The sequence below is a fragment of the Perognathus longimembris genome, chromosome 13, assembly GCF_023159225.1.
Source record: "Perognathus longimembris pacificus isolate PPM17 chromosome 13, ASM2315922v1, whole genome shotgun sequence".
In the NCBI taxonomy this organism is placed as follows: domain Eukaryota; kingdom Metazoa; phylum Chordata; class Mammalia; order Rodentia; family Heteromyidae; genus Perognathus; species Perognathus longimembris.
The window spans coordinates 8,622,865-8,911,222 of record NC_063173.1 but is presented as its reverse complement, the minus strand read 5'-3'; the positions used below and the strand labels follow the sequence as shown (position 1 = coordinate 8,911,222).

Here is a 288,358-nt window from a genome sequence, read left to right as displayed (position 1 = left end):
GCAGCTGACTGAGTTCCAGCACCGGCTCTGCCACCTCCCGCCTCTCACCTTTGCCAGGCTGTGTCAGGCCAGGATCACACAGCCTTAGAGGAAAAAGTAAATGAAAATAATCATCACCACCAGCTGGGCAGTATGTGTAATGGCTTCAATCACAGACTCCAGGCCTTCACGTCTCAGTCTTGATGATCTCATCTGAAAACGAGAACAGGAACACAGACCTCATGGAGTTGTCAGGACACAGGAGATGATTTATTCTGAAAACACTGCATAGTGTGAGGCACAATGTCAATTCCCCATAAGCAACAGCCATTACTGTTATGATGCTACAGTTGAAGCATGAGTCTTGGCTGTGAGTTGCCAATGATTTCAGGTTTAACGGCCATGCAGCTATTTAGAAGGAAGCTCTCCCTTTGTGACATCACTCTACATACGGAGTTACAGGAGGCTTGCTATACAACCCAGAATTCAGTTTGAATGTTTAGTTCTCTCCCCAGCTTGTGGCTTTCTTTACTTCTTGGAGGTTAATCACTAGGAAGTCAATACTTTAAAAACATTTTGGAAGGTTGCTAAGGAATTTGAAGTCTTTGAAGGAAGTTGGTGGGAGAGAAAACCAATTTTAGGTCGCAAGTAGAGAAGGAAGAGAGATTTAGTGTTGTGGGCATTTGAGCTGTTGGACTTCACTTGTGAAAGTTAAGATTCTACCATGTGAGGAATGTCCCCATGAGCCCACATAAATATCTGGAGCTTTCCACAGGCTCCTTTTCTGAGTCACACAGATGTATTCAACTTCCCGGCTCCTAGTGTCTGTAGGGTAACTGACCAGGGCAGTCCAGGTTGGGCACTTTTGAGTACCTGGGGTATTTCCAGTAGCCTGCTGGGGGTTCTAGGAAACTAGGATATTTGAGGCTAGCATACTTCCTTTTCTCTTTCTTCCTTTCTTTTTCTTTATTTCCCTTCCTTCCCTTCCTTCCTTCCTTCCTTCCTTCCTCCTTCCCTCCCTCCCTCCCCCCCCCTCTCTCTTTCTTCCTTTCTTCTTTCTCTTGCCAATCCTGGGGCTTGGGACTCAGGGCCTGAGCACTGTCTCTGGCTTCTTTTGCTCAAGGCTAGTACTTAGCCTCTTGATCCACAGCACCACTTCTGTGTTTTTTTTCTTTTCTGTGTATGTGGTACCGAGGAATCGAATCCAGGGCTTTGTACATGCTAGGCAAGCCCTCTACTGCTAAGCCACATTCCCAGCTCATACTTATTTCTTTAAAGAACTCTTGATCTGGTGATGGAAAAAAAAAGTTAGATGAAAGGTGGGGGAGAATTAAATAGCATTAAAAGAAACAGGCAGAAAACTCATTAGCAACATTACTTGGTGCCTTCTACAGGGACTACCATTTGGTGAACATTCCCATGTGCCAGGCATTTTACCCCTAGGGTCTATTTGACTCACACATTCACCTTCCATTGTGTCTCATAAAGAGAAAGGGAGGGATCCAGGATGGGGGCCAAGTTATCTGCTTTATAAGTCTGCTAGCCACTAAGGTTAAGTGTGGATAAAGGGAACAGAGTGTGTGCTCTTGGGTTTCAGAGGAGGAAGAGACTTCTGTAAGATGGAGAAATTGGTGAAGGAGTCAAGGAACACATTGTTTTAAGAGGAACCTGGAAGGATGGCCAGAAACTGGGTGATGGAGAGACATGAGCAACAGCTGTTCAACTATTAATCGAGTACTTGCTGTATTGCATGGGCCTACATGATAGACTAGACCACTGAGAAAAACAGATACATGTATCACCATCATGGAACTTAGATTCTCTGGAAGGAGAGAGGTAAGTTTAAAATAAATTGATGATGCGTCATAATGCAACGTGATCAGTACAACAGAGAAAGGAAAAGCATAGGAGCATACTGGTTTTCCTGTGTCTGCTGTAACAAATCACTGTGTAGTTGGCAGTTAAGAAGAGTATCTAGGGGCTGGGGAGATAGCCTAGTGGCAAGAGTGCCTGCCTCGGATACACGAGGCCCTAGGTTCGATTCCCCAGCACCACATATACAGAAAAACGGCCAGAAGCGGCGCTGTGGCTCAAGTGGTGGAGTGCTAGCCTTGAGCGGGAAGAAGCCAGGGACAGTGCTCAGGCCCTGAGTCCAAGGCCCAGGACTGGCCCCCCCCCCCCCCAAAAAAAGAAGAGTATCTACCTACCTACCTACCAACCAATCTATCATCCATTTATTCTTACAGTTTGGAGGTCAGAAATAAGTTTTACTTGTCTATAGTCAGGGTGTTGGTTCCTTTGGGAGGCTCTGTCAGGAAAAGGCATTTCCTTATCTTTTTCAGCATCTACATTCCATGATTTGTGGCCCCTTCAGCAATACGGTGTCATTACCTTGCCTTCTTCGGATTTTCTGCTTCCTTCTTGTGAAGACCTAACGCACTACATCAGGCCCATCCAGACATCCCAGGACAATCATCTTAAAGTGCTTACAAAATGACATCTACATCGTACCTTTTGTCTTCTAAGCTGACAGTTCACAGGCTCTGGAAAATGAACGTGGCTATACTGCAATGAGGACATTATGCTATTAGGGTGAGCAACGGGAAAAATGAGAGGGGGAATGAGACTGGTTACAAGAATGAGTTGATAAGTTCTAGAAGGAACCAGCACACCAACACTTTGGAGACCAGCAACACGTCTTTCTGTTTTTCACCTATTGCTTTGTTAGGGTCTACATGGCAATTGCCTTTTTATGTGTTTATGTGACGCTTTCCCCTACATGGGGACCCAGACAAGATTACAGAAGGCATTGAGGCACCACATCTTTGGTCTCCATTGCTCTCCCAGCTATACCTTTCCTTCCTTGTGCTCAGACAAGGAGAAAAGCTCAGCTGAATAATAATTCCATGCAAACCCTTCCCTGGCACAGTGGAGGGAATTCATGGATGAATGGCATCTGAATGGCCAGGGAGCTAAGAAAGAGAGATTAGAGCTAAGAAAGGGAGATTACGTATTTGCCAAGGCTATTTGAGGCCAAACTCGCATCTTTGTAAATCTTTGTGGTGCCGCTGGGGGTAGTGATCCTAAGTTAAGCTTTGAAAATTACACCCCAGATGATTCTGTGAAAAGTGAATCCCACAGTAAGGCTGGCACTGGTGCTATTTTCACCATCTGGTTAAAACTGAGGCTATTCTACCCATCATAGACGCCAGGTGCTCTTGTTTTTGGTGGCTTGTAGCAAATATACTGAAGTGCATGTATGCATCATCTAAGATTTTTGGGGGGAGAATTTTATGGTTATGCTTGAAATTATTTTGTTGTATTTAGTTTAGGATTGCCTATAATTTCTGGGAAATTCTAGGACCCCCTCATGGGGTGAGGAAATTGAACCTTAAATTCCTTCCAAATGTAATGAAAATGTCAAGAAATTCTAAAGCAAAGATCATTAAAATGGACTCAGTAAATCAATATATTTTAGGTTCTTATTGATTTACCATTTGCAAATTCTCTACAACATTCAGAATCAGGGCCCATTATAGGGTTGAATCAAAAGTTTTGAGACTCAGACCCTGTGGCTCTGGCCAGTTGGATCAAACATTCTATCATCTTGGAGTCCTCCCTGTGCCATCCCCTGCTGTGTGGCCTTACAGGAGTCACCCACCGTCTCCTACCTTCAGTTGGCACTCAAGGCTGGGTGCTGGGGGCTCACGCCTGTGATCCCAGCTATGCAGGAGGCTGAGATCTGAGGAGCACAATTTAAAGCCAGCCTGAGCAGACAAATCTGCGACTCTCATCTCTAACCACCAAAACCTAGAAGTGGAGATGTGGCTCAAAAGTGGTAGAAGGCCAGCCCTGAGTGAAAAAGCCAAGCAAAACAGAGAGGCCCCAAGTTCCAATCCAATAACTAGCACCAAAAAATAAAATAGGGGGCTGGGGATATAGCCTAGTGGCAAGAGTGCCTGCCTCGGATACATGAGGCCCTAGGTTCGATTCCCCAGCACCACATATACAGAAAACGGCCAGAAGCGGCGCTGTGGCTCAAGTGGCAGAGTGCTAGCCTTGAGCGGGAAGAAGCCAGGGACGGTGCTCAGGCCCTGAGTCCAAGGCCCAGGACTGGCCAAAAAATAAATAAAATAAAATAAAATAAAATAGGGTCCAAGAAAGGATGTGATTGAATGACAGAGGGGCCACACCTTCTCTGTGCTGGACAAATACTGGACATTTGTTGATAACTTAAAAGATATTAACTATGTGAGGTTGTCGTGTGGCTTATAGGGCACCAAGTCCATACAAGTGGAAAGCCACATGTAAGTGAAAATGAGTCCCATATTTTGTGGATTTTGATCATTCTTAGATATGATTGTGTTACTTCCTTGGTCAAACAGCTTCAGTGACTACACCTTATATATAGATTGAGCCTAAATAAACTTTCCTACACATTCAGTATGTCCCACGATGTAACTCCGGTTCTCCTCTCCAGCCTCACACCTCACCGCTCCTCCTGTCCCCAACACTGGAACCCTGCAAGGTGCTGCCCGTTTCTGGAAACGTCTGCTTTTGCTTCTGCCCAAGCCCCATGTCCCTGCTCCCAATTCCTCAGTCTATTTCTATTGCTTGTCCCTAAGGCAATCTGTGATTGGACTAGAGGTTTCCCAGTCTTTATTCTTCCCCTTCCAGTTCTGCTCCACGATGATAATCTCAAAACACAAACAGTCCTCTGCTTAAGTCTCTGACATGGTGATGGATGCTTCTGGAAGTGTACCAGGCCCTGCCTACACTCAGTCTCGTCTTGCTCAACCATCTGCCACAATGTACTTACACTAAAATTCTCTAAGTTCTCTAAGAGGTACTTTCCTTGTGGTTGGGACCTCGTTTCCTATCCAGGTGAGTCTCTGCTTAGAATATTCCCTACTGTTCTCCCCTTGTTTCTCCTTAGCCAATCCCACTCAGCCTTCTGTCTCCAGGGAAACAGTATTTTCTCAAGGAACCCCACTCGAGCCTTTAAATTCGACTAGGCTCCACTGCTCCTAGAATTGGCACCTCTTTGAATATTTATATGCTATCAGATGTAACGGAGTCTTTTTGTGTGAGGTTTGTTTCTCCCACTTGGCCACGAGTCATGTGGAGGTGGACACTAGCTGTCTCTTTCACTGTTGTAGCTCCAGGACCCTAACATGGCTAGTTCTATAACTACCCATACACCCTGTGGATTGTCCAGCAGAAAATCTACCCTTACTATATGGTGCTAAACAATGTCTAGTGATGTCAACCCATCTTGGAAATTTGAGGGAAGTGTCATTTTGCACTGTAAAAAGTTAGTTTAGCATCCAAACAAGTAACTTCCTGTCACTTCAAACATCTTTGTAGATCACACCATTAATTTCTTTTCTGAAAGAAGAATCTGTGTTCTAAGTAAGTCCGGAATCCCAAACGTGAGACTTTGCTGATTGTTAGAGTGATTAAGACACACGTCTCAGCACTCGAGGGTTGGGTTCAATTGCAAGCTCATCTCCTGAGCTTAGCAGCCTGGAGAAAATGATTTAACTTCTTTTGCCTGCCGTTTCTCACCTGTAAAATGTGTACAGTGACTGTTTTATTGGCCTCATGAGTTTGGGCTGGATTTATGAGATCATGAATATGTGTTTTATGAACTGTGAGAAGCAATACATAATTGTAAGAAAATATGATTATGAAAATGATGAGCAAGGTCATTAAGGGAGGGGATCAGAAAAGAGACTTAATTATAATAAAGCGTCCTACACAGCTTAGATACAATATGAAGAAAAAAGGACAAAAGATACAAGCAAAGTGAATGTTGGAAGGATCATTTAAAAATGTCTATTCAGTACAGACACAATTTAAGAAAATACTTATTTATGATTAACATGTATGAATTGTACACACACACACACACATTGTACAAGCAAACATTGATTAAATTCTTTGTTGTACACAGGCTTCAGAGGCTCACACCTATAACCCTAGGTTGAGCTAGGAGGACCTGAGTCTGTGTGATTCCAATTAACCATTATAAAGGAAAAAGCCAGAAGTGGCTTTGTGGCTCAAGTAGTAGAGCACAGCCATACAGAACTTGAGAGCCCCTCTCCATTAAAACTCTACAGTCTCCTACAGGAAGATATAACCATTATAAACATCTACACACCAAATGTTGGAGCACCCAACTTCCTCAAACAACACTACTGACTCTCAAAACACACATAGATCCAAACACATTGATTGTTGGAGACTTTAACACACCACCTTCACCTCTGGATAGATCAACATGCCAAAAATGGAGCAAAGAAACCTCAGAACTAAACAATTGCATAGATCATCTAGACTTAACTGCCATATACAGAATAGTTCACCCAGTAGCACCAGAATATACATTCTTCTCAGCAGTGCATGAACCATTCTCCAAAACAGATTATACTTTAGGGCACAAAGCAAATCTGTACAAATTCAGAAATATTGAAATCATTACCTGAAGTCTCTCAGACCACAATGGAATAAAATTAGAGTTCAACACAAAAAGCCACCATAGAAAATCCTGTAACTCATGGAGACAGAACAACACATTGTTGAACCGCCAGTGGATCATCGAAGAAATAAGAACAGAAATTCAAATGTTTATGGCATTTAACCAAAATGAGCAAATAAAATACCAGCTCCTTTAGGTACACATACTCGCCAAGGAGGCCAGGTAAGTGTGGGCATTTCGGAGTAAGCTTCAGGAGCTTCTCAAGGTTTTATTCAGGGGAGGAGTTTATATAACAGTAATGGCGGCAGGAAGAGGAGGGACTAACCGGGTATTAATGGTTGGCTGATGAACTGTCCATCACGGTGATGTCACAGAACTTTCCACAGAGGCGGAGATCACAGTCCCCCCCAGGACCGGCCCCGGGCTCTTTGGGGGGGGGGAAGGTAGGAGTGAATAATAGCCACACAGTCCCAGGGTAGGGACTGCATCTTAAAGGTATAGCCATCCCCAACAGACAAACCCCTAGCAAATCTTACCAAAAAACAAAGCACACCCAGATAATCAAAATCAAAGACGAGACTGGGAACATCACCACAGAAACAATCAAGATTCAGAATATAATAAGGGAATATTTCACAAAACTATATGCTAAGAAATTTGAGAATCTGGAAAAAATGAATGAATTCCTAGCAAAAGTTGATATGCCCAAACTTAACCAAGAAGATGTAAACCCACTAAACAGACCCATATCAAGCAATGAAATAGAAATGGCAATAAGAGATCTCCCATCCAAGAAAAGCCTAGATGGATTCACAGTGGAATTGTATAAGGCCTTCAAAACAGAACTCACACCAATACTACTCAAACTCTTCAATGAAGTTGATAGTGAAAGTTTGCCACCAAACACATTCTATGATGCCAGTGTAACCCTTATCCCCAAACCAGACAGGGACTCATCAAAGAAAGAGAACCTTAGACCCATTTCTTTGATGAACATCAATGCAAAACTTCTCAACAAAATTCTGGCCAATTAACTTTAACAAGTCATCAAAAAAAATTATACACTATGATCAAACTGTATTCATTCCAGGGATGCAAAGCTGGTTCAATATACGCAAGTCAGTTAATGTAAATCACCACATCAGTAGAAGCAAGGTCAAGAATCCCGTGATTCCAATGATGTGGAAATAGCATTTGACAAAATCCAGCCCCCATTTGTGATGAAAGCTTTGGAGAAAGGATTCCAGGGAACATTCCTGAATATAATAAAGGCTGTGTATGACAAACCTACAGCTATCATTATATTTAATGATGAAAAGTTAAAGGCATTTCCTTTAACATCAGAAGCAAGACAAGGATGTCTGCTTTCTCCACTCCTATTCAGCATAGTACTAGAATCCCTACGCAGAGCAACAAGGCAAGAGAAAAATATAAAGGGGATTCCAAAAGGGAAAGATGAAGCTAAACTCTCTCTCCCTTTGCAGGTGACATGATCCTGTATTTAAAGAACCCATAGCCTCTACTACCAAGTTACTTGAGGTGATCCAAAAACTTTAGCAAAGTAGCAGGATATAAAATCCTCAAAAATCAATGGCTTTTTCTGTATGCCAATATATGAAGAGTGAGCCTCAAACCAGGAAAACAACTCCTTTTGCAATAGCCTCAAAAAACATAAAATACTTAGGAATAACCTTAACCAAAGAAGTGAAAGACCTCTATGATGAGAATTTTAAAAACCTTAAAAAGGAAATTAAAGTGGAACTAAGGAAATGGAAAAACCTCCCATGTTCCTGGATTTGGAGGATTAACATTGTGAAAATGGCAATATTGCCAAAGGCTATCTGCAAATTCAATGCAATATCCATCAATATTTCAACACTATTCTTTAATGTACTAGAGGAAGCAATCCAAAAATTCATAGGGAACAATGAAAGACTCTGAATAGCAAAAACAATTCTTAGCAGGAAGAACAGTGCTGGAGGAATTTCAATACCAAACTTCAAACTCTATTACAAAGCTATTGGCACAAGAACAGGCCTGAGGACCAATGGAATAGAAGTGAAGACCCAGAAATGAACCTGCAGACCTATGGCAACTTCATCTTTGATAAAGGAGCTAAAAAAATAGCATGGAAGAAAGAAAGCCTCTTCAACAAATGGTGCTGGCAAAACTGGGTCAACACCTGAAACTAAAACTACATCCTTATATATCACCCTGCACCAGAATCAATTCCCAATGGATCAAAGACCTCAAGATAAAGTCAGATACCCTGAAAACATTGCAGGAAGGAATAAGAGAAACAAGCTCCTTGGCATGGGACAAAACTTTCTTAATAAAGGCCCAGAAACACAACAAATCAAAGAAGGTTGGACAAATGGTATTGCATCAAACTGCGAGCCTCTGCATGGCGAAGGACATAGCTTGCAAGATAAGTAGAAAGTGCACACAGATGGGGAGATCTTCACTGTCTATGCAACAGACAAAGGCCTCATATCTAAAATATATGTAGAATTCAGAAAATTAAATTCCTCCAAAACAAATCCTCAAAGAACAACTGCCTCCTCAACAATTGGGTTAAAGACCTAAAAAGAGACTTCTTGAAGAGGAAATGAGAATGGCCAAGAGACACATGAAGAATTGCTTTACATTATTGGCCATAAAAGAAATGCACATCAAAACAACACTGAGATTCCACCTCACCCCAGTAAAAATATCCATTATCAATAAGACTAACAATAACAGATGCTGGAGGGGAGGTGGCTAAAAGGGAACCCTAATACACTGTTGGTGGGAGTGTAAACTTGGGCAACCACTCTGGAAAGCAGTATGGAGGTTCCTCAAAAGGCTAAACATAGAGCTCCCCTACCACCCAGCAGCCTGACTTTTGGACATCTACCCCAAAGATTACAAGCAAGAGCACACTGAAGCCACCAGCAAAACTATATTCATTGCCTCACAATTTGTCATTGCTAAAATATGGAACCAATCTAGATGCCTCTCAGTAGATGAATGAATGGATCAAGAAAATGTGGTACATATACACAATGGAATTCTATGCCTCTATCAGAAAGAATGATATTTCCCCATTCATAAGGAAATTGAAAGAGTTGGAAAAAAATCATACTAAGTGAAGTGAGCCAGACCCAAAGAAACATAGATTCTATGGTTTCCCTCATCAGGAATAATTAGTACATGTCTATGACAATCCTAGCAGAAGATGACAATAGCTATGTACATATGAACACATAAGATGATACTTAGCAAAATGAACTCCAAGTTATGAAAACAAGTTGTTTATCACTTGTTATTTTCAACATACCATGTGAAATTATGCCTTTTTCTTTTGTCTTTCTTCACCATGGTTTTATCCCTGACATTACTGTAACTGATGATGGTTCCCTGGATATTGTATATACATGTATTGGAACTCAGGAAGGGAAAGGGAATATCAATGGAGAGACAAAGGATAAAAGACAAACCAATGCAACAACAATATTTACAAAACGGTATGCAATAAACCAACTGTACAACTCATGGGGAGGGGAAGTGGGAGGGGAAGGTGGGGGAAAATGAGGGAGGAGGTAACAAGTTGGATAAGAAATATATGCACTGCCTTACATGTGAAACTGTAACCCCTCTGTACATCTCTTTGACAATAAAGAAGGAAACAATAAAAAATGTCTACAGTCTCTAAAGCATGGCAGTCATTTCTCCCTGGTCACCTCTTGCCATCCATATACATGTAATAGCCTTTTCAGTTTTACCTGAAAAACATACCTTGTCCATCCTAAGTGCTCAGTAAATATATGCTGAATGAATGCATAACTCCCTGTAGTGTTTGACAATTCAGCAGCTATTTTGTATCCAATATGTCTAATTCTCATAACCACTTGTTGAGAAGAAGTTCTTACTCTCATTTTAGAGGCATTATTTTACACAAGAAGGGTCCTCTCTTTTTCATTCAACTTCAGTTCATTTGTGGTATCAGCTTTCTTCTTAAAATGCAGATAAAAGCAAGCAATTATTTCTCTGAACTTCTTTTTTTTTTGGGACAAAGGATTTATTTTGATTCATTACTTCAAAGGATTCTGTTCTCCATTCCTGAGACCCATGCACTAGACACAACATGACCACAGTGGGAAAATGGAACAGAGAATTACCACACCTCCTAGCAGCCAGGAAGGAGGTTGAGGGAGACACTGAAAATGACAGAGAGAAGGGAGGGAGGAGAGTGGAGGGAGAGGGAGGAGGATGGAAGGGAGGAAGAGGGAGAGCAGAAGAGATTCCTGGTACGGCCTTCAAGGACATACCCAAAATGACCTGTTTCCTCCACCCAGAAGTCTACAAGTATTCCACAACAGCCCAGTCCACTGGGGACAGGAGTCTACTGGGAATATTACATTATCAAAACACAAAACCATGAATATATTCTATTAAGCAAATTAAAAACACACTAGATACCCAAGCACCACGTGAAACGTTTTTGAAAATGCTGGGTATCTTGACATTTGGCCATTTATTTCTAATTTTAAAAATATATGTCCATCTTACAGCAAACTATAATGCTATTTAATATACTTTCTAAGCACCTTCTGTTACTTGAAAAGATATGCTCATCAGTATCTGAACTTCTTTAATAAAACTATTTTCTTTTTTTTTGAAAATTCATTGGTTCTCTTACATTACTGAATTAAGCCAACAATTGGCTGCTTGCTAGGGAAGGATTCACATGAATCTTGTGTATTGTACTGAAGTTCTTGATTCTTGTCTGATGAGCACCGGTGGCCCAGACCAGCATTCTGCAGAAGTTTAGCTCCTCAATGCTGGCCACGCTTTTCCCTTTCTTCAGGGACTCAATACATTTCCCATGCTCCAGTGGCTGGGCCAGCCAGTCACTGGTCCCAGATGCCCAGGTGGAGCCAAGAAGTCTGGGACTCACTGAGGGTCCTACAGTGCTGACTTGTGTATCATGGGTGGGAGTGCAGGACTCCTGCCCAGCACTATTCAGCATGCTTAATTGGCATTTTCAAGGCACACACTGCCTGTAAGTCATCACTACATTCCAAGATCACCTGGCACTACGCCAGCAGAACTGCAGCCGAGGGGAGAAATGGAAGGATAGGCAAGTAGAAAATCGTCCAGAGGCAAAAGAAGAGTACAGGTTCAAAGGAAGAATTTCACCACCACCATTAATAGCATGGTCACCACTAAATATTTTGATCACTTTACACACTATTTATTCTTATGCAAAGAGGTCTCTAGAGATTCTGCTGTACAAATGGGAGAAGGTGTGGGAAGGATATAACTATAAACAAATAGTGCAACCACAAACTGCCTTATTAGCATCTGAGACGTGGTTATAAGTCTAACTTACCACTAGAGGGCAATCCAAGAATGAGCAAATGTCTGTCATTTGGCAAAAGTTGCTTATTTATACACCTGAAGAAATCTGAGATCATTTAGACTGAAAATTCAATACAAGATGGTATTTCCAAGAATTTAAATTTTCAGGGTTTTTATATTGTTTTTTACTTGGGAAGCTTCTTCCTAAATGGTGTAAAACATTAAGTACAATAAATGGAATAATTACCATGAAAACGAAGATGTGAATAATATATCTTATAGATTTAGACCCCTTGTCCAAGTAGAGGAAAAACTTATGAATGTTGGTGATTTGAAATGAGTTTCATACTTGTGATATGATAAAAGAGAAAAGGAAATCTGAACATATTTATTTGGCATATATATACATGTCTATACATACATATATATTTCATATATATGAATACATACATATGAACACATACATATGTATATGTACATATGAATAGAATTACACATAATTTGCATTATATCTGTCTGAATGATACAACGTTATCAGGCACCATTTTGCCAGTAGGTGCACCTATGGGGTTTCTTTTTGTTATTTTTTTCCTGCCTCATCTTTCCAGGTATCTTAGTATATGTTAGCCATGGGCTAAGTGGGATGAAATCAGAATAAACATGTTCATCAGTGATTGAATGTCTTGAGCTAAGTATCACCTTCCTGATGTTCCTCTCCCAAATCCCACGACACCTTGGTATTACTAGAACAAGGGTGTGCACTTTGGAGAGACTATGAAGGTAGGACTCCAGTTGTTTCTGTGTGTTTTTAGCAAGTTACCTTGCTTTAACCTACCCGTCCTTAAAATGGTGACAAAATTGACAACTACTTTACACACACCAATTCCTATGAAGATGTCCACATATAAGAGATACCTAGTAAATGCTCATTGGTTTCATGAATGAATGACCCCACCCAATGTAAGTTGATTACAAGAACAAATTTATGAAATAGCTTCAGGATTCGTGGATGAAGTTTCCTGGCTCTAAAAGACAACCAGCCAGTGGCAAACAAGAGCAGAGCAGTGGGGTTCTCTACAAAAGAAACTCTAACTAGGTTCTGCTCACTAGGTATGCTTCTGTCTTGCCTCTAACAATATGGTAACAACTGCTGAGCCCCAAATATGGGGGATTTCAATAAAAGCATAAAATTTTGTCTAAACAATGCCAGCTAGTCATTTAGAAAAGTTGTATCTGTATTCATAGATCTTCTTATCTTGTTTTTTTTTTCTTTTTGATCATAAGTATCCAAAATTTAAAATTAGTCAAATCATTACCTTGACTTTCTGGACATATTTGACAACATTACACAGGAAAATCTTTTAAAAGTAGAATCTAAAACAAATGCTATAGTAAGGGGTTATGGAGCTTCCTAAAAATTGACCTACATGAAATAGAGAAAAACCACAGAAAAAAGTTTATAGTTAGAAGGTCGAAGAGAAAATTAAGAACTCTTTCTCATTCCCTTAAAACTATACTTTCAAGCAAAAAGGGCTATTTGAAAAAAAATATGAACTGGAAAGAAATTTGATCTCAAATGTTAAGTACAGATGTACAGACTGAACTGTGATCACTGGTTCATCCTTCTCCACAAGTGAGTCTAATAAGCAACTCGATTTTAAGTCAAATTCTTTCTCATCCTCTTCCTCTTCTACTGCTGGTCCTGGGGCTTAAGCTCAAGGTCTTGCTGTCCCTTTGCTTCTTTTTTGTTGCTTAAGGCAGACACTTCCACTTCCAGCATGCCTTTCCACCCTGTTTATTGGATATAATCTAGGATTTATCTGCTTGGACTCTTCAAATAGATATCCTCAGATCTCAGCTTCCTGACTAGCTAGGACTACAGGTGTGAGCCACTAGTGCCTGATGCAAGTGAAATTCTTTTTTCAAAATAAATCTTTATACCATGGTGTCATTTTTGAGAAAAATAGAATGAAGGGAATGTGGGCTACTAAAGAGTTTAAAGAACCAAACAAGGCATAATGAAACTTACGAATAAAAATATAATGAAGGAACCAAGTGGATTCCTCCTGATATTATGTTATAGTTGACCAACAAACATATCTGTCCTAGGAAGGAAAACAAAATTGTGGCATTTGTATGGAATTTTCTAACTCTGTGTTTGACTCTTCTGGTAATTGTCCTAGAGTAGTAAAACATGTCACTTTTAAAGGACAATGTCCTTATGTCCCAGAATGGCTTATCCACAGAGAAGATTAGTCATGCTTGGGTTACACTGATTTACCAAACATGGCAATTTTCCATCAGGGAACTGGAGGTTGAACAAGTACTAACAGTGCCAAGAAAGGAAATGCATGCATCGGGCTGGACACTAAACTCAAAGATTTAGGAAAATCTATGGGACATCCATTGAAGTAGGTTAGCTTAAAAGTGACCATTCCAATTCACTGATGTCAACTTATTTTTGAAGACATAATTAGTGAACTAATTAATGAATTAAGTTCCCTGTGGCAAGTAGGGCAAGCGTCCCAACTTCAGTGACCTCAAAAGGTGACACAAGCACATCCTGAGCACAGCTCGAATCTCCACAGCTCCAGGATGAGTGGAGCCACTGGCGCCCATCTTGGGACATTTGCTGAATTAATAATTGGATATCTGAAGAGATGAAGAAGGCAACTTAGCGGGGGGAAGGGAGCTTGAGCAAAGATGGAGGCTTAAAAATACATAGGTGTGCTGGACTCCTTTAGCTCACGCCTGTAATCCTAGCTACTTCGAATGCTGAGATTTGAGTACCATGGTTCAAAGCCAGTCTGGGCAGGAAAGTCCATGAGACTTCTACCTTTAATTAATCACTCAAAAGCTGGAAGTAGAGCAGGAGCTCAAATGGTAGAGTGCTAGCCTTGAACAACAACAAAAAAAATGCTTAAGGATAGCACCCAGGCCCTGAGTTCAAGCCCAGGCCTGGCATGTGCACATGGTGCGCACATGTGCGTGCACACACACACACACACACACTCTACCACATATGTGTTTAGCACAACATGCATGGGCCCAGGGTGGATGATTGAGGAGCCTTGGAGGATAAACCTGACCACTATCTTAGCTGAACTGTGGATTCAAGGTGACCCAAGATCATGTCTACTAAAAGGATGCAGCAATTTGACCAGGTGTTTGCTTCAGGCAGCTGTGGTGAGTTGTGAGACTCAGAATCCCGCGAGGAATCTGCTGTCCTACTTTAAAGGGGAGTGACTAGGGAAAAGTCAGAGCTGTGGCAGAGGAGCCGCAAGGGAGGAAGTGCACAGCACAGACCCCTGCAATGTGTTGCCCGATTAGGTGCGGGGTGTGGTGAGGGCCCAGCCCTACTGGCGAGGTCACAAGAGACGTCCATCTTCTCAATGAGCACTGCCTCTGCCAAGCATGGGATAGACAACGAAAGATGGAGAAAGGAATCAGCCCTTGCTTTTACCACCTTAGACCAGCAGGAAAGACAGGTACATAAGTAACAGCAGCAATGTTCTACATGTCAGAAAAACATGATAGGATAAGATTGAATGAAATGAAGTGGAATGGAATGGAAGAACAGGATAGGATAAGATCGAATGAAATGAAGTGGAATGGAATGGAAGAACAGGATAGGATGAAATGAGATGCGATGGAATGGTGGAATAGGATAGACTTTAAATTAAGATGGGATAGAAGAATAGATGAATTAGAATAGAATAGAATAATAGATCAGAAAGAATAGAATAAGATGGGATGGGATAGAGTGGGTAGAATAGAGTACAATATAGGCAAGATGTTACAAGAGTTTTTGTTGTTTTGCCAGTCCTGGGGCTTGAACTCAGGGCCTGGGCACTGTCACTGAGCTTCTTTTTGCTCAAGGCTAGCACTCTACCACTTGAACCACAGGGCCATTTCTAACTTTTCCTGTGTATGTGGTACTGAGGAAACGAACCCAGGGCTTCATGCAGGCAAGGCAAGCTCTCTACCACTAAGCCACATTCGCAGCCATCACAAGAGTTGTATTCTGAAATATGTTTGAACCCAAGGAATATCCAAGCCCACAAAAGTCCAAGTCATGGGATTATATAGATTAAACTACTGGGACAATTCATTCCATGATTCCTTAGTGAGGACCTCTGTGCCCGGCACTAAGTGTGGCTATGCAACACAAATCCTGCCCTCATGAAGTGCTGTGACAGTCATGGGGAACACGCGAGGCCAAATGGCAGAGTATGAGAGCCGGTGATTCGTGCTAAGCAGCCGTGCTAAAGCAGGGAAGAGCCCTGAGCACGGGGAGGCAGGGGCTGGGAGGACGGCTGTGGGGCCTCCTGGGAACGCAGCTCACTGACAGCGAGACCCCGCCGCCGTTCCCACGCCGCAGCCCGTCCAGCCACTCGCTCTGCTTACTTCACTTCCTGAGATTCTCCTCATTCTCGCCAGTGCAAACACTTCCGTCTTGCTTCACTGGATTGGAACTTGACTCCTCTCAGAACTGTCCTTGTTATTTATGGAAGAGAGCACCTTAAGTCTTTTCAATGCTTTGAAGACAGGGGCAGTGATGTGATAAATCAAGACTAAAGAGAGCACTTGGTATTTAGGAACACACACACACACACACACAGAGACTACATTGAAGAGTCATCCTGCACTTTGTGCCTCTTAGAAAACATCTGGCTAGGCAAGCAGGGGGCCCTAGATCTCATTGGATCCCCATTTTCATGGTCAGTTGATGCCTGCTTTTCCCCAGGGAGGGTCTGGTCCTGGGTCTTTGCACTTCCTGTGGGCAGAGCTGCACCCAGGCTCCATGGGAGGACTGTGCTAATCACTTATTCGGGCACAGGCACTGAGCTCCGTGATGAGCAGGGGCCTGAGTCCGTGCCGCGAGGGAAGCCCAGAAGCCCAGGGGACTGTGCCCTTTGTGGGAAGAGCTGGGGCCTGGAGAGCTAAATAGACTCAGCTCCATCACCCCGCCTTGCTCAGCATCGCTAGAGGCACATTTTCAACACTGAGCACAAAACCTGACACCGTTCCATGCCCTTCCCTCTTTCCCCCTACTTGTCTTTAAACTTCTTTCTCTTGGCTTCTGTGCAGACATGTTTTCCTGGTTCTCCTCTGACCTCATGGACTGTTTACACGTTTCCTGTGATCTCCTCTTCCTTCTCTTTCTCTACTGAACCTGAGATCTAAATGTTGGCAGACATGGCTCTTCCAACCCTTTTCAAGCTTCTTTTTCTTCCCAGATGATGACAATCCTACTCTGTAACTTTCAAATGCTATCCATATGCTGATTCCAGATTAGTAAGTCAAGTCAATCAGGTTCAGAGAGACAAAACAGTACATGATTCCTCTCAGCTGTGGAAGTTAGAGCTGAATCATAAACATGTGAAAATACACGCAGGATCATCTGCATATATACACAAACAAATTGACTAACGTATGGTATCCTGGGGGGGAGGGATTCCAGTGGTATAACTCCTACGAACAACTAACCATTTAACAAAATAAGTATTGGGAAGTTGAAACATGTTTTATCAGGAAAGGGCAAGGGAAGGGAAGAGGCATACAAATTGGGAGAGGAAGTGCAGGTGAATGTAGTCCTCCTATTTAATACAGTCTACATACGTGGAAATGGAACCGGGTAGAGGGGATAGGTGGGGTTGGGAGAGATGGGAGAGATCACCACTGATCAAGATGCAATGAACTCATAAACTGACACGCTCACTTGAAAACCCTTTGCACAACTATTTAAATGTAATAGAAATAAAATCAAATAAATGTATCAAAACTTGTTTTATGACCTAGCATATGGTCTGTCTTGAAGAATGTTCCATATATGTTCAAACTGAGTGTTCTGCTGCTTGAATTCCTTTAAAGTGTCAAAGTAGACGAACTACTAAAAACAAAAAGATCTTCATGCTGAGCTTTCCTGTCATCAAAGATTACACAGCACCACTTGGGTGTCTGGTTTAAATGTAATATAGTCAACAAGAGAAATCTTGATTTTCAGCACATCCCAAACCTAGCTATCTTCCCGCTCTCTGCAAATAGCATCTGGATTCTACATGGATGTATAGGCCCCAAACATAGGAGTCTCCCCTTTTTTGTCATGGGATTGAACTTGGGGGTCATACCAAGGGGCTCGTGCAGACATGGTCCCCTGGGCTTTATCCCTAGCCCACAGAATCATTCTTAATTGCTCTTTTCTTTCTTTTTAAAAAACATAGTGTATTTATGTGGACCTTACTATCAACATATACTCTATTCTAGGTGATTGCTATTCAATATTCTCTTCTACCTTAATCAAATCTACCTCTTTTTCTTCCCCAAATTACTAGTTTTTCTATTTCCATCCTCTACAATCCATTCTTTAATTAGCTCCAAAAGTGATACTATAAAATGCGAATCAACACTGCACAATGACTTCAGAGAGCCCGGGACATTTTCACCTTCAGAGACTTCTTCCTGCCATTAAAAATATTTAAAAACTGTGTTTTGTAACTGTGTTTTAACATTACATAATAAAACATAAATTCTATTATTTTCCTTTTGATTTCTCTTTGGCACGTCTAGGATTTGAACTTAGGGCTCACACTTACTAGGCAAGCACTCTACCACCTGAGCCAGACACCTAGCCCTGTTTTGCTTTAGTTATTTTTTGAGATAAGAATTTATGTTTTGTAAAAAACAAAAACAAGGCCAGCCCTGGACTGAAACCCTCCTGTTTAAACTTCCTCCGTAGCTAGGGTTACCCACCTAACTTTTTTTTTTTTTGTTGTTGTTGTTGTTTTTTGGAGATGCAAACCATCACAAATAGGCCTTTCACTTGTCACTATTAAAACTCTGAATTTTCAGTGGATTTGGGGGCTGGTGGTTCCTACCCATCAGCTCGCTCCACTTTGGCAGCGCTCTGGTCCCCAGTAGCTTTTCCAGAACTACCACCTTCACCGTGAAGCTCCATGAGTTTTCCCAATTGCAACTTGGGCTCCCTCGGCCCTTTTACTTTTCTAGCAAAGACATCCTGAGGGGGGATAGATAGACGGCCAGCCCTACCCATGCCTTTCCCAGTGATGGCGGCCATCAGTGTGTTAACAACGTCTTTGGAGTCACTTGTCTGCACTTCCGGGCCATGGGGCCCATCATCTTCTTCGGGGGTCTGGCGGACCTGCTGATGCGGGGCACTGGAGGCTTTGCGGATCGGATTGTTGAGTTTTCGTTCTTAGGAAAGCCAACACCGAACAGACGGAGCAGGTGACCCGCTGCAGTCTGGACGCTCCCGCGGTGGTCTGCCGCTGCCTGACCACGGAGCACATTTTGTCTCAGGTGAGATCCATGCCATGGAGGTTGGCCAGGCAGTACTTGCCCTGAACATCCTGGGTCATGAGCTTGAAGTTTCTCATTGTGGCTTCATCATTCTGCCAATCAGCGAGGCTCGCTTCGAACACCGGACCCGTGAGGTGATTTGGGTTCCCTGGGTCCTCATGACTAGTCTTTCCCCGATATTTCTTAGTGAACATGGACAGTGCTTTTACGTCATACCCAGTCTTGCTTAGGAAATGGATCAACCACTTTCTTCTTGGCTCCCTTTTGCTGCCTTTTTTTTGTAAGACACTTTTTCTTGACAACTGCCATGGTGTTGGGTCAGAGAGCCAAAAGGGCAGAAGTTCACCTGTTTGTTGTTGTGATTGCTCATCATATCCAATTTTTGGTTGAGATGGAGTCTTCTTAACTTGTTGTCCAGGTGGGCTCTTTTATTTGAAAAGAAATTCAAAAAATTGCATGAATTGCTAAATTATTGCAATCCCTAGACCCTTTGCCTACTCCATTTCATGTTCTTTATTAGATCTCATTAGGTCTCCGATTAAAATGTCCTAGAAAGTAGAATACATTCTGAAGTCATTTCTAGAACTCTCTCTCTCTCTCTCTCTCTCTCTCTCTCTCTCTCTCTCTCTCTCTGTGTGTGTGTTCTAGTACTAGGGATTAAACTGAAGGTCTCAACCTTACTCAGCTTGTTGGCTCATGGCTAGTGCTCTACCACTTGTATCATGTCTCCTTTCAGGGCAGCTTTTTTTGGTGGTTACTAGGAGATGGAGACCTCTTCCCAGGTTGGCTTTGAACTCTGAGTCTCTGATCTCAGCCTTGTGAGTAGCTAGGATTATAGGCATGAGCTACTGGCACTTGGGGAGAATTCTTACCTCCTGTCTTTGCTGGCCACCATCTTACCTTGAGTCTCTCTCCTGCCACCGTCTTCTTGTTCATCTGCCTTGGTCATACTAGCTGTGTTTCTTGAGTGGACCTAGGGGTGGAGGCCTCTCTTCTTCCTTTTAAGACTGCAAAGCAAATTGTTCTGGGATGCAGAAGTTTTGGGGCAGTGCTGTATCTCCCTGCTATGCTTTTATTTTATTTTATTCTGTTCTATATTCTTTGTGCTGGTACTGGGGCTTAAAACCAGGTCCTGAATGCTGTCTCTTAGCTATTTCCACTCAAGGTAGTATCTTCCATTTGAGCAACACCTCCCTTTCTAGTTGTTTTGTTTTTGTTTGGTTTTTTTTTTTTTTTGGTGGTTAATTGAAGATAAGAGTCTCATGGACTTTCCTGCTGGGTCTAGCTTTGAACTGTTATTCTCAGATCTCAGCCTCCTGCATTGCTAGGATTATAGGCATGAGCTACTGGCCCCGCATGCCTTGTATTTCCTGTGTGACTTGAAGGCCTGTGGCATTGTCTGAGTGCCTGTGGAGGATGCCCCTTTTTTGAAAAGCACAAGAAACGAGCTGCCAGGAGAATGCAAAGTGACAGTGCCCTCACTGTCCCAATCCAAGTGAGAATTACTCAGAGTACAACACAGAACACCTGCCTCAAGCTCAACAAACAAACAAAAAACCCACTGCAGATAGAGAGAAGTACTGAGAGTCTGAGAGCCATAATAAGAAAACATAGAATAAGTCAGTCGCTATGTATGATGATTATTGTGTTTATAAAACCTTCACCAGAGAGCAGATCCTGGTTCACTTTGCATTCTCCCTGTTTCTCTGCTTATATGTAGCCTAGAGCATTCCAGAGAAAGGGGCCCTTTTAAGACCAGGAAGAAAAAGCCACACTGGTTTTGCTTAAAGCAACTTTCAAGTAATTTTACTACAAAATGAGTGTAGTGAGAGAAGTTTCTAGATGGAACAAGTATACAGCTCTCAGAAGGCACATGGAAAACTATGCAGAATGATTGTGATTAGGCTCAATGACTGTGCCAAGCTTAAAACAAGTGGTTATTTTGTAGTGACCTCTGCAGAACAATGCATCCATTGTTCTCTGGAATTTAATTCATTTGAAGTTACTCCATCCAAATGATAAAACATCAGATGTGCTGCACTCCAGGGGTAAAATGGCATAATTATTTTTATTGTGACCCCACTGTTAGGTGGGAAGGATTACAGTCTGTTCTAATTAGGCCCCAACGATCATCTTTTGAAAATGAGCTAGGTCTTAAAAAGGTGATTGAAATCATGTTAAGTGAAGGAATTGGCATAAAGGATCCTGCCCACTCTGGTGTGACTGGAAAGTTGGCAGAGTCATCTGCAGACTTCCCACAAAGCAGAACAACAGTCTTGGAAGAGAAACTGTTTTCAAAAGTAAGGGTAGCTTGCTTGGGGTGTTGGTTTGCTATTAGGTACAATCTACTACGAGTATCAACACAGCCAACAAATTATTGTTTACTGTATAAGAACTATTATGCAAATGCCTCCAAGCCTAAACAATTATAACTCCCTGCCTAAGTATTGTGGAAGTTCTTAAAATGATGTGCAGTGGGAATATTACCATCTGGAAGACTAACAGGTGATTTTTTTTAAAAAAAAAACAAGGTATCTCAGAAGAAAACACATACAAACACAAACATACGTATTCATATGCCTGTATGCCACATATTTAATAGAAACCTTAGAGACGAGCTCAGACGAACTAAAAATGGAAGTCCTCAAAAAATACGTGATTAACTTAATTGCCAAATATTCCCTATTGTCCCACACCTGTGCTTTTCAGAAAGAAAAAAAAAATCTCGATGCCTAAGTATGTTTTCAAAACTGTGTACTGGAGGGATGTGATACACACACACACCAGCTTTTAGTGAGAAAGCTGGTCATGTTGGAATCTTACACACACCACACGCGTGTGCAGGAGCCCAGGGCAGAAGGGGCCTCTCCCACCTAAAGACGGGCAGGGCCTGGGGGTGGGGGTGGGGGTGGGGGGTGCAGAGCGGCCTCACCCCTCCCTGCAGTCGAGGTAATTTCCTTTGATCCAGTAGCAGATCTGGGCATACTTGAGCGGGGTGATCCTCACGGCCACGTTGAAGTCCTGCGGGGAGCCGTTCATGTCCACCCACTGGTGGCCCGAGAAGATGCCGATGACCTTGCGCTCCCAGCGGCGCTGCGGCCGCCTCCACATGCGCACGTAGACGCCCGAGCCGCTGGCGCCGGGCTGCGCGTCGCAGCGCTGGTACAGCAGGTCGTGCGTCTCGTCCCCGACCTCGCAGAAGCGGTACACCAGGTTGCCCGGGCGGTCGTTGTCGTAGCCGGAGAAGTGGATCCTGCCCCCGGGCAGCTGCTTGGCCGGGGGGCTCACCCCGATCCTCATGAACTTCCTCTTGTGCGGCTTCTTGAGCTCCAGGAGCGCGTAGTCGTAGTCCATGCCCAGGTCGTTGGCGTTGCCCTGGATCCAGCCCTTGGGCACGTGCGTGCGCTTCACGCGGATCCACTGGAAGCGCAGGGCCTCGGGCCCGGCGGCCGTGGCGTTGCGGGGGTGGGCAGGGGCGCCCCGGGCCCCGTCTTTGGGGTGCCGGGGTCTCAGGAAGCCCACCCGCAGCTTCTGCGTGCCCTTCACGTAGCTCTTGCCGTCGTGGATGCAGTGCGCCGCGGTGAGCACGTGCCGCTCGGCCACCAGCGTGCCGGTGCAGCCCGTGGACAGCTTCACGGACGTGGAGAACGGGTAGTTGAGCAGGAAGTCCTTGCCGAAGATGCTGAACCTGCTGTCGTGGCCGTAGATCTGCCGCTTGGCCCGGGCCCGCCCCGCCGCCCGCGCGCCCCGCGCCGCCGGGCCCAGCACGTAGATGCCCACGCGCGTCTCGGTGCGGCTGCCGTTGGAGTAGAGGGTCTCGTACGACAGGTACTGCCGGGCCTCCTCGTACGTGGGCAGGGGCGCGCCCTTGTGGCACTCGGGTCCGCACAGGGACGACACCTCCAGCTTGGCTTCGGCCCCGTAGTCCGGCTTGGCTAGGGTGTGGGTAGACTGAGGCAAGACCACGGGGAGGCGGTAGGCGGGCCAGGTGGGTTTCCAGGACGCACCGTGGGGAGCCCCCTGCCCCGCCACACCGAGCGGGAGGAGGACCAGGAAGAGGAGGCGTCCCGGGGGCCCCGCCATGCTGGGCACCATTCTGTAGAAACAGAAGCAAGCGGGTCAGGAGAGCTGGGCCAGGCCGGCGGCGTGGCCGTCGGGGATGCGGGGGGAGGAGCCCCCCAGAAGCCGCGGCCCCCACGGACATCCTCCCGAAACGTCTCAGCCACCTGCAGCCCCCGCTTGCCGTGTGATCTGGGCTTGCTTTCGCTTGATTCTAAGCCGTGTCCCCCTGTCCCTCTTGCCTCGCTTTCCCTTGTCTCTCTCATGTTCAGTAGCATAGGCGTTTGGAAGATTTTTAGGGTGACTTGTCATTGATAAAGTCATTCTGAATCACCTGTCTGACGGGGTGACCAAGGCATTCGCGGGGACAGTCCCACAGGGGCCGAGACTCCTACTGTGCACACGAGGGGTGCATTTGGGAGCTCCTTGCTTTCACTTTAGACAGGTATTGCCCATCATCGCTTTAGTCCCAGAGAAAGCAGGCCTCTAGCCATCAAAAACATTCCACTTGTGTTTGGATTTTGACATTTTAATTTTATTAATATACTCATGTGTTTGGATTACGTGGAACACTAACAAGATCTTTGTCCAAGAATGAAAGCTATCATAGTGCAACAGGTACGACAGTAAGATACTATTCATGAGTTACGAATTTATAAAGAATAATGCTGTTTTGTTCAGGTGGTCACCTGTGTTCTCAGGTAATGTGTTGCCTTAACGTGGGGCCTATGCTGGATGAATAATCAGGAGGTGGACTGATTCGTGGTGACTTTACAGGAGTGAGGTGGGAGCTCAGACAAAGGGGTAAAATCCGATGTGGGAAGAAGAACCAAGGAGGGGCTCTGAGGGAAGGGATGTGTGAAGTTGCATGGAAGTTGCGTAAGGTAAGAGAGACAGAAGGTGACACGGAGGGAGCCAGGGGTGTGTGAGTGCAGGGAAATGCGTGTCTGGGCAAGTCACTCGCGATTCCACCGTGTGCATCAAGTGTGGGGCAGAGGCGGGGGGGGGGGGCGTGGGCTGGGGTCCGGTGATGATGGGCTCTGTGTACCAAATACAGGAGTTTGCCTTCAATCACCCCCCACAAGAACAACAGCAGTGCAGAAGGCTCAAAGTACTCATCACCGTTGGAGCTTCTGTGAGCTCTGCCCGGCTGGGAGCCTGCTGGGTTCAGCTGAATCCACAGACAGCATGAGCCGCACAGCCGTGCACCCCAGCACAGGAAGGGGGTACGCTCAAGAGGGGGGGATTCGGTTCTTTTTATTATCTTCCTGTCAGAGGCACGAAGCTTCTGGGTACCCCGTGCTTGCTTATGTCTTTAACAGGAACCTCCCACCGATCTGAGCTGGTCCAGTCCTAAGCGCTAATCTTCATTCAAAACATCCACATGGTGGATTTCTAAAATAAGTGTGTTTCACTCACTTGAGAATCATTCTGCTCTATTCTGCCTCTTGAATTCCACTTCTGTCAAGGAAAATAGGGAGGAGAAAGACAGGAGTGAGGTCCAGAAAAAGGCAATTCCTGCCGGCCAATGGTGGCTCATGCCCATAATCCTAGCCATACATGAGGCTAAAATCTCAGGATTGAGGTTCAAAGCCAGCCCAGGAAAGTCCATGAGATTCTTGTCTCCAATTAGCCACCCAAAATCTAGAAGTGAAGCTGTAGCTTAAGTGATAGAGAGTTAGCCTTGATTAAAAAAAAAAAATAAAACAGCTCAGGGACAGTGTCCAAGCCCCCCGGACTGACACACACACACACACAACACACACACACACACACACACACACACACACACACACACACACCAGGAATTTATTAATTCCTTGACAGTCAACTTCTCTAGATCTAAGTAAGAGTCCCTAGCTTATTTCTGGAGAAGAAATACCTTTAATTTCCTCCCTTCCCTTCCTTTCCTCCTTTTGTGCAGGTACTAGGGCTTGAACTCAGGGGCCAGACACTGTCCTTTAGCTTTATTTCAGCACAAGTATGTAACTCTACCATGTGAGCCACAGCTCCACTTCTGGCTATTTGCTGGTTCACTGGAGATAAGAGTCTATGGACGTTCCTGCCTGGGCTGGTATAGAAGTTCAAGCCTCAGATTTTAGCCTCTTGTGTAGCTATAATTACAGGCATGAGCCACCAGTGCCTGGCTAATTATTTAAGTCTTTAAAGTGCATGGATACATGTACACAAATGCTTGCGCTTGTTGGTTTTGCTAAGACTAAAGGTTCTGAGCAGAGTAGGGAGGGCACGGTGGGACCAGTAGAATCCTCCCCGGCCATGGAAACTTGGCAATGGGATAGCCCGCGGGAGACCTGTGAGGCTTGGATCAGGGCCTGGGTCCGCCATCTACTGGCTGGGGACCCAGCTCTTGAGCTCTTCCAGAGTTTGAACATTTTCTTTATGGACGGTGATACCTAAGTGACGGAATGTCCTCCCCTGCAACACTCCAGAATGCCTCTCAAGTATGACATGGACTAAAAGGAATGAGGTGTCTCTTACATATTGTATCTCAGGCTCAGAACACCATTTCTTCCCCCCCCCCCCTTTGACTAATGGGGAGAATGTTAATTCTGCTAACACTGAGCAGATGTGCCGTACCAAGTTTTGTTTCAGCTTATCTTAGGAAAGGAGGCACAGAATCCAGAAGTCCAAGCTGCAAAGCATCTTGCTTTTAAAATATGATTCTTGGGAGAAAAGATAGGAGATGAGATACTAGGTTATGTATTTATTGTAAGTGGTGTGTAATATTTTCAATATGCAGGAAGAAATGATGGGCTGGTGTTATCATCTAGAATACAGATCTTTGAATCCCAAATCTGAAATCTGTACACTGATTAGGTTCTAAGAATAGGAGTTTGAGCAACCAATTGTATCAAAATTATTATAGTTTTATTTGGCTTTCTCTCTGTGTGTGTCTCTGTGTGTGTGTCTGTCTCTCTCTGTCTCTGTCTCTTTCTCTCTCTGCTAGGGCTTGAACTCATGGTCTCATGGTCTCACCTGGCTTTTTTGCTCAAGGCTGGCAATTTGAAACCACAGCGCCATGTCCAGCTTTTTAAGTGTCTCACTGACTTTTCTGTCCAAGCTGGCGATGGCCACCCTTGGACCTCAGTCTCCAGAGTAGTTGGTTTGGCTTTATCTTTTTCCTCCCCCAAACTGAAATGGTCCAGTTGATAAGGGTGTCAGGATAGAAAATCGCAGGAAAAAGTCTGAAGTGAGTACAAACACACTTTAAAGATTCCATCTAGGAACCTTGTCTTAATGAATTAATCCTCTCAGGTTTTCCAAATGCTTGAATCCTTGCTTATGTAAATTCTTTCAAAGGTGGTGGAGTATGCCCCAATTCACGTGTGCCCACTTTTTTTCTTAGTCTATGAAAAAGACACAATGTTTTTAGAAACCAGTTCATGCAAGGTACAGGGTACGGAGGGATGGGATGCAAACACTTGTCAACCGGACCACCCAACCTTCTTACTCCAGCCACTCAGTACAGAGGAGCCTTTGGCAAAACGGTAGATGATTACGTGCCAAGAACTTTTGCGATCACTTACAAATCACAGAATGCGAGTGGAAAATTCTACAGAGCCTAGTGTATGATAGACTCTTATTAATTCAGAGTCCTTTCAACTTAAACTGCTTACTTAGCCAAGCGTGAGGAAGGAGTCAGCCATCTAGGACAAAAGAAATTGATAAACCAACAGGGCAAGATAAAGTTTGAACTTGTTAGGCCCAGCTGTGTGTGTGCGTGTGCGTGTGTGTATGTGTGTGTGGTTAGTGCGGCTTGAATTCAGGGCCTAGATACTGCCCTTTGCTTTTCCACTCAAGCTTGGCATTTTATCACTTGAGTCACAGTTCCATTTCTAGCTTTTATGTAGTTAACTGGAGGTGAGGATCTCATGGACTTGCCTGCTAGGGCTGGCTTTGAACCTCACTTTTCAGAGCTCAGTGTCCTGAGCAGCTAGAATTATAGGCATGAGCCACCAGCAGCCAGCAGAAGCACTAAGTTCCCTATTGATTTATGTGATAAAACCTTGTCTGACAGCATTTTGTCTTGCTTAAAGTTTCTCTATGTCTCTGAAAGTTATAAAATTGCATGCTAAAAGATTTAAATTCACATGTAGAAATGAATGCACATTACTTTTAGAAAGTAGTGCACGCCAAATTATTCCAAATTGATTAGGGTTTCAAAGAGCTGGTCGAAAATGAACAGCTCACGTTGTGTGTTCTCAGCTTCAGCATGTGAACTGGATCTCTACTCAAGTTCCAGGCTTTCTTAGTTGTTCACCCCCCTTGATCAGAGGCGGATTTGGAATTCTCTGAATGGCAACCTAAACTACATTATCTCTTTGACTGGTCTTCCCAAGTCAAGGATTCTCAAATTTTATCAGATCAAAAAAGTCTGGGTTAGGGCTAGATTGCTTATAGTGTCTGCCTTGATGTTTATTGCTAAAGAGTTTGCTGTGGGAATGATGGAGGCTGTTAGTGTAGGGCCAAAGGACAAGAAAAAATCCCCTAATTGGGAGATAAGACTTCTATACCAATTTGGAAAACAAAAACAAACAAAAGAACCCACCATAAAAGATTCCAGCAGAGGGCAGCTAAGGGAATAGGATGAGTGGTGGAATGGCTGGGTGTGAATGCGATCAGAGAGACCATATAGGAAGGAGAGAGGTGAAACACAGGAGAGATCATATAGGAAGGAGAGAGGTGAAACACCCTACTATCCAAGAAGGGTCTTCTTGGAGGAATTTATACTTCATTCACATCAATAACATACCAAGAATGACTGTGAGACTTTAACGTTAGGTGGGCTTTGCATTAATTTTTCAACTGATTTGATAATAGAATTCACTCAGAAACAATTATTGTTTCTAGTTTTCTGCACCCTAGGGTAGCCTGTGTTATACACATTTAAACTGGACACTTCAGAATGAAAGTAGATGTATTAAAGACATTACCAATCTCACACACGGAAAGATAACACATGAGTTGAATAACTTTAATATCTCTGTCATATTTACAAATAGGTCACCTTATCCTTGTATTAATTGTCTAGAAAAATCTCGTGTGTATGTGTGTGTGTGCGTGCACACACACACGTGCCACACAGAACTCAGGGTCTGAGCTTTTTTGCTCTAGGTACTCTACCACTTGAGTTACACCTCCACTTCTGGTACTTTGCTGGATAATTAGAGGTAATAGTCTCAGATTTGTCTGCTTGGGCTGGCTTTGAACCATGATCCTCAGATCTCAGCCTCCTGAGTGGCTAGGATTACAGGCGTGAGCCGCCTGTGAACTGGCTCAAAACCTCCCATCTTAGAAAGTTAGGTTGCCAGGAGCTGGCAGCTCACACCTGAGATCTGAAGGATCATGGTTCAAAGCCAGACCGGACAAAAAAGTCTGTGAGATTCCAACTTCAAAACAACCAGCAAAAAGTTGCAAAAAGCCAGGCAGAAAGTCTGTGAAACTGTTTCCATAATAACCAACATAAAGCTGGGCTGGGATGTAGATTTAAGTATAGAGCACCAGCTAAGCAAGCAAGCCTAGCAAGTCTAGGGCCTTGAGTTTGAACCCCAGTACTAGCCAAAAAAAAAAAAAAAAGAACTCCAGGATGTATCCTAATTCTATCTAATGCTGGATGAAGACAATTTAGGTCTATAAGCCTTTACAAGATAAAGATTCCTTGTATCCCTAAGTTTTAAAGGTTTCCAACAGTGTTTTCATGCAACACTTAACCCAAATGGTAAATCAGAATGGAAAAAAGAAGTAGGCAAATATTTTTTTTCTCATGCTTAGTAATAGAAAAGTGTATTTATTTTCTAATTCTGGGTGTCTGACTCACAAGGGGTTTACCCGTTTTATGCTCTACCGGGCAAAGTGAGTTGTATCTCATTGGCCCGTGTCTCAATAGATTTATACTTTATGAGCTCACTCCCATTTCCTCAGCCTTCAAATGATCTTATAGCAAAGGGACTTTACCCATGATCTGATGTGCAAATCACAGTAATCTCTTTGGAAACTGGGCCTGAGGGAGACTGCCATCTCTTGTTCTACACTGAAATCTTCAAAGCTGCAACAACACCAGTCTCCTCAAGAGGGCCAGTGATTGAGAACGATTTAACTCCTCCAGCAAACAAGTACTGGGAGGAAAAACCCAATCCTTTGGACATCCATTCTCTATTGCACAGACTATGAATTCCTGTGACCACTATAAACAGTGACAACAGAAAGGAACCACAAGACAGTGCAAGAAGATGCTAGTTTGGGATACCACTTGGAAGGATTATGATCTGCTAGTGACATCTGAAGCTAAGGATTCTGAGCAGTGAAACCATGCTAATTCCTAAAGCAAATGCCTAAATCGTCTTCAGCCCAAATTGACATTCATTTTTCCTGAGTCACAGAACCTGATCAGGCAAAACAGACCCAACCACATCACAATTTAGGAATGACAGTTTTGTACAAGAACCTGGAGGGCACTTACAAGTCCAGCAACTCTAAATACAATCTCATGCTCCAAGTTTAATTTTCACTCTACTGGGTTTTAGCCCTATGGTCCTGAGACAAACCTGGCAGCAGAAAAAGAACAGAGTGCATAAAACTGTCAATGGTGAGACTATGGGAAACACATTCCCTGGAGTCCGAAAGAATTACACATAATAAAGAGTTACACATGAATCAAGATCCTAAAGGAACTATGAGAGAGATGTGTGGAGAACCTGAGACGTAAATGGGGCACACCAGGGCCAACAATGTTCTCAGACACTCTAATGGGCACTTTGGCACTTAACCCTATGGGCAGGAAAACTCACCCACATTTACCATCCACCTGCAGGAGCCAGTTAGTTTGGGAAAATGAGTTAGTTTGGAAAAATGCTTCCTTCCCATTTCAGGCACAGGAGAGCATGGCAAGTTCCTATCGGTCTTTAGGAAATTAAAAAAAATGTACAAGATTTGTTCATATGCTGATGTGTGTATAGGATCAAATACTTGCAGCAAATACAGTGGCTTCTGTGACATTTTATGTTTCTTCTTTCCCTTGCATTCTACGATTAAGATGTCTTAAAAGATAAGTATGACTTGTTTTAAATGCTGTCATGTACCGGTAGGGGTAGGTTTTCTTGGGGGTGGAGGTATTAGGCTTGAACTCATGGTCTGGATACTGTACCTTAGTTTCTTCTTTCTACTCAAGGCTGGTAATCTACCACTTCAGTCACAGCTCCACTTCCAGCTTTTTGCTGGTTAGTTGGAGATAAGTCTCATATACTTTCCAGCACGGGCTGGCTTTGAACCTCAGTCCTCAGAATTACAGGTGTAGGCGACCAATGCCTGGCGTACAAGTGGGATTTTTACATAATGTGCAAGAAATATCCCAATACTAATTTGCTCTAGGGGCTAGGGCCACAGTTGACTCAACTCTTCCCACGGAGCCACGGGAGGACAATTCTGGCAGGGGGGGCTACCTGTCCCAATGTCCACACAGAGACACCCCCCCCCCCCCGCAAGTTCCCTTGCAGAAGCAAGCCGGCCCCACTGACCAGCCCAGGGCTCTCCATCAACCACTGGCGGTCTCGGAATTCCTCTGGGTGTTGCCCCAGTGGGTAATAAAAGAAACAGGAGTTTTTATCAGCTGCTTTCTCATGAGATGTTTGAAAACAAACTTTTTTTTTTTTCTTTTCCTGGAGGGGAAGGGTGGCCGTTGCTTGATCTAAGCAGGTCTCCCCCCTCTCCTTTGGAAAGCTCTTGAACAGTCTATGCCTTCACCGTGAACGTGAGTGGGGAAGTTGGGGCCGTGTCTTCCTCCCACCAGCGTGCAGGTGGTTCGGACAGAGCTTTCCGCTCCCAGCCCCGGCCCGGCGCGGCCGCCCTTCCCCTGGCTGGTTAAGGTGTGTTCCCAATCACGTGTCCAGGTTAAACATTAATGTGCAGAACGTGATGGGACCGTCCGGAGGAGTGAACGCAGGGCACCTGAGTGGCAGTGGCGGGGCGCGCGTGGGGAATGGGGGCAGTGGGGGGTGCTCCTCCCCGTGCCCGGCTGCGGGACCGCTAGCCCACCCGGCTCTCCCCGGAGCTCCTGCGGGCTCCGATCCCAGCCCCGGACCTCGGACGGCAGCTGCCCCCCCCCCCCCCGCAGCTCCCCCGGCTCGCGCCGCCCCGGCCGGCCCTTTGTCCCCGCTCTCCAGCCTCCCGGCGCCCCGCGCCCCGCACTCACCCGCGCCGAGCAGCCCGCCGGGCCGCGGCTCGCAGCGCCGCTCAGACAGGTGTGGGCGCGGGGAGGGCGCGCGCGGCTCCCATGCCGGCCCCGCCGCGCCTCCGAGTGCCGCGCGCTCGCTCGCCGCCCGCGCCTCCCGGGCCCGCCCGCCCCGCCTCCCGCCCCGGCCCAGCCGCCGCCCGCAGCCCGCGCCCCTCCCCTCGCCGCCCGCCTCCAGCCGCCCCGAGGGCCTGCGGCCCAGCGGGCCCCCCCTCCCACCCCCACAGGGGGCCCCGGGCGGCGGATCGCAGCCCTCTCCGGGCTCGAGGGCACCCGCCCGGGCCGGGGCCCCCGCACCCACGCGGGGCCGTCCTGCCCGGAGTCTGCGTCCACCGCGCCGGCACACAGCGCTCCTCCGGGCCGCTCCCCGCCGCCCGGCGCGCGAGGCTGCGTGCCCGCCGCTCCCGGAGCCTCCGGGCACCTGCGCGCGGGACGCGCGGGACGCTCGGGCGCGCCGGGCTGCCTCCGGCCAGCTCCACCGTCCCCACGCGGTGAAACCCGGCGCTCCGTGGGCGACACCGCACCAGCCGACTGCGGTGGGGGCCGGGGAGGCCCTGGATTTGGCCTTGGTTGGGGGAGCCGGGGCACCCCGCTGGCTGGCGGGGCTCCTCCGGATGGCTGAGCCTCGGCGGTCTGCGCCTTCAAGCTGGCTGGTGCTGACCGTGCCCTTGGCGGATCCAGTGCCAGAGCTTTGCTGTTCTCCCCCAGCGCCCTGGAGGAATAGAGGGAACGCAGACTGGCATCGGTGAGGAGCCAGCGGCCAGCTAGACAGGGCGCGGGACACCTGGGCCCCCAACTCATGGTAAGGGCTGGGGGTGTGGAGAGGTTTCATCCTGCTCAGAATCACACAGGTGTTGAATAGTCAGGCGAGATTTCCACCCGAGGTGGTGGTGATGATGTGTGTGTATGAGTGTGTGTGTGTGTGTGTGTGTGTGTGTGTGTCAAGAGCCTGGCTTTCAGTTTTCCTGTCAAACCCTGTTCTTGCAAAGAGAAGAGCCTAGCACCCAATGGTTGCACACCAGGGTGTTAATGACATGCCTGATGTATTTGCTTTAGCAATAGCTTTTACTTAGAAATGTCCCAAACACTTTATTACGGTGTTTTTTCCAGGGACCTGGTATTACCTACTATCTTCAGGGCACATTTTCCTTAGATCTCCCTAGTCTTGGCTGACATTTCCTTTGAAAGTCAGTACTCCGTTAATATAAAGATAGACATAAAAGCAGATATAAACTTACAGTGTCTAAACCATTGGAGAAGAAAACCAAGACAAATGGATGAATTGTACATGAAAGCTCACTTCTGGAAAGGCAAGATGTAAATGAGTCTGTTCCTCAAGCACTGACAGTCCACGGAATGTTAGCCACGCCCACTGCTCCGCTGGGGCATCTTTGCATTCTTGAAGATTGACTGTCCCATCCCAGAATGGGAGATGGCCTCTGCTCACTCCAGCCGGCTTTCCTCCCTCAAGCCCACCACATCTTTTGTTCATCCCAAGTCACTGCGGTATTTGTCTTTCACCTGAAATGTTAAAGCTGCTCTTGCTGAAAAGACTGACTCTTAACGCTATCTGGTGATGAAGAAAGCAAGATAAAGAGCTTAGTATCATTGCGTTCCTATCATGTCTGTCCTCCTCCTCCTCCTCCTCCTCCTCCTCCTCCTCCTCCTCCTCCTCCTCCTCCTCCTCCTCCTCCTCCTCCACCTCCTCCTCCTCCTCCTCCTCCTCCTCCTCCTCCTCCTCCTCCTCCTCCTCCTCCTCCTCCTCCTCCTCCTCCTCCTCCTCCTCCTCCTCCTCCTCCTCCTCCTCCTCCTCCTCCTCCTCCTCCTCCTCCTCCTCCTCCTCCTCCTCCTCCTCCTCCTCCTCCTCCTCCTCCTCCTCCTCCTCCTCCTCCTCCTCCTCCTCCTCCTCCTCCTCCTCCTCCTCCTCCTCCTCCTCCTCCTCCTCCCCCCTCCTCCCCCCGCCCTATGTAGCCCAGGCTGGCCTCAAGTCCACAATTCTCCTGCAGCTGTCTCCCAAGTGCTGGTATTCCAAATGTGCATACACTACTTTACCAGGCTCAACTTTTGAGTTGACTGACATTACTCAGCTCAGAATGTAGATAGGTGCATCCTTTGAGAGATATTTTGTTCAAGAGCATAATAATACAAGGTTGACCTATCCTGTTGCTTGCTTGTGTTTTTTTCACTCTGACCCTTAAGCTTTCTTGGCAAATCAAGCACCAACAGACCTTCAGCCTTAGATGAGGCCCAGATCAAGCCAGGATGTGCATGCGAGATCAAGATGCCACAGCAGGGACCAGCGGCTCCTGAATCGAGTCACTGCCCCTTAGTCCACCACGGGCAAGCAGGATGCTTTGCACAGGAAAATATATATATATATATATATATATATATTTTTTTTTTTTTTGCCAGTCGTGGGCCTTGGACTCAGGGCCTGAGCACTGTCCCTGGCTTCTTCCCGCTCAAGGCTAGCACTCTGCCACTTGAGCCACAGCGCCTCTTCTGGCCGTTTTCTGTATACGTGGTGCTGGGGAATCGAACCTAGGGCCTCGTGTATCCGAGGCAGACACTCTTGCCACTAGGCTACATCCCCAGCCCCACAGGAAAATATTTTGAAAGCATGCTCATGACGGTGGATTCCCCACAATCAAGGGCAGCCTGCGCCCCATCCCTACTCCAATCAGTGATTACTTTCTCTTGCTCCCAGTAAAAATAAAAAATAAAAAAGTTTTGCCGGTCGTGTGTGTGTGTGTGTGTGTGTGTGTGTGTGTGTGTGTGTGTGTGTGTGTGCTGGTACTGGGGCTGGAACTCAGGGCCTGGATGATAGTCTTTAACATTTCTATTCAAGACTGGCACTCTACCCTTTGAGCTATATCTCCATTCTGGCCTTTTGCTGGTTAATTGGAGATCATCTTCTCACAGACTATCTGTGTGGGCTGGCTTCCATCCATGATCCTCAGATCTCAGCCTCCTGAGTAGCAAGGGTTACTAGGTAGTAGCTGGGCTCTGGGGGTGGGGGGGGGTGCCTGACTTTGCCTATCTTAGTTATCATATGTGCCTTGGCCTCCTGTCTGTTTTAGGGTCTGTTGCTAACTAGTTGTATAACTCTTAGGTTGTCTTTGTCACAGCTACCTGGACACCGATCCTGATAGATTTTGAGAGTATGGTGGACTTCGAGAGGAAAGTCTTGTATAAAGAGCAAGGTGCCCTTCCTTGTGCTGTGCTTAAATTCTGTTTTTGTGTTTTTTTTTATCCTTTGTACTTATCCATCTTCCTTATCCCCAGGAAATGGGGGTGGCAGGGACTTCATTGCTTCTTAAAAACAGTTCAATTTCCTACTGGTAATGTATTTGAGAATAACTTTTATGTGCATGGCAGTTGAGTGGTTAAAATGTGTTTGGAGATAGGCATCAGTGGTTTATGCCTGTAATGCTAACCACTCAAGAGTTGAGATCAGGGGTGTTGCAGTTCAGACACAGCATAGGACGCAGTACAAAACAAATGTTTAACTGGATGGTTGGACACAGTGGCTCACATCTGTAATCCCAGCTACCGGACAAGTCAGGAAAATTATAGTTCAAGCAAACTTGGGCAACTAATTTGTGAGATCCTATCGCAACTAACAAGCTGAGTATGGTGATATATATTTGTAACCCCAGCTATGAAAAAAGTATAGATGGAAGAACTATGGTCTAATCTTGCCCCAGGAGAAAATTGAGACTGTATTAAAAACTAATTCAGGTGAAAAAAATGGCTGGGGGTGTGGCTCAAATGGCAGAATACTATCTAGTACTAGACCTGAGTTCAAACCTTAATATCTCCAACAATAGAAATAGACAGCTATTATTCCTACTGTGAATGGTCATGAAAAATTACTGAATGAATGAGTTTGATATGGTACCACGATTGTGCTTTGTCTTCTCTACCAGTCTCCTTCAAGCCATTATCGATCTGCTCATTGGATAAGCCTCTATTGAACCACTGCTACTTCCATGTCCATATATGTATATATATGTATATGTATATATGTATATGTATATATATGTGTACTGTTTTAAGGGCAGTAAAAGGTTGTTACTTTTTTGCAATGCTGGAATTAAAACCTTACATGGTTAAAAATTCCATATTTAAAGAGAATCTAATGCTACAAGCCACTAAAAAATCATTAAAACAAAATAATATATATTTGTGTTACATTGGAAGCTTTCTAAAAATTCCCATTTTTGTTAGAGAGTATTTTGTGTTGAGTGTTTAGAGTCATTTTTCTGAATATAAACTATCATGTAAAATATGTAATATTTGTATAACATATCCTTGAGTTACATCATCACACTGGCACAGGTGGTACTTTGAGAAGAAAAAAAAAATACAAACCTACACAGCAAAGTAAAGCTTACTCTAATTCTGCTTTCAAGAGTACAGTAACCTGAAACCAACAGGAAGAGCAAGAGGCTTTGGGGCCTGGCAATTTTCTGTCTACTGTGGGCATCAGTCTAAATTGAAAATTAGAAATATTTTGACATAACTGTGTGTTTCTCACTTCCTCTGGTCATAGAGGAAGTCTCCAAAGGCTAGAGCCGGGCTCTAAGATGCTCTCAAACTTACATGTTGACCCTCATGTCCAAGAAAACAAAAGATATATAAAAAAGTTTGACTCTAAAATTTCTAAAAAGCCTTTCAGAAAATTCTTTTGTTTTCAATATGTGTTGATAGCTATCCATGAATATTGGATTCTCTTTTCTCTCCTACAAAGTAAACTTTTATGTGGTTAGGTATGGAGTCTGGATATTTGAACTCAATGTCTTTCATGAGGGCTCTTCTGGCAAATTCTACTCATTTTCAAGCTCAAATGGGAAATTTCTTAAGAATTCCACTTATCTAAATAAATGTGTAATTTCGTGCTGTTTTCAGGGAATTTCCTTTATAGTCCTCAAAGTTTTCCTAGAGAGCTCTTTTGTTGTTGTTGTTGGTGTGTGTGTGTGTGTGTGTGTGTGTGTGTGTGTGTGTGTGTGTGTGTGTTGGTGGGGATGGGGGGGTGGGGTGGGGTGGGGGTGAGGGGGTAGGGTGGAGGGAGGGAGGGGCTGGAGCTTCAACTCAGGGCCTGGACACGGTCCCTGAGCTTTTGTGCTCAAAGCTAGTGTTCTACCATTTTGAGCCACCGCTCCATTTCTGGCTTTTTGGTTGTTAATTGCAGATAAAGAATCTCACAGACTTTTCTGCCCAAGCTGGCTTTGAATCATGATCCTCAGAGCTCAGCCTCCTGAGTAGCTAGGATTGCAGATTGAGCCAACCACACCTGGCTTTAGAAAGCTCTTAGTGTTGGTTCAATGTTTACATAATAAATGATTGACTAAATGAATGCTTAAAATTACAATTAGCTTAAGCCAGATGTGCTAATGGCTCATACCTGTAATCCTTGTTGTTTATGAGGCTGAGATCCAGAGGACTGAATTTTGAAGCCAAATGAGACAGAGAAGTCTGAGGGACTCCATCTCCAATTAACCAGCAAAAAGCTGCACTGGAGGCAAGGCTTAAGTGTTACAGTGCCAGCTGTTAAAAAGCAAGCTGAGTGGGAATACAAGGCCCTGAATTCAAGTCTCAGTACTGATAAAAAAGTTATAATTAGCTTAAAATAGCTTGCTGATCATTATAAGCAAGACACACTAAACATGCAATTTTACTCCAGGTTTCCAATATTTTCCAGGATATGAATCCCAATTTCTGTTTGGTGTCTGCTTACCATTATTTCCTCACAGGTCATATTAGTCCAATAATAACTGTGATTTCACTCACATTTCTCCACTTGTGCTGTGACTATAGGATGGCGCTCGAGGTGCCCATTGCCCTGATTTTTTCACATTCTGGCTGATTTTCTGTGCCATGTTTTGGAGTAGGCTCTGTTTACAGCTGCCAGTGTCCCCTCAATTGCCTTGCCAGCCTATCTGACATGATCATAGACACCTACAGGACGAACTATTTCCCCAACTGTTTCTTCCTGTGAACACAAGGCTAGTTGAATATGTGTTTCCAATGTCAATGTTCTGAGAAGTCCTGAGTGAAGAAATCTGGTCAATCTTATATATTCAAATTACCCAGTCTTACTAGATGGTTCCTCCTCCTCCTCCTCCTCCTCCTCCTCCTCCTCCTCCTCCTCCTCCTCCTCCTCCTCCTCCCTTCTCCCCCTCCTCCTCCTCCTCCTCCTCCTCCTCCTCCTCCCCCCTTTCTTCCAATATGGAAGATCTCACAAAACAGTATGCATGAAACCCTAGGTTCGATTCCTCAGCACTACATAAAAAGAAAAAGCCAGAAGTGGTGCTGTGGCTCAAGTGGTAGAGCGCTAGCCTTGAGCAAAAGGAAGCCAGCGACAGTGCTCAGACCCTGAGTTCAAGTCCCAGGACTGGCAACAAAAAAAAAGCCAGACCGAAGGTGTGGTTCAAGTGGTTGAGAGTCAGCTGAGCAAGCCAGCCAGCTGAATATGTACCAAGCCCTGAGTTTAAACCCTAACACTGGTGGCTCTCACTTGCAATCTTAGCTTCTCAGGAGACTGAGGTCCGAGTATTGTCGTTGAAAGCTAGCCCAGGCAGGAAAGTCCATGAGACTTTTTATCTCCACCTCACTACCAAAATGCTGGAAATTGAGATTGGCTCAGGTAGTAAAGCACCAGCCTCAAGTGATAAAAGCTAAGAGATAGCACGTAGGCCCTGAGTTCAAACCACAGCACAAAATAAAGTAAAACAGAATAAAAGAAAAAAAGAAAAAGCCTACTACAGTATCACATCTTATAAAAAGTATTTACATTGACCTTTGATTTTCTTCAACAACTTTCTCATAGCCGTTATCATTGTCATTTGTAAAATTCTCAGTTTACATTTTCTCTGTATTCCTAGTGAATCCTGAGCTTGCTTCGCCAGTCGGCACCATTTTAGACTGCATCTGTCAGTCAGAAACTTGGTAGGACCTCGATTCACCTTAGACTGGTTCAGGAAAAGCGACCTTAATGAGGTGCCTCCCTCTGGAGGTGAGGATGGGATTGAGGGACCAAACAAGGACAAGAGGCACCAAGATGCAGGGACGGTAGGCAGCCATCGCCAGGTGACACGCTGCCGAGGGTGAGCAAGGGGAGGAAGTGTGCCTGCCCCGCTATCTACTGGCCAGAGAGGTGTAAAACTGCTCTCCACGGAGGAAAGGAGTGGACAAGAAACCTGTGCCCCCTTCTCCCACGCTCTGGTCCCCTGAGCTAGCAGAGTCAGCTCGCAAGGAAGCTGGGTTGGGCCATGCCCAAGGACCAGCCTCCTTGCTGGACACAGGGTTGAGGATGGGTGGGTGGGAGGCACACTGGGAAAGCCTGGGTTCTCATGTTCACGCTGGGGCTGGGTGGGGTGACTTGTTCCTGCCTCATAGACTTACCCTGATGAAATTTGAAAATAGATTAAAAACTATGATCATGTCATACAATGCCTGATTCTCGTATTACTTTTACTACTCATTGCTATTATTGTTATGACCATGCTCTGAATAGCCTTGCTTAGAAAAGGTAGTTGAGTCAGGAATCATGTGTGGCTTCGATTGTGCCTCTTACACACACACACACACACACACACACACACACACACACGCCAGTAGGAGCAGCAGGGGAGCGAGTGGACAGGGGTGGAGGTGGAGGGTTGCAGATTGGGGTAAAAGTTAGCGGAAAGATGGCCCAGTGCTTGTGGCTGCAATCATCGGTCAGTTGGATCTTGGAAACCAACTCGAGGGAGCTAAACTTGAGACCTGACTTGCCGCTTTGGGCAGATAGTTTCCACACTTTTTAGCCAAAGTCTGAGCCATGTGGGTTTCCTTCAGCTTCTGTGAGGTGAGTAACCGACAAGCCAGCCTGTCCTGAGCATGCCACATTCACCGCGGGAAGGGCCAAGGGTGCCTCACCTTTGGGTGGAGAGGCAGCTTGCTTCCTCTCCTGCTCCTTCAGAGGGGAACCTGCTTGCTTGGTACACAGATTAAGGAAACCACGAGAATAACCCTGCTTTCACTTCAAAGAGGGCCAAGAAGGAGGAAGGAGGCTTTCCTGCCTGGGAGAGAGGGGGCCTTCTCAGCGGGGTGAGAAGACCCCCCCCACTAGGAGCTGGACTTACCACATGAAGACACACAGATCCCCCACCGAAACTCCGTCCCTGACCTCTGGAGGAAGGAGATGTTGCGAGAGTGACTGTTCCGCCAGTGATGGTCACCTTGGGAGGAGGACCCGTACTGACACCAGCAGCTGCAGGTGCGGACTTTCTTATCCGAGTTTCCGGCAGACTAAAATTAGTGAGAATACAGCCCTTAGATGCTGTGAGATCGGTGAGTAGGTGCTCAGCTATTCATGCCTGCCCACTGGGAAAGCAAGACATAAACCCCAACTATTAATATACAGCTCAGGTTACCCCACTCCAAGCCTCATGTTCTCCTAGTCAACCTGACCTTGGGCTCTCTTGCTTTCCATACGGCATTCAAGTATGTTGTGTCTCCACTCAAGGTTGGCTGGGGCCTTGTTTGAATAACTGCTCATACCCAGAATGAAGCATAATGTCCAGCGAGTAGTGGACTTTTTTTTTTTTTTATCAAATAGGGATTGTAGGTGACAGAGTTGTAAGCAGTATGCTGACAATAAGAGTGGATTCCTCCTACCACTGTGACATCAAAATGACATGACGTGTGTGTGTGCGCGCGCGTGTGCACGCACACACGCATGCACGCTGATACTGGGTCTTGAATCAGTACCTCAAGCTCTCATTTGTTTGTCTCACCCAAGGCTAAAGCTCTATTATTTGAGTCACTTCCAATTTTGGCTCTTTACTGGTTAACTGGACATAGATTTGCTGGCTAATCAGATTTGTCTCTGACCCTCAATCCTCAGATTTCAGCCTCCTAAGTAGCTAGCATTATGGACCTGACTCACTGATAGTTTTTGTTATAGTGAATATTACTTGTCTCTAATTCATGAGTAGAAAGTCTAGACTGCCTACCCTATGATCTCATAGTTTTGAACAGGACCCATTATCTTAGTATTGCTTTCTGAGACTTCACTTACTCATAGGCAATTATGCTCCTAAATATTAAATAAACTCCAGAAATAAGCACTTTATAAGTTTTCAATTGCATGTTATTTGTGAGAAGTGTGGTGAAATTTTGTGCTGTGCCACTCTGTCCTGTCTAGGATGTGAATCATCACTTTGTCTACTGTACCCATACTGTATATGCTACCTTCCTATTAGTTAGTCATCTCCATTATTAGTATCTCTATTATTAGTCATCTCCATTATTAGTACTGGTATCACAGTGTTTGCATTCAAGTAACACTTACTGTATTTACTCAACAGTGGTCCAAACAAGCAAAAGTCCATGAGCAGAGAGTAGTTATGCTAGTAACTTAGATATCCTTCCTTTAAGTGAAAAGGTAAATGTACAATAAAATATTTTGAGAGAGAACAAGAGACTGTGTTCATCTAACTTTCATCATAGTATATGGATACAATTGTATTATTTGAATATTAATTATCATTGCTAGTCCCTTACTGTGCCTATTTCATAAATTAAACTTTATTATAGGAATGTACATGTGTAAAAAATAGAGTACATATGGGGGAGGGGTTGCTACCAAGTCTTGAGGTGTTCACAGAAGTTTTGGACATGTCCCGCATGGATAAGTGGAGCTACTCTAAATAACATATTGGGAAAGTTAGGTTATCTGAGCTACTTGCTCAGTGCAAGAAATGAAAAAGATAGCAGCCCTTCCTTCCTTCTTTCCATCCTCCTTCCTTCCTTTCCTTCCTTTCCTTCCTTCCTTCCTTCCTTCCTTCCTTCCTTCCTTTCCTTCCTTCCTTCCTTCCTTCCTTCCTTCCTTCCTTCCTTCCTTCCTTCCTTCCTTCCTTCCTTCCTTCCTTCCCTTCCCTTCCCTTCCCTTTTCTTCGCTTCCATTCCCTTCCTTCTTTCCTTCTCCCTCTCACCCCTCTCGCACACACAAGGCAATAAAATAAAACTATAACATTCTTTAAAAAAACTTTCTGCAGGAAAATTAAAAACAAATAAATGACAAGCCTTTGATTTGTAAGACTATTCTTTGAAGACTTGATTGTTGACTTCAAGGCAAATTCCAATCTTGGTAAGTAACCCCCATCCCCAGCTCCAATCCACAATTTTATTACCAACTCTTTCATCCTCTGCCCAGCCCTACCCAATGATCTCCATGCTTCAGGGAAACGAGGTTCACACAGAGGCTGGCTATCCTTGATCCAGGAAGTCACCTTTATATTAATTCTAATGCCTGCCTGACTAGAGAAGAAAGGATAAATGATCTAATAAGATGGTTTGTGTTAAGTTGTGATCTAACATGTGTCTTTTCTCAAAGTACATAGGGCATTGATGTGTTGGAGTCCATTCTAACAACAATGGCCTTTTTTAGTGTGTGTGTGTGTGTGTGTGTGTGTGTGTGTGTGTGTGTGTGTGTGTGTGTTGGTACTGGAGCTTAAACTCAGGATCTCTCTTCCTTTCCTTGGCTTTTTCACTCATGGTAGTATGGCTCATGGTAGTATTCACGCATGGAGGTATGGCTCTTGAGCCATACCTCCAGCTTGGGCTTTTGCTGGTTAAATGGAGATAAGAATTTCATGAATGTTCTGCCCAGCCTGGCTTCAAACCATGATCCTCAGATCTCAGCCTCTTGAGTAGCTAGGATTACAGCTGTGTTCCACCACCACCTAGCTAACAATGGCCATTTTTAATTATCCACGAGCCATATTCTTCTTGCCCTTTTTTGTATTTGATCAAATAACCATGAACAGTAGGAACTCATATGCAGACAGTAACATCGCAATTTGAAGTGTTAGGTAGGGAATTGAAACCCAGGACCTGTTACTCCACATCTGTGTATCATAGTTTCCCATGCATTCAAGTAATCAGAAAGCCCACTGCACATTGACTTCTACAGGAATGAGGAAATGAACTACCTTCCATAGGAGGAAGTTCAAGGACAGGGTGACTCCGGGTAAGGGCACTCAAGGCTCCACCTTTGCTTCTGTTGGTCTGTCCAACAGAAGGTTAGTATGTTGGCTTGTTGAAAGAGGAAGGGAGAAACAACAAGCAACACTTTATACAATTCTATTCCTGAGAAATAAAAAGGGAGCTTCTATTTATACACTCTTGGGAGCAAGAAAATTATACCACTCCTTAGGTCTCTCCCCATATTGCAATGGTGGGAATTCAATGGTCATAAGCCCTTTGCAAAACTAATTCCTGGCAAGGAGATGAAGTAACCTTGGTTGGCCCAAGTAAGTAAGTTAGTAAGTATTGTAAAAGAGTTGGAAGAGCTTAGGTCTAGGGGGAGTGTGGTGAGAAGTTCTAGCGTTTAATTCTGGTTTTGATATCTACTTGGCAATGGAAACTTGCTAGCTCACCTCACAGCTTACCTTTGGCTTATTGGCAAAACCGGACAGATGATACCTGCCTACTGGTCTCAAAAGCAGTGTTGAGAAACAGCAATGAGGTAATGTCTGGACAAGCATTTTGCAAACTTTAGCTCCCTATTTAATGTATGGTATTGCTCCTTTTAAATCATTAATAGAACTGTTGGCCATAAGACACTCTCAATTACGTTTATGTGTGATATTTGATTTCATCAACAGAATAATTTAGAATTTACAAGAGCTTTACAAGCCCAAGCGTTTTGAGAATGGGAACCGAACTGAGCTAAAGATGACAGGTGGATAGGAAATATTTTGGAGGGAGAATCAATGGGTCAATCTAATTGGTCTAGAAACTAACTGAGCTCAGGTGCCAGTGGCTCATATCTGCACTCCTTACTTCTCAGGAGGTTGGGACCTAGAGGATCACGGTTTGAAACCATCCCCGGAAGAAAAGTCCATGAGACACCATCTCCAGCTGACCAGCAAAACACCATACTGGAGACATAACCTAACTGGAAGAGTGCCAGCAATGAGCAATAAAGCTGCGTAAGAGTGTAAAATCTTGATTTCAAAATCTTGCGCTGGCCAAAAATAAAAAAGAAAGAAAGAAAATCAACGGAGGAGGGGAGGAATTCTTGGAATTAGTTCTGGCCTCAGAACTTTTAGCTCTCAGGGCTCAAATAAAGTCATCAAGATCTGGTCTTCACGACTCCTCAGGTTGTCTTCAGAGCCAGCTTCCTTCCCTTTCAGCAGCTCTCCGTCACTCGCTTGTATTTCCTGAGGATTGGCTCTGCAAGGGAAGGATTGCCCTTTCATCACTCCCGCACGCCCCCTGGAGGCTGATCCCATTGTCCATGGATGAGGGGACCCTGCTGATGGGATCAGACCGTCTCTGGTCTTCCATTTCCTGTGGTCGTCTAACTCTAAGCCACTGTGAGATGCGGTCTTGATGACTTACATCAGGTTTCATTTTGATGAATTCTTATTAAGCACAAGACACTAATTCAAAACAATGATGCGTTCTTATTCTACTTCATGAACCATTTTCTAGGACAAATTTCTTTGAGGACCTGACACACAAGTGAATGCATGAAATAAAGAAAACAAAGATCAATTTTAGGGCACTATTCCGACTGACGAGTACAATGAGCACATCACTGCTGATTTTTAAGGTAAGAGGTAGGAGTTGTCTGAGAGCTCTGGAAAAGAACTATTAGCTATGTATTGGAGCAACTTTTGCCTCAGAATGACCTAGAGAGGGGACTGAATGCCAACCAGGTGCCCACATATCATTTGTATTCTTTCAAAAAAAATAACAGGAGCCATTGGTGGGCTTTGGTGGCTTGTAATCTCAGCTACTAAGGAAGCCGAGATCTAAGGCTTGTGATTTGAAGCAAGTATGGGCAAGAAAGTCCATGAGACTCTTTTCTCCAATTAATCATTAAAAAAGTCAGAAGTGGAGCTGTGGTTCAAGTGGTAGAGTGCTAGCCTTTAGTGAACAGAACTAAAGGATAGCCCTCAGGTCCTGTGTTCAAGCCCCAGCACTGGCCCCAAAAGAAAAATAATTCATAACACCTTCCCCTCCAACCCCCTCACAAACAGCAACAAAACAAGAGCTATATACCTGACCTGAACAATCTTCTCTTTGCATGTGGTGTATAAATGCATATTTAAGTTCATATGGGATGGGGTGTAAATATGCTAGGAGAGCTTACCTATTTCAGAGAGTACCACAAACATTTCTTTGGTAAGGAATCAGTCTGTAAAGTGAATCTCTTGCTCTTGATGATACGGTGTGGATCCATTTTTACATACTGGTTTGCCTTACAGGTAAGAATATATACTTGGACTACATTAAGGAAAGATATTGAATCTCATTATGAGATTTTTAAATTTGGGTCTGTTTTTATGTTAGAGAAAAATGTCTATTTGAAAATTGCTAAAGGTGAGCTGGGAATATGGCCTAGTGGCAAGAGAGCCTGCCTCTTATACATGAAGCCCTGGGTTCAATTCCCCAGTACCACATATATGGAAAACAGCCAGAAGTGGCGCTGTGGCTCAATGGCAGAGTGCTAGCCTTGAGCAAAAAGAAGCCAGGGACAGTGCTCAGGCCCGGAGTCCAAGGCCCAGGACTGGCAAAAAAAAAAAAAAGAACTGAAAATTGCCAAAGGTATAAATGCAAGCAGAACACTGGTGGCTTGTGACTGTAATACTAGCTACTCGGGAGACTGAGATCTGAAGATCTAGGTTCAAAGCCAGTTGAGGCAAACAAATTTGAGAGACTCTTATCTCTAATTAACCAGCAAAAGCTGCAAGTGGAGGTATGGGTCAAGTAATAGAGCATCAGCGGTGAATGGAAAAAGCCAAGCAAGATCACAAGGTCCTGAGTTCACGCCACAGTACTGGCAATCAATCAATCAATCAATCAATAAAAGTAAACGTAAACATGCAAAGAGACAAAAATGTTGGAACACTTGAGCTTTGACTTTGCAAAAGCAGATCGAATGCACTGCTCTTGCCAGAGCTGGTTGTCCCAGGACAATAAGCAGTCTTATAACCAACAGTTTCTGGAAGACTACAAGCTTGCTGTAATATAGTAGCTGGATTTGCGACAAATGAGCGGCAAGACTGTCTGCACATAGCACGCATTCAGTAACAATTCCTTGGGTGAGTGAAGGAGTCAGGGAACGATAGAATGTGTTCCCTTTCGGAACTTCTCTGGGAGATGATTCTGCCGGAGCTCTTCATTGGACCACAGGGAGACTGCCACCTTGCTTACTGGGAAGCTAGGAAACAAGGAGTTATGCAGATAGAATGTTAAACTTTTATCCACCCCAGCCAACTCCTTCCAAATTTATTTCGAAGTGCTTCCAACTCTTTTCACACAGAGACACATACACACATCCCAAGGAAAGAATTTAGGAGGCAAACCCAGTAAACAATAAAAAAATTAATTCTTTATTGAATATTTAACACTAAGGAAAAATGAAAAGTTGGGGGTATTAGTGGTGATTTAACAATTAAAAAAAAAACACCCAGAGATCCAAAGTCCAGTGCCCAAAGGACTCATCCCTTTCCCGATCCTGTGTCTCTGCTTGCTAGGAGAGACTCTGGAGGGCTTCTAATGCAGAGAGGATGGGGCTTGTAACAGCGGGGTGATAGTGTTCTGTGTGTTTGCTTGGTGGTACTGGATTTGGGTAAACAGATTTCCACTTGCTAGACAGGTGTTCCACCACTTGAGTCACATCCCCCAGCCTATTTTACGTTACTTATTTTTCAGGTAGGGTCCTTGTGTTTTTGTCTGAAGCTAGCCTGGACTGTGATCTTACCTGCACCTCCCACAGAGCTGGGACGGCTGGCACATGTTACTATTTCCAGATTTTTGTTTGTTTATTGAAGCAGGTTGGCCAGGTTTCCCAGGTTGACCTTGAACTTCAGTCATCCTGATATCAGACTCCCGAGTAGCTAGAATTACATATATGAGTCACCCTGCCCAAACTTATTGGTGTTTTGGGATTCTGTTGATGGGTGATTAAAGATAACAAAGATAGCTCAGTCTTCTTTTTCTAACATCTACTATTTTTATTTTTCACGCAAGAGTAGGGAATAAGGTAGGGGTAGGTCATAGAAGGCCCAAGGAATCATTTGGTATATGATAGGACAGGCGCTGACGCTTCAGGGTGCAGGCTTCTATTTGCATTTATGATTTTATATGACCTACAAATGATGTTATAAATATCCAATTGCGCCCTTGGCAGAAAAAAGGTTCCCCACCCTTGGTAGGGCCAGGCTCACAGTTTCTAGTTTTGACCTGAAGTTTGGACATCAGGAATCAAAATATCTTGAATAAAAGAAAAATAAGAGGAAAAACACAGGTATTTCAAGAATCAAAGTCTGACCCATAGTGCAAGATCTTAACTGGAGTGTGGGAAAGAAATAACATTCCAACGCAGGACTTGGGTGAGGTATATGTGAAGGAGGAAGAAAAGGAGGGAGAGGGAAATGGGAGACAGAGACAGACAGAGAAAGACACACACACACACACACACACACACACACACACACATACACGCACGCACGCATGCACGCACACACAGTTGGATCTCTGAAGGCTTTGGTCTAGCCTGGTTAGATGGCACCTGTAGGAGGAATTGTCTTCCTTTGGAAATATGACTCACTGACTGAGCCAAGGGTCTCTCTGCATTTGCTCTGACAGCTTGTTTTGCTGGTTTCATAACAAGACTGCTTCTTCTTAATCTTCAGAGCCCACTTCTGGAGCTGAGACTCAAGCTCTGCTCTCTTGTACCCAGAGGGCTACCTGGTGATCATTAGACTTCTCCACTCCCCACGTCAGTCCAAGGTCACCAACACTGTCCCAGGAGCGGCGTGTGTGTGTACTGATGGCCAAGGAGCAATCTCCCCAGGTCTCTCGTCCTTGTTTTCCTCAGTGTTCCACACTTTTAGAATTCTACTACAATTTCTCCTGTTGAGCTTCTCAGTAGTTTTTAGAGACATGTATGAGAATTATCAGGATTATTTGTGTAAATTGACTCTAAAGTTCTTATATTCTGTTTGGTGTTCTAGGCACTAATAACACAGCTACGTAGTGTTTGAAGTCTCAGCCTATGATGATTTCATTACGATATATGCATTTTTGGTTATACATTGCATTCTACCAAAATGTTTCTTAAAAATTGAATGCATTAATGGATTCAGTATTTATGTTTAAAAACTTAAGAAAAATATTTAATATACTTGATAATGTTTGAGAGTCTTCATACTAAGGGGAAATATACAAAAGATAAATATTGGGACAATTAGCTGGGTGCCTAGCCAGTGGCTCACACTGTAATCCTAGCTACTCAGGAGGCTGAGATCTGAGGGTCAAAGTTGAAGCTATTCAGGAAAGTCCGGGAGACTCTTGTCTCCAGTTAACCACCCTCCCCCGCCCCCCAAAAAAACCAACAACAACCCTGGAAGTGGAGCTATAGCTATGTGGTAGAGTGCCAGCCTCGAGCAAAATGCTTTCGGACAGCACCTAGGTCTTGAATTCAAGCCTTAGCATAGGCACAACAATAATTAGGACTACTCAAGAATGTCATGCGCCCATTGTGCTATTTCCTGTACTGTTTTGTCCAGTTACTCATGAGCACCCATCTTCAGGTGCATCAGTCTAGAGAGCAGGATCCTAATAGCTCAAGGGACACCCTTGGCCCAGCCTTTGTGCTGCTGCCTCTTGTCTGCTGAGAGCTGGTAGTAATGTTTATCTGGAATGGCCTCATGTGTTGAAGGCTTGGTCCCAGCAATGATAGTAATGGGAGGTTGCTGAAACTTTAGGGGGGGGACCTAGAGAAAGGAAGGGAGATGCACGTTCTCAGTAAAGTGTAGTCAGAATTTTTAGCTGAGAGGGAGAAGGATGAGGATGGATGTAGGTGTTTAAGGAAAGAGAACACGTATGAATTAGTTGGCTCAAGGACTGGGAAATGACCTTCCTGGGAATGCTTAGCTGGTGCTCCATAGCAGTGCTCCATAGAGGTTGTGGACATAGATTAAAAAGAATTTAGAACAGTGTATGAAGCACAGCAGGTGCTCAGGAAACATTTTCTGAATTAACAAATTCCCTGGGTTGCTTTTGACAAAATACAGCCTACAATTATTTCTCTATTTTATAATTTAATCACAGATGAGCTATTGTATAAAAATATTTTATTCAAATACTAATTCTGCTTCTACTTGGGTTGAATAATCTTTATCTCAGGTCTCCTTAGTGAGATTTAAATTCTCTCAAAGGTAAATACCAGTTTACTAATTCTCTTCTCCATAGTATCTATCAGAACAGAAGCCATAGAATCAATGTTAAACATCTTTTTTTTTTTTTTTTAGTAATTTAGCACATTCTATTGCTTATTTGAAAATTCATTTCTTTTTAAAGATAGTCTATGAGGCCTAAAAAGAGACTTCTCTGAAGAAGAAATGAGAATGGCCAAGAGACCACCAAGAAGTGCTCTACATCCCAGCCACAAAAGAAATGCAAATCAAAACAGCACTGAGATTCCACCTCACCCCGGTTAGAATGGCTATCAGGAAAACTAATAATAACAACTGCTGGAGGGGATGTGGCCCAAAGGGAACCCTACTACATTGTTGGTGGAAGTGTAAACTTGTTCAACCACTGTGTGTGGGACACACCTGGATCAGAAAGAGGAAGTCAACTAGCTGGCCCCGCCTGTTTCTCAGTCCTGGGGCCACATGTGGCTAAGATGGCGCCTGACACTGAACCCAGAGGCGGTTCTGTGGGCTGTGATGAAAAATCTGGCCTCCTCTAGGATTGGTCCTTGGCTTTTCCACCTTTACGGACAGCTCATGCCTCCCCTTACAGTCCCTAGATAGGTTATGCACCCCCCTCCCCTTCCTGCCGATTTTTGATATGATTGGCTCTTGTGCCTTATAAGTTACACGTGCTCCCCTCAATAAACGAGATCTTGTGCTGACTTGTCTCCCAGACGCATCTGATTGTCCTCCGGTGAGGGAGGGCTGGGTGTGGGTGGTCTGTCGACCCTTTCCTTTCTTGGCTCATCCAGTCGGGGCGTGCCTTCCCCATCTCTCCCGCAGGTCAGGGGAGCATGGGGTGTGTGTGTGTGTGTATGTGCTAAAAACCCCGACAACTCTGGAAAGCAGTATGGAGATTCCTCAAACGGCTAAACATAGAGTTACCCTACCACCCAGCAGCCCCACTTTTGGGCATCTACCCAAAAGATTACAAGTGAGACCACACTAAAGCCACCAGCACAACAATGTGCATCACAGCACAATTTGACATTGCTAAAATATGGAACCAACCCAGATGCCCCTCGGCTGATGAGTGGATCAAGAAAATGTGGTACATATGCACAATGGAATTCTATGCCTCTATCAGAAAGAATGACACTGCCCCATTTGTAAGGAAATGGAAGGACCTGGAAAAAAATCATACTAAGTGAAGTGACCCAGACCCAAAGAAACACGGACTCTATGGTTTCCCTCATTGGTAATAATTAATATATGTCTAGGATAGTCCTAGCAGAAGATCACAATAGCTCAATAGCTATGTCCATATGAACACATAAGATGATGCTAAGTGAAATGAACTTCAAGTTATGGAAACAAGTGGTATATCATTGTTGTAGTTATTTTCAACATGCCTTGTGAAACGGTACTCTTTTTTCCCCCTCATATTCCCTTTCTGTGGTTTTACCCCTGATATCACTGTAACTGATTTTAGTACCCTGCATATTGTATATATGTGTATATATACATAGGGAAGGGAAAGGGAGTACCAAAATCAAGAGACAAAGGACAAAAAGACCAATCAATGCAACAGCAATACTTATAAAACCACATGGTGTAAACCAACTGTACAAACTCATGGGGGGGGAGAGGGAAATGGGGAGGGCGGAGGTGGGGAAATGAGGGACCAGGTAACAAGCTGGATAAGAAATGTACTTACATACAAAACTGTAACCCCTCTGTACTTCACTTTGACAATAAAGAAGAAAGAACAAGGTAGTCTTTGATATGTCCTGTAAACCAATCCATAATATGATGTTTATTTAGATGGCCTGGGTAGTAACTGTGATTGTGTGCCTTTCTAGCTGCGTGACCCTGCACAAGGTATTTAATATTTTTGTATCCAAGCTCCCTTGTCTATAAGCTAAAGATAAATGAGTCATCTCAAATTTGTTATAATGAATAAATTAATCTTTCTCAAGGGTTTAGAACAATGCCTGGAACATAGCAAACATTCAGAAACCAGTGTTTTATACTTATGACTAGCATATGATATATATTATTAAGTATATAATAGTCAGGGAATACTTTAGCAAGTGCTTTGTAATTCACCAAACTGGATCATCAGTAAGTATTAATTGGCTTATTCAATAGATTTTATTGTGACTAAGCAATTAGAAACATCTTCTACAAATAAAGTTTGATCAAATGTTTCACTTTTCAAGTAATTAAATCAAGATGGTACTTGAGAAGTTAGCATAAAAAACTGTAATGATCTTACTTTATGAAAAGGAAAAACATGAGAAAATATAAGTCAGAGCATCCTGAAATTATGAAAAACGATGCAGTCAATAGCACAAGGTGGAAGGCCTTGAGAAAACGCTTGTTATCTATAACCAAACCAGAAAATGATGCATTAAGACTAACTCTATAGATGAAGAAATAATGCCTAAGTAATGTACGATATAATTGCACCAGTAACTATTTCCTTCTTTTCCAAGGATCCCAAAGTCTAGCTAGAATATGGAACCAACCCAGATGCCCCTCAGTAGACGAATGGATCAGGAAAATGTGGTACATATACACAATGGAATTTTATGCCTCTATCAGAAAGAATGACATTGCCCCATTTGTAAGGAAATGGAAGGACTTGGAAAAAATTATACTAAGTGAAGTGAGCCAGACCCAAAGAAACATGGACTCTATGGTCTCCCTCATAGGGAATAATTAGCACAGGTTTAGGCTAGTCACAGCAGAGGATCACAAGAGCCCAATAGCTATACCCTTATGAACACATAAGATGATGCTAAGTGAAATGAACTCTATGTTGTGGAAACGACTGTTATATCACTGTTGTAATTACTTTCAACATGCTATGTGAAACCGTAGCTTCTATTATTGATGACCCTCTTTTATCCCCTTCCTGTGGTTGTACCTGCACTATCCCTGCATCTTAGCTGAGTATATTGGAAACCGTGTATACTGGTATTAGAACTAGGAAACTTAAAGGGAATCCAAAATCGAGAGACACAGGGTAAAAAGACAAACGACTACAAAAGCAATACTTGCAAAACTGTTTGGTGTAAATCAACTGAACAACTCGTGGGGGAAAAGGCAAAGGGGGAGGGGGAGGGGGGAATGAGGGAGGAGGTAACAAACAGTACAAGAAATGTATCCAGTGCCTAACGTATGAAACTGTAACCTCTCTGTACATCAGTTTGACAATAAAAAAAATAATAATAAAAAAAGAATTGGGAGGTGGGCTGGGAATGTGGCTTAGTGGTAGAGTGCTTGCCTAGCATGCATGAAGCCCTGGGTTTGATTCCTCAGCACCACATAAAGAGAAAAAGCTGTAAGTGGCGCTGTGGCTCAAGTGGCAGAGTGCTAGCCTTGAGCAAAAAGAAGCCAGGGACAGTGCTCAGGCCCTAAGTCCAAACCCCTGGCAAAAAAAAAAAAAAATAAAAGGAGGAAAAAAAAAAGAATTAGGAGGCAATGAAAATGCTACTAACTTGGGTTGAAAACAGGTGGGGGAGCCCTTAGCAAATAAGAACAGTACAGAGTCAGCAGAGCCACAAGTGTGTTGCCAGGGTATTAGGTTGGGCATTGCATTAACTTGTATGAGGTAGAGAAAGACGAAGACAGATCTCAAGGACAAAATTCAGAAACTTATAAGCAATGGGTAGCTATCAATGGATTCGTTTGGAGGAAGACTTGTTTTAATAGGGCTTCTAATGAGGGATGTCCATTCTGCTTTGTGTGGCAATAAAATTATTGAAATGACTATGAAGGTTAACGATTAATCCTGCTGCCTTTAAGAAAAAAACATAACAAGTACAATGCAGTAAGACTTTTCTTTTAAAAAGAAAAGAAAATACATCAAACAAAAACAAAAGAAATTACTTTTAAGAGACCAGGTTCCTAAGTAAGTGAAACAAACATTCTTATGCATTTAGTGTATTTATTTTTAAAGTACTGGGTATATAATCCTGGAGCTAATTCTAGGAACATTTAATTTAAAAATCTTCCTCTGGTGTTCTGGATGGTAGCATTAAATGTAACTGTGAGGGTTTTGTTTTTTTTAGTTAGTTGATGTGTTAGTTTTGATGATAAAAAGTAAATTACTAGGTACTGGTGGCTCGTATCTGTAATGGATGCTATCTAGAAGTCTGAGATCTGAGGATTACAGTCCAGAGCCAAAATGCAGGAAAGTCTGTAATACTCGTAGCTCCAAATAACCATAAAAAAGCTGGAAGTAGAGCTGTGGTTCAAGTGGTAAAGCACCAGCCTTACGTGAAAAAGCTAAGGGACAATGTCCAGGCCCTGAGTTCAAGCCTTGGTACTGGTACAGAAAAAGAGAAGGCAAATAAATGTTTACTTAAAATGACATTGACAAGTAGAACAATGTAAAACAAACTATGAGTAAAATTTGGACTTTTCTGAATAGACTTTTCTTCAAAGAGGAGTGCAAATGGCTAGAAAATACACGAAAAGGTGATCAATATTACTAGTCAGTAGAGATACAAGTCAACATCAAAATTCACTTATCAGGATGACCATTATCAGAAAAACAAAAAGCGTCTGTTGGTAAATCAGAATGCTTGTGCACTACAGAGGGGATGTAAAAATAGTGTAGCTACTATTGAAAACAGTATGGTAGCACCAAAAACAAATTAAACATAGACTTAGAAACTCTAAGGATCTATCCAAAAGAAATGAAATCACTGATTCAAAGAGATATTTGTCCACCAGTGCTCACAGCAGCATTATTCACGATAGTCTAAAAGCAGAAGCTCCTAGGCACTGGTGGCTCATGCCTGTAATCCTGTCTTCTCAGGAGGTGGGAATCTGAGGATCCTGGTTCAGAGCCGTCCCTGGCAGGAAAGTCCACAAGACTCTTATATCCAATTAACCAGCCAAAATTTGGAAGTATAGCTGTGGCTCAAGAGGTAGAGGGCTAGCCTTGAGTGAGAAAGCTAAGGTACAGCACCCAGCCCTGAGTTCAAGCCCCAGTACTAACACACACACACACACACACACACACACACACACACACACACACACATACACACACGGCAGAGACTGCCCAAGTGTCCACTGACAGGTGATTGGATAAATGTAATTAATGTATACAAGGCTTTATATTCACCTTAGAAGGAAATTCTCATACATGCTAACTAAGCATGGATGAACCTTGAAGATAATGAAAATAAGCTAGTCACAAAAGTACATTGTGAGATACCTAGAGTCAAATTGAGGGACAGAAAGGGGAATGGTGGTTGTTAGGTATGGAATAAAGGGAAAAAGACAGTGGTTATTTAGTGGGTGTGGGGTCTCTGACTGGGGGAAAATAGGGCTCTGAAAATGTATAGTGGTGGTCTTGTACAAGCATGAGAGCACTTAATACTACACTACTGACAGGCACACTTCAAAATGACTAGTTTTATGTGATGTATATTTTACTACAAGTTTAAAAACAATATTGATAAAAAAATTAGATGATCCTAAACCAAAAGGGAACTTGAGTGGACCTATCTGTGTTGGCATTGGTGGTGGCCAGTTGTTGTATATCTTTCCCTGGCTGGGGTGTAATCTGTTGTGGCACCAGTGTAATTTGTATCTGACCCAGCATGGAGAGGTGTGGCATGTATAATCAAGACTGAGGAATAGTTGAAATCTGACTAAGAGATGCTAGAAATATTGACTTGTAATTCTAGAAAGGAGTGAGGGAGAGCATGTAAGACCAACGTTATACAACATGTAATTTGCCAGCATTGATTGGAACTAGCTGAGGTGTGGTGGAAAGAACACTTGAGTGTTTTTACAGTCAGAAATCCTGAGCTCAGATCCTAATTGTGTCCCTGAGGGACTGTGTGAACTTTAAAATTAGGATAATAAAACCTTCCTCAAAGGGTTTCTGAGAGTACTCTAAAGAGCTATGTGCGTGCCGTATAGTGACCAAAGCCATGAAGGAAAGGTGGTATTTATGAGCAATACCATAACACACTGGAAAGAATAACAAATGTAGTGTCAGGAAGACTTGATTTCACCTGGGATCACATCCTAGCTTTCCCTATTAGAGATCGCTGGACACTGGGGAAGTTTCTTTCATGGAGGCACCTATTCAAAAAATTCATTTTGTCTACCCCATAGGATTCATATAAGAGTTGAGTAAAATAATTCCTGCACACGGGGCCTGACAGAGAAAACCTCAATGAGTCTTTGCTGTTTGTTCCCTTCCAAGCAACTGCACGCAGTTGTGTGTGGCAGTCTCTATGGAGTGGGAAGATGACAGGTACGGAGTGGTTCCATCAGAAAGCAGAGGCTTAAGAGCCAAGGGGTGTATGATTGTCCTCTGGAGGCTCAAGGCTGATTGAACCTAGTAGAAAGATCCAGACGATGGAAGATCTCAATGGCTTTGAATAAGGTCTTGAGGGTAGCTGCCTAAGAAAGATGCCCTTGGAAAACTAGAAAACGAATGCAGTTGCGCTGGGGAATATTCGACAGGTAGGTATGACTGGCAAGTCCTACCCCACATGAGGGTGCAGTGTTACAGTTTTCTATTTCTGCCACAGCAGAGGACCATGAATGATCAACGAAAACAACACAACCTGATCTCCTTGCTTCTCCAGGACAGAAGTGGGTCTGCTCCAGACTGATCCATGTACCAGAAGGGTTCCATTCCACGCTGGAACTTCTGGAGAAGGATCTAGTTTCTTTGGGTTGTTGGCTGAAATCACCTAAGCCTCGAGCACATGTCCCTATTCCTCTCCAAGGAAAGAACAATCAGCCCGTAAGATCAGTGAGATACACAGGCCTTTATTTGTGTGCAGACAGCAACACAGTATGCGATCACATGGCGAGGAGGAGAGGATCTAAATGACGGATGCACCATGAAAGAGTGAAGAGTATTTGGAAAGCATCGTTTAGAAATATTCATGGGTAACAGGAGACATATGAAAATTTTAATAAGACATTTGATTGGTCTCAACAAATTATATTCTTGGAAGGCATCCAAAGTGGTTTGTCTCGGCACTGTATGGAACTGCGACCAAGCAATAAATGGAACTCGTTTCTAGGCTGACTTCTGGAAGGTCTCAGGAGGATGAATGGGGCCCGGTCGCCTCACTTCACCTGCCTTCTCCACTGTGGTGCTGGAGTGCAACACAGTCATCTTTTTCAGTGAAATCAACTGAATTATAGTCACTAGGAAGGATGGAAGAAATGCTGACAGGAAAGACTTCCCATCAACCTCGGGGGAAGGGGAAGCAAGGAATGCAACCCAGCGACAGTCACTAAGATCTGGACCCAGCCACCCCTGTGAAAGAGGCCTGCCACAAACAGACTGAGAGAAACCAACTGTGTTGTGCTGAAAGGAGCTGGGTTGAGCACTGTTTCCCAGATGTTACCATTCTGTGTGCAGTTGTGGTACAGCTAAAGAGAAGACTCTGCAATGCACGTGTGGCTTCCTGGGGACTGGAGAAAAAATAGTTTTGAGAAAACCTGAGGCAGAACTGCGCGGAGCCTGCTGAGGAGACAGAGCTAAAGATGGATCTGTATCCTGGAGCAGCCATACCTGTTGGCAGCTTGCTGGAACTGGCTCCTGCTTAGCGAGGCCATGCCGGCTGGGGCCCAGAGCACAGAGCAAAGGCCCCTTGTAGTTCTCCCTGAAGGGTCTCCCAGGGTGCCTGCACCTTCATGCGTGAGGATAGCTGGAGATCACTGGGCTGCATGACTTTCTCCTTGTCCAAACTGAGAACTCCACATGTCCAGTTGGAGAAAACAGCTTAGGAACTGTCCACACAAGGGCAGCCAGAAAATTGATGCCATAGGCCAGGTTTTCTTTCAGGGTGCTGCTCAGGGCTGGCTACTTACCCCCATGGTCAGGGCCTACAGGAGCTGTGGGCTCCAAGACATACACAGGGGCAATCACCGCAGCAAGGAATGGGGGTTTCACGTTGTACCCTTCTCTCCTTGGCACATGGCGGAATCAGTGGAGCCTGGAGCCCAGACGATTATATCCTCACTCTGTGCACTAATTGCTGCATGGCTTATATAGCCAGCCCCGATTTACTATAGGGTAATGGTTTGGGATTGGCTCTGGTTTGGATTTTGTATTCACGTGAAGGGTGATTACTTGTGCATATACAATGGACTCAGGTAACCTACATACAGCTCTCCTTTCTGCAACTGAATGCAGTGTGTATTGTGAGCTATAATCCTATGTGGTAGTAAAAAGCTAATCCCAGTTTAGTTGGGCATACCCATCTTTCCTTTCACGTGTTAAGTGGGGGTGGGGAGTATGTTCGATCTCTGACTGTCTATGCCTGTTTGGGCATCTGCTGTCATGTCCCACATCCCTGTGAGCCCTCCATCATCGGTCCATTTGGGATGTCTCTGAATCATTCTTCATTTGTATCTCAACGCTCCTTTTGTGTCTGTGTCTTCCTTTACAACATCTATAGCCAGGCATCACTGACTCATGCCTGTAATTCTAGCTACTCAGGAGGCTAAGATCTGATGTGCATACTTCACAGCCATTCCAGGTAGGAAAGTTCATGAGACACTTATCTCCGATTAACTCCCAGAAAGCCAGAAATGACGCTGTTTCTCAAGTTGCAGAACACTAGCCTTGAGTAAAAGAGCTCAAGGACAATGCCCAGTCCCTGAGTTCAAGCCCCAGGACACACACACATACACGTACACACACACACACCCACACACACACACACACACACACACACACACACACCTATGGCAGTTTGGCTTCACAGGAATGGTCTTAGGACTCCAGGATTGCAAGAAACACTGGGAACTATGAGGCTTTCTATAAACTTGTCATTTCTTCTCATAGGTCCAACTAACTTTCTGGTCCTGAATTTTATTAATACATGAAGTGTGGAAAATCATAATTGGAGTATTTTGGGTTTCAAAACAGAACACCAATAGAAAGAGATTTAGGGGCTAGGGTAAAATATGTCCATTGCCAAGAAGCGTGGATGTAAGGAAGAGTAAGAGAATTGGTTGTCTCAGCAGCATAGCAATGCCCTCAAGGCACAGGGTCTTTCTGCCTTTCCCCATGCCATCTCCCGCATGTGGATGGCGCTCCTCAGGTTGTCTCCCAAGAAGAAGATGGCTACATGGATATTGCTGTCCTAAGATGTTGTCTCCTTACACAAAGTTCCAGAGGTAGTCAACAAAAATTCTTCCATTTTTTGCTTTTTCTAATTCCAGAACGTGAAAGACAAAATGGACCTACCAAATAAGAGGATAAGTTCATTAAGGGCTATCTCTTGCAACAAGGAGGTCATTCTTTTATGAGGACCATCTCTAAGGGTAAATAATACAGTCCCATTCTACAGGGGACACAACTGAGGCTCAATTTAGTTTTTCCACTTCTTCTAAGTCAAGATGCTAGCGTTCTTCCAAAGTCCTGAGTTTTGACTTTGTGTGTTTACACAAGGGTTTACAACACAGGGTTAGGAGATTCCATATTCAGACTCTTAGACTGAAGAGTTCTCAATTCATTTCACTGGTGTTGATGTTGGGATAGATGCTGATAAAGGCTGCTGTCTGTGATTGAGGGATGAAAGAATTTCTTCATCTCTTCAAGAGAAGCAAAGTCTGCTGTATGAACAGAGAACTTGGAGGACACACTCCAGATATATGTCAGGGCTTTGCAGACATGTTCCCATTTAGTCACAGGAAACTCAAGAGTCACCCCCCATTCAAGGCACAGGGCTGCCAAGTCCAGTAACCTATCATCCAAGTCCCCGCCCCTGCCTCTAGGAATTCAGGCGTGCCCATCACCTGGGAGGTGGGACTTCACTTTCCTCCACCATGAAGATAAGATGGCGCCAGTTAAACTTGATTACCTACCCACCAGATGGCCAAGATGGCCCCAGTCAGACCCAGTATCCCCACTTCAATGTTAACCAGAAGAACAGGTGAATTGACACAGATGGAATGAAGTCTCAGCCCTGCTCTGATTAGAGAGCTTTCTCTCTCTCAAAAGATCTTAGCTACAGCTTGAGAAGCCTTCTGGCCAACAACATTTATTTGTACATGATTTCAAAGGTAGGGAGGAAAAGAATGGAAAGGACAAAAAAGTGCTTATTCAAGTTAAATATTAATTTAGGAAAAGCAACTTTCATACCCAAGCCAACGTAGAGTTGATCCAAAAGTCAACAACTAACAGAGCCAGAGCAAACACACTGGCCAAATCTCTGAGGCTGATGTTGTCTGGCAGTGAATCCAGCACTGGGGAGAATGTGAAGACAACTGAGTCCTTTCCAGCTCTAGCAGCCCCCTTTTCTGCCCTTATTTCCTAACAGCACGAGAGATTCAACAGTCTGTTGGTTGAGGCCTTGTCCATAAGGAGCCCGTGTTTGTGGAATTGATAAGCAGATGAAGGGTGAATGTCATCTGAAACAAAGCTGGGCCCAACTTGGCATGCCAAGGGGGCATGGCTCCGTCAAAGTTAATCCCTGCTAGAGGGATGGCTTGTTCTGCCAGAATGGGACTACTCAGAGCAACGTGTCTCAGACCCAATAAGCTTTGGTAATGGTTTCTCATATGGTTTGACATGCAAATCTTGTTTAGAAAAAAATATAAAGAACTAGGCTTAGTGTAGGAGAAATCTCCAATGAATCCACTTATTAGGTGTATGACCTTAAATAAGTCACCTACAGTTTATATTTCTTACTTTGATCATATGTTAGGAGATTTAGTCCTACCCTACCTCCTTTCTTTACTCTACTGCTAATGTCAGTTTGCAAAGTCACTAGCACACTAGCTGTTACCTCCTAGCAGAGGTTATGGGACAGAAAGGTTCACTAACCAAATTAAAATGTTCAATTATAGGGATTCTAAAATCAGGGAAAAGAATATCAAGAAGTGGGGAGACCTGGATGTATTAATACTCTGGAATAGGACGGGATGAAGGAGGAAGGCCCATATTAACGGAGTGCAAGAACGAGGTGTTCATATGTCTTGTCTGCCAGGTCAGCCTTTCCCAATAATGGTTTGGTTATGAGGCCAAAGCTGAGATACAAGTGAAGGGGCCCATAAATAAAAAGTGTCCTGGCCAAGAACTCACGTTTGCTGTATTTGAAAGTAATCGAGATGGCTGTACCTGGACAACATCTGTAGCTTGCCAGTTTACCTGCTGGGTAACTCTGAGTTTCTTTTGTGCTTCCTGTACCGAGAACACAGAACCAGAAGGTATCATCAATTTATGGTTAAAATAAGGGCTCGTGAACATTGATTGCATAACGAGTATATCTGGACTACATAGTGACTCATAGATCTCATGCATATTCATATGTCATTTACATTTGGTACACAGGTGCCTCATGAATATTAGATATCTCTTGGTCCTTTTATTTCTTCCTGTGTTAATACACATGTGCCACAGTTTCTAACATACTTTATGAATTCCACACATCCAGTTTGTTTTCTTTTGTTCTATAGCACAATTAATACTCTAGTACATATTGCATCATTTTATTGGAAGTTTCAAGTGAGAAAGTAAGCATTTTATAAACATAAATTTGTACATAATTTTAAGGAGTTATTATTATCCATCTTAATATGATGAACAAGAGTAACTATGGCCATTTACAAGAGAATTAGAAGGGAAAGAAGAGGCAATTTAAACTAATGACCAAAAGAACTTTATCAATGACCAACTTTGCTAATGTATGTGAACTTACATTACCTTCCTGAGACTGAATTCCTACCTTGTAAATAAAGAAGCTAACAATAGATACTTCTAAGACTACTTCATGAGGAGAAAGTAAGATAATGGATCATAAAACACTTTAGAATTTGCTTGTCCCATAGCAATAATGATAAGTAGCCTTCACTAAGTGCTGATTTTATGTCAGACAGTTTATAGTGTAGGGCATATTATATTATAAATGAAGATTTAAAAGAGAAAATCAGAATTGAACCCAGGAAGGTATACCTACAAGTCCATGTTCTTAACCATTTTGCAACATTGATTCTTATACCATGTTCCAAAAATGTTACCTTATCATATTAATAAAATTGGCTGCAAGAGCAGACAATGTTGATATTTCCAATTGTTTTTTTATCGATGTTCATTCTACCTTCTTCATAATCCTCCTCTGCCTTGTGTCGTAGATGGGACCAGTGCTTTGCTTCAAATCAAGATGATGGGATTATTTGCTTTTTGCTGTATGTGACTGTAACATCCATCTTACAAGCATGTGCTCTCTTTTTTTTGTTGTCTTTGAAGGAGCAAGTAGACTTGTGCAGCAAGTAGAATGTGGCAAAGAGTTGAGGTGGTTTCTGGATAATAACCAGCAAGACACAGATCCCCCCACTGTGTCAGCCTCCGAGATGCTGAATGCTTCCAGCAACCCCGTGAACTTGGAAGCAGATCCATCCCCACTGGTGACACAGCTTGAGGTACAGCTCTGTTCAACATCTTCAGTTCAGTTTCATGAGACCCTGATCAGATGCTCTTTAAAAACGGTTCCTGGATCCAGATAAATTTCCTGCAGCATACCCTACGTGGTTACTGTATATGATTTTGGTACACTAGATATTGTATATGTGCCTACCTGATCTAGGGAAGGGAAAGAAAAATGAGGGTGTAAGATATCACAGGAAATGTGACATTCACTTCCTTATTGTGTAACTGTACCCACTTTGCACAACACCTTGTCAATAAAATTTAATTAAAAAAAACTGTTCCTGGACTTCTAGAAACTACACTGGTTATGCTGGTTTTGGACACTAGATTTGGCCACTCAAAATTACAGACTGAAGGCCCAAGGCAGCTGTGCTAACACAATAGTGGAGGTGGCAGCAGCTTTCTGACATGGACCCTGTCAGGGATCTAGCCTTCCAGCTATGGGGGACTGAAGGCTGCCCTTGGCCCTCAATAGCCATTCTTGCTGATCTTTCACCAATTTTGGTTTTCCCTAATCCCCTTCATTAAATCCTTTTCATCTAGAATTACCCCTATATAATTTCTATTTCCCAAATTGACTCCATTTATATTATCACCTTACTACATAATCATGATTTTATCTATCCCAATGTTTAATTTTGATGGTAATTCAAGAACATTTTAGGTTGATTTTTTTTTTCAAAGTTTAAAGGAATACACATTCCTTGGTGGTCTAGTGGTTAGGATTTGGCACTCTTTCAAAATAACATGGGATAGTAGATATAATAGTCATTGAGCAATACTGTTTCTTTCAATAGTTACAGTAAGCCTTTAAGGAAGGGAATATGAATCCCACTTACATAGAGTAGAAAACTGAAGCCCAAACTTCAAGTGATTATTTAATATTACGCACATTGTGAGAGGAATACTGGAATCCAATTATAGATACCTGACTGCACGTTTTCCTCTTATACTGTTCTTTTAAGAATACCTGGGTTCCTGGCTGGATGTCAGTGGCTCACACTGTAATCCAATTTACTCAAGAGGTTGAGAACTGAGGATTGAGATTTGAAGTCATCTTAGACAGGCAAATCTGAGAGACTCTTCTCTCCAATAAACCAGCAAAAATCCAGAAATGGAGCCATGGTTCAAGTGGTAGAGAACTAGCCTTGAGCAAAATAGCTGAGGGACAGCACGTAGGCCCTGAGTTCAAACCCTAATACTTGCGTGTGTGTGTGTGTGTGTGTGTGTGTGCATGCGCATGTGCGTGCACACACCCTCCTCTCCCCCCCTATTTTCCAATCTAGGCCCTCACTCATTCCTCAAATTTCCATCCCATAGACCATCTATGATGTACAAATAGAAGGAACATACAGGGCCTTGTTCCAATGGAGCTGAGGCAGGTAAATGAGCAAACAGAACTTTTAGTAGTGTATATGAGGGCTATCATGAATATAGCACAACCCTGTGAGAGCACAGAAAATGATCTGACTTTGGGAGTCAGAGAAACCTTTGGGGAGGAAGAGGCTCTTGGCAGGGACCTGGCATATCCACTCTCTCCATTCTTGGTCACTGACACAGCTCTGGGAACTTCAGAGCAACGTTATTGGCCCCAACACCGGCAGAAATGCTCTCATGACTTCACAGGCCCTCAGAAAGCCTTAGCCAGACACATAGCCAACACTGGCGGTGTTCTGTCCATCCTGCCAAGCCATGGCTCCGTCCCCAGAGGTCCCTTGCTCATTCTGCAAAGCAGCCTGGCCACCAAGCTCTGCCAGGCCTTCGGCTCATTCTATTTAGTTGTTGGCTCTTTGCAACGAATGTGCTTCCCATTAATTGTGGTTTTCAAAAAATTAAAACCATCTTATCTACTTTAAAGAGAGATCTGGCTAACATATAGCATACTTAGCTCTCCTGTCAGGGAGTGGGGAGAGCAGAGGGAAGCGAGTGGTTCACTGGGGAACATTAAGACTAGGTAGAATAACAAAACAGCTTTATGAGTAGAGAAGCAACTTGTTTCAAACCTTTCTAACCCCCCCAGTCTCCTCACCAGAAAAATGGAATAACACTACTTTCTACTTGAAGAAGTAATTACACATGAATTAAATGAAGTCATGTGAGGTCTGGGCTCTTGAAGAAAAGCCACGCTTTCCCCCCTGAGGAGTCTGCACGCCAGGGGCTCCATGATGCATTGCTCAGCTCTCCTGTCAGTCGCCTTCCCTCTGGGGTGGTCTGGGGGTGACCCGAGAGCCATCACAGGGTGTGGAGAACAGAAAGGCCAGGTGGTCCTCTGTTCCTTCCTCTGGTGAAATCTCTGTCAGGGGCTGCTTCTCCTCCTTGGTGCTGGCTTCCTGTAGATCTGTCCACCAGACGTTCCTCTGTGAAGATGCCAGCTCCTCCCTTTCTCCCTTCAAGCTCCAACTCCAGCAACTTCGTGCTGCGGTTCCCTCCTGGGCCACTTGACCACTTCCTGTGTAGCTTCTCCCTTCTCCCGATCCCTTCCAGCCACGTTCCGGTATGCCATTCTCTGTTTTTAAATACTTAAAGCTGCCTCTGCTGTCCTTATTGGACCCTAACCACTGCAATGAGTGAAATAGACTTGCCTATTTTTGCAGTAAATGATTAGGTAAGACGTTAGTTTAAAAAAAGGGAGAAAAGAGGAGGACATCATGGAGATTTGTTAAGGATGTTTCATAGAGTTGTTGGGTACAATGGTTAGTTTACTTTCCGCTGCATAAGTTCAAGAAATAGTGGTGTCTCTGTGGAGGTTGCTTCTTCTTGCCCAAGGAAAGATTCCTGTAATGAGAAACATGCCCTTGACTGGAATAGATGGAAGAAAGGCTTAATAATCATGGCTGACAATTAGCAGCCACCTCCAGGGCTCTGGCGCCTGGTTTCCAGTCCTGGGAAGAGCACCAGCCCTAAGTCCTAGGCTGCTGGAGCGGCTGGTCCCACCCCACCCATTGTCTCCCTAATGAAGAGCACATTTCCCACCCCACCACTGGGTGGGTACTCCTCTTCTACCCCCTGAGAACAGAGGAAGAATGTTCCAAGAATATTTGCCACAGCTATTGAGCTGAGGTATTATTTTTACATTCCAACCCGACATCCATCTGTTGTTTTATGTCCTGTGGTCATCTTGTGTTCCCAGGGCGAGTCGAGTCAGAGGCATCCAGAATGGGCTCTCTTGAAGCATCAGTAAGAGATCCACATGGTCTGTGCCGAGGAGGAGACCAGGCGGTCCTTGGACTGAACTCTCAGCCCGGAGAGGATAGGAGATGAGCTCCTTGCGTCCTTGTAACCAAGCGCTCAGGATGGCACCTGAGGTACCAGGACTGAAGGTGTGTGACTCAAGACTATGATGGAGACTCTGACATAAGCTTCCTTCCCTCAAGCTAATACTGGTCTACTGCCTAGGCATGAACTACGTCGGGCACCATTACCAATTCCTTGAGATGGATAATGCAACAAAGGCTCAGAAAGGTCAAGGGGTCTGTGCAAGGCTGCATAGCTGGTCTGAGACAGAATTCAAAGCTCTGTTTTTTGGATCGCAAAGCCTGCATTACTGCAACAGTTCTGCCCTGCTTCCCTGACCTCTCCATGGCAGAGGTGGAAGAATGCTGCAGTCACAACGCATAGTTTGCAGCTGTCCTCATCAAAAACCTGGGCGGAACCTGGTTGGCAAAGAGAGTGGGAAAATGCCTATGAACCCAGCAGAATTCACGGGAGTCAATCCTCAGGGTCTTCCCTGTGTTTCTGAAGCTAAACACAAGCTGTTACTCAGGAAACCAGAAGCCATCTGCAGAGGGCAGGGACTTCATGGAGGGGAATAGATAAGACTGAGTGAGTGGGAAGAGATGAGAGTTGTAGGGGCTTCCGTGGCTGGGATGAGACAAACGCTTTTCTTTTGAGACCAGCTACTGCTAGAGTGAACACAATCCAAAGAAACACAAAGCAATGCAACCACCAAGGAGTAGGTCCCAAACCCTGCTCATGACCTTACCTGTCTGTGACCGGAACGTCACAGGCATTACAAAGGCAACTGCATTTACAAGTAGCACCCAAAGCTCTAGAGTACTGAACCTCCATATTCTTAAAGCTAGGAGGACCAGTCTGACAGAAAGCATTCTCAGTCATTTCTAGAACACTCTCAGGTTGTCTACCCAGGCCCCAAAATCAGTGTTGGTGTAATTTTGCCAAACATAGCAGCTGTTAGAGCTCAGATGCTCCTCCACACCAATGAAGATGAGAGAGAGAGAGAGAGAGACAGACAGACAGACAGATAGACAGACAGACAGACAGACAGAGACAGGGACAGGGACAGAGGTCCATAGGCGATTCACTTGACAACTTCACCATGCCGAGTTCAAGTCTGATGAAAGACTTAATCAAGTTTATACACATGTTTCTTTTCCATCTGTGCCTCATGATGGACACAGGCCATGGTGAATTATCAGCTAACAGAGCAGATCTGGAAATATGGCTCCCCTCCAGCCCTGCCCTGTGCTGGGCCTGGGTCCCAACTGGACTAATTTCCTCTGATGTGTGATTCGATCATAGGAGAATCCATAGTTCCTCTTGGCAAAAGTGTCTCCTATCTGATAACCCAAGTCTATTGTGTTTAAACTCTACTGGCAAGCAAGATTCAAATTGCCTTCTTGTTCTTTCTCTGTGTTATTTCCTTCTCTCTCTGTTTTTTTCTATCTCTCATCCACCGTCCTCTTGAAAATCAGTGGAGCAGTGTCACTTTTGAAGGGGTGAGGAACAGAGCCAGAATCACTTACAACAATGATTCTTTCTGGGCCAGGATTCTTTGTTACATTTAAGACACAAACAAAAGAACAATTGCTTAGCCAATTAGCCACGGGCCTCTGATTAGAATGGGAGATTACTAGGTAAGAATTGATAGATAATGCTCATGAATGGTTTCCAACTTGTGAAATAGATAACCTGGGTCCTGCACATTATAATATACAAATAAGGAAAATGCCAAATATTGTCTAGATTGTGAATATTAGATTAAAAAATTACACAGTTACATATAATGTTCTTTTAAAACACATGTCTCTAATGAGTAGATTACAAATTCATCTCCAAATTTTACTATTCTCTGATTTTACTATCTCTCTGCGTGTGTGTGTGTGTGCGCGTGTGTGTGCGTGCGCGCGCGCGTGTGTGTGTGTGTGTGTGTGTGTTCCTGTGGGCTTAAACTCAGGGCCTAGGTGCTGCCCCTCAGCTTCTTTTGCTTAAGGACAGCAGTCTACCCCTTGAGCCACAGCACCACTTCCAGTTTTTCTTTCTTCTTCTTTTCCTTTTTGGAGTAGTTTTTTTAGAAATGAGAGCCTCATGGACTTTCCTGCCCAGGCTAGCTTCAGTCCAAGATCCTCAGATCTCAGCCTCCGGAGTAGTTAGGATTACAGGCATGAGCCACTGGCATATGGTTCCTATGTATTTTTTTTCCCAAACAACTAGCAGAAAAAAAATCATCTCCCCTATGTGGAGGTAGTCAGAAATTAACGATATAAAAATTGCACTCACATATTTAAAAAGCTTGTGAAACGTTGCTCTAGGCCTTTATTTCCTAGAATCGTCCATGGAGGCTTGTAAACATGCAGCAGGACCCAGGAATGTGCATCTGGAAGTGGCATTCTTTCCACATAACTCACGTGAACACCGAGGCACAGAACCTCAGCTCAGCGTCTCAGCCTAGGGGTGAGAGAACTCAAGCTTAGAAAACAAGATCATGAAGCATGTATTTTATGGATGAAGATAATAAAACATGTGTTCAGTCGAACCTATCCTCTCTCCTCCCTCTCACATGTAGAGAGAGGCAAAGGAAACCACCCTTCTCTAGGGAAGGGACCACTTGTTGAAAACCACAAAACCTCAGAACTGTCTTCATGGATGAATGTTTTCTCCCAAGGGTTTTATCTTTCACTCTCATCGCTCACACACTCCCCAGCTCAGGATAGGCTCGTGGCTGACCTGGGTATATGCCCAGCATTCTATCTCTAGATCTTTTCCTGCAAATCTGCTTCTGAGTCTCCACCTCATCTGGCCTATTGCTAGACTCCATCCATTCTCGCAAATCTTAATCAGCTACCAGTTACCAACCAGGGAAATTTGTGTCCTACCAATATAGGTTGAAACTTTGTCATGAATATGATGGCATTACGAAGGAAAGCCTTTGAGTGATAACTAGGTCACAAGGACAGAAGCTTCTAGAATGGAAATCCATGCCTTTATAAAGGAAGGGGCTTGTTTGCCCTTAATTATGTGAGGACACAGACAAGAGACACCATCTTTGAACAGTGGAGGGACTCTTTCCCTAACTCTGCTGTTGCGTCTTCTCAGACTTCCCAGATTCCAGAACTATAAGAAATACATTTCTGTTGTTTATGAATTCCTCAGTTTCTGTATTTTTTGTTAGAAAAGTTTGGATGGGCTAAGATACCATTCTGCCTCAAATATATTTTCTCAGAGCCTTCCTAACTTTCTGAGGCCCACCATGGCTTCGGTCCTCTCCGCTCTGCAATTCGCCTGTTTCTGCCATGTTTTGTGTGTGGATGGCTAGGCTATGTCTCATGTGACATCTAGTGCAGAGCTGTACACACTATTTCTTGATTGATGACTGAATGAATATCCAAGTATGCATGATACAAATTCTATAAATACCTGAATGTGGGAATATATGACATTCAGCCTGTGGTTTATTGAGTTTCCTGTAATAGGCTTTGGAGTTACAAAATAGACCAAAGGTGGCTCTTCTCCCAAGGAGTTTATATGCTGGGCAAGACATAGATTTGTGCTGCTGGTTTATTTTTCAGGTTGAGATATAAAATTCATTTTTGCATCTTAATAAACAGCTATCTAACTCTGTAGGCAATCGGCAAACTTGTAAAGAAGACTGATTGTTCATAGAAACCCAAGTCCTTAATGGACAATATAAGGTCTATTGAAGTATTGAATGCATCCTACATTCTAGGCTATTTCTAAACAGGTTTGAGATTTCAAACCCAGGTTTGTGTGATGATTGTTGCTCTCTGGGCCTCTCCTGCGCCCCATAATAACTTTGCATCACAATTGCATACACATTAAAGGACAGCATTACTCCAAGGCAAGTAACAGTGCTAAGTCACTAAGGGCAGCCAAGAGAGCTCAACAATGGATGAATTTATAGCAGTGAGTGTTGTCACAAACAACAAAACAACCTAAGATTCTCATTGCACAAAGCCATATGCTCTCAGTGAGTTGTGCATAGAGCTAAGACACATCACTATTCTAGAAGAGAGGTTTGGTGTCTCAACAAGTCTTCCTACCCAATTACTCTGGAGACTTCTCTCCTTCAAGGGTAGTTCATCCTTGAAAAGAAACCCTGGGGAATTCAGATTTTAGAAGTTTGTCGCAGGCCTCTCTTGCCTGACTCATGTTGTGGTTGCAATTCAGTGAGTCACCCGCCTGTGATTCAGTTTTCACATCCTACACAGGACTACTCAGAGTTTGGCTTGTAATCCTCGGCATAGCGTTACATGGAGGCCGCATAAGGCCAGTGATGTGCTAGAGAGATGGGAATCCTGAGCCACACTTTGCTCGTGTGTGTGTGCCTCATGTCCTTATTAGCTTTTTCCATCTAAGGCCGGTGCTCTACCACTTGAATGCTTTCAGGTTTTTGCTGGCTAGCTCGAGATAAGACTCTCACAGACTTTTCTGCTTGGGCTGGCTTTGAAACTTGATCCTCAGATCTCAGCTTCTTGACTACCTTCCATTATAGGCAGCAGCCAACCGTACCTGGCTTCTCCTTTGGCTTTTAAGAGTAGCTTCCAACCAATCCGAGATGCCTATCAGTGGGCCAAGAGCAAGAACAGCGAGTCCTCACACTGTCATCAGCATTCCTGGTGACACTGCGTGGGTGCTGAGTGCGGACCCTCCTCTTTGTCGTTGGATCTCTGTGGCAAGGAACTGTCACCTACTGCACAGAGGAAAAAATTCTGTGTGAGGAAACATGGATTTATTACAAATCTTCCCTTTCTTAACTCCCCTGTTCTGTTCCTAGGGTAAGTCACAATTCTGCCCAAAGTGTTCTAGGTAAACTCTAGAGCGAAATATGAACCTGGAATGTGAGCCATTGGCTCAGAAGTTTAGCTGATCAAGACTGTAGACCTTGGAAGTAGCTGTGTCTTTAAGAAGTCTCCAGTATCTGGCATAGGTATTTATAGGCAGGACATACTCAGTTAAGCATGCTGGGGCGGGCGGTGGGGGTGTCATCATCCAGGCTAAGACTCCCATGGAATAGAATACGATGTGCAGAATGGTATGCTTCTCATCATGAGTCACTAGTTCATTTCAGTATCCAATAGGATAAATATCAAAATTCAAAAATAAAGTGTCTGTATCTTGGGATGCCAAGATACAGATTTTTCAAGATGGAGGAAAGACTAGAGAGAAATACCAAAAAAAAAAAAATGCTGCCTTTAAAAAGAACGATTACTGCTCTGTCCCTGGAGTGAGTGAGGAGGAAGAGAAGAAGGTATTCTCTTCAGCTGGGAGCACAGAGAACTGATGCTTGAAAGAGAGGGTGGCACTGGAACTGGGAGCTGGCTCACACGAGGTAGAGAATGAGAGCACGACTTGCCATCTAGGTGCAGGAGCCAGGAGACGGTGCTGGGTAGGTGGTGACCACAATTCCAGAGGATGTTTCGGTGCTTGAGACATTGTCATTTCCCATACACTCGACGTGAGCAACATTAGAAAGAAGCATCATGTCACTGGGTCATCTTAGATGTCTCAAGGTGCCTGATGAGTGAGGGAGGGGGTTGGGGCAGGGAGGTGCAGTGGCACCAGGGACAGACCCCCTATCTGTCAGCGTCAAGGGAACTGTGGCCAGAGGTCTCAGAAGAGATGCGGGTAGAAGGCCTGGCCTGGCCTCATGAGAAGAGATCTTCCCTAGACCACTAGAGGGCGATTGCTTGGGCTAAAGACCAGTCTCAAACCAAAGCTGTCCAATCGCCTTCTTCTTCTTGTCACTCATGGGTAAGCTGTCCAATCGCCTTCTTCTTCTTGTCACTCATGGGTAAGCTGTCCAATCACCTTCTCCTCCTTGTCACTCATGGGTAAGCTGCTCAATCGCCTTCTTCTCGTCACCAATGGTTTTGACTACGATGGATCTGAAACAGCAGAGCGGTACTTGTAGAGCTAGTAAAAAGGGAATTAATAAATGAATCGTGTTTCAATCGAGCTGAGTTATGCTTTTTCAACCTACTAGTTACACAAAGCAGCATCAAGGTTTCCTGCCTTTTTTGTTTTCTTAATTACTAATAAACATATTCATCTTTTCCTTGGAGCTCAACCATATTCTCACCTTTCCATTCCTTCTTTCTGCATCTCATCCTTGGAGAGGCTTCAAGGACAACATGCCCTCTTGTATATTAATGGTAACCTATCAGCATTCCCACATTAAATGTTGGGCTCTGGGAACAGCATTTATATTTTATTCATGTTAATATTTCCTGGACCCAGCACAGTAAGGCACATGGCTTGTATGCAATCAGATCTTATTATTAAATGAACAAATAGTATTTGCATATTGATAGGAAGGACTTGACAAAAGGGGGTTATATTTGGACTTTTTAGAATGCCTTGAATCTCATCAGTTGGGGTGTGCCTGTAATTTCCCTTTGTAGCTCACATCACGTTCCCTGTGGAGCTCTTTGCCCATTTAGGTTTGCTGAGGGTAATCCCAATATATCCGTGAGACAGCATGTCCCCAAGGAGGAATGGAGACATGGGAGAGAACAAGCTCTCCATCAGGGTAAATAAAAAATGGGAATGGAGCCATGACTGCCGATTTCAACAGAACCCTCTGTTATTCAGGGAACAGTGGAGAAATTGTTCATCTGCATCTCATTCCTGATGAAAATATTCTGACTGAAAAAGTCAGTGTCAGCTTTGATTTCCTGCCCTGGGAGGAGGTTTGGTCAAAAGGCACAGAGTAGGCTTGTACAGGGTCAGAACAATTAAACTGAGCATGAGGAGACCCTCACCCTCCATCTTTGTTCACAGTAGAACTCTTAGATTTGGGGTGGTCAGCCTTGTTCGGGCCAGCCTCGCCCAAGCCTTGGGCTCTTCAGAAAATGCCATCTCCACTTAGAAGCAGACTAGGGTTAGACTGGGCCTGAGGGGAAAGAGCACTCGTGGTTGGCTGGCTTCCCCTCATGCACAGGAAGACTCTGTAATTGTGGGGATATCTGAGAAGCTGAGTGTAGGTGAACAACTCGCCAAAGCAATTCACCCATTCCAGGCCCTCTCAGAGAGAAGATCAACAGAAATAACCTGGAAGAGGTGCTTACAGAGCAAAAGCAAAGGCAGTTGTTGTCTCAAAGCTAATTTTAAGAATGTCCTTTTCTCTTGGAATTTCATCGCCATGACTCATGACACCACAGGCCAAGATTCTGAAGCTCTGAGTCAGACTGGGTCCTGGGAGCTGAAGCTCAAAAGGGAGTTTTCCCTAAAGAAAGCCCGCAAGCCCAGCCTGTCATGGTGCATGCATTCGAAATTTGCCAGTTCAGCAATGTCCATGCCTTCCCACCTCTGCCATTCACTGTTGCTGACATGAATTTGGGGCTGTGGCTGAGACATGTCTCCTCTTAGATGTGAGATCCTCTTCCTAATTTTATTTAACCTTACTTAGTATATTTGTGTACCTTCTCTGTTGTTTAGTTCTTTTTCCACATCCAATAATTATTGTGCTAGGGGCTTTCTGACACTCATGATCAGAACAGGTGTAGGATAAAGCATACATTTCAGCAAAGGTCTAGGGTTCCATTCTGGAAATGGCAATCAAATTTGTATTTTAGAATGTCAGAGCTAGAAGGGACTTTAACTCAGGTCATTCACCATCCCTGTTAGTATATAGGGAAGAAATACAAGACAGATGTCAGCTAACTTGTACAAAGTAACACACCAGTGACAAAAAGCCAGGATTTCACACATCTTAATCTCTTGACTAAACTGCCTCTATTTTTAATTTGTTGTGCGTAGAGATTAATTCCTCGAGTCCACAAAAATCTACCTCTGGGTCCTGGAGGAGGGCAGTCATTGTTTGGAATCTCTAGGAAAGAGGGTGAAGGTAATGTTCAGGGCCAGCTACCTGCCCCATAGTGTCATTTGCTCTGAGATGGTAGTTGCTTGAGCCATAGTGAGTAGGAGGACAGCAGATAGACCATATCAGCAAAAGGGAAGACTGGGTCCTGGAGGGAGATACACCGTTGCTGGTAGGATGGGGGTAGTCCCAAGGTAACCAAACCATCAGAGAAGAGGAACTCAGCCCATGAAAATGGTATATTTGTTGTCTGTCTGTGGGCACATGGAGAGTGTAGGTATTATTGAAAACAGAAGTAGGGGATCAGATAGTCAGGAAGTAAGATGACTTTGGCAGTAGGCTGTTGGGATAAAAATTTCAGGGGTTGCAACAGAGAATCAATTACCTCAGCCCTTGGGTGAAAAGATAAACTCTATTAGGAACAGAGACATAACAGGAACCTAAGTGCCACGGGGCAGCCAGGACCCAGTCAGGAGCTAGGCTTCATCCCCATTGGCTCTGTGTCTCTGATCTCTTCCTTTCTCTATGTCTCTTGATGTTTTTCTGTGCCTCTCTGAATTCTACATTCACTTTCTCTTGCATCTGTGTTTCTCAGTGTTTCTTGCTCTCTTCACTACTTGTATGTCTCCTTTAGTTTGTACGTGCGCCAGAGTGGTCAGACCTGCATTGAGTCTACCTCATCTACCTTCATTTTAGTTTCTGTAGCTAACTGTCTGACATTTTCAAATTCTAAAGGCAAAAGAGATCAATGATATTGGCCAAAATCACATATCTGAGCCTGGCTACCTAAGTTGCAAGCTTCTGGTCACTCCATGGATTAGCTGTCATTATGGAAGATGTCCACACCTTAGTCAGCTGGGGACATAGCAGCCATCAGGGAACAGGAACAGTACAAATGATGAAATTAAAAAGTCCAGCTTTGCCACTTATGGACAAGTGACTTAGATCAAAGTATCTTCTCTGAGCATTATGTTCCTTATCTATCTAATGTCTAATGTGCAGGGTTGTTGAGAAGACCAGGAGAACATATAACTAATGAGTTGCTATTCTGTACTTGGCAAAACCCAGTAAATGATAGCTGATGTATTGGTGCAAAAGAATCTGAGACTCGGACATTGACAGCATGTCAGCCTAGTGACCTTTTGAGTCCTTTTCTTTCTTCCTTCTTCTCCTGTTGTCAGCATTGGAACTCAGGGAGGAGGATTTCACAACAGGATGCTTGGGAGTCAGAGCTTTCCATTTGGATGTGACTTACATACCGTGCTCTGCTGTTGTCAGTGACATCACAAGGGTGGAGGGCGCAGGGTGTGGCTTACTGTACTGAATACTGCTGGATCTGTGCTTTTGAAAGTTGCTCCAGCCAAGGAAGGAAGTTGTCTATGATGACACTGCTGGCTTCCATAACATAAATATGAAGCTCTGTTATTGTTTGGCAAAAATCCTGAAATTTCCCTTAGGAAGGCTTGGATAAATTGAGAACCAACTGAAGAATGTAGAGACATATTTAATAAAAAAGCAAAAATTACTCCAGATGCCAGAAATCGTTATAAACAAATGCTTGGCCAAATATACCCAGCCCTCTTTCTCTCTCTCTCTCTCTCTCCCCCTTCCTCCCTTATCTGTGCACATTGCAAATTCTCTGCCTGAAAAGCTGAATGGGAGGGATCTTTTGCAGATTATCACAGAGTGCCAAGACTTGTCTGGGGGAAAATGTGTTTTTCCAGGGTCTTGGAAAATAAGGGGAAGTTATAAATTGGAGAAGGAGTCAAGAGATGGAGACCAAGTTCTCCACAGTAGAGAAACAGAGCCACAGTAGAGGCAAAGTACAGGCAAAGGCAGGCCTAGACGGGCAGAAATATAGTGACACTGTAAGCCGAGCCATTTACAGGTGTGGATTAATGCTCTTCTCTGAGCCTCAGCTTCTCTATTGGTAGAATAGTGAAGCAATATGTAGTCTCAATGTTCTGTGAAGTTTGTATGCATAATAGGAAATACAATTCCTACCACTTTGTTTGACATGTATCAATATAATCCAACGTTTCCTATTATAAGTTTAAAAGAACTAGGGTCAAGAAAACCTTGACTTAAGGTAAATTACATCTCTTAGCCTTAATTTCCTCGTAAGTAATAGAGGTAGGTAAAGAAACTCAATGCCTTTTACATGCAATAAACAAATGAGTGAATTTGTATATCTTGCCACACTACAGAGCCTCAAAATGTTTTCAAACTATAATATCATTGTACTGGCCTTGGAGAATCAGATTGATTACTTTCCAGGGAGAAGGATCAAATATGTTTGAAGCCACCTCACTCTGAAAATTAAATAACTTTCTGAGCACTTGTTACTTGGGGAGCTGGGTTGATCTTTTGTTACTGGTACTACATAACAAACTCATCCCAATATAACTAAGCAGGGCTGAGAGCTTCCGTTTCTTCCATTTCTAGACATTTTTCCCAAGCATAAGAAGGAAATGATGTTATCACATGTGTTACTAGAAATCAGAAAGTATAATTAATGACCAGATTCAGCATATTCATATGTACATCAGAGGATGCCATTTCCATTCATTATAGTGCACGAAGCTTGAGAATATTTAAGGAAGGTGAAGTCTCATTCATTAGCCTGAGACACCAAGAGCATAAATAATTTGTGCACAGATGACATGAAGCATATTCTTAACTTGCTCTACCATACACAGGAAAGGAAGCCTAAATGTCACCAAGTGTACCAAGCATCTTGGATGAGAGAGTTTGAAGGCTTTGAAGATAGAGCAACAGTGTGAACATAGGTTAAAGAAAATAGGCCTTACCCAACTGGAATGATCTGCGTTTCTCCATTGCCCAAGTTTTGCCCCCAATCCTCTAGAGCTTGATGTAGCTAGGTAGGTAGGGTCACATGATTTGAGTGGAAATATCTCCTTTGGAGAAGTGTCAATGCATAGTCCTTACCCATTTTTTGGGGGGGTGATTTATTTTTGAGTTGCAACAGCTCTTTATATATTCTGATTACTAATGAGATATTAAGTTCAAACAATAGTACACGTGAAGAGAATTTAAACAAGCAAACATTGTTCAAAAAGAAATGTATTGTTCATCTGAATTATGTAAATGTAACCCTCTGTACATAACCTTTTCAATAACAATAAATGCATTTTTTAAAGAAAACAAAAGCAGTTGTATTATTATTATTTTGTATTTCTTGTTCAGGTTGAGAACTTGTTCCATCTTCAACTTAGGTGCTTCAATGTAGGAAGTTCTTCAGTTAATTGAGATCTTTATTAAATTCTTTCAATGTTTGATAATCGTAATATAATTTTATTACACTTTTTGGTTGCTTGTTTTTAATCATTTTTCTTTCTAATGCTATAAAAATGGCATTATTTTAAGATTGTTCATTGATAGTATTGGGTGCATGCATAATTGATTTTGTGTTTATTTTATATCTTGAATCCTTGCTGTACATATTGAAGTACAGACGGCTACAATAGAGGTTTTTGTGGTTGTTGTTGTTTTGTTTAGATTCCTTAAGGTTTTGCATTTATAAGTTCATTTATCTGAGAAAGAAATGGAGGAAGAAATGTCTTCCTCTCTAATCTGTATGTCTTTTGTTTTTCTTGCCCTAATTCTCATGGCCAAAAGTTCCAGGACAATGTTGAACAAAGGTGCCGAGAGCAGACACCCTTGTCTACCTCCTGATCTTAGAGGAAAAGTTTTCAGTCTTTCGCCACTGAGTATGATGCAGCTCTAGGTTTGTATGAATGTCCTTCACGAGGTTGGGGAAGTTCCCTTCTATTCAGTTTGCTGAGTGCTTTTCCCCCCCTAAAATACTAGTGGATTTTGTCAAATATGTTTTCTGCATCATTACTACTATTTCTGGTTTTGATTTGTCTATTTGCAAGGTAATGTTTTGACTTCTTCCTTTATAACTGTAAGACTGTAGATGTTTACCTATGTCCATGATATTTTCATTACACATTTTGAAGCCATGGAGCGTGTGCGTTCGCACATGTGCACACACACATACACACACATTCTTATAACTTACTGGTAAAATATATCTTTAATGAATCTGAATGTTTCTGCTCTTTCTAATGCCTTCTTTGAAATTGTTTTGCCTAGTTTTAATACAGTGTATACCTGCTTTCACTTGGTTGAAATTTGTTAGTTTTGTTGCATAACATCTAAAAATACTTAACACTAGAGTTTTAAATTTTCTGTGTTAGGAGAACCTTTAGATCTTAAACTAAAGGGAATCTTACATTTATTTTCTAATTTTATAAATATGTTGGCATTTATTTTTATGTTTCATTTGTTTTTTTCTTTTTAGATAGTTCCCTTTTCTTTTAATGAGATTAGTGAAATTTTCTTCATTTCTTTTTTATTTGTGTTTCTTCCAGTGATGATTAGATCAGATCCTAACATATTCCTCTTAGTATTGTAAACTTCCGTGACACCTCCCTTCATAGTATGTGAATCACTGTAAATAAAAGACCAGTCAGGAAAACTGAATTTCCAATCAATAAGCATTTGGCTATTCCAGCTTTTGTACATTGTAAAAATAAAGGGATAGGATCACATCTTTTGCACCAAATTTGTGGAAAGTTTTTACTGCATATAAGATGGAGATAATAATTTGAGCAGCTCCACCAGTGTCATGGGAAGATTAAAGAGTTAAAAGAGACCTAAAAGTTGGTTCTAGCCTGCTGCTGCTTATATTAAACTAATTATAGCTCTATTTAAGCAACTTATTTGAACTAATCCTTTGTCTTTACCTGAGTTCAATGTGATTGGATAAATGTCTGGCACAAGGAAAAACAAATCTATCTTTAGGTAAATATTGACGTTTCTCCTTTTGTAAGTCCTTTCCCTTTCTAGCCTGAGTCCCTCTCAACATAAAGAAGTTGCTAGGTAAGGTAATGGACACAGTGGGACCACCTAGCTCAAATATTTCAAGTACCTTTTCCAAGACATCTGTGAAAAATCTGTATAACTTCTTAAAATCAAAAGGAGTCATATTTGTTTAATATTTGCTTTAAATTTTGTCTATGCTGCTCAAAATCTCATTGCAATGTCCTGTACTTTTATTCCTCCTGTATTTTTTTCTCCTCTTCTCATGTCTACTTATTCTCCTTTACACCTGTTTAATTCTCATATCTCACTGGTTAATTCATTTCTTCACTTATGGGGTTAGAATGTATTGAGTGCTCGCCAAGTTCTGATTGTAGAGAGATGACCTAATGGCACTTATTTCTCTCTCAGACGTAAGAGCTGGTTCTGAAAGCATGACTTTTAGGAATTTGAAGGAAATTCCAGGTAGAGTAAAAGTATGTACAGAATTCTTCTCTACCTCTGTGGTTCTTTTCTAAATTGCTTGGGGCATCTTTGAAGTTCTTTGTGATGACACAGAGAACTCAGGGCAGTCTTTATTAAGAGAATTACAGAAAATTTATCCCTCAGAAGACCCTAGTGTGGGAAGGCACCTTCCTGCCTTGAATTTCTTTCTTTCTTTGGGACAGAAAATAAATATGTTGATTTTTGAAGTCAGAGGCAGAAAAACCAAAAAAAGGTGAAGAAGGAGATAGTGGATAGGGTTAATTCATTAACAGCTGAATCATCTGGAGAGATTGAGCCATGTTCTCTAAATTCAACATTGTTTTCCTATACAGAAATATCTGCCTGCAGTAGGGATAGACTCGAGTTCTTTAGGGCTTGATAATTCCACAATTTAAAGAAGGGGAACTCTTTGAAGAAAATGATTATGAGCTGAGTGCCAATGGCTCACACTTAAATGCCTAGCTGTTCAGAAGGTGGAGATCAGGAGGACAATGGTTGGAGCTTGGCCCCAGCAAAACATTTGTAAGCGCCCTTCTCAGCCAATAGCTGGGCATGGTGCCATATGCCTGTTGTCCCAGCTACATGAGAAGTGCAAAATAAGTGGAATCATGAACCAGGCCACCTTGGGCAAAAAGTAAGTATCTGAAAATAACTAGTACTAAAAAGGGAAAGGGGTGTAGCTCAACAGTCGAGCCACTGCCCAGCAAGCAGAGAGTTCAAACCTCTATATCACACACACACACACACACACACACACACACAGTCTGTGGGGAGAGGAAGGGTGGGTGAAAGCACTCAGTGTACATAGGCATGGTGAATGAACAATGGAACTAGGTAATGAGAGATAGGTAGGCTTGGGACAGCATGGGGAGAACAACGGAAGAGGCAATGTTGATTAAGCTACTTTGTGCTCATAAACTGATGTGTTGACTTGAAACCTCTTAGCACAACTACTTAAAAATAATTTAAGAGTGTGAGAGAGAGACGGAGACAGAGACAGAGAGAGAGAGAAGAGTATGTCTGTATATCTGTGGGGGTGCTACAGGGACCCTGGAATGTGAGATTCTTCTCCACAGCCAGTTAGCCCTCAGAAGAACATTTTTGGTAGCCTTGAGAATTAGGAGCCACAAGGCAGTCTCTGGGGTCCTGGGGTCCTTCTGAGTGAAGTGAGACACTTGGTTGTGTCAAGCGTGTTCTGACAAGTAATTGTTTTAGGCAACTGGAGCTCTGGAACAAAGTCAGTGATTCCCCTCGAAGACAAGCTGTGCTTGGAGTTTAGATGTGAAGCCTGGAATCCAATACCTAGTTGAATATAGAGGGGGAAAAAAAGGATAAATAAGAAACACGTTTCTGTCTTGGAACAAAGAAAGCAAGATTAGTTCTTATTAAGGAAGGAGAAGACTTAAGATGACTGTTCAGGAAGGAATGTCTGGGGAAGAGAATGATTTGGTACTTTAATTAGTATCTTTACTTCTATATAATTTCTTTCCTTGTCTAAGAACTTTGATTGGCATTAAATGTGCTTATTCATTTTGTCACTCATAGTCAAAGACATTACCAGTTCCAGGCACTGACCCAAAACCCAAACAAACAGGTCCTGTCTTATAAAGAGTGTCCAGCAGAGAATCTGGCCTCAGTGGGTACTACATAAATATCTACTGAGATGAATAGGATAAGATTAAATTAAATGAGCTTGGGGGAGAATAAAGAATGAAACTGTAGTTATCCTATAATTAAATACCTAGTTTTCTCCTTAGAGAAGTAGGATTAAGTGGAGATTAAGGGCTCTATATTTAGAGAGTTTACAATGAAAGCCAGGCTCAGATCTTAGTTCTGTCATTAATCATTAGTCTGACTTTGAGCAAACTCCCTAAGATCTATGTCCCTATTTCTTCATTTGTTCAAAGACTTTAAGGACAATATTTACCTCAAAGTGTTATTGCAAAATTATATGAAATAATATCTGTAAAACATACAGTTAAATACCTAATATATATGTATATATATATATATATTTACTCTCAGCATTTTGAGTTACAAAGGAAAATGAATACAACAAATGAGGACACAAACACATGAGAGTACAAAGATATTTGAGAACTAGAAAGTACTTTGGGGTGGATATGACGATGGATGGACGATGGATGGATGGGTAGATGGATGGCTATTTGGATGGGTGGGTGAGTGGGTGGGTGGATGGATGGGTATTTAGATGGATGGATGGATGGATGGTGGATGGATGTATAGATGGATGGATGGTTGGAGGCAGGACAATGGTAGGGAAGGAGAAAGATTATCCAGGCTTTGCTGTTCTACTCGAGCTGTGCAGAAGCAGTTTTCATGTTCCGCCAGCTTTTGGGCCATCCAGAGGAAACGGCGTGAGGAAATGGGATAGTGAAGGCTTCGTTTCCAATTCTATACCATACACACGCTGGCACAATGAGACCCTGACACACTAGGGACTGGGAAGGTGGGGCGAAGAGTGACAGAAATTAGGTTGCCAGGGAAGGAGTTAGCAATAGAGGACCATTCAAGTGCCCTGGAAGATGGATATGAACAAAAAGACTAGGCAGTAGGATAAGTGAGACGGTTCCTTAGTTCTGGGGAGCTCGGGGCTCTTCCAGACGCAGAAGAGGATCTCTAAGGCGAGTTGTGGATCATTCAGGTGAGCTGGGAGCTTGCAAAGTTTGGGTATTAGTGAGAGCTTGTGTATTCCGTGGGCTGGTGGGATTGGGAGCAATAGGGTTATGCAAAGTTTTTTTTTTTTTTTTTTTTTTTTTGCCAGTCCTGGGGCTTGGACTCAGGGCCTGAGCACTGTCCCTGGCTTCTTTTTGCTCAAGGCTAGCACTCTGCCACTTGAGCCACAGCGCCACTTCTGGCCATTTTCTGTATATGTGGTGCTGGGGAATCGAACCCAGGGCCTATGTGTATACGAGGCAAGCACTCTTGCCACTAGGCCATATCCCCAGCCCTATGCAAAGTTTTAAGTATCCACAATCTTACTTCTTCCTGTTAGCATTTCTGCTGTGAATTTTAACTATCTTTGATTAATACTTCTAGAAAGAAGAAAATGGACATACAACTGCCATAGCAAGCATGTTAGACCTTATCACATGCTATTGGCTTTCAGAGTATCCTATGGGTGTACTTTTTTAAACAAGCAAACTAAAATCGGAGGGATCAGATGGGTCAAATGAGTTGTCCAAGGTCACTATTTATGGGTTACACCCAGGATGCATGTCATTCCAAGTATGACGTATTGCCATTGGGACTCAGAACATGATACCCCAAAGTACAGTGTTTTGACAAGCAGAGCACTTTGAACTTAAAGAGCTTGGAAAGGCCTCACCAGCTAGAATTCTCTTTGGCTTATTTTTCTCCTTCCCCTCTTTCTTCTCCCATTTATCCCCATTAATAGGTCATTGTGACCAGAATTCCTCTTTCCCCAAAGCAAACAACAAACACGATATTGCCTTGTGACTTCACCCTTCCGCCTAAAGGCTCTGGGTAACAGCTGCCTTCTTCTATACCTGAAGGAAGGGTAGAGAAAAGAGAGGCTGAGAAGGATCGTCACAGATGGCTCCTGACCTCCCCCCATGGGTCATTTCCACCAGACCATACTCTCTGATCACGTTTCTGCATGTCTATCCACTCCATCAAGCCTAAGCATAAGAATATATACTTTCCTAAATGATCTTTGAATTTTTGTTTCTGAAGGTTCCCATACTATGTAAATTTTTGAACAAATAAATTTGCCAAAGCTAGATAGTGGTAGGCACTTATGATTCCAGCTTCATGGAAGGGCATAGGTAGAAGGAACACAGTCTGAGGCCAGTCCTGGGCAAAAGCATGAGGCCCTACCTGAAGAGTAAGGTGTGGCTCAAGCAGCAGAGTGAGAGGCCCGGAGTTTAAAGCCCAACACTTACACACACACAAAGTTGTTATGATTTTCTGTTGCTAGTCTCTCTTTTGTTACAAGACTTCTGGCGATTACTCTTGAGATGAGTGAGGAAAAGGATTACACATAAATCCTTGTATGCTAACCATGAAATGACCTCGCTCTAGAAAGCCTATCAGTAAACACCCATGTGACAGTAATGTTATCATAATCAGAAACTTAAATCTACTGTTTACATATATTTACTCTCAGTACTCATGTGTGTACTTAATTCTAGTTAAAATGCACATAAAGTTTACCTTCTTAACCATTTTAATTGTACAGTTCAGTGTTATTAAACACGTTCACTTTTTGTACAATCATTACAACTTGTAAAACGGGCACTCTGTATCTATTAAGTACTATGTTTTACACAGGCTATCCCTCTATTACTTCTAATAACCACTGCTCATGAGCCCCATGGACCCCAGGTGACCTCAGCTGAGAACACTTTTTCACTTATGCTCTTCAAGGCATTAGTACAATCCTGAACCTCACTAACTTACCCCGCTTCACAGACTATTTAGACATTGTCTGGGAAACACACAAGCGGTGAAGTGGAAAGCACATTATATGAATGTATAAAGGTAGAATAAGGAAATTCATTTCAAAATGTTTTTAAAAGAGGAGAATAAAATATACTAGAGGTGCTAGCAATTGTTTATTACTATAACGTTATTATGCACATGTGGAAATCACAATGAATCTCCTTTGTACAATTAATATTGCTTAAAAAATAAAGACTTCTTTGTCAGCCAATGCCTTGTTCACAGTTTAGACATAGAGATAAAGAAGTTCCAGTAGAGGATGGAGTGTAGCTACCTTGATGGGAAGTATTCCCTAAGGGTCCTTGAACAATTCAGCCACATTAGAAAAACAAACTTTCCCTCTATTATTGCTCTGTGTATGACAAAAATATCTTCAATCCATATGCACAATCATTCATGTATTATCTATCCCTACGTTATAAAAGCATAAAAGCACAGTAATCCTAGCTACTCGGGAGGCTGAGATCTGACAACTGATTCAACGTCAGTCTGGACAGGATGCCACAAAACTCTTACCTTCAATTAGCCAACAAAAAAAGTGGAGCTGGGCTGAGGATATAGCCTAGTGGCAAGAGTGCCTGCCTCGGATACACGAGGCCCTAGGTTTGATTCCCCAGCACCACATATACAGAAAACGGCCAGAAGCGGCGCTGTGGCTCAAGTGGCAGAGTGCTAGCCTTGAGCGGGAAGAAGCCAGGGACGGTGCTCAGGCCCTGAGTCCAAGGCCCAGGACTGGCCAAAAAAAAAAAAAAAAAAAAAGTGGAGCTGTGGTTCAAGTGAGTACTAACTTCAAGCAATAAAGTTCAGGGGTAGCACCCAGGCCACCACCCCCCATCCTGAGACAGAGAGAGAAAGAGAAAGAGAGAGAGAGAGAGAGTGACAGGGAGAGAGAGAGAGTGACAGTGAGAAAGAGAGAGAGAGAGAGAGAGAGAGAGAGAGAGAGAGAGAGAGAGAGAGAGAGAGAATGCAAAAGCACAGTCTGTAAATATGAGTTCTGTTCTGCTCCTCAAGATGTCCCTTTCTGGGTCCTTCCCTTTCTCTATGAAAGGGCAGGAGTGAAGGGCTTCCTCTCATTTTCACACCAGTTGCTCACCCATTGCTTTTCTGGCCTCTTTTCTCCTACCCATTCATTCCTTAAAATATGGAAGAAATATATCCACAATTACATGCAATAGGCAAACTCCTAGGAGGCTTTTTAATTTTCATGATTTCAATATGCAATGGAACTCAATAATAATATAAGTTGAGTTTTAAAAAACCAAAGTGATAAACTCCAGGAAATGGAAACAAGACGTTTTTACCTTTTCTTTTCTTTTTTTTCTAGTTTGTTCATTTATTTGCCTTCGGCTGGGTAAGTGGGGGAGAGGAACAGAAATGGAGGGACAAAGGGTGAACAAATGCAACAGTGGTACTCACTAGACATTATGTTGGACATGAACTATACTACGTGTGGGCAGGGAGTAGAAGGGAAAAACTGGAAGAGAGCAAAGGAATTGGTGACAGTGTCCAAAAAGAAATGTACTCATTACTTGACTTATGAAATGGTAACCCCTCTGTACATCAACTTTATAAGAACAATAAAAAAATTTAATAATAAAAATGCAAAAAACCAAAGTGAGTTTTTGTCCTCTTTGGATAAACAATCTTCCATTTCCAGCACAGTATATTATGTCATATAAGAATACTAATAGCAGGCATATATTAAGTATTAACACCATATGCTTGGCACTGAGCTAAGGGATTTTTATGTATTAAGGAATCCTGTGTTTTCCAAACTCACACATGCTGACAGTAGTCTAGCTAATCTCATTCCAGATATATTAGAAAGGATGTGGTGTTTATAAGAAACACGGGGGCTTAACTCTAACATTTGTTAACACTTGAATCAAGTGACTTCATCCTTGATATAGAAGTCTGGAGGCAAAAATAATATGTGTCTAGGTATATTTTATGTCCCATTGCATTTTGCTTTAGGAACCTGATTGTCTTATTCAAAGAAGGCATTTTGATCTACATATTTAGTGTTGATCTCCCTCACTGTATTGATTCTCGGTTAACTGTTGAAATATCAAGCCAACAAAGAACTGTTAAGTCCCCCCCAGTCCCTCCCCATGCCCCAACAATTCAGTGTTTTCCCCTAAATATCCAGAGGTTGGGCACAAGTCAAATTTTTAATTTTTATTTACAGCCTTTGGGATTCCTTTCTGTGGCTCTTTCCTTACCAGGATTTCTATCTTTAATTCCTTACCATTCTGTAATGCCTGAACTTTGCCATGTGATTTTTTTTTATTGTATTGTAAGAATCACTGTTGCATTGGTTCACCTTTTACCCTTTGTTTCACCATTTTGATGTTCCCCTTCCCTTCCCTAATTCAGATGAACATATATACAATACCCAGGGTACCAAAATCAAATACAGTGACAACAGAGGCTAAACCATAGGGAAGATAAACAAAAGAAATAATTTCACATAGTACATTAAAAGTAACAACAACAATGAAAAACCGTAGTCCATGTTGCTAGCATTATCTTATATGATCATATATACACAGTCATCAAGCTATTGTGATAATCTGCGAGGAGTATCCTAGATATATACTAATTATTTCCTGTGAGTGAAAACATAGAGTCTATGTTTGGGTCTGGCTTATTTCACTTAATATGATTTTTATAAGACTTCATTTCCTTATGAATGGAGCAATGGCATTCTTTTTGATAGAAACATAGAATTCCACTGTGTATATATACCACATCTGAGGGGCATCTGGGTTGGTTTCATATTTTAGCTATGGTAAATAAGGCTGTGATTAACATGGTTGTGCTGGTAGCTTTAGTGTGGCCTTCTTTATTCTAGGAGTGGAATTACTGGGCTATACAGAAACTCTATGTTTAGTCTTTTGAAGAGTCTCTACTATCTTCTTTCCAGTGATTGAACAAGATTAAATTCCCACCAACAGTGTAGTAGCATTCCCTTTCGGCCACAACCCCACCAGCACTGGTTATTGTTTTCTTAATAATGGCCATTCTAACTGGGGTGAAGTGGAATCTCAATGTTCTGATTTGCATTTCAAATATGACCAGAGATGTTGACCACTTCTTTATGTGTCTTTTGGCCATTCTCATTTCCTCTTCAGAGAAATCTCTCTTTAAGTTAATGGGGCAGTCATTTCTTTAAGGATTTGTTTTGGGGGAGTTTAATTTTTTGAGTTCTAAGTCTATTTTAGATATGAGTCCCTTGTCTGTTGTATGGCCAGTGATGATTTTCTCCCAATCTGAGGGCTTTCTATTTCTCTTAACAAGCTCTGTCCTTTGCCATGAAGAAGTTCTGCAGTTTGATGCAATCCCATTTGTCCAACCTTTCTGTGATTTGTTGTTTCTGGGTCTTTATTAAGAAAGTTTTGACCTGTGCCAAGGAGCCCTAGTGTTTCTCCTATTCTTTCTTGCAGTGTTTTCAGGATATCTTCTCTTACATCGAGATCTTTGATCCATTTGGAATTGATTCTGGTGCAGGATGATATATAAGATGTAGTTTTAGTTTGTTACAGGTGTTTACCCAGTTTTGCCAGCACCATTTGTTGAAGAGGCTGTCTTTCTTCCACGCTGTTTTGTTTTTTTTTTTAACTGTTTTTTTTTTTTTTTTGTCTTTTCTTTTTTGGTACTGGGGATCGAACCCAGGACGTTGCACTTGCTAGGCAAGCGCTTTGCCACTGAGCTACATCCCAGCCCCTTCCATCCTGTTATTTTAGCTCCTTTATCAAAGATTAAGTAGCTATCGGTCTGCAGATTTATTTCTGGGTCTTTACTTTTACTCCATTGCTCCTCAGGCCTATTCTTGTGCTAATACAAAGCTGTTTTTATTACTATAGCTTTGTAATAGAGTTTGAAGTTTGGTATTGATATTCCTCCAGCACTGTTCTTCCTGCTAAGGATTGATTTTGCTATTCAAGGTCTTTTATTGTTCCATATGAATTTTTGGATTGCTTCCACTATTTCATAAAAGAATGTTTTTGGGATTTGATGTGTATTGCATTGAATTTTTAGATAGTCTTTGGCGGTATTGCCATTTTCACAATGTTAATCCTCCCAATCTAGAAGCATGGGAGGTTTTTCCATTTCCTTAGTTCCACTTTAATTTCCTTTTTCAGGTTTTTAAATTTTTCATCATTGAGGTCTTTCTCTTTGGTTAAGTTTATTCCTAGGTATTTTTTTGAGGCTATTACAAAAGGACTTGTTTTCCTAATTTCAGCCTCACTCTCCTCATTGTTGGCACATAAAGAAGCCATTGACTTTTGAGGATCAATTTTATACCTTGTTACTCTGCTGAAGTTTTGGATTGGCTCAAGTAACTTGGGATTAGAGTCTATGGGGTTCTTTAAATACAGGATCATGTCATCTGCAAAGAGAGAGAGTTTTACTTCATCTTTCCCCGTTTGGATCCCCTTTATATTTGTATCTTGTCTTATTGCTTTATGTAAGAGTTCTAGTACTATATTGAAGAGGAGTGGGGAGTGTGGATATCCTTGTCTTGCTCCTGATTTTAAAGGAAATGGCTTTAACTTTTCACCATTAAGTATAATGCTAGCTGTAGGTTTTCCATAGACAGCCTTTATTATATTCAGGAATGTTCCCTGGAATCTTAATTTCTCCAGAGCTTTCATCATAAATGGGTATTGGATCTTGTCAAATGCCTTTTCTGCCTCTATGGAGATGATCACGTGGTTCTTGTCCTTGCTTATATTGATGTGATAGATTACATAATTGACTTGCATATATTGAATCACCTTTGCATCTCTGGAATGAATCATGTTTGATCATAGGGTATAATTTTTTTTGATGAGTTGTTGAAGTTGATTGGCCAGAATTTTACTGAGAAGTTTTGCATTGATGGTCTACAAAGAAATGGGTCTGAGTTCTGCTCTGAAGGCCTTATAGGGTTTAGCTGTGAATCCATCTGGTCCAGGACTTTAGCATGTGATTTTTTTTATATGTGTGTGCTAGGTTCAAACCTAGGGCCTTGTGTCTGCCACTAAGCTGCATCTCAGCCCTGCCATCTGATTTTTAGTCAGTATGATCTGTCCTTCTCCTGGAGTGCCATCTCCTGAGTGCTCAACTGTTCCCGGGAAAGCCTCGGGTAGAACACCAGATGCTTTTGCATCTCAGTCAGTGTGGTCCTTCTTTTAGGAATCAGACTCTATCTACTTTACACCTACTTTTGTTTAATTCTCTGGGGCTATCACAAATTGTTTAAAAAATATTTTATCCTTGGGACAACAGCGGCTCACACTTGTAATTGTAGATAGTTAGGAGGCTGAGATCTGAGGATCACAGTTCAAAGTCATCCCAGACCAGAAAGTCTGTGAGGCTCTTATCTTCAACTACCAAAAATCCAGAAGCAGAGCTATGGCTCAAGTGGTAGAGCACCAGCCTTGAGGAAAATACCTATCAGACAGTACCCAGGCTCTACATTCAAGTACCAGCACCTGGAAATAGAAAAGGAGTTTTATTCATAGTTTGTAATTGTTATTGGTGCAATCATCCAAATGACCCCAAGCTTTACCATATATCTTAGAATCACAAGCTTTAAAAAATTGAATTTATCTGTATCCTAAATAATATCCATGAAAAACAGGTTAGGTGTATTTTTTTTTCTAATATATATCAAAATAGCTATTAAGGGTTTTAACAGTTAAAACTATCAAACTAGTTTTAAATGTACCTATATGCTAAATATAGCAATTTCATATACCACCTCTCAAATTACAGAAAATACTGGCCTGGATGATGTCTGGTATGTATTCATGTGACAAAGTCTTGGTCCAATCATTAAGAAGTGATTGGCTCACGAGGGCTCTGACCTAATCGATGGGCTAACTTATTGATGGATATTTAATTTGATGGCATTTTGGGAAGTAGTGTGCCACTGGAGGTAGGCCTAAATTGGAGGAAATAGGCCACTGAGAATGTTACCTTGAAGCTTATGTTTTGCCTCTGGCCCTTCCTGTTTCTATTTCCTGCTTCAGTGAGGTGATTGGTGGGCAGCTCTGTTTGGCCACACCCTCTCTTCCATGATTGTTCTTAGCCCAGAAACAATGGAGCCAGCTGACCATGAACTAAACTTCTGCAACCATGAGCCAAAGTAAAGCTTTCCTCCTTAAAGTTGATTTCTGATTTCTCTGAGGTATTGTGTTGGACTAACACAACTCAGGAGACTTATTTTAGTTCTAAAATCCCACATCAATGACTTTAAAAAGTTAATCTATGAAGTGTTAGGTTCCATGAGCAATTTACAACACTATCAAGAATGTTTGGAGAAATCATTGAAGTTTACAGTAATTACCAACCATTTTTTGGTGTCAACTAATCCTGTTTAGATGAAAGTAGCAGAAAATATTTATCTGCTTACTTGGAGAGCCAACCTGGATCCCAAGTCTTGATCCCAAGACATCCTAGGCTCTGAACAAACTCAGAACTATGAAGAAATAGAGCCCAATGTCACCCTTTCTCTTCCTTGCTTCCTTCTTCTAGTGTTGGAGATTTTCTCTCTTATTATTTTCAGTTTTTCTCTATCACTGTATATTTTTCTCTCTTACTATCAAATTAATTTACTTATATGTTAACTTATATAAGTTAATTAATAATAGTAATTCTTATTTCTAATATGTAAATAAGTAAACATACACATAAGGACCAGGAAGGTTTGAGTAATGTTGAGTAATGTATCACTTAGTTCATGAAAAAAAGAGTATGCTGGTTAGTTGACCAAATCAATAAAAATAATTAATAACTAATCATTAGTAAAGATTATACTGCTGGGTGCTGGTGTCTTGTGCCTGTGATACTAGCTACTCAGAAGGCAGAGATCTGGAGATTGTGGTTCAAAGCCAGCCCAGGCAGGAAAGTCCATGAGACTGTTATCTCCAATTGAGCAACAAAAAACCCAGAAGTGAAGCTGTAGCTCAAGTAGTAGAACACCAGCGTTGAGCAAAAAAAGCTCAGGGACAGTGCCCAGACCCTGAATTCAAGCCCCAAAATGAAAGCACACACCACCACCACCACTACCATCACCACCTCTACCACCACCACCACCACCACCAAAAGATTATAGCTAACATATATTGGATACATGCAAAATGCCAGACATTTGGCCAGCACTTCTCTTGCTTCACTGCAGCATATGGGGAGAAATTCAGATATCTATTTCACAAATAAGTAACTTGAGACAATGAGGTAAAATAATTTTTACCCTTCTTTCTGAAATAAAAGTGTCAAAGCAAATATAGCCAAGCCTAAGAGCAAAACAGCCATTGAGTAGTATATAAATACTTTGAAATAAAAGGAAGGTGAGCAATATGTTTAAACTATTCATTTTTGGGGCTGGGAATATGGCCTAGTGGCAAGAGTGCTTGCCTCCTACACATGAAGCTCTTGGTTCGATTCCCCAGCACCACATATATGGAAAACGGCCAGAAGGGGCTCTGTGGCTCAGGTGGCAGAGTGCTAGCCTTGAGCGGGAAGAAGCCGGGGACAGTGCTCAGGCCCTGAGTCCAAGGCCCAGGACTGGCCCAAAAAAAAAAAGAAACTATTCATTTTTGTATTGAGGATGGGTTTATTTTTATTATTTTATGGATTATAAATTGACTGATTATTTTAAATAATAAGGTATCAATTAATTTACTTTAATTATTTAAATAATTCATGTTGGATAATCAGTCCATTACTGTGATCATGAGAATACCAGAGAGTAAAAAGGAAGCAACCTAGTATTAAAGAGAAATTGTACATCACAAACTACACAGCTAGTATCAAGATAAAAAGATTGTTCTTTAGCTATTTACTACGTGCCTGGAGCTCTGCTATTGGTTAGCTCACTATTCTTCAACAACCCTCAAAGTAAGCATCTTTAGCATTAGAAATGGAAAACAGAAGCACAGAAAGCTACCGGAAACTTCCTAGGAATCACAGCAAATTAAAGACAGAACCCTGAACATAGTTTATATGTTGCCTGAAGTTCCATGAGCATAATGAACTTTTTCCTTTGGGATTGAGACCTTTCTTTCTTTCTTTCTTTCTTTCTTTCTTTCTTTCTTTCTTTCTTTCTTTCTGTCTGTCTTTCTTTCTTTCTTTCTTTCTTTCTTTCTTTCTTTCTTTCTGTCTTTCTTTCTTTCTCCTTTCTTTTTTTTGGTAAGGTATTCTATATCAGTGTCTCACGAGTCCTTGCTGCCCTCCAGGGGTATTCTGAGGGTCTTTCATTCTGGTTCTGGACCCTAACAACTGCTACATTTTCTAATCAGACAAAACACTAGCCTCTGCAGTTCAGAGACTCTGGACTAATGTTGGGGTCCAGCCTTTGGACTTGACGGGGGATGGGCATTGGGAGCGCACCCAAGATGCCGCCCTTCCCCCAGCCCTGGGGAATGCGGAAGCAGGCCACAATTCTCTAGGTCCGGAACCAGAAGAACTGGCTTTGCAAACAGCCCCCAAACTTTCTTGCCAGCCCATGCGCCCCCAGTCTCCCCCTGGCATGGCACTTTCCTAGTGATGTTAGCTCATGGGCGGGTCCTATGGCAAGCTCGCCAGCCTATTAGCATCCTGGCCAATCAGCCTTCTCTCCTCCCTTTCTACCATTAGCCCTTGCCCCCGCCCTAATAAATCAGATTGCTCACGAAGCGTCTCCGAGGTCCGGGTATGCCTGGCTTTCTTCACGGGTAAGGAGGGAGGTAAAGCGATCTCGTCCGACCACGTGTACCTGTGGTCTTTCCTGCGCCCCCCACTCCACCCTGGCCTTACCTGCGGGTCGGGTGACCAGGGGAGAGGGTGAGAAAGGGAGCTGTTAGAAGCATAGCTGAGCCTTGATCCCCGCCTCAGGGGAGGCGACCCGAGCCTGGCAGACTAATACCTATTTCTAGTTCTCCAAAAAGTGCTGAAGGCTAGACTATAAATAGTCTTTCCCTATGAAACAGAGCAGATCAAGTATGTCCTCAGACACACATGGGCTAGAAATTTTGTCAATTCACGAGCTCTGATGGAAAACACAGCAAAGAAAACATGACAACAAGAAGAAAGACAACCTCGGCTGAAGAAAGTCTACTGCACGCACACAGAGATTTATCAGCCTGAACATCTGGTTCCTTGGGCTGAAGAGGGAGAGAAGTGGGAGGCTCAGATCTGTCTCCTTCAAATACTTGCAGAACTAATTTTACCTAGCCAACAATTGGGCAGTAAAAACCATTTGTGGAGGACCCAGTTGCCATTTGGTCCTGAGGATGAAAAACATCTTGGATGTTAACATTTGCCCCATTGGAGTAAAAATAAAAAGGCAAACATTCAGTTAAGATGCTTTTGACTGCTAAAGTTTCTAGCAATGCTCACAGTGACTTGCTCTGGCCTAATGAAAACAGACTATTGAAACTTGGACTAATGAAAGCTCCAGACCACTTTTGCCCAGGGGCTTTCTATGGTGCCAACTGTTAGAGGTACTTTCTTAGGTGAAGATTGCCACCAGTAGAAGCTCCTTAAGGATGACAGTTAAATCTGCTGTTTATCCACTCATACCATCTCCATGATGTTCTCACTCACTCAAGTTAATAAGTGGGTTGATTAATTAGCATTAAAAAATCTCCAGTAAAGCCAGTTGGCTGTTAAGAAATAGGATCCCAACCAGGCACCAGTGCTTCATGCCCATAATCCTAGCTACTCAGGAAGCTGAGGAGGGTTGAGGTTTGAAGCCAGCCCGGGCAGGAACCCTGTGAGACTCTTATCTCCAATTAACCACCAGAAAACTGGAGGTGGTGCTGTGGATCAAAATGGTAGAGTACTAGCCTTGAGTGTAAGAAAGAAAAGAAAAGGAATAGGATCTCAGTCCTTTTTTAAAAATTTACTGAGCTAGGAAATGGCATTGGCATCAGATGCTGGTAGCTTATGCCTGTAATCCAAGCTACTCAGGAGGCTGAGATCTGAGGTTCATGATTTGAAGCCAGTTTGGGTGAAATAAAAAATTCCTGAGACTCTTTATCTCCAAGTAACCATGAAAAAGGTGGAAGTGTGGCTTAAATGGTAGAATACCAAACTTCAGCAAAAAAAAATCTAAGGGGGCTCAGAAGCTCTGAATTCCAGCCCTTTTGCCAGTACAAAAATAATGAAAAAAAAAGAAAGGAAGGAAGGAACAAAGGGTGAGAGAGAAAGAAAAGATAGAAAGAAAGAGAGAGAGGAAGGAAGGAAGAGAGAGAGAGAAAGAAACCCATTTGCTGGAGACACTGGAAATATCTTTCAGATGAATGGTCACTGGTACAAAGGTTTAACTCTATATGGTGCAAAAAGACAAGTGAAGCTCAATACCAAAGCACTTTCTGCTTGACCATGGCCTGTCTTGAGATGTGATGAGCCCTCAGGAAACAGGGCTTACCTATTATAGAGAAAGCCAACCATGTGACGGCAAAGCTATTGGCTTTCAGACATCCTGCCAGCCCTGAGATCTAGGTTTTCTAAATTACTATGGAATATTTCTTAAACATCTAATATGTGTTCTAGGCATAGTGCTGGATGTTGAGGGCACCGAGACGGAGTCCTGCCAGTTACCTGCAGAACGGCTGAAGGGCAGACACATAGACCATTTCTACTAGGTGTGTAGGTTTCGTTTGTTCTTTTAGTTATTATTATAAAGGTGAGGTACAGAAGAGTTACAGTTACACAGGTCAGGTATTGAGTAGGTTTCTTTTTGAACAGTGTCACTCCCTCCCTCGTTTTCTCCCAGTTTTTTCCCTCCCTGTCCCTCTACCCCCAAGTGGTTCGAGTTATGGGTAGGACATGGAACACAATTGAGTGGCTGTTTAGTCTGGGCATGGGTATGGCAAGGGAAAGTGTTGAGAAAGGATTATTGGGAGTGATGTTTGAACTGTCTTAAAGAGCAAACAGGAACGAACCAAGTACTGATGGGAAGTTGAGGGTTCAATAACCGTGTGAGTTGGGACAGCCTGTTGGGAGAGATAAGGATACCATGGAAAACAAACTAGAGAAATCCAGGTAATAGAGAAGACATCCAGAGATGCTCCACTGCTGCTTGCCGAGGGTTATCGACAATTTGAAGTCAGACAGTTCTGAATGTGGTCTCCGATTTGCAATTTGCTCATTAAGAGACCACCTAGCAACTTAATTTCTCTCAGTGGATGGGCAAACTAGTGGTAACGATGGGTTCACTCATTAGCATTGTTGTGGAGACAAAATGAACCAAAGTTTTTACCTCAGCATGTTTTAAGTACTCAATAATGGTAAACATTAATGCGTCAATGCATTATTTTGTTGAAGATTGCACAGGAAATACCATAATATTGATCTACACCCATGTGCGGTGCACATTCTGAGTGACAGGGGCATGGCCTGCCCGTGGTACTCACGAGAAAAGGGTGCATGGTTAGTAGAAATTTTGAAAACTGTAATAAAAACGGAATAAGAGTGAGTCTGTGTTTTATTATTATCAAGGCTAGAGGCTTCCAAACAATGTCAGTGATAAAATACTTCTACCCAAAATATCTGTGGTTAATCTAAGAATTTATAGACAATTGCTTCATGGTTACTGTTGAGTTTTAATAGTATCCTTAAAAATATTTTAAAACCACAGTGGTCTCTGGCACCTACTGTAAAGCAGAGCGATACTGGGATCACATTCAGTTGGACTTGGCTTTTCAAACCATCGCTCCAGCCACTGTCTCCCCACTTGAAAATTAAACATTCCAAATGAGCACAGAATTGAAATAACTCAAGGTCTGTTCATTTGTTGTTTCAATGGCCCTGCAATTTGTAATCATTCTGAATCTATGGGCTCCATAAGGAAATATGTAGTTGAGAACATGAACTGCTCCTAACGTGCTGCAATGATTTTCAACTGTTGAGATACTAACAAGGAGTTCTCTGAGTTAATTTGCACCTGGACAACATGTTTACTGTAAGTAACAAAATGCAATAACTCAAAGCTGTTTACTGTGACAACTTAGGAGTTATCTGTTCCAGAAGTTGCTCGTCACCCTAACTTTGTCAGACTCCAATGCTTTCAAGCCTATTTCCTCTATCCTGTTCTGACTCCTGTAGAGTTTCCATACTGTTTCTGCGTTTCTTTGCTTGTTCTGGAAACCTGACACTCTTACCAGTGGCATTTTTCCCAGTAGAGTCCGTTATTAGATTAAATTATGCCCGTTTGAGATCTCACAGAAATATAACCTCATCACCCTAAGATGTGCAGCACCTTGGTGCTTTGCGGCTCTGGAGAGCTTTGGGGATTCCCATGCTGTATAGCGGAGAGCTCTGGATGAGACATTAAAATAGGGGATGTGGAGACAGGTCGCCATTGGCTCACACCTATAATTCTAGCCACTCGGGAGGCTGAGATCTGAGGAGCTAAGTTCAAAGCCAGGCCTGGAAGAAAAGTCAGTAAGACTCTTATGTTCAATTAGCCACCAAAAGCCAAAAGTGGAGCTGTGATTCAAGTAGTAGAGTGCTAGCCTTGAGTGGAAAAAAAGGCAAGGGAGAGAGCCCAGGCACTGAGTTCAAGTCCCCTGGAAGGAGGAAAAAAATAAAGGATGTAGAGAGAGGAGAAAGGCAGGTTCCAAATGAGGGAGGAGAGAGAGCACAGAGAGGAGAGGTGGCTGACAGGCTGGGGTTGGCAGTTAGCATTCATGCTGAAGTCCTTCTTCAGTTTTGCCCAAGGCAGAGGAGTAAAATCTTATTCTTTGTGCTCTATTAAGTTGGAGGAATTCCAGAGGGTGGGGGGGTACCCAGCCTTAGAACTAATCAGAGCAAATGATGGGTGTTTTGAAAGGCTCTTCTGAGAAAGAAAAAGAATTTAAGTGACATGACCAAAAAAAAATTGTCAGTCACTAGACTGTGGTGGATGGATGAAGGCCCTCCAAGCCCTGCTTGTTGGAGTTCTAAGTGTGTACCGGTGTTACAAATAACTGGATTTTAGGGGCGAATGAAAGATTCAGTGAAAGGAAGATCATGACAGAGGTCATCGATGACAGAGGTCATCCGCCTGGTCCGTGGAATAGCCAATGTGCTCCTGTGATGAGCAATGCCACCAGATCCCTTTCCTAGTTCAGGACATGAAGACAGAAGCCAGTGTTGGTTAATCACCTTGTATTTGTGGAGCATTTATTTTGCCTCAGGTAATTTTCTTGTCTCTGTTGTCTGAGTTATGAATATAAACCCTTTTCCTTACCAGGATTAGAGTCTAGCAGTGGTGAAAGGCCTGAAACAAGGCTGAATATGCCCGACTGCCCAGGAGATGAATTAAAAAAAAAAAAAAAAAAAAAAGGATGCTTCACTTTTCTGGTAAAGGGGCTAGACCTCTCAGAAAACTAAAGAGAAATAATTAAGAGTTTATTTTCTAAATGAGTTTAATATCACCTTGTCTCCACCCAAGTGGGCTTTTTATTTGTTTGTTTGTGCTAGTACTGGAACTTGAATTCAGGACCTGGGTGCTTTTCCTTAGCTTTTTCACTCAAGGTTGGCACTCTACTATCTGAGCCATATGTCCACTTCTGGAATTTTGCTGGTTAATTAAGGGTCTTGCAGACTTTCCCCCAGGAAATATTCATGTCTCCCATGGGCATATTGCTCATCTCACCAAGGATGGTATGAAAAGCTAGAGCTGTAGTGTGAACCAGGATCCTGGCCCTCAGTAACTACAAACACTTTGAATCACAACCCTTAGGTTGGGAATGACCAGGATTGCAGGCATGAGCTATCAGCACCCGTCTCCAGTGGATTTCTTAACTAGGCAGATAAGAGTTCAGGAGAGAAGCTCTGGCTCAGAATTTGAGGAAAAAGATACTTGGATAAGGAAAACCTGCCACTATCAGAACTAGCTCAACTCTGCCATTATCAAAGCTAGCTCAACCTGGTATTACCTGAAATCACTTGCAAATAATCTTTGAGACACTGTAATCTTTGGGTAAACCCAAACTCAAAACGTTTGTGCTCTACCAAATAAAAGGATTGCACTTGTGTCCTTCAGGGATCACAGACTGGAGTTAGGAACTCCTCTGGGCCTGCTGGCATAATAAACCTGGGTTTTCCAATTCTCCATTGTCACTTGGTACTTTCTGATCATTTTTCTGCTGAACTTAATGTAGTTGATCAGTAGGTTGTAAGGAAAGTAGCTGTAGAAAATAAGACTGCAAAGGTAGGTTGGGACTAATGTTCTAAAGGATTTCAAGTAGAAATAGAAACCTTTCAAATGGTGATCATGCTGTTCAACATCCTTGCTGGAGCAGAGCAGCTGAGGATCAGAGTTCACACTTTTGATGGCATATGTCCAGCAGACTCCTTGCACAGTCTACCTCCTACCTGAACATTTCCAGCTTTGAAATCAATCCTACTGAGAATGATTTCAACAGGTATGCAAACCTGTTGTGCTCTCAACCAAGGATGGGGGAACTGAAGGACATCTTTACTATTCGGTGTGCTCCCTACTGTTGACAAAACACCACGGAGTATGAATGCTCTGAGCATTGGAACCCAGTAGTTTTTATTTGTTCGTTTTGTTTTGTTTTCTTCAGCTGGGTCAGAGGTTATATTGGACAGCCAGGCCACCAAACATCAACTTCAGTGGCAGGCACATCTGCAGAGCCACTGTAAAAAGCTCTACCACCTCAGAAAGACTATCTGACACAATTGTTTATTAAGCACTTGGTAGATTCTGTGTAAAACTTTATGTATAGAATCTCATTTAATCTCTGGTAGCAGTCAATAGGCACACAATCAGTTACAGTGTCATGATTCAATTGAATATAAGCAGTCCTTTTTAAGAAAAGGGCTATATATTTGGACTTTAGAGACAAAATTTTTCCATTAAAAAACTTCTACATTTCAACTCAATTGGAAAAATATAATCCTGCTACTGTTTTGTAGTTTGATCTACAACCTTAGTTTGCTTGAATTCCCTATGGCTATAGAACAAAAGGTATGCATTCAAAAGCTTCAGTAAAATAATGCATTGCAAACCTAAACATGCATAAACGTTATTTCATGATTTGGGGAAAGCAGGCTTTCAGTTGTTTATGTGGAGTAGGCAAGGCTACATACTTTTCTTTGTCACCTAGGAGTGCTGAGCAATTTTCTTTTGACTCAATGTGTTATATTTCTAAAATGTTGATTCTTACTTTACATGTTCCATTGTGTTTTGAGCACCCTGTGAACAGTATTTCTGTGCAAGAACTTGCTCGTCTACCTGCCTTGCCCATAGTGGCACTGTGAAAATGAGAGTTCTGTTGCTCTCGTAGCTTATGGTTCATGTCAGGACAGGGACCTCTCTTTTGCAAGTTGCTTGATATTTTTGAACAATGAAGAAATTTTGAAGCCAGCCTCCAGAGCATCTATGAACCTTTAAAATGTCAACATATATATTCTTATGCATCTTATATGTGTGCATTTTTATAGAATGAGCCCTTATCTGTTTCTCAAAGAAGTTATTGGCCCAACCAATGATGATATATCTCTATTATAGAATGCTATGGAAGCATTCGTGGGGGGCGGGGAGCCCTGTGCTGAGAGCAAGGGCTAAAGCTGTGAGACTGGAAAAATGCAGACCACCCGGACACTGCTTATTTCTCCAGTTGTTGTACCAGAAGTCTAATCAGGTCTGTGTCTGCCTCCCTCCTGAGCAAACCAGAGGCTCCATCTAAACAGCCGTGCTGCCTGAGCTCCCCACTCCAGGTGGCCGCCACACAGGAGTTCCAGACTAGTGTTGTCTCCTGCGACATTGATCCAGCAGCCAAGTTTATTGGGGCTGCCACAGTTGGTGCGCCTGGATCAGGGGCTGGCATTGGAACAGTGTTTGGCAGCTTGCTCTTCTCCTTTGCCATTCTGGGCTTTGCCCTGTCCAAGGCCACGGGGCTCTTCTGTCCGATGGTCGGGTTCCTCATCCTCTTGCCATGTGAGGCTGGGTGGAGGTCACCCAGCTGTTCCTGCTGCTTCGACTCCATGCCATTCCAGGTGCTGGGGTGTGCTAAGCTTTACCATTAAACACAATGTTTCTCTACCTCCCCCCGCCCCAAAACAACAACAACAAAAAAAACCCCAAGAACGCTATGGAAGCATAAGTAGCCAAATGCACAGAGCAAACAGGCTCTGAATTATATGTAGGTAGAATTACGCCTGTCTTATGCTCAAAAGAAAATGAGACAAGTTGCACATTTCTCTTCTCTCTACCCCATTAGGATCCATGTTTTCTCTACACTATTGGCTTATATGCATATGTTGTCTTTTTTTTCCCCCTTGATTTTACAGCAGAGGTACTAATTTGATTTTCTCCAAGTAGAGAGTGTGGACTTGTTCCAACATAATCCCCCCTCACTTTTTGTTCCCTTGAGTATTGGAAATCAATTATTAGATAATTGACCTAAATAATTTGGTTTAACATTTAGTACACAAGCCTTAATGTAAATTTCAACTATCTACTGATTCTAGTTTTTCATGGTTTCACATTGAAAGAAATTTTGACCTGAACCTAAACTAAACAACATTTAATTTTTATTGAAATCTGTTAGAAAACATCAATGGGAGGCAATGAAAAGCAAAAAATATTTGCCTTCTCTTTTCCCATCTCATGTATTTCAATCACCTCTTATACATGGTAACTGAGCCAAAGAATCTCTTCTTCTCCTCGAAGCTCTTCAAGATTTCTCCCTAGTCAAGCTATCTATTTTTAAATGCCTTCTCTCCTCTCCATCAATAATTTTAATTTGTATTTTCTCTTTTTTCCTTCTTCTATCATTGCTCCAATTCTTCTACCACCGAGGTTCCTCTGAAAGCAGATCCTCCAGCCTTTCTTGGATGGAACTGAATTGAGATTAAGGTTTACATATTCAACTCATTTCTTTTGCCTCAGAAACCACTGTGGGGAAAATAAAATTGAGAGCTAAAAAAATAACCCCACAATTTCAATTTAGATTGTACCTTTTTTGATTAACTTGTTTGATTATACTGTTTTTAACTGATTTAATTTGCTAAAATGAACTGTTTATACAGTTTGCTGATAAGTAATACTTTGGGCTATCATTGGCAAGATAATTCATTGTATGAAACACACCCCCCACACACACACACACACTGTAATTGAACAGATCCTTCGCGCTGAACTTCCTGGTGGGGAGCCTGATCCAGGAAGGAAAAGCTTTAAGCCTCAGGCAAGTGGAAAACTGCTTTGCATGAAAGCAACTCTGCAGGGAAAGTTTGGCACATTCTAAATGCTATCAGGACTTCGGGTCTCTTTTATTTCACCATTTAAATCGGAAAAAGCCAACCTCCAGGGTAAACATCATGATGAGACGTGAGGCAAGTGTAAGGCAAAGGCGTCTTTCATCTTTGTTCCCACAGCAGGGGCCTTCAGTGCCACCTAGCATGCACTGGGGACATGCACTTACATGGATTTCGGAATGTGCCAGCCCACACTCCCAGAAGCCAGAAATCCCAGGAATGATTGCTGTTGAACTCTGCTGAGTTTTAAAAAGCAAGGAGAAGTTTGCACAAATTTGCAAATATTCCTTGAAATTTTTCTATCCATAGTGAAAAACAACTTCGGTTTGATAAGCCACCAATTAAGCACAGGGAAGGCTGCATTATGATGACTTCCTTGCTTGGGTAGGAAATCTTATCTAGCCAGAAACAAGTGTCTCTCGTTGCAAATAGATCCATCATGCATCAGTCAACACTGACTAGGAAACATCTGCAGAGTCTGCTGCCCTCAGGACATGGAAGTACCAGACTCAGAACTGGGAGACAGCGCTTTCTTGGGTGTGTCACAATTACTTGGATGAAGTTGGCCTTTTGGGTCTATGACTCTCTAATAGGAACACTTTCATAGTCCATGGCCTGGACCCAATGCACACATGAAAAGTGTGTATAAGATAGCTATGTAAATACGATCATATAAGATGATGCTAGCAGAATGATCTCTATGATATGGAAATAAACAGTTTAGCATGTTTGTTATTTTTAATGTACTATGTGAAATTATTTCTTTTGTTTATCTTCCCTATGGTTTAGCCCCTGTTGTCACTGTATTTGATTTGGGTACCCTGGGTATTATATATACATTTATCTGAATTAGGGAAGAGAAGGGGAACATCAAAATGGTGAGACAAACGACAAAGTGTGAACCAATGCAACAGTAATACTTACAAGACAAGATGCTGTAATCTAACTGTACATCTTGGGGGAAGTATGGAGGGGGGAAGGTGGGAGAAAAATGAGGGAGGAGGTAACAAATTTGACAAGAAATGTATTCACTACCTTACATATATAGTTGTAACTTCTCTGTATGTCACCTTGACAATAAAATTTTTTTTTAAAAAAGAGACTGTGCAGCCAAAGTGTTTCCTGGCTCTAGACCCTTGTTTTAAAATTTGTAAAGGGAGTGGGAGTAGAAGGAAGAACTAAAATTATCTCCTAAAAATAATCTAGCTTATTGTATATGCTTTTTTTCTACAAAGAGGGCATCATTTGAGAAGTGTTGTGTAAAGAAGCATTGAAAAACTGGAACAAAAATCTTCAGCCCACAAGGTTTTAATTAGCTAGCTAGCAAGAAAACTTGTAAACATACATGATCAAATAATTTCTAAACAAGACATGCAATCTATGTTAATATTAACTACTGTCTGTTTGAAATGAGCAATTAAGAATACTAACAAAATATAAAAAGTGGCTAAATGTATAACATGCACAGTGTGAAAGATGACAATCCTACAATCTGTACATTTGATCCTAAAGTTTTACAAGTAAATCTTATAACTGCCATTTCCAGGTAGCTCCAAAGATTGTAATCAAACACGTGGCTTAGGGAAATGTCAAGCGCCCAAGGGTGGCTCTCTAACTCAATCAGGGTCATTCCTGGTACTCGTCCTGCAGCTACCTTGATTCCTTTGCTTCCTACCTCATTCACCCACTCATTCAGAAGAGACTACAGACTGTTAGTTGTTAAAAGTGTAAAACAGAGATTGGATTGAAACATCACTGACTCAACGAGGTCAAATTCCTTGATTCTCCAGCAGTGGGTCATTTAGCTCCCTGTATCTGTCTTCAAGTTCAGGTCAGTTGTTGATTCTTTTCTTATTGTTTGTTAGTACCTATCATGTTCTGTGACATAGCTATCCATTATAGATTTAAAGAAGCAAGAAAATTAAACACATTTTGGTGATGAGCCCACTGGCTCATCAGGAGCTCCTTGCCACAACAACAACCTTACATTCAATAACTCATTGTGTTCAAAGCAAGGCTATACAGCAGTGTATGCCCTGAAAAGACCACCGAGTATTTTGCAGATTAGTATCTGGTTTTAGATCACTTAGGCACAATGATATTAGGGACAATGGCAGGCATTGCAGGGTATTTATAAACTCTGAATATCCTCTATAGATTAGTTACTAATATTGTACTCCTTAGTTTGTTGGTTTTGACAAAAGCATCATGGTTTTAAAAGATGTCAACATTAAAGGGAAATTGGGTAGAGAGTGTATAGGAAATCTCCATACTAACCTACAAAATGTAAAATTATTTCAAAATGTTAAAAAAGTAAATTTCAAGCTGGCTGCAGTCAGTCAAGACTACAATCCTAGCTACTTGGGAGGCAGAGAAAGAAGACCAAGGTTTAAAGACAGCCTAGGCTCAAAAGTTCAAGATTGGTGAGCACTAGTAGCTCACGCCTGTGACCCTAGCTACTCAGGAGGCTAAGAACTGAGGACTGTGGTTCAAAGCGAGGAAAAGCAGGAAAGATTGTGAGACTTTTATCTCCAATTAACCACCTGAAAAACCAGAAGTGGCACTACTTTTCAAAGTGGTAGAGTGCTAGCCTCGAAGGGGTGGGGGGAATGGATAACACTCAGGCCCTGAGTTCAAGCCCCATAACCCACAAAAAATAAAGTTCAGGAGACTCCATTTCAGCCAATTTCTGGGTGCAGTAGTGTGTGCCTGTTATCCCAGCTCCACGGGACACAAAATGGCTGGGTGCAGTACAGTGTGCTTGTCATCTCCAGGGACACAGAAAAGCAAAGTAGGAGGTTGGCAGCTCAGGATATAAAAGGAGACCCTCCCTGGAAAGTAATCAATTCAAGGGAATGAGAGGTAAAACCTGGGAGAGAGCTACGGAAGACTAACATTGTCCAAAAAGAAATGTACTCATTACCTGAATAATGTAACTCTAAGCCCACCTATACATCACCTTTATAATAAAAACAATTTTAAACATTTTTTAAAAGAAGGCAACCAATTCAAAAAGGAGTTGAAGATAAAGTTCAAGAGATAAGAGTACCTGCCTAGCAAGTACAGACTCTGGGTTCAATCTCCAGTACCATCAAAATAAATGAATAAATGGATAAAGTTATTCCAGGTGAACACATTCCATACAAACAACCACAATTAAATTTCCTCACTCAAGAATTTTCTGTCCAGCCCTATACATAAAAAATTTTTTTTAATTAAAATAAGTTTTCTCACTCATATCATTATCAGGTTCTGCAACCTACTTTTACCACCATGCCTGCCTCCACATTGAAGAGTAATCCAGAAAGCAAAGCAAAGCTCTGCTGCTATCTCAAAATGTTGGACATGAAGCTTGTATAGTCAGAGTACTTATGTAGTCACATGGGCTCTAAAACTGTCCCTTATTGAAAATGCTTAAAGAGAGACTTCTCTGAAGAGGAAATTAGAATAGCCAAGAGTCACATGAAGAATTTCTCAGCATCACTGGCTATCAAAGAATGCAAATCAAAACAACATTAAGGGCTGGGGATATAGCCTAGTGGCAAGAGTGCCTGCCTTGGATACACGAGGCCCTAGGTTCGATTCCCCAGCACCACATATACAGAAAACGGCCAGAAGCGGCGCTGTGGCTCAAGTGGCAGAGTGCTAGCCTTGAGCGGGAAGAAGCCAGGGACAGTGCTCAGGCCCTGAGTCCAAGGCCCAGGACTGGCAAAAAAAAAAAAAAAAAAAAAAAAAAAAAAAACAACATTAAGATCCCACCTCACACCAGTAAGAATGGCCATTATCAAGAAAATGAATAGCAACAGACGCTGGAGGGGATGTGGCCAAAAGGGAACCCTACTACACTGTTGGGGGGAGTGTAAACTTGTTCAACCACTCTGGAAAGCAATGTCTAGGCTCCTCAAAAGGCTAAACATAGAGCTCCCCTATGACCTAACAGCTCCACTTTTGGGCCTCTACCCAAAAGATTACAAGCAAGACCACACTAAAGCTACCAACACAACCTTGTTCATCACAGCACAATTTACCACCTCTAGAATATGGAACCAACCCGGATGCCCCTCAGTAGATGAATAGATCAAGAAATTGTGGTATATATACACAATGGAATTCTATGCCTCTATCAGAAAGAATGACATTGCCTCATTTGTAAGGAAATGGAAAGCCTTGGAAAAAATCACACTAAGTGAAGTGAGCCAGACCCAAAGAAACACAGACCCTATGGTTTCCCTCATTGGTAATAATTAATATATGTGTAGGATAGTCATAGCAGTTGATCACAATAGCTCAATAGCTATGTCCATATGAACACATAAGATGATGATAAGTAAAATGAACTCCAAGTTATGGAAATAAGTGGTTTTTCATAGTTGTTATTTTCAATGCACTATGTGAAATTATGCCTTTTTCTTTTGTTTTTCTTCTCTATGTTTTTATCCCTGTTGTCACTGGATCTGATTTTGGTACCCTGGTTATTATATGTACATTTATAGGAACCAGGGAAGGGGAACATCAAAATGGTGAGACAAAGGGTAAAAGGTGAACCAATACAACAACAGTACTTCAAGATAATATGTGATAAACCAGCTGTACAGCTGGGGTGGAGGAACTGGGAAGGAGGGAAAGTGGGAGGAAAATGAAGGATGAGATAACAAGTTTGATAAGAAATGTACTCACTGCCTTATGTATGAACCTGTAAGCCCTCTGTACATCACCTTGACAATAAAAATAAATAAAATAAATTAAAATTCATCATGGAAATGAAAATTGTACTATGTATTTATTGACAATATTCCAGTAAAATTCTGTATATCAATAACAAAATTGTGATATGCTTTATGGGTAATTGTAAGTTAGTAAAAGTTTGGACTTCAATTCTGGGGATAAATTATATGTTTAGTGCAGCGCTATTTACCATAGCCAAATATGTAATCAGTCTAGATGTATCTCAATGGATGAATGGATCAAGAAAATGTGGTATATATTCACAATGGGATTTTACTTATCCATCCTTTGCTTCCTTCTCCTCCTCCTTCTTTTTATTTTTTTTAGTTACTTCTGTAATAGCTTAGTCACTATCAAACCACTGTCAAAAGTCTGAAGAGAGGACAGGCATCAGGCTTAAAGAGGAAAAATTAGTTGCACAAAAATATAAATTGATATGCATCTGATTGATAGAATAATTCACTATGCAAAGATGTTCAAAGAATAGAGACAATGAATGTGAGGTATTTAGTTCAGTGCCTAGCACACAGTAGGACTGGAATAAATTCTTGTACAGTAGGACAGTATAAGCTATTCTTCCCTTACTGACTGTTCTTTAAAAAGTAAAGACAAAAGAACTATTCTTTGAAGTTAGCCAAGTGGGTGTTTGCAATGTTAGGACACTAAAGTTGATTCCAAAGCTTTTTTTGTTTGTTTGTTTTTAACAGTTAGTGGTGAACATATTAAGGAATCTATGAACTACATTTTCTAGAGCCAGAACCTTTGTAGTTATAGCAGCATTGATCACATTTGAGTTTTGGCCAAAGTCTTAGGAATGCTTATAAAAGAGATTCCTCACTCTCACCTTAGCATTCCCAGATCTTGGGTTTTAGAAAGTAAAGATTTAAGCCAGGCCCTTATGGATCACTCTTGTAATCCTAGCTACTCAAGTGGCTGAGGTCTGAGGACTGCTGTTTAAAGCCATTCTCGACAGGAAAGTCCATGAGACTCTTATCTCCAATGGTTAAGCAAAATTTCAGAAGTAGAGCTGTGGCTCAAGTGGTAGAGCCCTAGCTTTGAGCAAAAAAGCTCAGGGACAGCACCCAGGTCTTTAGTTCAACCTTTGGATTGGCATTAATATAAGAGAGGGGGGGAGAGAGAGAGAATGTTTAGGTTCAAAAATGAATTCAGCTTTGTAGAAACTGAAACCTTCTCACATCAGCTAAAATGAAAGGTCAAGTTTATTTAAGAAGAAATAATATCAACTCTGTGTTAACACTGCTTAGCTCACACTTATCAGTAGTTTTGGTTGCCTGTCAATGACAACAGTGGAATTTCTATGCCCCAGTACTGGGTGACACGGTTTTACACGCACTCAATTGGTGGTTTCAGTACTCGGATGGAACATGTCCAGAATACACATGGCATTGGGAACCGGCTCACCACAAGAGCTGGAGTGATGCCACTGGATGCTGACTTAATGTTTTCTTCATCATGATAATTAGTGCCCCAACCATTGAAGTGACTCATGCGATTATGCAATTCATAATACTAAATAAAAATGATCATTATTTTTGGCAGTTCCAGGGGTTGAACTCTGGGCCTGATGCTTGCTAGGAAGGCACTTTACCACATGAGCCAGCCTTCAAGTCCTTTAGCCTTCAGGATTTTTCCAATAGGGTCGTGTTTTTTGACAGAGCTAGCCTGGATTGAGACACTCCTAGTTACCCTTCCCTCATAGCTGAGGTGACAGGTACCCAGGACTGTGCCCCGCAATTGGTTGAGATGGGGGTTTCATGAACTTTTTTTTTTTTTTTTTTGCCAGTCCTAGGCCGTGAACTCAGGGCCTGAGCACTGTCCCTGGCTTCTTTTTTTGCTCAAGGCTAGCGCTCTGCCACTTGAGCCACAGCGCCACCTCTGGCCATTTTCTGTATATGTGGTGCTGAGGAATCGAACCCAGGGCCTCATGTATACAAGGCAAGCACTCTTGCCACTAGGCCATATTCCCAGCCCCTCATGAACTTTCCTGATTAAAATAAATTACAGACTTTTTGATTGATAGCTATGAATTAAATGCCCAAACAAGAAGCATATTCTATTCTTTGTCCACTCCTAAAGATTTTTCTATTAATAAAAGCTATACCTACTACAAAACCAATAATACATTTTCTTCTTTTATAGAAGAAAGTGAGAGAATAGACTGATTAGTAGTCCAGATACAGAGCAATGGAGAGATCACAGACATTTAGTTTGTGGCAATTGATTAACTCTAAGAGTTTCAACAAACTCTTAACAAGCCAAGAAGATGAAGGTCCTGGACGATATGAGGAATGGTTGGTAATGCATGAGACTCAGTAGCAATCTGAAGGCCAGAGGGTGTGAGTGAGCTCACCTGCAACTAGAGGGAAGTGGGGCCTAGCGGACGGTCACATGATTCCCTTTTAATAGAAACTGACACAGTATCTAAACCTCTGTGTGTGTGCGCGCGCGCGTGCGCGTATGTATGCTATAGATTGTTTAAGAATACCTAAACTCAATGACTATTCGGCCTCTGCCTGTGGGTATCACCTGCTTTGGAGATGTACTAATATTTCACACTGAGCCTTTGAAATGTGAGCCTTTGAACACTTAGCCATTGTTTATTCAGTTATCATTAGTGAAAGGTTTATTAAAGTAGCTAGCTGATAAAGGAGAATGCCACGTGGTATTCAAGCAGGAGAGAAAAATTTATTCCCAAACTGCTGGCCTGTGGATGAGATGAGGGCGGGAGAGAAGGGGCGACCCACCACCACCACCGGCCATGCCTTAAGGAGGGCAGGGCGGGAGGTGTGGCCCGGTGAGGGTCTGACGTGGCTCTCTCTAGGTATGCCAGTTACCTAGGTAACGCAGGTAACTGGGTGGAGACCTTAGACACATGGCGGGCATCTGCATGGAGCCCTCCCAGGGGCGGAACTTATAATTAGCTGCCAAGAGTTTTTCTATGGGAATCAGATGAAGTATTGGAATGACAGTGTCTTAATGTGTATTGTAGATTTACTATGTCTCAATAGGAATCCTCATAACCGTTACCTTAGGAGCTAAATCCTATTACTGTCATCCTCATTTCATAGCTAGAGCTGAAGTTTAGACTCCCCCAGACCACAGCTGCTAATGAGCGTCAGCACTGCAATTCACACTCAGACACACCTAATGCCAGAGAGAAAGCATGAGGGACTATACAAAAAACCCTGAACTTTATATGGGCAAAAAGTGAGACGATATCCTGAAACAACAAGCTTGCTTTATAGCCTTTATTTCATTGTGCAAAGGAAAGTGTTAAATAACATGCTGGTAGAGCTCCAGTCTGAAGGTCTGCTTTGAAACAGCAGCATCCGCCTTTTAAAAGAAGACAAATAAGGTCTGTAGCGAATTAGGATGCCAACCAAGCAACCTGGTAACTCTCTCCAGCCCTGGGTGCATGCGCAGTCTCCAGTGGAACCCTTGTGTGCCAGGCTTGTAGATTTGAAGCCGAGCCCAAAGCTCCAGCTACGGGAGGACTAAATCCACCTGCTCTCAGAGACACAAATCTTCCTGATCATAAGGAGCCTGGGGTGAGCAATTGGTATGACCTGGAGGCAGAAACACTGGCCTCCTGAGTTTCACAGTCCAGTGAATGCTAGCTTGGAGGCTGCCCGGGTGCTGATAACATCCACTACAATAATAAACTACACAAGCGGAGGCTCAAAAGCTGTGAAGCTACAAAGGAAACAAATTACATCTCTTTAGGGAAAGGCTCTGTGAAATGAGGTAAAGAAAGGGATTTGAGGCTGAATGCCAGCTGAGAGGAGGGTAGAATGGCTGAATCCTGGGAGAAGGGAAAACAAAAACCCAGCTGAAGTGATAAAGAGCTGAAGAGGACCCACATTCCCTAGGAACAGGCTTCTTAATCTCACCAATTATGTGTTTTGACAAAAACCCTTAGAAGGGAAGCAATCCAAACTCATCTGGGATCCTTGGGATTCCTCTACATAGCTGATGAGCTTTGCCCCCCTGAGAAGCAAGACTGTCAGCTGGATAGCTCTCCACACCCTGCCCCTCTCCCCCATGGAAGTTTGTTTGGGAGTGTTGCAAAGTCAATCAGGAAAGGGTAGGCTCTGCTCATTACAGTTTAACAAGCTCGGGAGTCCATAAGGGAGCCAGGGAAGCGGGTGGTCAGTGGCCAGCTGGTCTCAAGGATGCTGAATAGACCAGATGGGCGAATCACACTGTGGACAAAGGTGCCTCCCTCACCCCGCTGGGCCTCTGCTCTGACCTCCACACAAATGAGGAGGGCCCAAATGTGTTCCCCCTTATCAGCTGCTTAGCTCAGCAGCTGCTGCCTTGGGTTTCTGCTTCCGAATGCTGGCCTTTTTCTAACAGTTGCCTTTTTGTCTCTAACTTTTGTGTGAGGAAGGAGGAGGTGGAGAAGCCTGGAGCATAATGGAAAAATGGAGCAGTGGTTGTCGTAGGAATGAATGCTTGAATAGAGTATTTCAAGAGGGGCAGAAAATAGATGAAAACAAAACTATCTCTGGGAAATCCAGAGGCCTTAGAGGACACAGAAAAAGCGCTGGCTAATGCTGCTCTCCCTGAACCCTTTGAGCAAGGACATTTTCTTCTTGGACTCCTGTTGCAGGGCAGACGTGGGCCTATGGATAAAGTGGATTATAAATTGTTTGTGCCTAAACTAGCCATGGAAGTAAGGGCAGCCTGAGAAAGGGGGCCTGTTGAGAATTAGCTGCAGGACTCAATGAGAATCAGGCAGGGAGTCTGATGAGAAGTGCAACATATTGTGTTCTTCTATCTGGAAGCAATTACGCTTCATGGAATAACTACTTGAGTAGAAGGCTGAAAGGATTTCTAAACAAAAATTTCAAAGCAGAGCAAGTTTATAAACAAAGACTCCAAAGTGTTTTTTGTGATAACAATACACAGAGACTGAACTCTCTGGAGGGTGACCTCGAGTAGAAATGATTACTGAAAATGTATTCCTTTCTCATTAGCATTAGATATTTAAATCATGACAATATAGTAAAAGAATAGATACAATGGCAATATAAAAATTAAGAACACATTTTCTTAAAAAAAATACATTTTAGGGCTGGGATATAGCTCAGGGGCAAAGCACTTGCCTAGCAAGTGCAACGTCCTGGGTTCGATCCCCAGTACCAAAAAAGAATGGAAAAAAAAATACATTTCAAGGGCTGGGAATATGGCCTAGTGGCAAGAGTGCTTGCTTCGTATACATGAAGCCCTGGATTCGATTTCTCAGCAGCACCTATATAGAAAAAAAGCCAGAGTGGTGCTGGGGCTCAAGAGGTAGAGTGCTAGCTTTGAGCAAAAAGAAGCCAGGGACAGTGCTCAGGCCCTGAGTTCAAACTCCAGGACTGGTAATATGGCAATATATATATGACTTTTCAATTATAGCTAGTTATATTTTATTATCTCTAACAACATGTCATTTGTAAGTACAATGAGTCATGATTAATATCATTTCTTTCATCATTCTGCATTAAAATTTTTTGAGTTATCTTCAAGTATTATATAGAGTTCAACATGTCAGTTTATGAGTACGATGTATTTTGGTCAATGTCACCACTTCATAATTCTCCCCGATCTCTCCCGAGCCTACCCCTCCCCCCAGTGTTCTAGTTCCATTCTCACATATATAAATCGAATAGTGTGGCTGCCTTTGCCACCCTTTCTTTCTCCATCCGTCTACCTTCTTCTCCTTGACTGTCCCTTGGCACCACAAGTTACAGTTTCTTGGTGTTCATTTTGTTAAACTGTTCAACTCATTTGTTCAAATCAATTGTACCACTGGAATCATCTTCAGTGTATCTCAAACTTCAGTAAATACTTTTGTGCATATGTATATATAACCCTGTATATGTTTACATGTATATTTTTTAACTTAGATCTAACCTCCACGTGTGAGAAAGAACATGCAATCTTTTTTAAAATGTGATTTTATTGTCAAGGTGATATACAGAGGGGTAATAGTTATATATGTAAGGTAATGGGTACAAGTCTTCTCGAACGTAGTTACCCCTTCACTGGTTTTTCTCCCTCCAACCCCACCCAAATTGTAAAGCTTATTTCCAACATACTGTCTTGTGAGTATTTCTGTTGCATTGGTTTTCCCTTTGTCCTTTGTCTCACCATTTTGTTGATACTCTTACCTTCCCCAATTCAGATAAACTGATATACAATACACAGGGTACCAAAATCAAATACAGTGACAACAGGCAGTAAACCAAAGGAAAAAAATGAAAGAAATAACTTCACACAGAAAATTGAAAACAACAACAACAAAGAAAACCCCTCCTGTTTCCATATCTTAGAGTTCATTTCACTCAGCATCATCTTATATGGCCATATGTACATAGCTATTGTGATCCTCTGCTAGGACTATCCTAAACATATACTATTATTACAAATGAGGGAAACCATGGAGTCTATGTTTCTTTGGGTGTGGCTTACTTCACTTAATATGATTATTTCTAGAAAGCAGTTTGAAAGGTCCTTGAAAGACTACATACAGAGCTCCCCTACGACGCAGCAATCCCACTTCTGGGCATTTACCTAAATGAACACAAACAAGGCCATACTGAATCTACCAGCACAACCATGTTCATTGCAGCCAAAGTATGGAACCAACCCAGATGCCCCTCCATAGATAAATGGATCAAGAAAATGTGGTATATATACACAGTGGAATTCTATGCTTCCATCAGAAATGGAAAGACTTGGAAAACATGCAATCTTTTTGTCTCTCTGAGCTTAACTTACTTCACTTAGCATCATTTACTCCACATTCATCCATTTCCCTGCAAATAACAAAATATCATCTTTCCTGATTGATAAGTAAAATTCATATATGATACATATGTGTATAAATATATAATGTATATATATAGAGAGAGAAAGAGATACACACACGTATTTGCACATACCACATATTTTTAACTCATTTTTTCATTAAAGGGTTGAAGGCATCTTGGATGTTTCCATAACCTACCTACATTTTCTTCTACTACAAAATTAGTGTTTCATCTTGGCACCTGATGACTCACACCTATAATCCTAGCTACTGAGGAGGCTGAAGATCACAATCTGGAGGTCACGATTTGAAGCTAGTCAGCAAAGTCTGTGTGGTTCTTAACCCTAATTTACCACCAAAAGCCAGAGATGGCGGTATGGTTCAAATGGCAGAATGACAAGGTGAAGCAAAAAAGCTAAGGGACAGTATTCATGCCCCGACTTCAAGACTGACATCACACTTAACAGTACAACAAGTTCTGCCCAGTATGGGAGGAAGCCTCCCTATTGAAAATACATTCTTTTCTTGTTAATATCAGGTATTAATTTATGGCTATGTAGTAGAACAATAGAGTACACCACAACAGAAATTGCACTACAAAATTGCAGTTTCGTTTCTCTGTGTTATTTTCAGAATGAAATCTCACTAGCCTGGAGAAAGATCAGAATTAGAAGTTCAGTTGCTGCCGAAATATCTTAAAGTTAAAAAATCTTAAAGTGAGAAAGAACCATCTGTTTTGTTGTTGTTGTTGTTTTGTTTTTTCTTATTTATTGTCAAAGTGATATACAGAGAGGTTGCAGTTTCATACGTTAGGCCTTGGGTACATTTCTTGTACTGTTTGTTACCTCCTCCCTCATCCCCCCCTCCCCCTTTCCCTCTCCCCCCATGAGTTGTTGAGTTGGTTTACACCAAACCGTTTTGCAAGTATTGCTTTTGGAGTCGTTTGTCTTTTTATCCTTTGTCTCTTGATTTTGATATTACCTTTCACTTTAGAACCATCTGTTTTTACAAAGCACATAGAAGAATGCCTGACACTGGACAAATGTGTTTTAAATAGTAAAAGTCAAACCAATGTTTGAGGTAATATTGGGCTCTCCGTTTTTATCAGAGAGAATGTGAGGTCTTAAGAGGCCACAGAGAAGGCTCCAGGTCACACAAGCTGGTCTCTGGGAGTGTCCCCACTGTCTGAATTCAAAGCTGATTACTTCTATGAACTCCTTTAAGGCTCAAAAAAAAAAGCACATGCTGGTGACTCACACCTGTAATTCTGTCTACTCAGGAGGCTGAGATCTAAAGGTTGCAGTTCAAAGCCAGACCAAGCAGAAAAGTCCCTGTGACTCTTATCTCCAATTATCCAACCAAAGCGAAGCAGGGAGTAGAGCCGTGACTCATGTGGTAAAGTGCCAGCCTTGAGTTCAAACCCCAGTAATGTGCTTGCATGCACATGTGTGCACACACAAACACACACTCATACACACACAAATAAAGCTCAAGAAGATAAATGGCACCATTGGGGGGGGGGGGTCATGGAGGAGGGAGACGTGCTATTGTTCTGGGGAACCTGGAGGAAGAATTCTAAGATGTCAGAGGTGGAAGAACCTGCCCGGCACAATCCCAGTATGCTGGTATGTGTGCGCAGCAGTGACGATACAGAGGAGAGGGAGATCAATACGTTTCACCAATTTCCTTTGTTGTTAAAAATACAGTTAAACAACAAAAGCAATACTTGCAAAACTGTTTGGTGTAAGTGAACTGAACACCTCAGGGGGGGAAAGGGGGAGGGGGGAGGGGGGTATGAGGGACAAGGTAACAAACAGTACAAGAAATGTATCCAATGCCTAAAGTATGAAACTGTAACCTCTCTGTACATCAGTTTTATAATAAAAACTTAAAAAAAATAAAAAAATAAAAATACAGTTAAAGTATTTGCAAATATTACTAGCAACCATACCAACTAAAGGGTTACTTGGGGGTAATTTATGAGCATAAAATATGAAAAGTTATGAATAAAAATTTTAAGCAATAAAATTAGCTGGAAAAGTTATGAATTTTTCACGTAACCTCCTTTTTTTCAGCCCTTACATAGACATACTAAAACTCATTTTCAGGGAGAGCTGAATGCGTTGCTTAAAGGTAGAGTACCTGCCCAGTAGCAAGCATGGGGGGGGGGCAAACCCCAATATAGGGGAACAGAAAAAGACGTAGTTTTTCTACACACACACACACACACACACACACACACACACACACACACACACACACACACACACATACACACCCTAAATGTTTGATTTAAAACCGAATCTCCTGATAGCTGTGTGGCCTCCATCCGGCCTTGCCCCCCACGGCGGGACCCCTGGGGTTCCCAGTATGGAACGCCCCACCCTGGACCACACGTGTCCAATGCAACTTCCTGCAACGATGGAAATGTGCTATGTCTCCTGAGCTCTGGCAAGGCTCTAGGGTGACCCAGACACTGGGTGTTCAGTGCTAGTAATGTATTGAGAGGGATTTCTTTCGAGCCACCCGTAGCTGGTGCGCTTGCTGGGCCCGCGCAGGGCAGCAGGGAGCCCTGGGGGCCGGGAGTTCTAGGCTCAGTCCTGCCTACCCCGAGCCTGGGGAGGGCGAGCCTGGGAGTCCTGGGGCCGAGGGCGCTTGGCCTGTCCCCAAGGACAACTTGAGGCGCCCATGGAACCGGCCTTTCCAGAACGCAGCAGCCCCGCGAGCTGGGCCGCGCGGCCTCGGCCATGGCGGCAGAGAAATAACGGACCCCGGGGGCCTTGTCTCACCTGCCAGCCCCCCAGCGGGACCGTTGTCGCCCCGTTTCCTGGGTCCCCACGGGTGAGCTGGGGAGGAGGGAACCGAAGCCGGCCACCAGGTGGGATAGTGGGTGGAGAGCGGATGGGCTCTGTGGCCTTGCTTGCTTGGGGACCCTGGCCCCTGCCAGCACAGCCCCCCGGCAGGTGATCACTGGGGGAGGGGGGGGTCCCCCAGGGCTCTGCCGGGGCCTTCCGATCAGACCTGCTGCACTGCCGGCTGGCCCACGGATCGTGGCGGGGTCCGAGGCTGCCCTGACGCTGATCTCTCCCTGGTGCCAGGTCTGCGCCAGGACCATGGGCACCGTGCTGGGCACCGGCGCCAGGCGGGCTCCTCTGCCCCGCAGAGCCAGCAGCGCCCTCCCGCCCTGGGCGCCCCCCGGGCCGGCCCGAGCCTGCCACTCCGCGGTCCAGCCCACGCAGCTGGTGCTGCTGAAGAAGCGCGGGTTTGAAGTCATCAGGACCCCACCCATCAACAAGGTAACCGCGGGGATCCGGGGCCCGCAGGAAGGGCCCTGGCCTGTGGGTGCTTTGCCAGGGGGAGCTGGTTTCGCCTTACCCCAGCTGGATGTCATGCGGTTTTCTGCAGGGGGGAAAGGGACCACGCACGACAGAGTTAGGTACCTTCAGCCAAAGGGACAGATTCCTACCGTCACCCGAGTGGGGTGGCGCGTGCTCTTCCTGGATACTGACCCTGCTGACTCTGCATGGTTGATTAAACCTCTGTGATGTCAGTGGGAGTTCATGTTTAAAAAAAAACTGAACAAGAAAACACAGGCGCAGTATCTGCCACCAGTAAGGAAAACCATAAGCTGAGGTTGAGATGATTATCTTGGGAAAAATACCCACGTGACAGTTGGTACAGAAAAGTCTAGGTTGATAGACTTTGTTTTGTACTGAAAGTATTGAATCTAGACAGACGCTAGTGGTTCATGCCTATAATATAGCTACTCTCAAGGCTGAGATCAGAGGATTGGGGTTCAAAGCTAGCCTGGGAAGACAAATCTAGGGGACTCATCTCTCCAGTTAGCCAGCAAGAAGCTGGAAGTGGGGTGTGGCTCTAGTGATAGAAAGCCAGCCTTGAGTGCAAAAGTCAGGCAAGAGGGTAGGCCTAGAGTTCAAGACTCAGTACAGGTGTGATTTTTTTTTTCTTAATGCAAAATTTTAAACCACGAAAGGGCATTCGAGATGCCAGCTCAACCATCTCCTTTCACAGAAAAGGAGACAGAAGGAACTTTCCTAAGGCTGCCACCCAGTTATCGGCAAGTTCTAGCTCTGCCCTCGGAATCTAGGTCTCTAAAGTGAATCGAGATTAACCTAAAAGCAGCATATTTGTTTCTGGGGATGGAGTCAGTGCATTTGGGTGAGACAGTTAGGTTGGGAGCCATGGAATGAAGAGACAGAGGGGTGAGGCCTAGCTCCCCCCAGCCTCTCCCAGGGACTGGAATCTCAGCGAGCCTCACAGAGGCTCCGCTGACTTAGACATTCACCACTCTGACAAACATCATGGAATCGGAAACCATATTTTAAACTCTATTAAGTGCTAACGAAATAAGTGATTGCTACACAGTAAAGATAGTCATACAGGGCACTGTGAAATCCAAATGGAACAAGTTATGAAAGAAAAGATTTTTTTTTAACAAATGGGAACATTTGTATAGGGCTAAGTATTGTGATTGTTTTCTACAGAATTAATTAAAACTCCCTATCACACAGACCTTTTCCTATACCCCAGAGAACTGGCTTTGTGTGAAGGGATATGGTTTTCCCATAGTAAGCCTGGATGTTGTCATAGAAAGAGGAGGGATTGATGCCACAAAGCAAAATAATCAGATTCTAAGGTGGGCTGCATCATTATAACAAAACCGTCTTTAGGAGTATGGGCAGGCATATTACCAACCAGCATGTATTGCTTTGTGAGTAGTTTTTTTTTTCTTTTTAAGAGAGATGTCAAATGCTCTTTATTTTACTTTTTTATTATTTTAAGCAGTTGTATAAAGGGGTAACAATTCCAGAAGTCAGATTATGTGTATAGTACTTCTTGGTCCATGTCACCCCTTCCTTCATCTTCATCTTCCCCTCCCATTCCTACCCTCGTTACATGGTTCATTTTTCATATAAAGTACATTGAATTGAATGGCTGCATTTGCTCACCCTTCCTCCCTCCCTCCATTCCTGTGCCACCCCCCCCCAAAACATGTTTCCACTTTCTGATTTTCATATAGATAAACAGTAAATTAGTATGATTAACATTAGTTGTTTGGAGGAGTTACACCTTTGGACTCTTCCCCTAAGTATACTCTCCTTTAGTCACTTTGTGTGTAAATGTATGCATATATATGTATATATGTGTGTGTACGTATATATATATATAATCATACATAGTCGTATTTTAGATCTACCTTCCACATATGAGAGAAAAATGTACCATTTGTCTCTCTGAGCCTGCCTTTCTTCACATAACATGATTTTTTCTAGGCCATCCATTTCCCGGTAAATGACATAATGTTATTCTTTTTAATGAATGAGTAAAATCTACATGCACCATACCACGTTTCCTGATATACTCATCCATTGTAGGGTCTGAGCTATTTCAATAACTTAGCTTTTGTGAATAGTGCAGCAATGAATATGGATGTACAAGTGTCTTTACTGTAATCTCTATCTCTAACCTCTCTTTACTGTCTTTTCTGACTTGTAATGCTCTAGGTAGATGCCAAGGAATGGTATCACTGGATCATAGATTAGTTCTGTGTTTATTTTTTGAGGTATCTCCAGACTGCCTTCCAGAGTGGTTGTACTAGTTTCCATTCCCACCAGCAATGAAACAGGGCTCCTCTGGATTCTCAATGTTGAAATGATTTTATTTTAAACCACATTCTTTTTTCTAAAAGCACTCTTGTCTGTGATGTGAATTTTTTCCTCCTAAGTAAGGTCAATGGACAATTATCCATCCTTCAATGTGGCCTGACCTTTTCATGATGCTACACAACATTTCTATGCATCTCTAAAGTTGTTGACTCTGGTCTGAAGTGAAGACACAGTCTAGGATACAGATTCCTTTCTGGCACCCTTTTTGACATCAACTGATGGCTTTTTGAGCAACAGAAAGAGAAGAAAGCAATGAAGAAGCATCTGTGCTAGGGGACTGTGTGGATGCCCTGCTTGCCGGGCTCTAGCCAACAGCATTCAGACAGACTCCCAGGAAGTCTTGAGGCTTTAAGCTTTCCCTAGCCAGACAGGAGGCTTGTGCTGGGTTAGCCAGGATGATATACTTGGCACTGAGGACACAGAAGCGCAGGGCAGCTTTGAAAGGGTCTTTGGTACTGTGATTAGTGGCCAGTCTGTGGTAGAATTTATTCTCTGGTATAAAAGGTGCTCTTCCAGGGCAGGGACTAAGTTCTGTGTACCTGTAACTGGCATGGTCCTGTAGCAGGACAGTTCCTGAAGGATGTAGAATTAACATCAAACTGTTGGGATTTATCCTCTGGATTTCTGTTTGATTTTTGACAGATGAGAGTTGGAGCTTGATGATAGAGTCTGATCGGGAGGTAGAATTCGCTGAGCCATCATTAGGGCAACAGGGCAAGCATTGCTGCTGCTCTGTGCTGCCAGGCCTAGGTGGTCCTTGGTGCATTTCATGGCTTCTCAGGCCCTGCTGTAGCACTGCTATGTGGATCACAGAGGCAGCCCTGCTCTCCAGGAAAAGTGCAGCGTGTTCACAGCCCGCATCATTAGGATTAGGAGAAAAAGCTTCAAAGGATCAAGAAATCCAGCCGGGTGCTGGTGGCTCACATCTGTCATCCCAGGTGCTCAGACAGCAGGATCGCAGTGTGAAGCCATCCCAGGCAAGAAACTCTGCGAGACTCTTATCTCCAATTAAGCTCTCTGTCTCCGTCTCTTCTGTCTCTCTGTCTCTCTGTCTCTGTCTGTCTGTCTGTCTGTCTCTCTCTCTCTTTCTCTCTCTCTCTCTCTCTCTCTCATGCGCACACACACACGAGATCCCATGGAGCTTTTCATTGGGAAGTGGGCACCCACTCACCCATCTCACCTCCAAAATTTCATTTCACTGTGATTTCAGGCCATCCTGGCTGTGGCCAATTTAGTCATTGATGACAGAACTAATACTAGATGATTCCAAGTTTCCTCCAAGGTTCTTGATTTTCCTAAGGATACAAATTCATCAATTCTTCTAGCTCTTCCCTTTTCTCTTTGGAACTAATATTCTGTCTTTTTCTCCAATATTAATAATAGCCTTGTTCCATTGTCCATGTCGATTGCGTTAACAAAGGCGTCTTTGAATCCATCATGTTTTACTTCCTTAAATAGGCAACTATCAACCCCATTTTCTCAGGAAATGTGTCTTAATTTGTACTGCTCGAACTAGACTGGACTCTCTGGCATTTGTAATATTGCTCTTTTTGTTGCTCTGTTTTTTTCTTTTCCATTTTGGCACCGAGCACACCACTCTACTCTGCACTGATAGCAAATGGAGGACAAAGGCTGACTTGTTCGGAGTGGTGTTCTCTCAGCTTGACCTGCCACATGCAATAAACATTTGCTCAAGCAGGGTTCCTCTGCTCTCAACTTGATCAATATCACTCCTGTATAACCCAACATGCTCTTTGCCTAGGTAAATGCCTACAAATGGCCAGTTTGGTGGAGGTACACCTCGTCAACCCTAATCCTGCAATCATTTCACCAAAGTGTATGTTATCTCCTATAGTGATCAGCCTTCCTCTTTTAGCCAATGATATGACTTTTGCCATAACATTTCACTGACCCTTCTCTTGATCACATTCCCCCCGCCCCCCGCCCCGTTTTCCTTCTCAGTATCTTGAATTTGGCATTCAGGGAGATAACGACTGAGAGGAGTACTTAGCCAAAGCACTGTGATTGTAAACCAATGTGAAGTGGGCCCTCAGACATGGCAAGGCCCAGTAGGGGCATCCTTCCTGCCAGGACCTGATACACTTCCATCCGTGGAAACGTGAGGCTTAGTGACCAGAACAGTGCTGGCTCCGTAGCTGAGACTTCTCGGGCTTCAGCTGAGTCCTTTCTGCATTCAGTGGTGGTTCAGTGAACTCCACCCTGCTAGGGTTGATCATTTTTTTCTTTCTCGTCCTGGAGTTTAAACTTGCTTGGCTTGCTTGTTTTTCTGGTGCCTTAACACTTGAGTCATGCCTCCAGCCCTACTTTTTGCTAGTTATTTTGACAATGGCATCTCTCAGACATTTTTGCCCAGATTGGTCTATGAACCTATGAACCATAACCCTTGGGATCTCACTTTCCTGAGTAGCTAGGATTAGAGGCTTGAGCCGCTGGTGCCTGGTTATGATTTGTCTTTGAATGCAGTACATATTTGTGCCCATTTTAGAATTTGATATTGGCTCCTTTTAAGTGAAGGGAATCTGTCATCACAGACTTCACTTATCCACCATACAGGAAATGTCTTCTGGGTTTTATGAAGAGTTGGAAGGTGGTTGAGATGGTTGATGATGCTGTTTTCTGCCCCTACAACAGATATGACATGCGCTTCCCAAAACTTTTGCTCCCAATGTGATTGAAAAAGAAGCAATGGATTAATGACTCAACATTAGTTCCAGAGGCAGAACTTTACTCTAGAAATGAGTCCCTTGTGCAGTAAGGGAAAGTGGGTCATTGGGGGTGCATCTTTGGGACTATCTATTGCTCTCGCTTCTCCCTGTATTCCATTTTCTCTACTCGGTTATACTACTCAGAAATGATATTCTGCATATGGGGCTAAGCATGCATGGATTCAACCCCCGGAAGTCATTAGTCAAATTAAACCTTTTCTCTTTTAATTTGCTTACATCAGGTATTTTATCACAGTGGCACAAAAGTAACTAATGCGGACCCCATGTTGAATCCACCAGAAAAATCCTTTATCTCCAGACAACCTGGAGTCTGACCCCCACCACAGGCTCTGCCTTGTTTTGGGCCCCCAGCATCTCGCTGGACAACGGCGGCATCCTTCCAACCCATCTCCTTGCCTACAACCTTCGCTCCTCACGTTTATCCCCAACACGAGAGCAAGAAATTATTTCATGTTTCTATGGTAAACAAATGCTGTGTGATGGTTGTGAAGAGGACTTCAGAAAGTTGGCTTATGTTTGTGAATATTTAACTTACAAAAAACATGCCACTCAGCTGCTCAGAATCTTCCAAAGTCAGATGATTTACCATTTCCTACATGCATTGGCTCTCTTTGAGCTCATCCTTTGATCCTTATCTACCTCGCTCACTGTTGCAACCATACCGACAACCTGGCTCTTCCCAAATGCTCCATGTAAAGACTCTACCTAGAGTTCTTGCACTGCTCTTGTTAGCCATGAGTGGTTAGCGTCTCCCTTTTGTCATGACTTCTCGTTTTCCTCACCACTGAGAAGAAACCCCACCGTCCATTCTGACTCCTCGGAGTCTCCACTGCCACTCTGCCCACCTTCGGGTCCCTGTCTTGCAGGAGTCCTGACGAGACAGAAAACCATGGCAGGGAAGCTTACCCCGGAGGGCCTTCAAGCCAAGCAAAAGTGACATGGAAGCCAGGAGTCTGGAAAGAGATTTGCTGCTGCTGGAACCTGACATTGATCCTCAGAAAGTGTTTTCTCAGGCATAATTGAACTATTCTTCAAAGAATGTGAACTATGTAAATAGTAAATGGAATCTATGCCTATGAGTATTGCTGTAAAGATACAACCTTCAGCTGGACAGCAGTGGCTCACATCTGTAATCTCAACTACTCAGGAGGCTGAGATCTGGGGATCAGAGTTCAAAACCAGAAGTAAAAAAGTAACGTTGAGAAAAAAGTTCACAAACAGTACCCGGCCCTGAGTTCAAGCTCCAAGCTCAGAAATAGTTCTTTTTTCTCAAAAAACATACATATATATATATAAATACCTCTGCAATATGGCTTGGAAGGAAATGTATAAAAATGATTATGTTCAGATTATACCCTGGTAGCTCATACCTGTAATCCCAGCTACTTAAGAGGCAGAGATCTGTGGCTCACAGTTCAAATCCAGCCCAGGCAGAAGAAGCCATGACGCTCTCATCTCCAATTAAACATCCAAAGCCAGACATGGAGCTCTGGCTCAAGTGGTAGAGCTCTAGCCATGAGCATATATGTTCAGGGACATTTGTCAAGCCTCAGGACTGGCACAAAAGTAAAAATGATTGTATTGGGGAAGTGAAATGATGGGAGATATATTCCCTCTTCATATAATTTTCTTTAATCTTCCATTGAGTTTTCAAGTTTGTAGAGCCAAATAACATTCAGATCAATTTTTAGAAGCTGACCCATCTGTAAACTCTGGGTAGAATTTTTTTAAAACATTATTTCAACCTTTTAAAATTAGTCACCTTCTAGAGGCAGTAAGTTTACATTCACATTATAACAGAATGTTAACATAAGGACCTGATACCAGTTTTAAAAACAGTTGTAAACAGTGATATCTAGATTGCATAAGTGGCAGAGCTTCAAGGCAAATACCAGCCAGAGTTACGTGTTACGTGGTACGTGTGGCCTGGCTCCAGCCCGGGCCAGTTGGGATCTGAAGTCGGTCTAGGTCTCAGTTCTATATAGAGTTTTTCTGAATACTTTTTTTCAGACTCATCTTCATCCTGTCTGTTATTTCCAGTCTCTTTTGGTTAGCTTTGAGTCTTGTAGGCTGGGGGTTATAGATTTGTTTTGCTTTGTGTCTTTGTCATTTCTCCAAAGCTTGACTTTATTATCTGCCCCCTTCTTTCCAAACTCCAGTCTTGTAGTGAGAGGTCTTTGGATTTGCACGGCCCTTGCTGAGGAACAGTAACATGCAGCCCTTTGGTTTGCAAAGACATAGATTCCAGTTGGCTTCAAAACCTTCGCTTTGATGTGCAAAGAGCACACTGAGAACCTTTGGGGTCTGGGTGCCTTTCTGAATCAGAGCACAAAAGATGCTCTATGATTGTGAGATGAAAATCTGACGGATATCCTACCATCGAGGGTGTCAAGGTCAGTGGCTAAAAGCATGCATTCATTTTGTACCCACAAGGTTGCCAGGCAGCCTGGTTAAAACACAGCTTTTCCCTAAAGGACAGAGTCATGAGTGAAATATACCCAGTCACTTGAGGAGAGGGCTTTGGATGGAATGATCGGAACTTGAGTCAAAGAAAATGAAAACTGCTCTGGCTTTTAGAGGTGGTTACTGGAAACTAGAAGCGCTAGAGGAGGTTCAGTTGAATGATCAGCAACTCGATCATTTAATTTTTAAAAGAATCTTGTCTCCATCTGTATTGTTTAGTAGTGTGCTGCGGGCAGCCCAGCCCAATGTGCTATAACACACGCCGCGACAGCGTGGGAGTCTCGAGAGAGCAGGCCAGCTGAGCGCTGGGCTTTGTTTTGCTAGATCTTTTGGAAAACAAAAGGAGAGAGTTCATATTTCCACAAATGGGTATCGCTTCTGAGTGGTGGGGCTATTTTATATTCCCAGCCAGATGTGGCCATCAAGTTACAGTGGGGCCAGACTCCAGTGGAGGGGTCTACATCCCCTCCTGGTCTTGAAAGAAGTGTTGGGATTCCAACTCAGACTCCCATTATACTGAGTTTCCTTTGGTAATGTTATCGAGGGAAAACACGTAATTATCATAGGTAGCTCTCTCCTCTCTCTTTGTCTCTCTCTCTCTCTCTCTCAGTGTGTGTGTGTGTGTGTGTGTGTGTGTGTGTGTGTGTGTGTGTGTGTGTTACTAGGGTTTTGAACTAGAGACCCTGACCCTGCTCTTGCCAAACAGGTGATCTTCCCACTGAGTCATGCCTCCAGCCCTGGTCTCACTTCTTCTTCTTCTTCTTCTTTTTTTTTAAAAATAAAAACAATCCCAAGGCATTTATTGTCACCTGATGATAACACAAGGTCATCAGAATTGTGCAAACATCTTAACAAGAGGGCTCATCAAACAATAAGAATGGATGTTTTCTTAAATTCCCAGCAAAGAACACTTAAAAAAAACACCCCAGAAATCAAAAAACAAAAACAAAAAGCAACTGTATAAGATTCTTGACAACTTCTCACTTCACTGATGGTTTCTAGTTGGAGACACTTTGTAGTAGAGTAATATCTCCTTTTAGCATGATCCGACCCGGCTGTTTGCTTGACTTGGTTTTAGAATGAATTTCTTCTGCATCATCTAACACAGGTTCATGTAGTCATCCAAACCAGTGACCCAGCCCTCTATCCGCACATTCACTCGCTCAGAGAGCCACACCTGAATCCGCGATCTATTCTGCAGGCATCTGAAGATGAGGTTGATGGGCTGCACCATCACCTTCTGCTCCTTTTGGCCCTGGCCACGGTACGCCATGGTGGAATCTCACAAAGGCGCTGGTCTCACTTCTTGCCTAGGCACATGCCTAGGCTGAGAGCTACGTAGTTTAAACTTCCCACCATGGTTAGGGTAACAGGCATGCACCACTGCACCCAGCCCTCCACTGAAAAGGGGTCAAGGGTAGCCTTGAGCCATGACCTTCTCTGTCTTAAGTAGGAAAATTATAGGCATGAGGCACTGACCCCTGGCAACAGCTAGCGTGTTTTGTACTATAGAATGTGCCAGGGATGGTTCTAAGCAATTCCTATATACTAACCAATTTATTTCAATACCACATCCCTTTGAGGTAAACACGTGTTACCGATGAGAAAACATGGGCATGAGGTTAGTCCCCTTATTCGTGGACATGCAGCAGATGGTGGCAAAGCTGAGTCTCATGCCCAGCCCATCTGGGTCCACACTCACACCCGGTGTGCTGCACCAACATGCAGTACACTTCCGGGGTACAAGGCTCCAGCGACATGGAACTGCTGAACTATGTCTGATGTGCTGTAGCCTCCATAGCAACTGGACCATTCCGGCTCCTGTTCTAAATTGTTATTGCTTCCACTAGCTGTTAGGTTCAGCAAGTCTTGTAGTTGGAGAGAACTTGATTTTGTTTCTCACTACCTTTCCTAGGACTGCTCTTGAACTTTTGATTCACCTGCCTCTACTTCCTTAGGAACTGAGATTACAGGCATGTGCCACCACACTAGCTTGACGGGAAGTTTAAAGATTGCTAGACACCTTCTCCACATGGTCTAAGCGTGTATAATTGCTCTGACTCACTTGCTTATGTATTAAAGTTGCCAATAGACACGTGTTGATTTCTTGCTACAGCTTAGGCAGAGGAGTCCTTGTGGGGAATGAAATGCTTCATTTTCTGCCTGTGAGGAATTTGCCGTGTGAGACAGGTGCAGAGGAAAACCAATGAATAAAGAGGAAGCTTCAATTCGGTGGGTTGGTGTAATAAAAAGCATATGTGCAAGTGTTAAAGAAGCGTGGAATGGAAGAGTTGGAGTGGGCAAATCTACATGGAGAACAGAGAAGTTGTTTTAAGTCACACCGTGAGAGAGATTAACCAGGCATTACTTTTACGGTTGAATGCACAGAAAATGTGCAATATTATCCTAGAGAGGGCTTCATCTTCACAGAGCTAAGTGCTTTTAAAAAAATCTCTGGTTTGACAAATAGAGTATCTCTTGTATTAAGATCTGGTCTTTTCCTCATTAGTGTAGTGGTGAGTATCCCCGCCTGTCATGCGGGAGAGTGGTTTTCGATTCCCCGATGGGGAGGCCCCCCCCCCAAAAAAAAGAAGATTTGGTCATTGATGTTATTCTTTTTGTTGATTGTATGGTACTCAAAGCTGGAGGGAGCAGCATGCTCGCCAGACGATTTATCAAAACTATGCCCTCTGTACGTCAACCTTACAATGAAATTAAACTAAATTAAAAGCTTCAGCACACATCGGGACTCTGCCTCTTTAGGGTCAGCTGCGCTACACTGCTTTCCTCCATGCTGCCCCACGGGAGCTACTTGCTCATCGTGCTCTCGGCATTTAGCACGTGTCGGTAATCATGGCTCTGCTCTAAGTCTGGTGTCATGGCATGTGCATTAGTCTGGACATTGTGTCATCTCTACATCCTGGAGACTGTCTTGGGCAGCAGGCTGCTACCCTCCTCGTGGCATACGCTCAATAAGCACGAGTTACATGAATTACATTTCCTCTGCCACAGCAGAGCAGAACCCACTACAGCAAAGAGAGATCATACGTGTGCTCCCATTTACCGTCTCTTCTTTTTTTTTGTTTTTGTTTTTGTTTTTTTTCTTCAAATTTTTATTTTATCAAACTGATGTACAGAGAGGTTACAGTTTCATACTTTAGGCATTGGATACATTTCTTGTACTGTTTGTTACCTTGTCCCTCATACCCCCCTCCCCCCTCCCCCTTACCATTTCCCCCCCTGAGGTGTTCAGTTCACTTACACCAAACAGTTTTGCAAGTATTGCTTTTGTAGTTGTTTGTCTTTTTTTACCCTGTGTCTCTCAATTTTGGTATTCCCTTTCAATTTCCTAGTTCCAATATCAGTATACACGGTTTCCAATATACTCAAATAAGATTACAGAGATAGTGTAGGTACAACCACAGGAAGGTGATACAAGAACATCATCAATAATAGAAGCTACAGATACACATGGGACCTTGAAAGTATTTACAACTGTGATATAACAATTGTCTCCATAACATGGAGTTCATTTCACTTAGCATCATCTTATGTGTTCATAAGGGTATAGCTATTGGGCTCTGTGATCCTCTGCTGTGACTTGCCTAAACCTGTACTAATTATTCCCAGTAAGGGAGACCATAGAGTCCATGTTTCTTTGGGTCTGGCTCACTTCACTTAGTATAATTTTTTCCAAGTCCTTCCATTTCCTTACAAATGGGACAATGTCATTTTTTCTGATAGATTGCCGTCTCTTCTGAAACAGTGAAAAACTTATTTTTCTCACAGGACTTGGGTGATTTCAAGATCCAAGAAAAATATTTGATAGGGGCCATGGAAATTTGGGGAATCTATTTCTTTTGAGAGGAGCGTGTGTTCTGAAGCATTTCATTACTATTACGGCGTCTTTCTGATGAGATTAGTTATTCTTATCCTGGGGCTGTTTTGAAGACATTAAATTTGGATGGATTATAAATACCAAAAGGTTAAAGGCTTTGGGAGGGTGAAGAAAGTAGCCAGAGCACACACACTCAGCTGTGCTGCTGTGACCAGCAGCAAGCACACCACCGGAAGCCCGTGCTCCTGGTCGCACTTGGATGTGCTAAGAGGGCCTTCTCCAGTGGCTCATATGTCAAAATCGAATCCCCTTTGGGAGGTATTAAGAGACTGGTAACTCAGCCTGACTATGACATTTAAAGGTACGGCCTCTGAGAAGTGATTAGGATTCAAGGTGGTTATCCGAGTAGAGACCCAAGATTGCATACTGCTGACTTTCTAAAAAGGGAGAGAGACCAGAAGACCCGCAGACAACCATATCGGCATTCCCTGACTGTTACTCTGTGGTATCCTTAGACTCTGAAAGCAAGAAGGATGTCGCCACTTGTAACCTCTTGACCTTCAACCAGAGAGCCAGGAGCCAAAATAAAACTCTTCATGAAGTTATTCAGCTTCAAGTTACTTAGTTATAAAAAATAGACTAACACAATTCCAATACCAGCTCTGTCAATGTTATATGGTCATACATACACAGCTATTGAGCTATTCTGATCCTTTGCTAGGACTATACTAGACCTTATACTAATTGTTACAAATTGTTACAAAATTGTTACTTACTTCACTTAATATGATTTTTTCTAAGTCTTTCCATTTCCTTATGAATGGGGCCATGTCATTCTTTCCGATGGAAACATAGAATTCCATTGTGTGTATATACCACACTTTCTGGATCCATTCTTCTATTGAGGGGCATCTGGGTTGGTTCCATATCTTAGCTATGGTAAATAATGCTGCAATGAACATGGTTGTTAGCACATTTTTTTGTCTGAGGCCAGTACTCAAACTTGTTAGCCGATGCTTGCTTTCCCGCATTGGCTGGCACTCTACCATCTGAGCCATGCCTCTTACTCTAGCACATTTTTGTGCTGGTTCTGGGGCTTGAACTCAAGGCCTGGGCACTGTCCCTGAGATTTTGTGCTCAGGGCTAGTGCTCTACCTCTGGATCCCAAAGCTACACTTCTGATGTTTCTGGAAGTTTATTCAGCTTTCCTGCCCAGGATGAATTTGAACCATGATCCTCAGATCTCAACCAGGTCCTGTGCCCAGCTCCTAGCTCAGTTTAATCATTTTTAAAACTACTTGTAAAACAAATCCAATTTTACCTAGATAGTGAGCTTTTTATTCGTCCCTCTCTCCCCATCATCACTAAAACACCCCTAGTCTTAGGAGATTATGACAGCCGGGCAGCACGGTAAGAGAATGTCAGCAATTATCTAATTAGCATTAGATGTTAACATGGTACTTCAAATTCAGCTAAATTAGGTCTGGCTGAGACCATTTACCCAGCTCATATCAGATTAAACAGGGCACGTTAACAGAGTCCCCATGCACCCTGCTCTGTAGAAATGATAAATACCTGCATGTGCTATTTTAAATGCTCATCTCAGAGCTCAGGATAAGCATTTGCCTGAAAGACTAAGAGGTCCTCTTATCCTACCATTTATCTCTGGACAAATAGTATCGTAGCCATTCACTGCCATTTTACAGACACAATTTGAAAAGCCCAAAGGAACTGATGTTCTTCCTGTCTAGAAAGGGACCCCAGAACGGGGGATCTGGCTTCATGTGTCTCCTCCACCCTCTGCCTTTGAAAGGTAACACTTGTTACTATCTGAAATAGTGTCTTGAGTCAGCCTCCCCACTAACTTCAGCAGGAACCATTTTGAATCTCTCCACAGAAATGCAAAACCCCATTTTACTCTTAATCATTGTCCTATTGCCAGCATCAACCCCTGCTGATGACGTAGCTCCCCGTGTTCAGTTTTGATGACTGTCCCCTCCTCCCGTCTTCTTTGCAGGCTTCTATTTTTCCTTGTGGTATTGTGATCTCAGATAGTCAGTCCACAAACGGTTTGACCAAAGGCTTATCCCTCGTGTCACCTTCTCCTTTCTTTATCTCATTTCTATTTTTGGCCTCTTCTAGTCCGTAGTTACTTGTTTTGACTGGAAAAAATCACTTGAGGTCACAAAGACAGTGAATAGTGTAGGCTAACACTTGAAAAGGCGTCGACTGGTAGATGGGCAGAAAACCTATTAAGAGCCATTTTTAGAAACAAGCTTGGAAATCTACCCATCAGAGCTGAAATCTTTCCCCCAGTGTCACACTCTGGAAGCTGGCAGCTGCCATTTCTCATGTCTGGGGCGCCTCAGAAGCTGCCTGGCGGTGGTTGCTGTGGGAGGGATGGCCTGGGCGCCACGGGGCAGGCAGTCATGGGCTTTGGAAAGTCCTGCCCTGTGGAGTCAGCCCTCCTCCTTCTCCCAGCCCCTCCCCCAGGAACCTCCGCTTACCTGGACTAACCCTCTGCTTTCAGCTGCTGGCCTTGCTTACTGTCAGGGCTGGGGCGTCCTGAGCATCCTTGGTGACTCCTGCTGACTGAGTTGTCTCAGGGACTCATCGTCCCTGGGACAATCACATCGGAAATAAAAAGAACAAATTCTCACACAGCACTGTAGATACTCTTATAGGGGCTTCATATAGATGGTTTCAAAGAAGAAGAAATATTGAGAAGAGGGTAAACTGAACCATGGCTCTTCCACTTCCTATTTCTATGGCAGTTTCTCCCCTTGCACATTGTTATAAAGCATATCCTGAAGATCTTCACGGTATTCCTAAAATACTCAAGGCGGCCAACCTAAGAAGACCTTTCCCTGCTTCCTGCCCTAGGTGTCATCTCTTCTTTGTATCATTCCCTGCCCATCCATCCATCCATCCAATGTTTATTGATCACCTGCTAATGTCCAGACACCATTGAGGTAATAGGAATAACATCATGAACTAGACAGCTATGAACCTTCTTAAGCAGAAACATGTTTGAGGTTCTCCGTGAACAAAGACAAGCTTTAGTATTAATCGTTATCCTATGTTGCAAATCTAAACACCTGCAGAATACCATGTCATCAGAAGTGACAGAGGAGACACATTCACCTGTGGCAAATAGGATGGAGAACTGAGGGGAAGGCGGGGTCTAGCGACAAGATACACCTTCCCAAAGCACATCTTCTTCTTCCAGCTAGACCCCACCGCCTAAGAGCCCGTTTGGCCTTGAATCACAAATGGGTTAATTGCATGATATTGCCATCAGCTAGGGACCAAGCCTTCAACACATGAGCCTTTTGGGAGACATGTCAGATTTGTACCCAAACCATAGTGTGGGGGAAAAAATAATAGAGGATGTACTTCAGATAGCCAGGGAAGAAGAGCTAAGAAAGTGATATTTGGGAAGAGTTGAAGAAAAAGTGCCTGTCAGTGTACAAGCAACCGGGTAAGGATGATTCTGCAAGATGGAGACTGTAGGCGTCTCATGGATGGTAAGTGCTGACAGTAGGAAGGCAATATGGGAGTGTGAGGAGAAAGGTGTGGCATGGCCCCAAATCAGGGTAAAAGGAAACACACACACACACACACTCACACACACACACACACACACATACCACACACCTGCAAGTGGAGCTGTGGCTCAAGTTGTGGAGTCCTAGCCTTGAGAAAAAGGGCTCAGAGACAGCGCCCTGGCCTTGAGTTCAAGCCCCAGTGTGGAGGGGCACACACACACACACACACACACACACACACACACGAATTTAGTACCCATGAGGGAACGAGGAGGAACTGTTTGACCGATGGTGAGGTGAACACACATCTGAGAGGCCAAGGAGGAGACTGAGATCCTTTCAGAGTTCAGTGAGTTCCATAATAGTGATGGCTACTGCCACTATTCCAATAAAACCCAAACTGAAGCCTCGTATCTATTCATTGTAAATTTACACAGAATAATCAGGAATGTTATCTTCCTTTGTCTTTGCCGAGAAAATTAAGCAAAATAAAACAATGAATACTGGTTTTCTTATGCCAGTATTAGTTCTGCTTAGAGGTTGTCATTAAATGTCAAAAATACATTATTACCATATGTAGGATATTTCAAAATGCGTAAAATTCCCCAAGGGAAGTGTTAGGACTGCTGGGCGTGTGCGGATTATGGGCTCTGGCTCACTTTATTTTCAGTCTTTCACTGTGGATGTTGATGCCGTTGGCCTTTATCTAACAAACCCCCCTTGTTCTGTTTCAAAGCAACACCTCCCCAAGTGTGGAGAAGACGCTGACTTGCCGAGTGTTTCGTTCGCTGGCATTTTATCCCTGTGAGGACACTGCCCAGCCTTTTAGGCAGAACCTGGTACCAGGACTCCAAGCACAAAGGCATGAGTGACACAATCTTAACACCTATAAGACCTCCAGAGACTTCCTACATCTCTTCACTCCTTCGGAAATACAATATTCTCCTTGAAAATGAATGTTCACAGTATGGAAAGTGTTTTCTATATGAGAATTTCCTTCCTCTGTCGTTTCTTTTCTTCTTCCTCTATGTTTTTGAGGAGGCTTGAGTGGGAGAGGAAGGATTTGTTGCTCATGCAATATGAACCTTTCACAAACTTAGCTCTCTTTATAAGCTAACTGTTGTCACTTTCTCCATTGGTTTGAATTTGAGCTTGCCTTTCTCTTTGCCAAGTCTTCGTTTGGCTTTATAAACCATGATTCCTGGAGGACAAAAATAGAAAATCAGAAGTTTGTAGGAATGACTTTCTTGGCTAGTTCTACCCAGAATCAGGCACATGTCTAAGTAAAAAGTTGGTAAAGATTTTTTAAGTAGTGAAATTTTAATAGGACTAGCAATAAAAGTTAAAAAAAAACAACACTGTAAGCTGAATCTTATTTCCCTATATCGTTTGGTTTATCTGGGAAAGGTCATTGGTCACATGGTATGATTCTAACCATGATGCCCAGACATCCCAGAAAGACCAGTGATGAATTTTCCAGAAGGAAATGTTCTTGGGAGCTAGCAGTCTTGTGATTCTTGTACAATTGTAAAAGTCCTTTGGTTTTACATCCTAGGTTTCCAGTCTCTTTGATCTTGTGTAACTTGCTTTATATAATGTAACTATAATAGTTGTCTTTAATTCACTCCTCTTCAAAAGAACAAATTTTCATAATGGAGTCTAACACTATAAACATTTCATGATATTATAGCTTCAAAGAAGGAAGGCTGTAACACATTTGCATCCGTTTAGCTGGGGGTTTATAGATCTGAGGGACTCTGAGTCCCTGCTCTCCGGGGTGGGGAGCATTTCTTTCACTGGTTTTGCCTCAGAAGTGTAGTTTCCATTAGCACACTCAAAAGGAAGTGCCACATTAGCATCTTTGATCAAATAATCTTTCTGCGGCACTTTCCTTTAGTTATAGTTTTATAATTTCATTTCTGTCTTTATTAATTTTACCATCACTTTATTCTTTTCTTTGTCAAGCAAATTAGAAGAAAACTCTCCCTAGGGCTGGGAATATGGCCTAGTGGCAAGAGTGCTTGCCTTGCATACATGAAGCCCTGAGTTCGATTCCCCAGCACCACATATACAGAAAATGGCCAGAAGTGGCACTGTGGCTCAAGTGGCAGAGTGCTAGCCTTGAGCAAAATGAAGCCAGGGACAGTGCTCAGGCCCTGAGTCCAAGCCCCAGGACTGGCAAAAAAACAAACAAACAACAACAACAAAAAAACTCTCCCTATTTTTTTCTACTTAATGTTAAAACGTGATTCTTATCCCAGAGAGTTACATTAAGATTACTAAGCATTATACTTAATTTAAATAAATAAAATTTAAATAAAATAAATTTAAATAGAAGAATAAATTTGAATTATATAATGACATATTTAATATGTACATTTTCCTTAATATATTCTTTTATTTAATTTTGTTGTAAAGAGGATGTACAGAGGGGTTACAGTTACTTAAGTAAGGAAATGAGTACACTCTTGTCAAACACTGTTACCCCTCCCTCGTTTTTCTCCCACTACCCTTCCCCCCACCCCCACCCCAGATGGAAAGTTCCTTTCCAACCTAGTGTCTTGTGAGCATTGCTGTTGCATTGGTTCACCCTTTGTCCTTGTTTCGACATTGTGTTATTCCCCTTCCCTTCCCCAAATCAGATAAACACATATACAAGATGCAGGGTACCAGAATCATATTCTTTTAAATACGGCGTTTTCTTCTAGACAAGGCTGGGTATGTGGTCTAGACAGGCTTCCACCTCTCACTCCTCCTGTCTCCCCTCCCCAGCGCCATGCCAGACTACATATTCATGCTTTGCGATCAGCTCCCAGGTGCCTTCTGTTACGTCTAGTGAAACAGAAAGCAGTCATTTATATGTGTTTAACTGACTCCCTCGTTGCTGAAGATGATGATGGGGACTTGGAATTTCTCTTTTTCCTCCTAGGAAGATGAATGAAAGGGTCACATCCTAGAAATGAGGTCCTAGAGACTGGATGAGAGGGAGGGATGCATGGGAAAGATTAGTGGTAAGCAAGACAGAGAAGATCAAGAAAGATCAAGAAGGATGAGAAAGAACCTGAACATTAAAGTGTGTCAGTGGAATAAGCCAAGAAGCACTGGGCTGTGTGTCCTGTAGGAGGGCATAATCTATGGAACAACGTGGCAGACGGGGAGGAAGACAGGTGAAGAGAGACGAGGAGGGGATTGAGATCTTTGCAAGGCAAGGTGAAATAGTTGAAGATTAGAATAAGTGTTAAGTACCTGTGGGGTAGTATTGCTTTATTGCATCTTGACACCTTGTAAAGAGGTAAAACAGCTTCTTAAGAAAATTAAATGATGCTGCAAGACCCTCCCAGTCAAGATGAGCCTCTGTGGTCCCAGATGGTGTTTTGAGTAGGTTAGTCATGTTCTAAGCTATAGCCAAAACAGTGGGTCAAAGTTACTCACCCCTGCAGGCTCTGCCCTGTGCCACTACAGCCTAGAGAATATCAGTGCCACTGAGAATAAGACCCAGAGGCCATCTGGCCTTGAGAAAGCCCCTGGTTTCTTTCTTTCCCTATGATGGTGGTCTTTGATGTCAGAAGTTAACACCATGTGTGGATCTCACCAAGCTTGGACTCTTCTGCTGAAGAAATTTGGCCCGAGCACTAAAGGGCTATCATGTAGGCTCATTTCTGTTGTTTCCTATTCCTATGTCAAGGGCCTTTCCAATGGATTTCACTTATTTGCATCCACTTCTTCGTAGTGGGTGAGTGGTGAAAACGGGAACAACATGAAAGTGGCTAAGATTTGGCCTAGATGTTGTGGATCAGTTCTGGCCTCACAACAGCTCTCTTGGACCAACATACGCACTGAGGTCACACACGAGTGCATGGGGGGTGGGTAGGGGCGGATCTCATTCCCATCAGCTCTGCCCATGTACTTCCCTCCACCCTATCGAACCGCACCCTTCCCCCAGTCACCCACTAATGGCACGTGTGTGTGTGTGTGCATGTGCGCACACACACAGAGACAGTGACTCTTGTAGGGACCTTGAGCCACATAAACCCAAGGACATACTATGCAAATAGCTTAATTTAAAAGGATACTCAGCTTCCTTTAACTTTGAAGTGCTCTGTGTTCATGCGGAGCTAACTTTTTTTGTTCCCTCAATTGGAAGGACATGCAAGAGATTGCTGCACAAGGTATCACTGATATCCACAAAACTGAATGTATGAAGTAGCTTTGAATCAAGACCCAGGTAAACTCTGGTCCAGGGCACCCGGACAGGCTGCCCCAAACAGGAGTATCCTCTAAGCCCTTGTTATGGAAGGAGCCTTGAATTCAAGGTTATGACACTTACACACACGCCTTTATTCCAGCAGGAACGGGGTATAGCCACGTGTGGAGGTCAGGTACCCTCAGGATAAACATTTCTGTGTGAGGTTTGTGTTTCAAGAAGCTGAGTTCTAATAATAAATAAAACCATTTTGCTGTGATTCATCAGTTCTTGTTCATTCTCCTCTAGGCTCTTGTAGGTGTAGAATACATCATTCAGCTCTTGATTTTCCACCGAATAAATCTGCTAAAGGAAAATGTATCATCTTCCCAGTTTCTTTTCAGACTCAGGCAAGAATAGAAATCTCATGGTTAAGGGAGCAGTAGCAATAAACTTTTGTAAGAAGCCATGAGCTCCTATGGCAGAGGCCGTTAGCCTGAAGAAGCAAGGAGAATGCTGGCTGGCAGGGGAGAAGACATTCAATCCCCCCGCTACCTCTTTGGTGCGTGATCTGAGGGCTCGCTTGTCTTCTCTTTCTATTGGCTTTGATCCCTTCTGAAGATCTTTCCGATTGAATGTAACAAGCACGTGGGTAGTGACTTTCTGGGAGACTGTCCAGTGGGATTTGGGAGTACAATCATTCACTTTCTTATGTGTGTTTGGGGGGAGTACAGGTGCGTGTGTGTATATGCAGGTACTGGGACTTGAACTCTAGGCCTCATGCTCTTGCTTAGCTTTTTTCCATTCAAGACTGGTGCTCTGAGAGGAATGAGGGAATTGGGGAGGGTGGGAGGTGGGAGAAAAAGGAGGGAGGAGGTAACAAGTTTGATAAGAAACATACTCACTGCCTCACATATGAAACTGTAACCCCTCTGTGCATCTCTTTGACAATAAATAAATCAATTTAAAAATAAAGTTTAAGGGCTGGGAATATGGCCTAGTGGCAAGAGTGCTTGCCTCCTACACATGAAGCTCTCCGTTCGATTCCCCAGCACCACATATATGGAAAACGGCCAGAAGGGGCGCTGTGGCTCAGGTGGCTGAGTGCTAGCCTTGAGCGGGAAGAAGCCAGGGACAGTGCTCAGGCCCTGAGTCTAAGGCCCAGGACTGGCCAAAAAAAAAAAAAAAGTTTAAAAAGACTGGTGCTCTACCACTTGAGCCACACCTCTATTTCCAGCTTTTTGCTAATTAAGAGTCTCATGCTTTGAGTCTCATGATAATAAGAGTGTCATGATTTGTCTTCCCAGGCTGCCTTTGAACTAGGTCCTCAGATCCAGTCTCCTGATTAGCTGGGGTCATGTTCTGATGAAGAGTTGGGCAGGGATGCGGGGTTCATGCTTTGGAATTCTGGGATTCATGTCCTGACTCTCCCACATACGAATCCTGGAGAACGTACCCGATCTTGCTTTCCGCAGTTTCCTACCCCTACAAAGAAAATAATCCCAACATGGCTGCTAGCTCCTTACCACTTTACTAACATTGATACTTGAAAGATAATGTGCCTGCCACTCACTTTCATCTGACACTCCATATTAGCTCCTGTCTTTTCTTGAGCCAGAGCTTTTGAACAAAGGCGCGTTTAGTAGTACCTACTTCTTTCACTGCAGGTTATCTTTCTTCTGCACTTGCTTGTAAAAACCCGTAGTCAATGCTGAGCCCCGCTCCCTTGAGTTCCGCTGTGCTGGCGGGGATCTCTGAAGGCTGCACGGTAGAACAGCTGTGCTGCTCTGCCCCGCGTGTCTGTGGGCCGGTGTGTGTGTCCGGGTGCACCACACACCCTGCATTTACGTTGTTAGGGAGGAAGTTTCCAGTACCACAACCTCACAGACTGTGCTTAATCACCTCAAAGCCAGCGTTTGAGGTTAGTCTGGAAAGGAAAAGCCATTCGGGTTTACCACAGCAGAGAATTAAGAGGGAGCCAGTGCCAAGCCTTGGGGGGCTAGGGAGCCAGGTAAGAGGCATGCCCACATGTCAGAGGAAAGATGGAAACAACCAGGTGGCTCTGTGCGCATGTGTGAATGCATGTGCACGCGTGCAATTTATCTTCAAATTCACATAGATACATACCTGCAGTTACACACACGCACACACACACACATACATAGACACACAGACAGATGCGTCTCAAGCTCTGCCCTATCCTCTCCAAAGCTCAGAATCTTGTCTTTCCTCTTCTGGAAATTGCCACCATTCCTGCATTACTTTCCTTATGTTCAATTGCTTCTACCTTCAGTCCAGTGTTTCTTAAAGATTTAATTTTTATTATTTTGTTTGTTTGTTTGTTTGTTTTGGCCAGTCCTGGGCCTTGGACTCAGGGCCTGAGCACTGTCCCTGGCTTCTTTTTGCTCAAGGCTAGCACTCTGCCACTTGAGCCACAGTGCCACTTCTGGCCATTTTTTGTATATGTGGTGCTGGGGAATTGAACCCAGGGCCTCATGTATACGAGGCAAGCACTCTTGCCACTAGGCCATATCCCCAGCCCCAATTTTTATTATTTTAATATCCTTAAGTAGCGGTACAAAGGACTTGCTATGTAGCAAAGCAGTTTATGGACAATGTACCTTGATTAATGTCACCCCTTTTAGCATTCTTACCCATCCTTTACCTACACCCCCTTCCCTCATTCTTCTTAATTTTGTAAGATGCACACAGATGAATGTTTTCAAAACATGAACTCCCCTTCTTGAAAACTGTCCTGTGGCTTCCTCCTACCTATAAGACAGAGTTGCAACTTTGTAGCACAATACAGAAAACCCTTCCTTCCTTCCTTCCTTCCTTCCTTCCTTCCTTCCTTCCTTCCTTCCTCTCTCTGTCTCTCTCTGTCTCTGCCTGTCTCTGTCTCTCTTTCTCTCTCTCTTTCTTGTCTTGGGACTTGAACTCGGCCTTCATACTGTTCCTGAGCTTCTTTTGCGCAAGGTTAGCACTCTACCACTTGAACCACAGCCCCACTTCCAGCTTTTTCTGTTTATGAGGTACTGAGGAATCAAACCCAGGGCTTGTGCATGCCAGGCAAGCACTCTACCACCAAGACACATTCCCAGCCCAGGAAAGCCTTTCTTAAGGGAATTCTCAATCCATCTCCATCATCTCTATACCTTAGTATGTGCCCAGGTCCATTCCAATCTCATCTCAGTATCTTATTGTGCCTTCTCTGTTTCTCTTAGCTCTGACAATTCTAATGTCACCTCCCTGGCAGCTCCACACCAACTATGGGCTTCTCTCCTGTGTTCCAGTATTCATTCCATGGCTATACTCATCACATTCCTGTGAGGCTGCTTGTCTTTTCTTTTTATCTTGCGTACTATAATGGGATTCCCTAAGGACAGTGACCATTCTGTCACTTTTGTAACTCCAAGAGCCTGTCTGGGTGCTTCACACATAGCACAGATTGTGTGTGTGTGTGTGTGTGTGTGTGTGTGTGTGTGTGTGTGCTGTTATGGGGCTTGAACTCTGGGTCTGGGCACTGTCTCTGAGCTTCATTTGCTCAAGCATCAAGGCACTTGAGCTTTAGTGCCATGTCTAGATTTTTCTGAGTAGTTTACTGGAGCCAAGAGTCTCATGGACTTTCTTTCCCAAGCTAGCTTCAAACCATGAGCCTCAGATCTAAGCCTCCTGAGTAGCTAGGATTACAGATGTGCACCACCAGCTCCCTGCCACAGATGCTTTATTGATTGGATACATGACTAAAGACTCAATATCGCATGTAGATTCTAGTTATGTATAAGCCACTGTTAATACTGAGTCCACTGAGAGTCTAGATACAGGCACTATGATTAAGTATCCTTTTCGCCTTTAGCAGTACTGGTGTTTAACTCAGGGTCTTGCACTTGCTAGGCTGGAGTTCTATCACTTAAGCCCCACATTCAACCCAGCTTTTCACTGGTTATTTTAGAGAAGGGAGTCTTCTGAACTTTTCTGCCAAGGCTGGCCTTGAACTACAATCTTCTAGATTTCAGCCTCCTAAGTAGCTACAATTATAGGCATTAGCACCAGTGCCTAACTTGATTTTCCTATTGCCACTCCTTTTGTTCTTTTTTTTTTTTTGGCCAGTCCTGGGGCTTGGACTCAAGGCCTGAGCACTGTCCCTGGTTTCTTTTTGCTCAAGGCTAGCACTCTGCCAACTTGAGCCACAGCGCCACTTCTGGCAGTTTTCTATATATGTGGTGCTGGGGAATCGAACCAAGGTCTTCATGTATACGAGGCAAGCGCTCTTGCTACTAGGCCATATTCCCAGCCCCATCCTTTCGTTCTTCTTTATTCCTTACATAGATCTAAGAGTAATGGGCCACTAACAGCAAATATGTGATATAGTCTTCCAGACCTTTTGCTTCTCGCTTTCTCTTTAAGACCATACCTGTGGTTCAGAAACACCTACAAAGCAAAATCTAAGACACTTATACTGCTGCTTACCAGGTACTGGCTAACTGCTTGGAAAGCACTGATCTGTTCGAGGTGACTCACATTTATAACGCCAGCTACTTGTGAGGACGAGATACACAGGATTACAGTTCCAGGCTGGCTTAGGCAGAATGTGCTCGAGATCCCCACATCAACCAATAAAAAGCTGGGCACAGCTCAGGTACATTCCTGACTACCCAGCTATGTGGCAAGTGAAAACAGGAAGACGTCAGGCCCTAGCAAAGATTAAGTCTCTACTTGGAAAATAACTGCAAAAGAAAAGGGTTACAGATTGCTTTGAGTGGTAGAGTATACACAAGGCTTTGCGTTCAAACTCCAATACCATCACGTACAAAGAAAATAGAAACTAACATTTTTAGGGAGACGTTCGCATATGTTTCTCATTGAATGCCCCTAGCACCTTTTGAGGTAGTCATTTATTGATTCTTCTCTTTTTTTTAGGATGAAGAAACTAAGGATCTGAGAAGTTAAGTACTTTGCCCAGGCCACACACACAGCAAACAGAAAAACCCAAAGTATAAACACAGCTCATATTCTAAAACTTGCGCATGCTCTAATGAATGGTCCTCTCTAGGTCTCAGTTTCCCCATCAGGAAGCCCACAGGAAGTAGAACTGGTAGGCTATCACGTGTGTCTGGGTGTGAGAATATTGTCACATTCGGCTTCTTCCAGGTGACCTGGACCAAGTCACAGCCTCAAACCCTCATAGTGTTTACTATGTGCTAGCTCATGTTGTAAAGCACTTCATAGATAGTAATTATCTCATTTTACGCTTTATGAAACTCTTAGGGGAGCCTCCCATAGTGACTTCCATAGTATGTGCTTAAATACCTCTAGGTGCAAACAACGTAAGAGTCATCCCTTGATTTAACCCAAAGTCCCAATCCAGACCTCCTTTCCCCAGCCTCTAAGCATTACATAGAATTCACTCCGTCCTCCCTCAGTTGTAGGCATTTTCTGCTACAGTCCAAGTCTCCTCTCTGTGTCCCTAATATCTCCTCAAGAACTCTCACTTGAGGATCTGGGGGTTTGGTAACTATTTTGTCCTACAATAGGAAAAAATAAAACTAGAGAATTTTGTCTACATTAACTTCTGTTGTTTCTTATCAACCATCACAGTTTAAGTTGACTGTAGGAGAACAAGCCAAGGATAATGTTCAAAGAACTTGCCGAAAGGTTTCCCAGGGAGAAGCAATAGGCAAACCAACTCCTATCTATGCCTACCTTTTCTTTTTCCACAGTAAAAAGCAAACTAGAACAACAAAACCAAACAAAAACCAACCCCAAACCATTTTCCAGCATGGGAATGTGATCCAATCTAACTTGCGCCTTTGAGCACCCCGGCATTTGACTAAAGGCTACCAGTCATCCTTTGTGTTTGGGATAATTTTCTATGGGAGGGATGATAACGCACTTAAAACCAAAGGCCGCAGCTTTGCTTTGAGACAGGTAAGCTGAGTAGCAAGTGAGACAGACAGTCCTGTGCTCTGATTGTAAACTGAGAGGCAGGGCTTAGGATGCCATCCCAAGGGGCACTGGCCCATTGGCCGACATGACCTTGACTGTCAGGCTGTTGGGACAAGGCTTGCATCCGGGTGTCTGCTCAGGCAGCTGGTGGGTTAAGAGTATGCAGATAGTCTGGCAGAGATGGCACAGGTCCAGATGGAGTCAGGTGCCTTGGGCTCTGCTTCCAGGAAGCCAGGATCATGTTGAAAGGAAGAATCAAGTCAGAACCTCTGTTCTGAAAGACCAGATGGACACTTCCCTGAACCTGTGTCTCAGATTCCTCTCCTCTCCTCCTCTTCCTCCCTTTGCTTCCTCCTTTCCCTCTCCATGTCCAAGAGGGCTGCTTACCAGAATGAAAGGAGTATATTTGGTGAGAACCTTGAGGGTTGCCTTAGTGGAGTATAACAGGGATAATAGTTCAAGAAAAAAAAAACAAACCTCTGGTTCCTTTACTTTCTTTATCGTTATTATTGCTACTATTATTACTACTCCTAGCACTATTATTACTTTTACCATCATCATCATTATTATTGCTGGTCCAGGGGTTTTCCGGCTTCACACCGCCTTAGCTGGTGCTCAGCAAGCCACCCTTCCAAGCTGGGTTCCTTTTTCTTTCTTTTGTTTCTTTGGTTATTTTGGAAATTTAATCTTGCCAACTTTTCTGCAATCCTCCAGATTTCCGTCTCGTAAGCAGCTAAGAGTTACAACCACCCGCAGCGAGCTACTTCCTTTGCTTCTTCCTTCCTGCAGCCCACAGGCAGGGGGATCTTTGCAGTGCTGTGAGCTGGTGAGCATCAGGTCCCCCAGCTCTGCCACAGAAGGTAGGGCTCCGTGCTCAGAGCCCAGGCGCTCAGCTCAGGAATTGTCCCCTAGCATCTCCATGACAACTGCATCCGATGACAAATGTGAAGAAGGCCCGAAAGACATACATTGCCATTTATGTGAACATCAAGTGTAACGCCAGCTAACGTTCATTTAGCACTTTTTGTGCACCAAGCAAGCGTTGTTCTAACATGTTTAACTTTGTTGTCTATCATCATATATTTCAGAAGCAAGTACTAGTTACGACCCCATTTTGCAGAATTTTAAACTGAGGCACAGAGAGGTGACATGGAGCTAGGACTCTAAACACTCTAGCCCTAGTCTGTGCTATTAACCACTCCTCTGTAAGCGCCATTCACGGTCCCAGGCAAACCTGTGTGTGTCCTTGTGGAGGTGGACTATGTATTGTCACTGTTCCTCAGCTTCTTTTTGTCTAAGGGCTTCAAGTCCACTCCACTGGGAGCCAGCAGCCCCCATGCAGCCCACCTTACCTTCCCCATCACTGAAATAGGTTCCGTCTCCAAGCGGCTAAGCTTATCTCAAAGTGTAACGTGCCTTACTCTTTTCTACTTCCCACAGGCATCCACGGGCGCCCTGAGCTGTTGCCTCTGACCTCTGCCCATCCACATGCCCAGACAGTTCCTCCTTCCCACTGTGCCTCTCGCTTCCGGCTTACAGCTGCCTGTCAGGCCAGCAAGCCCGGCTCTAGCTTCTCTGCCCAACTGTTATGCTTCTATTTCAGTCAACCCCAGACCCTGCCCTGAAACCACTTCCGAAGATTCACAACACTTATTGCCTGACATAATCCAGTCTCCTTAGGCTATAGCGGCTGTGACCAAACCTCTTTAGACACACTCCACCATGACCTTCTTTCACATCCTCAGTGACTCAAGGCAGTACAACTCCTCAGCTTGAGCCCCCTGGCTCTTTGCTTTGGCTCAGGCTAGCCAACCTCCCACAAGGACCTGCCGGAATCACCACCTCCACCATCTTCATTGGTTCCTAGACCACCTGGAGATTCTTCACAGATATTTCCATCTTATGCAGCTTTTGATGATTGCCTCCAATGAACGTGCTCCCTTTTCCTCTGGACTCCGTGGCTCTGCCCTCTGTAGCCATGTCCTCTGGGAAAGCCAGGCATTTGGGGTTGAGAACAACCTGTGTTCACAACCCTGGCACAAGTAGTCTCAATGTCCTTCCACAGTCTGTCTTTGCACTTTTTCATTTCTCATATCATGTTCTTTATCCATGCTCTGACTCTCCAGTTACTTCCATGTAGATAATGAAAGGTGACATTTAACAGCAGGGGCTCTACAGAATTATCTAGAGTTGAATTCGGTCTCTGCCTATTCAAATTACGACACTATGAGAAGAGTCTAAGTATGTGGTCTCCTAGCTTATAAAACAGTTATTAATTTAGCTCTCATGTTACTGTTACAATTAATTAAAGGTGGCTCATGTCTATAATCCTAGCTGCTCAGGAGGCTGAGATCTAAGGACTGTGCTTCAAAGCTAGACAAGGCAGAAAAGCTTAGGAAACTCCAGTCAACCAGAAAAAAAGCTGAAAGTGGAGCTGTGGCTGAAGTGGTAGAGCACCAACCTTGAGTGAACGAGTCACACAGAAGTGCAAGGTCTTACGTTCAAGCCTTAGTGCCAACACCAAGAAAAAAAGAAGATTTAAGTGAGTTCATACACTCAAAGCTGTCAGTGTAACAGTGTAAGCAGTGTAAGCAGTGTGGCCACTGCTGCTGTTCTCTCGGTTACAACTCAAGTATAAGCTGAATGGAGATTGTCGAGTGGCCTTTGGTTTTGCAAAGAGGGACTTCTGTGGTCAGAGACTTAAGTAACCAAACCCTCAGCCAGGCCACACAATGCTTGATGGTGACACAGTGGTCGTGACCCACAGCTTTTTCCTGTGGGAGCCCTGGACACCCAACTCTGTGTCCCTAAACATTGGGGCCCGTTTGGTATTCCAAGGGAGAGTGACTAAGTGGTGCCACTTGGCTGTGGTGACTGACTCACAACAAGAGGGCCAAGGGGTCTGAACTCGGAAAGCCCTTCCTCCTTGTGCATTCACTGTCACTGAAGCCCCGAGCCCGAGCCTGGGCTTCAGTGGAGAATAGACAAGGGAGATTCATGCACGACACCGCACTACCCGCTGCCCCAAAGGAATCTGGTTTCCTTCTGCACCATTCGTCACCTGAGTCCACCAAGGCCCAGGAGGGCTGTTCTGCCCCGTAAGCTCCTCAGCGCGCCCACTGGCTGCAGTGAGTGCCAAATGGCCACAGATTTGGCCAGCTCTCCAGTATGTGGCCAGTGACTCAGAGTAGGTGGTGCTGGAAGAAACCTCAGAGACAAACACAGGTCAGCTCTTCCCTTTGGAGATGTGCAGACAGTCCAAGGGGGGGTAAAATGCTCAGCAGCAGGCAGGGTCTGTTTCAAGTTCCTACAGCTTTCAGAGAATTCTGTCAAATGAAAGAGTGAATCTACTTGGCTGTGGAATGAGGAACAGGCAGGCAGAAGCAGGCGCAGGGAAGCAAGGCTCAAGTATACAGCATAGGTATATAGCAATGGCTCTTCTACCCAGCTCCTAAGATCATCTAGTGTCACTTCTTAGCGCCTTTATTTGTTTTCAGGGGTCAGCCAGCTTCTCAGCTATATCCCCAGAAAACTGTGAGGCCCAAGTCCATCAAGTCCCCAGGAAAGCCCAGCACTCTTGCTCCCAGTATCTCTTAAACACATCATTTTCTAAGCTATCAGGTACACCATCAGGGCTTTGTAGTCAAGGAAGTCTGAGCTGGCATGGCAGCCACTCTAAGGCCGTGAACAAGGTACTTGGCCACTTGGAGTTTCCATTTGCTGGTCTGAAACATTCCACAATGAAGATTAAATAAACTAATTTAGAGCCATGCTTCAGAACGCCATCCGGTACAGAGTGGGCAGCACAGGGCCTGTTAGTAACAGAACCTGCTATCTTCAAACTCTCTCTGATTGTATTATGCCCAGAGTTACAGATACATCAGAATTACTGGGGAGTTTTGCAAACAAGGCAGTCTAGTAGTGTGGGGAGGGATGGGTGGAGGGAGTTTAAAAGTTTCTTCAGAAGGTTCTGGCAAGCATTTGGATGAACCACTCCTCCCATCGCATTTTCCAGGACTGCCTGACGGCGAGGGAAGCTCTTGCTTATTTTGTTGTTTGTTTGTTTGTTTTCACTTGTTTCACATCCAGCATGGTAAGAGTAGCTTTGTATGTGGGATGGCTTCAACTTTGGAAAATCTTCTCATCTCTGTTACCGACCCCTTTGAATGAGCCCGATGCCTCTACGATGTCAATCTGAGAGAAGAGGGAGACAGGGGAACACAGGGGTTGAGCACATCGGGCTTCAGAATTAGAAATTCCTGTATTCAAACCCAAGATTTCTCATTTACAGGCCAATCCGACCTTTGGCAAGTGGCTTAATCTTCCCAAACCAAGCTCCAGAACCGCACTGTTTTTGGACTGATCGTTAAGCATTTCATTCAACCTCAAACCTGCAATTCAGAGCATAACATCCTTCTCCCCAACCAGCTCTTCCTCCACTGCTTGTTTCCAGGGCCCTGACCCCTAGGTCTGGGCTGTCTTGTGACTTAGTTCTTCACCTTAGTGTTCCCCCTACCTGTGTCTTTCCTGCCGTCCCTTCCAGAGTACCTGGCAGCCTGCAGGTTCTGCACCTGCACCTTTCCAGGTGCGAGGTGGTCATGGGTCTGCCTCGCATGGGGGTTCTGATAGTGTCTCAAATCTTCTTCCAAACTCATCCTGCCTCCACTGCCCACATCCCCCTCCGGCAGCCCCAACCTTGGCATCTGAGCATCTGACTTTAGGTCTCTAGTATCTGACTCATGCCTATTAACATAATTATCCAAGAAACAACAACTCCAGAGAAATGCTGGAGGTTGGTTTGCTAAGGACTGTATTTTCTCCATACCACAGGCCTTATGGATCAAATTTGCTTTGTTTCCTTGATTTCTCTTGGCATTTGGATTCCTTTGAGGCAAGCACCGCAGGAGGTTTGGTTTTCACCTAAAATTATGTTGGTTTTGGGTCTGGAGGTTTGTATACAAAGCGCCAAGTCACTCTAAATTCTGTCTCTGGAGAAAAGTCCAGGAACACATTTCCAGTGATCTAGTTCATGGAAACCTAGAAATGGCGTTAACCATGATATTGTGAGGGACACAGGAGAATCATGGAAGACAAAGCCACTCAGGTGCCCGCTCAGTCTGCTGGAGATTCCACCGCTTGAGGCCCAGGCCTGCACGGTCTAGCCGCCACGCCAGTGTAGTCAGTCAGCATCTCTGGACCCCTATCCCTACTTTGCTGCTTGATCATTCATTCCCCTTTACTGGCAGCCGAGATACCGCAAGCCTTCTTTTCATCTACTGCTGCTATGGCTAGGAACTGTCTTGTAAGATAGTTCAAGGCAATGCCAGTCTCCTCTGGGGTTCTAGGTCATTGTCTGCAGACACCCTGAAGTCCTTTGGGTTTTGGAGTTCTGAAATAAATAGCGTATTCAGACTCATTTTCCTCTCCTGTACTCATTCATATTACCTCCCTGTTGTGTGTAGGCTTCGCAAAATTAACTCCAACATTTCAAATTCTGTTATTCACATCCAACTTCAACCATCATTTTTCACCACCAAAACTGTCTAGGAGACAGCTAGAAGCAGTGGGTGGGTGGTAGGCCCGGGGCTCCGTAGGTAACAGTGATTGCTTTGCTCAGCACCTCAGACACCCCTGGCTTGTGTCCAGAAGATCCCTGTGATCTCTGAAAACAAACATGGGACCACCAAGGCTCAAAGTACTTCAGACATTAAGAGCTGACTTTAACACTGGAAGGCAGCATAGACTCATGAGTATTTTTCGACCACAGATAAAATGGTTAAGCGGTTTTATCTTCCTGAAGTATCTCGGGCTCCCAGTGAAAGATGTGAGCCGTGGAAGTGCACCAGTTGTGAGAGAGAGAACGTGGTGCCCGTACCCACGGGGGAGGGGAGGGTTTTGACATCAGCTGAAAAACATTATTCCTGTGTTTTTAAACTTTTTTCATTAAGGGTTTCTTTAAGAAAATAAATAAATGAATACAAGCCCTACATCTCTCCCTGGAAATGTGTTTTGAAGGCCGACAGACAAAGCCATTCCTATGGGAATAAATGGTCCAGCTGTTGTAAATGTTATGACAAAGGAATACAAGCTCAGGGACATGAACTCAAGATGCTAGACATTCTCATGACCCTGGTGAGAAAGCGAGTGAGGCTCCAGTTTCCAAGCCCCGGTTTTCTTCCCCCAAAGACAAATCATCAGTCAGGCCTGTGGGATAATCAGATGATGACCACAGTCAACCTTCATGTTTTATTGTTTTACCCTCGACTTACCAATTGAAAACACTGTTAAAGCATCTCTCCATGCAAAGTTAGATGGTTTTTTTTTTCTGCAAGTAGGATGCTAAAACCAAGGCTCCGAGGCCCCATCATTTAATAAAGGCTCACACAGTAGAGGTATTAGATAAGTCCAACTTGCATAAGTCCAAAGTCTGTTTTTCCACTTCCTGACTTGTTTAACCTATTTCCTCAAATGGAGTAGGGCTCCAAGACAGGAGATCAAGAACAAAAACACTGAGAGCTTCCACGCAAGAATGATGTCAAAATGAAGGCATAGGTTCAATTACTAAATCATCTTCAAGACCAGCTGTAGGACATTGGTTCCCTACCAGGACTGTAATCATTTGAGGAGTTTAAGAAATGCTAATAATTCAGGGATTCTGATTAAATTGACTTATGGCATGGGCATCAGATTTTTATTTTGTTATTGAATTTCATTATGAAGGTAATGTACAGAGGAGTTACAGTTACCTAGGTAAGATAATGAGTATATTTCTTGTCAAGCAGTGTTACCCCTTTCCTCTTTTTCTCCCACTTTTCCTTCCCCCAACTCCCCCAGCCAAAGTTGTGAAGTTCATTTCCAACATAGTGTCTTGTGAGTATTGATGTTGCATTGGTTCACCCTTTGTCCTTTGTCTCACCATTTTGTTGTTCCCCTTCCCTTCCCCAAATCAGAACACACACACACACACACACACACACACACACACACACACACACACACACATCACAGGATACCAAATCAAGAACAATGACAAGGAGTAAACCAAAGGAAAAAAAACTGAAAGAAAAAAGATGTAACTTCACATAGTACATTAAAAGCAAATACAAATAAAAAACAAAACCAGCCCTCTTGTTTCCATATCTTGAAGTTCATTTCCATCAGCATCATTTTATGTGGTCATAAGTATATAGCTATTGAACTGTTGTGATCCTCTGCTAGGATTATCCTATACATTACTACAAATCAGGGAAATCATGGTGCCTATGTTTCTTTAGGTCTGGCTTACTTCACTTAATATGATTTTTTCCAAGTCGTTCCATTTCCTTATGAATGGAGCAATGTCATTCTTTCTGGTGGAAGCATAGAATTCCATTGTGTATATGTACCACATTTTCTTGACCCATTCATCTACTGAGGGGCTTCTGGGTTGGTTCCATTTTTTAGCAGTGGTAAATTGTGCTGCTATGAATATGGTTGTGCTGGTAGATTTAATATGTGATCATTTGAGTAAACTGGGCATCAGATTTTTAAAGATCTCCAAGTAATACAAATGTATAACCCAAATCAAGGAGGACTACTTAAGAAAGGCAGGACTGTGTCTTGAAATGCAGCCTTATAGCTGCTTATATATCTACTATATATCTACCAGGGACAGAGTCCAGGAGAGACTTCAGTGGCCCCAGCAGCACTTGGGAGGAACCTGGAGATGGGGGCCAGCACTAGAGCTTCACCAAGGCTGGGAACCAGCCTCTCATATCTGCTATACAAAGTGATCAAGGTGGAAGCCAGGGAATGGACTTGTTCCTGTATACCGGCTTGTAATGATTTTGCATGCTTTCATCTTAACTTTCCGGTTATATTACTAACTCCTTCAGAGCTCAGAATGCCAACTCCACAGAGATAGGTACCATCTTCTTTCCTACTAAACTGTGTGCTCCACAGGTTGGAACCTAAGCTATTCTTCTTCAGTCTCCCAGGCCTCGTGGCACAGTTATTTAGCAAAGGGCGATTTAGCAAATGGAGAGGTGATGATGGTGGGGGAACACTGGTCAGAAGCATAGATAACCTTGAAAAGGTCATATGTTCATATTCATTCATTCCAGAAGCTATTCTGCTGAAAGGGGGAATGGGCTTCCATGTGGTTTAACTGAAGCCACCCTGTCCTGTGAATCTGTAAGCCACACACACCACATGCAGCCTCCCATCCATTCACTGTCCAAGTACCCAAGTCTGCTGCACAGTAAAATGCTAATGAGCAAGGCCTTGGCAGAGCAGCCCAGAGCATATTGACTAAGTCCTAAGGGCTGTGATTTTGAGGTTGATACCAAATACTTCAGAATGAAGGAGTGGGTGTCAGACTACACAAGTCAGCAGAAAAGCTGCCAAGAAGGTGTTTGCCAAAGGGTTGTGTACAGGATTCTCAGAATGCTGGTAAGCTCACTGTGTGTCTGATGGAAAAACTATATTTGTGGTCTTGGGCAAGACGAGAATAAAACAAAGATACTTAATATTTATATGCATACGGGCAGCGAGACTTTCACTGTTTGAAAGTCATCCGTCCAAAGCTGAACACCAAAAAGGGCAAGCAGATTTGGTTGCAATATTGTCAGAAATCCAGCAATGTCTGTGTACCATAGCATAGGAAGGGGGTGCATGTGGAAAACTGAGATTTGCAGACTCAGTTAAGTTTATAGAGTTTATTAAGTTTATTTTGTAAATGCTAGACCATTTAGTCCCCACCATGCTTTATTTCATCCACGAAGATGTTTTTAAAATAGAATGATATGCCTAAATCCCATGTGCTTCAAGGCCTCCAGTGGCTTTCCAAAACTTCTAAAGTAGGAAACTGAATCCTACACATGGCATCTAAAATCTTACACAGGCTGGCCCCATGCTGATTGTGGTTCTGTCTGCTCTGGACTCAGAATTTCTAGAATGATCCTTACTCTAGAACTCTGAGGCACTTACACACATTTTGGAGATCTTCTCCCACCTCCCATCTTTACTCTGTTAGGTCCAAGTAGTGTGAGTATATCAGCCAAAATCTAGTCAGGAGACAGAAATTGCACAGTTATTTAAACAAATGACATGTTAAAGAAGTATATAAATATTAAAATAATTTAACACTAATTTTACATGCTGATATTTAGTAATTTAGTGAGTATTAAATTATCTTAAAAGTCATTAACCAGGTAAAGAAAACTCTAAACTGGGTTGTCAAACTATGATGGCCAATGGGCCAATTCCTGTTCATTGCTTTTGCACCACTAGTGAGCCAAGAATGGTCTACATTTGTAAGACTTGCCAGACAAACAAAAGCAACAAAGATAGTACATGGCACCCAACGTATGAAATATTTATTCTCTGGTTCTTTGCATAAGAAACTTAACCATCTCTATTCTAAGATATTACAAGGGAGCAATAATTATTAGTATTAATTACTAGAAATAATTATTATCTTTAGGTCTGAGAGAGCACAGGCTGGTTTAGGTTTTTTTTCTAAGGTGGAGTGTGAGGAGTTAGCTTTTACCAGTAATAGGAACTTCTTGAACTTCTACCATAGGTAGGATCGCTGATGTCTAGGTGCCTTTCACAGATACAGAAAACCACAGATGCCACTTAGGAAATAAGCTCTTTCTCATCCTTTGGGGTTATAGTCTCTTTCCAGTGAGCCCTCTTGACAGAGCTGAATGGTAAGGCAGTTTTTAAAGCAAGACCACAATTTGCAGGGTTCCCCCAACATCCCAGCACAGATGCTAGAGGAGCAGGTTTATAACAGAGGGATGATCATTTTAGCACAAGAAGCCCCTCCTGACTTCAGGCTGTAACAGATATTCCCTATCGTGTCTTATTGCATTATGCATTTTTTTCTCCATTTAATTTACTGCAGTGGATGAAAATACTAACAAGCGCTCAGTGCCAGAACAGTTTGAAACACTTGTCTAGATTAATTGTCACCCAAAGCCTATGGAGGTAGATACTAAGATTGTCTCCATTTATGAATGATGAACCTGAGGCCCAGAGAAATGAAATCATTTATTCAAGGACACACTTGGCTAGAAAGTAAGTAGAAGAAACAGAGCTTGAAGCAGACAGTCTTGTTCCAGGGTCTGTGTTCTTCACATTCCCTACACTGCCCTAAGTTTCCATTTTACTTTTACCTGCTCATGATGACCCAGTGGTCTGTAGACTAGCAATGTAGAGGCGGGGACTGGATCTCTTCTGTTGACCACTGGAATCCCTGTGCCTCCCACTAGGTGTGGCAGACAGGAGGTTCTTGATAAATATTTGTTGAGTGGCTGGATAAAAAGCTGGAGGAGTTGAGTCATAGAAAAGTTAAGTCGACGATGACTGATCAGAGCTGAGATTCAGGCTCAGATTTGTTGACCCCAAAGGCCATTTTCTTCCCAGTCATGAGTTGGCAAACTACCCTTTGCCATCCAGACACAGGAAATTCTTAATGAAGGTCCCTGAGATATGTAAATACACCATCCCTGTCTGAATTGTAAATAGAAGGTGAAGTTTCTTGTGACCTATGAGTTACTTAGAAAGGGTGAGCAACTACAGTTCTCTATTCCTTGATTGTCCTGCATGAAGAGAATCCCCTCACCCAGTAAATACTCACCCAACCCTGCACACTTTCTCAGACATACTGTATTAGCTAGGGTTAATGTCTAGTTAGGAGTTTAGCAAAAGGGGAAGGGATTCTTATGCTTTTTGTTTTATATACTGTTCAAGTATTTGGATTTTATTACAGTGAGGTACAAAAGCTAAGTATATTATTTAAAAGATTGAAAGGGTGTTTCTTCTAGCAAATTGGAACATCATGAATGATGAATGATGAAATTCCATCATTTCAGGACAGTGTTCTTTATCCTGAGTATGCCAGGAAGTATCTCCTGTCTCATTCTACCACAATGATCTGTTTAGATCTAAATAGATCTAAGGGCTTCACATGCTACATTTTGGTTTTGCTCTCTGTCCTTTCCAACACTGTTTCTCCCAGCAATGCTAACATTACACAGTATATGAAGATCCCCTCCTTAAAGAAGCCCGCTTGCTCTTTCTTTCCCACAGTCAACTGCCACAGTAGAAATAAGAAGATGAAGATAGAAGAGTAGTCACAACCTTTATTGATTCATTGACTACCAGTAAATTTTAATAATTCAGTGTAACCGACTAACTTCTACCTGGACTATATTTAAATCTTAAGCAGTTTCCTGTGACTAGATATCTCAGCAGCAGCTATAGAAGTTCTATCTGGTGTGACCATACAAAAATGCTACAGGTATGACCCAGAGCAAAACTACAATTCAATGGAACATCGGAAGAGGAGGAAATAGAGAAATAGTTTCAAAGCATATTGGTAAACATACTGTTTCTACTTCATTTTGCCTGTTGTCTTTAGATGAAGTTGTCAGAGAATCCACAAACTTCTTAACTATTGTTACTAAAAGTAAGTGCTCACTTTCTCCTGGTTGACCTTGATTAAGACAAATAAGAAACAGAAGGCTATAGATTGACTGACAGTCCCAGTTAGTGGATTCCACTTCCATAGGTAGACCTGTGGAACACAGGGCCAAGGACGAGGAAGCCCCCAGAACACTTTAGCTTCTGTCCTATTACCAAAGGCCAACTTCTGCTTTTGGAATTTCTCCATGTCTGTGATTATCTATGTACTGTGGCAAGGAAGTATGCAATGCATTTTAAAATGGCTCCCATTGCTCAGTAAGTCTCAAAATGAAAACTCAAAGTGCTGATCTTTAATCCTATTATCTGAAGCAGGGTATCTATGTGACTACTGCAGACATTTATTTTCTCTCTTAATTTTCTCCTCTTTTTGAGGCTGTAGATGGGACTGCACCAGAGACAGGGGATTGGAACATGTTCTTGCACAAGCCTTGCAACTTCCTTCATCATCTGCTGACTATGGCAGACATTGTCAATCAATCGGGACCTACCTTAACAAGCCCTGATGGGCTATCTAGTTTAATATTTGACATATCACTCCAGGCCTCTACTAACAATTTCTTGAAGTTGGTTCCCAACTGACACATTCTTGTCATCATTAGACTGGATGATCTATAAAGTTCCTGCTAGCTCTACGAATATGCAGCTAATATCTCTTTTATTTAAAGAAAAAAGATGATTTCACTTTTGAAATAATTTCTTTTCATTTATATAATAACAAATATGTTCAAGTCTCACACAGACCTTCCCTCTCATTATTTTTTTTTTTTTATTATTTTTTTATTATTTTTTATTTATTTATTTTTTTTTTAATTATCAATTGAACATAAATTTTTTTTTTTTTACAAGGTGCTGTGCAAAGAGGGTGCAGTTACATAGTAGGGCATTGTGTACATTTCTTGTGATATCTTACAACCTGTTTTCCCATCCCTTGTCTAGGTCAGGTAGACCCATATGCAGTATACAATGTATCAAGCACATATACAGTGTTCACAGACTTGGTCTCTACTGTCTCTCCATCTCCCTTTGTTAACAGTCATATATCAGGGAGATCATGCCCCTTTGTTTTCTGTGTTCTAGGCTTGTCTCACTCAACATTATTTGTTCGAGTTCTGACCATTTCCCTGCAAATAACAATATTTCACCATTCCTAATCGCTATGTAGTATTCCATTGTGTATAAGTACCATATTTTTTGGATCCATTCATCTGTGGAGGGGCATCTGGGTTGTTTCCAAATTTTGGCTATTGTGAATTGTGCTGCGATAAACATGGAAGTACAAATGTTCTTTTGATATCTTGGGTTTTGCTGTTTAGGATAGATGCCTAGGAGTGGTATGGCTGGGTCATAGGGTAGGTCTATATTGAGCTTTTTGAGAAACCTCCATACTGTTCTCCAAAGTGGCTGTACTAATTTGCACTCCCACCAACAATGGAGAAGGGTTCCTCTTTCCCCACAGCCCCTCCAGCATTTGTTGTTTCCTGAGTTCAGAGTATAGGCCATTCTAACTGGGGTGAGGTGGTATCTCAGGGTTGTTTTTATTTGCATTTCCTTTACTAGCAGGGATGTTGAGCATTTCCTCATGTGTTTCTTTGCCATTTTTATATCTTCTCTTGTGAAGTCTCTCTTTAGCTCTTTTGCCCATTTCCTAATAGGTTTATTGGGCTTGGAGGGGCTTAGTTTTTTGAGTTCTCTGTAGATGACAGATATCAGGCCTTTGTCTGTTGCTGTGCTGGTAAATATCCTTTCCCATATCGTTGGCTGTCTTTCTATTTTGGTGGCTATGACCTTAGCTGTGCAGAAACTTTTTAATTTGTAGTAGTCCCATTTGTTGAGTCTTTCCCCTATTTGTTGTGCGCCTGGGACTCTATTCAGGAAGTTCCTTCCTGTGCCTATAAGTTCTAGTGTCTTTCCTACTCTGTCCTTCAGTAGTTTCAAGGATTCAGGTCTGATGTTGAGGTCCTTGATCCATTTTGAGTTGATCTTGGTGCATGGTGATAGGCTTGGGTCTACTTTGAGTTTTCTGCATATGGCTGCCCAGTTCTCCCAGCACCAGTAGTTGAAGAGGCTATGTTTATTCCATTGTATGTCTTTAGCTCCTTTGTCGAATATCAGTTGGCTGTAAGAGTGCGGTTTTATTTCTGGGTCTTCAATTCTAATCCACTGGTCTTCCGATCTGTTTTTATACCAATACCATGCTGTTTTTGTTATGATGGCCTTGTAGTAGAGCTTGAAGTCTGGTATGGTGATACCTCCTGCACTATGTTTTTTGCCTAGAATTGCTTTGGCTATTCTAGGTTTTTTGCTGTTCCATATGAACTTATGGATTGGTTTCTCTATTTCAGTGAAGAATGTGGCTGGGATTTTGATAGGTATTGCATTGAATTTGTATAACAATTTGGGCAGTATGGCCATTTTCACTATATTGATTCTGCCTACCCATGAGCATGGGAGGTCTTTCCATCTCCTTGTGTCTTCTTTGATTTCCCTTATTAGATTTTTGTAGTTTTCATTGAATAGGTCCGTCACGTCCTTGGTTAAGTTGATCCCTAGGTACTTTATTCTTTTTTTGGCTACTGTAAATGGAATCGTTTCCATAATTTCCTTTTCTGTTTGTCTATTGCTGGTGTACAGAAAAGCTGCTGACTTTTGTGGATTGATTTTGTATCCTGCTACTTTGCCAAATTGGTTTATTAGATGTAGGAGTTTGGGTACTGAGTTTTTTGGGTCCTTGAGATATAAGATCATGTCGTCTGCGAATAGGGATAACTTGATTTCTTCCTTGCCGATGTGGATCCCTTTGATGTCCTCCTCTTGCCTTATTGCTATGGCTAGGGATTCCAGTACTATGTTGAACAGAAGTGGGGAGAGTGGGCATCCTTGTCTTGTTCCTGTGTTTAGGGGGAATGATTTAAGTTTCTCTCCATTTAATATGATATTAGCAGTTGGTCTGTTGTATATGGCTTTTATTGTTTTGAGGAATGTTCCATCTATTCCTGTTCTCTCCAAAGCTTTTAATAGGTATGGATGTTGTATTTTGTCAAAGGCTTTTTGGGCATCGACTGAGATAACAATGTGATTCTTGATTTTAGTTCTGTTTATGTGGTGAATTACATTGATTGATTTACGGATGTTGAACCATCCTTGTGACTGAGGGATGAAGCCTACTTGGTCATGATGTATGATATTCTTGATCACTTTCTGGATCCTGTTAGCTAATATTTTATTGAGGAGCTTTGCATCTGTGTTCATTAGTGATATTGGTCTGTAGTTCTCTTTTTTTGTTGGATCTTTGCCTGGTTTGGGGATGAGTATGATATTAGCTTCGTAGAATGAGTTCGGGATTTTTCCCTCCGTTTCTATTTCGCGGAAGAGTTTGAGGAGTATTGGAATTAGCTCCTCACTAAAGGTTTTGTAGAATTCATTGGTGAATCCATCTGGGCCTGGGCTTTTCTTAGTAGGGAGGTTCTTGATTACCTCCTGTATCTCACCGTAAGTTATTGGTTTATTTAGTTGATTTATTTCTTCTTGGTTCAGTTTGGGCAGTTTGTACTTCTCTAAGAATTGATCCATTTCTGTAAAATTATTGTTTTTTGTTGAGTAGAGGTTTTGGAAATAGCTCCTTATGATTGTTTGAATATCGTGTGTATTTGTTGTAATTTTTCCTGTGGAGTCCCTGATTTTACGTATATGAGTCTCTTCTCTTCTTTTTTTTGTGAGTCTTGCAAGGGGTCTGTCAATTTTGTTTATTTTCTCAAAGAACCAGCTTTTAGTCTTATTTATTTGTTGAATGGTCTTTCTATTTTCAATCAGATTTATCTCTTCTTTAATCTTTGTAATCTCTCCCCTCCTAGTCGTTTTAGATTCTGTCATTTCTTGTTTCTCCAGTTGTTTTAGTTTCATCGTGAGGGTATTCACCTGCTCTGCTTCCATTCTTTTAATGTGGGTACTGAGTGCAATGATCTTGCCCCTCAGTACTGCCTTAGCTGTGTCCCATAGGTTTCTTTGTGATGTGTTTTCTTTGTCATTGTGGCTTATGAATTCGTTGATTTCATCTTTAATTTGATCTGTGGCCCAAGTGTTGGATAGCAGCGTGGGGTTTAGCCTCCAAGAGTGTGTATAGGCTCTGTGGTATCCTTTGTTGTTGAGGGTTACCTTTAATCCACTGTGATCAGATATAATACATGGGATGATGTCAATTCTTTTGTATTTGCTGAGGTTCTTTGTGTGGGCTATGACGTGGTCTATTTTGGAATATGATCCATGGGCTGCTGAAAAGAAGGTGTATTGGGTCTCTGTAGGGTGGAAGGTTCTATATAGGTCTGTTAGATCCATTTGGGCAATGGTGTTATTTAGGTCCTCAGCTCCCTTACTAATCCTCTGGGTGTTGGATCTGTCTCTTGGAGAGAGAGGAGTATTAAAGTCACCCACTATGATTGTGTTTGCATCTATCTTGCTCTGTAATTCTGTGAGAATTTGCTTGACATATGTCGGGCCTCTTTTGTTCGGTGAGTATACATTTATCACCGTGATGTCTTGATTCTGGATTTTTCCTTGTATCAATATGTAGTGTCCTTCTTTGTCTTTTTGAGTGGACTTTAAAGAGAAATCCAGCTTGTCTGAGATCAGGATGGCTACACCTGCCGTTTTGGTGGGTGCATTTGCTTGGTAGATCTTGCTCCATCCTTTCATTCGAAGCCTGTTTTTGTCCCTTGCTGTAAGGTGGGTCTCTTGTAGACAACAGATGTCAACTTTTTGCTTGCGGATCCATTCTGCCAGTCTGCTCCTCTTGATCGGGGAGTTTAAGCCATTTATATTTAAAGAGATCAAGGATAAGGGTGTTTTTTCTCCTTCCATTTTCTTGTTGGGCTGTTTTTTCCTGTTGTTTTTTTTTTTTTCTTCTTGTCTTTAGTGAGCTTGTGTTTCTGCTGGACTTTGGCTATTGAAGTTTCTTTCTGAATCTGTCTGTGTGTCTTTTACGATCTCTGTTGGGTGGGCTTCCCCTCTTAATATTCGCTGTAGGGCTGGTTTTTTATTCACATACTCCTTTAGCTCCTCTTTGGTGTGGAAAGATCTGGTTCTCCCTTCGAATGTGAACTCCAGTTTCGCTGGATATTTGATCCGAGGTTGTAAATTGTTATTCTGAAGTACTTGGATGGTGTTCTTCCACTCACTTCGAGCTTGGTAAGTTTGTGTGGATAAGTCGGATGTTATTCGAATCCTCTTCCCATTGAAAAAAGTTTCCTTCTTCGCTTTGGCTGAATTCAGAATTTGCTCTTTAATCTTGAGGTCTGTAGTCTTGAATATTATGTGCCTTGGGGTGGTTTTCCTGGGGTCTGGCCTGCCAGGTGTCCTATAGGCTTCGGTTACCTGGATGGGGTCCCCTGTGAGATTGGGGAAGTTTTCTGCAATAACTTTATTGAGAACATGATTAAGCCCTCTGCTCTGATATTCGGCTCCTTCTTCTATTCCAATTATACGCAGATTATATCTCTTGTCTTTGTCCATTAGTTCCTGGAGTAATCTTCCCTGAAGCTTCACCTTTTCTTGGAGTGTGGTCATTTTCTGGTTGTTGTCAGCTGCTTCATCGTCCAGGCGAGAGATTCTGGATTCCATATGGTCCACTCTTTGTGTTATGGTTTCAATTGCGGAGTTTATGGATGTCAGAGAGCTATTCATGGTTGTCATATCAGCTCTGATCGTGGAAATTTCTTCCTTTAAAGAGTTGTATTTTAAATCTATTTTTTCATGCATTTCAATTCTCAGGGTGTGGAGATTTTCTTTAAAGGCGGCTTGCATTATATCCATTTTTGCTTCCATTTCTTTAAACGAGGCTTGCATTGTATCCAGTTTTGCTTCCATTTCTTTCTTGGCTTCCTGGGTGTCCTTCCAGATTTCCGCTCTAAACTCCTGGAATTGTTTTCTGATTTCATTTCTGACGGTTTCGATCATTCCTGTTAACATGTCCTCATTTGCTTTTTTATTCTCCATCTCCTCTCCAGTCGTGCTGCTTTTTGGAGCTGGCGAGTTGGCTTGTCCTTTGATGAACTGAGTTATGTTTCTTTGTGATTTGCGCATCTGGAAGTCTGTGTAGTTCTTCCCTCCCTTCTGTGTAGGCGTGTCTGCGTCAGCAGGTGCTGTCGCTGTGGCCCCGCCCACCAGTGCAGGGCACGCCTATCAGAGCGGGCGCTTTCGCCGGGGCCCCGCCCTCCTGTGCACTGTGAGTCCCCTACAACAGGCACTTAAGTGGGGTCTGCCTCCCAGAGCGAGCCCTGGGTTGTTGGGTTGTGCTTGCGCCCTCCCGCGAGTCCGTTGGGGGGGGGAAGCAGTATGTGTGGGGCCCAGTGGGATCGACTGTCCGGGTGTGGCTTGGCACCCTCAGGCCTCGCCTCCGCTTCGAGGAGGGGGAACGAGATCAGGCTCAGGTGACCCTGCTGGGCTGGTATTGCCCACCAGCGCCTGTGATTTTAGTTGTAAGAGTCCGCAAGGTCTAGGCGCCTCGGGTGGGGCTTGCCCTGCCGGCCGTCCCTGGCCCCTGTTGGGAAGGGGACGGGGCCGGTTCTGCCAGTTCAGGAACCTTTGGGGGCTTGGGGCTGTTCCGCCCTTCCCCTGCTAGACTGGCTTCCCAGTGCCTGCTGGGAGCTTCCCGCCTGATTTGGGGAATCTTTGTTCCCACGGGAGTGGGGAGGGGGAGGGAGGGAGATATATCGTCTTTGTCGGGCTTGGGTCTCCCGTTGGGGGAAGGGATTATGGGGGACTCACTTTTGCTGCTTTGTGTGCGTGTCCCGCACCGCCGTTGGCCCTTCAGGGGTTGGCGAAGTGTCGTGGTGGCTCCCCCGTTCCCTCTTTCTGCCGCGCTGGGTTCCCTTGTCCGAATCCGGTGTGGACCCGAACTTCTCGTCGCTGCTGGGTGTGTCTTGGTCCGCACCCTGCTTTGTGTCCGTGGGGTCTCCCGCTATATGGATTCTGCGCTCCTGGCAACCTGTCTGCCGATCGCCGGGTTTCCCTTTCCCAGCCTGACCCTGTTTGGGCCAGGGCCGGCTGGTGGGGGGAGGGTGCCCCGATTAATCTCCGGCTCCGTGTAGGTTTTCGGTTCTTCTTTTTTGCTCCTTTTTGTTTTCCTGCGTTTCTCCACTGCTTCTGGATGCTGGTTTTGCTGGGTTCTTGGTGGAGTGTTGGGTGTTGGAGTTCCCAGCTCGCTATTCAGTTGGTGCGAGTCGGGGTGCCTCCCTATTGTCTCGGCGCCATCTTTCTCCTCCTGTCTCTTCCTTCCCTCTCATTATTCCAATCTAGATTATAATTATGGTTTGAGTGTTGTTTGTTCAGAAACCCCTCTAAATCTTTATTCGATTATACGAAGACGTTGGAATTTACTTTATTTTAAATTTAGTGTTTTAGATCAGCTGGAATTCCAATACAGTCCAATTGAAAAAAGCAAGTTTAAGGATTGTAATTGTTTATGAAAGGAAGAAAGAAAAAGAGAGAGAGAAAGAGAGAGAGAGGAAGCAGATACGAAAGAATGGAGAGAGACGAGAGACAAGGAGGTAAAAGAGCAAGAGAAAAGATAAAGAGAAAAAAAGAGACAAAGCTCTGGATTTGAGAGTATTTTAGTAGGGGGAGGGAAGGCCATAAATTTAAATTTTCTGAGGTGATGAAACCAGTCATAGCCTGTTAATTACTCGAGAGAAATTCTCAGGCCAATTGTAAATAATCCAAACTCCTACATTTTTGCCTTAAGAATGCTGAGACTTATGCTTACAAATCAGCTAAGTCTAAAAGGGAAACAACAGTTGAAAAATATGCTTCAGTTGGTCTGTATTGTTCAAGCCTCATGAATTCTATGCCAATAAAAACAATGTTTATTTTGTTTTTTCCATTGGCCTTAGGTCTGATTGAAATGACTGAAAATGGTGTTTTCCTTTCTCCTTTTCTTAATCCCAAAGAACATTGTGTCAGGATGGGAGTGACTATTTCAAGTAGGCAAAGCATTTTCCTGCAGCAGTTGTGGAGATGTTTTGAGAAGTCGTGAGCAGGTAGGTTTCCATGTTCTGATTGCGACTCCACGCTGGCCCTGTGGCCTGCAGGCTTCACTGAGCATCGGCAAGCATTGTCCAGCATCAGCCGACCACTGGATTCACACACAGGCTGTGCGCTGAGGAGCTTGGTAGGAGCCTGCACCAGGCTGCACGAGTTAGCCAGGCGCAGGCATTTGACAGCTCATTCTTAGGAGAAAGTGAGCGTGAGACAGTGAGCTGAGGTGAGAGGGAGAGCACTTGGTAAAACCTCAGCAAAATGCACAAGGACTCCAAAGGGCAGAGAAATCAGCCACATTTGCAAAAGGTCACCATTTGAAAACACTTGACCTTTGAAGAGAAAAATGGCATATTTCATGAAAGTATACAAACAGTTGAAAGTAACTCCTCCAAGTGCTCGAAGCATCTATATTGTCTTTTTCTTTGCTTGTTATTTGATTTTTTTATTTGATTTTTTAAAAAATTTTTATTGTCAAACTGATGTCCAGAGAGGTTACAGTTTCATATGTTAGGCATTGGATACATTTCTTGTACTGTTTGTTACCTCCTCCCTCATTCCCCCCCTTCCCCTTTCCTTTTCCCCCCATGAGTTGTTCAGTTGATTTACACCCAACAGCTTTGTAAGTGTTGCTTTTGTAGTCATTTGTCTTTTTACCCTGTGTCTCTCGATTTTGGTATTCCCTTTCATTTTCCTAGTTCTAATACCAGCATACACGGTCTCCAATATACTCAGATAAGATACAGAGATAGTGCAGGTACAACCACAGGAAGGGGATACAAGAAGATCATCAATAATAGAAGCTACGGTTTCACATCACATGTTGAAAGTAACTACAACAGTGATATAACAGTCGTTTCCATAACATGGAGTTCATTTCACTTAGCATCATCTTATGTGTTCATAAGGGTATAGCTATTGGGCTCTTGTGATCCTCTGCTGTGACTAGCTGAAACCTGTGCTAATTATTTCCTATGAGGGAGACCACAGAGTCCATGTTTCTTTGGGTCTGGCTCACTTCACTTAGTATAATTTTTTCCAAGTCCTTCCATTTCCTTACGAATGGGGCAATGTCATTCTTTCTGATAGAGACATAAAATTCCATTGTGTATATGTACCATATTTTCCTGATCCATTTGTTGGGTTGGTTCCATGTTCTAGCTATGAAAAATTGTGCTGCGATGATCATTGTTGTGCTAGTGGCTTTAGTGTGTTCTTGTTTGTGGTCTTTTGAGTAGATGCCCAAAAGCGGGGCTGCTGGGTCATAGGGGAGCTCTATGTTTAGCCTTCTGAGGAATCTCCATACTGCTTTCCAGAGTGGCTGAACCAGTTTACATTCCCACCAACAATGAAGTAGGGTTCTCTTTTGGCCACATCCCCTCCAACATTTGTTGTTGTTAGTTTTCTTGATATAGAAAGCCCACCCAAACAAGGAAGACTCCATTTTTTCAAACATTTTTTTTTCATTTCTGAGACATTGTTGGTTCTTTGTTTTCCATTTTTATTTGTTTGCTTAATCTTTTTTTTTTTTGGTTGTTCGTTTTTCTGGGTTTTTAAAATAATTTTTCTCTGTTTTGTGCATTTGTCTTCCAGTATTTTTTATTTATTTCTCTCTTCACATTCTCTTTCTTTAAAAATTACTTTCCTACAAATAACACCTCCACTCTTTTCTGCTAACTCTCCATTGTCTATCATTTTAACCTTGTTCTTTCTATTGATTCTACTTTACTCCACATTTCCACATCATGAAACTAAACCAAAATCATCACACACACACACACACACACACACACACACACACACACATTTTACTCTATTCTCTTTACTACCTCTCACTTACCCTCCTAATTTACTTCCAGGACATCCAGATTGTTATTTGATTTTTCTAAACAGAGGCTCAGTATGTAGCCTGGATAGCCTGGAATTTGCAAGCAGCCCAAGTTATTCTCTCAGTCCTCTTCTGTCTACCTCCCAAATGCTGGAATTCTAGGCATGTTCCATTATACCCACTTCAGTGCTTCTATCGTCTTGAAGAAATAAAGACAATCTCTTATAAGTAATGGAATCAATGGTAAAATGAATCATGTGATAAACTTGCTGAAATAGTTGTTCCTTTATCTGTAGTTAACATTCTTTCTGTTACTGTGGTATGGTAGGCGAGGAGTCGATTTGCAACTCAGAGACCTGAGTTGAGATACAGGCTCAGAAGTCCCCCTTACAGAGCCTGTTGATGCTACTTTTGAGAGATGATGCTGAGCAATTGGAGCTCTGTTTTCCCAGGGCACAAGACAGAAGAAGAAAAGAGTAGACCCTGAAAGGAAGGTGTGACACTATCTAGTAGCAATGGTAGATACCCTTAACCAACATGGGAGGTAGAAAACTTTAAAAAAAAAAAAGGAAAAATTCCAAGATGGCAGCTGAGACCACTTTATGAGGGCCAAATGTCCCCAGAGAACTTCATATGCATGAAATGATGCACAGTTATTGCTCGCAATATTATTGCTCACAATAATGACTGCAGTCATTAAGATTGGTTACGTTCATTTAAGGTCAGAAATATGTGTCATACACTTCAGTTTTATAAAATAGGTTCCAGGCAGTGTGATAAGTGCCATTTTGGTTTAAGGAATGATAAGACACGTATTTTTAATCTGTAGCAGGAAACAAATAATAACAAACAACTTTATTTTTATTTTTTAGTTACACTGGAAATGGACTTATATTAATAGATGGTTTGTTGCTATAAATTATTTTGCATCTCATAGTTGGAAGAACATTAATCGGCTAATCAGGGTCACACCCAAAAGCTGCATTAGCTGTCCTGATGGTGTATGATGCTTAATCCAAACCTTTCCCTCTATCCACTTCCAAAAGAACTCATGCTGACAAGTTAGGTCAAATTTAGCAGCTGAAAGGAAACTGAAGTTATTATCATATGTTTAACCATAACTTTAATGCCTTATGATGCAGTTTCAGTACTACTGAGTATATTTTCATATAAATAGTTTTATTAGCAAGATTGCAGATTCTTTACCAAGACTCTACACAGCTGACCAACTCAATGCTGGCAGTGTTCAGACTCGGATTGGGTAGTTTTCTCCGTCTCCTTCATATGACCATTGCACCGGCATTTTTCCTATTTACCTCTGTATTAAGTCTCTGGGAATCTTGTGATACAGATGTTACCACAATTTTTGGAATGAGGAAGCCAACCTAGAGGATTTATGTCAGGTAGTCTGTGGTTCTACACCTTATAAGTTGGACTTGAACTCAAGTCTACATTCTGAGTCTGCTGATATGGGTTAATAAGTTTCAGCCATATTTACTCATAGTCCTTGCAGTTTAAGGCCATCTCAGAATACTTTTCTAGATTTGTGGATTATTTATTTTGCCTTCATCATTTAGAATCTGCCTTTGTGATTTGGTTTCACATCTGTGCTACAGTTCACCACCCCCCAAAATAAAATTTTTATATGAAAGAGCCATGGTGTATTTTCTTTATCCTATGGTTATTTTTCCTTTCCTACTCACATCGCTTGTGGTTAAATTATTTTCTTTAGACTTTCATGCTAAAATAATTTGCCTTTGGATAGAGGCCAAGCATAGAGCATTTTCAATTCTCTATAAGATTGTTTTTCTAAGTAGTTTAAATGAAAAAAAATTTCTGTTACTTAGAATGGACATTTGTAAGTTGATTATTTGGGGCAATCAATGTGAAGTCTCTTCAACATCTTGAATCTTCTCACTACACCAGCCCTTAGGAAATGACCCAATAAATACATAGCAAATGAGAGCAATGACCCATACTAGTATGTTTCCAGACTCGTGTAATAGCTTGTCTCCCATAGCTTGAATGTGAAATCTTAGTGAGGCTATTTAATTCTCCGCTTCTTACCTAGCTGTGTGTTTTTGTTGCTGCTGTGTTTAAAACCTCTTAGTTACCATAGAGGAAACTTAAGAACCAGAAAGAACAGAACTAAATGTAAAACAGGCTCACCTCATGCCGGGAAATGCTTAGCCCTTTATCTGCATGATTGTTCTTGTGACCCACTGTAGTGGGTAAATTTTCTTCATATATAATAGATGAACTGAAGCTTAAAGAAACAATTTGTCCAAGCCTACTCAGCTGTAATAAATGCCAGAACCAGGGCTCAAAACCAGGCCATACTGGCTCCAGAAACCCCTTGGTTTTCTTCTTTTTATTAAAAATATATAAGCCCTTATAGTGTACAGTTTTAAGTTTATAGAAAAGTCACCAAATAGTGCAGAAGTTCCACATATTGCCCTCATCTGCTTTCTTCATATTATTAATCTTCCTATGAGACATTTGCCAAAATGAAAATACTGATCTTGGTGTGTTACTATTAAGGAAGCCCAGACCGTATTTGTATTCTACTAGTTGTTCTGGTGGTGTACTTTTTGTGTCCCAGGATCCAACGCAAGGGACCACACTGTATCTCACAGTCCTATCCCCCCAGTGCTCCTGGTCCTTGCCAGTGTCTCTCAGTCTCTCCTATTTCTCACGACCTGGCAGTCTGAAACGCGTCATAGGGAATGTCCTCAAACTGGTTTATCTGATATCGATCTTCATTATTATATGGGAGAGCTGTAGAAAGAATATCACAAGGGGGAACTCTTTGTCATTGTTTTGAGACAAGGTCTTGCTAGACAGCCCAGATTGTCCTCCGGCTCGCAATCCTCCCGCCTCAGTCTTCTGCGTGTCAGAATGATAGAAGGGCAATATCATGCCTGACTCACAGACTCTTTGTTCTTCACCATTATTGAGTACTATGCTGCCTGGTGGTTTCCAGTGGCCATTCTACCAAACCCTGGGGCAAATTGACTTAGGGGGAAGAAAAAAGTTGATTTAAGAAGCTTATATAATTTAAAATCCCATGATGACTTACGTATTTCCATAATGACAATCAACAGCTTTGGAATTAATGTTGGCACTGGGAAGTTCCTAATGAGGTGGTATTTGAAGTGAAGAAAAGCTGCAATATTTTCTCTTTGAAAACCCTTCCAAGCTGGGTGCTGGCAGCTCACGCCTGCAATCCTAGCTATTCAGAAGGCTGAGATCTAAGGATCATAGTTCAAAGCCAACCGCAGGCAGAAAAGTCCGTGAGACTTTTATCTCCGATAAACTACTTAGAAAAAGCTGGAAATGGTACTGTGGTTCAAGTGGTAGAGTGCTAGCCTTGAGCACAAAGAGGCTCAGAGACAGCAGCCAAGCCTTGAGTTCAAGCCCCAGGTCTGGCAAAAAAAAAGAAGAAAAAATCCTAAGAGGAGTAACCTTAAATATGATACTAAAATATTTAAAATTGCATAAATGCTGAACATCACATGTACACAATGTACACAATGACCTGTTATCAACCTTTGACAAGGGTATTTACAAAAGCAGGTCACAGTGTGTACAATATTTGGTGGAAAACAAAACAAGACTAATACAGCATTCTTTTTTAATTACAACTAACAATAATGCAGTGTGCAAAATGCATAAAATAAGCCAGAAGGTCAACAGTGATTTAGCGTGGCCAGATTATACTTCACTTTTTTCTACTTTTCCATACCTTGCAAAGAATTAAGGATGTTCATATTTCCTTTCTGCTATGATTTTTAAATCCTTTTTATATATTGGAATTATATATTATATAAGAATTATGTTAAGAATATAAGAATATATTCTTAAACCATTTCAATAGTATTTTGTGGCTTCAAGAGAAACCCAAGGGTAAGACCTGAGTTAGGCTTTATTCCTATACTCTCCCCTAACCCATAGCAACATCAAGGTTAGGATGCTAAGTAGAGAGAAGAGGGAATTAACTCATGATACTCACATGCCGTCACTCACACTCTGGTGTGTGTACTCAGACTTGCCCTGGAAGGGCAAGCGCAGCTCAAGGATGGATTTTCACTAGCTTTGGGGTCTTGAGTGACTCATCCAACCCCAGGCCTCTATTTCTACCTTGATTAAGAGGCAAGCATAAAGAAGGATGGATGGTCCCTTATCTGGAATTAGACTTTCAGTGGGTTACTTAACTCTCTATAAATGAGAATAATAACCACTTCTACTTTGAGCTCTATGAGGGAGGAAAACATAAGTTCACGTGTGTAATGTGCTTACAATGGCTCCTGGCATAGAGAAGGTGATCAATGACTAGAAGAGGATATGACACCTTGTTTAACAGACAATTCCTCTTTGAAAATTATGTGCTGAGTGATTTACCAGGTCACCTACGGCTCTAGAATGTCAGAATCCAAATCACGCAGAGGCTGTAGTTTCAAATTATGACCCTAAAAATATGTGTGATGGTCCAAAGGTAGCTAGAAGCTCATTAGCATTCTGTCCTGTGGAAGAATGGTTCCAAAATTCTGATTTTGATTTCTGAAAGGCAAAAAGGCAGATGGAAGGCCTCAGCCCAGAAGACCAGGCCAGCATCAAGTCTGCAGAAGAGCTGACTGTCAGCAAGCTGACAGGGCCTCTTGGTCAGGGCCAGGAGTCGTCCTTGATCAAGGGGGGCTGTAGGGCTGGGGACTAGGGATAGAGAATTTTCCGGGGGGGGGGGTGTTACTCTGCAGTCTGGTTTGTGTGGGAGGTGGGGTGTGGGAAGTGCGTGAGAACAGGGGGTTTTGTTGTGGCGGGGCTAAGGTTGATGATTGCAGCTGCTGTGTCACCCGGAAAGATAAGGCCTGAGTCAGCTAATTTGGGACTGGATTTGGGGGAAAGGCTACCCTTTGCAGCAGGGCCTAAGATAGCAGAGCCGCTCCTATGGTGGAAGAGGCTAGGCAAACATAGATCCCAAATGGACTCCCAGCAAAAGGCTATACCTATTGCTTTTTCATGCTGGAATGTGATCTACAGTAGATATTATACACAAAGTATAATATACTTTACATATATGCAAAATTTTATATACGATGTAATTTACATATATAATAATATATGGGGAATATAATATTTTACATACACGATACATTGTGCTATATATATATATATATATATATACATATATATAATTGTTCTGATAGAATGATGCATTGTTACAGCCTCAAACCCCTAAAAGTCCTCTTATGGCTACAGGTGATACAATTGAAAGTATTAGACATTTTATAACAAAGTAGGTCAATTTTATTGAAGTGGTAAGTGGTATGTAACTGGGAAGCGTATGCCTTTTATACTGAATGTACTATTAAGAAAATAAAAAATGATTAGACTTGTTGTTAGCCTAGTGGGAAACAAAGAAACTATTGCAAAGTTTAACTGCAAGACCGTTTAGGTCAGAGAGAAGTAGTTGGCAAAAAGAAAAAGGAAATCTCGGGTACCTTGTTGGTGAGCATTACAAGAAGTGGAGAAGATAGGAACTGAAGTGCAAGGTCAGAGCACTGCTCTGTTGATCAAGAGACCGGAGTCCAGATAAGGTTGCTCTACCATTCCCATGCTCTCCATGTCCATTTGGCCTTCTCATGGCCTAGACAAAGCTGCTCCTGGACTCACTGTAAAAGCATAATTCGGCCCTTATGTTTACCATTGAAAATAACCTCCAGTCAGGATAATTCTAAAGAGGATGTCTTCTTCAGTGACATTGAGACTCTCCCAGATGATTTTTTTTTTTTTGCTAGTACTGGTATTTGAATTCAGGGCCTGGTACCTGCTCAGCTTGCTTGCCTATGACTTGAGCCACACCTCCAGCCCAGAATTCCACTGGTTATTTTGGAGGAGTCTTCCGTACTTTTCTGTCTGGGCTGACTTCAGACCAAGATCCTCCAGAAAACGGCTTCCAGACTAGCTAGAATTATAGCTGCAAGCCATCCTAAAAAAGGAAGGAGGAGGAGGAGGGGGGGGAGGGGGAGGGGGAGGGGAGGAGGAGGAGGAGGAGGAGGAGGAGGAGGAGGAGGAGGAGGAGGAGGAGGAGGAGGAGGAGGAGGAGGAGGAGGAGGAGGAGGAGGAGGAGGAAGAAGAAAGAGGGCTGGGAATATGGCCTAGTGGCAAAAATGCTCGCCTCATATACATGAAGCCCTGGGTTTGATTCCTCAGCACCACATATATACAAAAAGGCCAGAAGTGGCGCTGTGACTCAAGTGGTAGAGTGCTAGCCTTGAGCAAAAAGAAGCCAGAGACAGTGCTCAGGCCCTGAGTTCAAGCCCCAGGACTGGCAAAAAAGAAAGAAAAAGTCACAACACTCTTCACTTTGTCTTTGATTTAATTTTATATTCTTATTAAGATCAATGAGTTGTGCAAGGAGATTTCATTTGTACAAGTCCATATATGCATACAGTGTGTGTTAACCAGACTCACCCCCTTCTACCACTTTCCCTCGGCCTCTTTTGAGCCAGTCTCCACAAGCCTCATCATTCCATTTCTACACGTGCACATAAAGTATACTGACCACATTCTCCCTCCTTCACCTTCTCTGTTGGCCCTCCCTGGCCCACCTGTGGACCACTCCCCAGATAGCATGGGTTTTCTATTTCTGTCATCCATTTTTTAAAGTGTGTGCTAATTGTTCAAAGGAGTTCCATAATGGTATTTCTACACATATGTATATGGACTTTAAGGAGATCGATACCCTCCCTTACTCTCCCTTTTTCCCAACCCCTTGCCCTGTTATTCAATCATTTCCCTGAGTTTTGCTATGCCATCTTCATACATAGAAGCAATCGATGTATTTCGAAGTTATTCCCCGTGACTCTGCTCTGGATTTTGGAACAGGCAACTGATCTCCCGAGCTCCGCTGGCCCCTGCACACATCAGCCTGTAGGGGGCACTGGAGGGCACTGCGTCCGTTCCTCTTGACTCCAGCAAAAGCGCGTTCAAACCCTGCTGAAAACATCACTGAGCCTTAGAGAAAACAGCCAGCATCATCTCAGTTTACGTACTGCCTGGATGGCTTCCAAATCAATGCACATTCAGTTTCACTAGATTGAAGTTGCATGGCAGAGCGGTGTCCAGCTCCCCATAGAGGCCCCTCCTGGAATTTCCCCTAAATTAAGCAAGTGAGGGTAGACAGATACTCAGGCCTTATCTCTTGGCTGCTTCTTGGTTGCTTTGCAAGAAATTGGCATAACAACTCAAAAATAATGAGCTGCAGCTGAACTTTGTTTTGCTAGACTTATTGCAAAACCTCTCCCTGTCCTAGCTGTCTAAAAAATAACTTGTGGAGGTTTTTTGGTTGGGGTGTGTGTGTGTGTGTGTGTGTGTGTGTGTGTGTGTGTGTGTTTTGGTTGTTTTATCTTCTATTGTAACCTTGTATTTAAGGAGTATACTGCTTACTCTTGCACTGGAATCCCTTTTGTAACAAAATGGATTTACTTTTCCCCCAACTGCAGCTGCCAAGCACTTGGGAAATACCTGACTGGCAAGCATTGGCTTAAGGGGAGTATCATATCTAATCTTCTCCTTAACATGAGAGAAAAAATAATTCTGAGGGACAGAAGACAGAGGAAAGCCTTTCTCAAATATCTGAAGGGTCATCAAGTAGAATGGGGACTTGCTTAACATGTTTCTAGAAAACAAACCGAGTGCATTTAAAAGACTTTACTGCAAGATCAACTTCAGCTCAATATAAAAATCTTTGTTTGAAAACAAACCAACAACAACAATAAACACCGACTTTCTAGCCTTATTCCAGTAGCTCATACTTGTCATCCTAGCTACTCAGGAGGCTGAAATCTGAGGATCTCAGTTGAGACTCTTATCTCCAGTTAACAAGCAGAAAGCCAGAAGTGAAGGTGTAGTTCAAGTGATAGAGCATATGCCTTGAGTGAAAAAGCTAAGTACAGCATCTAGGCCCTGAGTTCTAGCCCCAGTACTGGCAAACACAAACAACCCCAAACCCCAGTGATTTCCCTATCTCTTGATATACTCACTGGGACGCTGGGAAACATCTGTTAAAGATACTGCGGAGGCCAGGCACTGGTGGCTCAGTCCCGTAACCCTAGCTACTCAGGAGGGTGAGCTCTAAGGATTGGAGTTTGAAGGCTGCCGGGGCAGGAAAATCTGTGAGACTCTTCTCTCCAATTAACCACAACATACCAGAGGTGGGGCTGTGGCTCAAGTGGTAGTGTGTTAGCCTTGAGCAAAAGAGCTCAGGGACAGTGCCCAGCCTCTGAGTTCAAACCCTAGCATGAGTGTGCACACACACGTGTGCGCAAGCACATACACACACACACACACACACCCTGCACAAAGGAATAGGAAGTAACACTAAGACTCTGTAAAAAGATGTATTTTTCCAGTTTATATTTTCTGAAGATCAATACTTTTCTGAAGATTCTTTGTGGTTAGTCTGTATACATACTGTGGAATCAGAGAGGAAGGAACAGCTAACCATGTACTTGGTGGGAGAAGGGAAAGAATACAAGGCCAGGGAAGACTGCACATATGTAAGAGCATCAACAGAAAAGACAAGATAGGGGAAGCTGGTGGTACCCAGACAAAGATAATGGTGCTTTCTGGTATTACTTCGCTCAGTGCCTTATAGGCTAGGGTGGTGGTACCAGGTAATAAATAAGAGTGATACCTAAAATATTTAATATCAGTATGACATGGATTTAAGCCAATAAAAAAACTAAAGTGGCCAATTCGGAGTATTGTGGTATGTCAGATAAATATCTTTCAGGCCAGTAGTTCTGAAAGGTAACTCCCGGGCACAGTAGACCACAGAAGGAGTAATATAATCACCTTTGTGATTTACAAACATCGTTCTTCCCAGAGGAGAGACTGTTAGGTTTCTTCATGGTTGTGAAAGTGATAGGATTTATTTAGCAAGCTGTTTCAAGAAGTCATACTGAAGTAAATTAAAAACCCAGCTATGGAACTACTATGTAAATAGCGACAGTAGCAAAAATGACAGCATAAACAACAACAACTCCACTCTGTTTCAAAATGAAAACTAAACTGCTGTTTTGTGAGCACTACACCTCTGTCTTCTTCTGTGCTCATTGGTGCCAGAGTAGGTTTCAGGCAAACCTTAGTTCGGCATTGACTGGTGAATTTCACGCTGAAAACAGCAACCTCACATATTTACATCTCTTTCTCTTAGTAAGGCATGTATTAGCAAAAAATAATAGGAAAAAAAGTGGGATCACTGAGCTAGAATCAGTTCCAAGCCAGTTTTTCCAGACAAATGACCTTCAAATCAAAACCAGCCCGTCAGTCAGAGCTACCATGTCACTCCCCTGAAATGCTTCAACCTGTATGTCCTGACAGTCAGCAGCACTGTGGACTGTGGCTCCGTTCCCAGTGCGCAAGGCAGGGTTTTCCTCTCTACCCAGAGGAGGAATGATCCCCAAGCAGCATCTGGTAAAGATTAGTCACTGGGGCTGTGAGGAATGTGTGGGGGACCATCAAGCTCATGGAGCCGAGTGGGACGGATGCCTGTGTAATGGAAAACGCAAGCACTCCAAATGCCCTGACATATCTGTAGTGGACAGGCTCCCGGTAGACCTTAGCATTCAGAGTGGCACTATAAATAGCCAGAGACACCCTTATCCCCTGCTGTTCCCAAGGAGAAACTTAGAGGAGCAAGTTTCTGAGACGTGTCAGGGGAACACAGCACGTTGAAGGCTTAAGAGGGAAATGGTGGACTTGGAGCCAGTTATGTAGCCATGGGACACCTCAGTTCTCTTACCGGGAGATCTAAACCTTACCTAATTTAATGGAATTGATGTCCCGTAAGGCCAGAGAAAGTGACAGGTGGGTGAATTGATCGCTGGTATGTAAGGGGTACATGATATTGTTTTCATTGACAGTCTCAGCTCCAGTAGCTTTGGGGAAGGAGAAGAGGGTGGGGAAGTCTAGTTCTGCCATGTGAACTCATCTCCTCAGGTCCTTCAATGGGAGGACACATGGGCTTCAGGAGCTCTGAGGAAATGAATGCAGTAGGAAAAGAGTCAGAAGTGGGGGTGCAGAGAAGGAGGTGTTGTGGGAGATGCGTGAAACTGTGGAGGAGGGGATAAGATTGAAGAAGAGAAAATGGTTGAGCTCGTACTAAACATAGATAGGTGAAGTGAAAAAACTGTGGCCTGGCTGTCTAGATTCGAACCCTAGCTCCTCAGAGCTATGACTGGCTGTGTAACTCAGAGAAGTTGCTTATCTATTCCACCTACAAATGATCATTGCAAAAACTGAAAACAATTGAAATACAGCTGAAAATGGAAAACATCAATGAAAAATGACGACTAATAAAGATCTGACTCCTGTAGAACTAACAAAAATAGTCTTCCTCCAGAAAATGCAGGTCATTGATTGTCAGGGCTGGAATGCACTCAGAGTTCCTTTGGAGGAAGCAGCTGAGGCATAGAGAAGATAGGCTGGCATCATGCAGCTATTTTAGCAAAGCTGAGGTCCAATTAAAAGAAGGCTTCCAGGGCTGGGGATATGGCCTAGTGGCAAGAGTGCCTGCCTCATATACATGAGGCCCTGGGTTCGATTCCCCAGCACCACATATACAGAAAATGGCCAGAAGGGGCGCTGTGGCTCAAGTGGCAGAGTGCTAGCCTTGAGCAAAAAGAAGCCAGGGACAGTGCTCAGGCCCTGAGTTCACGGCCTAGGACTGGCCAAAAAAAAAAAAAAAAGAAGTCTTCCAAAGCCAGAGCAATATGTTCTACACACCCTAAAATGCTTCGTAGGACCAATACCTGATCACAGCTTCTCAGGTCAAAAAACGCATGACGCAGAAACACATGTAGCCACATAACTTGTGGAACAGAATGTCCAGATGCTCCGATGGATAATGGATGGCACCTTCTGGAAGCCATGTAACACATTGGCCCTTAGCACCCATCCACCAACAGATGAAAGATGGAGAGCAATTGGATAGAGGGTTTCTTTGTTTGGTGAAATAAAATTTTTTGGAACTAGACAGGTAATGATTGTACAACATTTTGTATACGATAAGTCATTCTCTTTATACTTGTGGTTAAATTAAAAATACACATGATATAATGGATTGACTTCAGCTTAAATGATAGTTACTAGAATATAAACATTTAGTTATAATTTGCTTAACTACTTATTAAAATGTAATTTCTAGCATAGAGGTTTCTTGTCTCAGCGGTATCTCAATTTACTCACATGTTATGTGTCTGAGATTCCAAATCTGTAAAATAGGAACAATAATATCTACCCTATTCGTTTTTGTTGAAAAAAATTAAATGAGATAAATGTAACCCAATATACACCTATTTACATCTATATAATTCTCTTTTCATTTATATTGTGTTTCAATAGATTTATCTGTGCTTATTGTATGTTATTTATAAATTCCCTACTTTGATCCTATTTTCATTTGGTTTTTGACAAAAGCAGTTATAATAAAGAGAACACTAATTTTTAAGGGGGAACCCTCTTTGTTCTTGTTTTCTTCTAGTTTGCAGCCTTTTTGTAACAAGGTAGCCTTTCCCATGTAGAAGGCTGTATATGTCCCAGAGAATGAACTCCTCACAAAAGTCAGGTAGAATAGACAGGTTGCTGGAGTAGGTGTGGGCTCTAAGACTTCCAGTGTTTTCCCCCCCCACCCCCCAAACAAGTTATGTGCCTGTCACAGCCTCTACTTCTCATTTTCCTTTCACCAGAAATATTCACAAGGCCCCATGCCAGCTACCAGAGATATAGGAACTATTTAGATAGTAACTGTCTCCCTGGCACTGTTTGGGGATAGTTGAAGGAACTTTAGGCCAGACATTCACTGCTGGCCTAACACACTTGTTCCATGGAACTAAACCCTGTATTTTCACTGTACTTTCCCCAAGGGCCTCTGTTGGCTTGGCTCTCTACCTCAGCTCTTAAGATGAGAATCCTGCCACTGAGATGCAATTTCGTTGGGCTCTTCTTGTACACTACTTAACTTATCTGCTTACTGAACCCCTATGACAAATTCCCTGCCCTAAACATATCACCTATATAACCTAGCCTCTGCCTTCTCTAGACTGGTTGGCTGCACCTTTTCTAGATGTTTCCAGAGCATTCCTTCTGTTTCCTTCCCTCTCATACTGCATTTGGTTCTTCATAACCTGGCCCACCCTACTTTTGCCCATCCCATCACCATCTAAGACATAATCTTAATGGAAAAGGTAGAAAAGAGGTAAAGAAAAATTAGAAAAGGTGTAGAACAGCAAAGATAAGAGAAGCAAAGTGTCATTTGTGTGGGCATTACATGTAAAGTGAGGTTGTCAACTGTCACGTCTTACCAGCATGACTTGGCCCCGGCTATGGAACTTTCTGAGACTTTAGTATATTTATGTAGACATGGAAGAGGTAGACCAGATGACTGTCAAGGTCCCTTGTATCCCTGGAAAATTATAACTCTATATGTAGGTAAGGTTTCTCAGTCTTTTGGGTTCCCTTCAGAGTATAGAAGAATAAGGCCAGAATTAAGCACTGATAGGCAAGGAAGAGTTATTTTTGTTAGAATTTTGAGTGGGAACTATTTAGGAATATATAGTCCTAATGCTTAAAACATTTCCAGAGATTTCCTAAATAAAGCCCAATGCCTGTACTTTCAAAATGGAAGGGGCAGGGTGCGGGGAGCGTTGACTTAAAATATATTTCATCTGACCATGATGAACACATTAAAATGCAGAAGTAGGAAATTTATAGAGCATTTTTCATTCTGCCCATTTATACACTAGACAAAAGAGACTGAAATTCAGTATGTTCTCAAATTAGCTAAAGAAACCCCTTGTCAGAGCCCCCTCAATCCATCTGGTTAGCATTATTAAAGCATTATGGGGTGTATGTGCTTTCCATTGGAAAAAAAAGTGAATAGCCCCTTCAAATATGTCATTTCATAGGTTTTGAAATATGAAGGCGAGTGTTGAGGGAGCTATCAAATCAGTCTGAAGTACAGAATGAGTTGTCAAGGAGAAAATGTTAAAAGAATTTTCAATAAACCGGAGGTTCAACGAAGTCTAATACAGAAGCCTGGGATTGTAACAATACTTGGTTGAATTCTTTAAGACGTTTTGCTCATTGCACGGGAGCATCTGAACGCAAACAGTAACTTTGAAACCACCTGGACCATATTAGAAAGTCAGGGGCCATGAAGGTACAGTGAGGGTGAACTCAGAGGTGCCGTCTAACTTAACTGACTCTGAAAGCATCACACACCTGACAGCTTCTGTTCTAGCTGTGATTTTGTTCCAAGTGCTGTCCCATGTGCCATCTTGCTTCTTACATCAGTGCAAATGAAGAAAAACTGTTTGTCTTATACAGGATAAGGAGAATGAGTAAGGTCCTGGAGTCAGAGCCTCTGCCAGGTCCAAGCTCTTATCCCACTCACTCATGAGCTTAGTGAGCTTGGGAAAGTGCAACATCTGGTTTGGAGAAGACCTTCAGTAAATCTCTCTTGACTTGACCTACTAAGCCAGAGATGTTGAGTACTCCTCTGATCATCAGCCTCCTTATGAGGTAGTTTCAGGGAACAACTTCTGAAGGCAGACCAGTTGGAATCAGGGCATGCCTTTACAATTACTTGACTTTCTATGTTTAGTTCTTTCATCTATCAAATGAAGAAACTAGCCAGTGCTTGTGATGTTCACCTGTGATCCTAGCTACTCAGAGGACCAAATTTGAAGCCAGTCTGGGCAGGAAAGTCCATGAGACTCTTATCTGCAATTAATCACCACGTAGCTAGAAATATAACTGTGGCAAGTGGTAGAGTGCCAGCCTTGAGCAAAAAAGTTAAGGGAGAGTACCTTGGCCCTGAAATCAAGCCCCAGTACTGGCACAAAAAAAAATATAGAGAGGCAATAATAGTGTCTACTTCTGAGTCAAGTGTTTAAAACAGTTCTCAATGTATAAAAAGTTCTGTATATATGTGTGTGCATATACTGCATTTGTACTATATACAGATACACACTATATATACTGCATATAGTATGCTATATACAATATATGTGATACTATATATAGTGCATATCTATAGTTGGTGGCATATATACTATATAGATACATGCAGATAAACGTACAAAATATATATCTGTATGTATCTATTTTAGTAAGTATATTCTGAATGTTTCAAAACCACTGTACACATAGTATTTTTACTTTTTATTTTATACACTTATTAATATTTTACATACTCCTCAATATACTTTTATATAAATTCGATAATATTTTAAACACCCTAAGTTATATTGAGAGTTAAATATATAACATATTCATCCTCTTTCATTGTAAGCCTATGATAAACTCCCTAAAATTGCCCTGTTGTCTCTATGATAAATAGCAAAACTCCCTTCCAATACTGAGCATTTTGCACACAGAACACTGTGCTGGAAAGCTCATTCGATCCTGACCTCAGCGTCCACCTCAGACACCCACAATGGCTTGTCCTGGCTTACTGTCCCCCCACCCACCCGAGAAGCGTGACATTGGGTGGAGAAATTCACTTCTGACATCTCTCCTGGATTTACCCAGCTCTGTCTGATAAAACACAGTTTTGTCAGCATCATTTCCCACTATTTTTGAAGGTTACCATGCAAGGTACAAGAAGTAATTCCACTGATGACCTTCCTTTTTAGGGATTGGAATTGCTTTCTCACTGGAAGGGGAAATAGGAATGAGAACTCAAATGACTCCTCGATTTACTTGTGTTTTGTGAGAACAGAGAAGAAAAGAGATAGCAGAGAAATAAATCACGTTACACCATACTAGTAAAATGCAGTAAGATAGCTTTTTATACACTGCTACTGGAATTGTAAATGACTCCTGACTTTCTGAAAATTATTTGCAACTATATCTAAAGAGACTTTAAGACTGTTGAGATCTTTCTAGACTCTAACTTTAATAAAAGCAAAGGACTGTTATAATCTTTTAGATTTTTGCTTATTATTATATTGTGTGTTGAGAATGGTCCCTATGACTTAATGGGTGTTTAAGTATTCATTGAATGAATGAATCATCCTAAGATTGTTTATAGAAATTCAATTTGAAATAAAATCACAAATGGAAAGTTGCATGTGTGTTTATCACAGCGTAAGTTACAATGGCAGCAGTTTAGATAGAGTTATAATGCAGACAACAATAATGATTAGGTAACTAGAGTGTATTTTCAGTTTGTTGATGATGCTTTAAGCTGAAATTTTAGTACATGGAAAAATAATAATCATAATTTTAAGTGAAAATAAAGAAGTATGAAACTTTACCATGATCTTAACTTCACTTAGAGTTTTTTTTTTAGGAAAAAAGGCTAAAAAGAAGTATATTAAAAATGATAAAATTGTTAGTTCTGGGCGATGATAATAAAGTGTGATTTTTGTGTTTTCTCAGTCTTATATGTGTAATAAGCATATATTATTTTGAAACTTTGAGAAATGTTCGATACAAACCTCTCTGTGAACCTTAGGCAGATGGGTAGTCAGCCTCATGATCCAGATCTGCAGCTTCCGAGACGTGGATTGAGGGTCCAGAGCTTTTAGGAGGCTTACATGCATGAAAGTGTGCTATTGCAAAATATCAAGCGAGAAACCAAAGGAAGAAATGCTAGCAATTGTCGTTACTCCCATTGTCCAAAGAAAGTGTTCAAAGCATTATTAGATCTTTCTGTCACAGACACTAGCATCACTGACGCACTGGAAAGGGCACTGTGGATTCCTGGAGAAAGGCGCTTGTCTGCGTTGTGCTGAGGGCCGGACAACAAGCAGGTATTTGCAAAATGTGAGTGTAGGAAGATGGAAGAGTTGTTGATCTTCCACATTCATTCTTCAGCCTAACCATGAACTGAATGTAACACTGGCATCATTTGCCTGGCAGGGAGCCAAGCCAACCGTTGTCACCTCCACAAAGCTGCTTTGTTTTGTTTCCTACACAGTCAACAGAATCCTCAGGCTCTTCTGGACAGAGGAGAGCATGCTGTATCAGGTTTACAGATCAGGAAGCTGAGGAATGGAAGCTTAAATATCTGTCCAGAGGCCATGTAGTTAGTAACCAGGATTGAAATAGAGGCCTATTAGACTCCAAATTTCCCCCTCACTGTGCCTTTCAGAGAAGTGACTAGGCAGTGCATTCTCCATGTACTAAATTTGGAGGATTCCTTGAGTATCCCAGCTTGCCCAGTTTATAACCTTCCCTGATGTTACTAACCAGAAGAAAAAGGGGGAAAAAAGGAATCTTGGCCTCTCCAAATCTGAAGGGGAGTTGAGTCAAATGTTCCTTTGTTGCTGGTTTAAGTAGCAACCTTTCTCTAAGTGGTTTATCTCAGATCTGGAGTCTGACCTAGTCACATCCAGCAATTGTCTGAGAAAATGCTGTCTTCCCATTGGTTACAATAAGACTCCCAAACAGTGTCTCCATGTTTGTCTAATTAAGGCCACAGGGTCACGCAGTAATGAAGTCTTCCAGCTGGAGGGCAAATGAGTTTTCTGAAGTGCTCATTGACCTCTCTGAAGGCCTTGGCCTGCCTAATGATAGATACATTTATGTATATTATCCTCCCTAGTAGTATTTTGTCAGCAGAGTTCAATAGTCATTCTAGTTTGCGGCAGAATATTCTCTTTCCTTCCTCGGCCAAGGAGTAAGCTATTGCTGGCAGCTGAGTTGCTATAAGATTTGGAACCAATTGGCCTTGTACACAAAAGCAACAGCCTAGATACAAAATCCCAGTGAAATTCGTATTGCTGTGGTTGAATTCCCCCACTCAACTCTCCTGCCCACGATTGCCCCTGTGTGCAGGACTGTTACGTGGAATAGGCCAGGGGAATTGCACCATCTCTTAAACGCTGAGATGCAAACTACCCTTGCCAAGCATCACCGATTCACCCATTGTCAGCAGCACTTGTCTTTCATGTCCCACACTATGCAGAAGTGCTATAAAATGCAGTGGTGAGGTTCAAATTAGATGGGAACAAACAGAGCTGAAGACACAGATTTAAAATAGGTGCAATCTCAAAGGTCCTCACGCCTTAGCCTTCTGACATGAGACCCCTCACACAAGGCCGCCGCAGACGTGGGAGATTCAGCTGCCAGATCTCTGCTGCAACAGAACCCACTGCAGACATTTGACAAATGAAGTCCTTATTCCTGTCACTCCGCACGCAGCTTTCCAAGAACGACATGTAGAAAATGTTTCCAGCAGTGGTCAAGAATTGAAGCAAGAGAGGCTCGTCACAAGTAACCAAAGGTAGAAGAGCCCTCAGGACACAACCAAATAAACAATCTAGTCCAGTTTTCTACACATATGATTCTCTTAAACACAGACTAAAGCAAGAAGACAATTATTTTATTTAAACAAAATCTCAAAGAAAAAAGTCTAATGTATACTATGATAAATAATATGTAATCTGGACTAAACCAAAGGAGGAAGTCAGACTTGCCTGTGAAGGTGACACGGCTGTGAATTTTCTGTGGACACCTTAGGGTCCGAAAGCCAGATTGGCATCTCCTATTCAACCTTAGAAACTCATGAATTCATTCACCATATTCTCTGTCTTCTCAGTCTCTCTCACTCATTTCCTCCATTTAGTCAGCTCCTATGACAAGCCAGGCACGATGGTAAAAAAATAAATAAATAAACAAGACACAGAACGTGCCATGAAGGAACCCAAGAGTCTAAATGGGGACTTGGAAACAAACGCTTGCAGTAAATCCAACTCATATTTTTGGCCCTCTGGGACTGTGCAGGTGACAGCATGCTACCAAAGAGGACAGGGCAATTGACTCTCCCGACAGTACCCCAAATAGAACCCCTGAATTCCCAGCCCGTGGGCTTTTAGTCCCCTCCTTCTACCAGTAAAGGAATAATGGGCAAAGCTTTTCTGTGAGAAGCCCAGCTCAGCTGTTGGCCCCAGCAGGGCTGAGCACACAGACCGACCCTGGGAGGCGCAGGAGGCCGGGGGGGGGGGGGGGGGCCCTCTCCATCACCAGAGACACAACAGCTGCCACCTCACAACACACAGGCCCCGTGCCTCTGCCAGATCCTTTTGTCCCAGGCCCCTAAGGAGTTAGAAAAGGCATTGTGCCAGAGATCTTTAAATAATGTTGTCACTCATGAGGAAACCGTAAGGAAACCCAGACCTTCATTCACTAGAAATGAATTGAGCCCATTGAAGAGGAAAAGGCTCTCCCTGCCTTTCATATCTTGGGGGATGGATGGGCTGTGGACGGCCGGGCCTCTGCGCTGTAGCGGAATTGCAAATCTCTACTGGAGATTGGCGTTGATGTCTCCGTCCTGCCCAAGTCTAAGGATCATGTCTGGCCCTAGAGCTAGATAGGTTTGTGCCTTCTGCTCCTGTGAATCAAATGTTTTGGGATTCAAAACTATGGGGCCTGATGCTGTCTTTTCCACTGGGTCTCCACTGATGGAGGAAGCTTCAGTAGCACAGGAAGTTGGTCAGCTTGCCATGATTTCTCCCATGCACTTTCTGCATTTGTGTGGATCTCAGGTAGTCCTTACTTACACAGTGAAACTCCCTTGAAAATTTATAAAGAACGAATATTTGCTTGCAAATGGTATTCATTAGTTACGTTGACTGGGATAACATGAGAAAGGAGCTGACATCCTATCTCAGTAAATGCCACCAAAACCCACTCCTTTATGACGGCAATGACCCTTAGCTTCCCTCTCGCTCACTTATTCCCCAAGTCTTACAATCACCACCTCCTGTGCATTTGGTTTCTTCTATATATGGCACTTGTCCTTCTTTTTTCTGTATTCCCATCCCAAGCTGCCATTCCCTCTTGCCTGAACTATTCCAAGAAACTCCTGATTCGTCAGCACATTCGTAATGTCCTCCAAAACTTCTCTTCACTAGAGCCAGAGTGCCCTTTGTAAAACATAAAAATAAATAACATTCAAAAAATAAAATAGTGAATTATACCTCCACTAGTTTCCACTCCCCTGAAGTTGCAAATCTTAATCCTTAGCAAAGGCACTATATAATCTTAGTCCTGTCTGGACTTTTTTCCGTTCCCAAATCTTTGAGCAAGCTGTCTCTTCTGTAACTATAAAGTTTTCCTGATGAAATCTACTCCACCTCTTAGCCTCATTAACTCTTCTTCGTTGCAACATTTAAAAATAATTGATAGGTCTTTACTACAGAGTTGTTATTGTAAGAACACCTAACAGGAAATCCACCATTCTAAACAGACTTTTAGCTGTACTATACAGTATGTTACTTAGTAGGACAGTGTTATTTATTAGCACAGTGTGTTACAACAGATCTCCAGAACTTTTTCATTTTGCATAACTGAAACCTTCTACCAATTGATTAGCAATATTTGCCCTCTTGTGATTGGCTCATTTGAGCATACTTGTCCTCAAAGTTTATCCATGTGGTTCCTCTATATCAAGATTTTCTTCATTTTTGAAGCTAAGGAACATGCCAATATATGACAGAGCACATATTTTAATTCATTTCATTGGTCAAAGGACATTTAAATTGTTTATAAATTTTGGCTCTTTTGAATAGTACTACAATAAATATGTAATGCTAATACTTATTTGAGATTTGAATTCAATTGTTGGGATACTCAAAACTGGGATTTCAGTAATTCTATTTTTAATTTGGGGGGGCAGGGAATATAAATGGACTTTTTCAGAGTGACTATACTGTGTGTACATTCCCACCAAAAGGATATAAGAATTCCAATTTTCCCACACCTTTGACCAAAAGATTTTGGTTTTCTGATAATAGCAGGTATGAGGATGCTAGCTCATTGTGGTTTTAATTCGCATTTCCCTGTTGATTAGTGATTTCAGACATCTTCTCATATGCCTACTAGCCATTTGTGTACCCTCTTTGCAGAAATATCTACTCAAGTTCTTAGCCTATATTTTAATTGGGTGTGGGTGTGGGGTTGTTGCCACTGAGTTGAGTTTCTTTTACATTTTGAGCATTACTTCTTTTTCAGCTGAGTAGTTTGGAAATATTTTTCCCATTCTTTAGATTACCCTTTCACTATGTTAATTGTTGCGGAAGCTTTTTAATTGGTGGGGTTCTACTTGTCTGGCTTTTGTTTCCAATTTTGTTGCCAAATCTGAAATAAGGTTTCCCAGACCTCAGTGTCATGAATTTATTTTTTTTCCTGAGAAATTTTAGAGTTTCTGATCCTCCTTCTAATTCTGTAGTCCATGTTTTTGCATATACATCGAGATAAGGGTCCAATTTTCTTCTTTTGAATATGGACATTCAGTTTCCCCAGCACTATTATTGAAGATAATTTATGTCTTTAGCACTCTTATTCCCATGTGGTTTTCCTAGGAAGCACCTTCTAATCACATCCACACCTTAAAGAAAATTACACTGGTGCTCCCAGTGTCCTTTCAACCTCATAGCATCATCTGCAACTGATTAATGGTATTAATGATTATTTCAGTAACTATTTAGTATTGTTGTCCTCATTAGAGTGTAAAATTTCTGGGTTTTTTTCCATAGGTTTCTACTGCCTAGCACACTACACAATACAAAGTAGTTACTCCACAAGCTGTTATGACATGAATGGTGTCACTTGGCTGGGAAACTTTGTTTGAGGCAAGCACTCTTGCCACTAGGCCATATTCCCAGCTGGTAACTTTGGTTTGAATGATCTTTTTTTTTTTTTCTTGCATTTTCCCAGACAAGTCTGTCTAGGTGAGCGTGAGGTTTCAGCTTTTTTATCCCTCCTTCACTGTTTCTAGGGTTGTGTGTGTCATGCAGCAGTGCTCAGAATGAATGAGTGAATGGATGAATGAATGAATGATAATGAGACTGCGTGTTTGGAGTGGGCCCAGATGGTCTAGCTCAGCAGAGATAGTATTGGAATGTCTTGGACAGCCTGGTTTTCATTAACTCTCAGCCATCAAAATGTTTCAGGGCTGAGGAGGATTTGTTCCCTACAAAAAGCCAGCTTCTATTCTTGCTTTACCACCAGGGTTTAACAGCCTCTCCTGCACAGATACTGAAGTCCAAGCTGCTGCTACTGCTGCTGCTTTTTCTCCTTCTGCTTCTTCTTCCTCTTCCTCCTCCTCTTCCTCTTCTACAGGCCTTTCTGTCTTTTCTTACTACAGAAATTGACATAGAAAATCCATTATTTCAGGCTCCATCTAAACAACTCAGCTCTGTCTTATCCCTCAACATTATAAACTTACATAGTGCAAAATTCTCATCGAGGTTTGCAACTTAGACCAAAGAGATATTGCTCTGTAACAGGGCCACTACTGTGCTTTTGAGAGGTGCAACTTTCATATTTAAAATAAAATATTAGTAGATGATATGTTAAGTAGGAATATTTTTCCTTCATATTATTGCTGTTCATTTTTAAAAGATGCATCTTAGTCAGACTCCGATGGCTCACAGCTATGCTGATATAAGGAGGCTAAAGTTTGAAGCCAGCCTGAACAGAGAAATCTGTGACATTTTATCTCCCAAATAGCCAGCAAAATCTGTGTCGGAGATGTGACTCAAGTGGTAGAGCACCCACCAGCTAAGAAAGCAAGGCAAGTAAATGTTAGGTCCTGACTTCAAACCTAGGAACAAAAGAAAGAGAGAGTGAGAGGGAAGTTCTTTTCCAAAATGTCAATGCCTTCTGTCCACTCCACTTACAAAATTCTCTTTGCAAAAATCTCTATTGAGATTTTCCTCAAGGACAAGGGTAGTCACCTTTACTCCTGAATTTGGATGTTGATGAGAATATATGAGAATATATGTTAAGTCTTCTTTTCTCTTTTGGTGCAGTTTCTCACTATCACTAGGAGTGTAGGTGAACAGCTCTGCCCTGTTAAGACCAACATGGATGTATGGGATGCAGGTCTGGAATAGAAACTAACAAGCAAGGAATCCCCGATGCCCACTGAACGCTGAGAGTCGTGTTGATGTAGTTGAGTGGATGGCCCTTTAATTTGGTGATTGACAGAAGGCAGGGAGAGCAGTTGCGGCAGAGCAACTCCCCCTTGCACACACAGAGGCAGCAAAATGGCTGCCTCCTCCGGCTCTACTGAAGGGTACTGGAGAGGTCATTTAAAGGAGACTTTAAATATTGACTTATCACAGGATATAGATTTTAGAAGCGCCTAGTAGCTACACAGCACTGAATATGCAGTCAGGCATGGAATTTTTATGTTAAAACCTTTGGAGAAGAGGTCACGCTGCAGGTGTCCACGAAGGTCAACGTGGCTTCCTTTAGAGTCCATGGTGTCAATCTCAAAGCCCGGCCACACTTGCAGGAATCCTAGTATTCTTCTGGAACCCAAGAAAGGAAAAGGCTAGTCATGTTTGTGAAGTGAGAAATGAAAATGAAAAGATTCTCAAATTCACTAAGTGCAGGAATTAGTTCTATTTCCAGAGAGAAGAAAGAAAGAAAATTCAATGTGGATTATACAAACCAGGCAGTAGTAAGAAGGACAACTCCTGAGGTTCCATCTTGTAATATAAGTCTAACAAAAACATGGACATGTCATTCAAAAAGCATTTTTGAACTTTTAACGTTCAGTACAGTCTCGTTTAAATGTTTCTCATTAATTTTGTATCTCCATCACTAATTAAAATTCATTGAGCACTAGCTATGTATTCCAAATGTAAGATATGCCAACTTTGAGAACCAGGATGATGAGCAGAATTGATTAAGGACGGGAGGAGAGCGACTGGAGAAGGAAGAATCAATGAGATACGAGATCCTAGAAGATACCCAGAGGCTGCCAGGCCTCTCAGGGGCATGGTGCTCGGGACTCTGTTTCTTGTCCTCAGTACTCAGTATTTGGTCTACCTAGCTGGTCACGGCTGTGTTCCCTGAGTGCCTCTTGGGTCTCTCCAGCCAGTCCTCACATCGATCTTTGGAAATGGCTATGTGGTGTTCATTGCATGGGTAAACAAAATGGAGGGTCAAAGAAGTTGAAAAGGTTGTTCTTGGTAACACGAGGGCTACAGGCAGTGAGTGAACCCAGGGTCCTATGTCAAGGGCTGATATTCCTTCTCTGTGGCCTCCCTTCCTCTCATGGGCAAGTCTGTCTGTGCCCATCTAAACTGTAATAAAAATGCCTCATGCCAAGCACCATAGAGCATGGTAAGGTACTAAACCAGCTCACATAGTACCAGATCACCAGATCAGTCCTTAACTATATGGATGTGAAGGACTCTGGTTTGACTTAAATGATCACTAGATCGACTCTCTCTCTCTCTCTCTCTCTCTCTCTCTCTGTGTGTGTGTGTGTGTGTGTGTGTGTGTGTGTGTGTGTGTGTCTTCTGGAAGAAGGAGAATTGTCTCTACCAGAGCTGCTATATTTCCCTATGCGCCTAGTTTTCCTGAGAGTCTCTCTCAATACATTCCCAACTCATGGGAGAGTGGCTAACAAAGTTTGGGAAACACTATCATAGGAATAAAAGTGCTTTTAATACAGGACCAAAATTAACGGTGAGCCTCAGAGCTCCCCCCACCCCTCCCCTGGTGTTGAGACACAGAGAGAGACTGGTCACCTTCATTTTGTATGTACTGAAGTGCTCATCTGTGTTCAGGAAACAATGGGCAAAGGCCCGGAGGGTACCAGTGTGGTTCACATCGGGGTTACACAGCTGTCAACTGCCCTGTCGATGAGCTTGTCCTTGATCACCGTGTGGCCTAGTTTCTCACTTCTACCTCCTCAGCCACTTGGAGCAGGCAAGCAGGCAGGAGGCGTCTCTCGAGGCCCTCCTGACCAGGCCCTCCATGCCTGTTGGTTTCATCCCTTCCGGCTGCAGTGGACTTTTTGACCTCATCATCCCAGGCAGGCCTCTCAAAGTGCAGTTGTGCTGCTGGAGGAAGGAAGCGCCCTCCGCTGTCCCCAGCTGTTCCTCTGCCCATAGCTTCCTTGTTGAGGATCCGCAGAGGGAGAGCACCGTTAGGGGGCCAAGAACAATATTATTGAAGTGTGGAAGACTAGGCTTTGGGGAATGGGAAGTCCTGGAGCATTCGAACTATTCACTTCTGCTCCCTTGTTCACTAAGGAAAAAATCCTAACATCACCAAGTATTTCAAAAGCAGATTCCTTCAAAGGCAGGTTTTCCTTCTGCACTGGAAACACACAATAATAGAAAGTAAAAAAGTTGGCTCCTTTTTCAAAATTAAGATTCAATAACTTACATAAACTAAACTTCCAGTGGTGAAGTAATGGAAGTAGCCATTATTTTTACATGCTTTTGAATGACATTTATTAACCATGTGTTCTTAGTGGGTCACTGACCCATCTAAGTCTTAATTTCCTCTCCTAAAAGTGGTGACACTAACACTTGCACCATCTAGCATCAAATGGCACAAGGGACATTTGATTTGTTTGATTCCTGGAACCAGGACAGGAATCCAAGGTACACATATTTCAGAACATTTAGACCCAGTAAAGCAGTAAAAATGCACACGGTATTTTTATCACTGGCAACAATATTGGACAAGTAACTACTTGTGTAATGTGTTTTATATTTACAAATGCTTGAGTAAACAAGGTAGACCATAAAAAATTAGCACAGTTCTTAAACATGGAGCTGCCTTTTACTTTCCCAGGAGAGTCATTTTGATTAATTCTGCTACATGAGACTGCATTGGATTAATTAATATGAAGGCTGTCAGGAAAACAGGGGCTACTCTGGCAACCTAGTAAAGTATCCTGTATAGGAGAGGTACATGACATTTGTTGAATGGACAAATGAATAAATAAACTTGCCACAGAAAAGGAAGATAGTGACCAGAGCTGTGTGAAGCTCCGAAATCCAAATACAGGGTTGGCATACTTCTTGTTCTGACTCAGCCGATCCTTGTGAGAGGAAGAACAGGTCTGCGCATGTGGTCTCTCCCAACAGGGATTTCCTGGTTCCAGGGCTGTGCGATCTCTTCCTATTAAACTGAACCCAGAGCAGTCTGAGTGGCCCTGTTTCTCCCATAATTATTTAGTGTTCTGCCTGTGTCCTGAGGCACAAAGACATCTACTGAAGATTAAAATAGGCTTCGGAGTGAGAGCAGTGGAGAAAGCAAATCTGCCCACAGAGTGATGGGATAAGAAGCTTTCTATTGCGGGTTCTTATCACTACAGAAACCCACTGGACTCATAGAACTATAAGTTTGAAAGCAATAATGGCAGAATTAGATGCTGAGCATAATGAACTTCAAATTCAGGCAAAGCAAAAGATCCTTGCTGCTCAGCAGCATGCCCGTGTCAATAGTGTCTGAATCAGGATGCTTTCAGGTGCTTCTGGTGATGGCAATGCCAGGCTGGGATTTTGTCTACTGCACTGATGCATGTGTTCAAAAACCCTAAATTGCCAAGTGCTGGTGGCTCACACCTGTAATCGTAGCTACTCAGGAGGCTGAGATCTGAGGATTGAGGTTCAAAGGCAGCCCTGTCAGGAAAGTCTGTGAGGCTCTTGCCGCCATTTCATCACAGAAAAAGCCAGAAGTGGTGCTGTGGCTCAACTGGTAGAGCACTAGCCTTGAACAAAAAGGAGCTCAGAAACAGCACCCAGGCCCAGAATTCAAGCCCCAGGAACAGAAAAACAACAAACCAAAACCCTAGATTAAAAGGTATATATAGAGAAAGTCAGTCAGGGGAGTTCATGCCAGGCCCACACTGAGGAGCATCTCACAGTAGTGTAGCACCCAAGAGAGGAGAGAGGTACCTCTCCCTAGTGGCTCCAGGAAAGGCACAGGAGAGAGAGAGGTGGGACCACAAAAATGACTCAGTCTTGTGCGACAAGGCAAGCTGCTGTCTCAGCGAGGCAGCCACCAAGAAGAGCAGGTTTCCCGGGCAATCCTCTCCGACCTCAGCTGGAAAGGATCTGAGTGGGAGCAGAACAGCAGGAGAGGTAGTGCTCCGAGCAAGGACATCACTCCCCACTTTCTCTGCATCGTGGCTGCCTCTTGACATCACGCGTCTAAAGCGCACCGAGAGGAGGGGAATCTGCAGTCCAAGTTGGCAGCACTGAAGCCGTGGCATGTAACCGCATGCCTTCTCTTCTTAGTCACCTGCTAGAAGCTAATTCAGACCCATCACCTCCAAAGACCCTCAGTTATCTGCCTCCACTAGCCACTCTCCTTCAAGCCTCTCCCTGAGCTAATCACAGCACCACCTTTATTTTATTTTATTTGTTTATAATGTTGGTGCTGAGACTTGAACTGGGGCCTGGGCATTATCCCTTAGCTTTTTCACTCAAGGTGGGCACTCTATCACTTGAGCTACAACTCCATGTCTGCCTTTTTTTTTTTTTTTAATTAGAAATAAGAGTCTTCTTACCTGGAATGGCTTCCAACCTCCCTCCTCAGATCTTAGCCTGAGGAGCTAGGATTCTAGGTGTGAGCCACAAGGCCTCAGTTTCCTCTTTATTTTTTAAGGAATAAATGAAAAAGAACGGGTAGTTGCCACTTGTGTTCACCGAGCACTAGTGCTGTGGTTTGGGCAGAGTTTGAGTGTCCCACCGAGGTACATGTGATTGAAACTTGGTTCTCCATGTGCACAATGGAGAAAGCGTGGAACCTTACAGGTAGGACTTAGTGGGAAGTCCTTAGATAACTGAAGAGAAGTGTTGTGCAACACTTGCCAGCCGCGTGATGTGCTATCTACTACCCCAGAGAGAGGCCAAGTAGATGGGATGACTTATCTTGGACTTAAAGCATCCAGACCTGTGATCAAAATGAAACTCCTCTTCATAAGTAGCCTGTGTCCAGTGTTTGGCTATCATACCAAATAGCTGACTTAGGCTACTGGACCCTTCACATATCTTATTACAAAAATCATTGGTAATCAACATTTAAAGCACATATTAGTCAGTGAGCACACTGTTGTTCAAGGACTTAAATAATGTGCCCAGTGTCACAAGCTTATAAGACTTTCAGCCTCGAATTGCTTGATTGCAAAGACCACTCTTAATCACTGCTGCAGTTCAGAAATCGATGCCCCGGGAATTTTGCAACACAAATGACTTTGGATTGAAGGAGGCTAAACGGCTTCAAATGCTGGGGCTCAGACCTTCTGCCTTCTTGTGTCTCTTTTAGTGAGTCATTGTGACCCAAAGTGAGTCAGTGAGACTCGAACACCTCTCCCCAAAAGCAAGGAATAAAGTGTAGGATGTCCCTCTCTCCTTTCCCCCTAAAGCCCTCCTCTTAGGGGTGTTGACCCCTAGCTGGAGGAAGGAATGCCATGCAGAGCCATGCAGACACTGAAGGCAGGACTTTCTGGGCCTTTGTTCCTCAGTTTGCCCTTTTTGTCCATGAATCAAAGCACGTAAATGATAGTTTTCCCTGGGCCTTTAAGTCTTCTTTCCCCCTCCCCCTCTTGTTTACTCTCTCTCTGTTTTGTCAGTCAGGGGCTTAAACTCAGAACCTGGACACTGTCTCTGAACTCTTTTTATTTTCTTAAGGCTACCACTTTGAGCCACATCTCCACTTCCAGGATATGGTAGTTAATTGGAGATAAGAGTGTCATAGAATTTCTTCTCCAGGCTGTCTCTGAACTGCAATCCTCAAATCTCAGCCTCCCCAAGTAGCTAGAATTACAGGCCTGAGCTACCAGCCCTAGGCTTGAGTTTTTAATACATTAGTTGTACTTTCTTTTGTTGTTGTTGCAGAAGTATCTATTGTTAGCCCTTATGACAGGTGAGGAAAGGCATCACAGAGACACCTTTCTTGATAAAGTGGGATTATATCATTTTTACATCTGTGGTTCATCTAGTGCATGTTATAAAGGACTAGCACTGGGTTGGGATCAGAGATTAAGATCAAACCAAGTCCCTGCCTTCAGGAAGGACAGACTCACAATGAGAGAGAGTGTGTGTGTTGTATGGTGAGATGGAGAAGACTGGAGGAAATGTGGACAGGACTGTGGAGGAGCACAAGACTCTGCATCCATCCTGGGAAGGAGCATAGAAGGACATGGGCTATTACTTCTTCCCACCTTCTAAAAGACTCCTTTAAAAGACATGCCAAATGGAGAGAGGAAGGGCGGATGAATACATCACTAATATCCAGCACACCTATGTGAACATGGAGCCAGGTAAGAAGGCATAGGTAGAGTTAGAACGGGTCAGGGAGGATTATGGAAGTTGTGACATCGATCAAGATACGTTATATTCAAAGCTGACATATTATACATCTACTTGAAGATGTATAGTAAATAATAAATGAATAATGCCAAGCTCTCAAAAGTCCAATAACCCTGATGGATATCTGAGAAAGTAGACAATGAAGCTACATTATTTGGTTTCTATGATTACTAACAACTTTTAATATTTATATTTTATACATAAATTTATATTTCTTGGCTTATCTTTGTCAATTCATCTCCATCCCTCTGAAGTAGTAAAGCACACATTGTACTCTTTCCCCAATGATAGGACCAAGGCCACAGGAAATAAAGGCATTCACTTGTGTAATGCAATAGGAGGGTGAAATAAAAGTAGCTGAAGAGCAGCCTCTAGACTTTTGCCTCCATGTGTCTGTCCTAAGGACTTGGGACCAGAAGCTTGAGTGGGAGCAGCGAGAGTAGAAGTTGACCCCAGAAACGCATTTTTTCAGGGAGGTTGATCTCTAATGGCTATTTATATGGGCATGACCATTATTAAAAACATTTTTAGTATTAGAAGAAACTGTATGAAGATCTTGAGACACCATGAAGGCAAAGAATTCTCTCTTATTTTTTGGCAGTACTACTATTGGAACTCGGGACTTTGCTCAGCTTGCTTACTCAGCTAGCAACTGGAGTCATGGTTCCAGGCCAGCTTTGGGCTGGTTATTCTGCAGACAGAACTTCATAGGCTTTTCTGCCAGGGCTAGCTTTGAACCATGACACTCTGGATTTCAGCCTACTGAACAGCCAGAATTTTATCTATGAGCCACTGGCACCTGGCTAAAGAGTAGTCATTTCTAATAAATGATTCCCTATGCACTCATGGTAGAGATGCCCATCGGTGCCTCTACTTGTTTTGTCTGAAAACCAGTTGTCAGTCCCTTGTCAAGGCCAAATACAGACAGGCTTGCATACTGCCAGATTTTTATAGATAAGAACAGAACACCCCTGAAAAGTTCATATCCCTGCTGTGGAAGCCTTTTAATGTGATCCCTCTGTCAAAGCTCGGACGACTAGAAAAGCTTTATTCTCTAGCAATTGTCTGGTAGATTTTTATAGACTTTTCTTCTTTTCTCTTTAGTTCTTCCCTCAACAGCCACAATGAAATGAACACTCTCATTGGCCAGAATATGGGTTATTTCAGAACTTGCTACTCAGAGGCTGGGAATGTGGCCTAGTGGCAAGTGTGCTTGCCTGGTATACATGAAGCCCTTGGTTCAATTCCCCAGCACCACATATATGGAAAACGGCCAGAAGTGGCGCTGTGGCTCAAGTGGCAAAGTGCTAGCCTTGAACAAAAAGAAGCCAGGGACAGTGCTCAGGCCCTGAGTCCAAGCCCCAGGACTGGCAAAAAGAAAAAAAAAAAAAAAAAGAAAGAACAGAACTTGCTACTGGAGAGAATCTATGCTGAAACCCTAGCATTATGAGACATTCTGACTGCAGTACTTGCAGAACGAACCTACAGGCCAGGTGTGATGTGCCTGTAAAGCCAGGTGGAAGGAGGAGGTGAGAGGATGCTGCTTTGAGGCCAACCAGGCAGGGGGTGACAGGCAGGAGAATCACCTCTGTGGCTGGCATCCGGAAAAAGAAACAAATGCCAAGACCTTACCTAGAAATTAAAGTAAAGCAAAGTGGTGGGAGGGTGTGGTTCAAGTGCCAAGCAAATGGGAGGTCAAAACCCAGTACTGGCTGAGAATATGGCCTAGTGGTAGAGTGCCTGCCTCATATACATGAAGCCCTAGATTTGATTCCTCAGCACCATAAACAGAAAAAGCCAGAAGTGCGCTGTGGCTCAAGTGGCAGAGTGCTAGCCTTGAGCAAAAAGAAGCCAGGGACAGTGCTCAGGCCTTGAGTTCAAGGCCCAGGACTGGCAAAACAAACAAAACCCAGTACCATGAAGAGAGAGACAGAGAATTGAGGTGAAAATTACTACAAAGAGTCCTGGGGAGAAACTTTGTTTGTTTTTATTAGACTTTCTGCCCCCTCTTTCCTCTTCCTCAGAGGTTTAATTTGCATTTATCTTTCATTCAGCTATTCTTTTTTTTTTTCTTTTTGGCCAGTCCTGAGGCTTGGACTCAGGGCCTGAGCACTGTCCCTGGCTTCTTTTTGCTCAAGGCTAGCACTCTACCACTTGAGCCACAGCACCATTTCTGGCCATTTTCTGTATATGTGGTGCTGGGGAATCGAACCTAGGGCTTCATGTATACAAAGCAAGCACTCTTGCCACTAGGCCATAGTCCCAGCCCTCAAGTATTCTTTTTAAAGTTTTTCTTCTTTCTTAATTTTTAAACCACTATGAAAGATGTCTCACTTTTTGTGAAAGGTTCACCAGCCTCCCACCTTGCTTTTCTTCTCTCAGCTGCACTGGCCACAAGACCAGGCTCTCAAACTACTCAGATGCCTCACCCCTGCCGCCTCGCAGGTGCAGGTGCGCATCTCTGAGTTCTTGCCTGTCATGTAGCTTATCATCAACTCCTATTTTCCCAGCTCTGCCCAGCCTGCTCCACACAACAGACCATCACGCCCTGGTCAGGCAGATCAAGATGTCTACACTGTGAAACCACAGGCAGGATCCAAGGCCAGAGCTCTATCTAGTTCCTCAACCCATGCTTTCCACCAGGATCGACAGCAATATAATGTGGGGAAATCTACCCTACTTCATTCAGGGTGTATCTCGTTATTTAACTGAAGTGAAAAATAAAGATTTGGAGTTTTTGTCATACTTGCCACACCTCAAGCGCTCCATATCTCCATGCACAGTGGCAAGTGTAGAACATTTTCCGCATGCAGCACTGAGCAGAGTGCTGTGCTGGTGGAATAAGGCGGGCAGGGCGCTCTTTGCTCTAGGAAGGGCTCATCTGAAGCCTACAGAGAGCAAGATCCTTTTATGCCTTTTCATGAGTAGTTACTAAGGAGCTAAATAACACTCATTATATAGGAGATACTTATTTTTTGTTGTTAAACGAATTCATCCATCTGTCCTCCATCTATGTGTTTATTCAATGCTTACTCTGTACCAGCTACTGGGCTAGGCAAAAGGGACTCATACTTCATTTAGATACCGTCTCTGTCCTCAAGAAATTCTCTCTCTTGCAGGGAAAATAAACAAATGCTAAATAAGTATTTTTCGCTTGAAATCAAAATGTTATGTAAGGGCTAGGAATATGGCCTAGTGGCAAGAGTGCTTGCCTCGTATACATGAAGCCCTGGGTTCAATTCCCCAGCACCACATGTATAGAAAACGGCCAGAGGTGGCGCTGTGGATCAAGTGGCAAAGTGCTAGCCTTGAGCAAAAAGAAGCCAGGGACAGTGCTCAGGCCCTGAGTCCAAGGCCCAGAACTGGCAAAAAAAAAATGTTATGTAGGAAGTTTATTTTGGCACATCAACTGAGAAAAAAAATTAAATTGAAAATACAAACAGAACTTTGTTGTTACTCCTTTGTCAGGTATGTAGGTGGGAAAATGTTCTCCCATTCGTCAAGCCATTTCTTAAGTTCAGTGACTATTTCCTTTGGTGTGTAAGATTGTTTTAATTTGATGCAATCCAATTTGTCAGTCCTTGCTCTTATTGGTAAGCAGTTGGAGTTTTATTCAGAAAATCACAGCTTTGGCCAATAGGGTGAATGTTTTCCATTAACATTTCCTGAAGCAGCTTCAGAGTTACAGGTCTTACATTAAGATCTTTGACCTACTTGATATTGTTGATATTTAGCACAGGATGAGAGATCGGGATGCAGTAGAGTTTTCTGGGCTACTTAGGGATTAATTATCCAAGTCCAATAACCCAACTGAATAAGTACTTTTGTTAATTATGCTAAATTGTTTAGAGTCAGTCACCTAGAATGATTTGAAACTACAATAATTGTAGCCTTCTTAATAAAAACCCTTGCCAGGAGCCGATGCCTCACTCAAGTAATCCTAGCTACTCAGGAGGCTGAGATCTGAAGATCGTGGCTCGAAGCCACCCAGGGTAGGAAAGTCCCAGAGACTATCTCCAATTAGCCACCAGACGTGGCGCTGTGGCTCAAAGTGGTAGAGCACCAAAAAACTCAAGGACAGCACCCAGGTCCTGAGTTCAGGCCCCACAATCAGCAAAACAAACAAACAAAAAATAATGCTTATCACAGATTGGTCATTTACAGAGATGTCAGCATTCATGTTCCAATCTGATGTAAAACCCCAGCGAAGTCAGCAGACTCAGTGAGATGATGTAATTCCATCAAGATCACAGAGACAACAGAGAACTGCACATAGGCTTTCTCTCTCCCTCATCCCTCTCCCGCCCCATGCCTGTACTGCCCCTGGGAGTGCACACCTCTGTGTACTGACTATGCTTCCTTTAATCCCATGCCAACAAATGGACCCAACCAGAATATAAATCTACACCTGTCACAGATGGAAGAGCCCATGCTTCACACACACACAAGCTGAGCTCAGCCTAGTCTTTGAGCCCAAGTCTGGCTTCGGGGTTTGGGGGTTTTTGTTTGTTTGTTTGTTTGTTTTGGGGCAGTAATGAGCAGGTCTCTTCTCCTCTCTCAGGGACATATAATGTATTTTTGGATAAGTAATTCTGCACCTGCACAAAGAAGCAAGTTCTGGAAGAAGGCCAAAGCTTGTGTTTCTGAGAGCCTGTATGTCCATCCCAGGAATGTGTTCAGGTCCCTCATAAACCTGGGAAGCAGACCGGAACAACTGCAGCCTTCCTAATCCCACTGTCTCCAACCAGGAATCACATCATCGAGACTTCACAAATCCCAAACAAATAGAATGGAGAAGGGCTATGCAAAAGGAGGAAATGCCTTTCACTTCTCTCACAGCTAATCTCCTTTCCTTGAGTAGCCGGAGGGCCGACCGCTCACCGTTTTTTCCAGCTGTGACTGCTTGCTCTGCTGCTCTGTTTGATGGATGGAGGAAGTTGGTTCTCACATAGCACTCAATGCAGAGCATGACATCATCATCTGTGGACCAGGAAACCTTGACAGTTACACCTGCATCTGCTCACCTTGCCTACCAGCAATGCTGCTGGGGAGAGCAAGCACACCTATGCATATGCGATGGGCCATTTACTGAAACTCTGAGGTAGACGCACACACCTGTTTGCAGATGGATTGAGTGATCTTACTCAAATACAAAGGAATTCTGAACAGTAGCTGAAATCATTAGAATGCCCGGCTCCGATCAGAAAAGGCCAACCTGGGCAACAACAGTTTCTTTTAAAAATTATTATAAGTATAAACTAATTATACAAAAGGGTTTCATTGTGTGAGGCGGACGTGATAACCACTACACTACGGAAACAACTGTTTCATTGTGATATTTATGCACATAGTGAATAGTATGTGTGACATAAACGTATATAGTTTACTATAATGTACTTGATCAACTTCACCCCGTCTATAATATTATTTCTCAATCCTCCCATCCTTCTTAAGAGATTTTAGTGGATTTCACTATGTAGATAGAATATAATTATTATAGTTCACATTGTAATATATATTATAGCAACTATTATAATATATACATTTATATTAATCTGAATTTACATATAATATTCACATACACTATCACCTTCTCCTTTCCCCTTCTTCCCTTTGGTGCCCTCAAACAGTCCCCCTTTTACACTCATGCCACATTATTTCATTTTGGTTTAGATTCTACAGATGAGAAAAAAACATGCAATATTTGTGTTTCTGAGCTTGGTTTATCTTACTCAACATGTGATGATCTCCTGTTCGATCCATTTTGCTGCAAACATCAGTCAGCAACTTCTTCATTCCATCCAACCTCAAGAATTGTGGATTTGCTCTGAGGGGACAGCATGAACTTGGGGAACATTTGGGTCTGAATTTTACTGCTGTTTTTTCTTGCTCTGTCACCTTGGAAAAATTACCTCTCTAGCCAAAATTATCTAATCCACAACATAGGAATTGCAGTCATAGCTTCCTCTCAGGGTCACTGAGGGATTAGATGAGAGGACAAGGGCCTGTGTCTCAGTATCTGACCCAAGCCCATGGGTATCTGCATGTGGTAATCATTGATGCTGAATAAAAAATGTTATTATAAAATAATGATGGCATCCTTGTGCTAAAACCTGTGCTCTGCTTCTTCGCCATCTAGTTTATTACCTAATAAATGCTCAAGAAATCAATTGAAGACAAATTGCATGAGTTAAACTATACAATACTGCCTGGTAGGAAGCTTTGACTGTGGACTGAAAGCATGGGAGAGAACTGGTTAGACTATGGTTGGCAGTGTGTCTTTTAGGGGAATGATGCCCAGAGCTACAGAGGCAGAAGTCTTGTCTGAGCCCAAAGTGTAGTAGTCACACTTAAATGTGGTGATATCACTTCAGCTCCTGTCTTGCAGACCTTTGTCCTAACAAGCTCTTAACTGTCCTGACAGCTCATCTCCAGCATCTGCTAATGAGTCCTCTTGTGTCACTATCTTTGAACAAAATAATAATAGTAATAAGGACATGCTCATTAGCAATCTCTACATGTTGGTATTTGTGCTAAAGCATTTTACACACACGAAACCAGCAGTATGTTATCTAAGTGGCAAATGTGGCCCAGGACTGCTATTCTATGTTGGTCCACAAGCCTAATAGACTCCTGAGGTCAATGACCAGAGCCTATTCTCTTGGACTCTCCGGTGCCTACTATAGCAAGTGTGGCATGAGTAGGAACTCATGGATGCTTGTGGAGACACTGACAAGCGCTCTGAAGGTCTGTGAGTCCAGAAGCACAAGGATCACCATGCAGGACTGGGCAACAGGCTTTCTGTGTACGTGTGTGGCAGAACCAAGAGTGGTATGCCAGAACTCAGGCTCTAGGCACTGTCCCTTAGCTTTCAGGCTCAAGGCCGGCACTCTGCCACTTGAGCCGCACCTCCACTTCCCACCATTTTTCTGATTAATTGGAAATGAGAGTCTCACACACTTTTCTGCCTGGACTAGCTTCCACTGCAGTCCTCAGATCTCAGACCGCCAGGGTAGCTAGGAGGGACCCGGTGGGAAACAGGCTTTTGGAAAAATTCAAGCATAAGGAACAAGAAAGAGCACTTGGAATCCTCAAGCTCAGAACAGCAGAAGGCTAAAAGAGTACAATCGACGGCCTTCCTGCCTGGCCCTGCCATCTGATAATGGAATCTATTCATCTCTCTTCCTCATACCTAGTTTTGTCCTAGAAACCTGGACACATGTGTCCATGGACGAAGTCCAGTGGCTTGGTTTGAGAAACGTTAGGAGAGATGAACAAAGGATTAAAACTGATAGGGCATGGACACCGGACAGTTGGAATGGTCACAAGGGTACAGATCAGTCTTGGAGATAAATGTAAATTCTAATAGCTTCCCTGTCTGCGGTAGTGAGTGGTCTTAAGAGTGCCTATTTTACAGTCCTATTTTAGAGCCATGGTACAGCGACACTACTTGCCTTTCTGCCTTGCAAAGTTGTAAATCTGAAGTTCCCTTAGCACTTGCTTTAGGATGAAAAAGAGCTTCTAGAAGTAATTTCTTTAAATCCCTGAAATTACCAGTTGCTCAACAGTCATTCTTTTTCCTCAAATACAAAAGAAGCTGATGGAAGTCAGCCAAGAGACACACTTAGCCTTGTAGAGAGTAGCCCACTGTTACTAAAACCATCGTGGTCATTAACAAAGATGATGTCATGATTAAACGTCTGGGCTCTCCGGTATCCCTGGGGCCATGGAGCTGCAATCACAATCTCCACTAAGGCAGTAAGCAGCCAACTTTCTAACGGTGTGTGGTGAAAGCGCCCAGTCTCCAGGGCGAGGTGGTTTCCTGAAAAAGGATCCAGGAGCACAGTGTTTCTCCCTGCTCGCGTAGCTGGTGGCCAACACAAGGGATTTATGAGCTGGTGACTCTGCTGAAGAAAAGCTTTGGAATTTTATGTGTGGTAATACTTTTGAGACGTCTCTGTGAGTCATACTTTCAAACAGTGGGACCTGTCCTAAGACAGATCATTCCTAGTTCCAGCAATTCTGGAAGAAGGAACGATTCTTCAAGGTTTTCAGAAGTTAAGTTGCCATTATTACTCTATAAAAATGCTGAAGGAATCCAGTAGTAGAGATCACTAAGTTATAAAACAGAGAGGAAAGGGAGCACCGCCGGGTGGCCTTTCACTCCCTCCTCCTGCCCCACTGCAACACACTGCCATTCCTCTTCTTCATGCATCCCTTGCCACCCTTTCCTCTCCTGTTTTGTTGTAAGGCAAGAAAACAGAGAAAACACATTTTGGAGGTCAAATCTTAGAGTCTTTATCAGAAGGCCAGTGACTGCATGGTGGATTCTGGTCTCAAAGACACTGTTAGGAAACTGAGCCATGAAGGCCAGAGAGGAAAGAAACAACAAAAGGAGTACTCACAGGCCAATTTAGCTCCAATGGAGAGCTGAATTAAAATGCCCTGGTGACCAGAGAACAGCCAAGAGCCAGGACACAAGACAGGAACATGGAGACGCATGGCATGGCGGCATGGTGCCTGAGCTGGTTGGGCCTCAGTAGAATCAGATCCCGGGGGCAGGGTCACAGGAAACTCCCAGTCCCAGACACTGGACTGACAGCTTCAGTAACCTATCAGCCAAGTGCCCGCCCCTGCCTCCAGGGATTCGGGTACACCCATCACCTGGGAGGCAGTGGCTTCACCTTCCCCCACCATGAAGACAAGATGCCGGACCATCCACCATGTGGCCAAGATGGCGCTGGTCAGAATGTACTCATTAGTGATAAGATGTATCCTGATTTAAGAAGTTATAGGATAAGAAATAATAACCATGTAGCTGCAGAGTGTCAGATAAACTCTCTTCATTAACCACCTCGTCTGCAATGAAGGTTGTAAAATGCCCCTCCGAAGTTCTTTGTAAGAGTAGAAAGATTGGAGCTGGGCACTGGAGCCTCACACCTGTAGTCCTCACTACTCAGGAGGCTAACTTCCGAGGCTCACAGTTTGAAGCCAGCCTGGGCAAGAAGGCCATCAGTCTCTTGTCTCCGTTGAACCACCCAAACAGCCCCAAGTGGATCAAGTGGGAGAACACTGCCCTTGAGCAAAAAAGCTCAGGGACAGAGCCCATGTCCTGAGTGCAAACCCCAGTGCTGTCACACACACACACACACACACACACACACACACACACACAGGAAATCTGAATAAATTATGAGCAAAGTAATGCAAGAAATCAATAACCGGGGGAACCTGGTGAAGAAATATATGGAAATCAGTTATGCAAATCTAAAATTTCTAAAAATTTTACAACAACAACAACAAAAAAAAAACAGTCAAAATCCAAAGGTGCAGCTATTTCCCCCACTTTTAAATATATATAGCCTCACAGTAACTAGCACAAGATTGTCTCTACCTTCAAAGCAGGGATGGGATCGGTGTCCTTTCTACTGAGTCACACGAATTTCTGCCGGCTTCTGTAGCCCTCTCTGGTTTGTGTCTTCCTGAAGCACCACTTACATGTGTTTCTTCCCCATGCTCCCCAGGGCTTGGCCTTTACACTTGAAGAAAGGCTACAGCTTGGGATCCATGGGCTACTGGCCCCCTGCTTCCAGAGCCAGGACGTCCAGCTCCTCAGGATCATGAGATACTATGAGAAGCTGCGGACTGATCTGGACAGGTCAGTGTCTCCGTCTGCCGCTGTCCAGTCCTATTTACTGTGGCCCCCAGAGAGTTGGGGGGTGGTTACTCTCAACCTCCAAAAGGCTGAAAGATCCCAGGTCCCACTCTGAGCTGAGGAGCGAGCATCTCCCTCAGAGACAAGAGCTGTGACCATAGAGGTGTAGCTAACAGGATCTTGGAGAACCAGGAAAGAGACCCCGTGGATTCTGAGAGGTTGTCCTGCAGTGTTAGAAATGCATCTGCCCCAGAAATACTGAGGAGACGTCATCAGACAACAGTGGCATTTAGGGAGAGCACTCCATTGAAAAGGGAGAGATGGACCAACACTGTAGAGATGGGAATGCTAAGGAAATGGTGAATCTGAGGACCATGGGGGGTGGGGGGGTTTGGACAGGAGTCACCTTGGGAGGAACCTAGATACCAGGTGTTGGGAATTGTGGGCAGGTTAACAACCAGCCTCCTTTCTCCTCACTGGAGATGTTGATACAAAGAGCCCCATTTATGAATCTTGGAGTCAGTGTTACCAGCTTGTCTAGAGGAATTAGTTGTCTATTAACAAGCACAGAGGATTTGAGCACAGACAGCAGTTGCCCAGTTTATGTTTTTATCTTCTCTTGCTATTTCACAGTTGAGTCAGCAGAACTTAATTTTATCTACAAGACTAAACTCTAGTTCTACACTGAGTCCAGTCCATATTCTACCACTAACGAACAAAAGCTTGTTTGCCTCTTTGGGTCATTCTCCATCTGAACAATGAGTATGTCAAAGGGACCTAACTCTTCCTAACCGTGAAGCTCAAGTGCATTGGTCTCTGTAATGTGCTCAGATTCATTCTTGACACACAGTAAGCCCTGTGGTAAGAACTCGTTAAACAGATTTGTCGCCTTGTAATGAGCGCTAGCAGACATGTAGGATTAAAGTAAAGCTTCCCTCTGTACCCACAGAGTTCAGTAGTGGGCGGAGCCTGCTTCCTGACCCTTGGGTATCAGGAAAGGCCAATTCAGACATTGCTCATACGCTTCCTATTTTCTTGACCTACTCTACGCCAGGTCATTATTATGTGACACTCATTCCTGTCCATACAGTCATACAGCCATCTTGCACAGTAGCTGAAAGTAAAGATTTTGGAGTTAGACTACTCAAGTTCAAATCCTTACTTTGTCATGACACTTTAAGCAAGTTCATTCTTCCTCCATGAGTCTCTTTGTCTCTAAAGTAGCTAGAATTGTAGTACCTACCTCACCAGGCTTTGCAAATCTTGAATGAGTTAGTGTAAACTATTTAGAATGGTGCCTACAGTACATATAATAAGTACTGTAAGCAGCTCATACTACCATCATTTCCTAGCTGTTGCCTTCATGCTGAATACAGATGGGTGAATGTGCCCTTGCGGTTGAATGGACGCCCAGCTGCTTTGCACTACCTTGCACGGGCTTCTCCCTCACAACCCAGTATCAGCACCTGGCCTCGAACCTGTGTCCCTGAGACCAGCTGCTTCTTCTCTTCCCTTTCAAGGTACATCATTCTCACGACCCTCCAAGACCGGAATGAGAAGCTGTTTTACCGAGTGCTTAGTTCAGATGTGGAGAGGTTTATGCCCATTGTGTACACGCCCACTGTGGGGTTGGCCTGCCAGCACTACGGCGTCATCCTTCGACGGCCTCGGTGAGTGGGCATGCCCGAGGGATCGGGGTAGGGAGGAGGCCCCACAGAGCACAATGAAGACACACTTGATTTAAAACACGTGCCCAAGAAAAGTGGGTCACGGGCAGAGAAATAGGCTGAGGGAGTAGCTAGCAAAGCATGGAATCTTCCCCATCTTCAAATAACTGCTCAGCGTGTTGTCAGGATTGGCCGGAGCAGTAGTTCACATTGTTCTCGCATTATCTGATCCCCACACACCCCTTTTCTGTTCGTCTCCAAAGCGCCTACTGCTCTCCTGGCAGTTCAGGGCAATGAATAATGGAGTGTTGGAAAACACACACAAATGATATCGCTGCCTCAAAGAACCAGGATACCTTCGCTTGGGCTTGACTCAGATTCCATTAAAAAAAAATGTATTTTACTAGGGGAAAAATTGGGATGGCATTTTCTCCCAGAGCTAAAGAATTTGGGGAAAGGGGTGAGGACATTTTTCTCCAAAAAGCAGTTATTTTTATTTAGGTTGAGTACAGAATAGTTTTGAAAAGGAAATATAATGGAAGAATATCCAGTGTTCTCAATGAAAGGTGAGTCGCTATTATAAATACATAGCGCTAGTATTAAGATTAAGGAGCTACATAGCCTGGGTTAGAATATACAAAGACATAATTTGCTCAGATGTGTAATTTGCATTTATATAGAATGCATATATCAGTGTTTGTGAATCATGTGTTCTATAGGGAACATGTCATGTCATCATGGATCTATGGTAGCTTTTGTTAATTTTGACTCGGCCATGAAAGATGGATATGAAGAAGTAAGTGTCTACACTGACCCCAAAATACCCCTTCGCACACTCATTAGAATGGTTCCTGGCCCCTTGCGGGTGGAGTGGGATGTTGTAAACAGGCTGAGTAGACTGGACAAAGGTTCTCCCCCAACCAAGAGGAATCCTTGATTCCTTCTTGCCAAGGAGGGGAGAGGTTCGGACTAATGGGAAGCGGTTTCAGAACTAGGTCTAGGCCCACTCTTGGTCCTCTAGCGAGTTAGTGATGAACAAGGCAGTGACAGCAAAATGGGGTTCCATGTGAGTAGAAACAGGTGCCTGTAGTCATTCACCCCAGAAAGCCAGGGCATTCATGGGGGAGGTAGACAGGGTGCTATAGAAGCTGGGCACACGTGCGAAACATAGGCATGCCCAGTCCCAACAGGAAACCTACAGATGAAGTAGAATGAGGAGAAAAATATCATTCTAAAGGCCAAATACTATCCTGAAAATCTTTCCGTATCTTATTTGCTATGCTTCTCCTGCACCAAGGCGCTACAACCATCCCATTTGCAAATGTGAAAGCTGATGAACAGAGAAATAAGTTGCCCAAGTCACACAGCTATCAACCCCAGGGCTCCGCCCTTGTGACGGAAACCATATAGTGAGGACCACGGCACCTCTTGTACCATACTCTCTCACGCAGGCCTGTAAGCCATTTGATGGGCAGTGAGCTTGGTGTGCCATTGTAGTGCCAGGAAGTCTGCCCAGAAGTCTAAGGCAGGGGATTGCCAGAGACTTTTTCTAGAGCCTCCCTGCAAAACAAAAAATTACCCAGCCAGGTCGTAGGCCTGCAGTGGGGTGAGGCGGAGGCAGGCTGCTTGGATTACTCCCTCACAGTCAGCAGACTGCCTGCCTATGTGTTGCACGAAGCCCTTCTTCAGATGATTACCCAATTAAGAGATTTGACATGTGACATTTTGAGCGGTTGCTCTAGGTTTCCATTTGGCTGCTTTCCAAGGGCTGATTTCACACCTGCCCTCCTCCTGAGGGAAAGGAGAGTTTAGGCTCAGGCCCCAGCCCTGAGCCTTATCTGAGGTCTGGCCTCAAATGGCTTTGCGGATTAGCATCTGAAGAGAGGACAGCCCTGAGGCCAAGAGGAAGAGAGCCAGGCCTCTAGGTTTCTGCAAAGATAAACATTCCTGCCAGGTTCTTGGGAACAATGGAGGCCTCTGTGAAGGCCTGGCCCCCACCAAGGTTAATTAGGTCCAGCTGATGCTAACATGGAGCCTCTCACATGCCTGGGCGCTGAATCACCTCACTGCCAGGAAGGAGATGCCAGTGTCTCAAAGGTACCCGAGGGTCTGGCCGTTAGACACAGCAGAGGGTTCTGGGAACTGCTGGAGCGCCCACACCCTGCTCTTCCTGCCCCTCTGTGCCCGTCCTCTGCCTGCGTTCCCATGGACCTGATTGCAGAAATGCTCCCAGAGGTCATTTGGAAGAAGTGAAGGTCACAGGCGAGGCTGGTAGAGGCCAGGGCAGATCACAGCCCAGAAGAGAAACAGGAGAGGACGCCAATAGGGTGCCCAGGGTTGGGGCCTCAAAGAGGAGTCCAATGGAGTACTCTCAGGGGGGCAGTTTTTATAGTAAGGGTCTCTGCCGGCATTTCCTTCTACCGGCCCCACCCTGGCTCTCTCCATTGGCACCCAGGACATTGTGGGGAGAGTGTTGGCGTAAGAACTCAGAGCATTTCCCACCATGCGCTTGACCGGCCGTGTCTTTGCCTTCCTGATCCGCTTAGGCTCCAGATGATATGCACACACTTGTAAGCTGCACACTTGGCATTTCAGTGGGAAGTCCCCTTGTGGAAGTGGGAAGAAGCTGCTCATGTGATAGAGGTATTAAAGAAAAAAATTGTCGTCATGAAAAAAAATTGTTCACGATACATATAAAAGATGATGAGGCAGATTTTATTCAAGAGGGAAGGAGCCATAGGAATAGGGACCACTACAGTGATTTTTCACAAAATGGATTCAACTCCAACAAGAACATGTGGGGAGCAGTGAATGGAAAGTTACTAAAAATAAACTAAATAAATCAGGCACCAGTGGCTCGTGCCTGTAATCCTAGCTACTCAGAAGGCTGAGATGGGAAGGTCGCAGTTCCAAGTGGTGCTGTGACTCAAGGGGTAGAGCACTAACTAGCCTTGAATAAAAGAAGCTCAGGGACAGAGCCCAGTCCCAGAGTCCAGGCCCCAAGACCAGCAAATTAAATAAATAAATAAATAAATAAAATGGGGGGGGGGCGTTCTTGGTGAACTGAGTTAGTAGGATTATTGAACTAGGTAATAAGATTTCAAAGTGGTCAGATATCAACAGTGAGGTAAGTTTGCTAAACTGACTTAGCAGGAGTCTTTCTCAAAGTGGGTTTTGCACGGAGAGAAAGAGAAAGCCTACTACCAAAGGACAGAGAGACGCTGACTGTCTCAATTAGTCAGAAAGGACTGAGGAGTCTTGACCAATGTTTTAGTCAGAGAATCTGTCACACAGCTGGATTGTGAGTAATAGGAAGAGCTTGGACTTTGAAGTCAAGCTGTCTTGGCCTTGAACCTCGGCTTCTGATGACTGTGACAGAACACACACACACACACACACACACCCCTCATTCTTCTCATGTACAAAATGGGAATAATGCCTTATGCATGTGACTGCTTGTGAAGACTGTATGGGATTCCACATTAAAGAGCCTTGCCCTCATGTGGTCCGCGGTAATGAGTTGCCTGACTTGTCACCCCGATAATGTGTCATCTGACTTAGTCATCCTACCCAAGAATGTGAACTAAGGGGATCTTAGCTCTCTGAAATACCCACACCATACTCTGTTTGATTCCGACCTTAAATTCTCTGTATTTGCTTACCTAGCAAATTCATAAGCAAGTGAAGACTTAGAGGTTTATTTTGGTGGACAGAGCAATGGCGCTAGAGTTCTGAAAGTAGTCTGTGATGAATGAGAAACGCTAGAATAGGACTGGTACTTGACTTTATGTAGTTGGAGGCCCATGCAAAACACTGGAAGATGTATTTGGGTTTGGACAACACTAGCACACCTTGGCTCTGAGCCAAGCTTCTGTCTTTCTTATCTACAAACAGGTGGGTTTCTGTACGAAGACCAGTAGGCCAGTCACACACACACACACATACACACACACACACACACACACACACACACACACAGTACATTAACAGTTGCCATTTATTGAATGCTTGCAATGCCTGTGGTGGACCATGGGCTAAAACTTTATGTGCATTATTTCTGAGCTAAAGCTAACCTAAGACATTACAGCTAAGCTACAGCCAATCCCAGTGGTTTCATGAATTTATAGCCCTGTTTCTTATGACCCTAGTAAAAAAAAACATGATGCCTCAGAGATAAACAGTTAAAGTGCTAGCCTTGAGCAAAAAGAAGCCAGGGACAATGCTCAGGCCCTGACTTCTAGGCCCAGGACTGGCAAGAGAGAGAGAGAGAGAGAGAGAGAGAGAGAGAGAGAGAGAGAGAGAGAGAGGCCCTTGGTGGACAGAGCAATGGCTGTGGAGCCCGGAGGGTGTCAGTTCCTCATTAGTAACCATACGTCCTTGGAACCTGGCTACTCTACCTCCCAAGTTTGGATCACAGAAGCATTGAACCATGTGGGATTCTTACAAAAATAGGATGAGCTAAATGCATGTGACCATGCTGTATCAAGTGCAATGTTCCTCAAAAACTGAAAGGATTATTACTCATTTATCTCTTGTCTCTCACGCTAACCCCTGTAAAAAGCTACAGCTCATTCACCTCCTTGTAGTTTCCTACTTCATATCTCTAATGAGCCTCATTTTCTTGTATTGGGGCATTTTTATCTTCAGCCTCCACTACCGCCTCCTCCATATAGCACACATTCAAAGGCTCACCCCGGGTCACGAGTAGCCATGCATTGAAATACAGGTGTCGACATCTTGACCAAAGCTACTCGGGAAAACAGATATAGCCTCACTTCCAAAATAAGAAGGCCCCTGATAATTACAACATCTAGTGTTTGAGTACATCACAATCTGGATTCCCACTTAGTGCTTGCTGACTAAAGGTACACACACACACACACACACACACACACACACACACACACACACACACCTACCTAGCACAACTGGAGCAGGCAGAAGTGAAGGATTAGTTAGCATCATGAAGCCCGCCTCATCTCCAGCCTCAGGGCACTGAAGTACTGATGCCTTTTGCCAAGACTGCTCCGTGTCCAGTTCCACCCAGACTCTTCTGCCAAATTCTTTCTGCTGTTCTGCTAGAAAAGCTCTTTTGAGGAGAGGAAGCCCAAGGTCTGCAGCTGGGTCTGATTAACTTCTCCTCTGTCCCTCCTAGTCCTTCAGCCCTGGGTGCTATGGGAACAGCACAAGATCAGGAGTTAGGAGGTCAGGTTCTACCCTAACTACCCCTCCCTGGCTGGGAATTCTAAGGCAAGTGCTTGAGTCATTAGCCTCGCTGCAGTAAAGGTGGCAGGGTTAGGCTACGTGGTGCCTGTGAGCTCTTCCAACTCTAACAATAGTTAGAAATGACTCCTTAAAGTGAGGCATGGTCACGTTGTGTGTCTGAGCCTGAGTTTCCCACCTTTGAAGTTAAGACGATGTCGTCTGAACAGCTATTCTCAGTGCATGGAAAGTACATGGAGTCTTCCGAAGTTCCCAGAGAGATTCCAATGGGTAGCCAGGGAGGAAATCTGCAGACTTGAGAAATCTCTGTGGGTCCTCCAAGCTTAGATCTTCCACGACTGGGGGTGGGGGGGTGGAAATGATAACCTGCATTTTGTTTTCCAGGTCCCCCTAACCTGGAAGTATATGTGACGATCAGGCTCATGATAACGTAATAGAACTTTCATCTCTAACAGAGGCCTCAGCAAATTCAAATCATTGAGCTTCGCTGCCAAATTCCCTCATGTCTCATTGGGGCAGGGTTGCTAGGGAGGGTGAATCTCACCACCTTCTTCCTCCCTAAGTTTCCTGCAATCAACACATATGAATCATCGCTCTCCCAGGCTTCACTAGGATTCTACACACACACACACAACACACACACACACACAGTGTAATCACCCACCTTGAAATGGTAATAGCAGCCCACACATCTGATATCAACAATTGATTAAACAGAAACAAACATTGTACTTAAGGGTGAATCATTTGGACAAGTATGTGATTTGGGTGGCATGCCTCACACAATGAGGGCCAACTGGAGACCTTTCCAAGAATTTGAACTGAGATAAGAGATGATTTTTCCATTTAGAAAGTGAAAGGAAGGCAAAAGGATGCCATGTTCAGATCATAGAGTCAAGGCCTAGTGAACCAAAGGCAAACACCAACTATGGAGAAATAAAGAGAAGCAAGAAGGAAAAGGAACGAATCTGGGGAGAGAGAGCAGAGCAGATGGAAGAGCAGGAGAGGGAAAAACCCAGGCAAGGACAGTGGTTATAGCTTTCCGTCCTGGCTCCTGTTTATAAATTTACAATGCAAACTCATTCCTCAGAGCTCACTGAAGCAAACTGCTGCTTTGGGAAACTAAAAAAACCTAATTGAAAAGAAGAGCTATGAAATCATATGGCTAGGATTAGTTCTTGATTCTCTTGTTAACAGATTGGATGGTGCTAACAGATTAAAGTAACTCATCTCAAACCTTAGCATGCCTTGGAATCATCTGAAGGGCCTGTTAAAGAACAGATTGTGCAGCTCTGGGAAGGGCCCAAGAACTTACATAGCTAACACTGTTCAGATGATGCTGAAACATCACCACTGCAGGGGCCAGGCTTTGAGAACCACTGAACTGAAGGATGGTGAAAGGAATCACCACACTGCTAAATAAATACAGACCATCTGAAGCAAGCCCAAAGAGTAGACACTCCAGACCCCATTGTATGTTAGAAGCAACCGCTAGGCATCGTGAGCTGTGGGTTCTGGTTCCAGTTCTTGTTGCCAGCCAGCAGTTCTGGAAATCCTTCCCCCTTTCTGCGCCTCAAAGTCCCTCATCTATAAAATGAGAGGTTTTTGTTAGGGGAGCTTAGGGGCTCCTTCTAACCCTAACAATCTCTCATTTTTGGAGCAAATTAGAGCGCTGTAGCTATAAATTTGTCTCTTAGGGCTTCTGGCATTTAAGAGAAAAGAATGCAAAAGTGGATGAAAATGCATACTTTTCATTTTCTGACAAGTAAAAGCTTGCAGGCTTATCTGCAGGAGTGTCCTTTTGGCTGAGAGCATGGATTCACAAATGAGCAGACAGTGAGCTTGCTGTCCAGGGTCTGTTCAGTGCGTTGGCTTCAGGATGGATGGTGGAGTAGATCTAAGCAAGCTAGCATGAGGAGTCCTCCCAAAGCAGGTGGACGGCTAGCTATTATTTGACCTAAATGTCACCCAGAATAAGCCATATTATTCTTGAGTTGCAACATGGCTGAAACTAGAAGAGTAAGCCATATTATTCTTGAGTTGCAACATGGCTGAAACTAAGCCACCAAATAAATAGCTAACACTATTAATAAATGGACAAAGGAACTAAATAGATACTTCCACAAGAAGTAAAAATGGCTAGTAAATACACGGAGAAATGCTCAATATCTTAGCCATACAGGAAATGCAAATAAAAGTAACATTGAGATTTGATCTCACTCTGGTTAGAATGGTCATCATTGAGAATATGAACAGCAATAAATGCTGGCAAGAATAGTGGGGAAGAACCATTTTACACTCTTGATAGGAATTTAAATTAGTGCAATCACTATGGAAAAGCACTATGATGATTCCTCAAAAAACTAAAAATAGAATTACACTATGACACGGTCATGCCATTCTTGGGCATTGATTGCAAGTTAAAATACAACAAAGACACAGCAAACATCCAGTGGATGGATGGATCAAGAAACTGTGTGTGTACGCGAGCACATATACACATACACATATACCTGAATTTTATGTATCCATCAGGAAGAATAATATTGTATGATTTGCATGGAAATGGATGGACCTGGAAAAAATTATGTTGAATGAAGCAAGTCAGATTCAGAGGAACAAAGGGCCCATGTTTTCTCCCATATGTGAACATCGGATAAAAATACAAGCCTATATGAAAACACAGGACTGTGTGCATACTCAAACTAACTAAAGTATAATGTGCACAGGACTGAATTCCCATGGTCTGTCCTTTGACAATTAGCAGAAAGTAACAAAATGAATAGTCGGAAGCTGAAACATGTCTTGTCTGAGGGTTGAGGTTTAAGGGGAGGGGAGCACTCAAATGGACAAAAGAAATGTGGGCAAATACAGTCATAATGTTCTATGCACATATGTGAAAGATACCTTAACAGGATGGATAGCGTTGAGAGAGATGGAGAAGGATAATGTAAGGATATCACTGGTTCAAGATACATTTTATTCATAAATTAAAATGCTGACTTGAAACCCCTTTGTAAAACTATTTCAAGACAATAAACATACATAATGTAGGTGGTAGAAGATAGATTTCTCCAGCTTTATATATTTAGATGATCTTGCCCTCATCTGAGGGCAAGTGAATTGTTCTGTGAATTGTTCTCTGAATCCCCCAGGGTCCTCATTGAGCAGTCTCTTCAAGCACTTGCTTGAAATTCCACATAAAGGCTGTGCTCTGAGCCCCATACCCCCCATCTTCTGCTTAAATTCAATAAGCATTCGTTGAGCATTGTCCTTATGGTTGGCCACGGTAAACACATGAAAGACCCAGAATAGTAGTGTATTCAGGGTCTCTGAGCTTAAGGAATTTACAGCTCCGATACATTGTCCTTATAAATTGACATGTTGAATTGAAACTCCTTTGTGCAACTATTTAAAGATAATTAACAAAAATAAATTTTAAAATGTGGCGTGGGTTCCTAGAACAGCTCTAAGAAATTGTAAGACAGAAGTGTAAAATGGTTCCTCCCCACTACTCTTGCCAGCCTTTATTGCTGTTCATATTCTCCATGATGGCCATTCTAACCAGAGTGAGATCAAATCTCAATGTCGCTTTTATTTGCATTTCCTGTATGGCTAAGGTAAAGAGCATTTCTCCGTGTATTTACTAGCCATTTTTACTTCTTGTGGAAGTGTCTACTTGGTTCCTTTGTCCATTTATTAACAGTGTCAGCCTTGGCTTTCCCACAAGCACTCAGTGGGTCCTCAGGAGTCCTAGCCTATCATAGTGGTTCTGCTGCCAGTAACTGATTTAGGTGCAGACGCCTGACCCAGGCTAGAACGATGTAGGAGTGATCTTCCAGAGGACGTTGGGGATGGTTTTCCTGCTCAGAGGAGAGACCTTTCTTTTCTAGATATCCTCACACCGGCCTGAGACACCTGGACTATGAAACCATAATCCCATAGCCCTGAGGGAAGCAGCCCAATGTGGAAATGCAGAGAACTAGGTCTTTGGCGACACTGTTGAGTCACTAAATAAATCCCAGAGGCCTATCGTTCTAGACTTCCTGTTATATAAAGTAAGTTTTCTTTTTTCCTTCTAGTCAAGTCAAAAGGCTCTGTTACCTACAACTGAAAACATGCCCCCGTCCCTGAAGGGTTACTAGTATTGCCAATGTCATAGGACACCTTCCATGTGCTCTATTCATTCAGGCCCCCCAATATCTCAATCCCATTTTCATGAAGAGGGACATAAGGCACTGGAAGTTAAACTAAAACAGCTGCTATATCAAGGCCACTAGAGTCACAGTTCCCTCCCAGGTCCGATGGGTGCATTCTGCTCAGCTCCCTATAGCGGTCCTCACTTCATGAACTTGCACTTACGAGTGTCGGAGCGGCTGTCTCCAGCACAGAGTTTGCACTAAGTCAGGCCACTCACACCCAGCCATACAAGGAGATCACACCACTGCACTGGGTAAGGAAGTGCAGGTTGGATGAAAAGCCAAGGGAAGAGCTAGGATCAAGCTGGTCAGGGGTCATGGTCCCCTTCTGCGTAGGGGAACATGGAGGTAGAAGCATTTCATGAGACGGATAGGGATTTGAGAACTGAAGAGAAGAGCCCAAGGGGAACTATGGAGAGCCAAAAGCTGGACTGTGTCCTAGGTGTGGAAATTAAGAGTAAAAATCAAGGATGGAAGTGGAATCTGCAGTACCTAGAGATTGGCCAGTGTAGAAGTGAATGAGCCAGAGTTGTCGGTTTGCAGACTGTGCTGTCATGGACTGACAGTGTGGAAACTGAGATGGATTATTAGCTCAGTCACAACTCTGGGAAGTCAGAACATACTATAGTTCTTCAAATGAGAGGTTCAGTGGTGAATGAAAACTTGCTTAAGGCCATGTGGCTAGTAAGCAGGATCTGGAGCCAGACTGAACCCTTCTAAGGTCATTCCTTCCATTTTTACACTCATGGATTGTTAAAAAACCAGCATTCTGAATTGTGTATGTTGCCATACTGTGTCCAGTCTCCCTCCCCCCACACCCCACCAAGAATATAGCAAACATATTCTTAGATCCAGTGAAACTAGCAACAGGTACCTGCAGGAGCTACACACATCATCCTCAAGGCCAGGGTCCCTTGCAGCAAGACGCTGAGATTCGGGGCTGTGAATGGCAGCACCAGGTCAAGGTTCTTGATTAAAGAGCCTGAAGAAGAAAGCCAGGGCTCTACCCAGGTTCCTCACAAGCGCACAGGCAGCGCCCTTAGCTTCATGGAAAGGAAACACCAAGCACTTGACGGAGTTTCTGCTCCCACAATATTGGATTCAGTGGATGTGTGGATATTGAATGGCCTCCAGGTTTTAAAGCTCCGTGCATGGCCTGTGGAGTGCATTTAGCCAACACAAACATCTCCTGTGTGCCCCCAAGAACATTTAGATAACTCCCTGCGCAGAGTTCCCAGACAGGCTGGGCCACTGGTCTCCTAAGAGGCCTTTAAAAATGGAGTCAAATCTGTCCAGGAAGCAGTAGGTGGGACCCTGCCTTTGAGCAGGTTGAGTTGGCTAGCTCTTAAGAGACCCCTGAGCTCTGCATTGCAGTGAGTTTGCCCCCCCCCCCTGCACAGCCTTATACTGGCAGGATCACAGAGCTTTAAATCAACCAGCTCAAACCAAGGCCAAGAAGAGGAAGTAACACCCAGCCCACCACCAGCACAAGTCTACGGGAGTGGCAGGATTAGAACTCAGGTCTCCTCCCCCTTTCTCGTCTCCAACGTACATATAAATAGACGTTGTCTCCATCATCCAAATTAAATTTAACTCACAGCTCTTACATTTATATAGCAGGTTAAAATTTTAGAGTGAAAAAACAGTCATTCCAACTACCTTGTGAAACAAGTAGGAAATAATCTAAGAGATTAAGAGACTCCCCAAAGCTATACAAATGAGTAAAAAGGAATTGAACCTAGAGTTTGGGGCCTTTCATTTTGCCATCCAAGATGCTTTCTATTGTTGAACCAGCAAAACCGAAGAGAAGAAGCTACAACTGCACCTCCCCACACCCAACCCAGGACCCACCAAGTGTTCCTTGCTAGAGGAACAGGAAGGATGGATGGGAGGATCAGCAGACAGAAGAAAGGAGACCTATTCTATCCCCCAATGACTTCTAATAGAACCCCTATTATCACCCATGGCTTCTTCCTTAAGGACAAAGATCTCTGCCTCTGTTTAAAATGCGCTCACTTAAACTTTGTTTATAACACTAATGCAAAAATGCTTTGATTCCTCTCAGAATTTTCAGCAAGAAGATTTGCATAGGTCATGGTAGGCACTTGGTACATTTCCTAACATTCAATTATATTATATTTAAATGCTGGCATGGGGAGATAAAAACAGTTACAAGTGTTTCTATGTTACCAGGATAATTAAAAGAATAGGCTTTACTCATTATTTTCGAACTAGCTTGATCCTAAATCCGGGCCTGTAAATTGGGAAGAAACAAATAGCTTGACTGAGATGAGACTGTGTCCTACGTGTCCAGAACGCATCGTTTCAGAGCATTAATAACAATGTCCAATCCTCATCATAAACGAGGCTGAAGAGATTGCCCTTTCCTCCCGGTGCCGGGGCCCCGGGTGAGCCAATCAGCTCTTCTCATGGGCAGCCAAGCATAGGGATAGCGATCAGAGGTTCTCATGGCAGCTTTCTAACTGACGGGAAGACCGGGTGAAACTGTAGTGAGGCTCTTTGGATTGCCTGGGGATGGAGTAGAACTATCCAGTAGTGACAAGCAGAAATATTTCTCTGTTTAGGCAAAGAAAGTGCAGGAAAGTTGAATTCAAGTAATAGTAAAAAAAAAAAAAAAACCAATCTCTGAAAAGCGCTAGCTGGAATAATTAAGATGAGAAGCAAGTAAGTGAGTTTTGATGATCAGTACAAGAGAGAAGTGTAATAAGCTTCTTGCAAGGCCAGTGCTTTTACATTTTCCTAAGAATCTACCCGTGAAAAATTACTAACTGTAGCTCCCTTCCCCAAGGTTCTGCCTCACTGTGTCAGGAGAGGGGTCTAAGAATCTCCATTTCAAAACAGTGCACAACCTGGTCTCTGAAGGAGACCTATGGACCGTATTTTAATAAGCACTACAGAGATTAGCACAAAGCATCAGAGAACAGAGCCGAGCTAGAGCCCACTCAACTCTTCTCACCTCACAAAACAAAAAAAAACTTACAGAGAATAAAGACTATATTCTACTTAAGCAATTTAAACAAAAACCGCGTTGGATTACTAGTGGTTGACATAACATCTTATATGTTGTAATTGCTTCTCAGTTTATATGTTGTAGTTGCTTTAACTTTTTTATGGACCTGGGGCTTGAGCTCAAGGTGAGATACTGTCCCTGAGATGCTCAAAGCTAGTACTCTACCACTTGAGCCACAGCTCCACTTCCAGACTTCAAAATTTTGGGAAGTAAGAGTCTCGTAGCCTTTCCTGTTGGAGTTTGATCTTTAGATCTTAGCCCCCTGGGTAGCTAGTAAACTACCAGCACCTGGCCATTGTAATTACTTTTAGTCTTGCATTTTACCATATACTACATTAACTGATAGAAGCTAACAGTTTTTGCTTTGCTCAATGACCTTTCTGTACCTCATCCGGGTGACAAACCCTGCTTCCTCCTCAAAATCCATCCTAGATATCTCTGCCTCTTACTACCTCCCTGGCTCTGCTCCCTCTTCTCACCTGCAGAATACTTTGTTCTCTCTTATGTCTACCCAGTGCTCTCAGCTATATTCTACTACATCATTTACTTCACTCGAATTTAATAGCCATTTACAGATCTGCTCTGCCACTCTCTGCTTGTTGGACAGGGAGCTCAATCAGAAAGCATATCTTACTCATCTTTGTTTTTTTGTCTTTGGTCCTGGGGCCTGAATTCTGGACCTAGGCTTTGTCCATGAACTTCTTTTTGTTCCAGGCCAGTGGTCTATCACTTCCACCACAGTGCTACTTCTGGCTTTTCAGAGTAAACTTATTGGAGATATAAGTCTCTTGGGCTTTCCTGCCCAGACTGACATCAAACCATGATCCTCAGATCTCAGTCTCCTAAGTAGCTAGGATTATAGGCATGAGGCACTGGAACCCAGCTTCTTACTCATCTTTATGGCTTTGTCTTTTCCCTAATTCCTGCTGTATCATTTGTTATATGATTGAACAGATGGAGAAATGGATGTATAGATGAATGGATAAATGGGTAGATTGACTGGGTATACAAATTCATGAGAACAGAAATATCCAAGGATTTGCCTACTGAAATAAATATCTCAAGTACTTAGAATAGTACCCATTATGTAGAGGGATCTAATAAATAATTATTGAAGTAATTAGCAAATGTTTTTCAGCTTAGACAACACAATAGAAACAAAAGAATTGGCTTAGTACGTCTCAAAATGAAATATGAATTTTATTGGTGGCAACAATGTTGTCATGATCTCCTGCAAAGATTAAGATTGATATAATTTGTTATTTCTAGCACTGGATAATTTTGAGGTCATCTGTATAGAACTAAAAGTATCTTGATACAGAAAAGGCAATAATATTACAAGCATTTTGCTCATCACCACACAATTTAGAACAAGTCAACAGCTTTTAGACTTACTTGTTACATTTCTCTACTGATGGTAAGTCTGTATTCTAGAAGAATCCTCTAGAATGAATACATGAAATAACAATAGTAAAATTAACTTCATGTATTGAAAACTAAGTAAGTATGCCAAGCATTCCACTTATTTGTATCATGTTCAATTTTTTTCCCACTGGTGCTTTAAAGTTTTCAATAACGTATGTTTTACTTTCTTTGTTAAATGTAATCCTAAATTCTTTTTATGCTATGGTCAGCAGGATGTCTTTCACCTTTTGTGTTGTCTATTTTTAATAAAAAGAAACGTTACTGATTTTATGAGTTCATTTTGTACCTAAAATTGTATTGCATTCACTGATCTGTTCTAGTAGTTATTGGTAGAGTCTTTAGGGTTTCCTGTATATAAGATCATATTCTCCGTAAACAGGAACGATTTCCATTTTTCTTTCCCATTTTAGTTCCTTTAATTTCTTTCTCTTTATTAATTATTCTGGCTATGACTTCCAGTACCATGCTAAATGTAAGCGGTGGGTCAACTCTCCATAGCTTTAACAAAACATCTGGAAAAAAATCGATTTAAATGAGGAAAGATGATTTTGTCTCACAACTTCCGAGGTTTCAGTCCATGGATGGTTGTTTGATGTTTGAGTCTATGATGAGAGGGTTCATCATGGTGGAACTGCACAGCAGAGGAAGCTGAGAAGCAAACAGAGAGGGGGCTGGAGCCCCGATATCCCCTTCCACAATCACTCTCACCTCCTTCCACAAAGCCCTACTTCCTAAAAGTTTACTTGCCAACTCCCAGAAGCACCGCAAATGATGACCAAGATTTTAGGCCTTTAGAGGGCACCCGAAATCCAAACCATGAGTGATTAAGAGTAGGCGTTAAGGGGTTGGGAATGTGGCTTAGTGGTAGAGTGCTTGCCTAGCATGCATGAAGCCCTGGGTTCGATTCCTCAGCACCACATAAACAGAAAAAGCTGGAAGTCTTGCGCTGTGGCTCATGTGGTAGAGTGCTAGCCTTTGAAGCCAGGGACAGTGCTCAGGCCCTGAGTTCAAGCCCCAGGACTGGCTGGCAAAAAAAAAAAATTCACTAGGCATTAAGCAGAAAAGCATGCGGTGTTTCAACATTGAGTATGATGCTAACTCTTTACTGCATTGAATATTCCTTCTACACTGAATTTTTATCATGAAAGAGTATTGAATTTTCTCAAATGATTTTTTCTACATGTATTATGATGATTGTGTAGTTAGTTTATTTCATTCTATTGATATGGTGAATCACTTTTACTGATTTGCCTACATTAAAATATTTGTGTGTCCTAGGGATAAATCTCACTTGATCATGATGAATGATCCTAATGTGTTAAATTTCTCTTTTTAGTATTTTGTTGAGGACTTTTCCATTTATATTCATCGCATTTTTTGAAAGACTCTGAAAAGAATATTAGCATTAGCACTTTGTGTGTGTGTGTGTGTATCTGTGTCTGTGTCTGTGTGAGTGTGTTTCTATGTGCCAGTAGTGGGGCTTGAACTCAGGGCCTCATACGTACCCTTGGCACTTTTCTCAAGGCTAGCATTTAAGTCCTTGAGCACACCTCCATTTCCATTATTAGCCCTTCTTTAAGTTCTCATTCAACAGTAAAGCCATCTAGTCTTGGGCTTGTCTGACTTTGTTATTGATTTAATCTGTTCAAATTTTTTATTTCTTCCTAATTTTGTCTTAGAAGGTAACATGTTCTTAGGAATTTCCCCATTTCTTCTACATTATTCAGTTCATTGGCATACAGTTGCTCATCGTAGTCTCTTATCATCCTTTCCATTTTTATGGTAATCAGTGCCTTCTATTTTATTTCCAATTTTGAGTGTTCTCTTTTTGAACTAAGCGCTTTAGCTAAACATTTGTCAAATTTATCTCTTCAAAAAACGTGTTAGTTTTGTTAGTCTTTCTAATTATTTTTGGTTTCTATTTTGTTTATTTTTGCTTTTCACTTTGTTATTCTTTCTTTTATGCTGACTTTGCACTTAGCTCCTTTTTCTAGTTCCTTGACATGTAACAATAGATTGTTTATTGGAAGTCATTTTTCTTTTTAATATAAGTGCTTACTGCTATAAACACCCCTCTCAGAACTACTTTTGCTGCCTCCTATAAGCTTTGGTATGCTGTCTTTCTCTCCAGATATTTTTAAATTTCCATTTTAATTTATTCTTTGTCCCCGTGGCACTTCAGGATCGTACTGCTTCACATATCTGTGAAATTTCCAAATGTTTTCCTATTATTGATTTCTAATTTCAACCACCTATAAATTTCAAGCTTCTTAAAATGTGTTAATATTTATTTGTGGATAACCAGGAGAACATTCTGTACAGATTCAAGAAGAATGTATAGTCTATTACTGTTAGGTGGAATGTTCTTTTTGTTGTCAACTGCAAATTTATTTTCAATTAGATACATTGCAGCAGTAATATAACTATTGAAAATAGTGCGAAACTATGCTAGAACTAATCTCTAAGTTATACATTTAAACATGCCACTGAATCGATTTGCAAGTCAAGATACTAAATGTGCTTGTCATCAGAATTCTTTAAAAAAAAACAATTTTTATTCATTAATTTGTGTTGCCTACATTGCCTGCACACACACCCACACACACACACACACACACACACGTACTGTTATTGTAAAGATGATGTACAGAGTGGTTACAGTTACATAAATCAGGTAATGAGTACATTTCTTTTTGCTCAGTGTCACCTCTTCCCTCCTTTTCTCCCAGATTTTCCCTCCTGACCACCCTCCCCCAAGTTGTACAGTTCATTTCCATCATAGTGTCCAGTGGGTATCGCTGCTGCATTTGTTCACTCTTTGTTCCCCATTTCTGTGTTCCCTCTTACCCTCCCCCAAACAGATAAACTTACATGTAAGACAAAAGGTACAGAAAACAAAAACAGTGACAAAGAAATTTTCAAAAAAACCTCATTTCCATTTCTTGGAGTTCATTTCAATAAATATCATTTTATATGATCATAGGCATATAGCTAATGAGCCTTTGTGATCCTCTCCTAAGAGTAGAATATTCTATGTTTGTCTGTTAGGTCCATTTGGTTCAAAGAGTAGTATAAATCCAGTATTTCCTCCCTGAATTTTGATTATTGCTATAAGTTTTCTATTTGGTATACAAATTCTCTGCTATTATTTTGTGTAGTACATACTTTCCTTCAAATCTCTTGATGTTTGTTTTAATTGTTCAGATGGTTTGATGTTAAAATCGTAAATATTTATATATTTTTTCTTTTCTTTTTTGTGTCTTTTGGTAGTCCTGGGGCTTGGACTCAGGGCCTAGGCACTGTCCCTGAGCCTCTCTGTGCTCAAGGCTAGCACTCTACCACTCGAGCCACAGCTCCATTTCCGGCTTATACTTTTTATATCATCTTGATGCTTCCTTTATCATTATTTTTTATGACCTTTATTATCTGGATGTTTTTAGTTGTTCTTCAAGTTGATTTGTGTGACTTAAGTATAATCACCGCTGTTCCTTGTTGGTTTCCATTTGCATCGGATATTTGTTCCATCCCTGAACTTGGAGTCTATGTAAATCCTTAAGGTAAAGCAGGTCTCTTGTAGGCTCTTGGGTTTCATTTCTCCATCCACTCAGTCACTCTGGGACTTTGGATTAGAAAGCTTAAGCCATTTGCCTTCAAAGAAATTGTTGATGAATTAGAACTTAACTACTCTTATTTGGCTCATTGTTTCTGATAGTTTTGTATATACTCTTTCTTCCTCTCCTGCTAGCTTCCTTTCTAGATTGAGGTTTTCCAAAGCGGTGTGACTCTAGTCTTTCTTCACAATATTAATTCTTTGAATACAAACATGCCAGGCATTGTGCTCACCAATTTGCATAGATTCTCTTTTAACTTTAACACATGATAGTTTCATTGCTTCTTCTTCTTTTTTTACAGATAAGGTTAATATGTGTTCATTAGCCAGAGTCACCTAGAATTCAAGTCTAAGTCTGAGCTCTGCTCTTCAGTTTCACAATAGCGTTGATGTTTTACATTTAGAGTGGGTCTGCTGAGGTCTTATTCCTGACTAAAATGCACACACCTTTTTCTAGGCATCTCAAAGTAAGTTACTCTCTTGGCCTGGAGCATTCCTAGTCTGAGTTGTCTGATGTGCAGACCTTTGAAGATATTTGTAGTTTGGAGACTAACTGGGTCAAGACAACAAATGAGGTCAATGTGTCCTGCTTACTTGCACATGCCAAGTAGCCTCTGCAGACGTTCCAGGCACTTGGCTGTCTCTTGCATTTGCTTGCACCGATCAAGGTCCCTGAGATTTAAACATATGTTTTCCCAGTGAACTTTTGTCCTCTTTGAAACTGCATTCTGTTCCCTTATTAAATTCCAGCTTTCATGACTAATATGCAAGGATAGCTCCAGAAATGTTTATATGATAAATTAAAGTGGGCAGGGTCTTCCGCTTACAAATTGCTTCAAGATAGAGCTCAGATGCCTACCCATCGACTTGCCTCATAAATGCTAGCATAAAACAAATTTGAGCTTTTATAAGCTTGGATTGGCCTTGGCTCAGGGGCCTATTGTTCCAGTGCGTCTCTATAGGGTTCGGAGCTTCTGGCCTATTTGGCAAAATGAAGCCACAACGATTTATTTATGACTCAGTGGAAAACAATCTATGTAAGTACTTCTCAGTGCGGCCTTAGAAAAGCAAGCTGATAGGATGTTTTTGTCTCTCTTTATCTTGCACATCCATTTAACCAAGCGACTCATTGGCTATTATGCCTCTGGGTCGGAAGGATAGCCATTTCAGAATTTCAGGTTGGTGCCTATTGGTTTTGGATATCAAACGTTTGAATTAGAGCAGAGACACGTTCTAAAAACATACTACCCAGAAACCCAAGTTCACCAGAGGCCTTGTAGGTGGCAGGAAGGTGTTTGCTTTATAAAGCGGAGGCATGTGTAGGTCTTTGCCATGTTCACAGCCATGAGAGAAAGCAGAAGAGTGTAAAGTGTGACTTCTCAGGGTAGAGGGAGTCTGAAACCTCAGTGATTATTATTTCTAGAGGAGTAACTATTTCAGCAGAAAAAGAAACTCCTTTGTGCCAACTCCCTCAAAGTTCCTTGGCACATTTTCATATTTCTAGTAACAGCTGAAAAGACATTTACCTTCTCTGCAATAATTGGAAGCATCTGCGGGTGGCAGAGTTTGAATTTCCAGATTCTAAAGTGATTTTTTTATTTGGGTTACAGTATCAACTTCAGGTGAAATTCTCATGCAGTAGGCTATTTTTTCCTTCTTGATTATAGTATTCAGTCAGCTCTGATGAGATAGAGACACAGAACATTCTTCATTCTTCACGGGCTTTGTTGTACACTCATGCCTTTTAATGCAGATGGCACTTCTTCAGCTATTTGCACACCTTATCCGGTTCTTTCTTATTCAATGAGAAGAGATGGAGAAACTCCTCCTGCCCTTGGAATTTGATTCAACAATTTTCTCTTGCCAAAAAATCATCTCATGATCAACATCATGATCAACAAAGACGCTAGAGAAATGTATTAAAATATGTTTGTAAATTCCAGGAAGGAAAAAAAAAAGAGTAAAACCAATTAGAAACCTATGCCAGATTTTCCTCCCTGTTGTAGAATCCAGAATTTTAAGGGGCCTAGTATCTTAGAGTCTTCAAAAGGGCAGAAGTTTCATCAAGATAGAAGAAAGCATGGTGGCTTCTTACCTGATTCCCCATAGTGCTCTCCTGCATCTTATTTTAGCAGTGAGTAAATGGTACAGCGTGTGGGAAATGTTTCCAATGGAAGCTGAGTAAATATTGCTTTCTTTCTTGCCTTCCATGTCTCCTTCCTTGATTCCTTTCTCCTTTCCTTCCTTCCTTCCTTCTTTTCTTTTTTCTTTCCCTCTTTCCTTTTCTCCTTCCTTCCTTCTTTCCTTCTTTCTTCCTTATTACATTTGATAACAGAGGTAACCATGACATAATTTACCTGAAGCCAAAGACCAGTCCTCAACAGATCCAAGACCAGACCAGAGCTTGTCTGGCCTGACACTGTTAAGACTCCATCCTTTGTGCTTAAGTATAACTGCAGAATTTGAAAACAGTGCAACGTCAACCAAATCATAACACTAGAGAGAGCAAACGCTTTGAAATATGTGCCACTTTGTATGTCGTTTGCACTGCTACTAGAATTTTGATTAATAACTCCACAGGGAGAGAATTCTAACAATGTCACCAAAATAATGAGCTAAGCTTCCCAAGCTGGCATCCAATAATTGTTTGTAGCACTGACGTCAACATACGGGACCTGCAGACCAGGAAGTATTTCAGAGTGAGAAGGGAAATCAATGATAATTGCATGATGACACCAGGAAATCTGAGTGTGCTGTTGCCCTGTCTGTGAACTGTGGCAGAAATCCCATGTGTATTGGAGGCATCTGGCAAACATTTCTGGAGTACCAACTTAAAATTTATCAAGAGACTACTTCATAACTACCAGTGTATGTGTGCATGCTATGCTCTCATCAACTTAGTGAGGTGGACTTAATGGTTAGACACCCATTCTGTGATGAGCCAGAGACGCAGAAACGTCGATACGATTTCATTTACTTAAAAGCTGAAAAATCAGGGGTTTGCCTAACTCCAAATGTATGCGCCTGCAAAGACTCCGTGTCTGTCTCTGAGCTTTGCTATGTTATAGTCATAATACAGAATTTTAGAGGTTATCTAATCTGCCTTCTTCCTTCTGCAGAGGAAGAAATAGAGTGAGAGAGGTCAGCTGACCGCCTCAGATTCCCATGGCTAGACTAGTCATGGGAAACACTGCCCCACAGTGAATACTCTATTGGTAGGACTGCACTCAGGCACCCATGGAATCAAAGGAAGTAGAGGACAAAGGTCTACTCGAGGGAAGCCGTTCTGCAACAGCAGAGGGAGGCTGAGAACGAGACCAGAGAGCACTCCAGCCTAGCTCTGCCACTTCCTGATGTGCTTTAATCCATCTGGGCCTTCTTATCTAATGGTTCTCCTCAGCTCTACAAAATATACCTGTTTTAACAACAGTGTGCTCTATTTTTTCTTGTTGTTATTTTGTTCATCTACCTAAATAAGAAAAAGCTTTGGGTTGAGAATCAATGCTATAGTCATCCTTGTATCCCATGTGCCTAAAAAAAGTCTAGACCCATGTAAACACATCTACTCCTTTTGTAACATCCAACCTCCAAGGGAACTGAGTGCAAACAGCATGGGCTGACCAGGGAACAGGAACTTCTCTATGGCGGCTGAGTGGCCGTAAATAATCAACCTGTTCCTCAAGAGGGAACGTTAAAGCAAGGCAGGAATGTGAGTGGCAGCTGCTGACACGTGGACAGGTATCCATGGACACCCATCCCCTCCTTGGATTATGCCACCCTGAGGACTTTGGAGACTCCAGCCCACAGCGCGATTCCTCCCTGGAGAGGGCAGGGGCCTCCCCCGAGGCTCTCCAGCTCTGCTTTCCAGCTTCTTGGTCTGCAGAGAGAGAGAGAGAGAGAGAGAGCCCCAATGGATTCTTAGAATACAGCCTGGATTTCTTAGACCCAGTTTCTCCTGCTGTGCTGTGGGTTTGAGAGATTTCCGAAGCTTTAAAAATAGCCTTGTGCAGGTTTTCAGAGGACAGGTTTCCTTCCTGCCAAAAATGTGTGGTATGTTGGCTTGGTGGGCAACAGTGAGCCTTTGTTGTGGCGTTGAAAGTGCAGGTCCCCCTCCTGGGTCTGCTGCAGTGTTTGCCTAATGTCACTGACCCTGTTTTAATTAAGTCCTCCTTTTGTGTTAGACTTGGTGCCAAGAAGACTAAATGAGTGTTGTCGCTTTCAATGGGTTTTCTTGTTGGTTTTTCCAGTTCTATTTTAGGAAATTTTGAAGGGTCACTCCTCTGCTGACTGAGATAAGGGTTATGAGTCTTTTTTCTCAAGAAATACCATTCTTTTAAGTGCACATTATCTTTGTTTTTCTTTCTGAGCCATGTAACTGAATTCTAAAATTGAAGAGAATTTTTCTGGCTCCTGATGGAAACTGGAGATAATGATGTAATTTGCAGGCCTTTGTGAGATGGAGAAAGCTCAAATGCCCTTAAGAAATTCCAACAGCCTTTAGGTCTTAAGAAATGTACAGAAGAGCAAATGTGATGGCTACTGTACAAAAATGGAGTAGTTAGTGTATTAGCTCCTGAGGGCTGCTATAACAAATTGCCATAAACTGGATTCTAGAAGTCTCAAGTCAAGGTAATGACTCTCTCTCTCTCTCTCTCTCTCTCTCTCTCTCTCTCTCTCTCTCTCTCTCTCTCTCTCTCTCTCTCCCTCTCCTCCTATAGAGGAATAGTGCTTGCTGGTAATTCTTGACCTTCTTTGCCTAATAGATGCCTCCTTCCAGTTTCTGGCTCTATCCTCACATGGATATCTCATCCCCATATGGTGCTATTTCCCCTTCCTCTCAATGTGAGGACAGAAGTCCTATTGAATGAGGGGTCACTCACTCTAATGAATTCATCTTAACTTGATTCTGCAAAGACCTTATTTCTAGAGGAATTCAACATGCTGCGTGAGGGAGGAGCACATTGGGAATGGCTTGGTACAACTTCTATACCATATATCATCACAGAAGCATCTGGAAGTATTATATAGGTTAAGAACTGCAAAACGAAAGGCCAGCTCTGTCTCCCATCAGCACCGCGCTCTAAAGCACTCTCACCAGCTAGCGTACATAGTGCCTTGTGCTTGCTTCATAGTTCCAGCCATGAATAAGACGCGTGTGGTCCCGCCCTCCTGCCACGTCAAGTCCATGGGAGGAAACATGTATTCGAGGTACATTGTCCTAAACAGTAGTTACGAACGCCAAGTACTGTTTCTAATAAGGATTTCTTTTCCTTGGCTATCATTGCCAGCGGCCTACTGAGAGAATAATGGGTGCTGAGATGGAAATGAATGAGATGTCCCTCAGAAAGGAGAAGCCCTCCCTTCTGCTTTCATCAGAACCCCAATATTTTCTTTTACATAGTGAATACATCTGAGTTTGTTAAAGTACAGCATAGCGAGGTTCTGCTGTGAATCAAACGGTTCTAAAATCTCGACAGTCAAAAGCAAGTTTATTCGATGCTTATGTTTCATGTGCTTCTGCACACACGTACGTGCATTCCACTCCTACCACCACCAACCTGGGGCTCCACTGTGTGTTAGCCTTTATTCAGAACCCAGGCTAATGAAGCAGCCCTGTCTGGAATCATAGAGGTTGCTGTGGCAAACAGAGAAAGAGAAGTGGGCAAATCACACACTGACTCTTAAAGCTCTATGCACGAAACGTGTGTTGTAGCCACTTCTATTTTATAGCCAAAGCAAATCACCAGCCTTAGTTCATTTCAGCGAATCATGGATGTGCAGCTTGCCTCGTGCCTGGAAGAGAGTTCACACAATGTGTCTGAGATATAGAACCAATTGATTGCACACATGGATAGGAAGAACGCTTTCAGCCTTCTCATCATCTCTCCACAATATATAGGCCTCTCGGCGTATTTACTTCAAAGGATACGTGAGAGAAAGGACAGAGCAGATGACCAGGGCAGGTTTGACTAGGCTTTGGGCTACTCCCTGCCCTCTCTACACACTTACCCTAACCCTAGATGAAGAAGGAACCCTGCATACCCCTTTGACCACCGCTTCTCAGGTTTGGTCAGTGGCCATGATGAACACACATCAGCTAAGAGAAAACCTGCTTTCTAGGACCTGCAGAAGGAAATTCCAAACTTGGAAAAGCCACAAATCAGGTACTATAATCTAAATGTGACATGTCTCCCCAAAGCTCAAGTGACTTTGGCACTATTGGGAAGTGGAAATGAGGCTTAGTGGAATAAGGCCAGGCTGGTGGGGTGTGCCCATTCTCTCTCTCTCTCTCTCTCTCTCTCTCTCTCTCTCTCTCTCTTGCCTCAAGGTGAGTGTTTCCCTGCTATGTGTTTCCATCATGATGGAAACCACCATGGGCTCAAAAACAACAAATCAACCATCCAAGGTCTGGAACTTTCAAAACTGTGAGCCCAAATAAACCTTCTCTCCTAGTAAGTGGTTCATCTCAGCCATTTTGGCACCGTAACAGGAAGCAGATGAACACATCAGGAAGAGGATACATGTTCCTAAGCAGTTCCTCACATTTTCCCTTTAAACAGGAGCCTCATGTATACACACACCATATACACTTAGGCCTATATAATTTATTAACTCACAACTTTCCAGAACTATGTGTGTCTTATGTAAAGCAAGGCAATTCACTAAAATCGTAGGTTCCATAAGTTGGCGGCTTGCCATATTACAGTATGTTTTCCACCCCTTCAGGTTCTAAGATTGCTCCTCTGGAATAAACAAGAAAAAAAAGAAGTCATCAGTAGCTAACATTACTTTTGTTTTTGCCCTGTTCCACTTAGTGACTATTACAGTGCGATTCCCAACAGCTGCCTCCATGCCCCTCTGGGCAGCCGGAGAATGGTGCGCAATGTTCTAAGTCCTCAGAGGTGCCATGGCCTCGATGGCGGGCGGCTCGGGGTGCAGGAAGTCGCTGCAGAATGTTCAGCATCTTGGGACCCCCAAACTGTGCATGACTCATTCACAAGCTGGAGATGCCCTGTGCCCTGGAGCCCGACTAAGCTTCCCGGAATTCCCCCACCTTCCGGATGCCCTGTGGGCCTCTGGCAGTAGGCAGTGCCTAACAAGCATCCTATCCCCAGGGTTCTGGCTCCTTCTCAAGTAGACAAGATTGAAATGCCCCGCTGTAGAATACAAAGTGCTTCTTGGCACTTAAGTGACTCCTGTCATCTGGTTGGGGACACAAGGAAGCAGAAGGCTCCAAGACCCCCCAACGCTGGCAGGCCCTCTCAAACTTACCCTGAGCATTTTCCACCCGCTAGTCCCCTCCTAGATAGTGACTCATCACTATCATCATCACCATTAGCCCTCATTTGAGGAGTAGGTTTAACAAATTAGCAAGAACATGACATATTTGACTTTTTTGAGCTTTATCTCACTCAATCTGATCTCCAGCTTTGTCCATTTTTCTGCAAAGGAAAGAATTTTATTTTTCTTTACAGCTGGGTAATAATCCTTTATATATGTATAAGGATTTTATATATATATATATATATATATATATATATATCATAGTTTATTCATCACTTGTTGGGTAGGTTGGTGATTTGAGTTTGGCTATTGTGACCAGAAGTGCAATAAACATGGGTATGCAGATGTCTTTCTTGTATATTGATATCGTCACTAGATATATACGCCCAAGTTGTTTGTCAGGATGATAAGGTAGGTCTCTTTTTAATGTTTGGAGGAACCTACATACTGGTTTGCATTTACTAGTTAATGTTCCCACCACTGGTGTATGAGGATTCCGTTTTCTCTGTATCATCACCAGTATTTGCTGTTGTTTGTTTTCTTGATTACTGCCATTCTGACAGGTATGAGTTATATATTTGGGGGAAATTTGCCAGACAATGGCTACTAAGAGACTAAAGAAGTAGAGCTAGAGTACAGGGAGGAAAACTCAAAGTATAGGCACAGCAGCCAAAGCTTGGGTGGGGATATGAGTAAAAGTGCTGGAAACTTCCAGATGCTGGTAGCTCAGGCCTATAATTCTAGCTACTCAAAACGCTGGAATCTAGGGCTGGGAATATGGCCTAGTGGCAAGAGTGCTTGCCTCCTACACATGAAGCTCTCGGTTCGATTCCCCAGCACCACATATATGGAAAACGGCCAGACGGGGCGCTGTGGCTCAGGTGGCAGAGTGCTAGCCTTGAGCGGGAAGAAGCCAAGGACAGTGCTCAGGCCCTGAGTCCAAGGCCCAGTGTTGGGGTTTGGACACCCCCTTTCTCCCCCCACGGGGAGAATGGTAACCACAAACTCTACGAAAGAGCACTCAGCCTGGCCCTCCGCCAGCGGAAGGCCAAAGGCGTGCTCACATGGGCAAGCGCTAAGTTGAGGAAGGGTTGCTGAAGCTTCCCCTCCCCCCAGTCCCCCCACAAGTTACCAAGGGCGGAGGCGAAAAGGAAGGCATCAGGGACACGCTGCGGTAGTGGGAAGCGTCTCAAAGACTTTAATATGGAAGGGCACTTATATAGAAGTAATGGCGGGAAAGAAAGGGGGCTGGCCAAAGGGCCAGTCATAGGCTAGGGGTCACGTTCATCAAGTGACATCACGAAACTTCCCTTTGTGGGCGGGACAACCCCATCATGGTGGCACGCACGTGTTCACCTCCCAAGGGGTGGAGGCCAGAAGGTGGGAGGGACTTCCATTGTCCCAAGGCTGGTGGAAGGGCAGCCTTTCCCAGGCCATAATAATCCCCAACAGCCCAGGACTGGCAAAAAAAAAAAAAAAAAAAAAAAGGCTGGAATCTAAGGGTCATGGTTCTAAGTCAGCCCAGGCAGGAAATTCTGTGAGACTCTTATCTCCAATTAGCCACCAGATAGCTGGAACTGGAGGTGTGGCTCAAGTGGTAGAGTACCAGCCTTGAGCCAAAGAGCTCAGGGACAACACCCAAACCCTAATGTCAAACCCTAGGACCAACACACACACACACACACACACACACACACACACACAGTGTTAGACACTGAGAAGCCAGAGAGCATGGGTGGAAAGCATCTTGCATTTAGAGATGTGAGAATTATTGATAGTTTGGAATTGTGATGCTGAGGGAAGATATTGGTAGAAGATTGAGAGTTGGAAAACAAACAAGAAAACAAACCACAAGACATCTAGTTTAGGTATCACTTTAAAGAAAAGTTTGACAAGGGAAGGGAGGAGAAAGAATAGTCCTGACAAAGAATGGGGAGATTAAGAATAGTTTGTGATTCATTACTACTTTCATTGCTGCTTTATTTTGTTTTCCTTTTTTTTTTTTTTGGAAAACTCTGTAATATAAATAAAGTAGGTAGGATGCTATAATGAACCTCTATGTACTCTTAGTTCTGTGGACTCTAGATTCTCTTTTGTTTCTCCAAACAGTAACTTTGTGCTAGAGGAGAGGCAACTGGATTCCAATAGCAAATTTTGTCTCTCCAAATTAACAGTCACTGAAATCTCTGTTCCACTATTTCAGAACTCAGTCCCCCGTTCGATGGTTACCCAATGATTTAAATAAATGTTAGACACAGATTTGCACCTTTTAAAAGATAGTTTATTAGAGTACCTTCCTTTCCAGAATTCCTCCTTCACTTCCCACTGGCTCTTCTAACCCAATTCTACTCTCACACCTCAAGCTAGTGAGTCCTTGGATTTCTGTTGTTCCAAGTTACTTGTAGATTGGAATGACCAGAGACAAAAGGCTGCCAATTTTCAAATCTCAAGAAATGTAATTCCTTTCAAAATTAGTTGCCCCTTTAGTTTCTGCCACTATTTGGCAAATCTCCATTGCCATTAAGCCAAAAAGAGAGACACATTTCATAATATAACAACAAATACTTTTATAATTTTACTTTATTATAAAATTCTAATCATTAGAGTTTGTTATCATTTATAAATGTAATATATAAACATAATTATGCATGTGTTTATATTTTTAAAATAAATAAATGATTATAAGTTATAAAGCTTATAAAATTAATAGGCTACTGTGTCCACTAGAAGCCAGAATTCTTGTTTTATTTTTAGGATGATTAAAAACCTGAAAAGGGTTAAGAACTAATAAGAAAGTAGTGGGAAATCTCATAGAATACCATAGGGAGAAAGGGATTCTCCCATGTAAGTGCACATAATGTCTCTCTCCTGGCTCCAGGGCAGAAGACTTATGGCTATACAGCATAGGTTCTAAAATAGTAGAATTCTAAGTCAACCAGACAAACTACTAAATAAAGTGTGTCCTATCGTCCTGTGTATCCACACTCTTTGTGGGTCATCTGGAAAGGCGTTTGGAGTTCTCAGACTTCACTGGTGCAGGGCAGGCTCTCGGGATGCTGACCACATCCCCTTTCTCATCTCAGCTACATCCCCCACTTCTGGTACCGGGCACAGATGTCTGGACCAAGTGGCCCACACGTCCATGCTCCAGTCACAGCCCCAGGCCTAAGGTCTAGCCACTAGTCTTTTCTCAAGAATGACCTTGAGAAGCCTGGCACTGGTGGCTCGCACCTGTACTCCAAGCTACTCGGGAGGCTGAGATCTGAGGATTGTGGCTCAAAGCCAATCCCAGCAGGAAAATCCCTGAGACTCTTATCTCTAATAAAACTATTCATAAAAAGCCAGAAGTGGTGCAGTGGCTCAAGTGGTAGAGTGCTAGTCTTGCGCAAAAGAAGCTCAGGGACAGCACCCAGGCCCAGAGTTCAAACCCCAAAACCAGGAAAAAAAAATTACCTTGAGAACAGACCCGTACAGTTGTCAAAGCAGCCTTAGAGTCGTCCAGTTAGGGAATTCTGGCATTTGGGGAAGATGAGGAAATGCAGTTTCTGGAGAACATAGGATCTACATGGGCATGCATACGCTTTGGCCTGAGATACTTCTGGTTCTTTGGAGAGGAATGATTGTAGGACCAAAGCAGGACTTCTAAACTGTTGAGGTTTAGAGAAGGAATTTCTTTTCCCCAAGTCTGTGCAAAATTAAGTGATGCAATGATGCCAGTACGCTAACCACTTGGTCTCTCTCTCTCTCTCTCTCTCTCTCTCTCTCTCTGTGTGTGTGTGTGTGTGTGTGTGTGTGTGTGTGTGTGTTTATGTCTCCTAGTGGGCTGTTTATTACCATTCATGACAAGGACCACATTGCAACAATCCTGAACTCTTGGCCAGAAGAAAATATCAAGGTAGGATCCAGTTTTCATTGTTGCTGCTCTACTTTAAGCCTGCACCAGAATCATTCCACTTATAAATGGAGCCATTAGGATGCTGATGGAAACATGCTGTGCCTTTCTTCCCAGGCCCAGACCACAGACGTGCAATAAGCAAACGTAAACGCACCATACAGCAGAGATTTACTTCAACCAGATGTCTATGTGAAATTGCTCGTTGTTATTATTCTGATGAGTATGATGTACGGAGCACCTGCTCAATACACAAAGCCAGTTTCCATGGGAGATGTGAGATACAGATATCATGTTAGGAGGAAAATAAAACAGAGAGTCACTAACATGTCAAAGGAATAACAAGGCAGAACTTGATTAGAGATAAGTGAGAAACAGAGAAAGAGCTGAGGATGTTCAAAGAAGCGGAGATAACTCTTAGTTTGAAGAAAATCTGCTGTCTTTGGGGGCGGGGGGAGGTAAATGACATTGAAACTGAGCCTTGACTTGAGGATAGAGTTTAGATCGTGAGACGTTGCAGTAACTAGGATATAGCTGAGGACTTTCTACCAGAAGCGGGAGTGCAAGGTGACCAGTGGCTTCTCGTTGGCTGTGTGGAACACAGGTCTACACAGCAGCAGGGGTGGATGAAGAGGGACAAACGCATTCTATCTTTCTGAGGTGCAGTTTTACTCCAAAATTTAGGGAGGAAACAGTTTTATATAACAAACAGGATACAAATGTGGTATGCAATGGGTTGGTTTTTTTAAACATAACACATGCAGTGTTTTAGAAATGTGTTAGCCTCTGGATAAACCCCCAGATCTCCTGTTGCGGCTAGGACTCGCGTGGAAGCGCTTGAGGAGCTCCAGCATCTCAGTCATGATCAGTTCTGGAAACCACGTGTAGGGAGGAGGCTGCGTAGGAGGTATTCCGCCTCCTGAGCCAGAGGGGCTGGCACGGATGAGTACAGTATCAGTCCCTCCCGCGCCACCCACTCACGCCACCCAGCCACCACTGGGACACTGTGGCACTCTACCATTTTCAGGGCCTCTCTTTCCTCTCCCCTGCCAATTTCCTGAGACTCTTCACCCCTCTCCCAAAAGCACCAAATACAGCTTGTTTCCTCTTTGTGTTCTGTCCACTTCTAACTCTCCTTTGGGAAGCGTTAGTACTAAGAAGCAAAGCAGAGAAAAACAAGTACGCAGCTCTCAGGAGCTAGGCCTGAACCACCGCAAAAGCCCTTGGACTTCCATCCTGATTATGATTATTTATTTCATATAACTCTTGTCTGCGTATGGTTTTTGCCTTGTGTTTTTCTTTCCTGGTTATCTTTTTAGACTCTTGTTATCGACAGGCTGTGGCCTCGGAGGTTCTGGTCTTGGAGATGCAAGTCTCCAGGGTGTGTCTAGGATGAAACTAATAAAATCTGGAGGATATTAAGGGAAGTTAGCTCATTGGATGGGAAGTTAACTCCAGACTAACCTGAGTGGGCATGCTGCCAAGGGCCCGAACACTGATCTCTTCCACATGCCTGGACAGTTCAACCATGGGAAACTTTGGACACAATAGGCAGTGCAGAAGACATGGGCTGAGCTGAAGGAACTCAATCAATAGATATGTTGAGCATCTTCCATATTCCAGGCACTGCACCAAGAATCAAGATGGAGTCCTCACTAATGCATATAGCAGTAGTTTGTGAAAATTGCCAAGAACTGAAAGGACACCCTCTCCCCTGTGAAAAGTTAAAAAAACAAAACCAAAAACACTACTCCCTTCCCACCAAGCTGGCACAGAGGCTGGGGGAGGGACTCATGGACTGGATTTTAAGTTTTAATTGCTCCTTGGAAGGGCACAATTGTTACTGGGGGGAGGTCCTGCTGCAGGAGATGCACAATTTATTGTGCATCTTCTTTTAATAAGCATAGGCCTTGCCCCTGACTAGCTTTATGTCCATTGTTAGGAAGCCGTAAGAGCTACATATCCACTAACTTCAGCAAACAAACCTTAACATCCTTCTAGGTTTCAGTGATACTTTTTTTTTCGACAGACAACTTTAGTTTTTATTCATAATCATAAACTTAACTCTGCAATCCAGCTAGACTTGGAGGGGAGTAAGGAAAACATGGAACCCAAAGAACTGCAGTGAGAGCACAAATGGATTACAGGGTATTTGCAAGCAGATGGGGTGGAAGGGTGCTCTCCAGAGCTACGAAGGAATGGTCTGGTGGTTATGATAAACCAAGTCAAATGTGTTAGAGTTGTCCGCAGTCGGTAATGGTCACCTTCTTGCTGGTCTTGCCATTCCGGGACCCAAAGCCCTGCATGGCTTCCACGACTTCCATGCCCTCTTTCACCTTCCCAAACACCACATACTTGCCATCCAACCAATCAGTCTTGACAGTGCAGATGAAAAACTGGGAACCATTTGTATTTGGTCCAGCATTTGCCATGGACAAGATGCCAGGACCTGTTTGCTTCAGGATGAAATTCTCATCTTCAAATTTCTCTCCATAGATGGACTTGCTGCCACCAGTCCCATTATGGCATGTGAAGTCACCACCCTGGCACATGAATCCTGGGAGAATCCTGTGAAAACAGGAACCCTTATAACCAAATCCTTTCTCTCCAGTGCTCAGAGCACGAACGTTTTCTGCTGTCTTTGGAACTTTGTCTGCAAATAGCTCGAAGGAGACGCGGCCCAAGGGCTTGCCGTCGGCGGCAATGTCGAAGAACGCGGTGGGATTGACCATGGCTGGCAGCTGGTAACTACAAGCAGCAGCGGCGTCTGCAAAGCCTCAGTGATACTTTTAGAGGAATAAAAACATAGAGATTTTAGAGGTCACCCTAGAGGAGGTAGGACTCAAACAAGCCCCAAACAGAGAACAATCCAGACCTCTCGGAATGATGTAAGAGACAGGAGCAGATCTGAGCCAGTAAGTGGCACCTAATTCAGTTGCACTGGACAGAATTTATTGGACATCTGCTCTGTAAGAGTTTCCTAGGTTTTCTGGATAAAGGCATTCAAGCCCTAGCTCCAGGAGCTTTCGATCTAGTTAGAGAAGCTTACCAGGAGGCACAGACAGTATAGACCACGGGCTTCCCACCTGCTCTGCGGGATCCAGATTGGGCAGGTAAGTGGCCGGGACCACGTCACCTTTGGAGAAGCTGGAGATGAGAGCTAGTGAATATGGAGAGGAAGCAACTCTGGCTTTGCAACAGACAGCCCAGAACTCTGGTCTTAAGTCTTCTGTTTACTGGCTATGTGCAGATAACTTCTCTGAGCTCTGCTTTGAAGAAAAATTGCTATGGAAATTCAGAGGAAGGAGTCATGCCTTTTGGAGGAGAAGCTTCTGGAAGATGGGAGGGAGATAGTTTTTTAGTTTTTCATTGAAATTTTCAAGGACAGTAGAATTTGAATTTAGAAATTAAAGGGGTTGAGGAGTAGACAGGCATGTATTCATGAAAATACAGAGCTCATGCAAAGCCAAAAAGATTTTAGATAGGATGAAGCATGAAGATGAATGGGACATTTAAAGGGCAGGTTGGACATAGACTATGAAAACCTTAAAGGTCAAGCTAAAATATGTGAGCTTTATTTTGTAGAGGCAATGGGCCATTGGCAATGTGAAGGCAAGAAACTGATTCATCTGGATACGCGTTGGGAAACACGAAATGGAATGGGGCGTGTCCAAGGCCAGCCTGAGCATGAGCACTGTTCGCTGAGCTAGTTGGACTGCAATGGCTTAAAGGAGTAATACATGTGCTGGCTCAAGGCAGTAGCGATGATGGCCACATCATGAAGAAGGTGCCAGAAACATGGAACTGATACAATCAGCAGAACTTGTTGACCAACCAGAAAGGAATGAGAGCACATTGGCTAGCTTTGGGCGTGGGAGAGGTGAAACAAATGAGGAAGGAAGACGGCGTAACAACAACAACAACAACAAAAGTTCAACAACAGCAAGAAGGAAAGGAAGCTTCGTTTGCTTGGCAACTTGTGGAATCTGAGAGGCGTATTGGATCTCCCAGTGACGATACCCCATTAGCCAACTACAAATGCCATCTGCTCAAGAGGTGACGTAGCAGCCTATGGCGTGGATGAAGATGTGAAGGTTAGAACGTTCAAAGTTCTGCAGAGCCCTACTCTCTTGAAAGCCGCATCAGCCAGGTTGGAGTCATGCAGTCATGCAGTGCCTACCTCGCAAGTGTGAGCTCATACCCAAGTACTGTCCTCTAAAATAGTTCTCCAAGGTCTCATTTTATTCCATCTTTGATTCCCTCATTTAGTAGGCAATCATTGTATGGTCTTTCTTTAGTAATGCTGAACTAGAGAATATGAAATAATTTAAAAGTCTAGTGTTTGCCCTAAATAATCATCATTATAATCTTGAAAACAGTGACTATTTACTGTTAAAATGAGCCGTGAGTTATTTCAAGCCATCTTTATAACAACCTGATAGTTTAGGCATTATTTATTATAATTATTATTATACCCATTTCATGAAAAATCGAGTTCCTTTGAGGGAGAGTGACCGGATGTGGTTTCCTCCAGCTGTGTCTGCAGCCCACACTCCCAACCTCAGGCGCAGGGCCAGTGTCTTTCTGTCACGGTACCTCAGTGGGGTTTCCCCAAAGCCTGCTCCCAGGGCTGCTACCTGAGGTGGTTGAGTCCCCTGCAGTCAGCGGGCATCCATTGTCAAGCCACACTGCTAGACACAGGAGTGGAAACTTGGCCTCAGGAGATGCTTGTGTTTTGCAGGCCGTGGTGGTGACTGACGGGGAACGGATTCTGGGCCTGGGAGACCTGGGCTCCTTCGGCATGGGCATCCCCACGGGCAAGCTGACCCTGTACACAGCATGCGGAGGGGTGAACCCCCAGCACTGCCTCCCGGTCTTGCTGGATGTCGGCACCAACAACGAGGTAACAGACTGTCTAGACCGAGGCGAGAAGGCCTATTTTTGCGGGTGGGGTGTGACTGCCACATGGCAGCAGCCACTTCGTTGTCAGCTGCCCTTTGACCAGATCAAGGTCAAGTCTCCCCATCCCCTACACAGACATAAATGGGAGGAGCTTCCTCCTTCCTGAGCCTGCTTCTCCCAGCCCACGTCCATTTCCAGGTCCCATTGCGCCTCCCCTGTCTTCTGTACCTGGGATGACCCTCACTTCGGCTTCCACCGGTGCATTGCCTCCAAGACCCCATCTCTTCCATTCTCCTCCAAGCCGCTCTGACCCACGGCTGGAGGAGGACTTGTTTGGCACACCTCACCAGCCAGTGAGAGGGGGCTCTGCTTGCTCAGCATGTTTTGCGATGAGTTGCCTGAGTGGAAGGGTTAAAACTCCAAGCATCCGTTCCAGGGGCTGACATGTCAGAATCAGGGATTCAAGCAACCTGTAAACCCAGGGAGAGAAACTTAACTATGCTGTGGGTATCCAGCTGCCTTGCAACTGCAGGCCAAGCCCCAGCCAAGAGTTGTTCTGCTATCACAGATACCAGGAGCAGGATTTGTGCAAGCCTGTGATTCTCAGCTCCATGCCGCTGCATCAGAAACTGTGCAAGAATTCTTCTTCTTTTTCTCTCTCTCTTTCTCCCTCTCCCTGTATCTCACCAGCATAGGGTTTGAATTTAGGGTCTCGCACTTGCTAAGCTTGCTTGCTTCTCCTGGCACTTTGTCACCTGAGCCATGCCTCCATCTCAGCTTTTTGTTAGTTGGTTATTTTAGAGATATGGTCTTGTGGACTTTTCTTACTCCTCGTGGATTGGGTTTGTTGTATTTGCTTTGAATTACAATCTTCCAGATTCCACCTGCTAGTTAGGGTTACACGTGTGAGCCACTAATGTCTGGTTCAACAATTCCTTCTTAATGACATTGATTTTTTTTTTAGTTTAAGATCAGTGTACATTAAAATTGAAGTCCAAAGAAATATTAAAAATAATATCAGTCACATGGAAAATGATAATTTTTTTTTTACATTTTCTTGCATTTCCTTTCACCCTTTTCCCCCCCACCAACACTCATAGGAACAAAATTGGGTTTCTATTGCAATGTTTTTCATCATGCTTTCTGAAACTTACAGTACAGCACAAGTTTTCTCCCAGGTCATATTCTTCATGGTCACTTTAATAGCTACCTGCTATGTCATAATTCACATCACATGAGTTGGACAATTAGGTCATTTGTAGGTTTGATATAAAGACAATTTGTTTCCAGATCCTCATGCTGTCCCTTTATCTGATTATTTCCTTAGGATACATTCTATCATTGATTCACATTGTCAAAAAAGCAATAGTTGTTTATAATCTGTAGTGCTCATAAAGCCTCTTTCCTCAGATTTCCTCTTGCCTAGACACCGTAAATCCCCATTTCTAAACAAAAGGGGCCACGCTAGCTCCTAGCAAGGAAGGAGGCTTCATTTGGTTCTGCCCACAGATGCCATGAAATGATTAAATTCCAGGCAGACCCTACTTGAGAGTTTGGAAACCAGCGGGGTGGGATGAGATGAGGAAGAACAAGAGGCACGACTGGTCTGAGAAGTAGTGACTCCGCTCCCAGCGCTCCTGCCTCCTTTAGACTTGATGGGAACGAGACGGGAAGATCACTGAGCACCCTCTACTTTTAAGGCTCTTCTCCATGCGCTTCCTCGCCAGCCTGGGAGATGGAGGCTGGCTTGCAGCACAATCTGTGTAGCTGCTCGGCAGGTCCAGTTTTCCCTTCCCCTGACCAGATGCTTGCATTTATACCAGGCAGCTAGTAAAGTGATCCTCCAGCCACAAAACTACATCTTTGCCTGGAGAGACAGGTGGGTGTGGCAAGCCATCTTAGATATTCTTCCCATGCCATGTCTCAGGCTGTATTCCAACTGGATTTAATGGAGACCTTCACTCCCTCTTCTCAAATCTGGCCTTAGGTAAGAATGGAACCGGCATGGCTGATCTGGGGCTTTTGAATCCCCTGAAAGGGAGTTAGTTGACTCTAGTATATACATTACAATCCTTCTATCCGTTGTTGAAGGTACAGCGCGCAGCCCTGGTGTGCTGAAGTTCAAAGTTGATCCCAATTTGTGACAAACCCACCAGAAAAGATGACCAGAAATGAGCTATAACCATAAACCAGGACCTTACACCCAGTTTAGACCCAGAGAGCAGAACATTTGTCATCACTCTCTTTCCAGTTGGGGAAACTGAGGCCCAGAGAGTTTACTTTGCTGGAAAAGATCTGCTACAAATGGAAAGACTGGGTTCCTAAGGTGATCTTTTCCATATGTCAGTCCAGAAGTTATTTACTATTAAAGTAACTGTAGAGTATGATTTAAATTTTTGAAAGAAATAAGAAAGAGCATTTCTTCCACAGTGCTATACATGTGATCTCCCTCAATACTTACCTATGGTTACACTTAGATGTAGTTATGACCTAGCTATAATCATAATGTGTTGGTAGTTTTGTTCTGATTTTCCCAACTAAGATTATTTTGTGGACACTTTCTCTTTACTTATTTAATAAAAGTTTATTGAGTGTTTAGTAAGTGTCAGGCACTCTGCTAGGAATGAAGGAGATGAATAAAAGCCAGGCCTGGGTGGAATCGTCTAGTTGTCAGTGCTTCAACCTTGTCACCTAATTGCTCATTTTAATGGGTCCTGTGTCACATCCACTCCAAGTGTCTGCTTCTCCCTCGAGTCTTGCACTCAGAGCATGAGAATTCAGAGTCACAGAGTGGACCAGCATTAGGGAGACAGTGGTTTGTCTCTCTTCCAATAGATTTACTATTCATCTCTCACACTACAGTTCTTTTTTTTTTTTTCTTTAAGTGTCGATTTGCATGACATTCTCCCCAGAAGTCTAGGGTACGTGTCTCGCTCAGAGCAAGCCTGGGCTGCAGGAATGGTAGGCTTAGCCTCGTAACTTCTCTCCTGCATAAGTGCAGTGAGGTGTGTTTGTGGGAGCCTCCCTGTCAGAACAACTCCATCTCTGTGTGTGTCTCCATAAACACTCCTGAGGCCACAGGAGTTTCCATCGTCATCAGAGAAAACACCCCTCCAGGTTTCCTGCTGGAGGAACACATCTGCTGCATGCAGCTCTGAAACCGAGTCACTTTTACCTGCCAGCACCCAGGAGGCCTGCAAAATAAATCCACAGCGCAACTCCCATGAAGAAGGGACGTCTCATGGTGAGGTTCCAAGGGAGCGCCTCTCAGTTATACTGTGTTGGTGAAACAAAACACATGACAGTCACCCTGTCTAACATTGAAGGAACCTGAACCATTAACTCCTTTAGCCCCTTATTTTATGTGGAAAAAAAAAGAGGCCCACTGCAGAAATGGCTTCCCGCAAGCCCTGTGCTCATCCAACTTTATGCAATGTTCCCCAAGTGGACCTCATGAGCAGAGAGGTGTTTTTTCCGGCTGAAGTGTTGTGATTCTGTAAGTTCAGTTCACAAGGAGATGCCCTGTTGGCCTCTGGAAGTGATTTATGAGTTCAGCCCCCTCCCCCCCATGTTAAGAATCTAGCAACAAGATTAAGAATGAAGCAACAAGACACATGAAGGATTGACCCCCACTGGGGCGCCTACAGGCACCAGACAGAACCCCAGGTATGCATGGGCCTGCTTTGATGTGCGGGCAGGGCAACTCCCCCAAGGCCGGCTGTGAACATTCCATTGTGGACCCAACCAAAAAGCCCCCAACCTAGTGGTCCCTACACCTAGTGGCTGCGTATTAACCTCTGCCTCCTTGCTCAGACCTCATCAAACCCAGCCCCTGTCCCAGCTCAGACACACAGTCTCCAAGCTTCCGGGAAGGCTGTGTCCCTCATTGCCCTATCTCAATAAACAGTCCTCACTTGTGGGAGATCGAGTCCACCCGTTTGCTTCCTTTCTCCTCTATTTTCCTAACAACACAGTAATGTCATGACATGCCCAGGACCTTGAATAGAGTAAGGAGTCAGACTCAAACTCCACAGTCTCAACTGGGGTGCGTCGAACTCTTCCTTTGTCCTGAAGGATTTCTGCGTCCTCAGAACACTTCTCAGGAAACACCATTCAGGAAAGAGGAAAGGACAACTTCAATTAGATACTATTGAGATACAAAGGTGACTGCAAAATACCTTTTAAAAGTATAGTCTCATAGCAAAATGTGCCATGCCTCAAGAGATAGAAAAATTCTGTGGTGTGATCATACTGACAATTGGTTTCTTATGCTTCTATAGAGTATTTGAGTAATTTACTCTTGTGATGCTTCTAATAGCCTGGCGTGTGCTCGTCTGTGCTTTACAGATGAGCAAGCTAGAGTTTGGGGTTAAGCTGACTCCCAGCACTGCGTTGGCTGGGTCTCACGAGGGCAACCCCTCCTCCCAGCGCTTGGCACTGTGGGGACCAGGGAACTAGGCAAGAGCTGGGACATTGCCCAGTTCTCCCAGGAGTGCTCAGTCATCACTGGGGAAGTCCAAGGGTTCAGCCTCTCATTCTGTAGACCGCATTGGCTGGCAGAATGGAACCCCAGGAAAGGCTATATCCACACCCTCAGACCGCTGGAGCACCTCTGGCAGGAGTGAAGTATTTTTCCAAATCAGCAAGGAGGCCGGGGCTGGGAGCGTGGCTTAGCCGGAAGAGTGCTTGCCTAGCATGCATGAAGCCCCGGGTTCAATTCCTCCGATTCCTTAGCACCTCAGAAACAGAAAAAGCCGAAAGTGGCGCTGTGGCTCAAGCGGCAGAGTGCTAGCCTTGAGCAAAAAGAAGCCAGGGTCAGTACTCAGGTCCTAAATTCAAGCCCTAGGACAGGAAAAAAAAAAATCTCAAGGATGCCACTGGCTGGGAACAACACAGGGAAAGGAGGTACAGCTGCACCTCACAAACTGATTGTATGCAAGAAAGACTGTGGGACTAGCTATCGCCCTGACCTCTTCTTTTCAGTCCAGTCTTCTCATTATGTGTGTGCTGTTGCATTTAGAAGTTTCCAGCACGCAGTGTCAGATAAAATACAGACGCCATGTTAGATGTGAATTTCAGACGAGTAGTGATTCTTAATTGTTTTAAATTTAATTATGTACCAAGTATTGCATACTTATAATGAAATATGATTAATATTTGTCTGAAAATTACATTTGATGGAAGTGCAGAGTTTTATTTGCTAAATCCAGTCACCCTATGAATGGAGGCAGAAAGAAGGTTAGAGTAAGATAACTCCATGCTGCAGAGGAAAGGGGACTTACGGCCTGAGGAGCATGACCCTGATGATTTTCCGAGCACCCTCAGTGTGACCTTGTGTGACCTTGAAGGGGTTCTAGGTTCTGGAATGGGAAGCACCTGAGTTTGAATTCATTCTCTGTCACTTAACTAGTGCTGTGACTTTAGACAAGGTATTTAATTCTCAATTTAAGAAGGGAGGTGATAATAATAATCTGTCACATAACGTCAAGTTCTCCAAGGAAAGGGTCTGGTCCTTGTTCATTTCCATCTCAAAGAATTGTGCAATAATCTTTCCAATAAAAGGATCCTTTAAAAATAAACCTTTTAAAAAGTGCTTATTGACAAGAGTTACAGCGATATCATCTAGGACTTGGGTTTGTTTTTCTCTTTGGATTAAAGCATTAGACAGGAAAAGGGTTGGAGCAGACAGAGAAGGCTTATTTGACAGTGAAAATACAGAAGCAATAGTGTAATTCCTTAGAAAGGCAAAATCAAAGTTCAACAAAATAAACACCAGGAAGCTGGTACTTGAAAGGAGTAGGGTGGGGTCAAGGGGAAAGGAGAGGAGAATACAGTCAAGAGTTTTGTATATCCTACAAAAGTAAGAAGAATGAGGAAAAGGGTGGGGAGGGGAGGGATGGGTGGAAATGTGGAAAGAGGTAGCATTGATCAAGAGGCATTATATACATACACTGCTTTGTTAAATGGTAATTCCGTTGTACAACTACTTCAAGATTAAAAAGAAGAAGAAAAGGCAGACTCTTTGTGTAAGGAAGGGCCCAGAAACAGGGGCCACAGTCTCTCCCTGGGCCCATCAGTTAGGGTCCTCGGTTTTCCTCCCCCTAAGGGAATACCTTTGGTCCAACTGACCAGAAGTGTGAGGAGAGTTTTAGAATTGGCTCCTCCATGATTGGACCCTCTATTTTGGATATGGAAAGGACTTTTGATTGAATGGAGGCTGAGGGACACATACCTGACCACAGCCACCAAGAATATACAAGTTTGGGACCTGAAACCCATATGGCCCCCTGGAAACACAATGGCTATTTGGGTTGGTCTGTTCCTTTTTGTTTGTTTGCTTGCTTGTTTGTTTTGCCATGTCACCTCCATGCCATGTTAGAGCTGGTCTCTACCATCAGTTTCCGTCCCAACGACCTAGCCAGCACTTCCCCTCAGCACCAATTCCAGGGGTGGGCAAGGCAGATGTCGAATTAAAGACTAAGAAGGCAGAGAATTACAAAGATGATTCCTGGGTAGGGGTGGGAAGATACAGACAGCTTTCTTTTTCTCCTACCCCATCATTCCTCATGCTAAACATGGACATTTGCTTGTGAAATAACCATAATAAATTAGTAGCAACGGAGCTGATTGTTCTGCTCTCTGTTCCAGGAGCTGCTCAGAGACCAACTGTACATAGGCCTAAAACATCGCCGTGTGCGTGGGCAGGAGTATGAAGACTTTCTGGATGCATTCATGCAGGCTGTGACAGACAAGTAAGTGGGAAAGCTGCCCTTCAGGAGAAGGACTCCCAGGAGCTGCCAGGACTATGTGGGCAGAATCTCCAATAGGCGGTAGTAGAGAATGTACTTTTCCAGGGAATGCGATTGAACCCCACATATCAGAACAGAGGACAGGAGTTGAATGGGTGCATTTTCTGGAAGAATCTTTGGAAGAAGAGAGGGGAGGAAAGGGAAGACAACTAAGGCTTGAAGGCTCTGTGGTCTGGAAATAGTTAGGGAGCTGTTGTTCCAGGAGGAAACTCCTCTTGGTGAGAGCTGACAGGGGCTTTCAGCATAAACAAGGGATGGAGGAAAGATGGGATAGTTCTGACGCGTTGGCTGTGGAAGGCAGCTTGCCACATTTACCATAATTCTGTATCTCTGTGTGGGGACAGGGCAGCATTAATGAGGCACTCTTGAAAACCCCTTAACTCGGGACCTCCTAGATGTATGAGATGTCATCTCTTTGCTGAGGTGAAGATATTGGAGGCCCCACCCGCTTCACCTGCCAGCTCTGTCTACATCAGAGCCACCTGCTGCCCTATCCCAGCATGCTATGCGGATGGAGTCCTGGTAACACCTACAACAAGCAGGGCAAGCCAGAATTTCAGCAGTTCAGTCCATGGGCCTCATTTGAAAAGAGAAAAAATAATATTGTGGGCTGGGAATATGGCCTAGTGGCAAGAGTGCTTGCCTCCTACACATGAAGCTCTAGGTTCGATTCCCCAGCACCACATATATGGAAAACGGCCAGAAGGGGCGCTGTGGCTCAGGTGGCAGAGTGCTAGCCTTGAGCAGGAAGATGCCAGGGATGGTGCTCAGGCCCTGAGTCCAAGGCCCAGGACTGGCCAAAAACAAACAAAATAATAATAATAATAATAATAATAATATTGTAGCAAAGAAAGTGGATGGAGTGCAAGAGGGGCACAAAAGTTCTTGAGTAAGTTTCAGGGCAAAAAAAAAAAAATAGCTCACATCTGGAGAGCTTAGTCTGAGGAGCAGGGGGAAATACCCAGAGAGAACAAAGGAAGGCAAGGTATTGGGTACAGATGGAGCCAGCTGGAAGAAGCAAGTAGGAGACCTATCTAGTTGAAGATAAACTCATCAGGTGAAAGAGAGTGAGGAGAAAGATGTCCTCGAGGATGAAGGATAAAGAAATGTGATCCCGATACTTAGGCACATGGGACGCCTCCAGACCTGGGAACTAGCCAGGTAGCTCTGGGAGTCCACTTGAGGTTTGGGGGTCAAGAATTTAATTCATATCAGTGGTATGGCTTGAATGTAGCCACTATAAAGGCATGTGTCAGAAATTCAATCCCTGATGCAACAGTTGAGTTGGCTACCAGGCAGAATGAACTGGACAGAAAGGAAGTAATGACCAAAAAAGTGGGAATTTGTGGTTGTGATGATGGAGGAAAGGCTGGGAAGTTACCACCAAAGAAACGAATTCAAGGATTATATGCATTCATAGAAGCACTGAATATAGAACAAAGGAGGAGTACCCACTTTATTCCTCCTTTTTCAAATGGTCCTAAGTACCACATTCAGATCTCAACAAAAATAGGTTAAGGGTCATAAATTACCTAAAGTATCTTTGGAGAACAATAACCATGATCACAAAGGGAATGAAAGGTTTTACTTGGTGGAAAGAAGACAGAGAGATTTCTGCATCCAGGCTGCAGTGCTACCTCCAGAGATTTGGAAGCTGTTCTTACAGAAACACGGTGGGCTTGTTTCTGCACAGCCAGTAGAGAAGAACCAATTGGTACCAACAGAGTACCAAAAGAAGTACCAACCAACAGAGGCCACTTGGGCCACAAAATAAATCAGATCAATCCCACAGTGTCCAGGAGTCTCGAAGAATGGGTGCCTTGTCACAAAAGGAGCTCCAAGACAGGTTATATGGATTGTTGGTGGTGACTTAATAAGAAAGAATTCAAATTTCAGATGCTCTTCAACATGCCTTCTTTCCCCATCATTCTGACCTCTTAAGGATCCTGTGAGTTTTCTAATCTGTTCCATTGATCTTTGGGTCATTTTTGTGCCAATACCAAACTGTTTTTGTTATTGTGGTTCTGTAGTAGAGTTCGAAATCTGGTACTGTGATACTGCCCACATTGGCACATAGGATTGCTTTGGCTATTCTGGGAATTTTGTTGTTCCATATGAATTTTTTTATTATTTTCTCATCTCCGTAAAGAATGTCATTGGGATTTTGATGAGGATTCCATTGAATTTATATATCATTATGGAAGTGTGGCCTTTCTCACAATACTGATTCTTCCTATCCATGAACATGAAAGGTCTTAACATTTCCTTGTATCCTCTTTGCTTTCTTTCTTTAGATTTTCATAGTTTTTGCTATAATATCTTTTACATTTTTGGTTAAGTAATTCTGAGGGTTGTTTTGTTGTTGTTTTTTTGAGGCAATTGCAAATGTTTTTTTTCCCCATGATTTCCCTTTCTGCATGTACATTGTTGGCATACAGAAAGGCTACTAAATTTTGTGGGCTAATTTTGCATACTACTAATTTGCTGAAATGGTTGATTAGCTCTAGGAGTTTGGGGGTGGAGTATTTTGGGTCCTTTAGGTATAAGATCATATCATGTGCAAAAAGGGATGGTTTAATTTCTTCTTTCCCTATGTGGATCCCTTTAATGTCCTTTTCTTGCCTTATTGCTCTGGCTAAGAATTCTAGAAATACTCTATTGAAGAGCTATGGAGAGAGTGGGCTTCCTTGCCTTGCTCTGATTTTAGGGTAAATGGTATTAGCTTTTCCCCATTTAGTATGACATTGGCTATTGGTCTGTCATACATAGCCTTTATTATTTTAAGGAATACCATTTGTTGGCATCTATCCTGAGCATCATGAGCCGGGATATGATGAAGACACCTGCACATCCATGTTCATTGCTGCACCACTCACAGTAGCCAAGATATGGAAACAGCCCAGATGCCCCACAATAGATGAGTGGATCCAAAATACACAATGGAACTTTACACAGCCATTAGAAAGAATAGAAGAATGTCATTTTCAAAGGAAGGAATGGAACTAGAACAAATCATATTAAGTGAGGTAAGGCAAGCTCAGAGAGACAAACGATGCATGTTCTCCCTAATATGCGGAAGTTATACCTAAGACACACTGCGATATGACAAAATGCACAGAATTCTAGATGCTCACATGCAGTGAGACCAAAAGAGGATAGTCTTAGGAGAGAATCACAAAGGTACAATACCCATGAGCCTCTTCATGTGTATATAAAATAATATACATACTGAAACAAACTCCAAAGAAAAGGAAACTTGTTTCTTAATGTGCTTTTTTACTTTTCTGATGACTCTGTATTCTTGACCTCATATGTGATATATTCATGTGCACATCTGTGAGAGTGTGGGGGGAAAGCACAGAATCAGAGGAAAATGGGCGAAAAAGTACAGCAGTGGAGCACACTGGACACTGATGAAAGTGAACTATACAACTGGTGGGTGGAGATGGGAGGGAGGGAATGGGAGAGAATGAGGGAACTGCAAAAGGAAATGTTCTTATTACCTGACACATGTAAACGTAACTCCTCTGCATATCACCTCCATAACAACAACAAAACCAATTAGAAAAAAAGAAGACTCCTGAGACTATCAGAGTACCTGTGGTTTATGCGTGTAATCCTAGCTACTCAGGAGGCTGAGATGTGAGGACTGTAGTTCAAAGCCAGCCCAAGCACTAAAATCTCCAATTAAACACACACACACACACACACACACACACACACACACACACACACACACAGCTAGAAATTGATCTGTGGATCAAGTGCTTAGACAGCAGCCTTGAGCACAAAAGCTCAGGACAGCACCCATGTGCTGAGTTCAAGCCCCAAGTACCAAAAACAAAACAAATGAACAAAAAACCCTGTGAAACTGGCATGATCGTTATTATTATAGAAGAGGAATTTGAGACCCTAAGAGGCTGAAGTACCTGTCTCGGCTCACCTAGTTCCTGGCACAACTATGAGCTGGACCCAAGTCTACTCATTCAGGATCCAGGCTGCTGAGTTACCTGAGAGAAGGGAGTTTGGCTTAAGAGCCTACTTTAACTTCCTGCTTCCAGGGCTTGCAGCTTATCTATCTAACCAGTCAGTCATCATTCCATGACTCCCCAAAGAGAAATCTTGCTATTCCTGTGAGAAAGTTAAAAAAAACCAGGATGTAAGAGGCTCTTCAAATGATCACCAAGTTCAGTTCACACTTTCACAGATACACATAAGCAATCCAGGGTGAAGGGCATGTCAGCCAACAGGAATGTGTTCTTAAACAGAAAGGTGATGGATTGATGGCCAGCTGCTTTGACTTCCTAATAAGCTAAAGCAGATGTTTCTGTAGATACTGGAGGTGGGGGGTGAGCTGGTCGCCCCAGCTCCATAGCCCCAAAATGGAATGCTTAGCCTAAGAGTGACTCAGAAGCCCTGAAGCCATGCCCAGTGGGTTAGAAGAAAGAACCACCGTGGGGAATGTTGAGTCCTCCTTCACCATCCTCCTCTCGGCCCTAACTTCCTGTTCATAAAAGAATGTTCATCTTCCTACCCCTCCTCATTACTTGTCTTGAGGAGTTTTTAGCCTGAAAACAAGTCACTGTGTGTAGATGGCTCTGTTCCTGCTTCCTGCAGCTGGCCGATAAGACTCCCCAAAGCAGAGAGAACCTCCATTTAAGTCTGTGAATTTCAAAAATAGGATGCTGGAAGCCTTCTCCAGCTGGATCTTTGAGACAAAGACTAAGATTCCATGGCAAAAACTAGTCATTGCATCCTTGCTGCTTTTCCTCTGCCTGTGGGGGTCCGGGGCACTGTGCCCGGACACTGCTGTGCCGTGACAAGTTATCCCAAAGCCTTTCCCTGCACATTCCTAATTTCTATTGCTTAGAGAATAGAGAGGACTTGTCTAATTGAAGTTTGCACCGGGAGCCCCAGTTCTGCCTGACAACTAACATGAGTTAGCCAGACATCTGACATAAGCAGCAGCTTCAGCCTGTAGGCAAATCAGGGAAGAATATCTCTTTCTTTTTTTTCAACCAGTTCCCCAAATTCTAAATATATAGGGATTTTAGGGCTGTCGAAATGAGAGTAACAAAGAAGAGAAACATAGTTATTGAAACTTGGCTTTGTAAAAGAAAATAAGTCATCTATCTTTTAGTTCCAAGAAAAAATCAAAGTCTTTCTCTCTCAGTCAAGTTAACCAGAGTCAAAACCTATGACTAGGGCTGGGGATGTGGCCTAGTGGCAAGAGCGCTTGCCTCGTATACATGAAGCCCTCGGTTCAATTCCCCAGCACCACATATACAGAAAATGGCCAGAAGTGGCGCTGCGGCTCAAGTGGCAGAGTGCTAGCCTTGAGCAAAAAGAAGCCAGGGACAGTGCTCAGGCCCTGAGTCCAAGGCCCAGGACTGGCAAACAAACAAAAAAAAAAAACTTATGACTACTATCAACAGCCTGTATAGAAAAGCTTTCCTTTCAAAGATACCTGGACTACCTTGCACCTCTGACTCCTTTGCTCAGTCTCTCCACATGGCTCCCCCTGAACCTTCGAAACTTGACGTGAACCCTGACCTTCTAGAGCCACGTGCCCCATCATGCCTTCCCAGTGTCCTTCCAGCCTCGGTGGAACTGCCCTTCCCACCTCCTACAGGTGTCTCACCAGCTTATTGCCTCTACTCTTAAATTTGTAGGATTTCTATTCAAACATCTAAAACACAACTAAATATCTCTATTCTCTCCTGATCTGACTGAGAAGTATTGAAGGATTTAGTACTTGCCAGACCTTCATTCAAAGCACCACAGCACATTACTAAAGTAAATGCTAGAAACAAGGAATGGGATTCCACAACTGTTCACCACACTGGGCATATAGCGTCAAGGCACACTCCATGTCTGTTGTTACTGCACCTTTCTACGTTAATCATCACTCAGTGACCCCAAGTCAAGAATGTATATATTTAGAAAGCTAGGAAAACAGAGAAGATGGAACCTATTACTCACTGAGGCCGTTTTGCTCAGGAGTTGTAGGCACAAGGCTTTTTTGTAGGGATTGGAGTCTGGTGCTAGGCCAGTTGCAGATTCCAGGGTAGTCACAAATGCTGGGTGGTCTGCTTTTTTTAGGCAGATTGCTGCTATCTGTGCATCTACCAGATGGCCTGGGCTTTGTAAATCTCAAGCAAATTTTGCTGATTAGAAATCTCATGACTCACATCATTTTAATCCTTTTCCCCAGGAATAGCTAACCTTGTAGCTACATGTAAAGATACAAAAGAAATCAATTTTTTTTTTTTTTTGGGCCAGTCCTGGGGCTTGGACTCAGGGCCTGAGCACTGTCCCTGGCTTCTTTTTGCTCAAGGCTAGCACTCTGCCACTTGAGCCACAGCGCCACTTCTGCCCATTTTCTGTATATGTGGTGCTGGGGAATCGAACCCAGGGCCTCATGTATTTGAGGCAAGCACTCTTGCCACTAGGCCATATCCCCAGCCCCAGAAATCAATCTTTTATCATAGAACAGGAGCAGATAATGAAAAAGCAACTTTTTTCAGTAGAAGACAATGACTTACAACTTTCCCAGAAGAGTTTTAACCTGTTAGTCAACAGTGTTGTCTGTAGCAAAGTCAGTGGGAGGTTAATATATTGCTCAGGTGTATGATCTACCAAATTAACCATTTGTATTCAATTTATTTTTATCTACAAATGGTTGTACAAAGGGATTACAATGTAACATAGCCACTTACGTGTATAATGTTCTTGATCAGAGTCATTCCGTCCATCAATCTAGGGAAATCGGGCTGGGAATATGGCCTAGTGGCAAGAGTGCTTGTCTCCCATACATGAAGCCCTAGGTTCGATTCCCCAGCACCACCCATATAGAAAACAGCCAGAAGTGGCGCTGTGGCTCAAGTGGCAGAGTGCTAGCCTTGAGCAAAAAGAAGCCAGGGACAGTGCTCAGGCCTTGAGTCCAAGCCCAGGCCTGGCAAAAAAAAAAAATCTAGGGAAATCTACCTGACCAGCAGACTTGAAACTCTGCTTGGTTATACTTTTGTGAATTGTATATTTCATTTGCTATTCATACACAATATTGTGGTATCTCTTCTATAATGGTTGAATAAGGTTATTAAGCTTATTTTTTTTCTTTACAGTCAGAGAAGAGGTTGGGCAAAGATGGACCTAGACTTTTGTAGAAGGGCTTAAGTCAAGTATTGTTTGGCCTAGAGTAGATGGACTTTACAGATCATTCCCATCTCATGTCCTATGGCTCAAACATCTCTACCGGACTGGTAGTTACTAGAGGACGTGGCTTCCCCACAATGTCTCCACAGAAACTGATGAAGGAGGGCTGGTTGATTGGTACCTTTACTACCATTATAATATACTGAAGGCTATGTATGAATCAACCTACATTTGAGGAAAAGCTTAGACAAAGGAACTCTGAAACTCATTCTGGATCATCTGGCCTCTAAAGAAGCAAGACAGTTTTCCAGTCACAGGATGACATGGCTAATTGTTGAGAGTCTAGCTCCTACATGTTCCCATCAGAATAAGAGTCAGATGCCACATCGTGACAGTTCTTGGGCCTGAAGGGAGTCTGTCCTGAGTCACAGAAGGTACTAGGAACCTGCATAAAAACCCAACTCTCCAAGTCCTGCTCACTTCCATTGTGGCCAAGCAGACTGAATAGTTGTGAGCGTCTGAAGTTTTCTTGTTAAGGTCCAGCCTTAGGACTCATGCCAAAAGGTACTGCAAGAAATTCACTGGCCAGGGAGATAGCTTCAATGCTTCCAGATGGCTGTTTCCTTTTCATTTTCTCTCACCAGCTTGATTTTATTGCCTGGCTTCAACAACAGGAACAAAATCATGTCCAGCCATAAAACTCTCTGATTACATCAGAGTAGATGAAGGAATAGATGTGTGTTTTTTGTGTTATGTGGGTTAGTGTGAATGAATGAGAGGCTCCATTTCCCTCTTTTAAACAGATTTAAAATAACAATTCTTGCTTAATCACCTTTTAAATGCAGACACTGATAAAAAAGAAACACTTCATACTATATTAATTCATCTGGTTCTCACAATAGCCCTGTGAAACAGAAAATATTATTAGCTTCATTTTAAGAGGAAACTGAAATTTATAAAGTACATGTGCCTCACATAAAATAGGAGACACTATGAAGACTCTACCATTAACTATTATGCATAAAAGCGTGAGTTCTACAGCTAGACTGCTTATGTTTGAAACTCTTATTAACAAGCTACTTATTAACACAGTACTTGATTCATGTGTGCCTCAGTTTCCTCATCTCTAAAGTGTCTTGGATTTGTTTTTAATTTGGTTCTCTGAAACAACTATCACTATGTAGTCCAGGCTAGCCTTGAACTCTCAGAGTTCAGCCTCTCTAGTGCTGAGGATACTGGTGTCTGCCACTGTACCTAACATGCATTTTTAACTTGCAGGAGTGCTTATGCTGAATAGATGAGACTATCCATATAAAATTATTAACATTTTCCTAAATGGTAACAAATACTTCACGTTTTCTGTTGTTTATTATTGTCATTGTTAATTCAGGCAATTCCAAAGCCATCTCCTTTGGGGTAGTTGTGTAGTGATGCCATACTCATGCAACCATGATTTACTTAATACACACATCCCAGCCATTCACAGCCCCCCCCCCAAGCTGCCATCCTCTTATTCCACTGTTACTTTCTTTCTTTCCAAAAGCTGAACTGAAGAAGGAAAAAGAAACCACAAAAGTAAACTCAATACCAAACAGCTTCACTTACAAATTCTATCAGACCATTAAAGAAGAATTAGTACCAATACTTCTCAAACATTTCAATGAAAAAGGGAAGGAACTCTATCAGAAGTATTTTCTGAAGCCAGTATTATTTAAAAAAAAAAAACTAAACAAGGACACAACAAAAGAAAAAGAATTATACACCAATCTCTTTAATGGATACCAGCTAGACACTGGTGGTTCACACCTGTAATCCTAGCTCCTTAGGAGGTTAAGATTTAAAGATCACAGCTCAAAGCCAGCCAGGGCAGGAAAGTCCATGCCACTCTTATCTCCAATAAACTACAAAAAAAAAAAAAAAAAACACCCCAGAAGTAGAGCTATGGCTTAAGTAGTAAAGTGCTAACCTTGAGCAACAGAAGCTCAGGGATAGCACGCAGGTACTGAGTTCAAGCCCCAGGACCAGGACAGATAGGAAGGGAGGGAGGGAGAAAGAGAGAAAGAAAAAGAAAGAAGAAAGATAGACAGACAGAAGGAAGAAAGAAAGAAAGAAAGAAAGAAAGAAAGAAAGAAAGAAAGAAAGAAAGAAAGAAAGAAAGAAAGAAAGAAAGAAAGAAAGAAAGAAAGAAAGGAAGGAAGGAAGGAAGGAAGGAAGGAAGGAAAAAAGAAAGAGGGAAGGAAAGAAGGACTGACTGAAGAAGACACTAGAAGATGGAAAGATGTCCCATGTTCATGGATTGGTGGAATAATATTGAGAAAATGTATATACTATTGAAAGCAACCTACAGATTCAATGCAGTGCCCATCAAAGTCCCAATGTCATGATTCTCAGAAAAATAAATTCTAAATTTCATATGGAAGCATTTAAAAATAACCTGAAGAACAAAAACAATCTTGATTTAAGAAAGGAGTAATGTTAGATCGATCACAATACCAAAGTTAAATTGTACTATAGAAGCCCTTCTAACAAAAGCATCATAGTACTGGCACAGAAATAGACACATAGAGCAGTGGAACAGAATTAAAGAATCAGAAATGAAACAGAACAGCTTCGACCATCTCATCTTTGAAAAAGGAGCCAAAAACATACACTGAGGAAAAGATAGCCTCTTCCACAAATGGTACTGCCCAATCTGCATTATCAACATGCAGAAAATGTTAAGTCCTGTTATCCTTTGTAAAAATCAGCTCCAAATGGATTAAAGGCTGTAAAGTAATACCTGAAACTACTACAGGAAAACATAGAGAAAAGTCTGGCATATAGGCATATTTTCTGAACAGGACTGCAGTTACTCAGCCAATAAGAGCAAGGATGGAAAAATGGGATTGCATCAAATTTAGGTTTTTGCACAACAAAGGAAACAATGATCAGAATCAAGAAGCAATTCACCAAGCTATTCAATGGAAAAAGGATTCATATCCAGAATATACAAAGACCTGAAAAATTAAACACCAAAAGAACAAATAATCCGACTAATAGGCAAATGAGCTGAACAGACAGTTCTCAGCTGTACAAATGTCTTCAAAGCACTCTAGCTTCCAGCTGGTGCTGCTGGCTCACACCTGCAATCCTCGCTTCTGAGGAGGCTGAGATCTGAGGATCATGGTTTGAAGCCACCTAGAGCAGGAATCGGCAGAGAAGATTCATCTCCAATTAAGCAGCAAAAGAGCTGGGCTCGAGGTGTGGCTCGAGTGATAGTGAACCTCCAGCAAATAAAAGCGCCCATTTCAAGCTCTAGTAGATGGGCACACGTGCAAAAACAAAACCAAACAACAACAACAACAATTCCGCACACCTCCCTAGCTCACAGCAGTGAAGAGAAAGCAACCTCGTACATCCCTCACATCCAGGGCCTCCTCTTCTTCTTTCCTGACCCTTTAAGGGCCAGTCCTCCAATTGCCCCATAGTTCACCAGAGCTTGGCGACCCCTGCAGGCGTGGCAATGAACTTCAGACCCCAGCCAGCGTGCCAGCCCTGTCTACTCCCAAGGGAAAAGCTAAGACTCTGGGGCTCTGAACGTCTCCTATTCGTTTTAAAGTGATAGAAGCAAAGGAAAACTAAGCTGTGATATCCAGACTACATACAACCAGTTTGAGGATTCCATGTTAGCTCTAGAAGATTATGAAAGGATGAGTGCTGTTGTGCTCGTGTCTGTGCTGTGTGGCTTTTCTATGGTTGGTGGTGGGCAGAGCCCACACACCCCTCAGGCTCCGCAGCCAGTAGCGATTGTTAGGGCTGCAGCTTTGTGCTCAGCTCCGTGGCAGACAACGCCTGGCAGCGTGGCACCTCCACTGCCTGCTGCCACCATGGTAGCCTTTCAGGCTTCTTATCTCAAGAATTAGACAAATGAAGCCTACAGATGAGGGAAAGCGACTGCGAGGAATTCAATTTGGTAGAGAAGTAACTTGCTGGAAGGGCTCTTATGGGAGCAGGGGGTGGGGGGAGGAGAAGATTCCTAGTGGCTGACTATAGGCATTTATGTATGACAGACAATGTTCTGATTGGTTGCCTCTGTTATAATTAGGTGTTTTGGAAGGCGATGCTTTATTGGTTCGGTGCCACAACATTCTGACTGGTTATGAATTCCTCAACATGTTTCTTCTGCAAATCCTCTCCCTAGAGTCATGGGAAGAAAACCAAAACTAGCAGGGGCTAGGGAGGGGAGCAGAGACAACGTGGTCTGAAACAAGGTCTCTTTTGCATCTGGTTGTAGCTTAAAAGGCTAAGATGCTGGCCCTTAGTCCTGGGTTTTAACTAATCTAACTTTCATATTGGTTTAGATTCACTGAACACAGTCAGAACATGAAATGTACTTTGTTGTCAAGGATCGTACAATCGACTCTGGGGGAGGGAAGAAAGAGGGCTCTCATCACTATTGCTAGATTTGTGTAGATTTTACTGCTTGCCTGCCCAATGGCCCTGCCTGATAGAGAGAATAGGTGGTTAAAGGATTCAGAACCTTAGTTGGATTTAAAACATCATGGCCTTATTTGCAGCAAAGTGTTGGCAAATGACTTCTATAGGGCATCTACATTGTGCTGAGTACATTACATTTAACTATCCAATAACTCATAAAGGTCAAGAAATTCAAGTTCCAAAAGGTTAAGTTACAAGCCCCAAATCACTCAGCTAGACTCATAAATCTACAAGCCTCCAAAACCTGCTGCCTTTGGCTATAGGGAACCCTTTGCTGGCCTGTGTTTTCAATCTAGCTGAAACACTGTTCCTTGCAGGTGGCACTTGTTAACTTCCTTCCCTGGGGGGTCAAAAAAAGAGACTCCAGATATTGTGGCACGCAGATGCTTTGTCCCTGTGCACCTCTAAGGGGTATGAGGCTGGATAGGTGCTGGTGATTCCAATTCGAATGTGCAGATTGGTCACTCCTCTGAAAAAGAACTTTTTCCCTGGTGTGCATTCGTGATTTCATTTGTTCAACATATAATCACAGGGCACTGGATATGCAGTACTTTGCTTGTTCTCCAAGGTAAGTGTCTGAGATGTGTATGTCCAGAGAAGGGGGCAGGAAAGCTCTTCTTCAGCTATCCTACCATGCAATGGACACTGAGATACCGCTCTGCCTTCTAGGACTGGCAGTCTAGTGCCTGCTTTGATCCTGCATTGCTATGTAAGCTGGTCTTTTTCCTTCCTTCCTCTCACTAACTTTGATTCACTTGGGTACTGAAAGTTCCCAGACACACAGACCTCATTTCCCTGCTTTGCCATCTTCTAACCATAGACCGACTGGCATAATTCAAAATAGAATTCACCGAGTTCCACAAGAGACTTCAAGGAGGGTCAGATGTGATCGCATCCCCCCTGGCTGCATGATGTGCACTCTACAGTAGCACGTCTGAACAGAACAGAGGGCAGGAACAATAGAGAGCTTCATGGAGAGCATCAGTGCCTCATGGCGACTAGACACATAACCTGTGGGGGATTGTGAATGACAAGTGAAGCCTCCAGGCTAGCCAGTGGGTGGCTGACTGAAAAAGATTGTTAGGACTTTCAGGGTTGAGTTGCTATGTTCTGGAGGAATAACTGACTGCTGGACATGGACCTATGAGAGATTGGAAGGTCAATAGGTCAGCCCCCACCCTCCTCCCAGGCCTAGGATTGCTGGCGCCATGTATGTGCCTGCCCAGGAACTCAGACAAACAGGGAAATTCACGAGGAAATCCCACTGTTCCTGAAGTATTTTCTGTCAGCCTAAACTTGTCATCAGGGCCATGACTGAGGAATGACCACATTATTCTGAGACTTGGGCCTAGAAATGGCTGCTTCCTGTGACTATCTTGCCGGTCATTTGAGTTTCCCCCTGAGGTCACAGTGCCACTTCTAGGAGCGAGTCTAGTGACCAGGCGGCATGCCAGGGACCGCCCAGGCAGGATGCTGGGAAGGAAAGGACCTCTGAGGTCTACCCACACCCTGTGTGGATCCCTTCCATGATTTCCTTACCATGTGAACCCCCGGTGACCACAGAATCACCTCCAGCAACTCTGTCTACCTAGTGTGTGAAATTTCTGCCTTACATAACACTGAAATCTCGAAGTCTCCTTGACTCTGCTATTTTCCTCATGGCCACACAAAAGCAAGTCAGATTTATTCTTTTCTCACAGAACAGTCCTTGCTAATTTTGAAAGATATCCCTGTGCCTCATTCCACTCTGCTTTCTCTTTTTCAAGCTCTACTGAGCCCCTCTCTCCAATCCATTTCAGCTTCCTCACCTACAGAACAAGTTTCATATCATCCTTGTGACTCCTTCTCCAGCCCCTCTCACTGATCCTCCCACCTAAGAAGAGTGCGTCACTCCCCATGCACATCTGTGGCTGGCTTGCGGTAAGAGAGTTCCTGTCAGCCCCATGATAATCCACCCTTGTCTTCTTCACATTCTGACCAGCTGCTCAGAATCCCCCCATCCTCCCATCTTACATCCTGTCTTTCATCCATTATCTCCTCCATATTGCCTTATCTCGTGTGTATACTTTCCATCTCCAAAACAAATTCATCCTTCAGTTCTGCATTGCCCAATAGCTATTCTGTACTCTATTTCATCACCAAACTTCTTAAAACACATAATCTTCCCCTTCCACTTATACTTAACCCCATGCAGTACAATTCTCTTTCACCACTCCACTAAAAGTGGTCTATGAAGGACATCAATGATCTTCCAGACACTGACTCCTCAATCTCTATCTCATGTAGACCTTGTAAAACTTGGATTAAGTTTTATATCATACCTAGTATAGTTCCTAGCATATAGAAGTCTTCCTGAGACAGGTCTTTAATTGAGTTAGAATAAAAATTTCAATAAATGTTTGGGGTATGAAGTTACTATAATGGGGGTGGGGGGGTGTTAGGTGTGTCCAGAATAACCCATAGACGAGAATTCACACTATCCTAAGGACAAGGAATATGATTGGTCAGAGAAAGCTTTCTAGAAGAGATGACATTTGAGCTGGGCCCTACAATTTTTTTAATTTAAATTTTATTTTAAAGGTGATATACAGATGATTACAATTACATAAGTCAGGTAATGAGTACATATCTTTCTGAACAGTGTTACCCACTTCCTTATTTTATCTTACATTTTCTCCTCTCAAACCCCACTCCCCAAGTTGTAAAGTTCATTTCCAAAATAGTGGCTAGTATCACTGCTGAACTGGTTCAACTTTTGTCATCTTCCCCTCCCCAAATCAGATAAACTTATATACAAGACAAAGGGTACAGAACTAAAAAACAGGGACAAGGGGGAATAAATCAAATGGTAAAAAGAAATAACTGCAAACAGTACAATAAGAACCTCTTGTTTCCCTTTTTGGAGTTCTTTGATAAGCATCATTTATATGGTCATAGGCACAAAGCTATTGAGCCATTGTGATCCTCTCATAAGAAAATCCTCCTTTGTTCTCCTTGTGTGAATGCTTAGAGTACTGTTTAATTAATCATGTCCAAGTATAATTATTTTTCTTTTACCATCCATTGGACTAACTTGTGGATTTATAGACATACTCTAGTTATTATCAATGAGGGAAACCTTGCACCCTATGTTTCTTTGGGTCTGGCTTACTTCATTTAATATCATTGTTTCCAAGTCTTTCCATTTCCTTAGGAATGGGGCAATGTCATTCTTTTTGATAGAATCGCCTTGTGTATATGTACCACATTCTCTTGACCCATTCATCTCCTGAGAGGCATCTGGGTTGATTCCCTATTTTAGCTATGGTAAATAATGCTCCAATGAACATGGTTGTGCTGGTGGCTTTAGTGAGGGCTGGTTTGTAGTCATTTGGGTAAATTGGGCCCTACAATTTGAGTAGAGGTTTGCGTGGGCACAAAGGAACCTTCTAAACAGAGAGACCAGCAGTCACAACAAAGATATGGCCCTGTGTAAAAGACTTGCAAAAAAAACTTGCAAAATGGTGCAAGTCAAGGATAGATACTAAGCAATCAGGCTGGGACCAAAGTGAACATCAGCCAGGGAATATGAATATTCCCTGTTGAAAGTCCCGTTGGAATTCTTCAAAAATAAGTGGCCTAAGAAAATTTGTGTACAATAAGGTATCGAGAATGGGTTGAAGAATGAAGGATAGATTTGAAGGAGGTGAAATCCGTCATTGTAAGATCATAGTCAGAAACAGCAATGATTGTACAATCATGGAGAGATGGTGGGCTCACCCTGAATCCATAGTGTCTCACCTATACAAAATCCTTTCTGCTGGAACTTGGGTCTCTCAAAGTGTGCTCCACTACAGGCATGGAAAGGTGACACAGCAGAGTAAGGTCTCTGGTCAAATAAGTGTAGAAAATGCTGGGTTACTCGGGTTTTTTTAACGTGGACTTCTCAGCATTTCTAATACACATATATGGCATGTGTAATATACAGAGTTGTCCAAACTTATTTTACCATGCATCCTTTTTCTGAGAGTATTTTGAGGGCATAAAGCTTAATGGCATGTGTAAAATAGAAAAACAAAAACACCTAGAGTTCCATAACTCTGTCATATCTAGTTCCTGGAAGGAAAGAAAAGGAAAGAACTGGTTTTCCATAGGGTGATAACTGATATTCCCACTGGACTCCACTGGTGGGAACTCTGCATGTGTTTTTCATTCAGACAACGGAGCAGACGTCCATGGAAATATGAGTGATATCTTTTAGTCATTCTGTTTGGAGACAGGCTTAGCAAGTTCACCTGCTCCTCCCAGGTCTCTCATATTTGTTCAGGCTTGAAAGAGGTCAGACCAGGTGCTTGAAAGAATGGCAGGTCCTGACCTCTGGAACACAGAAACCAGGTCTACAACCCCTGGAATGTTCTGCTCCCCCCACCAACCCTCACACTACATTTGTTAGCTGGCAGACGGAAGGGCAGAACATCACCACCTTACACAGGAAAGTCTGTATTCCGGGTGATGGTTACTCACCAGTTGGCCACAGTCTAGTCTCATTACACTGTCACATAGCTTTCCAGGACTCCCAGGCACAGATCACCCTTGCTGCAAGGGGAGAAGAGATCAAATATCCACCATCGTCCTGTGTCTTTAAGCGAGCCCTGGCCTTGGAATGCTTTCCCTGGCAGCTCCAATGCCATTTCCCCTCTGAGTCCTCAGGATGAAGAAGTCTGGGCAGCTGCCCGTGTGGCTTGGGAGGTGCCTTTTTCCCCATCACAGGAATTCCCCGCTAGAGAAGCATCCAATGTTCCCCTGCTGCCGCCAGGGCTGTGGGGTGGAGAGTTCAAAAGTGCAGAGTGGAACACAAAAGCAGGAGCCTCCTAGAAGGGATGGACGGCTTCTGCCAGGATAGAAGGACAGCAGGAGATAGGAGCAGTACAATCTGCACTGCCCAGGGTAGAGGGGCTTGATCAGATCCCTTGGAGGGGGGGTACTAATGCTCCCCTTGGAAAGCAGCCACAAAGTAGACAAAGTAGACTGCAAGACACATTCTCCAGATTGTTCTAGCCCAAGTTGCTCTTCCTAAAAACTCTAGGAACTTCCACCCTTGCCCCCAGTGTATCAACTCCAGCCTCATAACTAAGTGATCTCCCTCCAATACTCTCAGATCAGGAAACTGAGACCCAGAGAGGGGAGAGAAAGGAGACTCAAGCAAGTGTTTGCAGGCAGAGAAAGAACATGGTTTTCTGCCTTCATGATGAGTGTCTTTCACCATGTGTCTTTCTTGATGGAGAAAACTTTATGATCTATTTGATTTTATCTTTGATAAATCTGTATTTTTTTAACTTAGTTAAGGTTGAGCCAGATCCAAATTCTAGCACCAGCACACACCAAGTTCAGTAGAAGAAGTAACCCTAGGCAAAAAGCAGTGACAACTCAGGATTCCTTCTCAGAAAATATTACTAACTTGTGTGTTATATGGAAGAATGAGAGAGGCTCTTGGTCCTGACAACATAAACCATTAAGGCTCTGCCACCTACTGTGTGACATCCAACCATCATTTTTCACAAAACCAGGTAAATTGTGGAGGTGGGTGGTGTCTGGAAAGATTAGGGAGAATGATTAAAGGGGGGACATTAATCAAGATGCATGATACACACTGACTTATTGAATAGAAACCCCTTTTACCATTACTTAAAGATATTTAATGATAATATAAATAAGATTTTTAAAAAGAAATAGTACTTCATCAATTCATGTGAAGATTAAGAGAGTGTACATAAAGAGCTAAGCTTGATGTCCTATGGGTAATAAATCCTCAGCAAAGGACTATTGTTAGCATTTTTATGTGTGTACCATTTAAATTTGGGTTATGGTGAAAGCCTGCATTTGGATGTACGTGGATGGAATGAGAAAAGTTTTTCTGCCTGAGCCTTTCAATTTTTACCTAGAAATTTTGTTTTCTTTATTAGCTTTTACTTACAGTAACACATTGTTTGGCAAACCCACAACACTAACTTGCCATCCACTCTTTCATGCATTTTTCCTTCCTTAAAACACAATTGAAGGGGCTGGGGATATGGCCTAGTGGCAAGAGTGCCTGCCTCATATACATGAGGCCCTGGGTTCAATTCCCCAGCACCACATATACAGAAAACGGCCAGAAGTGGCGCTGTGGCTCAAGTGGTAGAGTGCTAGCCTTGAGCAAAAAGAAGCCAGGGACAGTGCTCAGGCCCTGAGTCCAAGCCCCAGGACTGGCCAAAAAAAACAAACAAAAAAAATCAAAAAATCCCACAATTGAACTGTACGATTCACCACAGGTTTTCAAGAGATGTGGATAGATGGGTGAATGATGGGTGGATGGATGAACAGAGGAGTGAATGGATGACACTAAGCCATTGACTGCAGTACTCCCTCCTAGTGCAGACTGATTTCATGAAAAGCCGTAGAGGGAAAGGTGAGGAACTGAACTAACATGGTGAAGGGCCCAGAGATCTTGACAGATTCCATGGAAGCAAGAGAAATAGAAGAATATGTAGTCAGAGACTAAAAAGGGACCAGTATGAAATTCTAAAGTAGGAGTGGTACCACAGGAGGGAAGGCCCAGGAAGCAGGCTTAGACATGTGTGTGTGCAAGCACAGAGTTCTGGCAGTTCTGGAGTTCTAGGAACTCTGAGTCCAGGCTATTGGATGGGTAGTCAACATAGCCTTTTGTACAATTCCAAGTATATCAAATGAACTAAACTGGGGTTTACACAATATTGCATCCATCCATTTTTCCAAAACCAGGGAGGGTTCTTATCTAAAACAGAACTAATTATGAAATAGTAATCATATGCCAAACAAAAATATTCATAATTCTTGCCATATTTTTATCTCACAGATGATGGTTAGTGCTGCTTAAAGTCTGTGTGTGTGTGAAGTAGGGGGAGGAGAGAGAAAGAAAAAGGGAGAGGGGGGGGAAACAGGCGTGGTTTGTTTTGTTGTCTGACCTTTTCAGCTTTTAGCCCCCGGCTAGCAGTGGAGTAGCGGGAAGTCGCGTATATAGTAAAAATCTCTCTCAAAGACATTCTGTTCCCCACTCCCAGTTCAAATACTTGAAATTCATACTGCAACAAAAATTTGCTGTAAATTTTGACTTGGCCTGCATGGCATTATATTTGCAGCTGGAAGATTTTACTTATTTCTATTCATGGTAAATTTGTCCCTCAGTATCCAAGGGAGATGGTTCCAGACACTTTCTGGATACCAAAACTATGGACGCTCTAATCCCTTATTAAGTATTTGCATTCAACCAATGCATATTCTATTTACTTTATATGATCTCTAGATGGTTTTATAATAGCTTATATTATCTAAATACCTTATCAACTGTTGTTATACTATATTGCTTAGGGAATAATGACAACATAAAAAGTCTGCATATTCAGTACTAACACTATCTATTAAATGCATTATTGAGGGAAATTATGGAAACTTTTTAAGAACTTGAAATGTTTGGCAATTGGTATATAGTTATTCTCAGAGACAGAGAGATGGAAGGGGTTGATTGTACCAACTGACACTGGGGTGACTCCAAGGGGAATATATCATAGTCTCCTCTATTGCTGTCTTTTTGAGGTAGACGGCGGTCATGAAATCTTCCCAGAGCTCCCAAAAATTCAAGGCTGAATTTGTGTGCTTCCCATTGTCCAAACCAATTCCCTACTCCTCAGGCTCCTCCTGAACAGCGTTCTAGAGTTATCCAGAAAAGAGTTCCCTAGAAAACGAATCTATATTCTAGAGCGATCTAGCTATCTTTTCAGAATTAGATCTCTGATCAGTAATCTTTACATTCTCCTTGCTCCCTGCTTGCATGGCCAGGTTGAAACTTGGCATTAGAGAAGGAGGCTACTACTTCCCCTAGAGCCTAGAAGTGCTGTGTCCTCTCTTGCACTCAGTCTATCTCAGAATTAGGAAGTGCGATTTCAGCTATTACTACTGATTTAAACCATTTATGACTTTTCCTTTCACAGGCTGATATAAAAGGGGCATAAATTCAAAATCAGCCTGAACTATATAGTGAAACCCTGTCTCAAGACAATCAAACAAAAAAAAAAAAACAAAAAACTTATGGGCTGGGGATATGGCCTAGTGGCAAGAGTGTTTGCCTTGTATACATGAAGCCCTGGATTCAATTCCCCAGTACCACATGTACAGAAAATGGCCAGACGTGGCGCTGCGGCTCAAGTGGCAGAGTGCTAGCCTTGAGCAAAAAGAAGCCAGGGACAATGCTCAGGCCCTGAGTTCAAGCTCCAGGACTGCCAAAAAAAAAAAAAAAGAACTTACACAAGAAGAAGAAGGGCAAGATGACATAGCAAGCACCTCCCATCAGTACTTACTCTATGATTATAAATAAGAACTATAGCCACTATGGTACAATGTTTAGTATTTTATAGTCAAAGATTCACCTGGAGATTATAGCTAATAGTACTATACTGCATACTTGAAAATTCACTAAGAGGGTCTGGGAATGTGGCTTAGTGGTAGAGTGCTTGCCTAGCATGGATGAAGCCCTGGGTTCGATTCCTCAGTACCACATACACAGAAAAAAGGGGAAGCGGCGCTGTGGTTAGAGTGCTGGCCTTGAGCAAAGGCAGCTCAGGATCAGTGCCCAGGCCCTGAGTTCAAGCCCCAGGACTGGCCAAAAAAAAAGTAAGAAAGAAAAAAATTCACTGAGTCCTTAAACTTTCCTTCTACCAAAAAAAAGATAACCCTATGCAGAATGGATATGTTAATTAGCTTGATTAGGGTAATCGTTTCATTATATATATACAAAAATGAAATCAGCATATACGGATTAATAGATACAATTTTAATTGGCCAATTCAACTTCAGTCGAGATGAAAAAAATACCTTCAGCTTTTAATCCTACAGCAGCCCACAAATGTTGACCAATGCATAGTTACCATTATGCATGTTAGCAGTGGGAAACTGAGGCAGAATAGTGTGTAAAGTGACATGTACAAGGTCACTCGGTTTTATGTGGACAGCTAGGCCAAGCCCAGACGTCACCTGACCCAAGCACAGTTAGTCACTGCCTCTCTAAGTCTGCCCTGACGCGTGACTCCGCGTCCTAGTGCCTCCATCAGCAACTCGAATAACCCACATTCTTAGAAGACCAGGACAGCAGCACCGTGCTACCTACTGCCAGCATCCCTACAGCGCCCCACTGCTGCTCCCAAGCGATGGGAGGACCACACGCGGTTGGGATGACAGAGCGCTTGTTTCTATCAATCACGTCCCTCCCCACTCCTGTATCAGATGGGGATCACCTATTTTTCTCGATGACCTCAGAGGAGACTGTTCATCATGAGGTGTAAACTATGTGTAGCCACCTATTTAGTCCGTTGTATTCATTCATTCCGCACTCATCTGCAGACAGACTCAGAGATGCCGCCCGCCCAAAGGATGAAATGGAGAGTCCAGGCCGGTGGAGTGCTAGGTGCCTCCTTAGCAAGGATAGGCATCCAATAGCAAGAAGGAAGGCCGGGGGAAATCTCGTGCAGAGACCTCAGGTTCCGGAGTCGCATTGCAAATGAGCATGACATTTCTCTCGGCTGAGGCAGACAACAAACGCTAGAAGAAACAGTAGGGAAGGAAAGATCGAGCTTAAGTGGTAGAATGCCAGCCGGGAGGGAAAAGGCCAACGGCAGTGTAAGTTTCTGAGGACAGCCCGAATGCTGGCACAAAAAGAAAAAAGAAAAGTTAGGTTATAAAATTCGAATGAATAAAGTCATTTTTAGGAAGACCTCGGGGCAAATCTAATGTAGATTACCCATAAGACCTCTGAAGCAGCTTACCATGCCTTGTCTGTATTCTCCAAGGCAGTACTTTTCCAAGTGTTCTAGACTTCCACACTGAGAACCATCTGGAATGCTTGTTTCAAAAGGCCGATTCCTGAGCCTTAGCTACAGTCTCTGAGCGAGGCTGACTTTGAGGAAGCCTGGATTTTAAACGAGCTCCCTAGTTGATTCTTCTGTTCCCAGAAGCTGAAATCCACCTTCACCACAGTGTTAGAGAAGATGGTGGCGTCGTGGGGCGACTTCTTCCAGCCTTCGTGGCTTGGGGAACAGTGCCTCGATTTAGAGTCTCTGGTGGTGATGGAAATGCAGGCCTCAGTCAATGAAGGAAGGCATTTGGAGGCTACAGAGCCCAGGGCCGTCTGTGCTCGGGGAACCCTGGCTCTCCGCGCGCACGTGGGTGTCCCGTGAGCTTCCTTCTGGGATCTCAGATGGCCACAAGCTGCAGAAGGCATCTCCGTCCTCCCGCCCCTGGCTCCTCCATGAGAGACCTGGGCTGCCACCAATCCACATCAGATACACTGATGTTGGCTTGGATAACTCTCCCCTCCCTTCCCAACCCTTGTGTGTGACGGGACAAACAGATTTCAACTGCCAGGAGTTCCTAATCCAGCCAAGTGGCAAGAACCCAAGCAAGGAGCTGTGATGCCGCCTCCCTCCCCCCCCCCCACCCCGGGGCCTGGGCCTCCTCCCTCTCCAGTACAGGCTGCCATCTGTGGAGATCTGCCTCCAGAAAGCAATCACGTCTTCTCCCCTGCCCCCCTCCAGGTATGGAATGAGTTGCCTGGTGCAATTTGAAGACTTTGCCAACGACAATGCCTTCCGTCTGCTCCACAAATACCGCAACAAGTACTGCATGTTCAATGACGATATCCAAGGTAGGTTTCCAGGCGCCTCACAACACACCTTGCCAAGGCCCCCCTGCATGCCAAGGGAGGAAAGAGGTGTCAGCTCCTAGCTGGTGTGCTGCCAGCAGCTGCTGACGAGAGAACAGAACATTGCTACTTTAGGGGAAGATAGGGATCATATTTATAGAGAGATACCTACATACGTAGTCATGTATATGTGAAATTTTACCTTGATGTCCTGTACTAGCTACTTGAACTCGGGAAAAGCACTTCTCTGACCATAGTTTTGTCAGCAGTCCTATGGAAATGATGAGCATTGCTTTGGAAGGATATTGTGGAAATGTAAACCGTGGCTACATAGGAAGTACAACCACCCAGGCCCCCACCCCATGGAAACCTCAATCATTATTGTAAAGCATTACCTTCTGCAATCACAATGCACTCGTGGTTTTTCCGAGCACAAAGGTGTGTCCTTGTGAAGGGTCGGGCAAGCCCTTCCCTGCACCTGGCTAGAATGAGCACTGCTGGGAACTGTAAGCCTGAGAGGCACCGGCACCAGGAACACGAAGTACTTTAAAAACCAATGAGAGCCAGGGCCCGTGACTCACGCCTATAATCCCAGCTACTAAGGAGCTATTAAGGATCACGGTCCAAAGCCAGCCCAGGCAGACAGATCCATGAGACTCTTATTTCCAATTAACCACCAAAAGGACAGACGTAGAACTGTGACTCAAGTGGTAGAGTGCCAGCCTTGAATTAAAACTCTTAAGCAAGAGCGCAAGGCTCTGAGTTCAAGCCCCAGTCCCGGCACCAAAGGAAGCATCTGCTAGTGCAGGATCCACTTACACACCTAGTCCAGAGCCCAGAAACGGAGGCGCTGGCCCGTTGCGGCGGAGGTGCCGGGGTCTGAAGCTGGCGAGGAGGAGAGCTTTCCCGGAAGCCCCTCCCGTGATCCGTAAGGAGCACTGGGCATCGTTCCTCGAGTTTTGTGAGGCCGAGGAGGAACCTCGATGAGTCCACACGGGTTACGACTTAACAAGTAACATTTGGCAAACAAAAAGTCTTATTAAAACCAGTGGCCCAATCAAATGAAAAGAATGAGTTGATGGGAAAAGAACTTGGCCCTTGAGAGTGAAAGACTAGCCGATAACTCACTCTCCGAACGGTTCCTCTAGAGGACCCAAAGGGTCACAAGTCACCAGTAAGTGAGGTAAGGTTAGGCCTAAGAGAACTCAAGCCCAGTGAAACGAGTTAAGGGTTATAACTATTTATTATACGTCAGGCACTGTTGTAGGCACTTTACCCATTTAGTCTTCCAAGATATTAGCACCTGTAGCTCGTGAATGAAGAAGCTGAAACACAGAGCGAGTGAGTAATGTACAAAGCCCATAAACGTACTGTGTGTACTGTTGAAACGAAATTCCAAGTTCATAACCACTCACTATACTCTTCCAGATTTGTCCTCATAGTACCAAACCAAGTATCTCTTACTTTCCTGATGGTCCACATGATGGAATAGCAGAAATACACTTTTTATAGTTGTCATATGCTTGCAAGTAGTGGGATAAACAGTTGTAGCATACCTTGTGGTGATCGCATTTAAATAAATATATGACTTTGGTGCCTGAAGACTGGATGCCCAGTGAGGGGGGAAATCTGAACTGCAACCACACACTATCTTCACAGCCTCGCCATTCTTCTTCCTCCTTGCCCTGAAGCTGGTCCTCTGCTAGGCCTTGGAGGCAAATGCAGCATTCCAGCAAGCCGGGCACCGCACAGTGACCGTAGGGGTGTCCAGGAAGCCTGACCAGGGTCGGGAAGCGTTCTCTCACTGACTGCCAGTGGGGGCATGTCTGTGGCCTTGGAGGAAGCACCTGTCAGCTGATCCTGACCAGCTCCCCATCGTACCACCCACCCATGAGTCAGTGGCAGGAAAACGGTCCCCAAGCCACCTGGACGGTCAAGGCCAGAGGGTGGAAGAGGAAAACAATGTGGGCAGCAGACCTGGTGCACCAACTCTGGATTATAGACAGCCAGACAGCATGTACATCCTCACAAACACACCCACGGGAACCCAGCAGGGCTCTGAAGTCAGTCAGCCTCCACTTTGCTGCCAGAATGTGCCTCTTAGGAGGAATAAGACTTCTGTGCCATTCTCTCTTCGTGAGCTAGTGCACGCTCGCCACTGAAATACACGGCTTTGGCTGTCCGCTGTGTCCTCTGCCCCTCCCTCCACTTGTAATGCGCTGATTGCCTTGCCGGTCATTGGTTTCTCCGTGTGAAAATTCTGCTCACACTTCTCCGTCACTTTTGCCTGAGTGACTCCTTTACCCTTCATGATTCAGCTTCTCGTCTCCATTCTTAGGTTCTTCAGTTTTACATTACTGTAGCAAATAGATAAGAAAGACAAAGGAGTAAGGAGGTATTTGGACTTAGAGTCTGAGAGAGACAGAGAGGAGAGATAGAAACAAGAAGGTCCCAGGAACTGGATAAAACCTCAAGGCACACTCCCAGTGACCTACTTATTCAAACCAAACCCCACCTCTTAGTTTTCATCTCCTACTCATCAATTGATTAATCCATTGGTGAAGCCGGGGTACTAATGATCCGGCCACCTCTCCATGGCTGGATCTACCAGCTCCTTCATATCCGAACCATAGCAGCAATCTTTCCTCACTGTATCTGGGATGCTTATATTGCATTCCTGCCCCATAGCCTCTGTCTTGCCTTGATTGTCATTGCCACATACATTCGCACATATAAATGCACACACATGTGCCCATACTCAGGTGTAAATACACATGCAAAGCTATCTGCATACACATGGAGCTTTGTAAAACTAAATTCATTTGTTTAAATTCATTGGCTTGTATGTCCTGCTTACAGGTCCCCAGACAAAGCCAAAAGAATTAGGTTTCTAGTTCTTACAGAAAGTGGAAGAGGGATTTCCATTCTTTTCTCAGAAATGAAGACAGGAGTCATTAATCCAGACCTCATGAGAAGAGCTGACAAACATCACAGGCATGACAAGATCGCCATTGTTTCCTTCTAGCCTTTGATGCACACCACCATATAGTTCACCAGGCAACAGATCACAGTGGAGAGGCGGGCATAGAGATGCAGTGCCCAGATCTCCTTGAAGGAAAGACACATTGCAAGGCTGCCAACACAACCAGCAGAGCTCAGCTACAGAGAGCCATTATGCCCACAGCCCTGCCAGCCAGTGGCTACTCACACCCTCTGGTGAAGGAATCCAGTGAAGGAATCCCAACCATGTTAGTCCAGTGCAACACTGAACTCCCAGTGGGGCTGGCTGAGGCTTTCCTGTCTATATCTCCCTGAACACTTTAAAACACCCTGCACACTCTTAGGTCAGCATCTCTATTTCCCAGGTGTCACAAACTGTGACGAATAATAACATTTTTCACACACAGAGCTCTTTAGGTTTCAACAGTGTTTTACACCCATACTATATCACAAGTTCCCAGCAAGGTGGCCCCCTGCTCATGGAGAGACAGATACTGCTGCCTTTCTCCATGTTGCTGATGAAGAAATGGAGGTACCAGGGGCAAGAGTTGTTCAAGGTCACGTAGAAAGAGAATCGCCAAGTCAGGGCTGGAATCCAGTCATGTCTCACTCTTCCTCCATGGCAGGCTGCTGATTGTTTCCGTAGACAGTGGTGGACTTGATCCTCTTTCTAAGGACTAAATTCCAGATGCCACACAAGTGGGGTGTCACTGCCCCTCCCCCGCCAGCACGCGACCACCAGGGCCCACTCGTTTTCATTGTCCCCAGCTCCTTCTCTAACTCTTCCAGTTCACAGAGCCCAGACAGAGGCCCAGGAGGGGAAGAGATCACCTAAAGAGTGAGGGTTAGGGATGGGACCAGAGTCCAGCAGGCTGTGGTGTGTGGTCCCACCACTGGGGGGGCGCACAAGAGGTCTGATGAGGAAGGGATCAGGGCTAAAAAGCCAAGATACAAGACTTAGCCAATCCTGGAGTTGTCCTGTCCCCCCCCCCCCCAATACAAAAGTGGCGGGGGGGAAGAAAGCCTAAAGCCACGCGGGGTGAAGAAGCTGGAAAGGAACGCCTCCACACGCACAGAATTGAAGGGGAGAGGAAGGAAGGCATGGCTGGCCTCACGGGGCTGTGTCTCTGTGTCTCTTGGTCCAGGGCACTTGGAGAAAGAACTTCTGATTGTGTTCTCTAACCCCACGCTAGATGAGACTCCCAGGAAGCCTCAGCCCAGGCCAGGCTGCTCCTTGGCAAGCAAGGCTGTCCACGCACTGATTCACTGCTGGCAGCTTCTTCAGGAATTTTGGAAAGGGCAGAGGCTCAGGTGGCTTTTGTTGTTTCAGCTGGGACTAGAGAAGCACGTCCGCCCTGAGGTGAGGAAAGAAGAGAGGCCGGGGAGGGGAAGAGCGGTGGGAATGGTGGTGCTCAGGAACGAGCCAACTTCCACCGCAGAAAGCAGAGCTGCATGCAAGGAACCGGAGCCCGAGTGTGGCTAGCGCAGTGACCTTGGGCTTCTGGCCTCCGTGTGCAGACGGGCCACACCATGTGGCTGGGGACAGGAAAGCCCCACGGACTCCTCCGCGGCTCGGCCTCCTCCAGCCCACCAGCCTTGCCCAGGCCTCCTCCGGCCCACCGGCCTTGCCCAGGCCTCCTCCGGCCCACCGGCCTTGCCCAGGCCTCCTCCTTGCCCAGGCCTCCTCCGGCCCACCGGCCTTGCCCAGGCCTCCTCCGGCCCACCGGCCTTGCCCAGGCCTCCTCCGGCCCACCGGCCTTGCCCAGGCCTCCTCCGCACAGGGCCTTCCCAGTCACATGGGCCTGAAGGCCAGGCCAGCATCGCCGCTGGACAGTGGTCAGCTTTCATTTGGGACCCGAAATCCTTGACAGCCAGACACCAGGCTCAGACAAGTCTAAACCGGAATCCTCACTTTTCTGCTCAGAACATTCTCGTGATATGAAAACTGGAAATAACAGTATTAGCAGCCATGACTAAGAGTTACCAAACACCACCAGAAGTGCCAAGATGCTGTGTGTGTGTGTGTGTGTGTGTGTGTGTGTGTGTGTGTGTGTGTACTGGGGCTTGAACTCAGGGCCTCAGTACTGTCCCTGAGCTTTTGTGCCAATTGAGCCACAGTGCCACCTCTGGCTTTTTTTTTTTTTTTTTTTTTTTTTTTTTTGGTAGTTAATAGGAAATAAGAGACTCACGGACTTTCCTGTCTGGACAGATTTTGAACCATGATCCTCAGATCTCAGCCTCAGGAGTATGTAGGACCACAGGTGTGAGCCACCAGCGCCTAGCGCAAGATGTTTCTCTAAGGCTAGCATCCACTCTGATGGAGTGGCCCCTGTGCCAACTCATTGAATTTCCAACATTAACCCAGTTATGTCACTTGTTGTAACGGATTGTGGGGAATGGGTGCGTGAGCAGGAACTCAGTCATGGTACCCATTACTTAGGTAATAGTAGCAGTGCTAAGTTAATAGTACCTATTACTAATATCTGCATGATAGGCTGTCAACACACAGGTATGGGAGGAGGGACTGAGGCTTGAGATAGAAAGTTTCTGATGGAGATGAGCAAAAACGGGTGCACCGGTGGCTCATGCCTGAAATCCTAGCTACTCAGAAGGCTGAGATCTGAGGAGCAAAGTTCAAAGCCAGCCAGGGCAGGAAAGTCTGTGAGCTCTTATCTCCAACGAACCACCAGAAAAGAGGAAGTGGTGCTGTGGCTCAATGGTAGAGCACTAGCCTTGAGCAGAAGAGCTCGGGGACAGCACCCAGGCCCAGAGTTCAAGCCCCACAACTGACAAAAAACAAAACTTGTGTAAGCCGGGGACTGAGGAAATCTGAGAAGGGAGGCAAGGCCCGAGTCCCTTTTACCCCCTTTCCCACAGATGCCCCATTCTCCCAGTGCTGAATTCACTACCACCAGGATTTTCGCCGGCTGGGAGTTTGAGTGGGTTGGTCCCTCTGCCTAGAGCTCGAGTCCCTGCCTCAGCTAATTTTGGGCTGTCCCTCAGGATACTGCATCCGGGATGCAGCCTTGGGCTTCCCCGTGGCCCCGTGCTTCCCCTTAGCCCAGAGGTCTCATTCCAAAGTCCCTCAGGGACACAGAGGGATGCACAGCCCGGAGAGGGGACACATTCCCCGGGAGGCTGAGCCGAGTGGGGGAAAGGGCGCAGAGAGGTCTCCTGAGCTACAGACGCAACAGCAGGTCCAGGCAGATGTGGGCTGGGCTGTCCTGTCTGTAGACCACTGCATGGTGGCCCGCCCCCAGGCTCTTCCTCACCCCCCCCCCTCCAGCTCTCCCTCTGCCCTGGCTCCTCCAGCCTTGCCTGGCCCCAGCCACTCAGGCGTGCCTTTCACCAAACCCTGTGCTCCGGGGCTGTGGTCTGCCCCGGCTCTGGCCGGCTCTGAGGTGCGCAGGAGTCTCACGTGCACAATCTCACTTCCTCGGGGACGCCAGAGGTCAGGCGGCTGGCCACCTGACACTGCAGAGAGGCAGGGAAGATGGTCATGGTTCCCTCTCCTTTTGTTTCCAAATGGGAAAACGAGGCCCAGCCCCACCTTTGGGGAATAAAAGGAAGACGCTCTCACCACACAGCAATGGCGGTGAGCAAGTCCTGAAGGCCCGGGATGGGGTTCAGGGAGGGGAGCCTGCCTTTCCTCCCCATTGATGGAGAAGGAGAACACGTCTGTTTTCGTCTTCTTGACATACTCAAGGCCCAGGGAAGGCCCAGAACAGACCCTCTGCGTGGCTGCTGGAGGGAGCTAATTCCTGCAGGTCGTGGAAGTTCGTCTCGCTGTCCCACCCTGCCCAGGGCAAGGCCTCTGTGGTCCCCTTAGCAGCCCCGGGCCCAGCCCTTCCTGCCCACAGCGGCTCTCACCCCCTCTCCTGATCCGGCAATGGATGGCTTCCTTTTCCTCCAGGAACCCGTTGTTCCGCATGGGAACTCCACTACGTGTTCAGCTTGTCCTTCTGTGCTATTCTCTGATCCTACTGCCTCAAGTTCTCAGCTTGCAGGAAATGTCATTATGGAATGTTCCTTATGAAAAAGAAAATGTAGTTTCCTTTCATCAAGATTGGGAACCACCAGCCATACTGCACGTCAGCCGTGGCATTTACGGACACAGCCATGTTCCCACACATGCCTCGAGCCCCGGAACTGTGGAAATGGCAACCTCAAGAAAGCCAAGAAGCCAGGCACAGGTGCTTACACACCTGGAATCCTAGCTACTCAGGAGGCTGAGATCTGAGGTTCATGGTTCAAAGCCAGCTCAAGCAGGAAAAAAAAATCCGTGAGACTCTTATCTCCAATTAACCACCAGAAAAGTGGAAGTGGCGCTGTGGCTCACAGGGTAGAGCGCTAGCCTTGAGCTGAAGAGCTCAGGGACAGCGCCCAGGCCCAGAGTTCAACATTCAGGGCATCAGAACTGCTGTCTTCCCTGTTGGGTTCTGATCTGTAATGAGAATAGCTTGTCAGCTCAGAGTGTGGCCAGGGAAGGAAATCCTCAGCAAAAGAGCAAAACCACAGGCTTATTACACCTTTGTACTTCCAGAACTAAGGAGACTGAGGCAGGAAGATCAAGAGTTCCAGGCCAGTGGCTACATAGTGAGATGTGTGTGTGTGAGAGAGAGAAAGAGAGAGAGAGAGAGAGAGAGAGAGAGAGAGAGAGAGAGAGAGAGAGGGGCACATGACGAAGTAGCCAGTGAGTATGAGATTCCAGAAGTTCAGCGCAGAAAGCTCTTCCTAAAGAAATGAATGAGAAACATAATCAGATGCTGAGAAATGGAGGGAGGCTGAGAGCTGACTACTGGGTTGGCAACATGGAAGCTCCTGGTGGCCTTGGCAGGAGGTATCACTCACTCCCTTTGAGTTTCACAGAGACTGAGAAGAGATGAAGTGGAGATAGCGAGCATCTTCAACTCTTTAGAAAAAGAGATTGGCTCTCTAGAAGAGCACGGAATCGGATGAGACCTGCATCAGGTCAATGCAGGGAATGGGGGCTTATGTTGGGAGTTTTTTGTTTGTGCCACTGCTAGGGCTTGAACGCAGGGCTTTGTGCTCTTATTTGTCTTTTGTGCTCAAGACTGGTACTCTACCACTTGAGCCATACCTCTACTTGCAGCTTTTGTGCTGGTTTGTGAAGGAGAGGAGCCTCATAGACTTTTCTACCTGGGCTGGCCTCAAACTCAGATCTTCTCCCCCGGAGCAGATAGGATTACAGGCATGAGCCATTAGCACCCAGCTGAGTGAGTGTTTTAAAGCTAGAAGCTTTACAACGTATTGAACACCAGGTTCAATATGTTTACAACATATGGAAGGGAATCATTGAGTACAGAGGAAGACAGTGAGAATTTAAGAAAAGGGGAAGAGGATTACAGGACCAATTCCCTGAGGAGATGAAAGGGATGGGCTCTGTGGCTTTAACTAGGAGGAGAATGTGAACTTGAGACAGAGGGTTTGTACCCTTGGTAGGAAGAACATTTTCAAGCTTGCTCCTCATTGCTGCTGTTGCCTTTGATCCTCACCCCCTTCCTCTGAGAGAGAGAGACAGAGACAGAGAGACAGAGACAGAGAGAGGAGGAGGAAGAGGAAGAGGAGGAGGAAGAGGAGGAGGAGGGGAAGGGAGGGGAGGGGAAGGGGGAGAAAGAGAGAGAGAGAGAGAGAGCACGAACACAGTTGTGGGAAGCCATGGTGCCTACACCACAACGGTGATTACGGCGATTAGGTGAGCAAAGGCACAGAGTACAGTCGAAGCCATTAGCGGTGGCTGCTCCTGTGTTGTTTCATGGAAATGTGCGACTCCTTCCTGTCAGGGTTCCTGGTGTTGTGTGTTCCCCCATCCTTCCCAGGGCTGAGCTGCCTACGTTCTCTTCTCTCCCCCCCTTCTTTACCACTCTCCCCTCCCATCTCCCCCTCCCACCACAGAGAAACCACCATGGCTCTTGGGCATCCTCCAGCTCCAGTCAGGAAAGGCTGTGGGGATCACAGGCCCTGAATGGGCAGAAGTTACACCCCACATTCCTCTGCTTTCCTTTCCACTGGGTAACTAAGTAGGCAGGACAAGCTCTTTCTCCAGCTCAGTATCTTTGTCTGTCATGATCAGCCTTCGTCCAGCACTGAACTTCTACAGAGAAGCCAGAGTTATTTGGCCCACCCTCAGATTCTAACTCCCAAAGATATGTGACACCCAAAAAGGGTAAATAATGTAAGGAATGCGCTTGGGGAAATGTCTCTGACAGAATATCTTTAGCGCCACCTGGTGGTGAGTGCTTTGAAAAGCGCCTCCCTGGAGGATGCAAAAGGCTGTCAAAATGAGATCTTCCTGAGTAGAAATCCGTATCCATTTCTGCTACCTCCTTGGCACCGTACTGGGCATAAACATCAAGCAGAGGGTGTTTGGAATACAGATTGTGACTCAATAGAACTGAAATGACAACGGGTTGTAATGGTGATAGAGTGGTTCTTGAGATTCAAGTGGAGAATAGCCACCATAGCCAGTGGGAAAAGAATGCTCAAAGGCCTGGGGACATGGAAAGAGGATATTACGGCTCCCCTTGCCATCTCTTCCCGGGAACTTGGCTCTTCTCAGCCACTCCTCCCCGTCGGGCTTGTTGCTGGCTAATTAGAAATCCCTTTCAGATGTGTCTGACAGAGCTGATGCTAAACCTTGATTTTCAAATCTCAGCCTCCCAAGTAGCCTTGGTAGCAGGTGTGAGGCACCAGCTGCAGGCTCTTTAAGTGTGACCTAGCTTTTCTGTTGTTTTGGTTCCGTTTGGTTTATTGTTGGTCTTATTTGTGCCAGTCCCGGGGCTTGAACTTAGGGCCTGGGTGCTTACCCTGAGCTTTTTTTGCTGAAGGCGAGTGATCTACTACTTGAACTACAGCGCCACTTCTGGTTTTTGTTTTCTTTTTAATGGTTAATTGGAGATAAGCGTCTCAGACTTTTCTTCCCACTTGGCCTCGAATTGAGATCCTCAGATCTCAGCCTCCTGAGTAGCTAAGACTATAGGCATGAGACACTGAAGCCCAGCTGTGTTGTAATCTAGTTTTATTCAGATGTGATTTTTTTAAGTAGATATGGGGTAGAAGAAACTAATGCTCATAGAAGCAGAAGTCATTTGTCTGTGTCTTAAGGTGTAAATTAGTCTTGTAAAGAGCAGGAAAAACCACAGTCAAAATAGGTAGCACGATCAAGAAAACATGAATCATACTATCAATTCAGAGAAGGACAAAGATGAAAAGACAGATTGAAAATTCACTCACCTGCTCACCCAGCAATGATTAGCATCTTGTAGTTCCTTCTGTATACTGTGTATGGTTCTATTCTTCACAGCCAACTCAATGTAGCAAAGTTCATAGACCCTGGTACCTGTTTCCCTGCATTTAGAACTTGTTTATATTGCATGATCTGCCCTGTGCCTCATTCCTTTACTCTGTAAAATGAGGATAATTATGAGGATTAAGTAATAAATGTGTTTGTATTTAAACATAAAAGGCTCTTGGAGAAGTATCCGGTGTTAGCCTTCTCCATAATGTTCATATGATTATTTTTGTGTTTCTTAAATTATTTCTTACTCTCTTTAAGTAATTGTACCAAGTCAGTTTGTCCATGCAATGCACTTGATCAATGTCCCCGCTTTCATCCTTCTCCCATCTCATCTTCAATGACTGCAACACCTAAGTTACTCACCCGTTAGTCCTGTGTTAAACTTGTTGTGAATGTCTCAGGACATCACTGAGGCTTTTTAAAATGAAAAGCACAACTGGAACATTTACTTTTCATTGCTCTCTTACTAACTCTAGATAACATCATTTTTTAAAATTTGTACAAATGAAACAAGTCATAAATAGTCACAGTTACACTCGAAAATTCTACTGCTCGAAGACTAAAGTACAGAATTACCCCAAACACAACTAAGATAAATACGGAGAAAGAGAAGGAAGAATAAATGAGCTAATGCATTCCATTCCATAGAGTCACAAAACTATCAAGGAAGGATATACATGGCTACTACATTCCTTGTTCCTTTAACCCGTCCTGAGGCCACAGCTGACATTTACAAATTTCTTCCTCAGTCTCTTAGTCCATGTTTTCTTGTCGCTAGACAGGGTCCCAACTGGCCAGGGTGTTTACCCAATGGAGTGACCCCAAGCCTTCATTTTTGAAGGTCCTGAATCTTTAGTAGGCCTGTCTCTCTGTGGTCTCCATCTGAACTACATTGAGTTATCTTCTGAATGAATCATGTCCATGTATCTATCCCACTGCTTTACTTATGAATGATGACAGAAGCAGGCCCAGCTTAGCTGATCACCTCTCCGCAGGGATAAGTGAAAATCAGATCTGTTCTTCCAAAAGGAGAGTAGGAGTCTACAACAAGAGGGCAGAAATGAGCTCTAAAAAGCTGCCTGACTTCCAGTTTTTCTTTGTCTCCTCCCACACGGGTGGTAGGTGTGGGGACTTCTGTCAGGGGTCTCCTCCTGGGGGTGAGGGCCCATGGCTCAGGCTGATCACACGCTACTCTGTCGCAGGCACGGCTTCCGTGGCCGTAGCAGGAATCCTGGCTGCGCTTCGAATCACCAAGGGAAAGCTCTCTGACCAAGTGTTTGTGTTCCTGGGTGCAGGAGAAGTAAGTGGCATTGGGGAATCTCTCCCGGTGTTCCTGCAGAGGATAAGGATGGGGGTAACGTTCTGGGCTTCTGCTAAGCGGAGTCACACAAGTATTCTGATGGGCTTCGTTGGCTGAACCTCAATATTTGTGGTTCTCACTATAGAGACTTAGCTGGGTCTCCTGGCAGCTGTGGGGTAGCGGAGAGGGGCGGGGCATCTGGTAGGGGCTACGCACCTTTTCTCTGTGACTGCCCACGGTCTCTGTGCTCCCGCCCAGGCTGCCATAGGTATCACCCATCTCCTTGTCATGGCGCTGCAGAAGGAAGGGGTCCCCATGCCAGAGGCCATGGAAAAGATCTGGTTGATGGATGCTGATGGCTTGATCGTCAAGGTACTCACCTCCCGGGGGCCTGCAGCGCTCCTGGTATTTGTCAGGAGCTGGGCTGGAAAGAATTCTCTGAGAGAACACTGCTCAGACAGAATGGAGAGCTAAAGAAGAGCAAAGACCTACGCTCCAACGCAAGGCTCTTACCCAAAGGGCGTGTGTGTGTGTGCGTGTGTGTGTGTCCAGCTTTCTCTCCCACCCCTGTCTTGCATTCTGTCAGCCATATTATAGTTCTTCAAAAGGGACAAGTGTTCTCTCTCTGTCCCTCTCTCTCGTATCCACATCTTTTCAGTTTGTTCTTCTGCCTGGAATGCTTTTCTCCTTTCTCTGCATGCCCCTTCTCAATCCTCAGCCCCTTCCCAACGTCCGTCTTATCTTCCTGCTCAGGTCACACATCACTCGCCTCCTTCAAAAGTCTTCTTGGAGCACGTAGGTCTCGATTCATTGTCTGCGTGTGTTGCTCACCAATGCCTTCCCCTCCAAATTGTACTGGCTCTGTAGAGCCCTTGCCCGTTCCCTTAGCTTGGAGGTGTCTCCCCTAATCCCTGTCCGTTCAGAGCACAGCCTAGTCACGCACACAGGATGGTAGAGCTTGCCACTCTCCCTGCTTGCTCGTTTTTCAAAATCCTTTTGCCCACCCAACTTGATCTCAAAGCTAGTGTCTTCCTTCGGCTTTCCCCTTTGGTCCTCAGCCCTGTGGGCTTGCTGTCCGTACCCAGTGCATGTAAGTGAGGTGTGGGCAGAAAGAGCAGTGAGAGGCCCAGCTCGGCTTCGGATGAAAACGTGTTCGGGAGAGAGAGAGACTTAAGGATCTCCCTCTGTAGTTTGGATAAAAAGAAACACCCTCATAGGTGTGCACACACACACACGCATTTAGGTTCTACCTTAGATTCTACTGGGTGAGAGGATCACTAGTGTGAACCTCAAGGATTCTGGAAGCTTCGGAGATCCCCGGTGCACCAGCGCCCCTGCCCAGCAAGCCCTCATCCCCACAGCTGCTTCACGAACGTTCTTTTCCAACAGGGGAGAAAAAACCTGGACCAAGAGCAGGCGTTATTTGCCAAAGACCACGATGAGATGAAGTCTCTGGAGGAGCTGGTGCAGCTGGTGAAGCCCACGGTCATTATAGGTAGGAGGGGCAGCGGCCCCCCGGCCTGTGGGGAAAACGACTCCAACCCCCAGTTCACATTCCGCTCTGGGCTGTAAGCCTTGATGAGGTCCGTGCGGTGTGTATGTTTGTGTGTATAGATGTGTGTGTAATGCTGACATGTACATACGGGTGTATCTGCTATCTATGCCCCCTACACATCCTGTCCTTCACACCGGCATGAGCCCGAGTTGGAGCTGGGCGCTGTCACTGATGGAGGGCAGAGGGAGGCACGGGGCTGGCCGCTAGCCAGGCAGGGACGAGCATTCCTCCTCCCTAGGCGAGGCCCGGTCCACCGTGGACGGGAAAGGCATGGGAAGTGTCACGGGTGATATGGTGGTACGGGGTGTCTAGAACAGAGTCGGCTACCCCACTCCCCTTTTCTTCCCCCCCCCCCCCCGTAGGTGTTGCTGCTGCCACAGGAGCCTTCACAGACCAAATTCTGAAGGACATGGCCTCCTTCAATGAGCGCCCTATCATCTTCGCCCTGAGCAACCCCACCAGCAAGGCCGAGTGCACAGCGGAAAGGTGCTACCGGCTCACTGAGGTCAGCGCAAGTCCCTCCTTCCCCTAGCACACTCATGACCGGCACCATTCTGATGGGGAGAAATGCCCCGCCGTGGGATGGAATGGTTTGGAAAGATGAAGCAAGTTTTCCAAGATAACACGGCTAAAAAAAGAGAACTGACCCTCCAGACCAGGTCGAAGTTCAAAGTCCAGGCTCTTGCCACTGGCTCAAGATGTCCCCTGAAGAACAGAGCTGTGGCCAGAACGCCAAGACTTTTAGAAGGAGCTGTCAAGTCCTGGGTTGGCCTTCTCAGGAGATGACAGGTTAAAAAAGAAAAGGGTCCACAAACTCCATCCACCTTTCCGCAGTTTCTAGGTTGGTGGGTAACTCCAAAGGAATCGGGGACTGAGCTTTCTGGGCAAATAAATAACTGAATGTGCTTTGAGCCCTTGCCACATTCTCAGAACTATGGTGGGCATTCCAGAGAGGCTGAAGGAAGGCCTTACGTTTGGGAGGTAAGAATGCGCTGTCTTCACTGCCCCCGAAGGGGTGTTTGAGCTCCACGTCTGCTTGTCTTCTTGCTTCCAGGGTCGAGGGATCTTTGCAAGTGGAAGTCCTTTCAACCCCGTGACTCTAGAAAATGGCCAGACATTCACTCCCGGGCAAGGGAACAATGCCTACGTGTTTCCTGGGGTGGCGCTGGGAGTCATTGCTGGCAAGATCCGGCACATCCCTGATGAGATCTTCCTCCTGACAGCCGAGGTACCACACTTTCTCATAGAGCCCAGGGGTCCACACCAGGTCCAGGACTAGTAGCCCCTAAAGATTCTTTCCTCTTCCCTTTTCCTCGTGGGCCCACACCGTGTCAAGGGCTCTCCAAAGCACTTGAGTCTCCAGATTACCTTGAGACTTGGCCGTGGCCCCAAGCACACAGGACTGTTGAGAAGACAGTGGGTGTGGCCAGTGGGTGGGGTGTTGGAAGGGGAGAGTGAGGGGGGACATGTACTAGTAATGAGCCCACTGTTCCCAGCTCCCAGTGCTATCTAGGAGCATCGACAGGGAAGATGCCTCCATCCACCTGAACCCGCGGACCCGTGGACTATGCTGGGAGATGTATTCTCATGTGACCTTGGACACGTCCCTGGAGTCCTGTGGCCATGAGCCACTGTAGGATACTGTCTATGGGGGAGCAGATAGATGCATACTCTGAGCACTATTATGAATGTGTTGGGGCTGTGGAAAAGCTCCTGGAAAGAAGCATGCCTTACTAGAAAAGGTTCCTTACTAGAAGAAAGGGTTGCTGTTGTTTATTTTGGGGGTTTCTTTGGGGGGGGGCGCTTGAATTCTGGGCTTGGGCACTGTCCCTGGACTCCTTTTGCTCAAGGCTAGCTCTCTACCACTTGACCCACAGTGGACACTTCCAGATTTTTCTGTGATTTCCTGCCTAGGCTGGCTTCAAACCACAGTCCTGAGATCTCATGAGTAGCTAGGATTATAGGTGTGAGCCACTGGCGCCTGGCTGTTTGTTTGTTTTAGCAATGAAAGAGCTCATTAAGAATAATATCTCATTCACATTATGAGTTATTAGTAACAATTACAAAACTAAGTGCCAAGCACTTGACATTCTCACTGAAGAAACCAAGGTATAGAAACATCTCTTATTAGGGGCTGGGAATCTGTCCTAGCGGTAGAGTGCTTGCCTCATATACTTGAAGCCCTGGGTTCGATTCCCCAACACCACATATATAGAAAACGGCCAGAAGGGACACTGTGGTTCAAGTGGAAGAGTGCTAGCCTTGAGCAAAAAGAAGCCAGGGACAGTGCTCAGGCTCTGAGTTCAAGGCCCAGGACTGGCAAATTAAAAAAAAAAAAAAAACTAAACTGAAAGAAATCTCTAAGCTAATGAAGGCTGTGCCCAAACATTGAATGAATCCATACAAGCTGCACTGGCTTTCCTGTGACTCCTCACCTCCTCCCAAGGGTGCTGGCGACAGCCTTGAAGACACGGGAACAACTCCATGCCGCCTGTGGCGTCCACCTCCGCCAGCCCCACGGGAGCGGCCTTCTGCCCCACGGGAACGGCCTTCTGCCCAGCTTCCCCTTACCATGTGTGGTCGCGGCGCTGGCCTGGCCAGACGGTGTAAAGACTGTCTGCCTTCCTAGAGCAGCCGCTTCGCAGCCCTGCTAACGCCAGTTACGACTCTGGCTGGCAAGCCTGTCCTCCCTGTCTGAGTGTCCTGTGAGTCTCGTCCCACTGTTGCCATGGGTGATTCTTTCCTGGGGCTGTGGCAGCGTTGTTCCCCATCGCAGGGGAAGAACTGTGTCCTATTTGAAGCAATTGTCCCTAATTGAGCAAAACCAGTTGTTTGAAGCCCCTCCAGGTGACCCTGCCACCCATCTGTGCACCTAGCCATCCGTGCCAGGAGACCAGCATTTCAAAAACAGTGCCCTTCAATGGCGAAGGAGCCACTCCTGTTCTGGAAGCTCCTGCCAGGACCAGGAGCAGCTGTGGCTCCCATTCCACACCTTTGCGTGGCTCCTCGAGCTTACAGGACAACTTTCCCACTGCTCGCCATTTCTATACAAGAAACGTCACTGCCGGACTCGCTTTCAGCCTCTGTCTAACAATGGCATAGCCAAATGGCATGTGTTCAATGTCATGTTCAAGATCTCTCCTCTCTCTCTCTCTCTCTCTCTATCCATCTATCTATCTATCTATCTATCTCTCCAGCATTTGCATGTGCTATTCCTTCTCATCAGCTCTCTGCCTGTCACACTTTTCCCTTTACACAGCAGATGAGTCCTTGCCTTTCCGTGTGTCCCCTCTGACCGCCTGTGTGCATTATCATTGTGATGGTTGTTTGTTAATGGTTCCGTGATCGCAGCTCCCCGCTAGAGAAAACACTCTAGCTTTCCACCGTGGCTTCTCAGCACCTAGCGCAGGTGAAACCGTGCAACTCAACGAACATCCGGATGGAGAGAAAGGGAGATGGACTATGAGGCGGCGGCAAAGGAGGGGAAATTGACTTTCCCACTTTGACACTTTGAAGCCTTTGCTTTGCAGGTCACAGGGTTATTCATCTTGATCTTCCTGGCTTTCCTTTGGAATTTGGAAGGCCTCATGCAATTTCAAATCTCACCCACACCACCGTCTAGGAGCGATGTGTCCTGGGTTCAGCCTAAGTAGTAACTTCCATTGAGGCTAGGGAGTGGCTAGCAGTAGAAACTACAGTGTTTTACCACCAGTGCAGGGATGAGCCATCTCTAGGGTAACGGGCTGGGGTTGTTCTGAAAAGACCAACAGCTGACTGCTCTTGGCTCTCTCCTCTCTCTCTCTCTCTCTCTCTCTCTCTCTCTCTCTCTCTCTCTCTCTCTCTCTCTCTCTCTCTCTCTCTCTCTAGCATATCGCCCAGGAGGTCTCCGAGTTTCATCTTTCCCAGGGGAGACTGTACCCACCATTCACCATCATCCGAGATGTCTCGCTAAGAATCGCTGCCAAAGTAAGAAACACTGTTATCCTCGTAGGATGGGTGGTGAGACGTGCACACGTTCTGGCTTCAGCAGGGCCGAGGGATGGCAGCGGAAGTCTTTATGAGCTCATCCGGCTTTAGTGCATGCGACCCAGAGGCTAAGCAACAAACTCTTGCCCACAGCCTGAACTCCACCCCCAATACCCACCCAAACCAGTTCTGGGAAAGTTCCTGATTCCCCCGGAGACATCGACCAGAAAGGTCATTGAAGTCTTGTGAACTGGAATGTGGGTGGAATTTTTACAAAATGAATCAGAGTCACCCATTTATAAGAAAGGTCAGCTTGCATAGCATCCCCCAAAGGGCTTGGGCCCAGTCCTTCCCTTCCCTGAGTCTTGCTTGCCTCCTTTCCCAGAGGCCAGTTCCTCTCTTCCCGAATCTGGAGAGCCTCAAAGGGACCAGTGGGAACTCTCCACCGCCAGGGCCTGCCTGGCCACAGTACATGCTCATCCTTCCTGCTTCTCTCAGAATGGCTGGACCCTAAGTTGATGACGTTCATGAACTATTCCAGACTAGGAAACGATGAGTTTCCAGACTAGGAGATGATGAATTTTCAAAGAACCAGAGCAAAAGGATAATAGCTGAAGCTGGATAAAGGGCATCTAAGCGTGTACTATACTACTTTGTCTGTTAATGTATATTTTTCCCATAACTTTTCGAAATCATCTTAGAAAATGCATCGTACAACAGCACACATTCCTACACAAAATCTGTGCAAGATCCCTTAAAAACCAAACTTAAGACTGGAAGTCCAGCTCACAGTCCAGCTTTACCCTGTCCAGTTCCTTCTTTCTGGGGAAATTCGGGTTCATGCTCTCCTGACACCAAATCAACACACACCAAACCATACCCAGGATGCTAATCCAATTCAATCCACATGCAGGAGGGAAAATGATTCATTTGCAATTGTTTTCTAATTTTACCTGTTACCTAATTTTACCCTCATAGAACTCCAGAGAGATGTATCATGACGCCTGCTTTACAGATCAGGAAACCAAGGCTCAGCCGGGATAATGTCACTCTTGGGAGCACATAGGCCATGGGAAACGGGCCAGAATTTAGACCGGACCTTCTGACACTGGCCCCGTATTTATTCTGTGTCAAAGTTGCCTGACTAGAAAAAATGTTCCGGTCACAGCTCGGGAGAGGAGCATGGCTGGCTCTTTAGGGTACATCCCCATCCTCGCCTTAGACTTCCAAATCAAGGCCTGTAGGTAGTTTTTCCTGACGAGTCAATTCCTCAACCAAACCTGATTTCTTTTTCCAGGTCCTTGACTACGCATACGAGCACAACCTGGCTTCCTACTACCCGGAACCCACAGACAAGGAGGCTTTTCTAAGATCCCTGGTCTACACTTCCGACTATGACTCCTTTAGAGGGGACACCTACACTTGGCCCAAGGAAGCCATGAATTTTCAGACCATCTAATGCCATTTCAGGAACATATAACATCACTATATAAATGAGTTCCAAAATAGACACCCTGTTGCCATGGTTTGGTTTGGTTTCTTCTCTGAGGGAGGGGAGATGCTGACATCTACTGGGACTGAGGCCTTGTCCTTGAAGGCACTGGCAGTTCACCTTCCTATAATTCTTTTCTTAGTTCCTTCCTGATTTCTGGCTCCTGTCTAGGTCTTGCGGAAGCACAGGATTCTGCGTAGGACCCCACCTTTATAGAGCTCTCAAGGCCTAGGAGAATAATTGGACACCACTCCTTTTGCCATAACAGAGAAAGTGCCAAGTCCACGGAAACCATGTAGCTAAAGGGGGAGGGTGGTCACAGGAGGATGCTTCCTGTGAGACGGAAGAGGGGCTGGAGGAGCAGTGTTTGTACTCAGACTCCAGGGTGAAGGGCGGATGGGACCCAGAGGCAGATGTGCCTGTGAATACAGTCATCAGCCAGGGTCCACTCATCAAGGAATCCAGACCCTGTCGGAAGATCACACTCCCCTCCAAGACTCTGCAGGGTGTCGGCAGAGAGAGAGAGAGAGAGAGAGAGAGAGAGAGAGAGAGAGAGAGACTGGAGGCAACTCCCTAATTAGTCAGGAATTCTCACTGTCCTGTGGGTTGTTGAGTATTAAACATTCTTCTTTGGTTATTACTGAAAGGAAAGCCAGAGAAATGTAGGTGGAGAGGGTCAGCAGGGCTGAGAGTAAAGAGGAAGCAGCGCAATGAGGGAAATCGCCATGGGGAGTTCTAAGGAAGACTTGATTTCATTTTCCTGGGTCTGGAACACCTTTTCATCCATCCTTCATGCCCCGAGTAACCGTGCAACCCAGAGCAGCTTTCTTGTAGAGGTGAGGTCAGTCTGGCCTGGGTGTTTCTTAGATCCAATTCCTTCCCCAGCATCTTTTACCTTCTCTACATCCAGGGGCGTGGACACTACAGCCCCAGCTACTGCCTCCCCGGCCTCAGTATCCCCACTGACTACCTTTCAATGACAAGCTTGTTCACAAGCATGTAGACCCCAAGGCTCCTAGCAGAACAGTTAGCAGAGTCACCAGTCACCACTTGCTCAAGTCTTTATTTTTGTAACAGCAGCTTCCTTGGTGCAAACACTCTTAGCTGAGAATTTCCTTAGAAAACATCCCTCTCCTATGATCGCTGAGCTCCAGAGAAGGGAAAACCATTCTGAGAAGGGATTGAAGCGTGACGCTGCACACTAGGAAACCATTTACACTATCTTTTTTACATCCTGTCCCCACACTCTTCAGGTATTTGTACGGGAATTAACAAGGCCGGTGGTTTACATCACTAATCCTGGCTACTTAGGAAGCTGAGATCTGCACATCATCATTTGAAGCCAGCTAGAGCAGGCTTGCTTTGTGAGACTCTTGTCCCCAACTAACCACCAAAAAGTCAAAAGTAGAGCTGTGGTAGAGTGCCATTCTTCACCTGAAAGCTAGGGGGCAGTGCCAAGCCTTAGTACCAGCAGAGGAGAGAGGGAGGAGGGAATGCTGGGTCTAACTGTACCAGCTTGGCCACGTGGTGCATATGGAATTGGATTTAACTGGTGCCATCTTATCATCATGGTGGAGGAAGGGGAAGTCCCACCTTCCAGGTGATGGGCATGCCTGAATAACTAGAGGCAGGGGCAGGGACTTGGACAAAGGCTACTGGCCCTGTCAGCCCTGTGCTTTGAGCTGGGGAGACTCTCAAGTTTCCTGTAATCCTGCTCCCTGGACCCTGACTATTTAAAGGCCATTCCAGCTCAGGTGTCATTATACCATGTTTCATGCTCCTGTGTCTCCTGTCTCTCCTCTGGTCACCATGGTGTTCCACTTCAGCTCTCCACTGGAGCTGAGCTGGCTTGTTGGTGTTATTTTCGGCTCCTTTTTTTCCCTTTCCTGCGCTCATGGCTCAGTTTTCTGACAGTGGTAAGTGTATTCTTGGGGCTGCAGGTCTTTGTGACAGAAGTCCATCTGAAGTCCCTGGCTTTCCAATAAAGACTCCTGATTCCACCTCTTAAAGTGTCTTCTCTGTTTCTTGTGACTGAGTTCCCGTACAAGAGGAGAGAGGAGAGAGGAGAGAGAGAAGAAAGCAAGACAGCATCCTGAAATTGAAATAGTGAAGTAAGGAGGTCAGTTCTGGCCAGCATCATCTTGGCCATATATGATGAATTGTAGGATCTGGCAGCTTGTCTTCATGGGTGTACCTGGATTCCTAGAGGAAGGGAAGTCCCGCCCCCAGGTGATGGGTGTTCCTGAATCCCTGGAGACAGAGGTGGGCACTTGGCCTAAAGGTTACTGAACCTGTCAGTCCAGTGCTTGGGACTGGGAGCTTCCTGTGTCCCTGCCCCCTGACCTGACCCTAATATTTAGGGTCAGACCAGCTCAGGCGCCATTACGGGACTGGGAATGTGGCTTAGTGGTCGAGTGCTTGCCTAGCATGCACGAAGCCCTGGGTTCAATTCCGCAACACCACATACACAGAAAAGACCAGAAGTGCTGCTGTGGCTCACGAGGTAGAGTGCTAGCCTGAGTAAAAAGAAGCCATGGACAGTGCTCAGGCTCTGGCCCCAGGACTGGCAAAAAAAAAAAAAAAGAAGAAATACTTCATCTTAGGAAAGATTGAGACCCATTATGTTCATCTGTATTAATCTATAAAGTATTTTAATTGATCAGATGAGCCATTGGTTCTTTGTCCTTGCTTTCATCAAACTACCTCGGAGTGTGGCAGGAGGAGAGGAAAGAAGGAAGAGAGTTCCAGAGAGTCTAGCTGATCTGGGAGGAAGGTCATTCACAGTGTTTCTGATGTGTGGCCAGCTCTGCAAGAAGACAGCTTTTGTAAAACGTAAAGGCCATTATACGAGTCATGTTTTGATTTCAGTTAAGAGAGAGAGTTCCAGCGTCAGGTATTTGTGCTTTGGATTCCCATTTGTGCAACTGGATGCTGAGAAGATTCCAAGCAGAAACCTAAAGCACAATGTTGACCACTAGCATAAAATGTAACTAGACACTGGAGCGCACAGTAGCCTCTCAACTTCTAATGCCAGCACTGGTGTATGGTGCAAAGTACCATTGTGCTGCAAGCATGAAATTGCCCACGCAAGGCGTGAGAATGGCTCTCAGATTCTAAAGCTTCCTCACCCCAAAACTGCACTCCTCCTATGCCATGTCACACGTTCTCAAACTGAGCTCAAAATCTGACCTCTTGCTTCCTTGTGATTAAAGCTGTCCCTCCCTCAAAAAAAAGGGGGGGGGGCTAGGGATATGGCCTAGTGGCAAGAGTGCTTGCCTCGCATACATGAAGCCCTGGGTTCGATTCCCCAGCACCACATATATAGAAAACGGCCAGAAGTGGCACTGTGGCTCAAGTGGCAGAGTGCTAGCCTTGAGCAAAAAGAAGCCAGGGACAGTGCTCAGGCCCTGAGTCCAAGCCCCAGGACTGGCAAAAAAAAGAAGAAAAATAATAAGGGAATAGGTGAAAAGGGGAAACACTAGAACATATTAGTACATATGACAGTGACTTCATGCACAGAACTCCAATGGCCAAATAAGAACCACCACTGGCAACTAGGATTGCATCAAAATAAAGCTTCAGCAAGGCAAAGGACATGGTCACTAGACGGCAGATAGTCTATAGGATGAGAAAAAATGGCCAGTTAAACATCTGACGAGATTAACAACCAGGATATATAGAAGACTCTATAAAATAAAAAAACTCCAAAGCATCAACACCCCAATTAATAAATGGGCAAATGAACTAAATAGACAATTCAAGTAGCACAGATTCCATATAAATACATGAAGAAATGCTCAATGTTATAAAAATACATAAATCAAAATGATACTGAAATTGCTTTTCCATTCAGAATAGCCATCAACAACAAATACTAGTGAGGAGGTAAGGGAAAACACTTACACTCTGTTGGTGGGCATGTAAACTAATGAAGTCAGTATGGAGGTTCATAGGAAACCCAAAACCTTCCATATGATCCAGTGACACAACCCTTGCATACACATCTAAGGAATATAAGTCAGGATACAATCGAGGAACCCATGTTTATTGCAACCTGATACACAATAGCCAAGTTATGGCAATAGCCCACCTGCCCTACAACTGATCAGTGCATCAAGAAAATGTGGCATATATATATATATATATATATATATATATATATATATACACACAATGGAGTATTATTCTGTCATAAACAAGACAAATTATGCTGATTGCAGATAAATGGATGGAACTAGAGATCTTGTAAAGCAAAATAATGCAACTTCAGGAAGACAAAGGTTACAGATTTTCTATCATATATGGAAGCTAGACCTGAAAAGATAAACATATGCCAGACATATAAAAATAGAACGTTTGTGATTGTAGGACTGTCTCGGGATTAGAAGGGGTGAGAGAGACAATGTTAAGAGGGTGAATAATATTTAAAAAAAAAACTATTGCATCTCTGTATTCATTGGAAGCTGTTGAATAAGGGACAGAAGAGATAGGAAAAATTAGAGTGAGCAAGAGGGTTAATCTGAATAAAGTATGGTTCATGCAGATGTGAAATATCATGGTAAAACCAATTTGAATAATTAATATATACTTTAAAAAATGGAATAAAAACAGGTCCTGTCCATCCAGGGTAGATGGAGGACAGGGAAGATGAATGGAGAGAGGGAAGGAAAGTGAATATGGTAGAAGCATTTTACGTGTGAAAATGGAACAATGGAGCTGGTTGAGGTTAGCCTGGGGAGGGAGGGGAGGAGGAGGAGGGGGTGAGTCACAGATGGCATTTGTCTGGCCAGGCACATTGTGTCCATGGACATGTCAAAATGAAACTCTGTACAACTGATTTTTTTCCATTTTTTATTTGTATTGTCAAAGTGAGGTACAGAGGGGTTGTAGTTTCATACGTAAGGTAGTGAGTATATTTCTTGTCAAACTTGTTACCACCTCCCTTTTTTCTACCACCTTTCCTCCTTCCCAATCTTCCCCCTGCCCCCAAATTGTACAGTTGGTTTACAGCATATTGTCTTTAAGTATTGCTTCACATTGGTTCACCTTTTACCATTTGTCTCACCAATTTGATGTTCCCCTTCCCTGCCCTGATTCAGACAAACATACATACAATAACCAGGGTGCCAAAATCAAATCGAGTGACATAAGTGTAAAACCATAGGAAAGAGAAACAAAGAAAAGGGCATAATTTCACATAGCACGTTGTAAATAACCAGGATAAACTATTTCCTTAACTTAGAGTTCATTTTGCTTTGCATCATCTTATGTGTTCCTATGTACATAGCTATTGAGCTATTGTGATCATCTGCTAGGACTATCCTAGACATACACTGATTATTACCAATGAGGGAGACCATAGAGACTATGTGTCTTTGGGTTTGGCTCACTTCACTTAGTATGATTTTTTTCCCAAGACTTCCCATTTCCTTACAAATGGGGCAATGCCATTCTTTCTGATAGAAGCATAGAATTCCATTGTGTAAATGTACCACAATTTCTTGATCCATTCATCTACTGAGGGGCATCTGGGTTGGTTCCACAGTTTAGCTACAGTAAATTGTGCTGCGATGAACATAGTTGTGCTGGTAACTTAGTGTGGTCTTGCTTGAGATCCTTTGGGTAAATGCCCAAAAATGGGGTTGCTGGGTCATAGGCCACCTCTGTTTAGCCTTCTGAGGAACCTCTGTACTGCTTTCCAGAGTGGTTGAATAAGTTTACATTCACACCAAAAAAAAAAAAAAAAAAAATGCAGTGTGATTCCCTTTGGCCACATCCCCTCCAGCATCTGTTGTTACTAGTTTTCTTTATAATGGCCATTCATATTGGGAGCAATAAAAGACCCTGAATAGCAAAAACAATCCTTAGCAGGAAGAATAGAGCTGGAGGAATATCAATACCAAACTTCAAACTCTATTACAAAGCTATAGTAACTAAAAATAAAAAGCTTAGTATTGGCACAAGAACAGGCCTGAGAACCAACGGTATAGAACTGAAGACCCAGAAATGAACCCACAGACTTAATCTTTGATAAAGGAGCTAAAAAAAAAAATAGGATGGGAGAAAGACAGCCTCTTCAACAAATGGTGCTGGCAAAATTGGTTAAACACTTGTAACAAACTAAAACTAGATCCTCCCTGCACCAGAATTCCACATGGAGCAAAGACCTCAATGTAAAAGCAGATACCCTGAAAACATTACAGGAAGGAATAGGAGAAACACTGGGCTCCTTGGCACAGGACGAAAAGACAAGACTTAAAGAGCGACTTCTCTGAAGATGAATGAGAATGGCCAAGAGGCACATGAAGAATGCTCATCATCACTGGCCATAAAAGAAATGCACATCAAAACAACATTCCAAAGGTTTGTTTTAGTGGGGGGGAAAACTGCATTGGTGAGACTGTGGAGACACCAGGACTTCTCTTAGTGAAATGTTGTCTGCTAAACACCATGAGATTAAACAAAATGATTTTCCTGCCTTCTAAGTCGGAGCCTCCCAGAACTGGGCTAGTGAGCGTGCGGGCTGGCGGAGGCTGCAATGGCACTGCTCAGGCCTCCAAGTCGAAAACCCCTGCGTCCCTAGCTGCCATTACCAGCTGGCGCTCACAACTGCATCCCCCTCAGCGGACTGTCTTTGGCTCAAGAAAGATGATCCACCCAATGGTATACTATCATAACCAGGCACAGCCTATAGCCGATGCCTGATTTAGAATCCTAAAGGCCTAGCCTCTTTGCCTCAACTGCAGACATCTCTAAATAGCAATCCTCTCATCTCTAGAGCTCTAGAGATTAACTGAGATTACTCGATGAATCTGTGTATCACTGCTCAGCTTTATTCTTTTGACAATACTAGGGTTTGAAATCAGGGCGTTGGTGCTTGTGCAGCATTCCATCATTCCAATTATGCTCCTCAGTCCTTCTTACTTTTATTTTTCAGACAGGAGCTATATTCCTTGGGGCCAACTTCAGGCCTCTATTCTCCTCCTTATATTTCACACCTGTGATTACAGACATGTACCATCGTGCCGACATTTTTGTTGAGATGGGTTTACTTTTTCTGCCCAGA

At 43.7% G+C, this 288,358-nt stretch overlaps 3 protein-coding genes, 2 long non-coding RNA genes and 3 pseudogenes across 8 annotated transcripts; 3 read left to right on the top strand and 5 right to left on the bottom strand.

The window, feature by feature from the left end:
- Window positions 1-18,635: 18,635 nt before the first annotated feature.
- LOC125361990 lies at window positions 18,636-20,059 on the bottom strand (annotated as a pseudogene).
- Window positions 20,060-20,822: 763 nt separating this feature from the next.
- Window positions 20,823-39,633, bottom strand: Prss23 (serine protease 23). Of its 4 annotated transcripts, XM_048360401.1 has the most exons (3): window positions 31,392-31,505; window positions 24,602-24,643; window positions 20,823-23,219 (listed from the first exon to the last, which is right to left on the bottom strand). In XM_048360401.1, the coding sequence occupies exons 2-3, from the start codon at window positions 24,610-24,612 to the stop codon at window positions 22,052-22,054; spliced, it is 1,179 nt and encodes a 392-aa protein (XP_048216358.1). In that variant the 5' UTR covers window positions 24,613-24,643; window positions 31,392-31,505; the 3' UTR covers window positions 20,823-22,051. The 4 variants fall into 4 exon arrangements, with proteins under 4 accessions (XP_048216358.1, XP_048216361.1, XP_048216359.1 ...); XM_048360404.1 differs by lacking the exons at window positions 24,602-24,643; window positions 31,392-31,505 and adding an exon at window positions 39,560-39,633; XM_048360402.1 differs by lacking the exon at window positions 24,602-24,643 and having other exon boundaries at window positions 31,392-31,523.
- A 3,654-nt stretch (window positions 39,634-43,287) lies between these two features.
- LOC125361801 lies at window positions 43,288-48,827 on the top strand. The gene is made up of 3 exons (XR_007212993.1): window positions 43,288-44,040; window positions 47,132-47,292; window positions 48,801-48,827. It is a non-coding gene; the product is annotated as an uncharacterized LOC125361801 (long non-coding RNA).
- Window positions 48,828-97,510: 48,683 nt separating this feature from the next.
- Window positions 97,511-97,983, top strand: LOC125361989 (annotated as a pseudogene).
- A 15,891-nt stretch (window positions 97,984-113,874) lies between these two features.
- Window positions 113,875-281,259, top strand: Me3 (malic enzyme 3). The gene is made up of 14 exons (XM_048360363.1): window positions 113,875-114,057; window positions 198,171-198,304; window positions 199,822-199,971; window positions 228,560-228,635; window positions 233,374-233,535; window positions 240,183-240,286; window positions 262,555-262,664; window positions 274,182-274,279; window positions 274,538-274,651; window positions 275,669-275,774; window positions 276,197-276,339; window positions 276,889-277,062; window positions 279,702-279,800; window positions 281,098-281,259. The coding sequence occupies exons 1-14, from the start codon at window positions 113,875-113,877 to the stop codon at window positions 281,257-281,259; spliced, it is 1,815 nt and encodes a 604-aa protein (XP_048216320.1).
- On the bottom strand, window positions 122,436-122,944 carry LOC125361762 (annotated as a pseudogene).
- Window positions 230,667-231,394, bottom strand: LOC125361761 (peptidyl-prolyl cis-trans isomerase A-like). The gene has a single exon (XM_048360364.1). It carries the CDS (start codon window positions 231,362-231,364, stop codon window positions 230,867-230,869), a length of 498 nt encoding a protein of 165 aa, XP_048216321.1. The 5' UTR covers window positions 231,365-231,394; the 3' UTR covers window positions 230,667-230,866.
- Window positions 245,483-246,156, bottom strand: LOC125361763. The gene is made up of 2 exons (XR_007212992.1): window positions 245,767-246,156; window positions 245,483-245,550 (listed from the first exon to the last, which is right to left on the bottom strand). It is a non-coding gene; the product is annotated as an uncharacterized LOC125361763 (long non-coding RNA).
- Window positions 281,260-288,358: the final 7,099 nt, after the last annotated feature.

Bases quoted from the DNA above. Each gene is read 5' to 3' on its own strand.
- Me3 (XM_048360363.1), top strand. From the start codon at position 113,875: ATGGGCACCGTGCTGGGCACCGGCGCCAGGCGGGCTCCTCTGCCCCGC. The intron at 276,340-276,888 runs GTCAGCGCAAGT...TCTTGCTTCCAG, and splicing joins GGTGCTACCGGCTCACTGAG to GGTCGAGGGATCTTTGCAAG. The intron at 279,801-281,097 runs GTAAGAAACACT...TTCTTTTTCCAG, and splicing joins CGCTAAGAATCGCTGCCAAA to GTCCTTGACTACGCATACGA.
- LOC125361761 (XM_048360364.1), bottom strand. From the start codon at position 231,364: ATGGTCAATCCCACCGCGTTCTTCGACATTGCCGCCGACGGCAAGCCC.